This window comes from Heliconius melpomene, chromosome 18, assembly GCF_056956725.1.
Source record: "Heliconius melpomene rosina isolate 202511_hmr_F chromosome 18, ASM5695672v1, whole genome shotgun sequence".
NCBI lineage: Eukaryota > Metazoa > Arthropoda > Insecta > Lepidoptera > Nymphalidae > Heliconius > Heliconius melpomene.
Window position 1 is genome coordinate 16,074,120 of NC_140406.1, and position 262,580 is coordinate 16,336,699.

At 33.5% G+C, this 262,580-nt stretch overlaps 17 protein-coding genes, 2 long non-coding RNA genes and 1 pseudogene across 62 annotated transcripts; 11 read left to right on the plus strand and 9 right to left on the minus strand.

Moving 5' to 3' along the window:
• Positions 1-13,158: 13,158 nt before the first annotated feature.
• On the minus strand, positions 13,159-15,150 carry LOC146529712 (U3 small nucleolar ribonucleoprotein MPP10). The gene has a single exon (XM_085202072.1). The coding sequence runs from the start codon at positions 15,010-15,012 to the stop codon at positions 13,183-13,185; it is 1,830 nt and encodes a 609-aa protein (XP_085058198.1). The 5' UTR covers positions 15,013-15,150; the 3' UTR covers positions 13,159-13,182.
• Positions 15,151-15,477: 327 nt separating this feature from the next.
• On the plus strand, positions 15,478-23,069 carry Hr78 (Hormone-receptor-like in 78). Of its 2 annotated transcripts, none has more exons than XM_085201774.1 (11): positions 15,478-15,668; positions 16,204-16,332; positions 16,757-16,906; positions 17,997-18,118; positions 18,765-18,873; positions 19,222-19,332; positions 19,672-19,767; positions 20,105-20,273; positions 20,856-21,048; positions 21,409-21,556; positions 21,968-23,069. In XM_085201774.1, the coding sequence occupies exons 2-11, from the start codon at positions 16,209-16,211 to the stop codon at positions 22,189-22,191; spliced, it is 1,446 nt and encodes a 481-aa protein (XP_085057900.1). In that variant the 5' UTR covers positions 15,478-15,668; positions 16,204-16,208; the 3' UTR covers positions 22,192-23,069. The 2 variants fall into 2 exon arrangements, with proteins under 2 accessions (XP_085057900.1, XP_085057901.1); XM_085201775.1 differs by having other exon boundaries at positions 18,000-18,118.
• Positions 23,070-24,847: 1,778 nt separating this feature from the next.
• LOC146529714 (carbonyl reductase [NADPH] 1-like) lies at positions 24,848-26,639 on the plus strand. Its single transcript, XM_085201756.1, has 2 exons — positions 24,848-25,637; positions 25,828-26,639. Exons 1-2 carry the CDS (start codon positions 25,004-25,006, stop codon positions 26,028-26,030), a joined length of 837 nt encoding a protein of 278 aa, XP_085057882.1. The 5' UTR covers positions 24,848-25,003; the 3' UTR covers positions 26,031-26,639.
• A 592-nt stretch (positions 26,640-27,231) lies between these two features.
• On the minus strand, positions 27,232-28,528 carry LOC146529715 (carbonyl reductase [NADPH] 1-like). Its single transcript, XM_085201755.1, has 2 exons — positions 27,803-28,528; positions 27,232-27,506 (listed from the first exon to the last, which is right to left on the minus strand). The coding sequence occupies exons 1-2, from the start codon at positions 28,431-28,433 to the stop codon at positions 27,295-27,297; spliced, it is 843 nt and encodes a 280-aa protein (XP_085057881.1). The 5' UTR covers positions 28,434-28,528; the 3' UTR covers positions 27,232-27,294.
• Positions 28,529-29,036: 508 nt separating this feature from the next.
• On the minus strand, positions 29,037-31,985 carry LOC146529716 (carbonyl reductase [NADPH] 1-like). The gene is made up of 3 exons (XM_085202228.1): positions 31,940-31,985; positions 30,475-31,270; positions 29,037-29,504 (listed from the first exon to the last, which is right to left on the minus strand). The coding sequence occupies exons 2-3, from the start codon at positions 31,106-31,108 to the stop codon at positions 29,308-29,310; spliced, it is 831 nt and encodes a 276-aa protein (XP_085058354.1). The 5' UTR covers positions 31,109-31,270; positions 31,940-31,985; the 3' UTR covers positions 29,037-29,307.
• Positions 31,986-34,468: 2,483 nt separating this feature from the next.
• Positions 34,469-46,015, plus strand: LOC146529717 (carbonyl reductase [NADPH] 1-like). 3 transcript variants are annotated; one of them, XM_085201802.1, is made up of 4 exons: positions 34,469-34,628; positions 35,825-36,459; positions 36,865-37,079; positions 45,875-46,015. In XM_085201802.1, exons 2-3 carry the CDS (start codon positions 35,826-35,828, stop codon positions 37,062-37,064), a joined length of 834 nt encoding a protein of 277 aa, XP_085057928.1. In that variant the 5' UTR covers positions 34,469-34,628; position 35,825; the 3' UTR covers positions 37,065-37,079; positions 45,875-46,015. The 3 variants fall into 3 exon arrangements, with proteins under 3 accessions (XP_085057928.1, XP_085057927.1, XP_085057929.1); XM_085201801.1 differs by lacking the exon at positions 45,875-46,015 and having other exon boundaries at positions 36,865-37,375; XM_085201803.1 differs by lacking the exons at positions 34,469-34,628; positions 45,875-46,015 and adding an exon at positions 35,630-35,748 and having other exon boundaries at positions 36,865-37,375.
• Positions 37,937-42,206, plus strand: LOC146529718 (carbonyl reductase [NADPH] 1-like; annotated as a pseudogene). The gene is made up of 3 exons (XR_014879010.1): positions 37,937-38,351; positions 40,849-41,399; positions 41,577-42,206. The product of XR_014879010.1 is annotated as a carbonyl reductase [NADPH] 1-like (transcript).
• On the plus strand, positions 42,503-46,012 carry LOC146529719 (carbonyl reductase [NADPH] 1-like). Of its 2 annotated transcripts, XM_085201798.1 has the most exons (3): positions 42,503-43,632; positions 44,035-44,256; positions 45,875-46,012. In XM_085201798.1, exons 1-2 carry the CDS (start codon positions 42,999-43,001, stop codon positions 44,238-44,240), a joined length of 840 nt encoding a protein of 279 aa, XP_085057924.1. In that variant the 5' UTR covers positions 42,503-42,998; the 3' UTR covers positions 44,241-44,256; positions 45,875-46,012. The 2 variants fall into 2 exon arrangements, with proteins under 2 accessions (XP_085057924.1, XP_085057926.1); XM_085201800.1 differs by lacking the exon at positions 45,875-46,012 and having other exon boundaries at positions 44,035-44,327.
• Positions 46,016-46,221: 206 nt separating the features above from the next.
• Positions 46,222-49,135, minus strand: LOC146529720 (uncharacterized). 3 transcript variants are annotated; one of them, XM_085201791.1, is made up of 3 exons: positions 48,981-49,135; positions 48,163-48,516; positions 46,222-47,973 (listed from the first exon to the last, which is right to left on the minus strand). In XM_085201791.1, the coding sequence occupies exons 2-3, from the start codon at positions 48,449-48,451 to the stop codon at positions 46,697-46,699; spliced, it is 1,566 nt and encodes a 521-aa protein (XP_085057917.1). In that variant the 5' UTR covers positions 48,452-48,516; positions 48,981-49,135; the 3' UTR covers positions 46,222-46,696. The 3 variants fall into 3 exon arrangements, with proteins under 3 accessions (XP_085057917.1, XP_085057918.1, XP_085057916.1); XM_085201792.1 differs by lacking the exon at positions 48,163-48,516 and having other exon boundaries at positions 48,981-49,087; XM_085201790.1 differs by lacking the exon at positions 48,981-49,135 and having other exon boundaries at positions 48,163-48,974.
• A 2,058-nt stretch (positions 49,136-51,193) lies between these two features.
• LOC146529721 (zinc finger protein 711-like) lies at positions 51,194-63,299 on the minus strand. Of its 7 annotated transcripts, none has more exons than XR_014879009.1 (12): positions 62,514-63,299; positions 62,066-62,178; positions 59,862-59,907; positions 59,449-59,645; positions 58,779-58,984; positions 57,609-57,725; positions 57,029-57,238; positions 56,426-56,491; positions 55,860-55,961; positions 54,581-54,794; positions 53,190-54,139; positions 51,194-52,484 (listed from the first exon to the last, which is right to left on the minus strand). XR_014879009.1 is itself a non-coding variant. In XM_085201794.1 (12 exons), exons 2-12 carry the CDS (start codon positions 62,782-62,784, stop codon positions 53,783-53,785), a joined length of 1,899 nt encoding a protein of 632 aa, XP_085057920.1. In that variant the 5' UTR covers positions 62,785-62,808; positions 63,038-63,299; the 3' UTR covers positions 51,194-53,782. The 7 variants fall into 7 exon arrangements, 4 of the variants coding, with proteins under 4 accessions (XP_085057920.1, XP_085057922.1, XP_085057921.1 ...); XR_014879008.1 differs by having other exon boundaries at positions 53,186-54,139; XR_014879007.1 differs by having other exon boundaries at positions 52,744-54,139.
• An 841-nt stretch (positions 63,300-64,140) lies between these two features.
• Crk (Crk proto-oncogene, adaptor protein) lies at positions 64,141-78,305 on the minus strand. The gene is made up of 7 exons (XM_085201797.1): positions 77,826-78,305; positions 74,443-74,565; positions 73,319-73,571; positions 70,058-70,186; positions 69,601-69,708; positions 68,896-68,991; positions 64,141-68,053 (listed from the first exon to the last, which is right to left on the minus strand). The coding sequence occupies exons 1-7, from the start codon at positions 77,873-77,875 to the stop codon at positions 67,949-67,951; spliced, it is 864 nt and encodes a 287-aa protein (XP_085057923.1). The 5' UTR covers positions 77,876-78,305; the 3' UTR covers positions 64,141-67,948.
• A 397-nt stretch (positions 78,306-78,702) lies between these two features.
• Positions 78,703-94,867, plus strand: UbcE2H (ubiquitin conjugating enzyme E2H). The gene is made up of 5 exons (XM_085201823.1): positions 78,703-78,918; positions 82,254-82,330; positions 89,647-89,814; positions 90,634-90,762; positions 91,601-94,867. Exons 1-5 carry the CDS (start codon positions 78,866-78,868, stop codon positions 91,753-91,755), a joined length of 582 nt encoding a protein of 193 aa, XP_085057949.1. The 5' UTR covers positions 78,703-78,865; the 3' UTR covers positions 91,756-94,867.
• A 958-nt stretch (positions 94,868-95,825) lies between these two features.
• Tom40 (Translocase of outer membrane 40) lies at positions 95,826-102,893 on the minus strand. The gene is made up of 8 exons (XM_085201821.1): positions 102,667-102,893; positions 102,099-102,166; positions 101,200-101,391; positions 100,962-101,093; positions 100,411-100,522; positions 99,085-99,161; positions 98,747-98,843; positions 95,826-97,925 (listed from the first exon to the last, which is right to left on the minus strand). The coding sequence occupies exons 1-8, from the start codon at positions 102,794-102,796 to the stop codon at positions 97,786-97,788; spliced, it is 948 nt and encodes a 315-aa protein (XP_085057947.1). The 5' UTR covers positions 102,797-102,893; the 3' UTR covers positions 95,826-97,785.
• Positions 102,894-103,158: 265 nt separating this feature from the next.
• Positions 103,159-104,145, plus strand: LOC146529725 (STING ER exit protein). The gene has a single exon (XM_085201822.1). It carries the CDS (start codon positions 103,303-103,305, stop codon positions 103,948-103,950), a length of 648 nt encoding a protein of 215 aa, XP_085057948.1. The 5' UTR covers positions 103,159-103,302; the 3' UTR covers positions 103,951-104,145.
• A 727-nt stretch (positions 104,146-104,872) lies between these two features.
• LOC146529726 (muscle calcium channel subunit alpha-1-like) lies at positions 104,873-175,209 on the minus strand. 15 transcript variants are annotated; one of them, XM_085201806.1, is made up of 49 exons: positions 174,924-175,209; positions 157,048-157,297; positions 136,767-136,975; positions 133,947-134,052; positions 133,428-133,567; positions 132,258-132,364; positions 131,894-132,046; positions 131,383-131,579; positions 130,921-131,024; positions 130,614-130,804; positions 129,286-129,389; positions 128,738-128,853; positions 128,393-128,495; positions 128,050-128,201; positions 127,645-127,762; positions 127,307-127,399; positions 127,026-127,146; positions 126,633-126,718; positions 126,414-126,520; positions 125,823-125,986; positions 125,262-125,412; positions 123,951-124,086; positions 122,936-123,102; positions 122,257-122,344; positions 122,014-122,121; positions 120,439-120,491; positions 120,234-120,371; positions 119,652-119,766; positions 119,439-119,569; positions 118,923-119,148; positions 118,119-118,217; positions 117,306-117,338; positions 116,275-116,460; positions 115,858-115,960; positions 115,353-115,513; positions 115,146-115,243; positions 114,782-114,870; positions 114,486-114,626; positions 113,980-114,145; positions 113,383-113,391; positions 112,518-112,686; positions 112,022-112,121; positions 111,849-111,924; positions 111,674-111,757; positions 110,927-111,414; positions 109,626-109,720; positions 108,968-109,074; positions 108,790-108,856; positions 104,873-108,144 (listed from the first exon to the last, which is right to left on the minus strand). In XM_085201806.1, the coding sequence occupies exons 3-49, from the start codon at positions 136,967-136,969 to the stop codon at positions 108,040-108,042; spliced, it is 6,054 nt and encodes a 2,017-aa protein (XP_085057932.1). In that variant the 5' UTR covers positions 136,970-136,975; positions 157,048-157,297; positions 174,924-175,209; the 3' UTR covers positions 104,873-108,039. The 15 variants fall into 15 exon arrangements, 14 of the variants coding, with proteins under 14 accessions (XP_085057932.1, XP_085057936.1, XP_085057935.1 ...); XM_085201810.1 differs by lacking the exons at positions 122,014-122,121; positions 125,262-125,412; positions 174,924-175,209 and adding exons at positions 120,765-120,872; positions 124,747-124,879; positions 168,017-168,271; XM_085201809.1 differs by lacking the exons at positions 125,262-125,412; positions 174,924-175,209 and adding exons at positions 124,747-124,879; positions 168,017-168,271.
• Positions 175,210-179,133: 3,924 nt separating this feature from the next.
• Positions 179,134-180,830, plus strand: LOC146529727 (uncharacterized). 2 transcript variants are annotated; one of them, XR_014879031.1, is made up of 3 exons: positions 179,134-179,330; positions 180,180-180,332; positions 180,499-180,830. It is a non-coding gene; the product is annotated as an uncharacterized LOC146529727 (long non-coding RNA). The 2 variants fall into 2 exon arrangements; XR_014879030.1 differs by lacking the exon at positions 179,134-179,330 and having other exon boundaries at positions 180,007-180,332.
• A 2,919-nt stretch (positions 180,831-183,749) lies between these two features.
• LOC146529728 (uncharacterized) lies at positions 183,750-185,452 on the plus strand. Its single transcript, XR_014878983.1, has 3 exons — positions 183,750-183,914; positions 184,147-184,293; positions 185,122-185,452. It is a non-coding gene; the product is annotated as an uncharacterized LOC146529728 (long non-coding RNA).
• Positions 185,453-185,893: 441 nt separating this feature from the next.
• On the minus strand, positions 185,894-201,820 carry Sec24CD (COPII coat complex component secretory 24CD). Of its 4 annotated transcripts, none has more exons than XM_085201416.1 (19): positions 201,697-201,772; positions 201,574-201,623; positions 198,865-200,430; positions 198,515-198,663; positions 198,274-198,391; positions 197,605-197,690; positions 197,039-197,228; positions 196,544-196,653; positions 195,906-196,019; positions 195,593-195,679; positions 195,109-195,294; positions 194,071-194,218; positions 193,337-193,497; positions 192,794-192,962; positions 192,276-192,488; positions 191,305-191,499; positions 190,570-190,752; positions 190,025-190,218; positions 185,894-188,265 (listed from the first exon to the last, which is right to left on the minus strand). In XM_085201416.1, exons 3-19 carry the CDS (start codon positions 200,408-200,410, stop codon positions 188,128-188,130), a joined length of 3,987 nt encoding a protein of 1,328 aa, XP_085057542.1. In that variant the 5' UTR covers positions 200,411-200,430; positions 201,574-201,623; positions 201,697-201,772; the 3' UTR covers positions 185,894-188,127. The 4 variants fall into 4 exon arrangements, with proteins under 4 accessions (XP_085057542.1, XP_085057540.1, XP_085057541.1 ...); XM_085201415.1 differs by lacking the exon at positions 201,574-201,623 and adding an exon at positions 189,034-189,167 and having other exon boundaries at positions 188,126-188,265; positions 201,697-201,820; XM_085201417.1 differs by lacking the exon at positions 201,574-201,623 and adding an exon at positions 189,028-189,167 and having other exon boundaries at positions 188,133-188,265; positions 201,697-201,820.
• Positions 201,821-203,470: 1,650 nt separating this feature from the next.
• On the plus strand, positions 203,471-223,690 carry GABA-B-R2 (gamma-aminobutyric acid type B receptor subunit 2). Of its 10 annotated transcripts, none has more exons than XM_085201359.1 (33): positions 203,471-203,655; positions 204,026-204,178; positions 204,961-205,064; positions 205,444-205,581; positions 206,214-206,381; positions 206,590-206,765; positions 206,988-207,162; positions 207,584-207,662; positions 208,002-208,156; positions 208,342-208,493; positions 208,922-209,068; positions 209,447-209,556; positions 210,185-210,211; positions 210,407-210,424; positions 210,827-210,957; positions 211,406-211,528; positions 211,916-212,026; positions 212,257-212,385; positions 212,599-212,694; positions 213,251-213,436; positions 213,848-213,965; positions 214,553-214,664; positions 215,035-215,206; positions 215,543-215,662; positions 215,955-216,072; positions 216,641-216,739; positions 217,134-217,244; positions 217,447-217,522; positions 217,797-217,852; positions 218,067-218,143; positions 218,396-218,476; positions 221,060-221,417; positions 221,813-223,690. In XM_085201359.1, exons 1-33 carry the CDS (start codon positions 203,649-203,651, stop codon positions 222,067-222,069), a joined length of 4,140 nt encoding a protein of 1,379 aa, XP_085057485.1. In that variant the 5' UTR covers positions 203,471-203,648; the 3' UTR covers positions 222,070-223,690. The 10 variants fall into 10 exon arrangements, with proteins under 10 accessions (XP_085057485.1, XP_085057484.1, XP_085057487.1 ...); XM_085201358.1 differs by having other exon boundaries at positions 204,026-204,175; positions 204,955-205,064; XM_085201361.1 differs by having other exon boundaries at positions 204,026-204,175; positions 204,955-205,064; positions 214,571-214,664.
• A 324-nt stretch (positions 223,691-224,014) lies between these two features.
• Vinc (vinculin) lies at positions 224,015-261,741 on the plus strand. Of its 4 annotated transcripts, XM_085202372.1 has the most exons (27): positions 224,015-224,209; positions 243,465-243,572; positions 245,197-245,342; positions 245,734-245,839; positions 246,079-246,180; positions 246,481-246,613; positions 246,955-247,036; positions 247,144-247,261; positions 247,373-247,494; positions 247,953-248,019; positions 248,333-248,442; positions 248,731-248,833; positions 251,046-251,182; positions 251,400-251,530; positions 251,934-252,082; positions 252,678-252,743; positions 253,174-253,285; positions 253,588-253,681; positions 254,206-254,395; positions 254,521-254,748; positions 254,934-255,063; positions 255,836-255,856; positions 256,412-256,524; positions 257,020-257,110; positions 257,764-257,784; positions 258,602-258,666; positions 259,395-261,741. In XM_085202372.1, exons 1-27 carry the CDS (start codon positions 224,153-224,155, stop codon positions 259,500-259,502), a joined length of 2,910 nt encoding a protein of 969 aa, XP_085058498.1. In that variant the 5' UTR covers positions 224,015-224,152; the 3' UTR covers positions 259,503-261,741. The 4 variants fall into 4 exon arrangements, with proteins under 4 accessions (XP_085058498.1, XP_085058499.1, XP_085058500.1 ...); XM_085202373.1 differs by lacking the exon at positions 257,764-257,784; XM_085202374.1 differs by lacking the exon at positions 255,836-255,856.
• The last annotated feature ends 839 nt before the right edge of the window (positions 261,742-262,580 follow it).

Below are 262,580 nucleotides of genomic sequence, written 5' to 3' on the forward strand. Positions count from 1 at the left end.
TATTGTAAAAAGCAAATTTTATCTTCGTTTAACGTAGAAAATTAATAAAGTATTTTAAAGGATAAGGATTAATACCATTATGGAAAAAATCCCTCACAATAAAAAATATATTGAAATTATTATTTTTTGACAGAAAAATGATCACTACACGTTATTCTTAAAAGATACGAATATGCTCTCGCGGACTTTTTTGTAGATCTTATTAAGAGGAACAATACTCCAGTACATTTTTTCATGTAGTACTTACCATTAGAGCAGCGCATGCGCGAAAGTGTCTCAACGGGTAGGACTTTATACACATTTATCGTATTTATGTTAATTTACATAAGAATGTACAAATAATAAACTATATATAAACCTTCTACGAAAAACACTCGACTTAATGGTGAATACCGCATCAAAATCCGTTGGGTGGTTTAGAAGAAGAAGAGTTAGAAACAACAGACAGACACGAAAAGCGACTTTGTTTTATAAGATATAGGATAATAGCAAAAGCCAAACAATCTATCGCTTCATAAAATGATTATACAAAACCACAAAACAATATATTTATAGCAATTTCAAATAACCTATAGATAGTTCCGTTCCCGAGCTATCGCGGAACATAAAGCCGGACATGCGGAATTAAAAAGAATAATTGCATCGGCGCCGCGGGCGGCCTATTTTTTGTTACAGAAAACCGAAATAACAAATTTTTAGAGCAACGTTGAACTAATCATAGTTTGTACTGCTATCAAGTATTAATTTAAGTATTTAAGAGCGTCGTGGGGTGGTGGGACAGCATTTAAATGCAAACGTAGGTTTGATTCTTTTTTTTTTATTTCCACTCTGTATACTGCCCATAACAAAGTAGGCAGAAGAAAGGAAGTCACACACCTGTGCCCCTGCGCCACGACTGGCTTCAACATTTTATCTACTAACAAGCAAAGTTTAATTAAAATCAGTTCAACATATCACATATCGATCGCATTTGTTCACATAAGTGTTAATAGTCGGGACACGATATATTTATACATGTTTTGAATGTTAATACCATGAATGTATGGAATTTATGAAACTACCAAAGCTCAACGCTATGGGAATTATGAATTATGTATTACACAACAATGGTACATATATTATATGTAAATATATTATATGTAAATATAATATATGTACTTATTAGATTTTTTCTTTCGAAGAGAAAGTTATTTTTATGCATATGTAAATAGGCGCAATAAAAATTCAAAGTCATCGAGCAGCGGCACAGCGCCGTTAATTCGATTCCTGCCGTGGGAATGAGTTATATTCATTTTCTTTCTCAGGTAACTAGACGAAACGCGGCGTAGAGCTCCATTCAATGTATTGGAACATAGGCGGAGCGTGCAGGATGAAGTGTCTGCTATATGCGGGATATCTGTAACTGTTCCAACGGAATGTGTTAGCACTAAAAGTCTCTCTAGAATTTAATGTCAGACACTCAGATTCCACTCCTCCTTTTCCTCCATTATAGAACATTAAGTGTACGGTGGCAAAACCCCAGGCAACGTGTTTTCCACAAATTAAATTACCCTAATGGGAATCGAACTTGTTGTAAGTTCTCGTCTACAATGAATACACCGTACCACTTCGCCGACATGGCGTCAAAAACATATGCAAATGCTCATAAAAGTATTAGTCAGTGTTTGGTAGCGACACAGCACAACTTCGGTCACCGTCGCGTCCCATCATAATTGTGAGTCCTTCGTGCGTAAGGAAATACTTTTTGGGGCTTTGTTTTCCTCAAAACTATAGCTACGGCTTATATATGAGAAACTTGCAAGTTTTATTATGCTTTGTTAGTTAGAGATTATAATATTTAGAGTTCCGTAATATTTAAATATAATGGAGTGGAGTGGGTCTAGTATAGTTTTTTTCTACTTCTTTATCTCTTTACGGTAAATATAAAATAAATTAAATGTTGTAGCTCATACAAATATTATTGTATCGCAGCAGAAAAGAAGAGATAAGAATATGTGTAATAAGTAATTGCAATGGCTCGATTCTATAAGAGGGAATAAAAAAAGACATAAAGAGGTTGGCGGGAAGCGGATGGGTCCGCAAAGCTGAGGATCGAGTGTGGTGGCAAGAATAGAGGAAGACCTATGTCCAACAGTGGACAAAAGATGGCTGTTGATGATGATGATGATGATGATGAATAAAAAAAGCTTCACATTTTATCTCATCTCCGTTTCTCAATGTCTGCCCAAATTTTGAGACATTGCGTGTTGAGAAGGAGAACTCTACGCCGCCCCTTTTGTCTCGTTACCAGTCCAAAGAAATAGAAATAACTCAAACTCTCGAGTGAGAATCGAACCCCCGTCAAGTTAACGAGACACTGTGTCAGTGCGCCTCCACGGTACCAACGTGAACCTTAATATATTATATAAGTGTAACAATTAATTAATTAAGTTAGAAGGATATATGAATGCGACTGCACTTAGCGCATTCAGTTAAATACTGATAATAATTTATTCGAAGTTGATTAGTAGTAGGGATGTAAAGAGCAAGAATATTACGCCAGTAGTTTTGTTACGTAGAGTAGCTTTTGGCAGAGGCTGGAGGAATTGTGGGGAATTGCTTTTCTTGCAACTTCAAGGTTCCAAATTGGGTAAGTTTACATTTATATAATGAAACTAAACTAAAAAAAAGAGGTTTATCTCAAAAAAATGATGATTATCGCGATTTTTACACATTTTAAATTATTAATATAAATATTTTTGAAAAGCTTAGAACATTATGCAGTTCTGGCCGTGATATAGAGATAGAGTGATAGAGTCTATGGATAGAGTCAAGTTTCCTATAACATTTAATCTATGGTCGGGGGTTTCATTCACATATTATTGTTACCTACTTGCACTTCTAAAAACTAAATTAATATAATATATTTAAATTAATATAATATATTTAAAAACTAAAATAATATATTTAAAAAAAAGATACCATATTATTATATTATCACTCCGAATCTCCGAATAACTGCCAAGTGACGTTGTGGTATAATTCTTGTAGGCGGATCAAATTAAGTTTCTTAGATTTCATTATATATTTATAAATTTATAAGTCTACCTAATAAAAGTGCGACCAATGAAAATTATAAATTTTTACTTAAAATCCTATAATAATTTCCAATGATCATACATAACGTACCTACATTAACGCTGAGGCCAGTCAGGGCGCAGGGGCACAAGAGATGCGGGTTCAATCCCCACTCGAGGAAATGAAGTATTTAATATTTTCATTTCCTCCTAAGTAAAAAAATTATACTTTAGCTTTGTAGTTTCTGATATATAAATAAAATGTTTTTGCTGTTTTACACAACTGTAATTGTATGAAAGGGTAAACATTTTATCATATAAACATATCGTAAAAATGTTAGTGCCATATACTATACATGAATAGCCGTACCGACTACAGCCACTACTAGAAGCTACTGCGCCTACATTTTTATCGTTTTTCGCCTTATAATATAAAAACTCTGTGAACATTGACTTAAGGACTTTTATATGGCTTGTTGTAGTTCAATATTAAATATTTCATTTCCTCACACGCCTGTGCCCTGCGCCACGACTGGCCTAAAATATTTTTAACTATAAAAAACTGTCGGCCACTAATATAGACCATGTTTTGGTAATAAAAAAAGAAGTGATGAAAGAAATTCTGTCAAAATGATATAATTATAAAATATATTTTAATTTTTATTTATTCACTTAATGTTGCTAAGCATAATTTTTTAAACTGGTTTGAACCAATTCCAATAATAACTCTGTTTTGAAATGAATTTTGATCGGTTTTCGTTCCACTAGTAGTTCAGACATTTTGAAGCTAGTTTATCTCAAAATCAACTAATAAAAATTACAGAAAAATATTTAATTAATTCTAATTTTTTTTTGCTTCCATCATCTCTGCCAACCAATTGCTCTATGAATAATCACAGAGCAGTAAATCTAATATAACACAACTAAGAGACTCAAAATCCAGGGTCGTATATTATATTAGGCCGGGAACAGACCGGCTACATTATTCACTAGCTCGTGTGCACTCGGCTTAAATACAGATTTGATTTTCACTACACGTTCCTTTGAACGTACGGTGAGAATAATAAAAGTTTCCAAATTGGAGAAATAAGTAAAACTGAATTCTACTATTTTATCTATATACGAGTATGTATATGTACAAAAAGAATCTGCAGATACTGTCTTGTCGTATTGGGTAATGGGTGACTATCGAATCTACTATATCATATTTTTGTCTTGAGATGTTTACAGCCGCACAATGATAATGAGAATGAGGAAGAACTTGCTCAAATGGTTTGGGCACATCGAGATAATGAGTGGAAGAAGGTCACTGGAGGGGAAGGTCACGTTAAATTCATGTTTGTCGGATTGATGACAATGGACAAGGAGAAACAGTAACACTATGCAGAGACTCCGTTGTCTCTGGCTAGCCGGCTAAGAACAGAACGTAAAGTTTAAAAAAATCTATTAAAACACCATGAGAACTAATAAAACATCACAAAATTCCTTTTAAAAAAGGCGTTATTAAAAATCGTATAAAGCCTTACAGTATTACTTTCCAACTAATTACAGAAAATAAAAGGTCCGTAGCGCCCGCGGCGTCGATGCAGTTACTCTTTTTAATTTCGCCTGTCGGACTTTATGTTCCGCGATAGCTCGGCAACGCGCACTATCTATTGGTTATTTCAGAATTGCTGTGAACGACGTCAGTTTTAATTTCTTTCACTATAAATATAGGTTTGGAATGAATATGTGCTAAAAATTATTTTATGATTTCACGATACTGCCGTGAATGAGGCACAATGAGGCAGGTTAGCATGGCGGTGATTATGTGTTTGATTCCCACTCGGGAAGCTCATTAATTTTCATTTTCTCACTCTTCACGCAATGTTCGATACTCCTATTCGAAAAAGGGTGGTAGGGAGGGAGCATCTTGACATCGGTGTCTCTCAGTCTACTCTGATGCTAAACGCGAAGCTGCTTTTTTTCTTATAATATAAATTTGGTATTAATTAAAAAAGTTATTATGGGCAGAAAGTGACGTGACTCGAAAATATTTTTGTTTTACCAAATTCTTAATACCTTACAATAGAATTGAAATTAAACCTACCACCATCGCCCAATTCTAAAACAAAAGTTATAATATTATACTGCAAACATTAACATAAAAAATAGTTGATTTATTTAAATGATCCACAGATTAAATAAAAGGCGTCCCCGCCTCGAGCGCCCTGGCTGCTATACGAGCTTGTATACAGCGATAGCTCGTGCGCTATCTATTGCGGACGTATCGGTTATGACTATTTGGAAATTGTTGTGAATTACGGTCTGTTTATACGAGTATATGCTACGATTGCACAATCAGGGTGATCTGGATAGAATTGGGTGTGTATTCGATTCCCAGTCGTGGCAAACTTATTTCGTTTCCCCTGGTGTACTTATACAAAAATGACGTTGAAGGTAAGTGTATAGGAAATTATAATATATTTCTACTCCCACAATACGGTTTTTCTGTCAAAATGTAGTTATCAAGATAAAAAAAATATTCCATTCCCATTAGGACACTTCTTTTCTCCACTTTCCGCCGAATTGTGTTGCGTGTTGAGTGGCGGGACTCTATGGTGAGTTTTGCCCAGCTACCAGAGCGAGGAAACGAAAATAGTTAATATTTAAGTTCCTCGAGTGGGAATTGAATCCATAACCTGTCGCGTTTACAGTCACACGCTTCTACCACTAAACCACGAGTGGCTCCAATAATTCAAGACCGTCTAAAAATTCCACATAAAAATACGTTCAAAAGGCTTTCACTTAAGTGGTGATATTTCCACCGACTTTTATTTAACGCGGCGACACGGAGCACGCTCGTAAGATTGCAATTTGGTCCGCATTAAAATTGCTAAGAATTTGTGAATATTGGATAGGAATTTATATTACGTGTGGCCTGCGGACGGTGTCGGTTGCGGGAGCTAAGAACGTGATGCAGACAAGACCGACTGGAAAAAATAGTGATATAACTCTATGTGTTTCATGATAATTTTACACATATTATGAAGTCCCAAGTACTTTGCCATCATCTGACTGTAAATTCAAGGTTTGTAGGTTCGACTAAAAAAAAATGAATGATATTAATTTTATGTAATATTTGAGTTTTAAGACACAACACGCTTGTATATCAATATTTTTTTATTACCAATAAAAAAAAATACAAAAGCAACATTAAGAGATAGTAACACTTTGAACTTAGACTCAAAAGTTCAGTAGCTATGTTATTTTATCTAATTTTCTATATTTTCGTATTCTCTGCATGCTACAGGCAAAAACTGAAACTGTTTTTTAATTATTTTTTTCATTTTTTCGTATTCAATGCGTTTATTCGGTCTGTCTATATTTTCTGAAGCTATCTTCACACAAGATTATATTTTGATGTAGCGGCGCAGTGCAAACTTGGCTATCGCTTATACTAGTGACGTAAATACATTACCTATCACTACCCCCTTAGTTAAACTTAAAGATCGCTTTAAACTTTCTTTCTAAAATCATAGTAGATAACGTCGTGGCATAATTGAGATATTCCTGATATGAAAGATAGATAGATTGCTCTCTCAATGCTTCCTTTAATTTGCTTTTTCTATATGAATAATACGTTAACCAAACAAGGCTTCAGCAATGAAAGCAACATTCCATACAATAATTATTTTTAACATTGTTAGAATGTTATTTCACACTAAGAAAAATACTTACTAAGAAAATGCATAAAAAATTATACGTAGTGGATTTCAACCCACGACGCCTCAAATCCCGCTGCTTTAAATTTTTTATACCTTTTCTATAGAGAAAGAAATATAAGAAAATTTCAATAAAATATAATAATTATTAAAATATATATTTTTTTTAATTTTATGTTTATATGGAGGAGTTAGGATTAGCCTAATTAAAAGAGAAAATTATCTTTGCTTCTATGCGTACAAAATCTAATTTAACACATTTTCTTATGAAATCACAAAAAATATATATATTTATTATTAATGTTTTAAACTTTACATAATTTATGTTATAATTATAAAACTTTCCCCAAGATAAATTGCAATCCACAAAAATTGTGCGTGCTAAATACAACATTTTTTTTCGTTACTTTCTGCCCAATTTCGAAACTGCTTATTGAACGGCGGAACTCAACGCCGCACTTTGTGTTTTTATCAAAGTATTTCACTCCCCCGAGTGGGAAGCAAACTCACAAAAATCGCGCCTACCGTTAGATGCTGTGCCGCTACACACAACTACGAATATAGGGTCAGCTACGATTTTGCTACGAGACTCGTAGACGAGCAACCTCTTTTGGAGAAAGCTCATAGTGTCATTAGTAGCTGATGGCGGTTTCAAAATATTTTTAACTGCAAGCTTTTACAAGCAGTAAAAAAAATCTATATTGTCACAACATAGGTATTTCGATATTCTTAGCGAATCATCAAATCTCTGACTACCCTGCTATATGCGGGATACAGTGTAAAATAGCGTGAATTTCTTTGTCATCGGAAAAAAAAACATGTTTTTTACGGTACCAGGTCCTTCCTCGATACTGTTACTGTTACCCAAACCACCCATCTTCTTGCAGGCTCTTGTTTAGCCTCACGTGTATTCCGCTTATAACAAGCTAGGCAGAAAGATCCTAGTTCCAAGAAAATCCGTGTTCCGCTTTCCTGCCCAATTTGAAACATTAAGCGTTAAGTGGCGGAAATCAACGTGGCATTTACTTATCAGAGTGGGTAAGTGTAAGTAATCCACTCTTCCGAGTGAGGATCGAATCTACAACTATCGCATATACCACCAAACGCTGACCCAACTTGCCACAATAGCTACAATATAGATTTCTATCATAAATAATAATATTAAAAAGATAGTTTTTAGCTTCGCGTTGTATCCCACACATGGTAAAAGAGAGAACCTGGAAACCTAGTTAAGACACTCCCTACTCATTAAGACTTCCACTGTCCACTTTGTAGGAAATGAAACTATTAAGTAGTATTTCAATCCCCCAAGTGGGAATCTAATCAACAACTTTTGCGTTCACAGTCGCACGCACCTGCGCCACCACGGCCTATATGTATCTATTATGTATGTATACTCGTATATAAAATATAAGACATTTTACGAACAATCTTATCTCCTAAAGACCGCAGCCTACATCATAAAGCCTGTGCACAGAACGGTTTTTTCCCTACTGATTTATACCGCGCTTATCGCGCCCCTGAATTTATTTGTCTGCTCCCTGCAGCACACCATTGGTGGCTTTGGATGTTGGACTATGAAGAGAGTAGAATTGACTTTGAAATATTTTTATATTATTTTTATTGACGCCAATCGTCGCGCAAGGCACAAGAGACATGTTATGGGTTCGATGTCCATTCGAGGAAATATAGTATTTAATATTTTCATTTCTTCGCTCTAGTATCGAGGCAAACCGCGGCCTTTAATTCTGCCACTCAACACGTAATACCTCCAGAATTCGGCAGAGAGTCAAGGGCGGAATATTTTAACACTAGGCCCCCTCTGCCTATCCTGCTACGGGTGCAGCATGCGGGTTACAACGTAAAGCTGATACTTTAGAGAAACCACAGCATAGTGCACCGCCAATCAAAACGCAATGTGCCGAAAATTGGGGCAAAGTATCTTAACACTAGGTTCTCTCTGTCTACTCTGCTATGTGGCTTGAAGCTGCTTTTTTATTTGATTGTGTAAACACAATTGGAACAAATTTTTGGTTGAAATATAATAACATAATGAAAATATAATGAAAAATAATCAATTATTATATTTTCAAATTGTTCTATATATGCTCTTCCTTAATATTGGGAATAAATGCATGGGAATCGAATTCATAACCAGTCGTGTTTACAGTCGCACGCCTAGTGACAATATATATTTCTACTGCCATATCTAAACGACGACAGGTCTACGCGCCGTAGTCTCGACTCCCGAGCGCGGTAATTGTACAAATTATAAACATGTGACCGAGTGCGCGACTGACGCGGATTACAGCCGCCATTGCCGCGCGCTGCCGGGCTGCACTCTATTGTTTATTTTATTTATTACTTTGGTGTACTCGTTAATGGAATATGTTATATACAGGATGGAATTGTCAGCGCCACTTTAAATGAAACCACAGTTTTAACTACTCTATAAAAGCCTAATATAATTCGGAAAAAAAAAATTCTCAAAAATGAAAAAGTTTTTTTTTTTCAAACAAAATAAATAATAAAATTATCGTTTTAAAATAAAACGCCATTTGTAAAGTATAACATAGGCACGCACACACTTACCTGTCAAAGCGGCAACGTCGTACACGTATGTGTGCGTCACACGAAATACAGGTATGGATAAAAATCGTGAAATGAAAAAAAAATCCTACGTCCAAACCGTTGAGTTACCTTGATTATTTTTTTTAATTCTGGGTTTGAAATATTTTACCCTATATGCAGTTTCAGTAAAAGAAGCGCTGTCTCTTCCACCCTGTATATCTACGGGAATATTATTATTTTAATAATATTGCTGGGTTATAAGACATCATTTCGTTTTAAAACGAAACAGAGGTCATTTTCCGCTGCTGCAAAATATAATTTATTTTGTAGAAACTTTGGAGGACTCATGAGCGTAAGAGGGGGAGTAGAATTGACTTTGTCTATGCCAGAATAGTTTGATGTCCACTCCAGAAGTTTTAGTAACGGATAATTAAAGCTAATTATTTAAAAAAAAAATCTTAAACTCAACAACCTGTTTAAGGCAAAGTCGAGAAATTTTAAATTTGAAAAAATTGTTACACCTTTTTTACATTGACAGTACCTGCTGTAGCACTACACGGTAAAATATGAAGATTTTCATTTCATAAATTAAACTAATCTATTATTCTACTTCTATAGGACGATCATCTCTTTCAAGTGACCACGGTAGGTACCACGTGGAAAATGTAAGACACAAAAATATCAAAATTAAAAAAATAATCATAGAAAATAACAGCGTCAAATATCGATGTGCGCGCAAACACTCACAAAAAATCTAATTGGAGACAAAATCGGTGCAGCCAAATGGAAAATGGCGGAGATCGAGTCAATAAATGCAATAATTGACGGAATAGAGACGCCTAATATTAGCTCGCCAGCGTACTTTCAACATATTGCTATTTTTTTTATTTCAAAAAGGAAAACATTGTTGTTCGTTGTCCTTATACAAATAATTAAATATTTTTACTAATCTGTGTTGTGAACTTAAAATGTTCTGCTCTTGATTTTATAAGATGATTTATAAATTAAAAATAAACTTTCTACATTTTTTATAGTGTATTGTATTTTACAAACCGAGCCGTTTTCTTCGATATCCATATTACTTATTAGGTCAGTTATGTAAAAGATTGTAATCCACCGTTTTGTTATTGCGGCCATTTAATTATATGTAATTTCATTATCATCAGAACTGAAGTAATAGATAATCTATTAAACAACCACTGGGAAGTGGGTCGGATTGAACTTACACGATACTTACATGCTTAAACTAACAACTCAAAAAAAATATTGAATTGTATTATATTTATGGACGTATCTTTGATATCTTACGAAATAAATCTATTTAAACTTTAAGATGTTCTTTGAGGCCAGTCGTAGCGCAGGGGCACAAGCGTGCGATTGAAAATGCTACAGGTTGTGGGTTCTATTCCCACTCGAACAAATGAAACTGTTAATATTTTGAATTCTTTACTGTAATAACGAGGCAAAAGCGCGACGTTGAGTTCCCAGAATATACACAATTATAGAATTCATGTAAAAAAAAGGGATCCAGTGTAAGTACAGCCTTCACCTAAAACAAAACAAACGACAAAAAACCTAAATTTCACCCAAAATTCTTCTAATTTTCAATAATTTGCGTGTTTAGTACCGGATATCAACACCGGACTTTAAATATACATAAAATATGCCTATAATTTTAAAACTATCACAAACAAACTAAAAATATATAGTAACAATATTTGCATAAGTTGGTTCCCAACAAACCACAGTGCAACATAGAAGTGCATAGGCATTTAGCATTTGGACTCTGGAGCTAAAAAGTAACGGCGTCGTTATGTAACTTCCTAGGCGGGCACTAACTGCTATAGACGCGGGTTTGGAACTACGAAAGTGTTTTGATAAGATTTTGATATGATTTTTTATTTATTTTTTGTTAGCTTCACGCTTTATCCCGCTGTAGCGTCGAGTATATAGAAAATCTAATGTAAGAACACTCTTTCACGTTTCGTCTTGCGACGTGTTGACAATAATTAACGAATTAACGAACCCTTAACTGCCGCGTTTGCTGTCACACGCTGTACCATTTTCCTACGATTGTCTTCCACTATTTTTACTATAGTCTTATTGACGGGAAAATTGTATAAGATAACAGATTTCTTCTTTACTTCTTACATTCTGAATCTACAAATCATTGTATTTTTGAGTGGAAAAAGTTTTAAAACCAATGAATAATGCTAGAAATATTAAATCTTCATAAATGAAAGTCAAAACCCTAAAAGTTACGTCGAAATTATTGTAACTTCTAATAAACGTATAAGAATGCAATTTGAAGGTTCAAATCCCGCTACGTCCAAATATTTATTTAAAAAAATAATAATAATACCAAATCCAAAAATTCCACGTTCCACAGATACAAATTCGTTTCGCGCCATATCGCCGAGTTTTTCCTCTCTAATTACGCCGCAGCTCCAGCGCCGTTTGCGGGCCCGCGACCGGAGCGCGGCTAATCGCGGCTGTAAGATTACTACTACACCACTATCTCTCTTAATGACAGACCCAAAATCCATGGAGTATCGTTTATGTTAAATAAATACCACGCTCGGCTTTAACATTTTGGTAAATATGTAAGTAGTAACGTTGGTTGTTGGTTGGTTTGGTTATATATATATATATATATATATATTAGATATTTGGATCGAATATGGCGTTGAGTTCTACAACTCCGTATAAACTGTGTGAAAAGTGGATAATAATAGTGATGTAAGATCTCTGTTTATAATGTCGCTAAATAATATGAACATTTAATATAACTTAAATATTTGTAATAGGTACTTACATGTCAACTAGTCATCGCCCACAACTTTATTTATGTAAAATATAAGATTTTATTGTCTTATATCTCCTAACCGACTTACCTACATACTAAATTTCAAATTTCTAAGTCCAGTAATTTCGTCTGTACGGTTTCCGTCAACCATTCGTTAATGGAAGAGTTTTATACATATACTTACATTATGATAGATAAATAATATTAGTTCAGGATAATGATTATAATTTTAAAAACGTCGAGTGTTTTAAAATTTAATATGAGAAATAAATTCAGATTCTCTAGTAGATATATTGTACTTCACTCATCACTGCCTGTTTGTAAATGGAACGTAGGGGAGAACAGGGTAATGGGCTCTCGTCATTTGTCAATTTTTTTGTAATTTTTTGTACCTAACTCATACCTTGATTATTTAACAAAATTATAGTCACAGTTAAAATCAATTACATACATGTATTAATGTACAATTACAATTTTACAAAAAAAGTCAGTCGCTCCCATTACCCGACAAATGCGGCTAATGACAGCCTATTTAACACTCATATGCTAAATGGGAACCTGCCCGAACGCTCTCATTACCCTGTCTTCCCCTATATGAGAAAATCTATTATTTATAAACGTAAAATCGATTTTACTTTTTAGCCTAAACATTTAGTGTTCGTTTTAAGCCGATTCATAAATTGAAAAGCCATGTATTTAATAATTATAAACTATTGTAACAATATTGCTACAAAATAAGGATCTTAAATAAAAATTTCATTAGAGTACGAAAGTAAATCACATGACAAAATTTCATAATTTTATAGTATAAACAGATGAAGCCATTAGTAGGTCACTGGTAAATAATAAAACAATTTTTAATATTGTAATTATAGTTATTTCTTTACTTATATTTTGTAATATAAGGCATAAGTTTATTTAAAAAAAACAATAAATAATCAGAAAAAAATTGAGTTGTATGTTTATTTATTGTCATTTGTAATTTTTATTGTAAAAGTATACATTGAAATAAAAAAACCACTTGACACACAAAAAAAACAATTTATTATTTATTTTTAACATATTTCTTTTTTGTTTTAATTAAACTACTAGAATCATCATTGAGTTGTTGGAAGAATGCTTTTGATGTTTTTAATGATTTATCATTACTTTCATGTCCTTTCACTGTATTTCTGTGTTTCGTTACATCTGCCACATGACCTTTTTTCTGTTGCAACATCTTCTTTTTCCTTCTTTCTCTATTTTTATCTGTTTGTGTCCTTTCCTCTTTACTTATCAGATCTCCTTTACGCTTTCTCTTAACCTCCTCAGGTGCAAGTAAGGCTGCATCACTTGTTGCTACAGGAGCAACTTCTTCCATAGAAATGGCTGGAGTATTACTAACAATTTTAACATCAGCCTGTGGTGGCTTAGGTGTATAGTGGTAATGGCACAAAGCGTCTAATTGTGCAAACAATTTTGTCATAGCATTACGTATTTCAGTATGACTTTCCGGTTCTTTCTCCTCTTCTACATCACCTGACTGAGCTTGTTTTTGTTTTAAATATTCGGTTTCATAAACTTGCGCTAAGCTTAGTTTGCTTTTAGAATGGTCTAGAATTTCTGGCTTTTTGAAGAGAAGCTGGTCATCCACAGGTTTTTCCTTTCTTATAACATCGTCCCATGCTTTATCTTTTATTCTTTGTTTAATCAATCCTTCTAAAGTAATAGTAGTCTGTTCAGTTATCGTAGGGGGTGGTCTCGTTGTAAGGTCAAAATCTAAAACTTCCTCAAGCAATGAGTTTTGAGGTCTTTTACTCGCATCAATTTCTCCTTTTAGTTGCCACGGAGCTTCAGTTAGGGTTTTCTCTTCTAATTTTGATATTTGTTGCTTTAATCTATGTTGACGCATCTCAAACTCAGATTTCCTTTCATCCTTCTCATTATTTCCGTTGATTAGGTTATTGGATACATTTTCTTCTTCAGTACTTTCATCAGAATCTGAATCATCTGAGTCTGGTTGCTCAAATCTAACTTTTTTATCACTTTTTGGTTTATTTGATTGACTTTCTATAATTTCTTCAGAGTCAGGCTCAGCAAACCTTACTTTTTTTCCTTTGTCTGTGACAATATCCTCCTCAAGAATATCATCATTCTCATCTTGATCAATCTCATCATCATTATTTTCATCATCATTATCATAATACTCACCATTTTCGTCATTAAAAAAATCTGCATACATCATTTCTTTGCCTCCGTCTTCTTCCGACCCTTCACTATTTATGTCTTCAAACATATCTAAAGATTCTTCATCTTCATCTATGATTTTTTTAACATTTCTACCTTTTTCTTCCATTTTCTCTTCATTAATTAAAAACTTTTCCATATCTTGTAATTTGAAAAAATTATCATCAACGATAGAGGTTTTTATTTTCGGATTTCCCTTGCTTTCTTTCTTTTTAGCCTTTACTTTACTTTTCTTTTCATTTTTCTGTTTAGGTGAGACAGAATCATCATCCTCATTAAAATTCATCTGATGATCATTAGATGCTTCTTCTTCCTCATGTTCGATAAAATTTACAGGGAATGTTAGATTATTTTTACTAGATATGCAATTAGCTACTTCCCATACAAGATGATCCCAACATTGTGAATTTTGTAGTTCAATTTGTTGCCAAATTTGTTCCTCGTCGAAGTCCTCAATAATTATTTCAGATAGAGCTTGATTTGTTTTCGATTTTCCATTTTGTTCTTGCGACTTAGTAAAATCGTACAGTGATTTAATTAAACTTTGAATATCACCTTTTATGTCCTCTTGTACCGCCAAATATTTTACTGGTTTCTCAGTTAATGCATGGAATTTATCTATCATATAATCCATCTCAACGCTTGCCATTATACATATGTTTATGAAAATAAATTCTAAAACATTTATGTTAATTGAAAGCGATTTTTGGTTACTATTAACAATCACAAACACACGAGGTTATACATTTTTGACGTATTCGTTGACATCTGAGAAACGTGTGATTTTGACATTTATATGTTGCTATACATATGATTCGGTATATAAATGTATAAATGCAATTATTAATAATTGTAATATTTGTGGTATATGATATAAGTATTACAATACTGTATGTATAAGTAATTAATAATAAACTACGCTAGATTCAATATTAATTGAATTTATATATATATCATACCAAAAAATCCTTTTTGTTTTTATGCTTATACATTAGGTAGTTATTTTAAAATCGATAAGTTTACTCCATAAGATAAATTTATTATTAATTTTGTTTAAAATAAAGTTAATTATTCCTGTTAGCTCTTGGCAACATCATTATTGCCATTGCCACTAAACGGCCATCTTTGTTTATCGTTCTCTGAACTCAAGTTCTCAACTCAATTCCCAACTCTCAATTGTCATGTAACGTGTTTATTTATTTCGTTTTAGTTTTTTTTATTTTATTTGTTATGTTCGCATAATAATTTCCATTTTATGTTTGGTGTTGTGAACGGCAAGTATTTTATTTTTGTGACAGATATAAGGTAAGACATAACTGTTGTTCATATAATCTGCAAAGGCTAATATTTTCTACAACAGTGCACATTGATCTCATTTTTTTCCTAAATTAAATTCTTCCGCCTACATATTGATAACTTGATCTAAATGCCAAACGCTTGTGTTATAATCAAAGTGAAAGGCGAAATGAATCTTGTCTTCCGTACTCTCGATGGTCATCTAGTATATTTTGTTCACTAGCTTAGTAAATAGCTAAATAATTTTAAAACATTTTGCCTATGTGGCGGTAAAATGTTATTATAATTATGTTTATCTTTTATTGCCTTTCCGTAATTTAGTGCTGTAATAAACAGGCACCTATAATATAATAATGTTATATTCTTCATTTTATATACTCCACCGCAGTCAAAAACCTTTTTTGCTGTTATTGTTGTTCAACTTTATGGCGTTCCGAACATGCCAGTTATTAACATGAATACTTTAAAAATCATGAATATTTAGTCTTTATAGAATATATCTTAAAGGAAAATATTGTACAGACATATTTTTTTAATATTTTAGATACAATGGATGCACAAGATCAAATGGAATTAAAATATAGTGCGGGCAATGAAGTAGGAGGCTTGGAGTTATGCATTGTCTGTGGAGATAGGGCATCTGGTAGACATTATGGTGCTATAAGTTGTGAAGGTAAATTTTTATTTTATCAAAAAATCATCATCAAAATACTTAATGTGTTCTGCAAAACTTTGTAATTTTAACATTTCAACATTGTAGAATGTTTTATTATTATAAACCCTTAGAATTTTATTCTCTTATATAAAAGAGATGTATCAAATGTGTTTTTTTATATCTTTATACTTTTTTCTCCTACATTGGGATAGGCAGAGGGTGTTTTTGAGACACACTTTCTACCGAAGAATGTGAATTAAATATATATTTTTTAAATTAATTGACAAAAATTATGGAATAAACAAATAGAACTACACTAATGTCTTTTTTTTAAATCAATACAATTTATAGATTAAGTTAAATATGTTAAATAAAAGAATATACAAAAAATTCAAATTTTTACAAGATGCTTAAGTAATTTGATCTCTTATTTCTTTTCCAGGCTGTAAAGGTTTTTTCAAAAGGTCAATAAGAAAGAAACTTGGGTATCAATGCCGTGGCAGTATGAACTGTGAAGTGACAAAACACCACCGTAACAGATGTCAATATTGTAGACTACAGAAATGTTTAGCTTGTGGAATGAGGAGCGACTGTGAGTATCTATATAGTTAAAAAAATGGTTTTTGTCTAATATTAATATTTGACTAAATTCTTGAGTTTTGCCCAGCCCAGCACTGCTTCATTTACATTAGAGAAATAATAATCTTCACTATTTATAAACACTCCCTCAATTACAAACAAAACTTATATTATTTCGAACAAAGCTATAATTTAATATATTCACATTGGGGCAGGTGCACAAGTATAGAACTGAAAATGCGACAGTTGTGGGTTCGATTTCCACTTGGAGAAATGGAATATTTAATTGAATTGTGGTATATTAATATTTTCATTTCTTTGCTCTGGTAACAAGAAAGCACAACATTCTTCAGCACTCAACACAATAATTCAGCAGGGAACAGATTGTCTTAACATTAAGCTCCCTCCCTCTGCTTACCCTGTTATGTGTGGGATACAGCGTGAAAAATTTTCAAAATCATATACTAGCTTTTACTTACAGCTCTGCCTTCTTACCTTCTTGTATTACCACATGACACATTCTAAGTGGAGCAACATGGTAGCTACAGTTAGCTATAAACTTATATTGCATTGAAATAAATCTTCAGACTTCCTTAAAAAGCAACTACAACAGCTTGTTGTTGGAAGAAAAAAAAAATTTTTTATTATTATTTTTATAGTAGTTCCCGAGATTAACTTATGAAATACTATAAATATTGAATAAATTATTCTTAAGTCCGTTTATATAAATCATGATGATCATCATCATCAGATGATGGTTAGATGCTGTTTTCATTCAGAAATTAAAATTTATGTATTAAAAAAGCATCTCAAAATTGCTCACTGAGTTGCTCTAACTGGTTTATAAATACAAGATTTAAATACCATATACATAAATACAGTACAGTCAATGACTTGTGCCTGCTCTGAAGTTAATTTTTCTGAATTTTGTACATAGTTCACTTAGAAAGAAAATATAAAAAAAAAAGATAAAAAATTCCATAATCAAATCCGATCAAGCCAGATAGCTAGCTAACTTCAGGGCGCCACGACTCATCCACCATACTATATATATGTAAATAAAAAACATCCACCGAGCAGTAATTCTTGCTCTCTATGGACAGCGGTTCAACATGAGCGGAAGCCAATAGTGGACAAGGTGAAGGGCGAAGCGAGGGACGCTCACGAGCGACAAGCTGCTTATTCTAAGTTGTTGGGATTGGCTGGACAGGCGCAAAACGCTCAAGTATGTTTTGTTATTTTTTTAGAGTTGCATGGTTTATGAAGTCGGGTCAGTAAAGTAGTTAGTATTTAGTCACTCCATTCTACACTTTCTATCTAATTTCGTGCTAATTTGTATTGAAGAAAATAAATATTTTTTTACCAACTAGTTACAGAGCGGACGTATTGATTCGTACACGACGTGCGATCGTCGGTATACAAATTCAATTGATACACAGATCGCTGGATCAATTGACTTCTTAGTGTGTAGACGAGTCCCACATCTGCAATAAAATCGTTAAAAATTAAAAATTAAAACAGCCAAGTTTAGTGTAGAGGAATTCATTTTCAGGATTCCATACCCAAAGGTTAGATCGAGACCTTATTACTAAGACGCTGTCTGTTTGTCCACCTGTCAATGTGTAAAAACACAATAAAATATATATCCAAAGGATTCCCATGCAGCATGCACCATGCACCCAGGGTTTTTTTAACATTTTTATAGGTAGGCTAGAGTATGAGTCGCGCTTGGCTGGTTTATAAATTAAATGGTCTATAGTCTATGCTGCATTAAAATATTAAAATTTTTAATTTTCATATCACGTTCTTTTCAATAGAAAAATAGAAAAGTAACTATTTATATTTCAACCCCAATCTATCTATTTTCTCAGATAAATCCTAAAGAAGAACCGAATGATGCGTTCGGCGCGGTGTCTCCTGCTGCACCAGCTTTAAACTTTGCACTTGCTGCTGCTGTTGCATTTAATAAGGGAAACCCAGGTATTATATACACCAAATATTTTAAGCTAATTTTATAGGTAACATTGTTTTGCTATATTATGTAAACACTGTGTGCTAATTGAAGCCAACACCATACTTTAAATAAAAAAATTCAAGACAAAAATGATTTTATTTGAAATTTTGATTTTGAAGCCAGGTTACAGGTTACGTAACAAGACGAAATGCAGTGTTGAGTTCCGCCACTAAATACGCAATGCAATGCCTCAAGATTATTCGGGGAAAGTGGGAAGTTTCTTAACAGAATAGAGTGATTTAATATTAGGCTCCCTCTGCTTACCCTGCGTTGTGTCGGATACAGTATGAAGTTTAAAAAATATATTATTATAGTATCTCCATACTTGGGTGCGGGGACTCCCACAGATGTGGAAGGAGCGAGACGGCAGCAACTAATGCTACAAACGCAGTTGGCAAAGAATTTATTCAAAATGGGACAATTTGGTATGTTTAATTTTATATCATTCTTATTTAATTATTTTAATTAACATTTATTTAAAAATAGTTCGTAGATGAACCTTCTAAATATAAAAAACCTAGTCACTCTTTTTCTATAAAACAAACATTTCAATACTATATAAGACAATATACCTTCACTTTAATATATTTTGTCTTAATATTAATGCCTCATGTTTTCTCTATGTACCTTGCTATGTGCAAGGTATAGCGTTACTACTAAGCGAAAAAAATATTTAAAACTACTTACATGCCTGTACATATAAAAGCTAAAAACAATAAAATATATATTTAATAAAAGTCACATATCTACCATGTTGTTCACAGGTGCAATTAATGAATACCTGCAATCTGCATATGGTGCAACACCCCCAGAAGTACCATTGGGTGCGTTACATGCAGCTGAAACACCACAGAATGATGGTAAAAATATGTTTTATTTCTTTTTTAGGATAGGAAAAGGATGGTTTCTATCTAGATATAAAAATAGAAAATTTCATATCTAATAATTTAGTTGATCATATCATTATAAATAAACTTATATATTTGTTTTCTTTATGCTGTGACTCTAGTAAAGAAAGTACAAAGAATGAGTACTATGTGACTTTAAATTTACTTTACTTTGTTAAATAATGGATGCTTATTATAAAGCACTTTACTTATTTTAAGACACGATACGATAGCACAGCTAGTTGTAGAGTACATACAATCGAAAGAGTCAATGTAAATTAAAACGCGGATCTTATTTTCCCCTCCACAGCCGACGAAGCCTGCATATTGACGCCGGAGAGCCTTCAGCTGCCATTGTCGCTGCCGGCGGGATGCGCGCCCTCTCCTCTGCGCCTGCACGCCGCCTGCGAGGCCGCCGCGCGCCTGCTCGCCGCGCTTGCCCGGTGGACGCTTGCCCTGCCTGTCGTCGCACAACACACGTGAGTGCACCTGCCCACCGTCGCCGCGCATGCGTTGCAGCGGGTGAGACCTGTGTGCTCGCCGTCCTCGTGCGCTGGATGTCCAGCCAATGTGAATGGGACGGAGATAGTGGGGATGTATCGTACTTATATCGTCGTCAAGCGCATGTAAATGCGAGTGAGACGGGAATGACCCGAGAAACTGAGATATTACGTTGAATGAGATTGAGATATGTCTGCCAGAACATTTTGCGATGTATACTTGTCATTTGTTATCAAAGTGAATTGAATGAATTGCCATGTATTTTCTAACATTGTAAAATAGTATTATGAATGTAATTAAATGCTCACTCGTTCTAAGGAATAAACGATTATGGCAAATTCAGCCTGTTTTAAATTGTTGAATTTTGCTTACTCTCACTAAATTCTAAAGCGCTCTGTGTTCTGCCACTCAACACACAATTCCTCCAATTAACGCGAGTCGCGGAAAGTGGGGAACGGAAATGTCTTATACTAGGTTCCCTTCGCCTATCCTACTATGTGCTGGATACAGTTAGAAGCTGAAAAAAAATTTTTTTTTTTATTTATAAATTATTACTCTAGGTTCGAAATCCAAGTAACACTCCTCCGCAAATGCTGGCCAGAGCTCTTTGTACTGGGCCTGTCCCGATGGTCGCAAGCGCTAGGTCTCTCCACTCTCCTGCCGATGCTGTCCAATCACCTGCAATCTGAGTTGAGGGAACGCGCTGAAGCAAGACATCAACCAGAGCCCGTGACTGATGTTGGTCATCCTGAAGTAATTTTTATTTTGTTATTATCTTTTAATTGTGGTTATAAAAAAATATTAATATTTTTAAAAGTGATATGTCACTGTTTTTCAAAACAAGTAATGAAGAATAATCGAATACTAAAGTTACTATTTGTTTTTCTGGAGAAAAGAGTAAAAGTAAAACTCACTCTTGAATCTTTTTTTTGTTTTTATTATATACTACGATGGTTTTTCTTATCTACTGATAAGAAAAAAACAACAACTTTACGATATTTCGTCATATATCATATTTTTTTGTAATTTAATATTTTTATTATATTTGCTGTCGGCATATCAGTTTATTATTTATTATGGCTATTAAAAATAGTTAAACAATTTAATCTCCAGATAACAATATCAGACTACACGGACGAGCGTGTGGCTGAAGTGTCCTCCACCCTGCGCAGACTCCACCAGTTCCTAGCCCATATGGACCAGCTCCACATATCAGAGAGGGAGCACGCTCATCTGCGCGCCCTGTGCTTGTTCTCGCCTGGTATGTATGGGGAGAGGGTTACTAGGGGGATTTTGAAAGAACAAAGACATTCATTTTTGAAATGAGTTTTACATTTACATGATTCTATATATATCTAATCCTGAATATATATAATCCTATTAAACTACTATAAAGATACAAAAAATATATTTAATTTATGTGATTTTTACAAAAATGCTGGACACCGTGTTACTCCGATGTGACGTCAGATAGCCTTGTTATTAATATAATTTACTGCTTTATTTATTTTAATTGTATTTTTTGTATTCATTAAAGTTTAGTTTCTTTTAACAATTTAATATAAAAATAAATGTCTGTCCTTAACCCCATATTATTTTACAAATACAGATATTATAAAGACAAATGTTTTGTATAAGACAAATGAATCATTACTATCTTCATTATCTACAGATGGCGCACCAGAATTCCTAACCCGCAAACTCCAAGAGTACCAATCCCGAGTACTCCGTTCCCTGGGATCCCCCGCGGGGGAACGTGCGGCCGCACTGCTGCTACAGTTGGCGCCACTGAAGGGATTCCCCGCCGCCTTCATTGAAGATGTGTTCTTTGTGGGCTTTGTGGGTGATGTTAGTATTGATGATGTTATACCTTATCTGTTGAATGCTGAACGTTGATTGTGGGTGTTTTGAAAATTCCTGTTGTTATACTTAAAGTATTTTTACAGTTCGATCGACGAGTCGTAGTTGTCCTGAAGTTAGCTATAGATGGCTAGTTAAATTTCCCTGTCTGACGGTGTAGTTTCCCGCAATACAGTAATACTCTAAAATGGGTGGAAAGTTATACAATTGGCAACACCTTATTATAAATCAATTATTGTATTTTAGTTTATTGATTGATTAATTTTGATTTTAGTTTTTGCAATAAATTCGTTTTTTAAGGACTTTTAACTTAAACGTAATTACTATTAAATATCATATAAGTTAAATTAAGTACTTTAAAATATTTAATCACTAGATTATGAAATGAATATATATTATGTAAATTTTATAGTGGTATAGTAATATGTCTTCCTATGTTTAATAAATGTGTTCGAATTTAAAATGACATTGTAAATTGTATTAATGTTCGTGATTGGTCACATTGAACTTCTGACATTTGTAAAAAAAATCTAAATTAATTAAAATGTTAATAACTTGAAATATTTTATCAATATATTTACAAATATGAAACTGAGAAGGTGTTTTGCACAACAGAAGGTTTGACACATTAATGCCAATTCGTTAATAATATATGATTTAAAATATTACACTATAGTGTATGTGTTAACATTAATTTAATTACTCTAATACTTATATATAATACAGCTTAAAGAAAAGAAAACAGAGAACACTAGGTTTTTTATGTTGTCTGTCAATTCTAAGTACCGTCCACTAATTAAGTTTTATGTAAAAAAATATTCAGTTTTACGTATATTATAGTGTCAAATAACATTAAATCAAACCAGTATATAGATAGCCTAAGTGCCTTACTAATAAAAACTATTTGATTCTAATTTTTGTTTCAGTTTTTCTTTTTAAGAGAAAAAAGAGCAACAACATGCATATACTCTTGATTGTTTTTACTAAATATTTAAATATATTGATTTCAAATTTCATAAAGATATCTTCAATAGATACGAAGAAAATAAACTTTCTAGTTAAAGGTTGTTACAGACATAACTCAGAGTAAACCTGTAAGGGTTAGAGAAAATTGATGTGTCGCTATTTCGGATAAAATGTAATACAATTATATTAAAAACATTCATAGAAGCCAGTGCAGCTTTTCCATGCTTATCTGGCAAGACCTTTTCCGCTACCCAAAGACAATTGCCTAAAATTATAATTTGGCTAAAATTCATCAACTATTTTTAGATGTTATTCCACTTAGGAGAGAACAATACTTTTTTTAGAAAACGTAAAATATTTAACGTAACGGGGTTTAGACCGGCGCCTCTTAGAAACTGTCCAAGTGCTCTGATAACTATTACACAAAATAAGAAAAGTCCACTATTAAAAAAAAATCCAACACTTACTTTTTTATGCAAACGAGCGTATAGGCCACCGGATGGTAAGTGATCCTCGTCGTCCAGGACCCAATGAAACAGGAGCTGCAGGGGCGTTGCCCGCCTTTCAGGTGGAGAAGGACGAGCTTTTTGAAGGTACTCATGTCATATCAACCTGGAAACATTCCTACAGGTAGGCTACTCCTCCGTTGGGTGGCGTGTGGAAGGAAGGTCCCACGGACAGTAGTGGAATGTCACGTATCAATTATATTTGAGTTTGTGACGTAGGTACTTACTGTGTGGTTAGAAAAATTGGGCGGCAGGCACCTAGGCTAGACCAGGTCAAACAGTTTCCCAGACCACTTGCCATGATAAATACGGTGGAGAAACTAAGTACACACAGATATGACCGTATTTTCTCGTAATATATACATTTAGTGCTATAAAAGAAACATATATCTATAAATTATTTTTAGTCATACTTATATCCCAATTATGCCTCTAGCGTTGATAAAGCAACCATGACAGGGTATTTTTTCTATAATTAGTATGAAAAAAACTAAGCCTTATCATTTACCTCATTCATTATTTTAATGTCGTCATTACTTTTACTCTGCGTCATGTTAGTAATTCTATACTAATACAATAAAGCGGAAGAGTTGGTACATTTGTTTGTTTAAACGCTAAGATCCTCTGAAACTACTGTAGTACCTAGTAGTAGTTTGTTATATATGACAAACAATAATGGAAAATTGCAAGGTGATATTTCCCCGTTTTTTATTTGACAAGCATTTACTAAAACATTGAAATCAAGTAAATTTTATGTAGATGAACTTTGGCTTTTATATCATTTAATTAGGACATATGTATAATTCAAATCGCAGAGGGCGCGCTCGCTGCCATTGACCTCTCAAGTAGCCACGTATTGCATTTTCTCAGGCAAAATTAATTAAGATACTAGTGGACAACGGTCCTTAACACTATTTTCCTATATGCGGGATACAGCGTGAAACTGAAAAAAATAAAGGTTTAAAAAAAATATAGAATAGGATCTAAACCTACTCGCAAACGAAGGTTATGTACTGCTCGGCGTCGTTTGCTGTTGTTTTATTTGGTGAAAATTGGTTGCTTGTTGTCTGAGTTATGAAAACTAGATATTGACGATTAAATGTAGATATAAATTAAATAATATAATCAATCTGTTGGTAAATAAAATAGTAGAATATTAAAAATATCATAGGTGTAGGCGGGCGAAGCCACGAGCAAGCCGCTAGTTATGAATAAGGAAAGAGTCTACAAGATGATTCTTTTATTTTACAAAGTGTCTTATCACTTATATGATATCCGGGTTATCGCAAATTGAATTAATTCATTAAGCTTTAAAGCTATATAAGGCAGGTAGTTTACAAAAAGCCTAATAGACCCAGAATCATAAACTTTATACAATGAGTGCTAAAATAGCGGTAGTGACTGGTTCTAACCAAGGACTAGGTCTTGGTATAATCAGAGGCCTGTGTAAGAGATTCAACGGTGTGGTATACCTCACGTCGTTATATGAAGACCAAGGAGCAGATGCCGTCGCTGCTCTGGAGAAAGAAGGATTACATCCAAGATACCATCAACTAGACATTTCTAATCGAGAAAGTATAATGAGATTTCGTGACCACATAATAGAAAACTATGGACATATAGATATATTGATAAATAATGCAGCCATAGCCTTCAAAAGCAATGCCCCAGAACCACCAGCTGTCCAAGCTGAGAAGACTCTGCATATAAACTATTTTTCTACGCTTTTATTTTGTGAAATTCTTCTGCCTTTACTTAGTAATAGTGGTCGTGTGGTGAACATAGCAAGCGACCAAGCTCATCTCTCTAATATTCCTTGCTTGCACATAAAGAAGCAGTTACAGGATCCTAATTTGAGTATTACTAAATTATCAAATCTGATGAACCAATTTATAGAAGAAGCTAAGAAAGATACTCATGCTGATAGATGGGGAAATTCTTCGTATGCAGTTTCCAAAGTTGCTGTCGTCGCTTTGACTAAGATATTGCAGAGACAACTTCTAAGTAAAAGTGAGTAATTTATTCGGTAATACTTATAAAATGTAACATTCGTATCCGTATACACGATTATCATTTTTTTAGTCCTCCGGTAGGTAAACCGAGTACAAAAAATGATAATATTTTTTCTTTAATTATATGATTTTTATAATTATTATAGAATTAATAATGGGCAATAATAAAATAGTAACAATTTTTTTAGATGTAAAAGTAAACGCCGTACATCCAGGATATTTGAGGACGGACATGTCTTCACATCAAGGGTCTATGACTCCAGATGAGGGGGCAGATTCACCTCTGTTCCTAGCATTAGACGCACCCGATACTCTCCGCGGAGCTTACTTGTGGTGGAACAAAGAGGTTGTCAATTGGGACGGGGAATGCCCTAGTAACTGTACCAAATGAAGGGAAAGATTTTTTCCCAAGTTTTTAGTAAGTAGGTACTTTTAGTTTTAAATAAATAAAGCATGTGATAATAAGCTTAGTTAGTTTTACAATAAAACTGTAAAGGGGCCCCTGAAACCTATACCTGTGGTCGTCCCAGGCGATGCTCCGAGCTCAAAAGTATTAAAATTTGTTCTTTGTAATAATTTTTATTTATAATAATAAACTGTTACGTCATGGTCGGGTATTCGAGGTTTTTTAAGAGTAAAGGAAGTGTACAAAAGTTAAAAAAGTTTATTATTTGTCACTCAGTATAGCAAAAAAATGCATCAGTAAAACATATATCAGCTACAGGCGGTATCCAGCACACAACAAACAAGGATCCTAGTGTTAAGACACTCCGTTCTCCACATTCTGCCTAATTTTTCGAGGCACTGCGTGCTAAGTGGGGAACTGAAGGCCGGGCTTTTACCTTGGTGCCAGAGCGAAGAAATAAAAATATTAATAAATAGTAATTCATTCTTTCAAATGAGGATCAAACACACAACCGTCGCGTTACAGTCACGGCCTCGTGCCGCTGCGTCACGACGGCCGCACTTAAAAACGAATGAAATTTAAAAAATAAATAATTAATTATTTGTTATATTTTTTTCTGATGCAATTTTTATTGTGATTACTCATTTTGTATGAGTTTTTAAGTTCTATATTGTGTAATTAGAAAAGTAATATTTTTATCATTTACGGTTAAAGAGTTTAATTTAATAGGTACTTATGTATGTATGTTGCCTTATTTATTATTGAATATTACCAACATATCCGGGAGAAGACAAGCTTGACAATATCGATAACGCCTAAAATTTTCAGACCATAATGCCTAACTTTTATTGTACATTCGAAAATAGATAATTTGGCTCCCGTTCTCTTTTCCGCTAGGCATGAAATGTCAAGTCAATAGAACTATTCATAATCTTTGTTATTTTTTAAAGTAATTTTTTTAGTACAATTGTCCACATTTGATATAAGAAACCTAAGAGAAAAATAAAGATGTACAACAGACATGACTTCTAGAAGGACTTCTGTCAGCCAAATTGGAATAGATACTTAGGAAGTTCAGTCGGTAGTCTTAAAATACTCCATAAGAACACCAATAAAACAAGACAGACAAACAAGGACACACACAGACACGGACGAAAAAAGTCGATGGAGCATTAATAAATACACAAAAAACTAAGAAATTTATTTATATATGTACATAAAACTTAATAAACCTATAACTCATAACCTATTATATAATCAGTTTGGTAGGATTGTCAGGCAACTTTCCGTCAAAATCAACAATTCTTCTATCCCACCAGACAAAAGCACCTCGTACAGTATCTGGGGCATCTAAAGCTAAATACAAAGGTGTATCTGCGCCTTCATCCGGTGACATATTTCCTCTAAATCCAGCTAATGCAGTTCTCACGAACCCTGGATGAACTGCGTTTATTTTTATATCTGTAAATGAATTAATGTTATTTGAATAGGAATAGGTAAAACATTTGAGCAGGGGCCGTTTCGTTTTTTATCCTTTTTATCCTCCCCACTCCCCACGTAATATCATTTCCCCGTTCCGGTGATACAAATTGAGGAATAGAGAATGCCTTTCACGCGAATTTAAAAATTACGCGGAGAGCAGTAAATCTAGTATAACCTAAACGTATGGTTATCTCTGCCTACCCTGAGTAAGTAGTTCATCATAATTACAAAACGAAATTAAATTATTTATGCCACGTCTCTGCACGCTTACTCACCTCTGTCTCTCTGCTCTCTCTGATATACTCTAGTCATGGCAATGACCCCAGCTTTAGAAATAACATACGGGGAATACCCCCATTCCTCATTAGTACCTTCTTTGACTCTATCTACGAACTCTTTCATCAAACCAGAAAGCTTAGGTATAGTTAAATTGGGGTCAATCAATTGTCTTCGTATTCTATCACTCGGAATATAAGAGAGGTGACCGAAGTCACTAGCAATGTTGACCACACGAGCGCCATTACGTAGTAAAGGAAAAAGAATTTCACAAGTTAAAAGAGTCGAAAAGTAGTTTATACGTAAGGTTTCTTCAGCTTGTATAGCAAGTGGCGTTGGATCGACACGTTTGAAAGAAATTGCTGCATTGTTTATCAATATATCTATACACCCATGGTTCTCTTTTATGTGGTCGCGGAATTTTATTATACTATCTCGGTTAGAAATATCTAACTGATGATATCTTGGGTGTAATTCTTCTTTCTCCAGAGCAGCTACGGCATCTGCTCCTTGGTCTTCGTATAACGACGTGAGGTATACCACACCGTCGAATCTCTTACAGAGGCCTCTGATTATACCAAGCCCTAAACCCTGGCTGGAGCCAGTCACTACCGCAACCTTAGAACTCATTGTCTCTACTGTATTTACTATTTTTTCTTTTGAATAGCATATATTAATTGTTTTAACTGTTTATATACTGTTGTAATCAATGTATTATGATTTGTGATAAATTGTTGTTTAATTATGACGAAGATAAGAAATTACTACAATATCAAGTTAGTTAGTTAGTATTGTGAAATAAAAAAAAATATTTTGTTGATAAGAAATACAATGAAAATTTGAATATAATTTGATGCTAACTTCACCTTCAAAAATCCAATTCAAAATTTACCAGCAGACTGACTAGGCTTGAGTCTATAGCCGTAAATTTACCGACAGATTCTTTCTACCTTTTAGAAATTAATGAAGACTTTTGGTCCAGTAAACTTTTATATTGTATAGTTACATAGCGATATTAATCGAAATAGCAAAGTTATCACCCTTAAACTAAGAATACCGGTCGTAGCGGCGCGGTGGCATGTGACTGTAACCGCGACTGTTCTGTGGGTTCGATTGCCGCTCATGAGAATGAATTATTATATTTTATTCTCCCGAATGGGAATCTGCACTACGACAGTGTCATTTAATTTTTTTAAAAGCAATTAAATCAATACAATAAAATAAAAGAAAATAAAAAGCAAGAAAACAAATATTTATTTGTCATAATCCTGTCTTACATCTAAGCAGAAGTACACTTAAAATAATTTATAACAATAATATAAAATATATGTACACAACATTTTATACCATTATTAAATTATATATTACTACAAGATCATAGACAGCTTCGGGACTTGAGTACCGCTACTTAGTCTCGAGTGTCTCATACGCATCGCCCATTTTTCGATCTGAACGCCGCGCTACTTTTAATACTTTACTATTAAGTAAATAATCTCTTTTAATATCAATCAAATTCAGGATTTTTGCCTTCCCAGTCGACAATTGTGCTATCACACCACACATATGCACCTTTGAGCGAGCCCGGTGCGTCTAAGGCCAGGTATAAAGGAGCTCGAGCACCTTCCTCTACTGTGAACTCTCCTGTATGAGAGGACATGTCCGTCCTTACATAGCCGGGATGAACTGCGTTTACTTTTATATCTGAAATAAAATGATTCATATAATATGAGGCCAGCCGTGGCGCAGTGGCTTAATTGTGCGACTGTAAACACGACAGTTTGATTCCCACTCTAGGAAATGTTTTGTTAATATTTTTTTATTGTTAATATTTAATATTTTTATTTCATCATTCTAATAACAAGGCAAGGCGCAGCGGTGAGCTCTATCACTTAGCACGCATACCTCCAGAACTTGATAGAAAGTGTGGAACGGAAGTGTCTTAATGGTATGTAGGTCTCTTAACACTAGGTTTCCAAGTTCACTCTGCCTATCCTGTTATGTGTGTGTGTTCGTCTATCAATATTTGTGTTTACAAATGATAATACATAAAGTATGATGATATAGCAGAAAATGTTAAAATCATGTTTCAGTACGTCTTGTACAAAGTCATTAACGTCATGAAAATTTATCTATTATATAGACTAATAGAGTTATCTTTCAACTTATTATTAAAATATAATAAAATACAAAATACCACCACAGTGACTTATTTAGAATTAATATGTCGGTCGGCGGGCGACGGTCATAGGTTCAATTTTATTAAGAAAAAGAATAAAAGACTAGATTGATAAAATAAACTGACAAATCGAGTAAGTATCTCTATGACCACGGGTCATTGTAAAATGTTTGAAAACTTTCGGATTTCCCAAATATTTCCTTGTCCGTTTAGAAATGTTTTATTTAATATGTTCGGAAATATTTGATTTATCCCTTTAACCTTACCTAAATTTAAAAATTGGGGGGGGGGGGGTTGTCACTAATATAATGTGACGAGTAAATTGCTAGTTAATAAATAAAAAAAAATGGATTTTTTAAAATAAACATGGACGATTTTGGGGGGGTCCCCCCCTAGGACCGCGCCTGCCTTTAACTACGGTATGAGGCTCCGTGACACAGCAGACTGTTGATTTTAATTAATACTAAGAATATTTTATTCCAAATCGTCCCTCACCTCTGTTTTCGACGAGACGCTGCTGTACTCTCGTCAGCGCGGCGACACCAACTTTAGAAACAACATACGCCGAATTTCCCCATTCCCTCACTTGCCTCCCTTCCCTCGCTGCACTCACAAAGTCATTCATCAATGCAGACAACTGACTGATAGTCAAGTTTGGGTCTCTCAGACGATCTCTCAGCTTTTCACTTGGTATTCTACTCAAATGTCCGTAAGAACTAGACATATTAACGACACGAGCGCCATTACGGAGCAAAGGAAATAACATTTCACATAATAACACCGTTGAAAAGTAGTTTACGTGTAGAGTTGTCTCCGCTTGTACCGCTGCCGGCTCCGGAGCATCTGTTTTGAAGGCTATAGCTGCGTTATTCACTAAAAGATCTACATGCCCATAGTTTTGTTTTATATGATCACGGAATTTTGTTATGCTCTTGATGTCTGTAATGTCCAATTGGTGGTATTTTGGGTGAAAACCTTCTTTTTTGAGGGTAGCTACAGCATCAGCACCTTGGTCTTCGTATAAGGATGTTAAGTATACTACGCCGTCGAAGCGCTTGCAAAGCCCTCTTATTATAGCGAGGCCAATCCCTTGATTGGAACCCGTTACTACAGCTACTTTGGGAGACATGTCTTCCACTGATAGCACTCTGGCTGTATGTGCAGCGATCTGTGCCTTATATAGAGCTAATGAGTTAGTAGTTTATAGATAATATATTGTTATCTTAATTTAATTATTCAGCAAATCTTGTGTCTCTTCAGCAAATTTTACTTTTTTACTGGCGTATTAATTCTGTAATAATAATAAATTTATATAAAATGTTAATATGTTAATAACTGACTGACATACAGACAACGGCCTGTATTTTTTTTGTAGCGTCCATAAAATAATAAGTACTTTTATAATTATTAAAACAATTAAAAGAAACTATTTTATTTTTATTTAAATCAGCTTCATGCTGTATCCCTCACACAGCAGGGTAGGCAGAGGGAACCCAGTATTATAACATTCCGTTTCCCACTTTCCGCCGAATTCTGGATGGACTGCGTGTTAAGTGGCGGAACTCAACGCCGGCCTTTACCTCGACACCAGAGCGAAAAATGGAAATAAACATTTTAAATAAATATTAAATTACCTCGAATGGGGATCGAACCCACATACTCGAACGAGTCAGGTCAGTATTAGGTTTTATATAATTATAGTTATTTTACAGTGTACATACAGTATATTCTACATTTCAAACTTTTCCTCAACAGAATTTCGAAAATAAATAAGATGCTTTCTACGCTTAAGCGAATTGTCACATGAACATTTTTTAAGTTTTCTACAATGTCAAAAATAGCGAAGACCAAAGTATTGAGTACTCACCACAAAAAAGTTTTCATTAACTTTTATTTAAAATTATAAATAAATCTGTAATAATTATACCTAATTTGTAGTGAATTCCTTTTGGAATCTTACCTTTTTATAACTTCGGTATAGCTGTAGATAACTTTTAATTCACTAACGCCCAATGTTAATTACCAATCCTAATCCAAAAATTGCTACCATAGATTGAAATAGACAGAGATGGAGGTAGGCATGCAGGCTAGTGATTGGATAGATATGTCGGACAGTACGAGATAGACGTTAACTGGAGATAGGAGATACATTATTAATATTGGGCGTAAATGAATATAATTTATACTAAAAGAAACGAACAACACAAACTCACATAGATATTTACAAAATATTATTGGCATTTATTTATAAAGCCATGCGATGTGAGCCGCAGTCGAACAGTCAATAAGATTTTCGAAGGACGTCTGGCGTCATAGATTATGTAAAAAGAAGAGTTACCTTAAAAAAGTGGAAGAACCCAATATCATATTTTATGTAAACCTACTCTTAAACTCTGCACCTGTACACACATAGAAATAACTATAATTACAATACAAACATGTAATTTCTCATTTATCAGTAAATGTCACAGCAAAAAAATATTTAACAATTAACAATAATAAATAAATAATACAACTTTAAGTCGCCTTTGAAAAGGAAATGAATTTGCCTCAAATCGACATCAGTTGATTTTGATTTGTCTGTTCTTAGAAGAACAGATGCATCATTTCATCCAGAATTCACTGGTATGCTATAAAAAATATAATCATAAAAAAAGTCTTTTTCTCAGCTTCACGCTGTTGTATACCGCACACAGCAGGGTAGAGAGAGGGAACCTAGTGTTAAGACACTTCGTTCCTCACTTTCCGCCGAATTCTGGAAACCTTGCGCGTGGAATGGCAGAGCTCAACGCCGCGCTTTACCTCGACACCAGAGCGAAGTAATGAAAATATAAATTTAAGTAATCATTTTCTTCAATTTTCTTTTCTAAAAGCTAAATTTTCGTCATTTTAATGAACTTTATAGAGTACATATATTTTATTTCGTTATTAAATGCTTAATACATTTTTCTGCTTTCAAAATATAAAATAAAACTGAATATAATACTCATTCTCACATCACTTCGTAAAATTAGACCAGCAAGAACATTCCGTATACACCGTGACTTAGTCGAGAATTCTGCAAGTCATGAATGCTATCTTTTTATCAAAAGCTATATACAAAGCGAAAGACATAAAGTCGATTTTCGCAAACAAATGGCCTACTCACGGTGTTAATGTTTATCATTCTGTCATAGATTAAGATTATTTACTCGCATTTAAATACTTAGTACGTTGTTGTCTCTGTGAGTAAATATGTAATAGCAAAGAATAATGCGTTTGGTCACTACGTTGTCTTAGTTACGTACGTGTGATGCGGGATAAAACGTGAAGGTTTTTTTTAGGGTTCTATACTTTATAAGGATAAAACGGAAAATGTATGTGATCAATCTGTATGTTGCAATTTTTGTTAATTTCGCCGCAAAATCACAGCTCTGATGTTACGCGTGGTCGTGGACGGTGGTGGTTACTTACCATCAGATGACCCGTACGTTTATTTGCCTGGTCTTGTCCATAAAAAACCTTATAGGGTGGCTCCCTATATACGTAGGGGAGTACACTATATGCTTAGATTTTTTTCAATTATGAAATTTAGCAGGAAGTGAGAACTTCCAATACAAATAAATGAAAAAAAACCGAACAAGCGCGGTAGATTGCGGCGATTAGAGGTCTCCATTTTTGTTTAAAAGTTACGGAACTCTAAAAAGTAGGTACTAGGTATTTGATACAAGAAAATAATTACAAACTTATATTTGTGGTTCATTCCATATAAAATGACCGCATACGCAAACTTAAATTTGTCAACTTTTATAAGTTGTACTTCCCTATATAATCCTGAAGTTGATATGGAATTCATTAGTTGAGTCATTTATTGTGGTGTTTATAATTAAAATGATAAACCGGCAAATAAATATAAATATACAAATAATGTTAAATAATTAATTTGAAAAATATATTATAATAGAATTTATAGTAAAATTAGGAGAAAATAATTTGACAAATTAGAATTTAAAGATGAGTTGTATAAAAAGACAAAGAAATATAGAGCTACATGGTACATATATACATACCTAGTGTATAATATATCACAGCTGTGCCGTTACGCTCATATAAACTATCATATAACATATACACCTGCATGTGCCCACACTAGCACACTACCATACAAGATAAATATTTAAATGTATACTAACATTTATCATTATCAATATACGATGGCCTAATCAAAGGATCTGTTGATTTATCAGGGGAACAGCTTGCTTCTTACAGGTTATCTTAGCCCTTACTCTCTGTTTTTCTAAATGGAGAGTAGAATAGTGTACCGCTACTTTCTAAATGTTATCTCCACAAAAATATCTCTAGCTGGTCTACACTACACTTATTCTTGCCACCGTCCGTGCGGAAATAAAATTCACTAGTTACTTATATCAATTCCTGTAAGATTCTGAAATAAAATTACATAAACCCAGCGTCAATTGCCAAATAAAATTTAATAAAAAGACCATTTAGTATTCCCAAGAAATTAATAATAACGTGTTCTACTCATAACAGTGACGTCATCGTATCATGACTAGTAGATTTTGTTGAGCTAATTGAGGAAAATATATATGAAATAATGTTATATTGGCGCAGTGTTTCACGTGGATAGCACGCCTACATCGAGACAACAGGTAAGTAAATCGTTTTTTTCGTACCCTCATTCTTTCGTACCCACCCGACCCTCAGATATTATACCTAATTAGTATAAGTATAATATTTAATTATTTATGTATGTAGAGAAAATCAAGTGTTTAGAGTCTCCGTTGGTGGTGATAGAAAACAAGTGAAACATGATTATTATTTTATACTTTTATAAATTATGGGAAATTATTGTAAACTAGTGGGCTCGTGCGGGGCTACGCCCGCTTGAAACAGAAATATTAATAAAGAAATTGAAAAGTAAAGATTCAGTCAATTCAGTAAAACAGTTGTATAAAATAATAGTCGAATTGATAACCTCCTTTTCTTACAGAAGTCGGTTAATAACTGTTAAGGCAATTAGCAAATTTGTCGTACTAAATACTTTAAATTGACATATTTTTATTTATAAATCGATTGTACTAAAATAAACCGGTTGTTTATGTTTTCGGAAGCTTGCCAGAATCCAATATTGAAAACCTCATCTAAATCGGTTAAGCCATTTCTAATCTAAGATTAGCGATTACAAACGCACAGACAAACAGACAAACATTTTAAAAATCATTGTTTTCGGTTCTATTACGTTAATAAAGGTTCCCAATAACATTTTGTTTAAATATTTTCCAAGTACAGACACCGACTCTCTTACGATTTTATTATAAGTATAGATAAGGCATATGTAAAGAGTGTTTAAATATTTTTTTATCCATCTGGAAATGGCTCATGAAGAAAATAGAAATCAGAATTAATTCTGTACAACAAAGAGACAACTAAACATATAACAACATAAAACATATAGACTATAATTCTCCACAACATTCTAAAATATAGATAATCGATTGTTTGTCAAACGTAATGCTAATTATATCTTTAGAACAATCTCAGAACACAACTCATTTTAGTATGTACCTACGAGAATCGGATTTGAGGTATGAGATATATATATACCAATGTAGCCACGGTTATCTTATCAGCATGAAAAGCATGTTTTTCGGAGTTATTTATAGCACAGTATTCCTCAAACACCCACAGTTCCATTTAACTCATCATACCTATAATACTTACAATTTTAACAATTCATTTCTAGCTTAAGATATTTTAAGCAACTTTTAGGTTTGTACAAGCGAAAAATAAAATATTTTTGATTTTATTAACAATATATTATTATGTATAATTTTTGTATTTACAGAATGGTTACTAAAGTTGCCGTCGTGACTGGTGCTAACAAGGGCTTAGGATTCGGCCTGGTCAGAGGTCTCTGCAAACGGTTTGATGGAGTTGTGTATCTGACTTCGCGGGATGAGAAACGAGGACAGGAAGCTGTCGCTGCTCTCAATAAAGAAGGGTTGCACCCAAAATACCACCAATTAGACATCACAGACAATGCCAGCATAATAGCATTCCGAGATCATATTAAAGAAAAATATGGTTATATCGATATTCTGATAAACAACGCTGCGATCGCATATTTACACGAAGCTCCCGAACCACTTATACTTCAGGCAGAACGAACACTATTTGTGAATTATTTCTCTTTTCTCTCCACATGTGAGATATTGTTTCCGTTACTGCGTGACGGGGCAAGAGTGGTCAACATGTCGACACGGGACGCTCATCTAAGTCGCATTCCTAGTCCAGAACTCAAAAAACGTCTGCAGGACCCTAATTTGACAGTTCCCGAGCTATCAGAAATGATGAACCAGTTTGTTGAAGCAGTCAGGGCTGGCACTAATGCGCCGTATTGGGGAAATTCAACGTACACTATTGCCAAAGCTGGAGTAACTGCTTTGACTAAAATACAACAGAGAATGCTTAATGATCGTGGTAAGTGATTATTTTTTTATATTTAAAAGATCCATAATTATGATTATGACTTGGATTATTTCAAAAACGTTAATAAGCAGAGTTAAAAAATAAATTAGTACCTACTCAAAAACCTGATGTATTATTGAATTTTATTTTATAATACAAGAATTTTTTCCAAACTGAAATACATTACTCATTATTTCATTATACTTATTTGTCATATTTCTAAGAGAGAATCTAGGTATTCATTACACTAATTTCCTTTTAACTTTAGAAAACTTTCAAATATAGTTGTAGATAACAAAATATTGCAAAAATTAACAGCATAAATTTGCTTCCACTACCCTTCTTCCTAAATACATAATTAAATAAATAAGTATGTTATTTTATTGATTAATATCCAAATCCTTATTTTATTTTCAGATATAAAAGTGAATGCTGTACATCCAGGGTTTGTAGACACCGACATGACTGCAGGCAGAGGCCCCATGACTGTGGAGGATGGAGTTGAAGCGCCTCTATACTTAGCCCTAGATGCCCCAGATTCAATTCGGGGAGAGTTTGTGTGGTACAACAAAGAAGTTATCGACTGGGATGGAGAAAGACCGATTGAAGACTATTAGGGATAACCAGTCTAAGTATAGCTTGTATACCTACATGCATATATACTAGCAGCAGAGCGAAATTAGCAACTCGGCGTTAAGACACTCCGTTCTCCATTATACTTCCATTCCCCACTTTCCGCCAAAATTCGTGAGACATTGCCTGTTGAGTGACAAAACTACACCATGCGCTTAGGAAGCTTTATGATAATGGTATTTAGGTTTTTCAAGGAACGTGTATTGAAATTAGATTTAACCTGCGGATTAACTCCACGAACAATTGCTGTGAACTGAGAGTCGTGTTTATAAATATTATAGTACATTTTGATTGCCACAGGTGGTTTTGACTGCAGTTACTGTGTGCTATATAGATATCTACGATTGATACAATATATATACATTGTTAGGTACATAGGTATAACCTTCCTAGTCAACATCAATTAGAACTTAGAACAAACACTTTCCGTTGTCGCGCAGTTGCGCTAGAGCGCGACTGTAAACATGAAGGTGGGTGTGGGTTTCATTCCCATTCGGGAGAATGTAATATTTAATATTTTCATTTTCTCTCGAGCTCGACAATTCAGCGGAAACGGAGTGTTACATTAAGTTCCCCAGTATTCCTTCCTTATCTAACTACAATTATATAGATTTAGATATCATAAACTATATTTAGAAATTTTGAAAAAGGCTGAATTATTTTCAAATAGTTAGACTTTACAATATTTTATTATAAATATATTTAGGAATATAATGAATTGCATTTTATAAGGACATTAACAATAGTAATAAATATATGATAAAATATTTAACGTTTTTTTTATTTATATATATTAATTTAAAGTACCTACTTTAATTGATATTCGGACAATAATAAAAAAAAAGATCTATAATTGAATTGAACGTATATTATTCTCATTTACATATAATTTTCTCAATCATAGACAATATACGTACTTTTTAAATAGTTCAGTTCAGTTGTTACTTTATGGCGTTTCGAGAGTGCCAGTTGAGTTGAGTTGAATTTAATTAAATATAGGAACTAAGAATTTGGAAATTTCAAGGCCAATGTCCCTGTTGACAACAGTTATCTATTCCTGTTATTTGACACTTTGACAGACCACAGATAAGATATCTATTATGATAATTAGTTAAATTTGAATTTTGAATAATAGATTCAATTTCAACCAGACCGCAGATACTTGTCTTGTGAAAGTTGGAAATACAAATACAAAATGACTCCAAAATTAGCCGTCGTGACTGGCGCTAACAAAGGTATTGGTTTCGGTATAGTTAGAGAATTTTGTAAACGTTTCAATCAGGCCCGGTCGACTTCCTAAGGAGCTTGGGCGACACACCTAACTTGGGACCCATGGTATTGCTATATTAATGTAAAACTACTAATTAGTAGTTTTTATAAAAGTACTTTTTTTAAGAATTTAATTTTAATGCACGATTTAGTTACTTAATGTTTAATAAATAACTTTCTTTATAATATTTCATGTATGCAAGGTACCGTGATAAAATGTTTTTCGATATGAGAAACAGTTTATGTAACCGGTATTTAAAGTACAGTAGTAGGATTACGTTTTGATATGGCAATGGTAGCATTTACATTGCAAATGGCGAACATACTACTGCGACTTAAACAAGCAACCTGTTTTTAACATTTCTGTTGTATTTTATATTTAGATTTCTATTGTTGTTCAGTTGTTCTCTCTGTTTGAATATATGGATCTAAAATATGGGAGACAATTTGAAAAATGTCCCCTCGTGAAGATCCTGAAATTTCCAATTCACACCGGTAAGTAATCATTAAGTATTAACTACTCTAGATAAAGTCATATCTTAAATGTTGTACTTTTTCAGTTGTGAAACTTGGGCCAAGTTTTGCTTCCCCGAAGGCCCATGGTATTCTATCGATTTTCAGAAAAAAATGTATGGTGAACATAGAATGTTATGTTGCCACCATTTTGAAAGGCCTTCATTTGTCAATTTTATTGAAAAAAAAATACTGTTTAGAAAAACTGTTTTATTTATGTACATATTAGTAATCATACATTGGCAATGTATTTTCATCCAATTATATTTTATTTTCAGAATCAGGTAATCCAAGATTTAAATTTTTCCACTGAACAACCAGGGACATCACATTTTCCTGCAAATGTTATACCTGGACCATTGCAAAGAATGGTATTCACAAGTATTCAAATGGTAATTCAAGTATACTATTAATTGATACTGGTTCACTTGTAATGACAATATATTTAACTTAAAAACTTATCATAATAAATAGCCTATTTTATGGTAACAGTGAAAAAAACCTAAAACACATAGATATATATGTAAAAATAAAATATTAATTAACAGTTTTAAAACAATACGATAAATTTAACAAAATACTAATAGTTAGAACTACAATTACATTAATCTTAAACAATTTCTTTAATTTTCTTTTAATTGCTTAATCAAGAAGATTCATCTAACAATGATATGTTGGTTTTAGTTTCTGTAACCTGACCTTTATTAACTCTTGTTATTTTCAGGATTGCTACCTGGAGAGGCAACAGTCACTGCAAATTTAGGATTTATATGGATAAATTGTTTAGCTGCTGAAATAGTGATTCTGCAGATCGAAAGCCACACCAACATGACTGACAATTCTTCATTTGAAGAAAATGTATGTCTTTTTTCTCTAACTCAATCATTTGAAGAAAATGTATGCCTTTTTTGAAAATTGTACATTTGTCATAGCTCGCCCCAATGCAAGCTTTGTGATTCAGTTTTAAAATTGAAACATACCGATAATATATTATTATACACTTTTATGGACTTCAAAGAATGTGATAATGCTAAAAAGAAGTTAAACTATGTATCTCAAAACTTTTATAACATTTTATGCGTTGAGAACTGTGCCACAATCTGCAATAATTTATACGAAACATTATCATATTCTTTAAACCTCAAAAAACTTGCAATCTGCAAATTGGAAAAAGATGTAAATTTTAGTTTTCTTGCCCAATGTGAGGAACATCTTAAAGAAAATGTTGATTTTATATGTAATAGTGTCTTCCACATAACGGTAAAAAGATTTTGTTTAGTTAAAAATAAACAATTTGCAGATTATCAGAAATTGTTAAAAAGGAAAATAGATATATTAAAAGTAATTGTATATTAATGTTAGATTTAATTTGACCAACACTGTATTAAGTTCATTATACCTACTTTATTAATATTATCTTTGTCTGTATTTTTTTTAAAAAAATAAATTCAATAACACAACAATCAAGTACAACTGCCCACAATCTTATAGGTTAATAAATATATAAATTATATATTTTTTGCAGATTATGTTCTATTTAACTTATAAAAATTAAAATTGTTATTTTAACATATAAGGGCAAGTTTGTCTTGTAGCAATGTTGTAATCTTTAGCAGTATATTTTAATTGTTTTGCAGAAATACTGTTTGTGTAAATATCATTAAAACAAATGTTTATAAGCAATAAAGAAAATGTAAAATGTTTATTAGTTTTATTTCTGCATTTATTTTTTTTATTGTACTATATATAAATTATTCACTCTTTCAAAATCATTTGGAAGTATTATTACATAATTTAAATAATAATACTTCCAAATGATTTTGAAGGAGTAATAATTCTGGCTTTTGAATAAAAATCGATTTAAAGCCGAATTTTGAATTTCCCGCAAGTTGTGTTTCGTTGGGCATGCTAGAGATGGCAGCAGCATCGTTTTGTCACCCATTTTTTAGTATGAAGTGAACATTCTTTGAGTAAATGTGTTCTGTGGTTTCAATGGAGTAGTCTATCTCACATCACGCGATGAAAAACGGGGATCAAATGCGGTTGCAGCACTTAAGGAAGAAGGCTTTAGCCCAAACTATCATCAATTGGACATTACTGACTCTAAAAGTGTCGTAGCATTTCGTGATTATGTGAAGCAAAAATATGGATATATAGATGTTTTGGTTAACAACGCTGCAATAGCTTTCAAGCATGATTCTCCAGAACCAGTAGCAGTACAAGCTGAACAAACATTATTTGTGAACTATTTCTCAGTGCTATCATCATGTGAAATATTGTTTCCTTTGCTACGGAATGGGGCTCGAGTAGTCAATATGTCTAGTCGTGACGGTCACTTAAGTAAAATTCCAAGTGAACATCTGCGAAAACTCTTACAGGATCCTAATTTAACCATTCCCGAACTTTCTGCTTTAGTTAATGAGAGGCTGCCAAACAATTGACACATGCAAAGATATGGGGCCACTCTTCTTATGTTGTCTCTAAAGTAGCTCTAACTGCCTTAACAAAGATACAGCAGAGAATGCTAAATGAAAGAGGTAAGAAAACATCATAACATTTAATTTTTTAATGGTCATAACATGTAAGTTTAATTTTTTAATTTGATTTATAGTGCTGGTGTGAACCCAAAAAGAAATAAAGTTATTTCATTACAGTAAGTATGTTTCTTTATGAAATATATCATTCTTGTGATAAAAACTCCTAAATATTTCCAGATATAAAAGTAAATGCTGTACATCCAGGGTTTGTTGATACAGACATGACATCACATAAAGGTTCATTATCTATTGAACAAGGTATTCAAGCTCCAGTGTACTTAGCTTTAGAAGCGCCAGATACAGTCCGCGGAGAATTTGTTTGGTATGATAAGAAAGTAGTTAACTGGGATGGAGAGAAACCTGCAGAAGATCATTAAAATGTTTTTATTTATTTATTTTTAAGCTTCCTGCTGTGACTGTTTCATAGCAGGGTAGGCAGAGGAAATGACCCTGGGAACCTTTTCCCATTAAGATGCCTTTTTCTCACTTTCCACAGGAATTCTGATGGCATTGCATGTTATAGTAGACTAGAATAGTAGTAAATACATTTCTAAAAATTAAAAGAATGTATTATATTTTTGTATAATATATTCTTTTAAAACTGTATTTACTCTATAATATAATAATTTAAAATATTATAGATTTACCTCAAATGAATTATTATTCTGAATATTTTACACAATTTTCATATGAATAGTGAAAATATATTTTATAATAAATGTATTTTTGTCTTAGCAATACCCGTTTGACATGAAATGTCTATTTATTGTTATATATTCAATAAAATAAAAAGATTTGCAAAACAAATTATTCTCTTATTTTGATGTATCATTAATGTTAAAGAACTCATATTTTTCTTATTTGAATTGTAATGAAATAAAAACATGGAAAACGCGCGCGAAAAAAGTGAGCACCTATGCCTATCCTACTATGCGTATGGAAGGATACAGCGTGTATCTAAAAGAAAATTAATTTAATTGAGGCTTCGTAGCATAGTGGTACAGCGTCTGACTGTAATCTCAACAGTTGTGGTTTTAACCACTCGGGAATTTCAATTTCTGACTGGTAAAAAGACTGTGTTATGACAAAAATGATGTTTCGAAAATTCAGCGGTTGGCAGAGAATAAAAAAAATATCATTACTTAGCTTATCTCAAGAACTCTAGCCACCTAAATAAACAGAAAAGATACACAAGGTCATCTTTTTTTCTGTGCTAGACTTGACGTAAAATAAACCTTTAATTACCATCACTCGTTAATTCATTTTCATGTTCATTTATTTATTTTTCTTTTGATGTAATAACCTAGCAACATTCAATCAAACTATTCCCAAGAATATTCAAATATGACGTGTTTTCAATTTCAAGTTTCAACTATAAAAACCGAACAGTCAAAAAAACTTTTGACATTGACATGAACTTGCGATCCGAAAATATTTGTTCTGCTAGAAAATATGATGAAGTAAAACATTTACATAGTTAATAAATAATATTGTGTTATAAAGTAAATAATCCATGTACTAAGTATATATAGTGAGAAATAATATAATAATATACTGTGATTTTAAACTAGCTACTAGTGTAACGGCTTAAATTACAAAATGAGTATCAAAATTGCTGTTGTTACTGGAGCTAATAAAGGAATCGGTTTCGCGATAGTCCGCGGACTCTGTAAGCGTTTTGATGGGAAAGTATATTTGACATCAAGGGATGTAAAGAGAGGTAAAGACGCAGTGGCTGTTCTCAATCAAGAAGGCCTGCATCCAGACTACCATCAGCTGGACATTACTGATAAGCAAAGTGTTACAGTGTTTCGCGATTATATAAAAGAAAAATACGGATTTATAGATATTCTAGTAAATAACGCAGCTATTGCCTTTAAAAATAAAGCACCAGAACCTGTAGCAGTTCAAGCAGAGCAGACTTTATTTGTTAATTACTTCTCAGTACTATCAGTTTGTGAAATTTTATTTCCAATATTGCGTGATGGGGCCCGTGTTGTTAATCTTTCTAGTTCTTGTGGCCATTTGAGTCTTATTCCAAGTGAGAAATTACAAAAATGTTTCCAAAATCCCAATTTAACCGTAGAAGAACTCTCTTATTTAATGAATCAATATATTGAAGCAGCTAAGCAAGGGAGCCATGAAAAAGACTGGGGAAATTCTTCTTATGTTGTTTCTAAAGTTGGTTTAACAGCTCTAACTAAAGTTCAACAAAGATTGTTCAATGACCGAGGTAAGTTTTAAATTATATATAGAAGAGATATTTAACACTTATGCAAATATTATTATAAAATAAAAATTGATAATTGAGACTACAAGTAATGAAAAAAATAAAAAATAAGAGGGTATAAATTATTTTTGTTTTCTTGCTCTGGTAACAAGACAAAGCATGGTGTTAAGACCACTACTCAATATGCAAACTATCATAAATTAGGCTGTAAATCCTGATGCACACTGGAACAGTGGGATTTAGGTAAAAAGTTGGGATTTGAAGTGTCTTAATGGGGATGGAGGCTGAAATACTAGGTTCTCAGATTTCCTTTCAGATCAGGTTCCCTCTACCTACACCACTATGTAGAGGGCACAGTGTGAAGTTAGAAAAATACTTGTTTTTACAATTTACGAAATATTTCAGATATTAAAGTGAATGCAGTTCATCCTGGCTATGTGGACACTGATATGTCTTCACATAAGGGTCCCCTTAGTATTGACGAGGGTGCTCAAGCTCCTTTATTTCTAGCCCTCGATGCTGCAGACTCTGTTAGAGGACAATATGTATGGAATGACAAGAGAATTGTAAGCTGGGATGGTGAAAAACCAGAAAATAATGATTGCAAATAAAATATACCATTTACATGTATAATATTTTTTATTATTGCTTGTTATATATTATCTATTAAGTAAAAATAAATTTTATATTATATTAAATGTTATTTAAATTGTTTGCATAATAGTCTTTTATTTGTAAATTACTACAATGAAAGCTAGTGTCAGAAATACCATTAGTCCCACAATTTTTTAAAGTAAAAATAATTAAATCAGCTTCACATTTTACATCATTTAAGACACTCTGTTCCCTACTTTTCGCCGAATTGTGGACCTCGACGCCGAGCTTATTTGCCTTGGTGCCAGAACGAAGAAATACTTAGTAATTCATCCCCCCGAGGAGCGACTGGACGCGCAACCGTCGCACCTATGGCATTTGACTTTGAGATAATAGTTCCTGAATTCTGTGGAAAGTGGGGAACAAGGTGTCTTGACTCAAAGGTTCCCTGGGGAACGGAGTGTCTTAATACTAGGTTCCCTCTGTCTACCCTGTTGCGTGTGGGATACAGCGTGAAGCTGATTTTTTAATTACTGTTTTTTAGTTCTTGAAGTTGGTTGTTTTTAACATCAACAACTGGTAAGCATCTTGCGAGTCGGTTTCATCAAATCAACAGACTAATTGCCGAATAGCAACCGAGCTCTGCAATCGTCGCGGCGCGTAATAATACGTGATAATTAATGTGACCATATGTAGGTCGGTTCAAAACGGGACATTGTAGTGCTTTCGTATTTTTAGAGGTGTGCTTTAGTTTTCAATTAGGATAGCTTACGTTTTTTTTAGGATAACTTAAATTTTTCTCAACGTCTGATGGTGCTTTCGTTTTTTTTTGTTTTAAGTGTAACTGACACTAATAAATAATTTAATACTTCTGTTGTTTAAAAAAATAGGGTATTGCGATTAACACGGAGAAATTCGTTTCGACCGACCATATTTACTATTATATTACATGCCATTACGAAAAAACGAGACATACGTTCCTGTGGTATGTTTCAGGACACCGGGGCACCAGCGGTAATTGGGACAGTCCCGTTCAAAACGGGACGTCTGGTCGCGTATTGTAAAAATAAATAAGCGACGATGCAATTCATTTTTATATAACAAAGATACCGTAATAACATAGCAACAACATCCTAGCAACATACTTTTATTATTTTCAAACGATTACGATTGTCCGCGAGCGATAAAAATTCAAACGTCATTGAGACTGACTTGTTTTCAGTTCTATTTTTATAGCGTTTACTTATTTTTATTGTCTTGTTTTTTGATTAAGGCGTTCCGAACTAACTTATTTTCAGCACTTATTTACTTAATTTAAAAAAAGTCAAATAACTTTTGTCATTAACATCAACTCGTGATCTAAAAAAAATTCTGCTTAAGTTAAAAGTAAACTCATTTTAGAATATCAATAAATAAAATATTTACATAGTTAATAATAGGTAAATATAGATGATAGCCCGTCTACCATATATAGTGAGGAACAAGAAATTATTATTTTGTGATATTAAATTACTAGGTAGTTTAACAGCTTGTTAGTGTTAAAGGCTTAAATTAAATAATGAATATCAAAGTGGCAGTTGTTACTGGAGCTAATTAAGCTAAAAAAGAAATATATATTTGCAACTTTTTATCAATTTACAAAATATTCCAGATATCAAAGTGAATGCAGTTCATCCTGGCCGTGTGGAAACTGATATGTCTTCACATACGGGCCTACTTAGTATAGATGAAGGTGCTCAAGCTCCGTTATTCCTGGCCTTCGACGCTGCAGACTCTGTTAGAGGACAATTTGTATGGAATGACAAGAGAATTGTGAGCTGGGATGGTGAAAATCCAGAAAATAATGATTGTATATAAAATATATATTTTAAATGTTTCAGTTATTTATTTTTTAAATTATTGCTTGTTATCATGAAGTAGAAGCAATATATTTTATATATTATAGCATCACTAGTCATGTAAATATTGTTATAATCTAGGAGTATAAAAAGTAAAAAATTGTATTAAAACATTTTTTATTGTTTCATTATCCTGATCTATATGATTCATTATAAAAATCGTCGTTATAATTTGTCGTTAAAATTATTTTAATCAAGTTAATTTTTAATAAACAGATAATTTATGTTAACAGATAGTAATTATAATTACTTAATATCATTTTGTACTTCAAAAATTGACAAATCAACGTCACTATGCTAATTGGCTATGCTTCTAACTATATATTTTATTGATAAAAACATATTTGAGAAACTAAGTATCTTATTTGATTAATATTTCAGTCTTATGTGTATTTATAAAATTTAGTTCTTTAAATTAATTGCTTATATATTAATTTTAATATATAACTTGACGGACAATACTGTAATGTTGCATTCAAAATAGACCTAATAATTAATAAACATAAAGAACAAACTCCTACGACCACAAATAAAAAGCTTAAACAACAATTACTTTTTGATAAATTAAGCATAAATTAACAGTCCTCCCATGAGAATTCTAGATTATTATCCAAAAATCCATTTATTTCCTTGATAGCATCTCCTAGGGATGGAAATTGAGATATAGAGGTATTAGAAATATCATTTTGCTCTGAAGCTATCGGTATAAGTTGCCAGTTATTTTCATTATTACCTATTGATTTCCTTTTCATCAATGGTTTATTACTAAATCCAGAATTGTTAATAAATTTTATTTTTATTATACCCAATGCATAATGAACTCTTTGTTTACACTCCACTATTTTGAAGGCATCCTCTTTAGGTATGTTCAGTATTAAGAAAGTTCCAGAAGGTTTCTCAGTTTTAGTTTTTTCACAACTGTACAAGGACCATAAGTTAATATTATACCAAGGATTTTGATGATATAAAAGGGCTTGTAACTCTTTTAAACTTCCATCAAAGTCTGGTATAAATAATGCAGCCTGTACTCTTCCTGGGATATCTCTTTGATCTATTACATGTAATTGGTATTCATTTGATACTTTTAACTTTGCAATGGTTTCTGTTAACCAAGCTAAAGATTTATCATTGTGACACGAAAATTTTACAACTCCTTCATTATACATTGGATTTTTGTTGAAAGAAGGGATGCATGTTTCTTTAAATATAGATTTTTGGTTGCACATTACCAATAAAGCTTTTTGAAGTTCTTTCTGTATATATATTGCCTCTTCTTCTGTAAGATCTGCCTGGGGGTTAGCTACTGCTACATTTAAATATTGAGAATTGTTAGCAATTATACTAATTACTGTGTTATTGTCCATTTTCCCCCTTTTAATATTATTATCATTATCAATATGATTTTGTAAAACTCTTTTCTTTCTTTTCTTTTGTATAGTATTCACTTCAGATATACTGAGTTCAGTATCTTTGTTCTCTTTATTAATTGTACTGATTTCATTAATGGTACTCGCTTCATTAATGATACTCTCTGCATCAATGGTACTCTCTTCATTAACTGTATTCTCTTCATCAACAGTACTCTCTTTATTAATGGTACTCTCTTCATTAATGGTACTCTCTTCATCAACGGTACTTTCTTTATTAATGGTACTCTCTTCATTAATTGTACTCACCTTGTGGGCTGTACTCAGTCTACTTAACTCGGATTGATCTTTACTTGGAGATTGTTTTACTTGAGATACATCTTGGGGAAATTTTAAATCCTTAAGTCCTTGTAACAGTAATATCATGCTGTCATGGAAAGGAGCTACACTAATTTCTATTCCATAATCATGAATCAATTTTATACCTAAAATTTAAGATAGTATTTAATATTTGTAACATAGATTATATAAAAAAATTCACATTAATATTATTTTTAAACTACCCTATAAGAAAATACCATGGCATTAACTTATATCTTTGAACCACTAATAAACTTACCGAGTATATTATATTTACTATTTAACGAATTTTTAAAAATATTAATTAAATTTACCTTTAGAAATAAATTTTCTTTTATGTATATTTTTTAAAGCAACAAAACCAGCTTTCGACACAGCATATGGAGTGTTTCCCCATGCAGCTTCATGATTGTTTACCTTACTAGCTTCTAAGTACTGATTTAACCATTTTTTTAACTGATGAGAAGTCAAACTGTTATCTTGTATAGTCTTCTTAATATTATTATTGGGGATGGCACAGAAATAGTCAAATTTTAAAGCACAATATATGACAGTGCTACTTCGATTTTTTAATAAGCGAATTAATACTTCACAAACTTTCATAACAGTTAAACAATTATATTTAACCAAAATACTAGCGCGGAGTTCAACATCGAGAGTTGTATTTGCTTGAAAATTATATGTACAATTATTTATCAATACATCTATGCCACCATACTTTTGTAGTATTTCATTTTTTAGATGTTTAATTGTTTGATATGATGAGAGAACGTTAAAAAAATTTATTTTAACAAAATTTAAGTTAAGATCATCTCTCTTTAAAGCAGTTACACTGTTATCTTCTAAATTGCCATGAGATATAATATACACTGTTCCTTTACAATAGTGTGCGATTGGTGCGAATCCATCGCCCACCTGTCCAACTACGACAGTCACTAAACTCATTTTATTTTCATAAATACTTAAATGAAAAGTCAATAAACTAATGATATTTTTAAAAAATACTTTTATTTATTACTATTGTGAGACAATTATGGTATACTTATTTGTAACAACGGTAATAGCACTGTATAGAGTAAAATGTGCCTTGATTAGTATTAAATTCAGCAAACAGAAATTCCAATTTACTTACTTGCTTGCTTAAAAATAAAATTAAAGTGGAGTACAAAACTACCAATTTTTGAAGGATATTTAAATAAGACGTTTATCGTTAAGTCAATTTATTTCGTCTATGGTCGTTGAAAGTAAGAGAAGTCTGCGCGCTGAGAAATATCAATATTTTTGATGGACGAAAATTTAATTTCAAAGAAATACAAGATTCAAGAACTTAAAATTATTTTGTATGAACTAAAGAAAAGTATTTTTAGTCCCTTTTTAATGCTTACCCCTTACACGCACATCTAATATGTATTGTTTTTATTGATTACTTAATGTTAAGCTTTCAATCAAGAAGTTTTTTTATAATAATTTTAAACAATATCACGCAAAATAGGTGAAACATTTTAAATGCCTGTTAAGTTACTTATCAAAAATTTTCATCGATTTTTTATTAGCTTCATACTATATCCCGCTCTTAGCAAGGTAGGCAGAGGGAACCTGGGAACTTAGTGTTAAGACACTTCCCTTATTCCCTATCCGCCGAATTCTTAGGGCATTGCGCATTGATGTTGAGTGACGGAACTTAACGTCACGCTTTGCCTCATTACCAGAACGACGAAATAACATTACTAGGGGCGCGAACCGAACCTCAATTTTGACTCGCTCGCGTAGTGTTCACATGTCGAGCGAAGGAAGCATCAATTGTTTTCTAAACTCAATTATAATTATATTAATCACCGGATCGCCTAGTGTTACCCAGAGACAAAATTTTTTTTACATGTAACCCTATGGGGAAATTTGTCACTCGATTGTTCCTCAAATTTTTTCCGCCTAAATCATCTACGTGGTCATATCTAAAATATGATTGAACTGTTTGCAAATTTTCATATCAATCCGTCAAACCATTTGGGGCTCTCTGCTCCCTCCGCTCAATTATAAACTCCCACTGAAGTTTCGGAAATGGTTTCTAGTTGGTTAAATAGTTCAGTTTTCAATAAAAAAAATCACACTTTTCCTCTTTTAATACAACACAGATATGTACAAAAAATAATAAAATTTCGACATTGTTTCTACAATTATATATCTATTAATAAATTAAAAACGGTCTATATTAGGTGCATTGCAATATTTTAATATACAATAATTAAGTAACAGTAGACCGTTACTATTTAATGGTAAAATAAACAAAACTCCTCACTTAACTTGGAGATCATAGGAAGTTATTAAGCTAATTTTAAAATTCTTTATATTATAACATAATTATTAAAATAATTCAATTTATTTTATTAGAATTTATAATATTATTACAAAATTGACACTTATATTTTTAATAAAAATATCGTATACACAGATATTTACAGTACGGTCGACGCGTCGTGGCCACCCTGAAGTCAGGTTTTGCACTTTGTTCACTCGTGAAGAAAATAAGAAAAATCAAAAATGAAAATAATCAAAACTAAAATCAATAATGCGCAGTCATTTATATCTAAATCAGGGTGGCCACGACTAGTCGACCATACTATGTATGTATGTAGGGATCATAGTGTTTGGCGGTCTCTAATTGTTATGCGTCTAAATTTAAACAAAAACCACATGAATTTTAAGCACAACATAATATAAATTAAAGTAGATAATAAATATAATACTTATATATGTATTATACATATTTTTATTTAAAAGTAGGAAATTACCAGTTCGATTTAAGCATGACGAATTTTCCTACTAATTTATACCTATGTTGAGTAATAGGAATATTATAAATAACTTAATATATAGTACTGTCGAAGAGTAGTGGCCGCCTGACGTAATGAATCGGAGAATAAAAATCCTAAAATAAATTCTGCATCGCCATCTGCCCCTACTTCTGAGCGGTGACGTCTCATACCGTTCTCCTCTTCAAATCAAAATTACCAATAACTATATCACATTTATTAATATATTACAGAAATAACTATATACACATTTAAATTATATCAGGAATAATATAAATAAATATAAATATTTTTCATTAAAATGAAACAGCGTTGCCAGTAATATAAAAAATAGAGCTGGTAAGGTAAATTAATAAAAAAAAATCAAAGCGTAGCGGACATTTTTACTTATAAATACACTTTTTTATTTCTCTTTTCTTTTTTTAATATTTAAAATATTGAAGACCAAACAACAAAGTAAAAATTATCCGTTTATAAGTTGAGAAAACATTAAAATTAAATATGCTATAAAAGAGTAATATTTCAAAGACCGATATGAGGACTTTTATCATATTTTATTAATATTAAAATATTCAACTTTTAAAGTTATTTATTACATACCACATATAATTGAATAAAATACTGGTAAGATTACTTTTTTTTTCATTTTGTACACTTGCACTTTTGAAGTGTTGTAGTTTTAGCGTATATGAAATATTAAATCAGATATAGATAACATTTTATTGTTTTTTAAATATTAATAACGTCTTTGATAGAAATTATAGGCTTCCAGAACCTGTTACATTTATTACTATAGAAAATTAAAAAGTAAAACAATACCCTTCAATCTGTTTCAGTTCTATAATTAGAGGAAGAAATCTAGTCGTGATAATTTTAATTTGCATAAATATATTAATGAAAATATTCTTTTTATACAGAAAAAAATCAATTTAAATTAACTAGTTTTGACATTGAATGGCGGAATTTGACACCTCGTTTAGTCTAACCTATAAGATGGTCTGGACAAGACAATTTTTTATATAACTTGGCAATAAAATGTGTGTCAATGAATATTTCCGCATATTAATAAAATAATTGGGAATAAATAGTCAAATTAATTTGTTTTAATATTATGAACTTTACAAAACACTACTTCCTATTTCATTCACAAAACCTGTAGTGGTGTATCATTAACATTTTCATTAACACCCATGACTATCATTGTTCTTTCTACTATCATCACAATATCACAACTAAACATTAATTTGACTAATTCTATATTCATGAGGTATCTCTAAAACATTCTAAAGCTTATAAATCTCTTTTTTCCCAACTGGCAATACTTAGTTTCAAAGAGTTATTACTCATACTGAATAAATTATTATTGATTATTGAATCCATAACTTAATTTATATTACTGTAAGTCATTCATTCAATTTTCACATGGTATTATTAACGTTTAATAGATTAGTTCTTTGAAATCCAGTACCTATTATCTCCTGGCAACCTTCAGCAATTAGTTTTTAAAGGGTTTTTAATCATAAAAGGAAATATGATTCATCTACCTACAAATTTAGTTATCCACCAGTACCAACTAGTATTTTTATTTTCACGATTTGTAGCTCGAAACGTTTGAAAGAACGTTACTCTAAACTCCATTTTTAGGGTTCCATACCTCTTAAGGAAAAAAGGAACCCTTATAAGATCACTTATTGTCCATCCGTTCTGTTACTACTGGTTCGTTCGTTCTGGTACTTACTGCCTGTCAAGAGCTTTTATCTCAGGAACGCTCGGAAATATCGAGTTGAAATTCAACTATATACTCGGATCTATGGTACCTTGATTTCCTGAAAAAACCGTATTTTTATATTTACTTACAAAAAAGATATGGTCTATAAAGGGAATCAAAATCAATAAGGTACTACAACTTCTTCTACAGGAAGTACGACTACAAAACCTTAAAAATATACATTTGTAGTTAAATCCTAAAAATTAATGGTCCTAAAAAGCAGGCAAAATTTGGTATAAAAGCCGCTAGTTCAAATGAAGTATCAGATGAAAGGGCTCTGGCTAAACTAAACTTGAGTTTTAGAAAATGCTCGAGACCTTCAATTTTTGTACGGTACCCTCGGTGGGCGAGCCCGTCTCGCCCTTGTTCGGTTTTTTGTTTCAGAGGTAGCGCCAAATAAAGTTATATCTCTTTTTGGGGGGATTATTGAGCCATTGATCTGGTCTGGGTGCTTAACGGGTCTTGAAATAGTCTACTATGTCTTACTAGTCTAATATCTCTAGATATATGTAACATTAAAGCTTGCTAGAATAACGTAGTTTGCCCCAATTTTAAGCAACATTTAGGACGCCTCGCAGGAGTAAAGGCCCACGTTAAAGGTCTGGTAATAATAAATATATATTTTTTACATTATTGTTCAAAAACATATTCAAATATGAGCGTTTCTACTTAAACATAGGTGAACGTGTAAGTTAACTTAAGTTGTTGCTACATCTGAAAGGGCCCCACTTACAACTTAGCAAGTAAGCATAGTCTTACCTACATATTAGATTATTAATCCTCAACATTTCAGATTTGCTAAAATGACGTAGGTTTGGGGGCCCTGGGATCTCAGTCTATTAGTATTTATACTTGTGTTAAATAAATATTTTTGATTATTACATTTCACTTATACAATTATGTTCATTTATGTTTTGTGCTGTTCTTTTTATTATGGCCTACGAGCTTGCCATTTTTAATTTATTTATATTGTGCACCAATATTGTAGTTATTCTTTCTATATTCATACAGTGTACTTAAATAATAAAACATACTTCCTTTTTCACTTTTGACAAAGCTCATATTGACCGAGATAGCACTCATAAATTCATTTTGAATTATCCATTACAATTTTAAGTAATTTAATACGCCCCCTGTATATCTGTAAATATTACAAATGATGGTATTTATATTATTATTATATTATCTATCAATACTGTAAATTATTCATTTACTATTGACACAGTATACTTGGAAACGTTTTGAAGGAAGAGTACTTCAAAATCCACTTTCTTTGGAACTTCTGGCAACCCTTATCAATTAGTTTTAAGGGGTATTCATGTTAAATAAATCAATTTTTATTCCTATACGGACAATTCATTTAGTAATTCGATATTCACGCTGTATATCTAAAAAAGTTTCAAAGGATGGTACTTCGAAATCCGATTCTTTTTTCACCTCCGGCAACCCTTCATCACTTATATTTAAGGGATCTTCACTATTCATATTAGCTACGACATTTTTGATTCTCGCGTTCATAATTTCATCCAAATTGTCCACCATTATTAGTTTTCTTTTTGTCTGGGCTTTTATTTCCGCTCGAGTCATATTTAAATGTTTTAATTTGTAGTGAACTTTGACGTAAGATTGTGTTTTAAATTTTTGCCCGCATTCATTACAAGGATAGGTTTCCCCGGAGTGACTTTTAATGTGGCGATTGAGGACTTGTCGACTCTGCAATGTAAAAAAAAATTAATAAGAATAATATAGTATTCAGTACTAATAACAAAGTCTAAATTAAAAACAACATGAAATTGACTGAACTAACATTTCACTAACAACTAATATAAATATATTAATCATTAATAATATTTGGCCAATTTTTTTCATACAAGTTTATACAACTTTTATATAATAAATAGCAGTTAATATATAATTTTTCTTTGACATAAATCTTAAGGTTTTTTTTAAGAACCTTCTAACCTTCTTCTAATTCTTTCTAATTTTGTCCTTATATAAATTTTGGAGGCATTTGTCTCCACACCAGAGCGAAGAAATAAAAATATAAAGAAATATTTAATTTCCTCAAGTGCAGATCGAATCAACAACCAGTCCCTTTTACAGTCACACTATCTCTAACATCAAAACGATTCGAGCGAGTGAGTGACCACCAACCGCAAACATCTTCCCGCAGTGCGGGCAGGTTTTGTCGCGCGGCGGCTGCAGGCGCAGGTGCACGGCGCAGGCGTGGTGGCGCAGGCGCGCGGGCGTGCGGAACACGCGCCCGCACGCGCACGCGTGGCGCCGCAGCTGCAGGTGCGTCCACTCGATGTGCGAGCGCACCTCCGCTTTCGTGAAGTATAGCCTCTTGCAATAGTCGCATTGGAATCTGTTGGTATATGTACTAAAGTCATGGCAACTGAAGACAACCACACAGTGTCTAAGTTTCTAGATTCACCGATCATAGAGGAATATGAAAAAAAAGTTTTCAAGAACTTCAAATTTTTATTTCAGAAATGAGAACGTTAAAGTATTTTAGCAGAACCTTACAAATTATATGGCCGAACAAGCAATACACGTCGATGATATAGGGAAAAGAGGCTTTAGAAAAAAGCAAGACGAATGGTAAGATAATGAATTGAAAGATACCATAGAAAGATAGAAGAAAGCAGGATAGGATTAATGGCCTTGGGTTAGGGTAAAAGTATGAGAGATATAAAAGCCAAACTGTACAAGCTGCAAAAACATCTCAGATTATAAGCACTAATAAAGACGAAGAGTAAAACTTTAGACAAAGAGATTAAACATTAATGAACAACTTTCGAGAAAACACGAATCTTTTCTCGCGAAAAGTTAGTGATGTCCGGGGATCTTTTCAAATCTATAGAATTATAGAGATGATTTCAAAGGTCGGTGAAATAATAGCCACACATTTTACAAAATAGGTGGCGAAATCAATATAAAAGAAGTTGAGGGTGCCATACGAAATCTGAGGCAGCGGGAGCTGCGGAGAAATGAAACAACCTGTAGTGGAAAACAGAAAAGGTCTTAGACTATTGGCCAGGTGCATTTAACGTGCCTTTGTTTAAAGGCAAAAGCAAAACACTATGCACTGACCAATGTTGTCAGTTTTAATAGAGAATTAAATAGCTGGAGTAGTAAAATTTATGCTAAAATACTAACAACAAAAATGCGGGAGCGTCCGAGGAGGTTTTAGACCTAGAAGAAGGTGCATAGATCCGATTTATTTTGTCAAAAAAATTTTTTGGCCATAATCCTTAGTTTTCTGTTGGACAAGATTATAAGAAAGGAATTATGGGAGATACTACCCGGCGTGTGGCCTTCGTACGACATCCAGTCAGAAGTTAAACAAGGTTGCGCCATGTTAGGTTGGTCATTTTACTCCATGCAACATGGGAGGGAAAATAGGTGACCCGGTGAGGATATGACTTACTTTTTAGTATGATCCATGTGCATTCTCTGCGTGTGCCGCGTGAGCATGGCGCGTGTTGTCAACACGCGGCCACATTCCATGCATGTAGTGTTACCATTTCGACTGCAATAAATGGGTTTACAGAAAATATAATTTAAATTTAAGAAAACGTTTAGCCAGACGCTATTATATTGTGCCACGAAGGTTATTTTATATAAATATTAAATATTTTTTTATTTTCTAACACGTTTTTTGTTCCACACTTAGGTTACAAAAAATTGGACGAAGCGGGATTTGAACCTAGAAATTTTGGAAACAATTCAAGTATCATTATTATTCACTGCTTCACGCTGTTGTATCCCGCTCCGAGCTGGATAGGCAGAGGAAACCTAGTGTTAAGACACTCAGTTTGGCGAATTATGAATTAGTCACTGTGTTTCATCCTTAGTGTCTAAGTACCTCTTGAAGGGTTCCCACCAAGATGTGAAGGCTCAAAGAGAGCAGTCTATAAATATGGGAAGTAGAACACAAAAATTGTGGATCGCTAGTCAGAAATAAATGTTACATAATAAAAAATATGTATTTACACATCTTCTTTCGATCCCGCATATGACCGTCTGGTGGGATTTGCTTTCACAGAGCCATCTTCATTTCTGAAAAAAAAATAAGATAGAACTTTTTATATTTCTAAGTATTTCTGTATTGGTACAATATTTTGCGTGTTACAAGATTTAAATTTTTCAATAAGAATATAAATACATTTCGCGAGGTGTAAGCTGAACTTTGCATTTGTGTGAGTGATTACCAATAAAAAAAGTAGAGCCAGATAAAAATCTTTTATTAACAAAATTTATTTAACATTAACAAATATATTGAGATCACATAATCACAATACACTTTCTTCTACTTCTTTGTCTGTTGTTTTGGTTTTGTTAATACTGATTACTTCCGTTATATCATCAAGAACAGTGTAGTGACTGCGAATTTTTTTCCTTTTACTGCTAGGTCACATAAATGTTTCTATTCTTGTACTCAGACAGTGCTAACTATTTTTTACTTTTAATAAATCGAACAACAAAAACCATCGTCACACCTACACTATATAATTAAATACACTCACACAAATGCAAAGCTCAGCTTACGCCACATGGATTGTACGTATGTTATACAACTAGTACAACTTAACTCACAACTTCGGCCTCAAATGATGTTGCCTTATATGAACCCGCAGCACTTCAACATTCTTGAACGACCTGCTGCAGTGCGGGCAAGGTGCGTTCCGCCTGTCCTCGTGGGTTTGTAGGTGGCGGGTCAAATACGCTTTATTACGGAACTCTCGGCCGCAATGAGAACAGATCGCTTTACGTTCTACATTGCGACGTACTTCTTCGTTGTGCGTTCTGGAAATAGTAGAATTTAGTGTTAGGTTCCTTAAAATATAAATCAAAATATTTTTATCCAATGAGGCCTTTACAAGCATTTTTGAATCGTCAAGTTATATATAAATGTCAGTAGTGTCAATCCTACAGGAAACTACCCCTGGCTCGGAAGGCGGTTCTGCTGAGAAAGAGCCAGCAAGAAATTCAACAGTTGCTTTTTTAAAAATATAGTGTACAACAGATGTACATATAACTGTCATTAGCTTCCGAATCCAACATTAACAGCATTTATTTCCAGGCACTATTATTATTATAGTACTCTTGGATTGAATAGTAAACTTTGTTAGTAATATATTTTTATATATGTATTTAATAAAACAGTTTATCTCACCTAACATGACATCTGTACCAGCCCCGCTCGTGGAAGACTCTCCTGCACACAGGACACTCCAGGTGTAGGGGACGCGTGTGCATCTGTTCTATGTGCCTTTTCAGGTATTGGGGACGTCTGGAAATAAATGTGTAGAATTAGCATTTTTAAAGAAAAAATAATCATTTTGTGGAAAATCTAATGAATGTTAAAAGTGGCGGGATATGAACCGGAGCCTCTTGTTTAACGTTCGCGCGCCCTGACCACCAAGTCATATGTTTGTTCTCATTAAGCTACGTCAAAACTCTTATAAGCGTGCTTAGAATTATAAATACAGGGTGGAAGAGGCTGCGCTTCTTTTACTGAAACTGCATATAGGGTAAAATATTTCAAACCCAGAGCTAAAAAAATTAATCAAGGTACCTCAACAGTTTTGACGTAGGATTTTTTTTTCATTTCACGATTTTTATCCATACCTGTATTTCGTGTGAGGCACACATACGTATGCGACATTGCCGCTTTCACAGGTAAGTGTGTGCGTGCCTATGTTATACTTTACAAATGGCGTTTTATTTTAAAACGATAATTTTATTATTTATTTTGTTTGAAAAAATATTTTTTTCATTTTTGGGAATTATTTTTTTTCTGAATTATATTAGGCTTTTATAGAGTAGCTAAAACTTTTTCATTTAAAGTGGTGCTGACAATTCCACCCTATATATAAATTTTGCTAATATGTCAAAAGATTTTTATTAAATACCATTCTCTCTTGCCAAAGGTGCTTGGCCGTAAATAACAAGCACGGATTCAAAAAAGCACGGATAAAAAAAAAACAAAAATGATTTTGAGGTGCAGGCTTCAATACCTATTACATTTAAATTTCATACATTTCTGAAAAAAAAACTATAAAATAAAAAAAAATCACTTAAAAAAATCTTAAATCACGTCGAAGACATCGTGGTGCAAAGACAAGCATGTTTCTGTAATGTGACGGTTGTAGGTTCGAGTCCTACGGGGGAATGATTTAATATTTGTTAACGATATTATTTTCATTTTTTCGCGCTGGTACCAAGGCAAAAGCGTGTCATTGAGTTTCTCAACTTAATATACAAAGTCTCGAAAATTCAGCGGAAAATAGGGGATTTAACACTAGGTTACCTCTGCCTACCCTGCCGTATGCGGGATACTCACTTGAAGTCCCTCCCGCAGTGCTGGCACTCGAAGGCGGTGCCGAGGTGCTCGCGCATCACGTGTGCGGCCACCGTGTCCTTGTCCCGGAGGCGCAACAGGCAGATGGCGCAGCGGTAGCGGCGGTAGTGGCGCAACTTGTGCCGGTACAGCACGTCAGCCGTCTTCATGCGAGCCTGGCATATGTCGCAGAGATGGTCGCCGTTCTCCTGCAAATGTGATGAGTCACTACGTTATTGTTTGGACTACTACTGCTCTGTCCAAAAAAGAAAAAAAAGAGAAAATATTATGTTATAAAAGTATAATTAATATTCTTCAGAGTGAAATTCTCTGCCGTTCGAATAATAAAATCATTGCGTGACATTAATTTTATTTTAATTATCTACTGAACCGGAAATAAAATTTTACTGCTGAATATCAGCTTATATTCTTATCTGTTTTTAATGTTGTAAATGTACTCTGTGTTAATAACTAATAAGGCCCGTATTTATAGTTCGCTCTAAGTCTAAGATCGAATATATATCTATTAATATCTCTCTTGTGTCAAGATCGGTTTTTAAATACAGTCCTAACAGTGAACAATCTCTTCGTAAACAACCATACACCTTTGAGACACATCATTGTCGATTTTACTTACTACTTACTTCTAACAAAAACTTCTTCCAAAACTTACCTTCGAATGTATCTTCATGTGCATATGATAAGCCTCCTCCACCACAAACCCCAGGGCGCAGGGCTCGCAAGTATAATTCATATGTTTTCTACTACTGAATAACGTGTGGTGTTCTTTTTGTCGCGCCGTTTCGTCAATTGTCACTATTTCTATGTGTTTTGTTATTTCGTCTGAATATTTTTGATCTTCCGCGTCAGCTAAAAACGATAACATTCATTTTATTTATAATAATTTCATTATAATATCTATTATATTGTATTCGGCCGACCTCGATGAGAACGTGTATCTAATAAACGCAATTTTGGATAAAAAACAATAATGCTAAAACAAGTCATTAGCAGCCACCAGAATTTTTTATGATTGATTAAGAAAATGATAAGAAATTAGGAAAGAGAAAGGTTGAAAATACTTACTTTTGGCTTTTCCTTTAATTGTAGGCTTGACATTGGGCTCTTTTTTCTGAAAGAGATTAAATTATAAAATTATATTAAATCTAATTACGTTTCTATATTTTTTTTTCGTAACCGAAGTGTCTTAATGGGCTAAAAAAAATAAGCTACAAAAAATAAAATTTTAAATTTTAGATAAAATTACCTCACATCACACATGATGTCACGACACAACATGTATTACTATATTAATGCCAAATGGTATAACCAAAGTCTAAGATTTTAGGTTGCGTAAAAACTGTATAAATAAATAAATAACGTATACGTAACTTATGCAAACTATAATAATGGGAAAAGTTTCTGGGAAAAGGAAAACGGGCGGTAGAAGAAAGTCATGGCTAAGAAACATCAAGGAATGGACTGGAATTAAAACCGCCGTAGATTTGTATTAATTAATATTGTATTTATTAATTTTTGTATTAATTTTATTTTTAAGAAACAATATAAGAAATTGTTGAAATTGTACAAATGCGAAAGTAACAGACACACGTCGATGTCTGTTACGCTTTCACAACTATACCACTGAACCGATTTTAATGAAATTTGCTAAAGAACTATCTTTGTATCATATTTCAATTTATAAATTACTTATTACCGTGAAAAAAGGGTTTGCAAGAGTTGGCTAAAAGTAATGTTATAAAATTTGTTTTTAAATAAAAAAATACAATATATGTATACAGGATAGAAGAGTCAGCGCTGCTTTTATGGGAACAACGGGAGTAAAATATTTCAAACGCAGACCTAAAGAAATTAATCAAGTTACCTCACCAGTTTAGACGTACGATTTTACGTTTCATCATTTCACGTTCACGATGTTTATTCATACCTGTATAGTGTGTGACGCAGTACGCATAGATACCAATAACGTAAACATTTACTATTACAAAAATACTACTGAAGGTTAAACGACTTTGAACTCTATCGGCAATACCTACGACTCGATTTCAGAATGAGGCGTGTGCGGCGGTGTCCCTGCGAGTTGGTTTATGTGTGCGTGCGTTGTCCTTAACAAATGGATTTTTATTTTACAACGATAATTTTATTATTTATTTTATTTAAAAAAAAATACTTTTTCATTTTTGGGTTTTTTTTTTATTGTATTAGGAATAGTTAAAACTTTGGTTTCATTTAAAGTGGTGCTGACAAAAACACTGTATAACACAAAAAGTACTGAGCCAATCTTAGATAGGAATGGTCAAATAATATTATTATAAAAACCTATTAGTTTTCATAAATCAAAGTAAATTAAATCAGTTTCACGTTGTATCCCGCATACACCAAGGTAGAGGGAACTTAGACGCTCCATTCCCCTCTTTCCGTCAAGTGTTCGTGTTTATTGAGTTCCACCGACGGAACTCAACGCGGCTTTTACCTCGATGCCAGAGCGAAGAAATGGAAATATTCAGAAATAATAATCAATTCCTTTGAGTGGAGGTCAACCAACCATCGCATTACAGTCACACCCTCGTGCCCCAGCGCCACAATCACCTTATTTTGACTACACTAATTTTTCTGACTTACACCATGTTTGCATTAATCCATTTAAATTCTACTTACTGTTATTATTATTTAAAATTATGCTAATTGTCTTATCCATATTGTTAGATAAGCGATATTAGATAAAGTTTTATCAATGCAATATATCCGTGCAATAAATCAAATTTCATTAATTATACTATCTCTTCATAGACATTTAGGTGATAATTTAAATATTTGCATATTTGATATTTTATATTTGTAGGTGTCACAGAGACAGTTACATATTTTATTAAAATAACTAACTATATAATTATCAGGCCATCAAGTCTTAATAGGACAGCATCAGAATGCAAAATTTGATTGTTATAGGTTCAATCTTTATCTGAGGGAAATATTTTGTGCAAGGTACACAGTACAGTAAAGGAATTGAAGAATATTTAATATATTTATTTCCTGCTAACGAGGGCATATGTGACACTGAGTTCTGCCACTCAACACACAATGCCTCAATGTTTGTGTCTTAATGGGAACTAAGAGTCTTAACACTAGGTTCTGAGGTTCCTTCCACCTAGCCTACAATTAGCCAGAAACACTATAAAAGAAAAAAAATCATCAAAATTATTTGTTTTTTTTTTTAATATCCTTAAATCAATATTTTTTATAATAATATTAAATATTAATAATAATACCTTTTTCTTAGTCTTTGCAGGTAAATATTCTTCATCAGTAGCTTTTTTAAGCTTTTTCCCCTTAGCTCTAGGTTTTGATCTTTTACTTTTTGTTTTTGTAAGAAGACTGTTCCCTTAAATAAACATTTTTCATTATATTTAGTGATGCTTCAATTAATAAATATTGCAAAATATATTTTAATTTAATAAAACAAGACCATTGTGGCATATAGGGATCTGACTGTAAATTGTTGCAGGAATAATTATTTTAGCTTACTAATAAAAATGTGTCTTAAAAATTGGGCAGTACAGAACCGTGCAGAATTGGGGATCTGATTGCCTCTCCCTCTGCCTACCCTGCATAGATACATGCAGAGTATATTTTTAGATTTAATATTTCAAAAATTCTATCTATATTTCAATCTTTTTAAGTAAAATTATTAATTACTTCTTTAAATGGTAATATTACCTTCAGGTTGTTCATAAGCCGAGGGACCTATTTCAATACAAATATCAGGCAGTATATGTTCCTGGGGCTCATACATATCATCATAATCCTCTGGTTCTGATTTAATGTTTACACTATCTGGTATCTCTTGTTTCACATCTTCATAATAATTTGTAAATTTTGCACTTTTTGAATGGATTTCTTCAACCTCTCCCTCTTTCAAGCTATGTTCTTCATCATATTGCTGGTCAGAAGGCTCTATTTTTATTTGAATAAATTGTGGCGTACTCATGTTTACGTTTTTATTATGTTATTACTTAAAAAATATTATACACACAGTTTAATTTAAATAACTTAAAACACTGCCTTCACTTAAATGGCAATATAATTCGTTTAACAGTTTATTTATAACTGAGCGCCGCATTATAATCACGGCACAATAAAAGAGTTATGCGCTTAGAAAAATTTAAAATTATATTTTTTCCAATATAAATATTTTAAAAAATCACTTTATTATTAATATACGTAAACTGAGCAAAATGTACCGTTCGCTAACAAATTATGTGACGATGTATGTATGGCTTCCACCCCATTACTACGAAACTTTTATAATGTTAGCCGCTATAAACTACACATGTTAAAGATAAAAATAGCTACGGGCGATATTATCATATCCATTTAAATTATAAATAACTTTATTTATGGAAATTAGGACTAGACTAGATAATCATTTCGCGAAACCAAATCTGCCGATAAACGATAAATCTTAATCCTAAATTTGATAGATAACGTCAATTGTCAAATAAAAGTGTTACTATAAAATAATTTTATTAATTTTTATTACCAGTTCGAAATTATTATATTGCTTTTTTCACTGGAAAATTAGAAAAAAATAGAATATATTTATATATATATTTTTCATTTATCACGTCGTTTTGTTAACTTCTGGTGAGCACAGAGGGGGTGTTATAAGTTTGACGTGTCCATGTGTAACTGTTTCTCTGTCTATGGCATTATACCTCCCAAACGGAACAAAAGATTGTAATGTCTTTTCTTTAGTGAAAGGTGCTAAATCTAAAGTGTTCTTAGCCATGAATGATGATAATATGTTTTAAAGATTTTTAAGTCTTTTCTAGTTGTTTACTTTTTTACATGAGTGGGGGGGTGGGGGTTATTTATCGATTCTTATTTATATTTAAACTAAATTTATAGCAATCTTTGCGATCGTAATAGCGAGTGATTGTAAATAATTGTGAATTCGATTCCAACTAAAAATAGGCAAGAAGACAAAACGTAATGCGCAATATCTAGAAAATTGATCAGCGTTCCTATGCGTGAGAAGATTTAGAGTGTTGCCTATGCGTGAGCGTTTTTACCTAAAGAAAAATTATTTATTGTTTCTATATTTTGTTGAGTTGTGAGAAAAGAAATATGCTTATATTCTTTTTTTAGTTTTATACTGTATCATGGCAGGATATATCAAGGAAACATAGAAGCCTAGTGTTAAGACACTACATTCCCATCAAGACATGTATCCATTTCAACACACATAACCACCACTTCCGCCGACTTCTGCAGACATAGCGTGTCGAGTAGTGCAAGTTAATGCCGTACAGAGTTAAAAACTGGGAGTATTAAAACACAAACATGAAATATTTCTTCCTAAATTTTTATTTTATTATTACTAAAATGTTACACATAACATTATAAAAAAATTAGACAAATTTCGATTTACGCGACTTAAAAGTTCATAAAACATACATAATATTATACGATTCGTAATCTCAAAATATATTTACTTAGCATTTTATACAATGAATAACATTTGGTATTTATTTTCGGACACACAGGTAATATTAGGTACATATTTAATGAAGAACAGTTTTTACCAAACTCCCACACTGGCCAAGTAAAAAGACATTTTGTTTAACAAACGAAAAATGTTTACTATTTGGTATTAGTAACAAAGAAAACAACAGCCACTACTCAAATTAAATGTCAATTAACTTGTCCAGTTATTTAATACTAATCTAAATACTTTCTTGCACCAGCAATTATTATTATAAAAATATTGACTATCATAATTATATCGGAAGATACTTTATAGTTCCTCGAACAAGTCTTAATGGCGTCATGTCACGCAGCGATATTGTGCCGTACATGTATTTTAAATACATTTTTATTATTTAAAGAAGCTATATTAGAGTAATATTCATTTAGTGATAAACATAATATTAGTGTTTTTAAGATGAAAAACTTTGAAAGATCCAGACTAGGCTAAATAATATTAAGATTTTCGACGGTCGCAAATTATTAATTATATTAAAAATGCAAGCATATTAATATTTCCCATTTTGGCGCAAAAGAAAGTTATTATACAATATCTAATAATCAGTTTTAAGTGCTAAACCTATAAATCTTATAATATGTATATAAACAAATATAATATTGCATTTGCAATTAAACTTAAACTATGAGACCGATTGCATGATATCTGTGTCTTTAATGAAAATGGTTGTATGTCCTTTTTTGGCTTCATAGTGTATTGCTTCATATATCTTGATAGGCAGCGGGAACCTAATTAAGAAACTCCGTTCCCGATGAATCGGGTTCAAGATCAGTATTCAAGAGTAGTGGATCTCAAGGCCGTACTTGGTCTTCTTACCAAAGGAATTCATTCCTCCGAATGGGAAATGCACCCACAAACTTTGCGTTTACATTAAGACATTGTGGCGTTCACCATAAAGGCTTAGTTTTTTTTATGGAAATTTACCTTTTAAGTTATGTAACACTTGAAAGGTACATTTCTAACAATGTAATCGAACATCTTACTTCTCACGACAAATTATAAGCAATATTTGATTACTTTAGGTATTATTTTAAAACTCATTTTAGAAACCAAATTCATTAAAGGCACAAATATATAATGAAGACCTTGAATAAATTTACAAATAAGGCCATCAGTACAAGAGGTCTGACTTCAAAACTTCTATAAATACAGAAATGTATATAGCATATATAATTAATTTCTTTTTAGCTTATTGCAAGAAAAAAATAATAATTTAAAGTATTTTTTCAATGTACTAAAGATCTTTAGGTAAGATTTGAACCACCCTTTCCAATACCCCTTAATCTCAAACTATTTACCATATCCGAGTATTCAATTCTACAATTATATAACAGTAAAAATTTAACTTTTATACAGCAGTTATAACTATTTCGATGTAACTTTGTCAATTCCTTGTAATGGGAACAAATGTTAGTTGTGCCACAACTTTTTAATATTATTAAATTAAATGTACATATGTCATTTACTTTGTCATAAACTGTTATTGTTGTATTGCATTCCATGTTACATGAAAATCATCCATTGCAATAACTTTCCGCAACTGTTTTATAATAAATTTTTATTAAAAGAAGTAATTGATTTACTTGTATTTATGTAATACAGAATTTTTAAATCTGAATTTGATTTACTTGTAATAATTGTATCCTTATGAAACTTGGCAGTTATACATAGATGAGGTGATAATACAATAATTTGGTATCATCAAACTGGTCTGATGATGGAACCAGCTCCTGAATAATGGAACTCTTCAAAAGTTACTTGAAAACAACTCGAGTTTAGGCCCGTATAAATGATAGCATGTAGGAAAATTTATTTTATAGTTTTCTTTTTTTTTGAACTATAATTATGTTTCATGACATCTGTAATTCAATTATATTAGTAAAAATAACTATGTTAATAAAACCAAAACTCCCAAAACGTTCAGCATAATGGCTGCATTGTAAAAATATTATAAAAAGTTTCTTTCTTTCTAGTCTCTTTTTGGTAATTTTATGTAAATGTTATATAAGTTTAGTTCGTGTGAATATTCATATTAACATATATTTATTAAAAATATAGATATTTCTTTACAAAATTGATAAAAAAATTATATTTGAGTGAAGAAGATACAGTTAGAAATAGAAAAGGTGTGATTCTTAGCCTATATAAGTATAAAGCATAGTAGTTACATAGATATTAGGGCAAAGATGGTCTAACTTACAAAAATTAAAAAGTACATAAAAAATAAGTAGACTAAATATCTATTCTTACCGAATAAATTACTTAAAAAAACCCAGTCACGATTCATAGTTTAATATAATTTACAATTATTTCAATGGTTACAAGAGTGGAGAGGAAGTGATACATCATCACAAATGAAATAAAAAACTTGATTTTGTCCCTTCAACAGTAAGTTAGACCTCTTCTACATTAATATCTTGAAATACAGATAAAAAACTGTAGAAAATTGTTTTATTTCAGTACATTTGTATTTAGTGCAATAGTGTTTAAGAGTGGCTTTATTTGTGCGTAATTTTGTATGAGAAGCAAGCAGAAGTTTTTTTTATATAACATGACATATATAACCATAGCCCTTATCGGTGGGCATACATTATTGTATGTGTCACACTTATAAATAAAAACATAAATCAAAAATATATATAAAATATTAAAAAATGTCCTTTAGGAAAAATATGAATACTTTTTACATTGCTCGTTTAGTATGATTGCATTACTAAATGGCACAGTTAATATAGGCCTTATAGAAGGCGATAGATTGTGTTAGCTACAAATTTCATTTTAGAAAAATGTATATAGAATTGATTGACTCGATTATCTGGCGTTTAGCTGTTATTGAAAATAATATACTTTAAGACAAAAACAACGGTGTGACACATTTTTTGTAAAACCATTTAAAAAAATTGTCCATCGTATATAATATTAAAAAAAAAATTCACTTCATTTTGAATGTTCAAAATGTATAAATAGTTTACTATTATAGAATTCACAGTTTAGATTGGTAAAGAAAATATTATGATTTAATACATAAATGCGTGACGCAGGGCCACAAGCGTGCAACTGTAACCGCGACAGACTGTGGGTTCAATACCGACTCTGAGAAATTAAATATTTAGATTTCCTACGTCTGTTAACGAGGTAAAGCGCCTCGTTGAGTTCTACCACTCAACACACAATGTTTCAAAAATACATAGGAAAAGGGTGAAAAAAATGGTGTTTTAATGGCAACAGTATTTTAACAATAGGTTTGAGAACCTACCCTGATATGTCCGGGATACAGCGTAAAGCTAAAAAATAAAAAAGGATTTCTGTGATGGATGGTTCGGGCATATGATGGATATCATATGCTGCTGCTGCTATGTCTGTGTTAAAATTTTAGTGACATTTGATATACTAAAAGAAAAAAAATAATTTTAAATATTTTTAAAATTAATAATTGATAGCCTAACAAGTTCCTGTGTACATCTTGTCTCTGTTATACTTTCAATTAATTAATATAAAAAAGACAGTTGTGAAAATTAAAAACTTAAATTAAAATTTCCACCTATAAATATTATATAATCAATATCTTTATCAATCTAAACTGTATATAATGTGTAAACTGTTGTATTTAGCTGGGCAGGTCGTCGAGAAACTCCACATATGTGAATGGAAAGTGTCCAACTTTCCCGTTCAGCTCGCCCTCCCATTGACCATTTATATTCATTTTTGTTACCTGTAATATGTAAAAAAAATAATAAGAATATTGCCAAATAATTATACGCCTCCCTTGCTAAATCATAATTTAAATAAATTATCTTTGGGAAGGGGAAAAAAGTTAAGTGTCCCTACAAAGATGACTAACATAAATAAGTTTTAACAAGAATTTCGAGGTAGCTCAATGAGAACATAATATGGGCCAGTGGTCAGAGGACTTAGAGGCAAAACACAGCATTGAGTCAGTAAACATGCAATTTCTCCAAAGACGATTTGGCGGAGAGTAAGGAGTGTAATATCTTGGCTCTATCAGCCGATACAGTGTGAAACTGAAAAAAAAAATCTATATCGTTAGTGAACTCATGTAAAAGGTAGGTATAGGTGAAAAAGACTATTAAAGCAGTAGAATTGGGGGCAGTTGCTTGTAGGCAACGGCTGTTATTGGATGGAAACTCGTGTGAAGTACTGTTATTGGTTATACACATCATTTAATACAATTACGTAGAACTTCTAGAAACTTCTAGAAAGCAAGTGCGCTAGTAGACAATATGTGTTTTTAGAATCATTAACCGCTTCCTATTTCTAACAATATTGATATTACAAAACTGCGTAATTAAAGTGCATATGCATGGCGCGATAATCGACGCGGCGAAACATGATTCGTTCAAAATTTCTTAACGGGTCTTTGTTACGTCCTGCCGTCTGTGGGGACAGCGGGACACACAAGCAAACAACGGTACGGTCCCGTTTAAAACAGGACGTCAGGTCATACACAATACTAATTGACCGCGGAGGCGAACGCGCAGGTTAAATGTAGTTAGATATATTTATTATAATATTATCACTTAAAATGTACAGTACCTTGAGTAAGTCCCCCTCCTGCAGTTTGAGCGCGGTCTTGTCGTACGCGTTGGGCACTCGCGACTGTCTCACTCGCGCCAACGCTGGTAACGTCCGCTAGAAAATAATATAATTATATTACAGATTAGTAGATAGAGTACTGAGTAGTTGTGGCAGTGTCATAGCACTCGGGGGATACAGCGGTAAGCTATGAACCAGTCTATTCTCACCGGTGGTTCTCTCATATTTGGTCTCATGTTTGTCTGTTTGTATTAATTAAAGTTTGTATGAATGACTGACTGTATGGAATTGGTCGATGAGTCGTGGCCGCCCGGATAGAAAATAAACAAAAGTAAAAAAAATCTAAAATCAAATCTTCCCACCCCTCTTCGTTCATACTGCATAAAGAGTGAGTCTATAAACGAATCCAACTTACTAGGCGCTTGCCCTACTATATGTAGTATAAAGCATATTTTAATTTAAAATACATATTGTCGGCTTAAGGCGTAAGCCTACTCAGAGAATGCCAAACAAATTCTCAGGAGAAACAAAAAACTATAAGTATACCGTAATACATGTAAGTATCAAAAAATTACTACAATTTCAAAAATTTATTTATATTAATTTCTATAAAAAAAATGTAACAGTACATAATAACCAAAAAAGGATTCAGCAGGTTTATATCTAAGCCCACGATATATTTAAATTACCAAATTACATAATTACCTGCATATTGGTTCCCTTCTGTGGTTGTTTGTTGGTGGGCGGGCTCGGCGGGTCGAGCTGGGTCAGCGCCTCGGTGGGCGGGTACGGGGCGCCTGCTGCGTCTAGCAACTGGCAAATATAAAAAATATATGTTAACTTTTCTGTCGTATTTGTAAATCATGACGGAAGTCCCCCCTGCAGGGGGCGCAAGAGTGCAACTGTGAAAGTGACAAGTTGTGGAATTAGTGAGTGAGTGTCTTAAGATTAAGTTACTAGGGACCCTCTGTCATGTGCGGGATACAGTAAGTTTATTTCCTTGTTTCAGCTGACATCTTTTTATAGAAAAAAAAATATACGAATTTAATCTATTCACTATGTCCCACAAAAAACTCAAATTATTTTTTAAAACAATTTTACATAACTGTTTAAATCTACCAAATCTCAAACTTATTCCTCCAAAAAATATAATAATAGCTACCCTCTGTACGTATGGTACGGGTATGGACCCGATCCGGCCCTGGGCGTTCCTCGCCGTCCACCACTGTTCCTCATCACGATTGATGACCATTAGTTTCTCACCGCGGCTGAATGGTAAGTCGTCTGCGTCCTGGAATTGTGATGACAACAACATGAAATACATTATATCCTCTATATTATGATATATAACTATAATATAATATCAACAAATAAGGTTTATAGGTTTTTCTCCACGTTCTACGCTGTGTCTCACCACATCTGCATATAGAAAGGAAGGTTAGGAATGTGTCTCTATTTTTAACACGTTTTATCAGGTCGAGCTATAAAGCTATAACTAAGTAATAATATCTAAGAATCTGAATTACACAGACTTCTATATCATCATGAAACTTAGCAATTCTATGTAGTAATCTACACGACATGACAGTACAATATTGTGGTGCTATCGAGCTCGTCTGATAATGAATTTGGAAGGTGGCTGATGCCGCTTTGGATTGCCTACTAGTGAACATATCGACTTTGTACTCATTATATTCGTCTTATTAATGTGGTTTGTTTATAAATGCGTATTTTTCGTTTTTTTAACTATGAATTATTAGTCATTTTATGACACTCTTCCTCAGGCACAGCACATTTTTTCTTACCTTATGCCAGGGCGAAGAAATGAAAATATTATTAAATAATAATTAATTTTCTTGGCCTTCACTCCTGCGCCACGACAGTATTTGTACGATATCATCACAATAAACTGAAAAAATACCAGTCGCACTTTCTACATTCACTGAGTGAGATTTGAAGTAGCAATTATCTCAAGTGAAACTGTACAACTGCGCCATAGAGGCGTAACGTAGACTAATGATCACGCGAACGCCTATAAAAAATCCGAGACTAAACATTCACTGGCATACATCTAAAAACAAATATGTAGTATACAAAACACGTTCCTATAAATCAGAATTCGGTGAAATTACGAACACTTTCTATTACAATTTTTAGCTTCACGCAATATCGCGCAATGAAGTGAAGGTGTTAAGACACTCCGTTCTCATTAAGACACTTTCGTTTCCTACTCTCCGAAGATTCATGGAAGCATTGAAAGCATTTGCGTGGCTAAAAACTATCTCGCGCTTTACCTAGCTGCCAGAGCCTATATTTCCTATAAAATATTTAATTTTCTAGAGTGGGAATCGCACCCACAACCTGTTGCGTCTATAGTCGCACGCTCGTGCCTCAATTGGGCAATGTAGCGCCTTCACGCTTTTTCACGCATAGCACGATGGGCAAAGATAAGTGCAAGGGAGGATCCGCACCACAGTGCCGGCCAGGATCGTTCTCGGACCGATCTCAGACTGTTATGTGACTGTTATAAATATTTTTATAAGAGCATTCACACTATCGTGCACGCAATTTAAGTATATCGTGTATCTTACTAAAGTGGGGGTATGTAAATAACATAATAGATATTTAAGTTAAGTTCAGTTCTTAATCCTAATTATGGCGTTTCGAGATAGATAGATAACATTTATCGATATTAATAATGGCACGTAAAAATGGATCATTTCTCAATGTGGGCGTTGAATTATCGACTATCACGTGTTCCATAATAAAGAAAATATATTAATAAAATAAATATAGAAGAAAATGTATTAATTGGTAATATTATAAATTAGAAATTCACACATGTAAAACATAAACTTCAAAATATCATAATAAAGCCACGTTTTTCCCAATCGCAATATAAGGAAACAAATGTACTTCCTATAAGCCAATTTCCGTAAGTTACTTAATAGGAATTTAATTTAATAATTTTCATTCAAATATTAATTATATTAAGTAACAAATGTAAGAAAAATCTGAAGAAATTCTTTCATGTTACAATATTTTATATTTTCAATATTTAAAAAATATATTCTCTCCAATATTTCTTTTTATTGCTTACAACACTGTTCTTTACTAAAGCAGTCATTACCGAATTTTAACTTTATATATCACTCTTTTAAGTTCCAAATAAAGCATTATTTTTATTTAAAACGGATGTTCAAAGCAATTTCAATATAATATTATATTAGTATACAACTTTTAATATCAAGTACAAGCGCACTCGAGTACATTTTTTATCGAGTGAAGGCGGTATCGGCATAGAAACCCATTTAGTTTGGTTATTTATAAACGTTTACGTTTATTAGATATTTAGTCATCGCAATCAACCCACTGCCATAGTTTAGAGTTTAGACTTTAAGGGGATCTATTTTAGGAGGTATGAGGTCTACTTCCGCTAAAAAATATACGTTAAGAGTATTTAAAACTAGCGACCCAAACGTGGATACGCTCGCTTAAATTTATTGCTTTATTATATAAAACTTTCCATAATTTGCAGTCAATATGTTGTTCTGATATATAAGCTATATTAATGTAAAGTTTCATCAAAAATCTTTCAGTGGTTTTTGTGCGAAAGTGAAACAAACATGCAAACTTACAAGCATTCATATTTATAATATTAGGCTCTATGATATGCGCAACATATTTTACAGGAAAAGTGGCAAATCTCATTAATATTATTTAAACAAAATTACAGAAACAAAATAAATTAAAGTGAATGAAAATAGCTTTTAGGTGTAAGAGAGTATGATGGTTGCGAATTCAAATCCACAATGGGGAACATAATATGTTCCCCATTTTTAATCATCATATCAAGGATAAGGAAAGTATTATTTTCTTTTCTTGTGATATGATGATTAAAAATGGAGAATATAAATAAAATAAATTTGTCTACTGATAAAATGAATAATAGTGAAAAAGTCAAAACGCGTAATGATAAATAAATAAATAAAAATTATAGATTCAATTTGTCTATTCTATTGTCTGGTTAATGTTACGTTCTTTCCATCTTTTAATAGAATCAGTTTAAAATTAAGAATAGCATAAACAAATTACAGCATTTTGGCAATGACGTACTAAACATTGTACAATGCATTTATGATGTAAAAGTTCCACACTATAAATTAGTCTTATTAATTAGTGTGTGTGTTGTAATGAAAATTAGTTAAAATTTTTGTGGAATAAAAACTCAGAGAAAAAAATACTTATTCTATCTCCCTACCTCCCTCCCTCCCTCTACCTACCCTGCTATGCGGGTTACAGCATAAGGTACAGTATAATATTCTTCTAAACAATGGTTGCGGTTGAATAATATCTATCGTGCTAAAACAATAGTTAAGTTATATAGAAAAACAATCTATAAAAAAACTAAAATTCAACTTACACTCCCAACAAAATCGAACTTGGCTATCACGACCTCCAACACATGATACAAATGCGGGGTCGCGGAAGGTGTCGCCTGAGCACTCGCTTGAGACAGTGGCCTCACCAACGGCGTGGTGTCCAGGTAGTGGAGCCTGTAGAAGGCTAACAAGGCTGGCATGTCTGCGAACAGCTGGTTGCCGATCCTGAATCTGGTGGTGCCATCGGCTGATATCACACGGTTAACTATATAGTGGGAGACGCGATCGTCCTCCCTGAAAAATAATGTCATGTATAGGTTAAAATAGTATAGTATTAGTAGTGAGTTAGTGGAATGGTGTGGGTTCGAAACCCTTATTACGGTAGAAAACATTATTTTTTTCGTTCCACATTGTATCCTGCAGAGTAAAGTAGGAAGGAGCCTAGTTAAAGTTCCCCAGTTTTCACCCAACTTTAGAGACATTGCGTGTTCAGTGGCGGAACTCCTATCCTAGCGACGTCACTAGGAGCTTGTATGTGTATAAGTAAGCAGTAAGCACTCATTGTTAGTAGATAACGACTCAGTTAATTACTAATAAAATAATAATTGGCAACTAGTTAATTGAAACCTGCCATAGCTTCCCTCTGCTGAAGCTAGTTTAATTTTAATTTACTATAGTATATTAATATAATAAATAGACACATTAAAGTGATAACTAATTTCATCTGTAAGTCAAAGAGATGTACTTTGTGTATGTATCAGTAATAAACTAGTATTCATAAAGAGCAGTCTATCAGTAGACGTCCCGAACGACCTCACAGATGTCAAGATCCGATGATGGGATCCTGGAAAAATTGAGGGAGCTCTTTAAATTTTATAGGCGCACTTACAAGGATTTTGGCATTTTTTGTAAAGACTTGTGTGTTTTAAGTTTATTGTTTGAAGTCGGTTTGTTTTTTGATAATTAATTAATGTGCAAAAACAATAAACATTCAAGGTTTTTGTATAAAAAAAACGAAATTCCAAATATCAAGCTTTCCAAAAATGAATAATACTAAAATATACATTAACTGGAAACTGCATTAACCAGTAAAGGGATGTCAAAACTCACAGATCTTATTATTATATTTTGTCTTCATGGGTTTGAATCTCTCACAAATACTTACCTAACACACAACACATAGTCGCCATGTATAGTTTTGGAGTCTCGCACGAGGAAAACACCACTTTCAGTCTCGTTTAGCAACAGCTTCGACGCCTCCGCTCGTGACAGACCACCGAAATACCAGCTGGAATTCATGATGGCATATTAATGTATACTCTTCACAGTCTTACAGTTGATCCAAAGGATATCATGGATTACTCGGAAAAACTGACTTTTAGAATTATTGTAAACGACTGTTTAAAGTATTGTTTTTAATCATTTACTGTGCTAGTATATAATAATACAGTAAAAATATTTTGTCTGTACATTTCATATTTTTTATTGAAATGGATAGAGGGACACTTAAAAAAAAAAAAAAATAGACAGCAATTTTTTTTTATCTCTGTCTGTATGATCACACCAATCTTCGAAAGTACTGAACCGATTTACTTCAAACTTTCTCCAATTGCTTTGTTTTAACTCAATTTAACACAACATGACTGCCTGCAAATATAAAGCAATCCATATCTATATTTATACTTAAAATAAATCTGTATTTGTTTGTGATAAATCTGTATTTTTAAACGACTTTTTAAACAAGGAAGAGGTTCTCAATTTAATTTTTTCGATTTGCTATTCAATTCATTTCATTATTTTGAATTCAATTTAGATATTGGATTATTTGATTCTATTTGGGTATTTTTTGTCATATGCAATCATTATTATTGTTTTTTTTTCTTTTTCTTTTTATTTAAGAGCTTTGTCGTGATAACGACCATGCCGCCCTGTTTGGTTAACATTCTAATTAATGTTAGTTACAATCAATTATTTTTATTCTGAACTATATACAATATTTTTTTTCCTACAAAGAATATTATAAATCCTTACTCAAATCAATAACATTACATTTAAGGCTGTTTCTAAACGAATAAATTAAATTAGTCATTGACATGAATAATCAATCAATTCTATTTATTAAATGAATAATCATGTAGTTCAAGCGGGTGAAGCCACTGGCAGGCTGCTGGTATAGTATAAAACATCAAACTTGCAAAACAAAATATACATACAAATATTATGAAATTCTATACATTATAGTCCAAGAAAGCAGTTAACTTGTCTTTCAAAACCAGGACAGTCATAAAACATCACTGAAACTATAATCTGTTATTAGAATTACAATAAACAGAAGCACAATTACTCACGTGCCTACTGCCTACTGTAAACTGTATTTTAGCTCAAATGTCACAATGAGGATAATTTTATTGAAAATAATAAAAAAAAAAATTTTAATTTTTTGAAGTGTAATTTTCTTTCCACTTATCTTTTCGCCGATAATTAAATCTGGGAATCTGGGAACAGTATACTGTACTTATAACTTGCTTGTTGTCAAATAGAGATTAAAAATTAGTAAAAAATTATAGGCGCAAACAAGTTTCAATTCAGCTATCCATATCTAGTTTGAAGCACTAAACATTGTCATTAAAATTCATTTCATGTTCTGTGTGTCATTACTGCCAATTCACACTTAAAATATGAATTTGCATAGAACTACAATTTACATTTATTGGTGTCCTATTATAACTCTAAAAAGCAAACCAATTCATGTTTTTTTTGACATAGACAAGATATGCAAGACATAGACAAGGTATGCAGAGAGAACTTAGTGTTAATGTTAAGATACTCCACACACTGCCCAACTGTCAAAGACATTGTGCAGTGATTGGTGGAACTCAACACTGCAATTTGTCAGTCAGACTGAAAAACTTGTGTCTTAGTGCTTGCTTGTAGTCCCCAATGGAATTAAATTATATACTTAAGTTTTCTACACAATGCTATTTTGGCTGTGCATTGTCAATCAATCAAAAGAGATCAATCAACAGAAAGAAGTTCAAATTGACACATTATAGTTTGTAATACCTTCAAGTCCGTTGATTTGTTCCTTCAAAAGTTCTTTGATTAGAAAAGGTGTTTTAATGTTCTTTTTTTACAAATATATTTAAATTTGGAATAGGTGAGACGCAGTTGCACAGCATCTAAGTGGATATGATGGTAATAAGTTTGAACCCCACTTAGCAAAATAATTGTATTTAAATTATTTCCATTACCCAAATATGTGACAAACACATCTTGAGACCGCTTAAGTTCTCTCTGTGTGATGTTTTTTTTTGTATAAATTTACTTACAAAAATGAACAAATCAAATCATAGTTATATATCACAATGTATCAAATCAACTAATAATAAAATATATATATATGATTTTATTTTTGAAAATAGAAAAGAATGTGTTGTTAAACATGGGAGGCGAGAAGTGTGTTGATAAACACATTCTTTCAATGAATGATAATTTCAATGATGAAAGAAAAAATGTGCCCATTTTAATAATAATAATTAACTTTTTATTGTACACCCAAAAAAGAAGTAGAAGAATATGAATATGGTACAAAGGGGGACCTTATCGCTGAAATTGCGTTTTCTTCCAGGCAACCATAGGGTATTTTAAATCGCAAAAAAAAAATTAAAATAATGTGCCTATTTTATAGTCACTAATAAAAGAAAAACATTGCAGTGAAAATATATTAACTCAAACAATATTGGTATGTACAAACAGTACATATTTGCTGATCGGACACAAGTCTCAGCCCACAACCAATAGTAAACTTTTGATTTACAAAACTATAATTTAATCTATATGGAGTTACGGAATTCAACTGTGGGGGACAGCCAGCCACAGCAACATTGAAATACTCGAAAGATTTCAAAGTAAAACTATAACATCTATGCTTCAAATCCCATTATACATAAGCAACAAATATATCAACTCTGACCTCGGCATCCCAAAAGTGAAACAAGAAATAGAACACTACAGCAAAAAGTATCAGATCCAACTGGATAGACACTGGAATGAGCTGGCATCGCAGCTACATGGAACAGGCAGCTTGCAATTCTGCAGGCTAAAACGAAAAGGCAAAGGCAAGGCATTTTCAGCCAGTGTGAGAGACGCTTCACTGGAAGCTCATCTTTAAAACAAACCAGACAAAAATTAATTATCATCTTGGATTATTGTTTTAACAAACAGATCACCAAGTAGCAACTTACATAAAAAAAATAAAAAACAATATTGGTTGATGATGAGAAATATTTTGCGTGTAGTCTTTTTGGTTTATTATTTATTTTACAACCAAAAGAGCCTTGCTTAGAATTATGTTAGTTATGGATATTATTTTTTCTTATTAGTAAAATCACTATATGATATCCTCGCTCTGGTAACGAGATAAAGCGCGGCGTTGAGTTCAAGCAATGAACTGAAGGAGTGTCTTGACACTAGATTCACTCTGGCTACTCTGCAATGCGGGAAATAACATGAAGCTGAACCATAAAAGTATTCAAATATAAAATTTACCTGGTCATGTCATTCTGGTCAAACGAGGCCCCAATATTAGGGTTCGCCATCCCGCCTGTTTAATGCTAACACTAATCACGATTACCGATACACCATCACGATAACACCGGAAGTGGAATCAAGTTCATTACACTGTCGATATCACTGCTCCCAGACTGAATGCACTCAATTTATAAATCTAAACAACGTTTCCGCAAATTTCGTACAACACTTTAATAATAATATGCCATTCGTCGCAAGATATAATTACAATTTGTTGACATTTATTTTATGGGTAAATCACCAAGTTATATTCACATCGTAACACATGTTTTCGCTATCTTCATGCACTGATATGGAGACGACGCACATACGCGCACTTTTCTAACTAACTTTGGGCTGCAATAAGTAAAATAAGTCTATAATTAGACCAAATTATAAATAATGTTCCACGGGTCACACACGCGAAGTTTCGTACGATGGGGCGTAGACAATGTGTGATTTTTTTTCTATTTTGACGCATAATACTTTTCTAATGAGCTTAGTTTGTGGTCATTTACTAAAATAAATGATAAACATTTATTGAATTTAATTGTTTTATTTTAAATTATTAGTTGGTTCTTGCTGTCATTATTTTAAATTTTTAATGTTTTTAGTTTTACTATTTGAGCTCTTGCTTTCTACTTGATAATTAAATTTATTAAAATGACAAGAATTTATAAACATTTAAATACATATAACAAATATTTTACATTATTATAATTATAACTTCTTTGGTATACATTAAAGGTGTAGTCATATTTACTACTTTTGCTTACTTTTGCTCATGAACCACAGTAAGCTGTATATAGTTTGAGAGATATTTATTTATTGACGGCAACACAGACGTCATTACACATCACCTTCGAATATTAGTCTATGGTGTGTGTCCATTGTTTTTCTACAATGTTATTTTTCTGACTGCTGCTGGTGGACGAAAAAATTATCTCGCTGCGTCGAGTGTGGGGTTTGTGCTAGTGTTCGTGTTCGATACAGTGATTTATTAGCAATAGATCACTAAGATGTCGTCACCGAGCGCTGGGAAACGTCGCATGGACACGGACGTCATAAAACTGTATCCTTTGTTATAATATTCCATACAAGTAGTACTGCGCTGGGCCTCCATGTAAATAAGTAGGTAGCCCATCAGCTGATTGTCACGACCCAATACAAAATCGATACGGGTCGTTTGTGTATTAACGCTTTACTCTACCGACGATAATGAGCTCCCGTTTGAACGTATGCTACGTATTTTATTTAGAAAATAAGCTTTGAAGGGCTTATCAATGGTGCTTTGTGTAGGTCTGTCGATATACGTTTCTATATATAACACATAGATAAGCACGATACGTTAATGTTAGCGAACGGTGTTCTTCCGTGTATTTAGATTGTAATATTTCGTAATTTGTATGTAGGCCACGGTCTCAATTGCGCATTTTTCTAACTTCATTGCCATAAGCTATTAAGAAGTATACCTTAATTCATTCCCTTTGAGATAATAATAAACAGATGCATTGTAATAATCAATAGTATTTTTTTATTAGTATGCAAAGGTTGCATGTTATTGTTCCATTGTTGAAAAGGTCCTTTATGATGTCATACACAAAAACAATTTCATACTTATGTTCAATTAAATATTTGATACTTGTTTTAAATGACGTTGTTCATAGTAGTTTTGGTGTTTTGCCAAATACTAGTAACATCAGTAGACATAAATAGCAATGCATTGGATTTTAAATTACAAATAAAGAAAATATTTAAAATTTAAAATAATATAACAAAGTGGTGGACTTCAAATATTTTTTTTATTAATATGTAATAAGTGTGTAGTGAGCCATTAGCTAATTTTCTTATATTAAAATCTATTTCTTATCTACAACATTATAATTATAGATTTTATTTGGCTTAAAAAAAATTATTATGGGTTAAAATGTACCTACAAAGATTACTTTAATTAATATTTTGCACTATTGGTAAGTTCTTTAAAAAATTTAAAACAATATATCCAGAAGCAAAATATAATTATATATTTTTAAAATTTTCAAAACAATTTTGCCCATTATTTAAGTTTTTCTTCTTAAGAGAACAATCATAAGTCATGAACTTTGTTCAAATGAAAGACTGTCTTAACTTAGGTTCTATAGCCTACAAGATGCATAAAGCTATAAAAGAATGAGTGGAAATTGAACTCACAACTATTTTTTCTATTTACTTCTCTTAAATTTTTGTAGCTTTGTTTTATGTGCCACAATGGCACAGTGGTACAGCATCTGACTTCATAGAAGGATGGTTTTTCTAACTACTAGGTTCTTTTTGTCTACCCAATGTGTATACATGTACAAAAACATTAAAAAAAACGCTAATAGGTGGGGTCATTCCCCTATTTCATTATACTAAAAAAATATGTAAATCACATTTTTGCTTGTCATGGTAAAAAAAAACACCAGTCAAATGGATTCTCACACTATGTCGACTTTTTTGTTGATAAGCCTTATCAGAAATAGTTATGACAAGTGGAAAACTGTCATATTTTTAAAATATTTTGATTCAGTAATTTTTTTTTAGTTTAGTTTAGTTTTAATTTAGGTTAGTGTAGGTAATTATTATATATAATTATTTAGGTAATTATAGGTTCAATCACAAACATTTACCAGTTTTAGTCTTATCTATACTAATATAATAAAGCGGAAGAGTTTGTTTGTTTGTTTGTTTGAACGCTAAGACCTCTGGATCTACTGGTCCGATTTTCATTGTTTTTGTTTTGTATGAAAGCTGCATTCTTCAGAAGTGCTATAGGCTATATAACATTACATTACACATATATACTAATATATTTTAAAGTACATTCTAATTTGACATGCAATTTATTCTGCCATGTTAATAACAACCGTCGTTGCTACGCGACCGCTACCGCGACGTTTTGACATTCATCCTTATGGAAATAAATATAATAGTCACTCTTAACATTTTATCTAGATTGAAATTATAGTTTACTGTATAGCATTCTAATAAATAATTAAGGAGATGTCACTGATTCGAAATGACCTAGCCTTCGGGCGGCATAGTACGAGTATGACTGACGCGAAAATATTCTAATAGTTTAAGCAGGCGTAGCCGCGTCCGGGTCCACTAGTGTCCTTAATATAATGCAAAATAGAAATAATCTACATAATGTATTTTTTTGTTATCTTTCGGCTGTGCTGTGCATATGAATAAACAGAAAGAACTAAAAGATGGATTCTTTATTATTCATCCAAGCAGAAATAGTAATCCAGACCAGGGATATGAGTAAGTGGGAAATGAACCCATAGCCAGTGTATGTACTTAGCTTGGGTCACAATGGTGTAATAAACTATTTCTATACAATCTCTAACTTAAATATCCATTAGAAAAAGCCATAAAAGAGAAATTCTATATGTTACTGTTTTTGTACAAATCATCATAGTAAATAGTTGTGAATGTGTACATAGTATCATGAATAGCTTAGCTTAGATTACAAATCTAGTTGAAAATAATATTAATATGTTATACTTATTATTATTTTAAACTAGATTTATAATCAAAGCTCAAATGTTTTGGATGTGTCTAATCTTATTCAAATAAAATTTGATTTAATCTTGGTATTAATAAAAAAAAAATTTAATACTTGTGGGATACACAGATAAGTAGTGGTAGCTTTATTCTCCATTTTCCCCCAATTTCATTAAAAAAAAACCACCCACCGAGGGTTCCGTACAAAAATTGAATGTCTTTCTGAAATTCAAGGTTACCTTGGCCCTCCCATCTGATACCTCTCTACTTGAACTAGCATAACTAGCCTCTTAAGGCAATTATTTTTTAGATTTAACCACAAATGTATAGTTTTCAGATTTTTTCCTATACTAATACTAAGTACCTGTAGATGCTAGCTGCCAAATTTCAATATTCTAGGTCATCCAGAAGGACCCTATTAATTTTGCCATATAGTTTTTTAAGTAAATGTAGAAATACGATTTTTTCAGGAAATCAAGGGACCATAGATCTGAGTATATGATTTGAACATAATTATATAACTGAGACTTACTGTGATAAAGGCTCTTGACAGATAGACAGACAACAAAGTGTTCTTATAAGGGTTCTTTTTGCCTTAAAAGGTATGGAACCCTAATGAATATATTTTTATCTATAACCTGCTTTCACCAGCATACACCGATTCGGTTCTCCGTCCCTCTCTTAAATTGCGTGACTCAACGCCGCACTTTGTTTTTTTTTTTAAATAACGACGGTTTGTTGTCAGTAGAACATACATTTAAAATACATACACACTACAGATATAAAATTGTATTATTGTTCCGTGTTATTTTAATTTCTGCGTATTTTTTAATTTTAGTAATATTATTATTGTAAAATTTTCCTTAATTACATAATCAGCATTGAAAGTAAGCATGAGGTCACAATATTAGGGGGTCTCAACGAGTTCTGCGTAAAGTTCTTCGGACCTCCTGGCAGTGAGTATAAAAATATATGAATATTCTATATTTATTGTATTCTACAAAACTAAATATATAGGTACGTAATGTATAATATCTATAGGTATTATACATTATGATATATTTTACTGGAGGAAATGAAATGTTTATTTAAATTTATATTTTCATTTCTTCGTTTTGTGCCGCGTCGAGTTCCGCCATTCAACAAACAATGTCTGTAAAATTGGGCGGAAACTAGGATTCCCTGTGCCTACGGGAAAACCTTACTTCATGTGATAGTTTATAAAAATAAACTTTCCGAGTTTAATTTTAAACGTTTACCTCTTCAGCGACGTTAAAGTTATTAATATATTTGTTTAGCTGTTCTTATATAATCAGTCTTAGGGTTCCGTACCCTAACCGCGCGCCACCGATGATACGAGCTAAAAGACAAAATACTATCAGATATAAGGCGGCTCCTATAGAACAGACAAGATTTTTATGTCGGTTTTATAAGCAATGGTACGGAACGAGTCTGACGCACAATTGGTCGGTTTTTTTATTAAAACACGGCTACTCGTGGAAATAAAATATTTAAAATGTATTCATTTCCTAGCTATGGTAACGAGGCAAAGAGCGGTGTTGAGTTCTGCTACTCAACACGCAGTGCCTCCAAAAGACGTCCGAAAGTGGGGTACGGAGTGTCGTAACACTAGGTTTTCTCTGCTTACCCTGCTATATGCGGGATACATATAAAAAAAAATACACACCGTCTATATGTTTTTAACGTACTCGGACAGAGGTTCCACGTAATTACAATAAGTGACATGTATCCCTAAATAACAACACTACACACTACATACCTTCCAATCAGGGCTTCCGCCGACAAGCGACTGTTCCCGTTTTACACAATTCCACTGCTTTTATTGTCTTTTTCACCTAAAACTACCCACTTTTACACGAGTACGCTAACAATATACATATATATAATAATATATTAATGAAATAAAATTATATTAATTGTATGCATATAATTATCATTAAATTTTACTTTTATCTATATATTCCATAGTCTTATCTAATGGCACATTTTTTAATGGACCACAAGAAACTAAATATATTTTATATTATTTGGGATGTGACGATGCACAGCATCTGTGAGAGAGGGCGCTGTATACTTCCCTTTGATTCGATCGCCGGAAGTCACGTGGTCTCAGGTGGTAGGGCGCCGGAACGTATAATAGGCGACACTACGCTTCTTACCACATAGCGTCGTTATTTCCCATCAGAGTAACATCGTTTAAAAGTGAAAGTGCTGTGGTAAGTGTAGTGTTGGAGGTGGAATTTCTTCACATCGTGAACCGGATTTCTATATCGGGCCTACTCCTGGAAAGGACTCCAGCAAAGATGTTCATCCTCATCAAGAGAATTTGCTTTTGTGAAATTCAAAGGTAACAAACTGGACAACGGGTGAGTCATTTGAATCTCTTGTGTAACAAGTATCTACATGCATGTAATTGCTTGGTATTATATATACCAATACTGTAGTGGATTCTGAGCTTACCGAACACGGCTGTGTTATAACCTACAATAAGTTTAGGTATATGTCTCAGATTTTCAGCAGTTATGGCCCAATTTTATTCAACTAACGGGCATTGCAAAAAGCAAGAGGACTCATCGCTTGTTTAACGCTCTCGGCATAATGTCATGCGATGTAAACGGAGTTTACTAAATAAATCGGTTTTCACCGAGTTTACTTAGTTGTATTATCCATTAATATACTACCTTCATTTAAATACGATAAATTCGTTAGGAGCGTATCCTGAGCGAGTTATCAAATATATAAAAAATTCTGTTCTCCTAATATATATCAGGGAAGCGGATTATTTAATAGTTGCCAGTTGTCAAAACCAGATGGCGTTGCCTGTCACTCTGACGTGACACCGATCGATGACAATCAGAAATGGGATTGGAACAAGCTCCGGTCCCAACCACCTTATTCTGCGACATATATAAGTCTGTCTATTTTTAGATAAATCTTTTTTATTTATTTGTAATAGGATAATTACTAACGTTGTTGAAATGTTATAATCGCTGGGAGCGTATCCTAAGCGAGTTAACGAATAACAATGGATAAATCTGCGTGGGAGTTTCTTTTGGCTTCTTTTGACAATTGCAGGCGAATACTCGGAAGAATTAGACACAAGGATTCGAAGACAATTTCAAAGCCTCCTGGCAGGAAAAGTGTTTCAAACACGGAATATCGGAGGTTCATTTTCTCAATCCTGGAGGAGTGAGGATAAAAGAATTGTGGATTTGCTGCTTATTCATGGTTACTGCCATCGCTGTGAACGTCATAACATTTAGCAATGGGCTCCATAGTATTTAGCAATCACGGGATCTTCTGTATGGCCTCTTCGGCAAAAGTTCTAGCCAGTCGCCTTATCTTAGTTGCCTTAAGAGGGACTCGGGCTATTACTTGACATAAGGTATGTCCAACTATTTAAAGTGCATTTATCCGTACATTAGAATTTAAAAAAGCTCGGTACTATTTTAATGCTCTCAATTGTACGGGAGGGGGGCAGTTATAAGGAGGCTGCCTCTGAGCGTATCGGAGGCAGTGGCTGATGGTTTGGGCTCCGTAGGCCCTTCCCGGTTTAATCGCGGGAATGCATCTAGCCATTTACCTCCATGCCACCAATAATCCTTTTCCAAGATTATTTGAAGCAGTTAGACCTTCGTCAACCGTACATGCATCAAAAATTGAGAAGCATGCGTTGAGTATGAAACTCTAGCACGTTTAATTATACATTAGCAATTGTCAAGTATCAGTGCATACCGGATATCGGAAGTATGGAGTGAGAACCCGCCGACGGGTAACACAAGCCCAGAACTTAGTACAAGGTGTTGCATGATTGTTAATAATTTTATTTAAATGTAACCGTATCTTCCTGTATACATGGTGTTAAGAAATACGGAGGCTGCCTATGGGTATATCGGAAACGGGTGTAGATGGTTTGGGGGCTCTGAAAACTCTTTTCGACTTAATAATGAGCATTCTCCATATCGTCTCTGGCTTTATCCAATAAGAATTTTCAAGCGGTTCGAGAAAGCAAGGATAGAAAATAGTTCGACTCACGTTCTACAACTGATAAAGCAAACCAATAGGATATGGATGGTTGAGTAATGGATAAAAAGAAGCAATGTGTCAAAACTAAATTAAAAAACTAAAATAGCGGGTTCAAGTATTATAAAAAGTCGCCAAAAGTTTCTTTGGGCTAATTTGGCATTACCCTCGTGCAAGTGAGTGCACATCCCCGCGAGTGCCGCGGCAAAAGTATTTTATAGCTGACGTACTATATAATAGATACCGTACATCCCTGTGGTGCATTCGAGTAGCCATCAGAATTGAAGCTGATGTAGTGGGAGAAATCTATAATCCATCTAGAAGAAAAGAATCCAGCTAGAAAATGCGACGGCTACTGATGTTAGTATTTGGAAAAAGAAGTAAAATTTGCATCTAGCAAGAGTAAGAAGCAGGAGAAGGAGGAAAAGAAGGCAGCTAAATAATTCAGAAGGCAAATCAAGACCAAATTAAAGCCGCCAGTTGAGCGGCTTATTACTGAAGTTGTTAGATATGACAGAATATGAAATGCGAGAATTACAGACGACAACCTTTTATTACTAAGTTGTTGGATACGACAAAGTATGATACACAATAATATTGCAAAAAGACTATCAAGAAGTTGCATTCGTTTTTTGTAACTTTGGTTCCAAAGCTGAGGAAAGCTAATGAAAATAATCGTCTTCATGGGACATGAGGGCTGTGTAAAGGTAGTTACATATATACCTTGACGATATCCACGTGCGTAACGTAGATATTCCGCCGCATATTGCCATGAATTTTGCATAAACTGAACCTGGCTAGCGAGGTATACACGTAGTCACAACTCCAATATGGCGGAGAGCATGTTGGATGTCTACGACATCATTAAGTCCGGGGAAGTCGGACGTTTAAATTGAGTGCATCTGTATTTAAATCGTATATTTTGACACTGTGAAGTTGCTCCTAAAAGCGAATTTCAGAGAGTGAACTATTGTAGTTCTAAAATACAGCTAAGAAGCGATAATTGAAATATTATAAAATTGATACCTTTATATGTGAATGTATAGTAGTATCAATTACTTATAACTTTATTACACTTCGAAGAATGATATAATCATTAGTCGGCCTGAATTTTGTTGAAAAACTAATGAGCTCATAAACTCACATTTTCTAACGCATCGTATATCAAGTACAGTTTGCTTCAAAACCGTACCTAAGTAGCAGATAGGACATTCATATCATGAATTGTCGGTCTGGTTGTGGATCGGGTAAGCATTCACTGATGCTTTTGTGAAGTTGTAATACTCAAAGTATGTGATAATGAAATCAAGTCTTAAATTTTACAAATGCGTTCAAAGGTTTGACCAGTATAAGAATATATTATTGGGCTAAGTACATAATATTTTATAGAGCATTCTATTAAATACTCTAGTGTTATAAATATGTTGTACTAATGGCATCAATTACAAGGTAAAAATTAACTTGACTAACTACTTCATCATCATCATCATCAGCCTGTCCTCGTCCACTGCTGGACGTGGGCCTCTCCAATGGCGCGCCGCTGGGCTCTATCTTCGGCTCTCTGCATCCGGCCGTTGCCGCCACCTTGCGGACATCGTCACCCCATCTAGCGGGAAGACGGTCTTTAATTACGCTTGCCAAGGCGTGGTGTCCACTCTAGAACGCGTCTACTTACTATAAATTTATTATAGTTGTTAAAAAAGGAAGTATGGAGTTGGTTGCCGGTTCTATCTACGACCCGCTGTCTGAGCCGGAGATGGTTTCCAATAGATCGGACGACATTTTCATTGTCATTTCGATCCTGCTCGTACTTATAACATCATATCTCGTTTAGAAATATTTTGGTGAAACAGGTGACCTGTCGAAAATTACGCTCTAGAGACGGTGGTGTCATCCTAAGAAAAATGTTTTTCTAAGTTCTACATTAAGAAACTAGCTAGACCACCGGAAACAGGCTACAAAAGGTAACAATTTTGTTGTGTAACTTAGAGGTGAGGCTACGCAAGGGCTTCATGAATAATAATGAATACTTATATAAACAGGTTATTAAATTATTATCAAAAGAAGTGAGCACGTCTAGCTTTATTATTTAGACGGTTATGCGAGCTTCCTTTCCTACTCATGCTTATCAGCGAGTTGCGGATCATCTTTTAAAATTTGTTTGTATGCAAATTATAAGTAAATCTAATAATTGAAGTTAGATTATTTTGGCTCAGCTTCCGGCAGAGCGATTATTAATTGAATTAAAAAATTAAGCAATTAACAATTTGCTTATAAATAAAACAATGTTACTCATGTTTTTTGTGGTTTTACAGATCAATTTATCTGAATGTATCAGAATCAGTTTATACAATCATTCTGATTTAGATCACATAGCGTCGTGCGTGGTCACCAGGAGTTATAAACACGTCTCTCACAGATGCTGTGCATCGTCACATCCCAAATAATAGTACAAGTTTTACATAACAATAAAACTTGTATTATTGTGGAGAGACGATGCACAGCATCATTTTAAGGCTCCTGGTGAGAATCTGCTATGAGGTAAGAAGCGTAGTGTCGCCTATTATACGTTCCGGCGCCCTACCACCTGAGACCACGTGACTTCCGGCGATCGCTGATTGGTCGAAGACAGCAACCGGAAGTGAAAATCATTGGATAATCAAAGGGAAGTATACAGCGCCCTCTCTCACAGATGCTGTGCATCGTCTCTCCACAATAATACAAGTTTTATTGTTATGTAAAACTTGTACTATTTTTGACCACTGACTGGTCAATGTGCTGAGCGAGATTTGAACCCACGACCTCGCCAATGTGTAAATTTTAATTGTATGAAAAAATTTTGTGAATAAATTCATTTTTGCCATTAAGTACCTACGCAATATCACTATTGCGTAGCTCGGGAGTAGATATTTCGTAAATACGCTAGTATCATAAATAACTTTACCTTTGTGTAAAACGAACTTTATGATAATTTGACAGCTTTAAATCGGTTTTTTAAAATAATTTACGCAGTGGATACAGTTTTAACGTGCTAAAATATTCTGTCAACAGATAGAAGTAGATTAGTACGTTGCGATATGAATATTATTAATATAGACTTTCTCCAGCAGTTTTTTTATTTTTTATAACGTGTTTTTCTAAAGAATAATATAATTTTATTATATTTTAGCAGCTACACGATGTTTTTGACGAGAACCTAGGGTTAAGATATTGTGGTTTAGCAAAGCGACTGAGAATTCCTCTAGATGGTCGTCCAACCAATAAAGGTCGCGCTTATAAAGACCTTGTGCCGCTGGGTCATTACAGTCTTCCTCTCCAAGTTACCTATATTCCTTTCTAAAGAAGTATAAATCCTGTTAAGTTAGGTTTGGTTGGATAATTGAGCGGGTAGTGTTTAGGATTCCCGATTGACTATTTATTGTTCGAAATAAAAATATGCCCCCTCCGCTCTCCGTAACAACTGTACTTTGTGATAAATCAATTATTGTCTTAGCAATTAGTGTTATCGACGGAGCATTGTTTAATAATATCTAATTGTCACTGTCCACCTGTCCACCGCGTCGCGCGCGTCGGAGGTCGAGGATACGATTTCCGAGATCAAGGAGCTTATTTGCGAGGTCGTGGTTACAATGCAAAATCATTGTAACTACGACCATATACGCTAGATAGAAGGTTTTTCGATTGTCTTATAGTTTTGTGTATTGAAATTTGAAATATTCTTAAAAAATCCGTTATTACTTGGAATTTAAACGTACTTTCCTATTTTTCGCTTTAAATATGGAGAAAATGGACGCTCCATTGGGTAAATGATCCGAAATAAATTATTTATTTTTGATATTTAGATACTTGCTCGCTTGCTTACTTTGTGTTGACTTTTACATGCGGCTTCGCCCGCGTCAGTAATTATTAAGGGAAGACCATACTTATTCAATTAGAACAAGAAGTTCCTGAGATTGGCGTATTCAACTAAATAAACTCTTAGTAAAGATTGGCGATGTTATACGAACTATAAGGTCAGCGGTTAAGATATTTTATTCTTAGATTATTCTCTTTTTATTTTATTCTTAGATTATTCTCTTTCTCTAATCTATTATTATTAGATTATTTTCAAATGGCCATTTATTTTTAAATGTCCTAATGTTGTTGTGTTAACAGCTTGACGCGGTCCCTCTGCGCCACGACGCGACGGTCCCAAATAAAAATGAATAAACTTTCTTTCAAATTTCAGCCCCCTACGAGGGTGGTGTGTGGCGGGTCCGTGTGCACCTCCCCGACCACTACCCCTTCAAATCCCCGTCGATCGGTTTCATGAACAAAGTGTACCATCCGAACATTGATGAAGTATCCGGCACAGTGTGTTTGGACGTTATAAATCAGGCTTGGACAGCTTTGTATGGTAAGTTCCCGCATATAGTGTACTCTCCCTCTAGAATAGAAGAAGGTCCCTCTGACCTTAATGTTAAGAAAGACAACGGGAACGGACTCTCTTCATAATAGTTTTCATTTGCCTACCTTGCTATATTCGGGACACATCATGAAGTTAAGAAAATCTAGGTTTTACTAGACTAATTCACTTCTAAGGAGCATAAAGCAGTAAAAATATGCATTAAGGAGAGGATCATATGATGTTTCATTAGATTTTCTGTTTCCCACAAAATACGGCAAACCTGTGCTGTACGTATAGTTGTTGATTTTAGCTTTACGCTGTAACCCGTTAACCTAGCGTTAACACTCACGTTGCCATTAAGACACTTCCGTTCCTCAATTTCTGGAGGCATTGCGTGTTGAATGGCGGAACTCAACGCGTGATTTGCCTCGACACCAGAGTGAAGATGAAGTTAATATTTTAAATATTTCATTTCCCCAAGTGAGATTTGAACCCACAACCTTAGTTTTACTGTGCCAGGACGTAAAGAGAAACCTTTATTAGCACAAGAACATTGATATTTTTTCAAACCTCATAAATGTCTCTAACATACTACATAATATAAATACAAATCTTTGTAGTTCAGAAGCACAGCGTCCGAACACGAGGGTGTTGAGTTTTTTCGATGAATTCTCATGCAGAGAAATTGATTATTTTCATATGTGCGCTCTTATACCAAAATAAAGCTCGGCGTTAAATTCCGATACTCTACAGCCAATTTGAAGATGCCTAATAAACGCAGTGTCTTAACACTAGATAAAAAATCATGAGTGACTTACAACTTCGCAGATCTATCAAACATATTTGAATCGTTCCTGCCCCAGCTGCTGACCTACCCCAACCCCATAGACCCGCTCAACGGCGACGCGGCCGCCATGTACCTGCACAAGCCTGAGGAGTACAAGAAGAAGGTATCAGGTGAGTTTGACAGTTTGTTTTTTTTAAGTTCATTTTGACAGATGTGGTGGGTGGCGCCTCCTTGCCTCTCCTACCACTAACCTTCACTTTTCCAAACCACCTAAGCACGTTAGTTAGTTTATTGTAAACTCATTGTGCCTATCACGGTAAATAAAAAAAAATCATCAAATATTATTAAGTATAATGCGTAATATAATGTTGGATGTTAATGTTTTTTTTATTACGCGTTACTCATATCGAGCGAAGCGAGCAGAGCGCTCTACTGGAGACTTTTTACACTCTTTGTCACCAATAGGCTCCCAAACGGTTTGACCGATTGAGATGAAAATTTGCAAACATATAGATATGATCACAAGATGGTTTGTGGTTTTAGACGAAAATAATTTCTAAAAATTCAATGTACTTGAGCAATAATCAAGTAACAAACTTCCACATAGGGTTACATGTAACAAAATGTTTGTCTCCTCTGGGTAACACTAGGCGCCTGCTATAGATATGTAACTATAATTGAGTTTAGAAAACAATTGATGCTCGCTTCGCTCAACATGTGAACACTGGTTTATTATAATATACAAAAAATTCAATACTATAGGGAATCTTACATATATCTTAGATAGATATATTAGACATCGAGCTGCAAAACGCTTCTCAGATACCCACGGCTCTACTATATTTTAATTATAAATTTTATTTTATGAATCAACATTGAAATTCCATGTAAAATATTATGGGACTTTGAACCCGCGCCTATTATAAATTACTTAACCCTTTATCTTATTGTGAATTATTATTGTTAACAATAACTTTATCAAATAACATTTGGATCACACCGATCCAGACTACGTCCGTAGGTTCGCAACAGAGGAGGCTCTATTAGAAAAGGACGCCATCACGGGCGTCGGCGCCGCGTCAAAACAAAACGGCGCCAACTCCGACACAGAATCATCAATGTCGGAGTTCAGTGATGACGAAGCCCACGACATGGAGTTATAACGCACGGAATATGTTTGCTAAAAGTTTTGTCGATTTTTTTTTGGGCGCCCTCGGTCGTGTTTTTGATGGTTAATCGATTGAGAATTGTAGGGTTGTTTGATGAGTATAATTAATGTTGTTTGTCTGTCAATGTCGGATTTTTTATTTTTTTTTGTCTGTAGCGGCTGCTGTACTTTACTGATCTTGAAAAAATTAAATGCTCAATTACAAATTAATATTTTACACGAACGAGGATTCAAAAATTTACCAACTTATGTTATTCATTATTTCACTTTGCTATTGAATTTATAAAATTTATATCTTAGGCAATTTTTTGTTGCTTTTACAAGTTTTTGGTATTTAATCGAATGCCAAAAATGTGTAAAACCAGTTAAATGAATGAATAAAAAGTTTTTTTTAAATGAAATACTCATTAAAAGCATGGTCGTATTTAAAGATATTTTCTGGGGGACCTGGATTTTTAGCTTTAAACATATGTTTGTGTAAACGTTTTTTTTATGGCAAATTTATGGTTAGCAAAAATTCTGGGGTGGGCCCGGACTTTCTGCCCCGTATGTTCCTACGCCCATAATTAAAAGTATGGCAGCCATTTTAAAACATCAGGCATTTCCATTGACGTATGTCTGAAATTATTCTAAACAATTGGTGAAAATTCAAATTTGTTTATCTTTTGTAAAAAAAGGTATTCAATTACGGTTGTGCGTTCACTGTTCTAGTATATATACTTTTTAATGTTTTCTAACTAACGTTAGTTAATTATTGTTCTTGAGTACCCTTGAACTTTATATTATCTATGGACTTAATTACCTTGTATTATAGACAGTAGTAATAATAAATATAAATAACCTCAATATTAAAAAATATACACTTTCCAAAAACGCAGGGCGCCCGTTGACAAAAGGAAATTATCTTACTACCTCAACCATTTAAAAAAAGGGAAATTTAAAAAAAAAAATTCAAAAGCATAATTTAAAAAAAAATTTCAAAACTCTTACATATCTCTAGAAATGAGTTTATTAGTTTTTACCTTCTGACGTTAGATGAATAAGTTTTAAAAAAATTTTAGTTATACTTGCGTAAAAAATTGTGACGAGGTAGTAACATAATGTTGTTTAACAATAAGTGTTTTATAATCTACTGTCCGCTGTCTATTTTTTATCTGTGGACCACAATATGCCAATTTTAGGATTCTAGATCTATGCTCAGAATATAAAACGGCGAAAGTGCTTTAAATATAAAAAAACATTGTATAAGAAAATGAATCGTGAATGGTTTCCTTTAAATTGTCTATGGCTTGTATTGATTGGACACACACGTCACTGCCATAAAGTATAGTTTATATTTTCTTTTCGTCTTCGTATCTTATACTGTGTGATGTGTAAAGTCCGTTTTACGCTTAGCAATATTATAAGAATGGTGTTCACGATAAAAAAGTTGGAAAATCAATGTGACATTAATATAAGTCGTTGTAAGAACATTTATTATCTGTATTCGAAATATTCTGAGTAATGTAATTAATGGAAATGCTTAAATATGTATAATTTAATAATAATGCAAGAACATATATATTTTACACTTCAACTATTATACTGGCAACACAGCGGATGAGTGATTTTGTAAATATCTTTTTAATCTGTCCCCCATAGCGTAAATCAACTTTGAGCCCATTGTTGGACTACAGTCATCGCTATATCTCATAGGTATTTAATTTTTTATTAGTGTTAATTTTTTATATATATATATATATATATATATATATATATATATATATATATATATATATAAATACGTCGTACGTTCGTCCATCTCGTTATGACTACGTTGTAGTTTTTATATGGCAACACTGTACACGTGACTTGAAAGAAATGGTGAGTTTGGGGAGAGCGATTATTAACAGTAATTAAAAAAAATCAAAATATTATAAAAATGAATAATTATAATAACAATGTAATAACAATGACACTGTACAGCAATGGAGTCAAATAAAAAAAATCTAACTTAATATATTAATAATCGCTCCTTCATCAGTTTCTATTGTTCGTCTCTTACTGTGATTGATTCTTTAATTGTTTAACGAACGTCAATTCGCCCGCAAAATGTTGGGAGTTATATTATCTGTACTTAGTGTAATTGATAATCTGCTTTAGCACAACGGTTTTTAACTCTTTAACCTGACATTTTGAAATTAGAACTTTGAAATCTTAATTTGCCACTTTTCCATATTGACGATCTAGTTAATTTGTCCGTCACATTTTGTACTCAGCGGTCGCTTTACCAAATATTTAGCATTTTTTTAGTTTGATGACTCGGCAGACTACTGCCAATGATCGTTTTGGCTCTATTTGTAATGATTTTTCTGATGAAATGTTTGAATCATGCGTTTTTGTCATAATTTTCTTCTAGTTCTACGTAAGATGCGGTCAGAAAAGGCATTACAAACGAATATAATACAGATCTCTAGAAATGACATTTTGCGATCCTCAAAGTGTTGCAATCGTCGTATAATTAAGTTAGGCTACGATAGAATTTAACACGAAAAATATATTAATATAGAACTTATTATATCTTTGAAATGATAACAAGCCATAATATATTTTGGTATAAGGAAATAACGTTTAAAAATTTTTTAGCTGTAAATTTGTTTATTTTTTTTATATATTTTTCATACATTTATTCGAGCTTCATAAGTCCACCCAGCTTTTGTTCTCGATGTGCTATTATGAATGATTAATCGATATTGTAATTCTAAACTAGAAATTGATTTTGTAATGTCGTGTTTTCTATGTAATAGTCTAGTAACTCTGGTAGCATTCATAATCGCAAATCGCGATATATTTTCAAATGCATTATTATTTTTATCTATTGACTTGCTTTTTTAATTTGTTGTTACTTGTATTTGAAAATTTAATGAAACAATAGTTGCGGTGATGATGAGACAGTGGTCTCATCACTTTTTTGATATCATTAATCGGTTAGTACCAAATTGATTCAGATAAGATGTGTATTGTCTGTGGCTGCAAATGTGAAATCAGTTATACATGTAAAAGAATAAAAGTTCATAGTATATTTTTATTTCATTACATGTAATAAACTTACGTTATTTTTAAATTAACTTGTTGTTTGATTGTTTCCTAAATAATCCTATTATCACTAACTACGGTTTATATCCCCCTTTTCCACTATCGATTAGTCTGCTAGTGACAAAACGGAAACTACACACTACACTAATAACATTCACATATGAATTATTAATTAATGGGTAATTCAGATAAATAATGAATTATTATGTGTTGTTAACAAATTTATGAGACATTACACCAAGCTTTATTGTTTTGTTTACCTGAGAGAGGAAATGAAAATAATTCATTTACTCAAGTACAAATGGAACCTTCAGCTAGACGCTGCACTGCTGCGCCATATGGGACAAAACAGCTTTTTTAAATGTCAAAAATAAAGTTGCTTATCAGTAACAAAACGCTCATCTGGAAGCACTTGCGGATAAACTCAGCTCTGCCGCGTTCGCAATTAAGAAAGTAAGACAAATGACGGACGTTGAAACTGCCCGACTAGTCTACTTTAGCTATTTTCATAGTATTTTATCTTATGGAATGCTGCTATGGGGCAGTGCTTCAGATATCAATTCAATATTCAAATTCTAACAAGTAAAGCGTATTACACTGTTCAAGAATATTTAGAGGATAAGCATGTATGGAATTAATGTCATTCAATAATGTAATGCAGGATAGCTGCCAACTAATGTAATAGATTGTACCATTGATTTTGAAAAGAGCAACTGTTGAGTTTCTTGCCGGCTCTTCTCAGCAGAACTGCCTTCCGAACCGGTGGTAGCTTTTTGTTCATATGTTCATTCGACGATTCAAAAGTGCTTATAATAATTGCCTATTTGAATAAAGAATATTTTAAATTTGAATTTGAAACAAATTAACTTACTATAATTTATTATATTTTTCTTGAATATATTCGATAGATTATTAAATATAATTGCGTTTTAATATACAAATTCTTACATAATTTGAACGAGAGAAGGAAAAATAAAATAAAAGGCCAAATGATTTATTAACATAAGTCTATTAAAAATAAACAAGTTCAACAACATGCTATGTACAGTCACATTAACTACACTCATACTCAGTAACTCAGGATGTCAGTATTACACTGCACTTTAGGGCAACTGGTATTTTATCTATACCCTCGTATTATAATATATAAGACATCTTTATGCATTTTTTGTATATAAACTAGTGAGTCTAGTGTTAAATGACTCCATTCTTTATTTTCTCTAACTTAAAAGAAAACAAATTTTATTATAATAATAATGTCTAATGAAATACTATACACTTAGTCATGAAAATATTAATACATCTATCATTTTTTTAATAATAATATGCAATTACGTGATTTTATACAAAATAATTATTTCATTAATTGGTTGGTCATATAACAATGTACAACTAACCAGTAATAAAAGAAGATAATACAATTAAGATAATATTTCTTGGGTGTTTTATTATGGAAATAAAATTATAATTAAAATACATAATTGTTTTATTATTTATTTATATAGATTTTTAAGTGCAGATTCAAACCCCAAAGTGTCAGTTATAAATGCAATACTGGTGGAAGTAGCGCAGGATGATTATGTAAAAATATAATATAATACAAAATGTATTAAGCAATCATTTGTAGGTACCATTTTATGTTTTTTCTGATTAAATTTTCTTAGAGATTGAATTCAAGCCTACTTTACTTTGGTTAATATCTCTAAAGTTAGTTAGCTACAAGTCCCCTCATATTCAAATATTGCATTAAATAAAATAAATATGTATATATCTGCATAGCTTGTGAAGAAAATAAAATTTATACATAATTTTCTAGAAAAAACATAAAAAATGGTAGCAGCAATATTGACATAGTCCTTTGTGATAACAGGATTCAGTAATACCATTAGAATTATTTGTATTTTGGATCAAGACTAACTTACATTTATTCAATATAAATGTCAATATGTATCTAGAATACAAACAATGGAGCTCTCATACAATACATTATATATAATAGTGTAGAGATGCAATAAATTGTAGTGTGTAGCAAGAAATAAGATAAGAGATTTTTCTTGTATTAAATTTACCAAGTGCAAGCAGACACGCATACAAATAGGTAGAAAGATAATAAATAATGTTATGGAACCATTTAAAACGAAATATATATTGTAAAACAAAAAAAATCACATATGTTGTATAGAAGTTCCCTTTTAAATACTTATATTTTAGTAGTTTAATAAATAATAATTAAATATTTATTGTTATTGCAGCAACAGAAAATGTATCATCTGAAAATTTCAACTGTCTAACATGAGATATAGGCTGAGACATGTCTTTCACCCTTTGTATATGGAACCCTAAAAAAGCTTCTATAGATAGTTTCTTTGCTAGTATTTTCAATAAAAAAAACTATATAAGAATTGGCATTGGCATGTGTTGTGTTCAATGTTGATTCAGGGGAACTAAATGATTTTAATTTTTTTACTTTCGTACAACAATGAAGAAAAACAGTGGGTTTCACGACTCTATCATCTAGTGCAATTTTTTATGTAGATAATAAAATAAATAGTATTTTATAATTGTATAAATTGTAGGAATCTTGATTAATATTTTGGGTTTTAAGCTATTAACAGCATATTAATCCTTTACAATATAAAACTGACCTTTACTTTGGCAGGTAGCAGACAATTTTTGTATGTGAATTAATATAAACTAATAATTAATAGTTCATTGTCCCTTAAACAAAATATAATTCCCCATAAAAGTCCAAAATAAAGAAAATTTACAACTTCAGTGCACATTACTTGATGCTTAAAATTTAGATATTGAATACAACTAAATAAATGTTAACTAAATGACTAAATAAAACACTGGAACCCCATGAAAAAAATCTCTTACCATCTCTTGTTTAACTACAAGACTATCTCACCATGACACTATCACATAATTTTCACTGTCACTAACACATTTAACCAATAATAAGTCCGCATCCAAATTTGAACTGTTGTTTAGATTGATTGGCCATGCCCGAGAGAGCAAATGTGAAGGGCAGAGGCTGGAGTTTCTTCTCTAGAACTGCTCCAATGTTCCAGTTGGAGTCGGCCATGCCTAGAAATGATGAAAAACAAAAATGATATATGAAAACATAATATATAAAATTTGGATATCTTAGGGAATTGCACTTGAATAGATAGAAGATAGATAGATAGAAGACTTCTCTCTTCTTCCTTCTTCTGCGGCACTTGAATCTATTGTTTCGAAGCACTTGTCACAAATTAAGCTATACATTTTTAAAAATCATATTGTATATTTTTTTAAAGCGTTTTCTACAAACAGAAATACATTTTTATAAAATTTCTAAAAATTTTAAGATGGGGGAATATGTTCTTACCCTTCTTCTTTACCATTGAAGAGCTCATAGTCAATTAAGCTTTGTTGAGATTCTTTTACTGTGATAGTTATTGTGGCAAAGCGCGGCATTGAGGTCTGCCACTCATCACGCAATGCCACAAGAATTCGGGGGAAAGTGGGGAACTGAGTCTTAACACTAGGTTCCCTCTCCCTACCCTACAGTGAGCGGAATATAGTGTGTAGCTGATTTTAATTTTGTTAAATAATTAGTGATTACAGATTTAGATTTAAGAAAAGATGTAATTATTAATAACTATTTCTAATAAAGGTGGAATTGGAATATATTCAATACTAAACAACTATAAATATTTAAGTATGTATCAATAGTATAGTAGTTATAAAAATATAAAATAAAGCATAAAGCCATTGTGTTGTGGACACCACCGGGGCAAAAGTAAATAAATATTTCCCTGGGCATCTAACCCAACATCACATTTACCTTACAATCTACGCTACAATGGCGTCATTACTTAATCTTTTAAATTATTTAGTGTTAAAAGAGAGTAATTAATATATACCTCTAAATACAAGTTCTGCCTTTGGTATAGTTACTTGGTAGCCTATGGTGCCTACTGATTCCATTCCTCGGAATGACGTTTCCATTTCAGCTACCACCTGGAATAAAATAAATATAATATTTTTTTTGAGAAGATTTGAGGCCAGTCGTGGCGGAGGGGCACAAGCATGTGATAATAAACGTGGAAGGTTATGGGCTCGATTTCCTCTTGTGAAAATGAAATATTTAATATTTTCATTACCTTACTCTAGTAACAAGGCAAAGCGCGGTGTTGAGTTTCGCCACTTAACACGCAATTCCATCAGAATTCGGCGGAAGCTAAAAAAAATTAAAAATGACCTGCAATTGTTCACTAGCTTGTTTAAAGTAACACACATGGAAGCTGGCCGCACCCAGTGTGGCTGACACTTCTGAATCTGGAAAGTAAAACAAAACATTTCAATTTAATTACTTATAAGTATATACACTGTAAACAGCTATGTACATAGTTATAGTAGTATGTACAGGGGTAAACACGCAATCACAGCATACTAAATATGTTCGCTACAAATGCAATTGTGAAATTATTTTCTGCTATTGCTTTGCATATAAATAACGACATTTAATGCATAATAAATGAGTTGAATATTAAGTTTCGTCTGACTACCATCGTCTCGACGCCACAGCCCACAGTAGTAATTATAGATATTAAAAATATTCAACTAAAAAATACATAAAAACTAAAAAGATTTTACTGTTTTCCTTATAGATGTTTGATTTTTTTATTTACCTTTTATTACTCAAAATTAGACTTCAAACTAAGAAAATAGAAATATATAAAAGAAAATAAACACCTATAAGATAATATTTCTTTTTAGTCTCATAGAAATAAAACACAGTTGTGGCTTAGGGACACCAAGATACAACTATAAATGCGACAAGTGGGTTCAATTCTCAGTCAAGGAAATGAAACTATTTTCCATTCTTTGTTCTGGTAACGAGGCAGAGCGCGGCGTTGAGTGCCGCCATACAACACATAATGCCTCTAGGAATTTCGTGGAAAGTGGGGAACGGAAATATCATACTGGAATCTTAACACTAGGATACCGGACCCTGCTATATGTAGGATGCAAGGTGATGGTAAAAAAAATAAAAAAAACAACATTTGAATGTTTTTCAAAAACAATAGTTGAATGTTTTTTTTAGGATTATTGCACAAAATAATGATATTGAATGTCATAATCTTGTGTTTATTTTTAAGCACTTTATATCTATATTTTATGTACATTATATCTAATTAATTCTCACAGTTTTTAAATAGTTAATTAGTTCTACTATCCATCTTGATGCTGTCAAATACAGGACTAACAAATAACTAATTCAATACAGTGGTTGACTTGTGGCCGCTCTGCCAACAGCACAGCCAACTCCACTGCTAACATACTGACCTTGACTGACTGTCAGAATTACCATTTGTACTTTTTCTTCTTCTTGGTTCTTGGGTCAACGGTGAGTACACTATAAAGTTGTGTTTATAAAACAGTTGTTGTACAGTTGTATGAGACATGATACATTCTAAGAGTGAGGTAGAATTTGTCATGTGTCATACACAACTTAACTTATTGTCATTTAGATTTGACCATGGTGCTGAAGATAATAAAGAAAACATTGTATATGAATATTTACCATCCATTGTATATCTGGCAGCCGCTGACGCTACAGCCACTTCACCTCCCGCTATGCGCGGACTCGACTGGTACACGAGCTCCGCGCCCAGCGTTAAACGCCGCGTCACTGCCTGCAAATGTTTCGAATATGTATATGTGTTATTGTTCTTATATTGAAATGTGATAAGGTAATTATTATATTCTTAAAGCAATTATCGCATCAGCTTGAAGACCCAGCAGAATAACGAAAAAGATAGGGCACATCAAAAGAATGAATGAAAAATAATATGCCAAATATTTTTGAAGAAAGTGTGAGTGGTAACAGAGGCAAGGGGAAACCTCAATTGACCTTTGAGAATAGTTTCAATGCTTATTGTTGTAAATGTTATTCCACACTTAAAAAATAAATCTAAAAAGATTTTTTGTTTTTTTAGCTTCACACCGTATTATATGTAATATTCAGGTAGGTAAAGGGGGCCTAGAGTTAAGACACTTCAGTGCTCACTTATTCGATGAATAAATTTAGAAAACAGATTTTATACTGTGGGTATAAACCCTAAAAAACATTACCTGTAAATAATGTCCAACAAAAACAGATGATTTCTCACTGCAGTCTGGTTTACCTACAGCTAGTGCTAGTGTATAGTCAGGTCCTTTGTACTCTAATGTGCCTTGTGTTGCAGTTAACTTGCATTCTTGAACCTAAAAAGATATAATAAATAAAAAAATGATTACTACAGCATATAAAATTTAATAACATTTAAAAAAAAAATGTATTTTAAGATTTATTAGACATTTTATAGCTAACCTGTGCGGCACCCTTAACTCTAATTTCTGGTGTAAGCTGATGAATAAGATTAAAGTTCACATTCCCTGCTGGATCCACATCTCCAAGAACAACAGGGAAAGCTTCGGTGGGTGAAATTTGTTTAGTGCCAATGTATGTCGCTCCTAACTTGTAGCCATTTTGCATTGAACTCATTGTGAGGGTGTGTGACATCTGAAAAATTTTTAACAAGTGTTATGGCCCTCAAGTTAGGTTTTCTAAAGTCTTGTGTATTGTAAATTAAAAAATATTAACAAAAAAACAAATTATATTAAATCTTTGCAGCAATCTATGTTAACTCCAGGTTGGCTACAACTTGTCTTCTAGTACAGAAAGAACCTGGAGACACATCATTCCCATTAAGATGCTTTCGTTGTCCAATTTTACCGAATTCTGGAGGCACTGTGTGTAGACTAGGAGAATTCAGCCCCACGCTTCACCTCATTACCAGGGCAGGAAAATGAAAATGAAAAAAATAAATATTTTAATTACTTAAGTGGGACCCGAAACCACAACCTATCACATTTACAGTTGCACACTTGAGCCCATGCATCATCTGTAATTTTATACTTATATTTATTATAATCATAATTAATTGAGGCTATTGTCACCCATTGCTGTAAATATGATTGTCAAAATATGTTTTGTGACAGTATTCATTGGTCTTTCTCTATTCTTGACTACAGTAATTGAGTGGTAAAGATGCTGCCAATATCACAACTTAGGATTATCAATTGTGAAAGTGAAAAGCAGTATTCAACTATACAGCATAATATGATGTTGGTAAATTAAAAAATAAAATATTTTTTATAGAAGATCTCTATTATAAAATATTTATAAAATTGTTCTAGTGTTTGAATTATAAAAATCTTGAAATTTACCTGGAAGTGATTGGAAATGCCTTTATTTACCATAAGTTTGCCACCCTCAAAGTTCACTGGCATGACCTCTGTAATTTTTTTATATAAAAATAACCACTTTAACATTCATCAATTAAAAAAAATATTTAAATATAGTAGATTACTTTTGTACTCAAGCCGTCTAAAAGATTTTTTGACCATAATACAAAAGCATTATTTTCAATCAATATTACGATTAAACAACCATAGATGGTAAAATTTATCTTATCTGAATACAAACAAGGCCAATTTTAGGTTGGGGATAAATGATGGAAACTTAAAATTATATTATATACTAAGAATATTATTTAAATTTAATTTCATTGTAAACTATATTTATGACTGATTTTTTAACCAGTAATTAAACAATATTAAACGTGAAAATTCTTGGATTACATCACAGGTAACCAAACTTTTCTATTTAGCCTACATACATATTTTAAAATATTTATGAATGAATGGACAAAAATAACAATTTATAAGAAAATTATGTGGAAAATACTATTTAGTAAACACGTATTTATAGTTATTTAATATATACAAAGATTACCTTTGGTCTTTTTATGTAGTTCATCCAATGTCCCGGGATTTTCACGTTTGTTAGCATTTTCTATGTTTTGTGCATCTGCGCTACTGAGTGCTGAGTTAGAAACGCGATATCTGCTCGCTATAGCACCCATTTTACTTAATTTATTTCACTATTTTTCAAATTTATACGAAAAGCGATGAACATGTGCAGCGAAACACAAATCGGCAGAATAAAAGAGAATCGATGTGAAGTTGACAGAAAATGATATTGATCATAGACTATAGAATATAGTAGCGTAATAAAATATTCTAAAAAAGTATACAATGCGGTAGAATTTCAAAATTAATGAAAGTAAAAGTATAATTTTGTTTTACATATCAATAAAAAAAATTCAAAATATATTAAATGTACAAAGGTGAAGTTACACATCAAATAATTGATATTTAATATATATCTTCATTTATAGCTATACAATTTAATAAAGCATACCGAATGTACAATCTAATATATCATGATATGATGAAATCACTTTGACAGATGTCAAGAAGATCAAATATTCAGTTCCAATCCTCTGCAGCGTTTAGTTTATTTACAATTTTATAATTGAATTACATCTGCTTTAGAAAGCAAATCAAGTATCATAGTTTTAAATACACAATGCCCAAAGTAGTTTCAAGAAGTATCGTGTGCTCCGATACAAAAGATCAAGAAGAATACAATGAGACGAAACCTCTACACATCTACTATTGTATTTGTGGTCAAATGTCTCTCATTTTAGACTGCACGACAGATAGATTACCTTTAAGACCAACAGACGGTGCCAGGGTTATAGATGGATCAAAACATGCTCATAAGCTGACCTCGGATCCCGATGAAACAGTTTATTTAAAACGTGACAAAGGTATCGAAAGACAATACAGGTTAAAATGTAGAAAATGTGGCATACCTCTATATTATAAGCATGATCGAAACAGTAATGTTGTTTTTATCATGAACGGAGCATTAGTGCAGTCAGCGGAGGGATCCTTAGCCGATATCTCTAAGCAAGTAGCTTTATCGCAACCAAAAAAAATTATGGTCACGAAACATACGAAAAACATGGGAAAATTCAGTTCAGTTACAGTATCCACTATAGATGAGGAGGAAGACGAGATTGAAGCTAGGGAAGTTGCTGACAGCTATGCAAATAATGCAAGGATAATCGAGAAGCAGTTGGAAAGAAAAGGCATGAATAAGAGGCAAGCTGAAATGCCACCACAGAATGTAGCAGAAAAAAGGGTTAGGGGAACCCTTATAGATAAATGAATTATAGATAAATTTAATATATTGCACAAAAACCTATTTAAATAGCCTACAGGATTAATGGTCATCTGGACTTAATTTCCTGGATTAAATATACATGTAAATGAGTAATTTGTTTGTTAAGATACAATTTAATAAAGCTTTTAATAATAATAAAATATATTTATAATTTACATTAAATTATAATTTTTTTTTAAATTTTTATTTTATTTTTTTTAAAAAAGAATGCTTTTCCTTCCTTGGCTCTAACTCCTGTATTCCTTTCAGTCTCCGCTCGAAACGTGATAACGTGCTCGAGGTCCCGCTGTGTCGCACTCACTGCTACAGTTAATCTTTTACTGTAGAAGCAGTGAAATTATGGAATGCGTTACCACGAGACGTGAGACAGTCTACGTCGATAAATATCTTTAAGCGTAAAATTAAGAATTATCTTCGTATGTAGTATATTTATAACTACTTGTATCTTTATCATTTATTTTATCTTATTTTCTCTTTCCCAATTATATATATATTTAATGTATATATATATATGTATATGTATGTGTCTATATGTATTATGTACAGGTATTTTTTGCCCTCACTCTTAGATGTATCCTATCCTTGGATTGGTTGCCTGGAAGAGATCACTTTTAGTGATAAGGCCGCCTTTGTGCATTTTATGTCCTAAATTAATCATTGTAATTCTTGTAAATGTGCAATAAAGACTTTTTATCTATCTTATCTTATAAATATATTTTTTTATAAACACAGCATAAATGTTTGACTATTTTTAATTATTTGTATTTTTGTTTATCTGTATGATAGACAAAAATACAAATAATTAAAAAGTGTTTAAGTCTACTATATGCCTAACAACAACAATTAGTCTCAATCCATACATAGAAGACTTTCTTTATTAACAGTCAGAATAAAACAAACCACATAATTTTTGACATTTTTATTTATATGAAAACAATTTTACAATGTTTTTAAAACATAAATATAGATAATTAATAAGGTTTCAATTTAGAGACTGACGGAATAAATATATTTTTAGTTTAAATTTTATTTACATAATTATTTACAGTCAAAAGTCCATTACAACTAGCCATTGCTAGAATATAAAAAAATTACTTAAAAAGACAAAATTTGAATACAGATTTCGTAATTTGTACATTATTTACAATTTAATTCATATACTTAAACATTTTCACTGTTATAATATTAAGATTTTTATTTGTTTATAGAGCTATAACAATATTTAGAATTTCTTTGCTATTTTAACCTTATATGAGTGAAATAATATTTTATTATATACACAACAGACACGACAACATGTATAGGAAGAAAATGTATTATAAATATTTCTAATAAATTTATAAGTTATAACATATTAAATTTAAATAATAAACTATGTAATAAAACTTAAAAAACTACAGTTGGCACTAGACAGTCAAAAACGAAATAGTTTTTTGGAAGAATAACTCCATACATTGGTAAAATAAAATTATTAAATAAAAAGGAAATGTTTTATAATAAAAGACACAAAATGATGTTTGAAGATGTGTTGGCGAGGTTTCAATATATTTAGAATTTCAAATTACGCAATTTTCACAGACAGGTATATTACCAGGGGTAAAAAAAATATAAATTTATTTTGAAAGAGAATTGCAAATATTTTCGCTTAATCCTAGAGGAATGTGGCTCTTGATAGATCGGGGAGGACTCGTCTACTCTAAGATCGAGAGTAAAAGGGCACTTACTAGGAATACTTATGCTATGTTTCAAAACATTCGCTGGAGCACCAAAAACGAAGTTTAACGATAATTTATTACATTATTTTATATAGTAGGTACAGAAAAAATCTGATACAGTTATTTTTAAATAAATACTTTTTACTTGCATAACTTACTTAGGTAATGATATAGAGAGATAATGTAGATGATTTTAAAAAATTGTCTTAATTTTCAATAGTCAACGAAAAATCATATTTAATATTAATAATTAAAAGTAATTTACTTTTAAATACGATAAGATCACTTCTTGAGTGACACAGTTTTTATGTTCATAAGAATTGAAATTCATAATTTTCGTAAATATTCATTTTCGGTGCCTCCCTCTCATGAAATATCTTTAAATTTTTATGACAATGGACTACGCAATCGAAATTTATGAAATTTGTCTCTTGACTTCTTAAATGCCTTTGAATATTAAGTATTATGTTATAATATTTCTACTGTCTTTTCAGAAAATTATTGAGTAGGTATAATATAAATTATGGAACATTTTTTTATTAAACATTGGTTCGGTTCTATAAATATAGTTACATGTCACATCCATAATTATGTTAGAGAGCACGTGTGAAAGTAACAAATCACTTTTTGTATTCACAAATCAACTTCATATATTTTATGTAGGTATATACATTTAATTAATTCATATATATATTTTTGAATTTGGCGGTATATGCGTTCATTTTTAACTGGGAATTACTATAAAATATATGGCACCAATTACCTTGCAAATGCCAAGTTTCTTTGTAATGCTCTGAATCGTTGATGTTATTAAACTTGATAGGATGATAGGTAAAATTATTTAGTCGATCGTTCGTTCTTTTTAAAATGCTTTTTATGATGTTCAAGACGATCCTTTAAGAATTGAGTAGGGAACATTGAGAATACTATGATCATGTGTGTAATGTGGTCGATTTATTGCTATAGTAACAAATTTGATATTATCAAAATATTTAAACAAATAATATTCAAATTGAAACCTAAGAGGGCAATTTACTTGAGTGATGGAGTATCATTTTAAACTATCATTTAGTTATGCTGTAGCTTTAATGACAATATGATATGACATAACAATTCAATTCCTGAAAGGCCGTCGACATACTACAATACGGAGTTACGGACTTACTTAAATATAAAGTTTGCCAAGTCTTTAAGTGCGGTATTGTCACTCTGATGTAAGTATATCTGCTTATTAATAAAGTGAAGAGTAAATGCAAAAATTGTGTTGAATATAAGTAATAATTTGGTAGAAAATTTTTACGAACAATTATATAGAATTCATTATCACGAGCTAGCAATGTGTTTCAGTCGGGCTTACTTTCAAATAAAGAAAAGACGTTTCGTTTTGTATGGTCCATTTTTACAAAGGAATCTAATATCATCTACTTATAAACTAGTTAGTCAATAGGTACAATAATAATAATTAATACTCAAATTTTGAACAAGCCATCACACAATTTTTAACATTTATAAGACATACCTATTTCTTAAAACTCGAACAAACTTTAAATTGTTAAATAAAGATCAAACAAGTATGAAACCTAATTCATTAAAGAATTTAAACTTTACTTTTTTGTTATTAATATATTGTCAGTTTATATTTGGAATTTATTTGAAATAATAAAAAAATATTAGCAAGAAATTTTATACTCTTCCTTTAATTAAAAAAAAAAGGTAAGTATATAATAATAATAATCAGACAAATATATGAAAAAAATTCTTTCTCGAGTGCTATTTGTTTATTTAGATTTAATTTGCAAATGTAATGAAATATTTTATTTAAACATACAATCGTATAACAATTCCGTAGTACAATAAAAAACTGAAAGCTATATTTGTAAAAGGATCCCAATATCGAGGAGAGTATTTCCTAATCTATACTATAAAATATCTACTAAACTACGAATCTCACTTGACTGCGAAGCAGTCGAAGAAATTAATTGGCTGAATGTGACGTGCCTTGGTCTTACTGAGTATCATAATACTAGTATCATGAGACGAGAAAAAAGGCAGGCTTGTCAGTTATTTTATCAAATATTTTTCAACGTTAGTACTTTAACTATACCATTTCGGATTTATTTTTAAAATCAAAAATTCTTGCAATACAATAAATCTTTTATTGGTAAGAAAAATCGAAAAAATGGCATGAAACGATGGCACGTTCTATGGATATGAAGTATCTATGTTATATCAACCAGGTGAGTACGTCACACTCAACCTCAATCTAACTACATATTTAATGATCTGGTCGTGTCCGCCAAAAAGGCTTAGTTGAGCATATTATCAAAGTGTAAAATCGAGTAGTCGCAGTTGAACGTGTCTAAACCAGCACGGGGCGCCGGCGCGGCCGCCGCGGCTCGGGCTCTGCTATAACCGCTCGCGGGGCCGGCTCAGCACCTCGCCCTATACAATCCCAGATGGTACCCTATACCTTCGTATATTGTTGATCGGTGCGTATAGCACTACGGTTGTGGGGTAGTTAATTTCACCACCGATTTCGGAATTTTGTTTTGGTTTTTCGCAAAATATTTGTCTATAAATAAAAACTTTATTTCCTTTGTTAAAATCAATAAGGCTTTAAGCTCAGCGAGTTTTTTTAATTAAAAAAAAATAAGGAAGGGTATATTTTATAGATTAGCTATAAATATACCATTCTAGTAGTTTGTTATTCAAATTGTACTCCAAGTTATATTAAAATTTCTTATGAAAAAATGAAAATAAAAGTGTTAGAGGCTGGTCTGCTAGCTAGTTACGCAAGCCACGTAACCATTATGAAATATTTTTTTATTTTATAATGCGACCTTTTGTGGTTAGCATTTCTGTTAAAAGATTTTCACAAGGTGAAATAATTTAGAGAAATTGCCATCTGGCAAGGGAGGATGCTAATTGTTGAATCATCATAATATTATAATACCAAGCATACTAAAGTTGCTCATTTTACAATAAATTAAAACACTTGTGAACTGAAAGCCTCATTATTTATTGTCTTATTTAAATTTGAGCCAAATTATTCACTCAGGTACAAAAACAGGTGGTGAAATTAACCTCGCTTTACTCACGAGATGCTTACCACTTGAGGTTGTTGGTTCTGAACTTGTTTTAAGTTCTTCTCTTTAATCATAAGTTGATGCGCCGCCCTGAAATTTTATTTTATGATTCATACTGTTTGCAATTTTTTTAGTAATCTATTGTCCTATTTATGTATGTATCTATATCACACTGAGTCAGGCTCTACTAGCACATCGTACCTATCCATTTGCTCTTGAGTCATATCAAGTGCCTCCTGCATTTCCCTCGATGTGTTCCTCACGAATTCTGGATCGCAGTACTCCGCTAAGCCTTGTTCCGCTAACACCTGTTCAAAATGTTAGCAATGAAATATTGCGTTATATTATTTAATACATAAATGTGACCCTGCGACCGCGTGGTTATGTTATTTATTTGCTTCATTCAATTTTCATATTTAGGTAACCAGAAACATAAAAGTCACGTCTTATGAGGTAAAATTGAAGAAATGTGTTATATCATAAAATCTATCAAAGGAATAGTAAATACTAGAGAAGTGGGCTGAAACCCTTGTTTATTTCATAGCATCTTATTATCACTATCCACTATCCATAGCAATAATACTAAAATATCTAGGACATATGATTTCAAAAATATTCTTTTGTAAGAATTATGCTTGTGCATAATCAATTAATCTTTAATATGGTGTTACCTTTAACTATATCCCGCGTATAGACACTTTGGTCCCATTAAGACACTTTCGTTATAAAATTTTAGGCCGATTTCTGGAGGCATTGTGTATTAAGTCTCAAGTGGGAATTGAACCCAAAAACTGTCGGGTTTACAGTCACATGGTCTTGCCCACGACTAACGTCAATATTTTGAGTAAAATGTTCTTACCCTCGTGACGAGACTCTCAGCGGAGCCGACCACCGGCACCGAGCTGTTGCGGGGACTCCCGGGCAGCGACACCACACTGCGGCAACTATCGCCGCCTGTTTTATTATTATTTTAATTAGCACAGTTTTCGGTTATAAAAAATGTCCTTAAATAACGTGTATAAATGTTGTATATAAATTAGCTTTTGTTGCTAAAATTGATCTTTAATTGTACTAAATGTAGGAAAAATTCAATTACTTTGTTAGTAAAGCAGATTCTAAATTACTTTATAATACTTATCTCTAGAAATACGGTACTTTATCTCATTTTGCTTACATCGCCAATTTTCTCTAATCTCTACTGTCTCATTCATTTACTTTATATACATTTAGTACTATTTTAAGCCTATCCAAGCTATGAGTTCTGAATTTTGAAGCAGCTATTCTAATTTTTTCTAATCACCAATTTTATACGGTTCTCGTGAAGTTTTGTGAATTTTTCTATTCGTGCAAGTTTCAGATGCAAGCGTTATTTTTTATTATTCCTCACTAAAAGCTTCTATTCGTTATTCTATACTAATGCAATACAGCCGTTCCAATGAATTGTTAGTTTTATGTCCATTAACTGTTTATTGGTGTAGTGGTTTACTTATAGCTTTTCGCTTAAAATATATATCACAATGTTATAAGTATTTATTCATTGTTTAGTTATCTTCATATACATATATACTCGATTACTCCGCTTAAATTAGGGAAAGACATTTTTGTCTAAAGGGAATAAAAAAATATTTAATGCTGTGCTAATTTTGGTAGGTACTGTTTTGTGTAATTTTAGCTGTCACAATAATGTTCAGGTGGAAGCATAAGGTTCTTTAGTGTAATATAAAAAAAATTGTGCAAATAGTTGTGTAGGAGAATTTTTTGGATTGTAGGTTAATGAAATGATGTTGGCAATGTGATAGCTTGCGTAATTGTGTACTTATACCACTTTCACAGATTGCATTCCTTCATGATAATATTGTTCCTGAAAAGCTTGAAATAAGTTAGTGCATGATGCTCGTCATAAGAAAGTTTCCTTCATATGGACGTTTGAGCTGTATTACTTAAGCTCCTAGTTTATTTTATTCTGCCTAAAAAATTACTTCACCCATCATAATTAACATACTATGAGTGTATTCGTCTAAATTTTCTATATAAAAAATATTTAGATACAAGACTTTGAGTTTTTATTTAATTAATATTCAAAACGATAATATGAATGTTGGGATTCATTGCTCGACTAAAACCCAACAAAACTAAGAAGGAAACTTCCCGCGTGCAGACCTTCTACAAGCGGGCGCTGGTGCGGCGGTGCATGCGGGGCGGTGACGGAGGTGGGCGCAGGCGCGGCGCCCGACGACGCGGAGCGCACCATCCGACCTGCGGGCGGGCGCGGCGAACGCGGCGCACGCAAGCTGCGGCGCCCACCGCCGCGCGCTGTCCCCGCGCCCTCCGCGTGCGAGAACGCGAAGGGCAGGCGCGCCGCCGCGTTGTAGCCGTACAACGTCATGGCGCGCGACTCTGCCGGCGCGCACGGCCGCGCCAGCAGCGCCGATATCTTGGGCGCTATGGTCTCGGCGGGCGACGGCGTCTTGTCCTCCGGCGACGCCTTGCGTATCGCCAGCTTGTCGGCGCCCTCAGGGTGCACCTTTTGTCGCGAGACGGGGGACGTGGACTTGGCGCCCGCCGCGTCGGGCGTCGACAGGTAGTTGACGCACCCGAACGCGAGACCGATCTGTCCGAGCATTTCGGGGTAGTTCGACTTTTGGTTGCTATCCAATGCGGCGTGGAACAAGGTTAGTGTTAGTCACAAAACGCAATGCCAGAAAATGTAAGTGAGTGTTAGAGGAATGAGTACGTAACCGGAAAACCACTCGTTCACACGTTTTAGCTACCTTTGTAAATAGCGTTCTTTAGATCGTTTGTCGTAGCTCTGCAATAAGGCGAGACAGTGATTATTTTCCATTGAATACGTAATATTAAACATGAAGCTATGATCATAGGAATAGTGATAAAATAGAGAATACTCACTCGAGGACTTGGTATATTTTCTCCGATTCTCCGTTGAATATCAGGGGCCTTAGTGGTATTTGTTCTTTTGGTTGACCATTGGCCCTAAAAATAAAATATATTAATATTTTCTTTATATATGTAATATTTTAGGGGACTTAAAGCTGTAATAGTATAATAAGTTAAACGAACTTACAGATTGGGTGCTAATGGCAATGGTCCTACTCCATACTCGCGTTGCATTAATGAACTTAAGTGGTTCCCAACGGCTTCTGTAATACATTTACACATACTTATGTATTTTTCTGCTTCACACAAAAATTATAAAAAATATGGATTTTTTCTATATTCGGTTATAATTATAACTACCTGGTGGACCTTCGCCATGTTTCCGAGGCCTGTGGAAATGTCTGTTGGGGCCGTGCCTCCGTATACTTGACCAAACTCCACCGAACAATGAATGATTTCGCTGTGGAAAATGTTATAAGTGTTATAAATCAAATATTTAGGCATTTTATTTAAGATTTTATTATTAGCGTTTTCAAATTATCTAAAGAGAAAAAAAAACGTCTTTAAAAAAACTATGAGTAAAAAAACTATGAGTGAGACGTATATTTTCAGAAGCATTTTACAATTTTGAAATATGATTTATATTCTCTAATATATGAAATAAAATAAAGTTCAATTTTAATTATTTTTTTACATTTTCAATGGTATAAAAATGTACAGAAAGAAAAAATAAAATCATATTTAGCAGATTTATATTTAAAGCCGACGATATATGCATATAAGTTACGGAGCGATATGGTCTCTATCTATATATAGCCTTGGCTTCTAACTAGATTTACTTTTAGTTTCTACTTACCCTATGCATAGGTACATCATTATCTGGTATAACTTCATCGAGGGTTCCCGATATCGCTCTCTTCAGCTCCGGGCCAGCCTCGTGCAGGGTCCTCAGACCGGCCTGTAAAGTCATCTGATGACACTGCTCGTCGGTCTGTCTCATCTCTTGTTCCTTTCTTTTTTTGAACCTTTACACCAATTGTATGTTTAAGTTGACGAGTAAATATTAATATGAGAAGATAGATTTTTTGGTCTATGCAGCTATTTATACAATACATTAGTAGCTAAAACTTGATCAAACGTGAAATTTTAAAGCCACACTTTATAATCCAATGATTTGTGTGCAACTAAATTTTTAGCTATTCTATTGCGATATATTACTAATAAAATTTTTACGAATATTTTTTTTTGTATTTAATTTTTTCTAATTTTTCCAATTTGTACACGTTTACTCTATATTTTATTATACGCTACCAAAATTTAATCTAGCTTTGGCTAAATAAAAAAACATTTCAAAATTTTGTATGTTAAATGTGGCTGTTTCGATAATTATGTGTGTCTGTTGATAGAATCCGATAATACACAAAAACACAACATTAAATTTCGGATATTGGATGGGTGATGTCCCTTCTGTCAGTGCATGCGTATGTCGTGATTAGACCGTGTGATGTATGTGGGTACTTTGAAAAAGTCTTCAAACCGTTTAATGTTTATGGAATATTAAGTCTCGAAGGACCATGCGGGGTACAACCGAAAACATCTAGGATTGAACCTGCTATCTTTTGATTTCATTACTATCGTCTATATCCGAGCTCTTATAAAAACACTAAAGGGCAACATTCTCTCTCCTAAACAACATACGTTTTCTCAGATGGGTTACTTACGCGTGATTCCTATGGAACAAAAACATAGAGTCAGTGTTAAACTGAACATAATAAAAATAAATATTTAGAGTTTAAATACAAAATAAAACACAATTTACAATAATAAGTTATAAGTTCTTATATAAATCATTAACCTTTCACACAAAAGTTAAGCTTGTTCATTAATTAGTGGACTATTTCCTATGGATAGTTATTTTACTTAATTAAGAAAGATTTTTTTTAGTTTTTTTTCTATTATAATTAAATTTATTAATAGCTTCGTGTAATAAATTGACACGTGTAAAAGCTATAAGAAAGACTCAATAATGTACATTATTATATAAGATTGTAATATTTCGTGGTGCATATGTATTTTCAAATGTGTGTTATTGCAATTATAAAGATATCAAAGTTTCGAATCCTGAATCTGTCATTTTTTAGCTAGTGAAAGTTGGGCAATTTTTGTCCATCTTCATTTGTAGATAATAGAACAACTGTAACTAAAAATTCTGGCATGTTACATATTAAAAATACTTATAACTTCATCAAATAAAGTGAATAACTTTGTAGTTATTCAATGATTTGGCCTTTATATATTATGTGAAAGATAATTCGTACCTTCTAAAGTAATCCTGTATAAGGAATGTAGCGTAGAACTTGCCGACAGTGATCTCGTTGGGGTCACCTGGAGGTGGTACTACTTGATCCAGGAGTTTGGGAGAAGTTCTCTTCCAGATCTTCTTGATGACCGCTCGAAGTTCTGTGTTACAATCGTCGATGTTGCCTGTGAAGTGATAATTTGATATTATTTTGAAAATTGAATTTTTTTTGCTGTTTCCATTTTTATTCATGTTTCTATATCTTCAGAATTGCGCGAGATAGATCTATTTCTATATTTATCTTAATATTAAGACACTACACACACACACACACTTCTTTCCTTTAATTTTAAATATATAATAATTTTGTTTTATTTAATATATAGCGATGTAACGTTATCCCCCTTTTCTTTTCTCATAATTCTTTTATTTACAAAAGGTTGTATGTAGGAGATAGCTTGAAGCAATAAGTACGCCTTTACATACTTGGTATCATCATACGTTTCTATTAGTTTGTGTTATTACCATCAGTTTTGATCTTGAGCGACGTACGAACAACGGCGAAGAGCGTCGCGTTGAAGAGCACCGTCCCGTCCGAGTTGAGCGGCATGTTCATGGACACGAGGCGCTTGCACGCCACCCGGTGCGGACACAGCTTGCCGAACCCTGTCCCGGGAGGAACAGGCACTCTTTAATATATATATGTAGTTGGTTACAAGCAACACAATATATCTTTATGTTATAAATAAACAATTAGAAATTTAAATCTTCATAAAAAACAGAATAGAAATAACAAAATGTACAATAAATATATAGCTTACCTAGAGGCGGACTAATTTTTCTTAATAAAGTAACTACATCTAAATGTTTTATTCGTCCTTTTGCATCTGGATCATATTCACTCCATAACCTGAAATAGTTATGTAATTACGATACAGGTATATATATTTTATTAAGACAGTAAAATTTTACAATTATTTATAAATTATTGTACAATAGATGCAATTTAAGCTCTCCACCAACCTTATAAACAATAATAACAAATATTACGAATAATAGAACCAGAAATGTAATTAATAGAATAGAACCTTAAATAATGGCCATTTATCTTCGCATCGTTTTTTCTAATAACGCTGTTACTGTACAAATAACTATTTAATGTTTGAGTGGATAATGTTGTTTTACCTTATAAATTCATCTAAATGGTGTGGTCCCAATATTGACCAGTCTCTTGTTAAATAGTCAAAATTATCCATAATGACGGCAACGAATAAATTAATTATCTGAAAACAAATAAGATAAACTTGAAAAAAGAAGCTTGAAAATAAATATACGTATCCGTTTGGATGAAGCAACATATTATCAAATATATGATAATTCATATATACTAACAAGAAAAGAACACAAGACGTAGAAAGAAATGAAGTATGGGAAAGCGAGGACGCTGCCGCAGGAGCCGCTACTGTCTTCTTCCCCCTCTTCCTCATAGTTCCTGTCGCAATGAACATCCGGTTCCGGAGATACTCCCATCATTATGTCCTGCCATGCTTCACCTGGAAAAGAAAATGTATAATACTTGTAATTATAACAGTTTTGAACTTAAATAATTAAGAAGATGATGTGACATAGATAGAGTATAGTCTTGTGGCAAATTAAAAGTTTTGCACTTTTCGACAAGAAATTATGTAAACATCCCATTTAGAAATTCAAATACAATAGGGGAAAGAACTTTTGAATACCATCATAAATAAAAAGAAAATCCATTTAAATATTTCAAAAAAAACATGTTAGTACTTAATAGTCAATAGAATATGTGAAGAAGAATTTTTAGAGATAGGTTATTGAAATAGACCGTAGAGCTATATTAAAATATTAAAAAAATATGTTAATATCTTACCGGTGGCAGATCGAAATAACACTAATATAGCTTGTGGAAACGTTTGAAAATGGTTATTTCGTGTGATAGGAGTGTCGTCGTCTATTGCTATTTTGCCAAATACCTAATAGAAGAGAAACAAAAAAAAAGGAAATATTGTTTTGTTAGTATTGCCATTTGTAGTACAAAAGATACATACAAAATTATGTTTTTATAATGTAACAAAGTTAATATGTCCCATGCTCCATCAAACCTCGTGGACGTCATGGTTGAATCCAAGATGCAATTTAACCATTAAATAAATACCATGAATAATCAATTTTATTCAAAAACCCGAAAGGGTCCTAGAAAAAGACAATATTCTTTATATTTGCAAAAAGAGACATGTAATAGTTATATGTGTTAAGCGTGAAATGTTTAAAGATTAATAAAACTCACCTGCATTCCAACTACAGCATAAATGAAGAACAGCATCAAAATCAGCAGAGCAACGTAAGGCAAGGCTTGAAAGGACTTGATAAATGTCCAGAGTAGTGTCCTAATGCCTTCTCCTCTGGACAATAGCTTGACGAGTCTCATTACACGAAACAGTCGAAAGAAGTTAATGGAGGGGATCGAACTTTCCTGTTTCAGATATTATATGAGTCAATACATATTCTTTCTTATTATAGGATTCTATTTGTCTATCCTAGAGAGACATGTCCCTTCGATCAGTTCTCCCATTTAGGGATGTTCTAGTATTTGTTTTCTAGGGTAACATATTTTTTCTATCAAATATAACTGTATTCGTTTTTCATGACCGTAAAACAAGTATGTTGAACTACGGTACTATAATTGTCTTGTCAGTCAAAAATTTGTTCTAATTACTTTGGACATTGTTCATAAATGCTATACTATTTTTTGTGTATTTACAATTTCTATTGTACTTATTAATTTTTGTGTTTTGTGAAATGCCGTGCTTTTTTACCAATATTTTCCCATACATACATATATAAATAGATAGTTTTGTGGCAGGTTACTGTCCCAGATGCAGTACGATACATCGAAAGCTAACCTCATCATTAAATCGCCGGACAACATGTAAAGCTTTAATATTAGTGACATCAATAGTAGAGGTACCTACGGAATGTATTCCAAACTATTTTTTGATTTCACGCATCCTTTACATATGTATTTACTTTACATATATATTTACTTTATATATATATTTTCAGCTTCACGCTGCATCCCGTACATAGCGGGTACTTAGACTGAACTTGGATACCTAGTGTTAAAATTCATTACGTGTTGCGTGGCGGGACTTAACGCCGCGCTTTTCTTCGTTATCAAAGCGAGGAAATGGAAATGTTAAATATTTCATTTCCTCGAGCGGGAATCAAACTCACACCACGTTACTAGCTGCGCCACGACTAGCCTCAATGAAACTTTCGGCAAAAGTGATATCTTAATATACAAAAGCTCGCACTCACCTTAACAACGTGGGCTCTTGGTAGTCCACTTCCCTGAAATAAATATTACGCTTCAATGATCTACGTATAGATGCAGCGTGCTTGCTGTTATTACAACACCTATGTATGTCCATGCTCGGGACAGTAACTACGCCGCCTAAATTTAAATATTTCAATTTTGCACTTTGTAGCGGAAAAAAGAAATCTGTACAGATTAAAATGTATTTTTGAATATCTAGAACTTTCTGTAGTAATCTATCTATATATATAAAAGGACCTGTCCTCACTGACTGAGGCACGACAGCCTTAAGCGCTGTGCGTAGAAACGTGAAATTTGGTTAGATGTTTACTTTCATAATCTGGACATCCGCTAAGAAGGGATTTTGAAAAATTTTAACCATAAGGGGGTGAAATCGGGGTTGAAAGTTTGTATGGAAAAAAAAATAAAACGGCACCTATTTTTATAAAATTGTAAATTCAGACTCTTAAAAATATTTAATTGAATACGTGTTTCACAGTATTTTAGAATTTACCCCCTAAGGGTGCAAATAAGGGGTTGAAAGTTAGTATGGAAAAATCATTAAATCGCCACCGATTTTTATAAAATTTGAAACTTAGACTTGAAAATACAACATTGAACACATGTTTCATGGTTTATTAGAATTCCCCACTAAATAAGCAAGCGAAGCTGCGCGCGTCCGCTAGTTTTTTATAATCTTAAAAAACTTACAGTTCGATTTAGATTCACATTTAGTATATTTAAATTTAGGCTGCATATTAAGTGAATTACTATATATAATAGAATACCGCTTGAAGCGTGCGCAGTGATTTTACCTGATTCTTGAGTTCGTTTACTTGTGAGACAACGATGTCGATGATGCTGCCGAGCACAATGATGAAGTCGAAGGTGTTCCACGCGTCGCCGAAATAATTCTGGAATTTACGGTCTATTTATCTTGTTTGGTCTAAATCTGTCAATTAAGAGGCGAACAACTAGAAATTCTGGATAAGATTAGATTATTAGAAGTAAACTAATACAGTACATTATCTCATTTTATTTCTTTATTTATTTATTATTATTTAGGTGGGTTAAAAACAATATTGATATTATGAGCCAATTTGGGCCGTTGAGTTCCACCACTCAACACACAATGCCTCAAGAATTAGACGGAGTGTCATAAAACTAGGTTCCCAGGTTCCCTCTGCTTACTGCTGCTATGTGCAGAATAAAGCGTGAAGCTAAAAAATAGAACGAAAAATCTAGTCCTATTAAAATTAGACTGATGGTTAGAAAAATATAGTCATATTATTTTGCATTTATCTTCATTATGTTTCTGTTTCATTTATCTACTTTATAGTTCATTGTCTCAAAACTTGTATATGGGTTGAGTCTTTTCACCACACAAGCGACTAAATATTACTTGTTTTTTTATCAGCTTCCCGCAGTATCCCGCAGTATCCCGTATACAGCAGGGCAGGCAGAGAGAACCTAGTGTTAAGACACTCCGTTTCCCATTTTCCACCGAATTCCGGAGGCATCGCGTGTTGAGTGGCGGAACTCAACGTCACGCTTTACCTCGACACCAGAGCGAAGAAATCAAATAAATAAATAAAATATTACTTAATTTAATAAATCACCTTAAACCTAAAGGCAGCGAGTTTAAAAATGAACTCAAGCGCGAATACAGCAGTAAATATCATATTGAGCATATCCAACGCCTTGCTGTACTCCGGCGACTGGTCGTGGTACTTCATGGCGAGGGTGATCGTGTTGATCATGATGAGCACGAAGATGGCGTACTCGAACGGCTGGGACGTCACGAACCACCACACTTTGTATTGGATACGATGTTTTGGTATGTACCTTGATTGGATAAATAACATTTTACTAAATAATAACGTTTTAATTTTAGAAGTTTTTGAATTTAAAAAAATTAGTTTCATATACTTTTTGTTATTTTCAGAGAGAACAGAAAACCCTAGTAACAAATATTTTTTTTAATATTTCTATATTCAAATTCTCTGCTGATAGGTTGAACTTAACGCTGCGATGATGTTTGCGTCAGATATATAGTAACACTGTTTCGAAATATAAAATTACGAGATTAAATAATTTATTTCCTATACTAGATGATAATAATTTTAATGACTCACCTTCTAATAGGTTTAGCTTTAAGAGCAAATTCTATACAATTCCTTTGGTTCTTGTCTAGTTCACAATTCTTATATTCCTGCTCACCCTCATTCTGGAATGTCACTATGACGAAACCGACGAATATATTTACCTAAAAAAATCATATAAAACATGGTAAAATATATATTTTGATAATTATGTCCATGACAAGTGAGAGAAGTCAAGTGACTCACCATAAAGAAGGCAATTATAATTATATAAATAATATAGTAAGCTGCTACAATTGGACGGAAGTTAGTGATGGGACCACGATCTTCAGCATTCGAATCTATAGATACATACAATAACCTGAAAAGAATTATTTTTTAATTATTATATAACTATAATTTCTATTTCGTGGTTTTTATAAATATATTTTGTTGCCATTTGTGTTTTGGGATTGTCACTTTTTGCATCATCTTCATATTACGGTGAAACCAAATTTCATTCATTTCTACTAACCTACTAATCCATTTTTATTTAAAAAGACTAGATGCAGTATATTGGGTAGCGTAACACGGGCTTCCTAAATACCATCATTTTTCTTTAACATAAATAATTAAGTCAGTGAGGCTAGTTCTGGCGCAAACGCGACACATTGTAGGATAGATTCCTAATCGAGATGAAATTATAAAATATTTAATATTTTCATTTCCTCAAATGTCTTAATGGGAACGGAGTGTTTTAACACTAGGTGTCCAAGTTCCCTTTGTCTACCCTGCTAAGTGCGGAATACAGCATGAAGCTAAAAAAAATTAGGCCAATCAATGCCTTACCCTGGCCATCCTTCAAAAGTAGACACAGTGAAAAGCGTCAGCATTCCTTTCATCACATTGTCGAAATGAAAATCATTTCTCTTCCAAACTCTGTCTCTGACTACATAATTAGGATTTTCGAATACTAAATAGGTTCCCCTGGAATCAAAATTCGCTTTCAATACATGTCCAAACATAAAAAAACCCATACGACTGAAATACTTACTGACACTCATCTTTTGTCATTTTTGAAATATCATTACACCTAAAAAATTTACCCTGGAACAAAACTTAGGTGATTAGATAGTATTACCAGTTTTATTGTAATAGAAGCAGTTAGTTACGAATACATGATGCTGAAGCTGTTACGGAGGAACCCATTTCTCATGATGTCACAAGCGATTTCAAACAGCAATTATAAACATATTTACAAATTGGTTTCATTTTTTTGCAATATTCCTAAAATATTTTCTAGGATGTTAGAAAAAACGATATAGAATTTCGTTAATTCGGTTATCAAAGTTACAAATCAATATGAATATCAGGGCTCACCTTAAATAACTGTACACCGACGACAGCGAACATAAATTGTAACAAATACGTAACTAGCATTATATTGCCTATTGTCTTAATCGCTACTATCACACATTTCACTACATACTATATAATGAAGGGTGGTGCGAGTTAGTTGCGTGGGTATACATTACCAGGGGCCAGTCCGGTCCGGTAACCACGCAGCGACGGAACATACGGGGAAAAGCAAACAATATTTAATAATGGGGCTTCAACACAAGGGTATAGTATAGGGTATTCTATATACTTTGTTAAGACAATTGTTAGACGTCTTCGAATGGGTTTGACGAGAACGCCAAGGTAGGGGGGTAAGGTTATCTATGAAATTAGTCCTCTAAATGAACTGGATTGTTTAATTCTACACCTTTGGGCTCAATCTAATCTAATCATGCTTAGAAATTTTGGTTAGTCGGTTGGTATCAATATATTTTTACAAATTATAAAGTTAGTTTTAATTAAGGAGAGATGCCCGTTTCATTCCAATTGGTAATAATTATTTTTACTATAAGTTCTATATTTTTTTTAAATTTTAATTCTTCAAATATTATAACGATTTTTTTTACAATAACAATGAAAATATAGAACAAAAGAAAGAAATATTTAAAATAAGAATAATAAAAAGTGTAGAATTGTTAGATAAGAAGGCGTGACAAGCAACAAATGAAAATGCGAAGGAAATAATGCACAAAGCAAAGCATAAGTAAAATACATACATATAATTACATATAGATAGATAAAGAAAAAATATAATCATGAGAAATGAGTGACAAAAGAAAATAGATTGAGAAACAAATTATGAGTTACCCAAAGGTGTAAGTTTACAAAAGTTTGAAATTTGTGTAAAACTCCAACCGGTGTGGACACACGTGAGGTACACAATACGATACAAACGACCGCAACGGTGAGCGTCTGCTGGTGCTAGTGGTACGAATAGGCTACGACTCTATACACGGTACTGTCAGTGTATACAGCGAGTTCTCTCTATGAACGCGAGTGTCTCTATAGTGTTAATACGTTGTGTCCAAGTGTCTAGTATAGATGAAACACTTTCGAATAGGTTTGACATTTTCAGTGCACCGCACACAACAAATCACCAGTTTGCGTGTGCAGAGCTCGGACACAGTTTCTATACACTTACACATATACAAGTGTAAACAGTACATACGTCACAATTGTAGTCCTAGTCTATTCGTACCATAAGACTCTTAACGGCTTCGGCGCCCCCTACCTTGAACATTTGCACTCCCATGACCGCGAACATGAATTGAAGCAAGGACGTTACCAATAAAATGTTGCCGATCGTTTTGATTGCAACGATCACGCACTGAACAACGTGCTATAATCAGGGAAAAATTACTTTCAATATCCATTTGTATTAATTGTAATTTTTTTAAGCATTGATCTATAATTATCTCATTTTATATTATAATTCAATATATTTTATTTTTGGTGTGATGAACTGATTACTGACCTTAAGGCCTTTGGCCCTATTAATAGCTCTGAGAGGCCTCAGAACCCTGAACACTCGCAAAATTTTCACAACGGATATACTCCCGGATCTGGAAAAGAATTGAACATATACAAGAAAGTATTAGTAGTGTGGTGGTGAGGTAAGACGCCGTAACCGCTGTGCGAAGAAACGTGAAATTTTGAAAGATATTTATTTTTGTAATGTGGGTAACTAGGAAGGGAATTTGAAAAATTTTTACTCTAAAGGGATGAAATAGGCCTTGAAAGTTTGTATGGATTTTTTTTTAAATCCGCACCTATTTTTATAAAATCTGGTATTCAGAATGATAAATATATTTAATTAAACACGTGTTTTACGGTTTTTAAGAATCCACCCCCTAAATTGAAAATAATTTCATAAATATTCGTACAGTTCAAGCGGGCCGCCCAGGTCGCTAGTCTTAGTATATTCCTGTTCGGTTTGACTGTATACGATGATAAGTATTTCCCTTAAAGGGGTGTTTATTGTGGTCAGTTCAACTCTGGGCATTATTCTACCGCCTGTCACACCATGTCTTTAATTTGACGAGTTGGAGTTGAAGTGGGAGATAGGTGAGTATGAGACTTAAATTACACGATGCAAAATTATTAATTATTATTATTTATTAATTATTCTCTTACATATTAACAAAAGCACTCACCTAAAGCTCATAGATATCAAAGACACGCAGACAACGAGCATGTCCAGCACGTTGAAAGCGGAGCGTAGGAAGGCGCCCTGGTGCAGCACGAGACCGTATGTCACCAGCTTCAGGAACAGCTCCAACGTGAAGATGCCCGTGAAGAACATGTCGAATTGACTGAGCAGCTGATAAAATTAAATTTAATTTTGATGCCATTATAAGGCATATTTAGTTTTAATAAACTTAAACAATAAGTATATTTGTTCGAAGATTCGATTCGAAGTTCGAAGTGTTTATATAATGCAATAAGCAAAATATTAAACATATATTCCTTAAACTTCTTCGAATGTAAAAAAGCAGTTACTGCTTGGTTGCGAAGCCTAGATTATGACTCTATAGAAGCCCTGATGCGACGTTGAATTTGCACTACACATACACATACACACGCAAACGCACCCACGCACTCACGCACTCACGCACACACACATGCACACACACACACACAACATTCCACAGGCACACATAAACGCACACACGCACATACCCAACCACACACCACCCACGAACAGACAAACACATGCACACATTTTAGCTTAAATTGATCTATATACATAAATTTAGTTATTTATTATTATTGTTTGTTTTCTATATATTTTGTATTGTAAAGTAGCTATAATTATATCCTATTTATTTTTGTTTTTGTTTCCATAACGAATGTATGAAGTGTTATGGAAGAGCGGGGCCTCCTGTTACAAGTACTAGTATTATACTAGTTACTTACTAGGCTGGTCTCATTACTTTCTTGTAGCTATATAATATGTGGAACTGAAATAAATATTTTTTTTTTTTTTTTTATTTATTTGTTTTGTTTATGCACGGTTTTATGTAGTTTGAATTTTATTGAACATGGTCATGAATTTCTGAAGACTTAAGAATTCAAAATATTGAAATCAAAAATATCAACTAAATGATATGTACTAATTAATTTCTTTATCAATAATATTCTAAAAGTCTGCAGCAAGTTAAAACTTACCCAATTTCGAAATCCCTTTTGGGCAGCATCTAATGGATCTTCTGCAGCTAACATAGCCGACGAGAACATGATACACACCAGGATGATGTTGCCAAATGTTGATGACGCAGACATTTTGTAGCAGAATACACGAAACCTAAAATAATAGACACGTTATATTTTTTGCAAATGTTACAAAATGAAATAGAAATTGATGATATACATATAATATCTTTTGAATTTTTAATTTTAAACCGTTATGTAATTTAGAAAACACATGTATCTAATGGAAAGAAAGATCAACACAAAGCGAAAGATACGACACCTTTATTACACATACAAACATATTTATACAATTTTATTATTTAAAAAATATTAAAAAATGTGTAACATAAGCTAGTTCATGCAAAATTATAAAATATCGACAAAACTTTTATTTGAGCTCATGCTATTAACACAATATATAAGAACCAAAAACATGCACTAGTATCTCGGCATGTTCTAAAAATATAGAAATGTCTATCTATAGGTCTAAAGTACCATACGTTCACTTCTATTAACATAGTCCTCTAGTTTCATGCTTCTATACAAGAAAGCTGAACTCTACAAAAATACCTAACCTCTAACATCGGAGCTTAAAGGTACCCTGTAATCTCATTGTCGATATTTTTTTAGTTTTTGAAGTAATTTTGAATGGAGGACAGCACTCGTGCACAAAATATGAAATGATGCATATAGACACGGACAAAATGAACGGAGGTGAACCAATCAGGACGCCAATAGCACAATGAGTCACGGGTACCGAGTGACCGATCACCTGTTGGTTGGTGAGAATATGAAGAAACTACTAGCGTTCGGTATTGGCGGCGTCTGATTTGGCATATTCAGTTCAGAGATCCGCCTCGGTCTAGCGGTTACGAGCGTTCCCTCCTCTTCGAGCTCGCCGCCATCTTTGTGATAGAAACATATGACATTCCTTTCATTCAATTCTAGCTACGAATACTTAAATATAACCTTCGCACCTATAAGAAACATTACGTGTTCATGCCGATTGTGACGTCCCTATGCCTACTTTAAATCAAATGCAATTAAAGAATGTGTTTAGCTAAAAAATGTGAGAATAAATTAAATACAATAACAAAAATGAATAGCTGAAAGTATTAAAATTGATTAAGATAAAGGCATAAATACTGAAACAGAAAAGCTCTGACGATGTCAGTATCATTCTCACTCGAGATAGAACTGACACTCATCAGAGAAATTAAGAAACAAAAAGAAGAGGCAGATAAGAAAACATCTAATCGGAAGCGCCGGTCCGCGACGATCCCTAACCTGTTGTCTTTGGGAAATATGAAGAAGGAGGAAGCATCAGGGATCGGCTTGGCCGAGTCCCGGATGTCCACCTCCGAGAGGCGCCGTGGCCGCGCTGACGACGTCGTCGGCTTGCGCCTCAAGCGCGGCTCGTCCGAGAACTCTGTGCTCACTGTATTTGTTTTGTTAGCTAATTGCTTGGTTCTCGATTTCGTTATTACTCTGCGATAATCTTTACTTGATTATTGTAGAGTAATTCAAATAGATTATTTATTAACCAGGTTTGGTTGTGCTATATAAGATGGAAATACACATAAATATATTTATGAGTATAGATAGTCTATTAGATATTACAGTTTAAATAAATATCAATATTTCTATGTACCACCTATACACCTATGGATATATTTGTTCTGTCTTATGCTGTTAAAAACTAATAAAAATGCTTATATCTAATATAGACATAAATATAATAAAATAATATTCTCTTCTTTTAATACCATTTGAACAATAAATGAATAAAAATTGTATTAAGATTTTATATTTTATGTAATTTACTCATATTGTAAACATTTTTCTTACCAATATGATTTCTCTGATGATTTTCCATTTCATCTATTTCTTGTTCTTCCTCAACTCTCTCATCGTTCTCCTCATCCATACCCGGGTCTCCTATATCACCGTCTATATCATCGTGCGGTTCACCTTCAGATCCAGTTTCTTCTCCTTCGTATTCTCTTTCAGAACTAAATTAAAGGAAATACTTAATAAGGAATGTAAGTATTTACTTTTTAAATTAGTAGCTTGAAGTCGTCGTGACGCAGTGGCATAGCGTGTTACTGTGAACGCGACGATTTTGGGTTTGATTTCGACTTGGGGGAATATATTATTTAATATTTTCATTTCCTTGCATGCAACGGAATGGCTAACACTAGGTTGCGATTGAATCAGCGTCTGTCTACCCTGCTATATGCGGTATATATAAAACGTGAAGCTAATTATTATTAAATGTTTGCATTTAATATCGTTGTTAAAAAAGAACACATAAAAACATATTATTTCACCAAAATAAAGGAATAAAAGAAAATCTGCATATAATATATCTCTTATAAGAAACTATTTGCCACTTAACCCAACAAATAAGAGCTGTGTTAAACTTTCTTAAGCACATACTTATCACTTGTGTAAACATCATCGTCGTGTATATACTCGTCATCGGTGTCAGCGAGAGCACCCTCAACTTCTCCTTGCTCCTCTCCTTCTTTTTCTTCTGCAGCTTGCTGAATACACATTTGATTAGTAATCATAATTTGAAAGCAAAACATTGTAAAATGTATATTTTCAGATTTTATTAATGAATAAACTAATTATATATAGCAAAACAATACTCACTCCCTCTTCTTTTTCAATATTGGTCAAGGATTCGGCATCAGCCAAGTTATCAACGGCGATGGCCAAGAACACATTCAGCAGAATATCTGAATTGCAATTAAAGAAATATAGGACTTATGATAAAGTAAAAATTAAGATACATTATGTATAAGATATCTGATAGGGACTCAAACGCGACTTCGTCCGCTTAAAATGATTGTTACGTTATACCCAAATTATACAAAATCTTAACATAAATTGTAACTTATGTGTTATTCTACACTTATGTGTTACTTTCACATTTATAGTATTAGTTTATAGTAGTTTATCTTATCATTAAGATTATGTTATGATACATGCTTTTTAAAAGGTAATCAAGTAAAATCTAATCTATTATATATTAATAAAGGATACAATTGCCGCAAATAAACAGTATGATGAAGTAGATGCAGGCGAGGATGCCGAAGGTGCCGACGCCGCCATACGCCTTGATGCCTTCATACATCACCGCGTTCCAGTCCTCGCCCGTCAGGATCTAAATTAGGAATAATAAGTGTTTAATATCTAAGTAAATCTGATTGTGATATATTTTTTTATTGTTATTGTGTTGCCAGAACATAATGAATGTAAGGTTAGTAAAAATTATATTTATTTAATTTAAAAGTTATAATAATTTTCATCATTGTGATATTTACCTGAAAAACCGTGAGCAGCGCTTGCCAAAAACAATCGAAGTTGTGACGATCCTTTTCTTCTTCAGGATCATAGTTGAACTTTCCACCGAAGACCTATATCAAAGCAATACGTATTTTATTTATCGATATCATATCATATCATTACTTTCCGTCGAACTCTGACGGCATTTCATCTTGAGTGACCAACTCAAAGCCACCTAGCACTTAGCCTTGTTACCAGAGCGAGCAAAAGAAAATATTTAATATTTTATTTCCTCTAGTGGGAATCGAATCCACAACTTGTGCTCGTGCGCCACGACAGACCTAGATTTATTTATTTAGTTAAGATCATTATTTACCTGCATGCCCAATAACGCGAAGATCATGATGAAAAGAAAAAGCAGCAGCAACAAAGACGCGATAGATTGTATAGAATTCAGCAGCGACGCTACTAGATTTGATAGAGAACGCCAGTACCTGGTAATAATAAGAAATAGTATATAATGAATATAATATTAATAGTATTGGTACATATATTTTTTATAACGTTAATATATTATTATATTTTAGTTTGTTAACTTTTATTCCGGGATGTAAAATCTATTGATTATCTTTTGTGTAACACCTAATAATACTAATTAATTATAGCAGCTTGAAATGAACTTTCTTAATAGGATTCCTCGCGTATATTTTGGTCTAAGACTTTCCTTTAAAATGCGTAAAAATCGCGAATATGAAAGATTATATTACAGCAGTTGACATACTTAGTGACCTTGAAGACCCTCAACAACCGCACACAACGCAACACAGAAACACCCAGTGGTGGCATCAGCTCAGTCTTCGTGAGCACCATCTCACTGATGGAACCGACTACCACGAAGCAGTCGAAGCGGTTGAACAGGGAGACGAAATAACCCTAGAAAAAAGGCAAAATATAATTCATGAATTTGGTGTAAAATGTTCACTTACAAAATATAATTTTAGTTATTTTTTTACAATTATCCACTATATTTAATTTAAATTAAAACTGTTATTACTTATTTTTAATCTACCCAATATCTTTAACGTTTAATATTATTCTATGTAATAAAAATATATTTAACACACCTGTAGGCCCAAGCTGTACATCTTGACCAACATCTCCAGAGTGAAAAGGGCCACAAAGATCGCGTTCCCGTACTCTTGGAAGTAGTCGAGCCAAGTTGGCTGTCTGTGCAAACACAATTATTTTAGAATGTTATAACTTATAAATAATTGAAAATAAAATCTTTAAGAAAAAAATACATAGTCCATTTATAGCGGAAGGCTTAATTACATCACGTTTATCGTTTCATAGCTACCATCAGCACTTGTTTTTAATAATTTTGTCAAGTGTCATACACAAGTGACCTAGAAAGCAAAGTCGAAGGTATAAGCTAGTGCTAGATTAATAAATAATCATTAATAACTCACTGGTAGTGTTCACTGGCGAGCACGACTGTGTTCAGGAAGACCAGCACGATGATCAGCCAGTAGAAGGTCTGCGATTTGACTGCTCGCCGACACGCGCGCTTCATGCGGCGGTTTACCTGGAAGTGGAAGATTATACTCTGAGCAGACCATATGTTTTGGGGCGGTCATGGTGTAGCGAAACAGTTTATGGCGGTAAAGGTGGTTGTGAGTTCGTTCCAAGCTTTGGTAGGATGAATTATTTTTGCCAAAGCCAATTTCTCTTTATTGATTTTAGTAATTGAATGTGATTCTAATTTGTTCACATTAATAGTTTTACTTTTTTTCTATGCGGAATCGCTTGTTTTATAACTGTAATTAAACAGATATACATGAGTATTATAGATACAAATCTTGAGGAATCGTTAATTTATTTTTTATCATCTTTGCCCATAAAAATACATATAATAACAAGAAGTACACGTAAGTAAAAGTATATATATATATATAATTTAATTTTGTATACAATTAATTATCCTGTGTGAAAATACTATATATAATAGGTATGTTACCTTATCAAAATCTTTCTTCCACATTCTGCCTATAGGCACTTTCTGTTGCTCCGCCGGCTCTATGCCCAAGTGGTCTGTTGAATCATGATCGGTCTGATTCTGGCCTTAAAATAAATTTTATAATGTATATATTTATATTAATACAATATAAGACTTTGTGAATTCTGATTTATAGATTGCATTTCCTCGAATGAAAATATTAAATATTTCATTTCTTTAATTATTATTTTATTTTGTTTTGTTAATGTTATTGTTATTTTGTTAATTTTCAACAAAATCGAAAATGAGAATAAAAAACATGAGATTTTTTTATTATTTCAATTCATAGTAAGGGTCAGTCAGCCTAGGCCCTGCACTATTTACGTTCATGTTACTCATGTTCAGTATGGTGACCGAATCTAGTCGCTTCCGGTAACACCGTGCGGAGAGTCTTATGGTGCTCTACCAAAGACTGTTGTTCTCTCAGGCCACAATTAGGCCAAAAGTAGCTCAATCTACTTACTACTATTCCTTAAAATTCTTCGAATGTAAAAAAGCAGTTACTGCTTGGCTGCGAAGAATAGATTATGACTTTATAGAAGCCCTGATGCGACGTTGAATTTGCACTATACATACACACACAACATTCATACAGGCACACACACACGCACACACACACACCTACTCAACCACACACCACCCACGAACAGACAAACAGATGCACACGTTTTAGCTTAAATTTATCTATATACATAAATGTAATTATTTATTATTATTGTTTGTTTTCTATATATTTTGTATTGTAAAGTAGCTATAATTATATTCTATTTATTTTTGTTTTTCTTTCCATAACGAATGTATGAAGTGTTATGGAAGAGCGAGACCTCCTGTTACAAATACTAGTATTATGCTAGTTACTTACTAGATTGGTCTTATTACTTTCTATGTAATAATAATATGAGAAACTAAAATAAATATTTTTTTCTTTTTTTTTTCTTCTACTACGTAGTCGAGTCGGCCGACGCAAGGAATACTTTGTGAAATAGCAAAAAGGTAGAAAGGTCAAGCGCTTCAGTCTCAATTTTGTGACTGAAGCGCCAACCCGAAATGCATGGCGCACCGGCTCGTCTGCCCCTAACGCACGGTGACCTGCTCGTGTGACGAGTTGGTTAACGCAACAGTTAATGCAGTCAATAGCAGAAATATCCAATTATTGATAGAAGAAAATAAAGATCAACCGAAATTAAACTAAACAAAAGTAGGTAAGAATCTATAAGTATCGCAAATAGAGTACAAAATTGTTACAACACTTTAATTTAAATGATTACTACAAAATTATATTAGTTTACCTATTAAATTTCCAATTCCATAGTCTCCCTTAAGGTCGGTAGTGTCGTGTTGGTCTGCGAGCGGCTCTAAGTACTCTGCCTGCGTAATCCAGTCCAAGTAGCCCTTTAAATCTTCTTCCAACTGCTGTTTCTCCCTTAATTTCTGGAAGTCGCCTCTATTTTTCGCTTTTTCTCTTTCTTTCGAGAACTCTCTGGAAATGAGAATGAGAATCTTTTGTTTCTAGAATTGACGTGATAGCATCATATTTTCGCTTATAGCAAAACTATTACGAATTGAATAATTTAAATGTCTCTTGTAACTACTCACCCGGACAACACACCGAGAATTAAGTTCATGACGAAAAAAGCCCCCAATATTACCATTGACACGAAGTATATCCACTCCCAGCTGTTGCCCATTGCGTCTTGAATCTGGAAATATTTTATTTACATTTTACTTGTTTCCAAAGACCTAACCACCGTTTAAAAATTTGCTATATTAAATATTTAACTAGACGCTAACAATTAAATAGTGGTGATAGTGCTGATTGACCTCTTTCGAAATATGAAGCAGACGATTATATAACCAATAATCACTTAAAATATACTAAAGAAATATCGAGCAATCATCAGATTTACACATTGAACCCAATCAGCCCACCAACTTAAATGAAGATTAAATATGTAGACATGCAGCCTGTATTACTGCTTTAAATATTGTGGAATATTTCTTATAACATTAATATAGAGAACTCTGTATAAAAATATTATAGTTGTGTTTGATGCTTACATTATACATAACATCGGTCCATCCTTCAAGAGTGATGCACTGGAACACCGTCAGCATGGAAAGGCCGAAGTTATCAAAGTTAGTGATACCGAAGTTGGGGCCGATCCAGCCTTCCCTACATTCCATGTCCTCACCGATGGAAGAGCAATTGAAGCCATTGTCAACGTCGCACGGGTGTGGATTATCCATTATTTCGTCTATATTTAAAAAAATGAAATAAATTGAAATAATAAAAAAAATATAAAACAAAGACGAAATTTTAAAATCGATTCATATAGGATGGAGACTGTGTATTGTATTTATGTGAGTGTACACACATAGTACGAGTAAAGGTGTGGCGATAGTTTGAAGCGCGGCGCATTCCATTATTAACTGCACCTCTTATATTGCTAGAAAAGTCACATGCTTGCAGGAAATAAAATATGTTATATTTTCTCGCTCTGGTAAAGTGGGCAACGGAAGTGTCCTGATGCAAACCTTTCTTTAATAATCTAACAATATCAAAACGTACCTGTTAATTTATTATAACATGATTTATGCATCTTCCCGGAGAACAGCTCAAGGCCGATGATTGCATAGATGATGATGACGAAGATCACCAACAGCGCGATATGCAGCAGTGGAACCATCGCCTTTAGGATTGAATTTAAGACGATTTGTAAACCTGGAACAATTTTTTATTAGGTTGAAAATAGGATATAACGCACTTTCTTGAATAGTCGCGCCCCTGTGCCATGACTGGTCTCTACATATATTTTTTTGTTTAACTGTTTTACTATCATTCAGTCACGAATTTTGTAATATATTAATTACAGTTACCAAGCATCGGTTTACAGGTTATCTACAAAAATAATAAATCTAAGTAAAACACTCACTTGGCACTCCTGACACGAGCCTCAAGGGTCGCAATACTCTGAAAGCTCGAAGTGCTTTCACGTCGAAGGCGTCTTTAAATATACTTGATAGCACCGTGCTCACCATTCTGGAAACGTATGTGAAATGTTTATAATATGATATAATAAAGCAAAGTCCTTCCTAATACTTACAAGTTAGATTAGAAGTAGCTTCATGCTTTTACCTCCGTCAAAGAAGGAACTCAGAGTTAAAACTCTCCGTTCGTGCCTTGATAACAAATTAGAGACCAGAGCGAGGCAATGAAAATAATTCATTCCCCGACTGGAGGACCGACCTTCGGAAGAAGTGCCTAATGCTATGATCTCTTATTTTGTGGTCTATCATCGATATTGTGTTATCTGAGGTCCATCAGGGTTTTCCTTTGTCTCACTACTACTCATTATTGCTTGAAAAATAATTTAGTTTTACGAACCAAGGTGCGAGAGATTAGTAAGGATAAATAATTAAAAATAACAATTCTATTATAGTTAAATTTTACATTTATATAATGAATGACGGTATTCCATCTTGGAATCCACGTTTTCCTTCTACCCAGATGTAACACGTCAACGCGGGCTTTTACTTATTCAGGTCGTCCCAAAGCACTCGTTCAAAAGCAACCCACTTTGAACAACTTTGTTCCTTTGTTACCGGCCTTTGTATTTTTATAATGTAGGATAATAAATACTTTTGATTGGAAAATTTTTGGTTCTGGAATTGTAAAAGTAATATTTTTTGTAAATAGGTGCAAATATTATTTTGTTTTTTATTTGTTTAATATTTCACATTTGAGGAAGAGATTTCTTCACTTTGACGGCAGCTGGAATCTAGTATAAAGACATTCCATTCTCTGCTTTCCGCCTGAATTGGAACCACCGTGGCTCTGTGTGTTAGGTTAGGTTAGGCGGAACTTGACGCTTAGCGTACTGAGTAGTGTGTCTGTCTCTTCGTCAGCGGGAACTATAATTTTTAAATTTAAAATGTAATCTATAAGACATATCAATTTATGTATGTTTTAAAAAAGCAGCATCTGTATAGCTTGCGTGTATTTTTGTGATTTTCTGACGTGTCATGACATTTCTACATATTTTCTGAACCTCCACGTGGTAGGTTAGTGAGTAATTCCAATTTGTATCAGCTTAACGACTTACCCTATAACGACAATGGTAAAGTCGAGTAGATTCCACCCATTCCGGAGATACGAGCCGGGGTGCATCACGAAACCGTACGCTATGATCTTCATCACACACTCCCCGGTAAATATTACCAGAAAAATATATTCAATTTTTTCCTGTAATCAGAATATAGGAACTTAAGCTATATAAGAAAAAATAAGTTATATAAATAAAATGATATATTCATTGAAGTAAATTTGTGTCGTATTATTTATCATCTATGTTGATATCCAGAACAATATACAGAATGATTCTCGAAATCTTAATATTAATGTTAAATTAAATAAAAAAATATTGTATACGCTTCAGATGATCTCTTATCATAACGTATTTTATTCTTTTTACGCGTCATACATAACCAAAACATAATAAAACACTGTTCTCCTTTTCTTGCTAACTATCTATATCTATATATATATATATATATATATATATATATATATATATATATATATATATATATATACATTATATATATGACAAAGATATACATACCAAAACCCAGTTGGTATAATTCGAATCGCTCGCCGGGTAAGGAGTGTAGACAGCAAGGGCGATGCAATTAGCAAATATCGTTGTCAGGATCATCCACTCGAACGGTCTGTGTACTGAGTTAGGGCATATTGGGGCTCAAACGCTTGGGGCATGCTGAACAGTAATTGAATATTGGTGTTGAGGCGTTTGATATAGTGGAAGGTCATCTGACTTCGATTTTCACTTGGATGAATGATTATATTGAAATTATTTTTATTTATTCAATCTGTTGGGCAAACCACGGCGTTGAATTCCACCTCTCAATCTGTTATCTCTCGAAAATTTAAATGGACAGAACGGGGAGCGTAGCGAGAAAAAATCGGGCTGCTTTTTTATATAATGTTGGTTTTATCTGCACGTTTAAATCCTATTAATTGAAATATAATCGCATAGTAGATTAGACAAATGGAACCTATTGTTAAAGTAGTTTTAACTCTACAATTATGAAAGCATTCATTGCTCTAGTGTGGATTATTCATATAAATTCGGCAGAACATTAAGAACGTACAAATACCTACTCACTAACGTTCCTGGTTCTCCCACCCAGCAATAAACGACGCTAGTAAAAAATAAACCAATATACAACTACAAAAGTTAAATCCATAATAAATTCAAGTCAAAGAATGTTTTTTGGTATATGTATAATAAATATAAAATGGTATCGTCCATGTGTCGGAGTCACGAACACCATAGAGCGTGGAATGCCAGCCTGCCGTGACTAATCTAATAAGCAACGTTCTGTATGTTAACATTACCACCAATTTGTTACTCAATTGGGTGTAATACTGAAAAAAATCACTTTTAAAGCTTTAACAATTATGTTAACACGATAAGAGTGAGCGTTTAGTTCATTCATTCGTTTTTAATTTGATTCATTATGCTGTATAGTGGATAGTTTTTATTTGTTTCTGTTTGTTGTGCATTTTTAAATAGTTAGTAGTGAAAACTTTCTTTTGAGAATAATCCACCCAAACATTTTCCCGAATGAGAAACTGTCCTTCCCCGAATAAGGCTTTAATAATCCTTTTTTTCTATTTACTAACTATGACACCAGATTATTTTATGAAAACAGATACAAAAATTGTTTACAAATAATATTTCTTCTACATAAACAACAATTTAGTCATTTCGCTTTCAATTCGCAGTTCCATTGTGAAGCTCGAGGTATTTCCTGAAGGGCAATCACCAAATGTTTGTTCTTTCATTCACTCAGTGCCACTATTTGGCGTCGTGCCAGTTTACTTCAATACATTGTGTTTTTTATGTCTTCTTTTTAGCTTTATGTAGTGTAGGCCGATAGAGTGTATCTAGTGTTAGGACGCTGTTCTCCACCTAACACCCAGTTTTCAAGATATTGCACGTGGATAATAATTCTTCCCCCTGAGTGATAATCGAACCTACAACAGCTGCGTTTACAGTTACAAGCTGTGCCAATGCGCCACGAAGGCCTCTTTTATTTCTTCTATGTTAAAACATCTTTTATGTCCGGTGGGATAAGCGAAGAGAATCCACGGCTAAGAAACTACGTTATTTAAGAGCTTGAGTTAATTATAGTTTATAGTGTTATGGGATTTCTATAAAATTTCAATACAAAAAAACAAAGGTCGTTGTGTCACTGATTGTAAACGCGACAGTAAATTCGATTTCCACTCGGGAGAATGAATTGTTTTCATTTCCTCGCTTCCACTCAACACCCAATGTCTCGAAAATCGCCTTTGATTTCCGTGCTATAAGAGGAGTACAGCGTAAAGGTAAAAAAAAAACAAAAAAAAATAATAGGCAGTTAATCCGGTCTAAGTAAAAATGAGCACTTGTCTCTTAAGGAGTAGGTACTTGAATGTCAAAGAAAATTAAGGTAGTGAAACAGAGTGAGTAATGAGCTTTTTAACTTTCTCATTCAACGCCGATGTGTCCTAAATACATAAAATATCTAGAACAAAGTGTTTTTTTTTTAACTTTTAAGTTTAAGTACTTTTATAAACAAAAGTTTTATAGTTTAGTTTGAATATTTTTCTGCGTAGCAGCGGACGGCTGCGGGCAGAGAGAACCTACTGTCGACGTTATTTAATATACAACAAGATAAAGAAATTAAATAAAATATTTAAAGTGACTGGTCCAATTGTTTAATTTTTTCAAAAAACAAGTTGACCTTTAGAAACATCACAGATTGGATGTCAAAGATTAAAAAATTAAAAACAAAACATTCAACTTTTAAAAGCTCAGCGACATTTTAAGCTCAATATTTTCAAATTTAAAATACATATATTTTCGCAGAGACTGTTTGTTACGAAGTTGGCAATCCGGAAGTACGATTGAGGAGGTTGAATCACGCTTGGCTGGCATCGCGCCATCGGACCAGGTATTGGATTTTTCAATAACATTTAGATGAATATTGGCTCAATATACATAGAAATGTGTAGTAACTATGAAATATTAATATTTTGCATAAAATATTGAAATAGTTTTTCTTTTTATTAAGAGACAAGCAACCTTTTATTTAGTTGGTAGGTATTTTATTTCAGAAACTTTATATGGAAGTTAATATTTGTACCTTTAACAAAACCTCTTGAAATCTAATGAAAAATGTCTTGTAGATTTAAACACCATGTTTATATTCATCTATACTTCTATAGTATTATTTTAATTTTCAAGCCCCCTTGTCGCTCTAAGGCTAAGTAAGTAACTAAGGGCTAATAAAGCCCTTTAAATGTGTCAAAAAGTTAATCTTATTATTATGGTATTAATATACTAGCTTAGAAAGTTATATTTTCAAAAGGATACTTCCATTCAACAATGTCAATACACAATTTTCTAAGTGGATTCTTTAGTGTAAGGCAGAAGAGAGCTCGCTTAGGCCTTTCTTGCTGGACTTTAGGCCCTCTCCGAGGCGGCTTGCGAGGAGGCACTGGCACGGGGATAAGAGGCCCTTCTGGTGGGTTGGCTGGTGTTTGTGCGACCTCTTCACCGCCCTCGGTTGCGTTCATCTTGATCTGAAATCATATTTTTTATTATTGTGTCACTTCAATACTTTCAACAGTATTTTACATAGCTAGAGAATATATTATTGTTCATTTCAAAGACTTTATACTGGGAACCGTAAGACATTTTTGACTAAATAGATTAGGGAAGCACCCTACCAATAAGCAAGCATCTATGTTATACCTAAACTAAATGTCGATCGCAGGTTTTTTTACAAGGAATATGAGATGTAAAAAGTGCTGCGTTGTTTCGCAAAGGCAATAACTTTAACTTTCGCGGAAAGATACTCAGGAGAACGAAGTGTTTTACCACTAGAACCTAGTGTTCATTATATACCCTGCATTGATGGAAAAAGTGTGAAGGTGTTTTTTTATACGCGCCATAATTTTGACTATGGCAAGTACTCTGTATTTGTACAGAAACTTGCCTATAAAATATTTTAATATGTTTAACAATTGCAATCTCACGTTGACATGTTGTAACAATGAATGCAACATGATTTTAATTCCAGTACCTAATTGATAAAGTAATAATTTAATAATAACTTATAGTCACGCCAACAGGACGATGTCACGAAGTTGGCCTAATTTATGTTTTTCTGTAAGGAAATAAGTTATAATTGTTTGTTTTTTTTGATTAGGGTAAAATGGAAAAGCTTTGCGAATTAAAATTCGCAAAGCTTTTTTAAAGCAAAAGCAAAAGCAAATTAAAATTCGCATTCGCAGGCTCAAGCGTGCGGTTGTAAACGCTACAAGCTGTGGGTTCCATTCCCACTCGAGGAAACAAAATAATTAATATTTCCTCGCTCTACTAACGAGACAAAGCGCTGTGTTGAGTTCCGTCACTCAACACGCGTTGGAGGCACTGAGTGCCGGAGGCGGTTCAGAATTCAGCGAAAAGTGGGACGCAAAAAGGGGAACGCAAGTGTCCTAACGGGAAAGGAGTGTCTTAACATTAGGTTTCCCGTTTTCCTCTGCCTGGCCTGCTATGTGCGGGATACAGCGTGAAGCTAAAAGAAAGAAAGATACAATGTATATTTGTAATGCATAAGTAATTCACTTATAAAATCATTATTTCATAAGTAAAATCTCCTAACTATAAAGAGCTCTTCATACAATGAGTGAGCGCGAAAAGTTACTTTATGCTATATTTGTTTAAAATTTAGTAAAAGCCGGCTTTATCATACTAAGTGGGTATATAATAGAGGTGGGTTGAATAAAAAACTTAACCATAAGTTTTACTTTTATTTGTTTTAAAAGTATAATAGCTCAGGAAAATTATAATTTCTTTATAAATGGATCTAAAAGTGCTCTTCCAGGTAGGTATGTTAGACAAAATCAATATTCATTCCCACATAAGTGTATTGGTAAGACATTGCCTTAAGTGTATTGGTAAGACATTGCCTTCCCCTCGCTCCGCACAATTTCCGAGACATTGAGTGTTGAGTGGAGTAACTTAACGCTGCACTTCGTCGTGTTATCAGAGCGGAGAAAAAAATAATTCCCCGAGTGGATATCAAACCCACAATCATCTCATTTACAGTCAGAAGCTATGCCACTTCGACCAACTATTAACCGACTGATCATCGTCTACCAGATCATTTGTCAGGGAGATTGATGGTCAGTGACGTAGTGGGGGGGAGGGGGAGGCAAGGGGGGGCCCCATCATGCCCCAGGCGCCGCTTATAAAGGGGCGCCAAATAATCTGTAAAACTATTTAAACATACATATGAAATTATGTAGTGTTCGCCTGGGGGGCGCTGTGGAAGTATTTTGCCCCGGGCGCGAGTTAAGCTCGATACGCCACTGTTGATGGTGAAACAGAAAAAAACTATTGGCAGCCTCTGATGATTACAATGAATATCAGATAACTATCTAAAATTTTATAAATAAGCGGTGAACCTCCCTCTTTTCTCCATCCCTCCTTTCTCCATCATCATTAGATATTATATAAAATATTTCAAACACGTAACATACGAGCAAAATCTCAAGTGTTTAAAGTTCAATAGCTCATAATTTGATATTAATAGCTGGTTCGCCGTTCGCTCGAGACGTGCCTTGTATCTATCTTATGACGCCTTTATAGATAACTTGGCAGCACCTTGGTGTTATAAACATACCTACATTACGTTACTATTACTATACTAACTCATTATTATTTTGTTTTAAAAATAAAAATATTAAATAACAGGCCGTTGTGGCGTAGGGTGCGACTGTAAGCGCGACGGTCGAGGGTTCGATTCCTATGACGACGAGGCAGAGCGTGGCATTTAATACAGAATATACTCGTAATAACTGTGTTTCATAAATTAGATACTACAGTATCTAAGTCAGAGGTGGCTAAGTGAGAGATGTATGAAAATTAAAGTCGCTTTTGGATATATGCATTATGAAGTTTAACTTTATTATTATAACATATTTTTATATAGTTTTGTTTTATTTAAAAAAATTAAACTTTTTTATCTCACTTCACATCTCTTCAACAATTTAAAAAATCGCACAACTATAGAAAATACAAGCTGAAACAGTTACTTTTAACCTTTAACTATGGACGTGAATTTTTTATAACATACATGTGGACGTCGGGTCTGTCAGACCAGTGTATTTATTGGTCATATTCCGTCTGTTTTTTAAAGGAAGAAGACAATTTTATGTTTTAGTTTACATGAATAGCCTCAAATCAAACAAAATCAATATAAATAAAATCGCTTTTTATTAAAGTTTACGCATTACAACGATTTAAGTAACTTAAAGTCACAATTTCAGTCTTGGGCCACATGGAATGACTCTTAAGAAAGTAATACTATAAAAAAAAGACAGATAATAAAATAAATAATTTTTTATCAAAATATAAAGTCTAAGAAATAAAAAAAATAAAGAAATTACATCTTATGTTATAAAATAAAAATTTTGACAACACCTCAAGATAAGGTACAATTGAACATCGAAACACAATGGCTTTCAACATTGTTGGCTAACAGGACGATTGCAGTCAACATAAGTATGTGTTGTGTTTCTAAATATCTTTTGGGGGCAAAGTATATATGTTTTTCAAGAACCCAAAACTAATTTTTTAGCTTCAAGTTCAATAAATGATAGATCCGATCGCGAAACGCGAGTCAAAGTCATTCTCAATTCTTAGAGTAGTTTAGTACACGAAACGCGTCTTTTTATTTGATAAAGTGCTATTTTCTTTATAAAATGTCGTCGTCCAATTCTTTTGTTTGATGTTGATTATAAAGTACCGATATTTTTGTCCCTGACGTGCTAGGTCGATCATTTTTTTCCATTTTATCATAAAAACTAAAAAAAATTAATCTTTTTTAGGTAAATAATATTTATATTACTAAAATATATAACAAACAATGCAAAATAATACATGATATACAACAATAAAAACATTTGAATACAAATAATACAATTAAAATATTAAAGTATATTTTGTAATATTATAAAAATATATGGCGTTTTGAAATCATTCATGTATGGGAAACATGGACGTCGGGTCTGACAGACCCAGACGCCGTTTAGAAAGTTAAATACTCACGTGTTTCGAACCCAGAGACACAACCACTGCTATCTACATTCATTTTGTCACTGATACGAAAGGTACTGAGAGACTCAGTGGCGGAGGTCACCGAGAAGTGGCCGATTTGTAGAATTCGTAGAACTGTCTGGTCTGTCAGACCCGACGTCCATACTTAAAGGTTAATAAAGAATTGTTTTGTAATTTGTTCCCTTCAAACCGAAGGCCAAAGTAAAATAAATAAATGAGTTACCTATCAGGAAGAGAAACATAACAAATTATATTTCAAAGTGACAAGGGCAGTGTTGTTTGTATTAGAGCGCGTACCTATACCTACATTACGCGTTTTGAAAGTGTTTGGTAACGCCTGTCTTAAGCATAAAGAAGTTGCTCAAGGTGTACAATAGGAGGAACCAGTCGTGGCCGCCCTCCGCCCTGAAGCTAGCTGTAGACGAGCTCTTGGCCTAGAACCAATTTACAAGACATTGCGTGATGAGTGGCAAAACCGCGCGTTGTCCTGTTACCAGAGCACGAAAATGAATAGAATTTATTTCTCCGCGTGGAAATCAAACCCACACTCGTCACGTTAACATAGTAACTACGGTGTACCTAAAGCTGCTCGTGCTCAACGATTGTTTATTTATTTTGTTTTTATATTATAACAGTTGCTGGTACTGCTAACGACTGAGTTGTGAGTTGTGACCCCCTTGAGACTTTGGCATATGGTATATCCCACTTTATTTATCAAATTAAAAATACTTTTTTTTGTTTCCAACGGATATATGACGAATCAACAATGTTATTTTAATTTTAAGCATTCTAGAGAACTCTTACTGTATGCAAGTTTAATGGATATGGATATTTAATTGACGATGTTCATGCAGAGTGGCATAAGACAAAAATTATGACTTGTGAAAAAATAAGAATTTAAGATGCTCAGCATATATTAAAATACTAGTGGATCCGGACGCGGCTACGCCTGCTTCAACTATAAGAATATTTATTAAATATATTCATTAAATTATTTTCAATTTTCAATAGAATTAGTAAGAAAATATAAGTTTAATAATCAAAAAGAATAATAAGTAGATACACATTATTAGAAAAAAATATCTGAGTTATTGAAATTAACCAACAAAAGGATTAAAAGTAACTAAAGGATAGATATTCTTAATATTAGAAAAAGTACCTAAAGTTTTCCTTGCGTGGGTACATAGATATCGACTCTACGAAATAACTAAACATTTCTCTTTATTAAGCAGGATAATTTTAGCGGGCAATATCAAATAAAATAAGAAGAGAACCAAAGGGTAGATTAAATTAATTATAAACAGCAAATAATTACATAAACATTTACAATAGTTCAAAAATGTATGAAAATTTATAAAACCGACAACGTCATCTGCCCGTTTGCGTCGGTCATACTGTCCCGCCCGTAGGCTAGGTCATTTCGAATCAGTGACATCTCCTTAATTATTTATTAGAATGTTACACAGTAAACTATAATTTCAATCTAGATAAAATGTTAATAGTGACTATTATATTTATTTTCATAAGGATGAATATCAAAATGTCGCGGTAACGGTTGCGTAGCGACGCGACGGTTGTTATTAACATGGCAGAATAAATTGCATGTCAAATTAGAAAGTACTTTAAAATATATTAGTATATATGTGTAATGTAATGTTATATAGCCTATAGCACTTCTGAACAATGCAGCTTTCATACAAAACAAAAACAATGAAAATCGGACCAGTATATCCAGAGATCTTAGCGTTGAAACAAACAAACAAACTCTTCCGCTTTATTATATTAGTATAGATTATTAGCCCATTTAAAACAAATGCTTCCTGGGCATATATAAATAATTACTTGCTAACTTCTGATGTGTGTGTTGCTTGGTCTGATAAACCTTTGATATTTATTCTAATATGTTTATTTTATATTTCAATTTGATTTTAATTATGAATATTTTAATTATCAAGACCTAAAAACTGAACCTATAATATTCACATTCATGACTAAGAAAGTCTACGAAGAAGTAACTACGAAGAAGTAGATGTATAAAAAACATTGAAATGTAATAATGTTTAAAAATTTTTTTTAGAGTTAGGTCACTTTGGAATTGTCTGTGCAAATTTCGTATTCGATATTGTATTTTATGATATTCACCACTTGTACACTTGGAGTGTCTGACACAACGTGGATGCTCTAACGAGGTTAAAAGATACTTATATTATAATACGTATATCGAGAATATAATATAATTATAAAATCTATTTTAAGGGCCATTGTAGAACAAGAGGTCAGTCATAGCATCTAGGAAGACACGCGCCACCGCGGCACAAGAGTGTGACAGCGACTGTAAACGCGATAGGTTGTGGCTTCGATTCCCACTCGGACAAATTAAATATTTAATATTTTAACGAAACGAAAACGTTAAGTTCCAAGCAATGCCTCCAGACCTAACACTAAGAGAAGACTAACTAATATAGCTTACTAGCGGTCCACTCGCGGCTTCGACTGCATACCACTTATATTACTTTTATTATGCTGCTTTTGTAAACAGATTGATACATACATGCAATCACCAGCACTACGTGGCTGTGTGATAGGACGTCACGGGTGCCGGGGCGCGGCGGGGTGGGGGCGCCCCCCGCGGGACGCGAGCCTAGGCTTGAGGCCGTAAACAGAGCGTTGAATTATTTTAATTACTCAAATACACGTCCAAATTACATGCTATAGAAGCCACTCATAAGTTTTCAATATATGTACATGTGAAATAAAAATGGTTAATTTTCAATTATTTTTAGTCACAAAAAGCCTTATTGTCACTTATTTATATGAGATAATAGATATGTGGTGTCGCGGACTTTACAGATCTAATAAAATTTAATATATTTGTCATAAAACATACAGACATATAATGTATGTGTGCAGCGCACATGCTTCAAGCAATTTAAAGCAATTCGTTATTTAAATCTAACTGAGACTTGCACCGTAACGTTATTTACTATAGCACTTCTGGAGAATGCAGCTTACATACAAAACAAAAGAAGTAAAGAAGTAGTAGAAAGTAAATCGGACCAGTAGATCCAGAGATCATAGCGTTTAAATAAACAAACAAATATATTCTTTCGCTTTATTATAATAGTACGACAGCACGAAGCTAATAAATATAACAACAAGTCCAAGTGGGCGAAGCCGCGGTCGCGTCTCTAGTATAGATATAAATAGATTATTTATAATAACATAGGTAGGTATATTTTGCCACTAAATCCATACAGCAACAAATGTTAGCGTACCGTTAACAAATAGCTGTATTAATCAACACTAAAATGACTAAACGTTAGCGGAACACGCCATTAGTCCCACGGCTCCTATCAATCATTGGATGTGACTAATATTTGAGAATTGGGGCAATACGAGCTTTTCCATATATGTATGGAAGAAATTGCTAAAATAATTAATAGCTCAAAGGTTTTTATTAGGGCTTTTTCTTTAATTTCTTGTGAGTAATATTTAATTAAATTGTATTATTTGTTTGTTTGTGACTCAATATGACACTCTGTTCTCCGCACGCAGCTCAATGAAGGAGTCACCAATTTAGCCAAACATCCATTCAAGTAGAAGGTTGGCAGAACAGTGAATTCGAAAACTTGATTAGTAACCATTAAATGAGCTTTAATATTTAATTAATAAATAACGTTTTACCATTAATTTGTGTAAATATTTATTGCGTAATACATAAATATATAAAGTATAAGCAATGATGGTGATGTCGACGTCCTTCTATATATTACATAGAATAAGCCGATAATCCATATAACTTAATAGTAAAAGTTACTAATACCAAGTCTTGACGGATTATTCTACTTCTCATAGAAGTAACTACGATATTAACACATACATCTTTTCACTGGGTAATTATATTGCCAATTTATTTTTACCACTGGAATGGATTTTCCATTAAAAAGGAAAGAGAGCGTGAGTGAAGGCTCTTAATTTAACTACAGATATTTTAAGCCTCGCGCTATATCCAGCACATAGCAGGGTACACATACGGAAGCTGAGAATCTAGTGTTAAGACAATCCAGTCTTGTTCAGTTCTGTGACTCCGTTTCCCACTTTTCATTCTGAATGCAATGCGTGTTGAATGGCGGTATTCAACGCCGTGCTTTGCATCTCCTCGAGAGCGACAAAATGAAAATAAAAAATATTTCATTTCCTTGAGTGGGAATCGAACACATAACCTGTTGCACAATGTTACAGTAGTAAGTTAACAGCGTCAACAGGCACCCGCACCACGACTGGCCTCAAGCTACACATATATTAGAAGGACCAGAGTGATAATGAACAAGGCCTGCCGTAATTTACATTTATATTTTTCAAAGAAAATAAATGTACTTTTATATTATATAGTAACTTTAAGCGATTTTCTCGTTTCGCATAAAATAAGAGAGATAGCCTATAAGTGGCGGAACTTAACGCCAATTACATACCTACTAATATTATATAGTCCTCTCATACATAATTAAATAATAACTTCATCACTGTCTATTTCTGACATGGTTAAATTAGGCGGGTCAACGATTGCTGAAACTTTAATCATCCGTCGCGTGTTAAGGGCTCATTTGCATGCCACATTTACGCGCTATGGGAGCGTATTTAGTGTAAGTAGTGTTTGTAAGCGTGGAAAGGAACGTTGTGAACGGTGTTTCGTAATTTCTTTGTTTTTTTTTAGTTTTACGATAGTTGTTAAAATTCAATTTTGCATTATTAATTTGCGTTTCTTTTTTAATATTGATTGTCATCTAAAAATTTTGCATACTCTGTGATCATATTTGTAAATTTTGTTTAATAAAATAGACAAGAAATATAATTTTGTCAATAAAACGAAATGAAAACTTTTAACTTGTAGTGACCTTGTATTGATATTAATTTATTACTATCTAAAATCATTGTATTATCTTACTTGAAAGTATAGTAATATTATCATACTTAATAGATATGTATAAAATACAAAATACTAAAATCCATACTAATAAACATACAGTAAATTAAAATTAATGAAATTATTACTCCGCTTGACCTATTTTTTGTGTATTTGGCTGAATGCGGTTAAGTCCACGTCACGTAAAAATACATACGGATCGTGATAAATGATGCAATGTCACCTTTTGGCGGGAAACATGTGCCGCTTCTTCATAAACGTCACTTTTGATTTATGTTAATATTAAATTCAATTATTTTATGTAATAAACATTTTTAACACGCTTTTATTAGATGCACTTGTCCTTCCTTTTTTTTACAAAAGAAAACTTAATGAAATTAAAATTAAAACCTAATATATATTTTTTTTTAATTTACAGTTGTTTTTTGTTAAATTATTAACATTAATTTGGACAAGAGCGAGTATGGATTTACTTATGAACAGTGATCGCTTTCGCGTACTTCTCCAGAAATAAGACCAAACCAGACCTTTTCGTCATAAAAAAGTGAATCATTCTTGAAGTATTTCATTCATTCATTTCAATTTGTAAACATTTACATTGTAATGCCAGTTGCGATAACAGCCTAAAATATAATTACTATGTGTTTATTTCATAATATCCTTTTTAGTTTTCACAGTTTAATTTACCATTTTATTTTCTTCAATGTCTATGATCGTTAAAATTTACAATAGATGCAGGATGAACAAAGCAACGCAACTCCGTTTTCCATTTTTGAACCAATGTACAGTAAAAATCTAAAAAGTAGGTACATATATATAAAATTGTCGTATAGCAGGTTAGAGAGGGATTTCTATGCTTCTGTGTATCTCGCATATAGCAAGGTAGTCACAGAGACCCTAATGTTAAGAGTTAATACACTCCATTTCGCATTTTCTGCGCCAATCAAAAAAAATCTGGGACAAATTCCATGCAGACAAAGTCACGGATCGAAATTAGTCCATTTCAATATTATGATGACTAAATGAACGGATATATTCAAACACGCCCACAAAGTTCCGCGGGATTCCGACATTCCGTGTCCGCGTTACATTCATTGTTTACTTTGGCAATACAAATCGCGATATTAATAAAACAAACTTAATTTTTCCCATTGTGTAGTGGTTGGGTTTCTGGTTCATGTGGTGGGTTCGAATGTCGTTAGAGGGATTTTTTATTACAGACTTGTACTTTATTTACCAGAAATATTTGTGTGTGAAATTTTAAAAGCTCTATTTGAAGTTAATTAATCAATAGTGATGTTAATCTGAAACGACCGTCGCAAGGAAATTGCGGTTTAGAAATAGATAGACTCCGGGGAGGCACGAACACTCCTGCCCCCCCATTCCCAGGACGCAATATCGTATGATATAAGCGCCATAAAGCAAGACCAAAAAATGGATACGATAACAAAGAACTTGTCAAACAACACGAGTTCAAATTTCATATAATTTTAGGATCTCTTGAAAATGCTTATTTGAGCTTACTTCCCGGGCGACCTTATTTACCCTGTCCATGTTAGACCCTCGTTTCTGTCAATACAATATAATTTTGTATTTTTTCATTTGTAATGAAAACAAATAAAAAAATATTTTTAGGTGTAATATGCTTTCTTTGAATTTGAGTTATAAAATAAGTAAAAATATTTTTAATAATCAAAAATAGTCTATATTTTTAATAATCAAAAATAGTCTAATTCGAGAAATACTTTTTATACTAACGTTTTATCATCTTGAAAGGTTTCAATCTCAAAAGGAAAAATATTTTTTTCGATATGAGGTAGGTACGTTATATATAAGGTACTACTTACGTTAGGCTGTATCAATATTATAGATTTTGAAAATCATTTTGAATTAAATTATGTTCATTTTGTAAGCATTTCCACCAGAGGCTGTTGTGGTTCCTTGGTGGTTGTGGCCGTTGCGCCTAATTCGATTCCCAGTCGTGACAATCAAATATAATATTTTAATTCCTTAATTTGGTAACTAAACAAAGGGTATCGTTGGCTCGACAATTCGGCGGTGGAGAACTGAATGTCTTACTGGAAACGGAAGACATTATGTTTCCATTAAGACATTCCGTTAAGACATTAACACTAGGTGAAGCTAAAAAAAGTACCTACTACGCTATTCTAATGTATAATCTGTTAAACAAGAATATACATATACTTAAAGAAACAAATTAAAAACAAAATCTCTAATGCCTCTCACGTGGGTGAAAGTAGTAGTTGATAGATAAAAATCGCATATCAATGCCACTGACTCACTCTCCCATTGTGAAGCTGCACCCACGTACACTCAGTAACGTTAACTATCTGTGACGCATTTGTAGTGATAGTCCATTTTTTTGCATCGTAGATTTAAAAATGGATTTCTATAAAATCTAGATTAAATAGTAAGCCATCAGTTACCACTTTCCGTTTTCTATTTCAAAAATAATCATCTTCAAAAATGGCTGTCGTGCTTGACACTTCCAACTTCGAAATATTCTTGTTCATGTTTGTAAATGTTCGTGGAATGAACGTAAAGCTACCACCAGCACGGAAGGTGGTCCTGCTGAGGGAGCCGGCAACGAACTCAACAGTTGCTCTTTTCAATGTCGATGTTTCAATCTAATTATTACAAATACTGTTTTTACAGATATTTGAAATTTGGAATAGATTAGAAAGTTCTTTTTGGAACGCCATAAATAAAGAACAACAACAATAGTAGAAAGTTCTGTCAGAAAGTTTCGTCAATGTTCACGAATCCTTTGGCTCCCGTAGCCTTGGCTAGCAAGGGTGGAGGGGGAGCACCGTGAGGTTTTAGTGGGTACGAAAGAAAGGCTAAATAATCTCGAGAAATTATGAGAATCTCATTCATAGAATTCAGTACTGTAGGATCGTGGTTGTTTAACTAGTTGATGCTTGTGGTTGTCTTAAACTAACGCTGTCAGACTCGAAAGTGGGAAATATAAATATTTATGAATGCCTTGCGGTTTTGTATTTAAAATATAACGTTCTCATGAAGTAATTGACTAACCGTAGTCCTTAGTTTAACGCAATTTAGTCAACCTATAATGACTTCTATACGAACGTAAAGTAGAGGTAGCTATACGTATATCGGTATGAATGTTTTATATATATTGCCGTAGAATTTTGTCATTATCCTTGTTGTTCCCTAACTTATCTTATCAAACTTCATTCATTCAAATATTAGCGAATGTGAAAATTAATTTCAATAAAATGATGCTTCTCAATTAATTTCCTGAACGAACTTACAATTGTGTCAACAAACCGGCTCTGGTTACAAAGACTTTAATTAAAGAAAACTTTGGTAAATATCTGGAGCTTTGAAGTTTAATGCGTCACTGTAGGTGTAGTCGGGGTTGTTTACGTGACGTACGAGTATATACATAAGACAAAAGATTTCGGTTGATCAAAAGAATAGAATCCTAATTGTCGAAAATAAAAGTTACCTGGTCTAAAAATTGATTTACTTCTTTGAGTGGTGCGCCGGCACAGCTGTATAGCAGGGTAGGGAGAGGGAATCTAACGTTAAGACACTCCGCTCTCTATACAGTGTTGTGTGGAGGAAATCAACACTGCATTTTGGTTGTTACCAGAGCGAGCAAATGCAAATTATTCATTCCTCCGAATGGGAATGGAACCACAACCGTTCACAGTCAGGGAATGCACCATTAAGGTTCAGACATTGAATCTATTAATAAACTACTATATATTTAAGGAAAATTTAAAATGTAGTACAAACATTTCATATTTAATAGGTAAGAAATGAAAATATATTTGTATAGTTTCAAAGAATAACAACCAATTTGCTTGCTTTTAAACATAAAAATATCGTGATTCATTTAATCAATGTGTGTGTGCTATTAACATTCTTTTAGTCGGTTTATCGGCACCGGGGGATGTCCAAATATACACTTTGTAAAATATACGAGATATGAATCATTATATGAATATTATAAACACGTGTTTCTCATCAAATCAGGTTGATGAGGATGATCAGAGGAGGATGATCTTTAAGTGTTTTATACCATATTTTTACGACATGGTTAGTTAGACTTAAGAAAACATGATTTATGAAATTATATTTTTTTAGCTTCAGGATATATCTCGTATTTAGCAGCAACCTCGTATTAAAGCACTTAGTTCTTCACTTCCCATACACCAAGACATTGCGTGTTGAATGGCGGAACTCAATGCCTTGATTTTTTTTCTTACCAGAGCAAGAAGAAGAAAAATAACAATTCCTTCGAGTGGGAATCAAATCCAGGGTGCCAGGAGTAGGATCAAGTAAATTATTTATTCTTTTATTTCACAAAATGAAATCGCTCTGATTATTGTAAATGATGTCTAGACTTGGACATTTTGCACTCTCTATCCAATCTGCACTGTAATTGTTAAGATTTGCTAAATATTACATTGTGCATCTCATTTATTTTTAGTTTCTTTGTAATTTCATGAAACAATCTTGAATTTTTCCATTTTTCAATTTTCGACTCGGTGATGACTCTAGTGACGGACCTAGTGTCCATACATTCTGTCCTTTGTTTTGCGTCCGTATTCGAGACATTTCTTGTAGACTAGTATCAATTTTAATAAATATAAATTTTAGATACAATAGTAATTTTCCCGACATTATACACTACCATTAATTAAAAAATATAGTTAGAGTTACTCTAACATTACTTTGTTTAAACTTCTGTCACTTTGTGTGTTTTGCGCTAAGATATAATTTGTAATGTTCTTTTGCTGACAACCATTCTAAATTGGGCTTAGGACTATGAATAAAACATAATTGTTTATGCATATGATACAGAGGTTGATTGATTGTTTATTTTATGGCTTTTAGGCGTGCCAGTAGAGCACGGTTTACTTCACCAATGGCACGTAGAATGAAGAAATACAGAAAATAATAAAAAAGGATTACCGATTAAATGTCTCCTTCTTGTGTTCTCCATACAACGTGACCTTGGCGAAGTGATTGGTACTCAACTGGTACGTTCGAACCGCCATAAATTAAGAGCTGAACTTAAAAATCCGTTTTATTATTAAAGACAAAGTAAGCTGGAACCTATAGTCTTGGGAACTTTATAACAAAGTATTTTTCAACTAATTAGTGAGTACCATCGAGGGGGGTCAAGAGGGGAGATCATCAGCGTGATAGAACTTGAGCCTACATCAAACACGTTTCAAGACTCAAAATAACGCTAAATTCACATTTTTTTTGCAATTTTTTGCTTTTTGTCTTAGATAGTGATATAAAAGTTTTAGTATTTTAGGAGTTGTTTTTGTATTGTTAAGATGATAATTCCAATAGATTTTGTAAATTTTGAATGAAGTAGCGGAAGCAGCACTTAAATATGTTCACAGCTGAAATATGTTATACTTTTTTTCCGTATAGCTGGGTAGGGGTAGGGGATTTTAGTGTGAAATATCCCCCACGTACCCCCTAATTTTCGAGACGTTGAGTGATGGAACAGAACGGAGTGTTTTGTCTACCAGAGCTGGAAAATTTCTTATTAACATCTACTAAATGTGTTTCCTAAATTCTAGAAGAAGAACCCAGCACCTACGCTATTTATTATAAGTACCCATATTCCTCTTTACTAAAATGTTCTACTACACGTACACAGAGCTATTTATAATGTAATTAAATAAATGTATATCACATAAACTAATAAAGTGTGTAATTTCGCGATTCCGACTCTTCCAGTCATAATATTTATGCAATGATTCGTTTAAGACTCGGTCTGTGCTAACAAAATTAGATCACTCATATTTTTTTCTTAATTCAAAGTGGAATGTCAGATATTTGAGGTCGTTATTCATATTCAAATTCAAAATATTCTTTATTCAAATAAACTTATTATAAGCACTTTTGAATCGTCGAATGAACGAACATATGAACAAAAAGCTACCACCGGTTCGGAAGGCAGTTCTGCTGAGAAGAGCCGGCAAGAAACACAACAGTTGCTCTTATCAAAGTCAATAATATACTTATTTTAATTATTAAATTTGCTGGCAGCTATCCCGCATTACATTCAATTCTAATAGATTAATTCCAAACATGTCTATCCTCTAAATATTATTATTAATATTAGAGAGATAATCTACTTTTCGGAGATATTGCGTGTTGAGTGGCGGAATTCAATCCATTCTTTGTCGTCTTAGCAGACCATAGAAATAAAAGGATAATATTTCCTCGAGTGAAGATTGAACCCGCTTCCTCAACGGGTTGACATCTGGATACTGTGCCGCTGCGCCATGACTATCTTTTAAATATTATACTTAACATCCAATTCCAAAAACGTCACATACATACATACAGGTCAAACTGATAACTTTATTTTCTTGAAATCGGTTAAAAATATAAAAAAGAACAACCGACTATACAATGCGCTAACGTGCGTTGTAATTCGAACCGTTTTAAATCAAGTCATACGCCATTAGCCAACGCGCTGCTGCCTGCACTCTAGTGTGGCCTACTTTACCTACTATTGCTATAGTCTAGAACTGTGCTTTATAGTTCGGGAGATGAATTATGAAGTAAATGACTTAGGAAATTCCTTATGGCTCATTTGTAACACACCGGCTTATAGACAATGGTTGTGAGATCGAATTCCACTTGGTGTTTAATAAATTTTGATAACGGAGTGTTTGAACACTAGGTTCCCTCTGCTGCTGCTATATGCGGGATACCGCGTGAAGCTAACACTAATTTATTTACTTGTCGTTATTAAATAAAATACTATTGCTTATTAAAGTGGCCATTAGTTAAATAAATATTTAAGTTGTCCAATTATTGAACCTATCAACAAATCTACTCAGTATTCAGTGTATTTTAAATTAAAATCTCTTCATCGGATTATAGCCATTATAAAAAAAATATTTATGATTGTGTCCTTTGATTCATGATATAACCAACGAAGCGAAAAGTTTCATTTAAATAGATATTGTATATTTAAAACAATCACAGCTAAACTGGCCGTCGCGGCACAGTATCTGACTGTAAGCGAAATTGTTATGAGTTGGATTCCTAGGACTCGAAACTCACCGTCGCGTTTTGCCCCGTTACCAGATATCTTCTATATATATAAAATCGAAAGGTCACTCACTCATCACGAAATCTCAGAAACTACAAGTGCTAGGAATCTCAAATTTTGCATAGGAGTTACTTATAGGACGTAGGTGCTCGCTAAGACGAGAATTTGCAATATTCGACTTCTAAGGGGTTGTTTTTGAGGTTGAAAGTTTATATGAAACTTCGTTACTACAAATGCTATGAGTCTCAAATTTTGTATAGACATCACTAGGACGTAGTCATGGAGACAGAAATTAATAATAACGGGCCGCTAGTAGGAAATAAAAATATTAAATTCTAAATGACATCTGAAACTAAAAAACACACTCGTGATTTGAACTGACTACTGTAGTAATAAAACAGATACAATCGTTAAACAACAGGCAAATGGAACATTAGCTTCTGATATGAAATTCAACGACGTTTAGCACGCAATGCTTGCTGTTGTGGTTTGTCTACAATAATATACCTACATACATATTTGTTGATAGAGCCAAAGTGATGTAGAAGAAATGTTTGTCTGTACAAGTGATGTTACGTCATGTTGTAGGTTCGATTCCCACTGGAGGAATGAATTATATTAGTTTTCTCGCTCTGGTAACAACATGCCATAGCACGGCGTTGAGTTCTGCCACTCAACATTCAATTTAAAAGCTTTACGCTACAGCTCGCTGCGCTACGATGGCCTCTGTAATCTTATTAATATATTATAATGCATTATCCAATAATACATGTTGTTTACGTTTTATACTTAAATGGTTATGCAAATGTGAACGTTCATATCATCATATTGGAGTTTGTTGCGACCCAGTAGTAGGCAAGCGAAGATACAGAGGGCTTGATTCCGATTTGGGAGATCATTTATATAACATTTATGGTAAATAGAATTGTAGGTAGTGTAAAATATGTTTAAAAAATTTCTAGCTCCATAAAATGGGTCGTTGGGAAAAAAAGATTAGCAGACCAGGAATTATATTATACTAAAAAATATCGCTATGGATCATTGCGTTGAGTCAGGCATTACATCAGGCACCAACTGTACTAAATGTCAAGAGATCCCTAACATTTTATATACAACTTTTACAACAACCACCCACTCTATAATATTAATGTCGTTAATCGTTATTAATAAAATTCATTAAAATTACGACTTTTTTTATTATTACGTAACAACGTCCTGTAATATAGTCTCCCTCGATAAAGGAACTATCCAAGACAAAAAGGATGTTCTAATTCAAACCAATAGTTTCTGAGATTAGCTTATTCAAACAAGCCAAATCTTCAATTTTACAAAATTCGTGTACATACATATATCTATAAGAACATACGTACATCTATCGGTAATGATTAGAATTATTAATAACTAGCGACCCCCTTGCGGCTTCGCCCGCTTTTACTACTGGATTATTCATATAATGTATGTTTGCAAAGCACTTAAGATAATGTGAAAATTAATTAAACTCTAATGCAACCCGCATTTTAGTAGTTTCAATAAGGATTTTCCAATTGTTTTACACAGCAAGGATTTTTTAGTAGGTACCGTAATTTTAAATCTGTGCTACTAATCTTTTCAAGTACTTGTGAAAATATTTTTAAATGACTATTTTTAGATAGTTAAATGACTATTTTTAAACGGAAGAAATTATAAACAAAAGCCTACCTACTAATAACTACTACAAAAATATGAAACCAAATATATCGCGCTGAAATAATACATTCAACTCCAATTATCCAATACGTGCAAACGCATCTAAATCTTCGTTGCTATGACTCTATAGCGGGCGGGTTTTTTTTTCGAGCTTATGGTTAATGCTGAAGAGGGTATTCTGTCCCTGATGAAAAGCAAGCACTACGTGGCTGCCTGACTGCTCATGACGCGCTTGTATAAGCAAAACGTGGCGGGGCGCGTTTCGCAGCAATGATTTTTTGATATTGTAACAATTTCTAAAGTACTTATTAAAATGAAAAAACAGTAAAAGACAGTTTTGATCTACCTTAAATGGCCAACGTAACTAATATACTTATTTATATGCTGAGAGTAAGGGATAAGTAAAACTTGAGTCGGCACAGCTGATGTGTCAACGGCGCGATGTGTCAACAATTAAATGCGTTTTTCTCTAATACTATTCGCAATTTCGAAATAGTGTAAAAAGCAAATTTTATCTTCGTTTAACGTAGAAAATTAATAAAGTATTTAAAAGGATAAGGATTAATACCATTATGGAAAAATATCCCTCACAATAAAAAATATCTTGAAATTACTATTTTTAGACAGAAATATGATCACTACACGTTATCCTTAAAAGATAAAAATATGCTCTCGCGGACTTTTTTGTAGATCTTATTAAGAGGAACAATACTCCAGTACATTATTTTCATGTAGTACTTACTATTACAGCAGCGCATGCGCGAAAGTGTCTCAACGGGTAGAACTTTAGACACATTTATCGTATTTATGTTAATTTACATAAGAATGTACAAATAATAAACTATATATAAACCTTCCCTGAAAAATACTCGACCTAATGGTGAAAACCGCATAAAAATCCGTTGGGTGGTTTAGAAGAAGAAGAGTTAGAAAGTTCAGACAGACACGAAAAGCGACTTTGTTTTATAAGATATAGGATTCCAACGCAACAATTTATCAAAAGCACGCGCGAATTAACAAATATAGTATAGAAATTATAATATAATGATAATATTATATTCCTTAACTAACGTAGACAAGGGCAACTTTGATCGAAGACTATCTTAATCGTCCAGCCTTTAGAGCGTCTCTAATAAGAACCGCATGACCTTTACGCGCTCTGCTGAGCATTTATAGCTGCTGTGACCTAATGGTCAGTTGGGGCTGGAAAGGAATTATAGTTTTGATTTCTTAAGCACTTACTTCTTTTATTGTTTTTTAATCGACTTCATTAGGTTTCCGTAAATTAATATCAAATGTTCAAGTCTTGTTAGTTATGAAATTTGTGTTATTACTGTAAAGTTGCATCTAAATTCTTTAGAGGTTTTTGCGTGAAAGTGTATTTTTTTGGTTTACACTGTACTCCTCACATAGCAGAGTAGGCAGAGGGAACCTGGAAAGCACACGCTAATATACTTCCTTTTCCCACTTTCCGCCAAATTCTGGAGGCATTACGTATTGAGGGGACTGACGCCACGCTTTTGCTACGTTACCAGAGCGAGAAAATGAAAATATTAAATATTTGATTTTTTTCAAGTGGGAAGCGTACCGACAAGTAAAATAAAATAATTAAATAAAATAAGATATATTTATAATAAATACCTGTACAATTTCTTATAAGTATATTTCCCTTTGAACCTCTCTAACTGAGCTCGACAATCAGGCGGACTTTATCTAAAGAAAGACATCTAAGGACAATTAACTTCAAGCAGGGTTGACATATTATTTTGTTATCGGAATATCTCGTTCGTATAATTACTTTATACGGCTATCCTCAGTTCCACATAAAGTATGGGTCCGAATGCTTGGTTGTGGGTCAGGACACTAAAACTACCAAGACCAAACATTGTCATATTTTATAGGTAAATAAGAAAAGGTTTTGAGTTAGATTCCCATTCGAAGAAATGAAATATTTGATATTTTCACTTTGTCGCTCTTGTAACGAGTTTGATTCCGCCTCTCAACGCGAAATGCTGTATGTGACCATGTGACCATATGCACGGGAATGGCCATGGAATGTTTTAACACTAGGTTCCCAGGTTCATTAAAAAAAATAAAACAGATTGGTTGGACACACTAATATCTACTAGTTCAGATTGAAAAATTATTTGCGTTGGATCGTCCATTTATCAAAGAAGGCTATATTACATTACGTTAACCGTTTCGTTGGAACCCACTGTAAAGCGCTACACACCGTGATCGTTATTTTTGTGTGTCTCAGCTCTTACTTGCAAAACGCGGCGTCGAGTTCCGCCATTTAATTCGCAATGCCTCCTGAATTGGGCGCAAAGTGGAACGGAAGTGTCTCATTGGAAATAGAGTGTCTTAATATTAAATTCCTAGGTTCTCTCTGCCTACCCTGCTATGGGCGGGGTACAGCGTAAGGCTAAAAACTTTCTTATTTATATAAATTTCACTATAATATGACCAAAGTTCCTAGTAAAAAAGCTACTTATTTGTAACCAACACTTTCATATTTAACGAAGACTCCGCTGGATGTAAAAAGTTAAAAATCGTGCGGGTTCCCTGAGGGTTGCGCAGGTGCACTCAAAGAGGATTTACTCAAACTCCTCTGGGAAAGGAAATAAAAATTTAACGTTTTATGTCATGTAGACTCAATGACGTAAAACATAAAACCTCGAATACTCCCGTTCCCATACGATAAATATTCCCGTTCCCTTACGATACTGTTCCCGTTTCGGTTCCCATAAGACAAAGATGCAACGGGATACTCGTAACAATGTAACTTGCGGTCGATCATTGTAAATAGTGAAAGTAAATAAAAAAATGCTCACCTATGTAAATTACTTCTTCTCAGCCGGAGAAACAAACTCGTTGCCAGTATCAATTCCATACGCCCACCACACTTCACTACGTTACAATCACAAGTACGGTCTATCTATTTTTAAAAAAATATTTTAAATTATACTAAATTTTGTTTGTATTTCCTTAAGAGTCTTATTACTTATTAAAAATATGAAATTTAAATTATATTTTTACAATTAGTACGGCTATTTTGTTTGAAGGTTTCCTTGGTTTGGTCCCCTGTAACAAAAAAACATGTATTAAATATATTTTTTTAATTAATATTTAATCTGCCGTACGGTAAAAGGTGTCTTTATATATGTTCTGAGATGGCCCCATTTTCGAGACATTGCGTTTTGAGTGGAACTATGGAACCATGAATCCAACCATGGAACTTAATGCCACGCTTTAGCTTACCAGAACAGGTAAATGAAGCTCCAACCAGAAACCACAGCACTTACTGTCACATGCTGTTCTAATATACTGAAAACAAACAATCAGGTCATTCCTAGATAAATTAAAATTTCAGTTAGATAAACTAATAAGGATCAAAACATTCTCCACCTTTCTAATATCAAACAGACAATACAATAATAGACTGAACAAATGCAACACAACTAACTGCCAGCATGACCTACATGTGGGAGACGCTAAAATAGATATTACTAACATTTGCTATCATTTGCTAATTAAAATATTTATTGTTCTGTTTTATAACAGCCTGTATCATTTTTAAATTTTCATTCTTTAATTTTTTTGTAGCAAGTAGACAAATAAATTAGAAATCATTTTGTTCTTTACGTTTTTTTACAAAGAGCCACTAGCGGCGTTAGGGTAGGGCGAGGCTGGGCGACCGCCCAGGGGCGCCGGATAAAAAGGGCGCCGTAGACGCTCGTTTAGGGCGCTTTACGCAAAGATGTATTGGGTATTTGCTGCCCGGTGTGGCTTAGGGGACTTGATGTCCTTTAAAATGGTCTAAGATCTAAAAAAAAACAAAGTCATCGTCGCCTTTGATATCTAAAAAAAAAAAACAAAGTGATCTTAACAACTTTGAAAATAAAATTGCAGAAAACATAGACTTTGAATGCCTAATAAAAGAGTTCGCAGATAGAAAGGCTAGAAGAAGTGAAATTTTATTAGTTTTTGTCATTATTTATAACACCCAACAAATCAATAGATTTTGGGGGAAGACTCTTGAGCAAGAAGAAGAAAGTTCAACATGAAACCCATATACAATTTTAGAATCAATTCCTGATTGAACCCTTTTAACAGGAAAAGAATATTCTTAAAAATAATAGTTAGGGTTGATTTGTACGCAGACAAAGTAGGAGCGACTTCTCGGTCTATCTAGAACTATCATCATCAATTTATTTCTAGAATATATTTTTAAGGCGGCACTATAATATCTAGTATATTTTCGAATTGGGTGTCGCTAAAGAATGGACCTCTATAACTACCAGTGGAGGTAAGCGTTACCGCGTGTTTAAAGGACCCTTTACATGTGTGTCGTAAATCTCAAGCATTGCTTTGACTCGACACACTGCACCGCGATAGTTAATAATCGCAAGATAGCATCGCTTGAGGAGTGTAAGAATTTCGAGAAAATCTCCCCTGGGATTAAACTATATATTTAAAAATTTCATTTGCCTCGCTCTGGTGCAAAGTGCGATGTTGGGTCACTCAACGCGCAATGCCTTTAGAGTTCGGCGGAAAGTGGGAAACGAAAGTATCTTAATGAGAACGGAGTGTCTTACCACTACGGTGCCCTTGCCTCCGTTGCTATGTACGGGATACAGCGTGAAGAAACCCCGGATTTTTTATACGGAAATTTTACGTATACGCCTTAAGCTCCACCCAAACAAAGACCGGGCGAGGGCGAAAAGATCAAGCCATGTATCTTGAAACATGCTAACAAAACTACAAATGTAGTGACAATTCAGGAACTATAAGAAGCAATTGAGTGCGCAAATAGGTCGGCACTCCGCACTCGGCACTCCGGGGCTGGAGGTCGCCGTCTGCACGAGCGCGAGTCTATACTGTAAGCACATATAAAAAAATATTATATCATTGATTGTTTCTGTATCCCGCACATGGTAGGGCTGGCAGGGAGGCACTCGTTGTCGTTCATTAAACATTGTTAGGATGTGATTATTAACGGTGATTGGAGTCCCAATGACATTAGCGGTGATCGTGTGAAAGCCGAAATTCAATTCACGCGTACAATTTGTATGTCAAATTGCTTGGTGTGATGTTGTAACCTTTTTACCTTTATGCGTTGATTAGTTAATTAATTTCGAAGGTTTTGTCACTATTTATTTTTGTTTACGCATTTTTAATGTTCTCAAACTTGTAAAGTGTTTTCATAATTTTCATCACTCAATTGTCCATATGTATGTATAGATTTATTAAAACATTGTGGGTGTTGTGGACAGGGGCACAAGCGTTAATATGAGAGTTGTGAGTTTTAATTCTCACTCGGAGGAAGGAAGTATTTTCATTTCCCTGCTCTGGTAACGAGGAGAAGTGCGGTGCTGAGTTCCGCCGAAAGCCTTAGCCCAGCTTTATACAAAGTCTTAATGAGAAGGTAGTTTTTTAACACTAGATCCCCAGGTTACCTTTGTCTACCCTGCTATGTGCGGGGGTGCGGGGGGTTACAGCATGAAGCTAAATCGTTTAAAAAATAATAAGCATTGAAACTTTGTAACATTAATTTGAAAAGTAGGCTAACGAGAGATGTAACGACCTGACGATTAGTATCTTTGAGTTGAAGCTTTTAAGAGAAGTTCACAATGTTCGCAATTTCCATAGCGAAAATATAGTGAGCTTGAGAAACTTTAACCCAATTTGAGGCCGTCGACGTTGAAAAGCCTCCTTATATCATGCTAGTTACTGCCCGCGACATCGTCTGCGTGGACTATACGACTTTTATAATTATGGGAACCTACGGGGCATTTATTCCTCGATTTACCAACTTATAATAAATAACAATATATAAATATAAATAATATAATAATTAAATTTCAATGCTAAGGTGTAACTAATGTTAACATTTTTAAATGTTAAAATAACTAAATGCTAAAATAATACTTTTAACATAGTTATGTAAAACACAGCTTTCTTGTAATTTCAACTGCTTTTGCAACAATAAAAATGACGCCTTATTTCTTGCTACAAGGTATTATGAAATATTTCTAAGAAAAGCTTATTATTATAATATGATTATTCTATACAAACCATAACAGAATCCGCTGTTAGTCGTTGGTGATTTCAAAGAAAACCAAATGGATTTGACGTAAGACGTCATTGGCAAATATTATAGCTATTGAAATTGTAGGTTCGATATTTTTAAGCTTCATCTTGCCATTTTTCGGGACATCGTGAGTGGCGGGACTCTACACGCAAGAATGGAACCCATAGCCGTCGAGTATACAGTAAGACCACGCTGTGCCACTGTGCCACTGTGCCACGGAGAGATGTCATTACAAATAATATTCAATTTTCAATTCGTATACAAAAGTTGAAAAGTTTGTGCACAAATTTTATTCTGCTTAATGGTAAATCGATTTTCAGTTACATACAACATGTGGTGTCTTTCGTAGTTCAATTCAAAACTAGTTAGGTTTACATAAAACGTTATAAACGATATAAATATATATAAATAGAATTTTAAAAAATCAATAATATTATGAGGTCAATCGTGGCGCAGGGGCACTTCATTTTCCTAGAATAGCAATCGAACCCACAACCTGTTGTGCTTACAGTCACACACTTGTACCTCCTGCGCCACGATTGACCTCAAAATATATTATATATGATATAGAAACTATATTATAAATTTTTAAAAATATACAACTGATGTAAACCCTAAAACAAACACTAATTAATGTAAACATACGACGTACGTAAAACTTAATTGAAATACACCGCAAGTGTCGCGGCGGTCTTAACTTAGTTTGTATAATGCCACAAATATTTGAACTATGGTACAATTTGTTTTTGCATTTCGTGAATAATATTTTTTAGGTTCACGCTGTATCCCGCATATAGCAGGGTAGGGAGTGTGAATCTAGTGTTAGGACACTCCGTTCCCCAAGCAGCGCACAAGACGCTGTGTGTTGAGAGGCGTTTTTGTCTTGTTGCCACAGCAAAGAAATGAAGACAATTAATTTCTTCTAAAGGGTTGTGGATTCGATTAAACCAACAACAAACAAATATAATCCAAAAAATATAAAATAATTTCTTTAAATGACTTCACTGAGTCCGACGTCTATACGCAAAGAGGGTACTAATATTAGCATTAATTTATACATGGATACTTGTCTCTCTCTCCCCTTCAAGTATCAAGGCGTCGTGAATCGATAACACAGGAATCTCTTAAACAGGTCAGGCAGGACTCTAAACTTATAGAAATTAAATAAAAAAATTGGATTTGTATTGTAACTTGTTTTTTTTATTTTTTAGACAATCGAGTTGTTTTAGCAAAAGTATGTTTCTTAAGGTTTCTTTCCTAACTGCAGAATAACACTTTAAAATATGTTTTTTTTATTAAATACTCGTAGTATTCTCTCTACCTAACGATAATTCTAAGCAATTTTATGTTTGGTGTGGCGGAAATTTGTAAAAATCTCCCAACGAAGTTGTTAGCACAACATAAATAAGTTATGACAAGCCAAATATTTCGATATAGTTGATAAGAACGTATGGCTTAGTAATCAAAGCTTGGACGGTTTCCAAGACGCGTAAATTCAAATTTTGTTCATTTCGTTCCGCTCAAATTTTAATTCATTTTTTTGAAAAGTATTTTTCTTTCCTAAGTCGCTGAATTCAAGGGCGCACTTTACCTTGCCAGAGCTGACAAATGAAAATGAAAAAAATCCTTGAATGGCAGTGAACCTAAGGTCAAACGCTGTCCTACTGGACCACGATAGCTTCTTGATCAAATACATTTTATTAAATCTTAGATGACAAAGTAATAACTCCCCCAGTTCCTGCTTGTACTCTATGCATGTGCATGGGAAATAGATTCTTTGTAACAGGATACGGCGCCACATAGTACATAGTAGTTAAGTATACACATACTCTGTGTTAACATTTGATAAACACACGGCTGTCAATATTGTACAAAACGCTACAAGTAGGTACACACTGAGTAGAACGTCCATATCCTTATTTCTGTGTGGGAATCGAACCCACAATCTAAAAAGCTAAAAAGGTTTAAAGGCACGCTTGTGCCCCAGCAGCACGAAGGCCTCATGTAGAAGCATGCCAATCTATTTTTCGCCCCGTTCATTCTTGTTGGGGCATACAACTTCCTTTGAAGTTAAATACATAAATATTTTACATTTCACTTCAACCGTTAACTCCGTGGTTACTACACTACTATTTTTATAATCATAATAAATTTGTAGAAATGACATCTCTATTTACTGTAAGATTATAAACATGTCATTGAAACACTCGCATTCTTTAGAGGTTATTTGTTGAAATTTATTTGAATAATATCATGTCAGAGTCGACATGGCGCAGTTAGTAAGTGTCTAACGAAAAACAGTGGTTGTGGGCTTACAACTCACTTATAGAGAAATGAGGTCATCGTGAAGCAGCAGCTCAGGGTCTCACTGTAAACACGGCAGTTGTGGATACAATTCCCACTGGAGAGAATCAATTGTTTATTTCCCGCATGTTTGAGCCCCGCCAATCTACACGCAATGCCTCGAAAATTTTGGGGTGCGTGGGAACGAAGTATTATAATACTAGTTTCCTTCTGTCCGCCTTACAATATGCGGGATTAATAAGTAAAAAAATAAAAATATATGCTTTCTCCATCTTGTTAGATAAAATATCACGATTGATTCTTCTACTTATTTTTTATGTTCCTAAGTAATTCGAAATGAAAGTGTGACATAAAAATATGTATAATTAAAAATGTCATCATTCTCTATACTTTCCAAAACTTAGAAATTGTTTAAAAATAACGAACACTAAGTAAACACGAAAATATAAAAAGCGAAGACAAAAAAATACACATTTAATTAAAGTTTATTGCTCATAATCATACAATATTTCGTTTTTCACGTACATACTCGTATGTAGCGTAGCGTGCCATTACAGGTAGCAAAACCGATTCCAATGCAAGATAATACTATGTAATTTCCTTTTGAATATATTAGTGTTTATCAAATAAACGTAAACTGACTGTAGTTGTACATTCGATCCCCACTCGGGATAGTGATATTATATTTAACATTATTTTTAATTCCTCGCTCAGGTAGAAAAAGTGCGGCGTTGTGTTCCGCCACTCATTACGTAAAGTCTCGAAAAATGGCAAGAAAGTGGAGAGCGGTGTCTTAAGTTCTTAACACTAGTTTCTTTGTATCCATCCTGCTTCGTGAAAAAGCGCGAGGGTGAAAAGCAGAGAGAGGGTCTTCGCCAGGTCAAAACATAATGTACTGCGTGGCGAGACAAAAACATATAATTCTATAATTTGAACAGTTCTATCGTTTTCGCTCATAATATGTTCTCGTATGTTTCCGTGACCCGCTTCGAGACATGAAGCACTTTATTGCACTTTTTATGCACACTTCCCAGGATTTGAACTAGTGATAACTATTTTATTGTAGACCCGCTATAACTTAGCTGATATAACAGCCACGTAGTGCTTGCAATTTCTCAATGATAGATAGAGAATTGTGGAGCAATATATTATCTATATTTTAATCCGGAATTTTTGCGGAATCGGAATTTAAGTGGTTTTTCTTTTAAATTCGATAATTTTTGCAAGCACACCAGTATAAATAACCAAACTAAAATAATTAATCCATATTATTATATTATTTGAGCTATATAACCCAAAGGTTCTACATAAGCGTAAGGTTATACATAAATGCTCATTTCTATGAGCATTTATGTATAGTGAAACCTATAGTGTACTTCCCGTAGACCTACCCATCATCAAAACCTATAATACTATGCATTTCCCAATCACAATCCTGAAATTGGTACAGAACCCTCGGTGGGCGAATCCGACTCGCGCTTGGCCGGTTTTTTCATAAATACACTTAAATTACATTCCTATATTCCAGGCGGGCGTAGCCGCACAAGGGCCGCTAGTATATTATTATAACTCTGCCTAACTTATTTCAGGGATACAGCGTGAAGCTAAAAATATATATATATAACACTAGAATCTGTCACAAAATTATTTACACGTAATTGAAATGTCGGCGACCTCACACCTTGTGCACAGTAGAGGACTAGAGGACCACTTGTTTGTGAGACGGTAATTGAATTCTGGCACCCGGTAAATTGATAACGATACTTGCTATTGTTTATAGGAGTTTTGTAGTTTTGCGATTTTTTGTAGACGGTGTGGTCAGGTGCGAATCTTAACGCGGAGAGGTAATGAAAATAATTGATTCCCGGAAGGAGAGGGTCGATCCCACAGTCATTGCGTTTATACTTAAACACTGTTTTCTAAACTAATATGTATAGTAAATTGGTTATTTTCCTTATCATGTAGCGCCATTTATATATAAAATACATATGTCATTTGTTACATAGACTTTAATAATAACCTCTTACAAAATGCAAGAATTCAAGGCCTACTATTTAATTCAAAAAATATTCTTTATTCAAATAGGCAGTTATTATAATAAAAAAATATTATAATAAAATAATAATAAATTCAAATATATTTTTAAAAGAAATAAATAAAAATCAGAAATACCTGAAGAATCTCAAAGTTATACATACATTTATATTTAAAATACAAAACAAGCCAAGCATCAGAGAGGCTGAGAGGCAGAGAGGCAGAGAGGCCCGCTCTCATTAGACAGAGGGCCCTCATCACGGCATTATTAGTCTTTAGCTACGTCTGGCTATTGTTGCCTGTTTATTTGAGACGGAATCATTTTTACAGTTGTTTAAGACTATTGGTTATACGTATCTATTATATATTTTTGACAGGTTAATGCCTGTGACATTGCGTATGTTTTAAAATGGAAATAACTTAAGTGTATATGTGTGTATGTGTGATAACTCTGATAACACATCCTCTAATTCCAATTAGAATTAAGTAAAGTTTAGTAGTTCCCGTTACTAGAGCATTGAACCAAACGGTTGAATCAGGAACTATTAAATTTTACTTTATTTGAATTGGAATCAGAACTATCTATTCGAATTTATAGATATAATAATAATACTATTAATAATTATTTCGTCTACCGTATTGCCGATAGTGGTTTCAGTTAACGGTGTTATAGCAAAAAGCCTCGACCAACATTTTAAGAGGTTATCGCTTAGCTGTTGGATCAAGAACCGGATGCAGAAGGCAGTATTGCTTGAGACGGCGCGTATTGTGAGAAGGTTCCTCTGGAGGTCTCTCTGGAGCCCTAGCCACCGAGGACTTGGACCTTGAGTTATATTACTAAATGTATGATTTATTCCTCTTCGATTATTAAAGTACAGTCAATGTGGGTAACTTTGACAGTTACGAGCGAAATTTTACATATCTTAAAATTTATAGCACATTACAAGAGTGTTTTTGTTTCATTGGTGTTCTCATAACACTTTTCAAGATTAAAAATAAAAGCCAATGAAGAAAGAAAAAAAAAGAAATGAAACGGATTACATAGGGAGTGATGTGTAACAGAGTTCTACACTATAACCCTTTTATGAATGGCTAAAAATAATCGTCTCAATACATCTGGACTGTGACTTACATCGCGCAATGGTTACGAATACGAATGGTTACGTTTGTATTTAAAATGGGTTGGTTGGATTAAAAATGGTTACCATTCCATAATTAACTATCCGTAATTCGGCGGAAAGTGAGTTCCCTCTGCTTACCCTGCTGTGTGCGGGATACAACGTGAAGCTGTTTTAATTTTAATTCACTATTCAAAGCTAGTTAAATAGACGGAAAGTGAAGAACGAGACCATTTGCGGCAATCGTGATAAAGGGTCTATGAGCTCGATGGTAGTGAATTCCCATTCGTGAGTTCCGCGAAAAAGCTTCGTGAATTTTATTCTGTTTTTTAGTACCTACTTGTAGTTATAGCGGCAACAGTAAGACACAATTTGTGAATATTCCAACTGTTGAACTATCATGGTTTAAGATATAGCCTGGTGACAGACGGATAGACAGACAGTGAAATCTTACTAATAGGGTCCAGTCTCCTTTTGGGTACGGAACCCTAAAAACGAAATAAAGCTTTTCTTAGCTCATTGAGGCTTTCCCTTATATTAAAAACCATGATTTTTATTTAACCTCGACGAAATTTGAACCTGTAACCAGTTATCATTAACTATCAGTTGTAGACTGTAGTAGTAGTCTAACACATCACAGCTAAGTTATCTCATAACGGAATAGGATTAAATCAATAATTGAGGCAAGGCTCTGACGAGTGCCGCGAGCTGTCGGTGATAAGCGATAGTGCCTTAATATGTACATACTTAATACTTATACTGATAACGATAACTCTAGTACTCTATTATCGTATAGCAAAACTTGATTTTTATTTGATAATGTTACTTAATAAGTCGCGGCGACGTGTATACACGACAGGCTGTGGGTTCAATTCCAACTCGGTCTGGTAGCGAGGCCGCCGCCTCTCAATACGCAATACCTTCAGAACTGGGAGGAAATTTTGGAACGGAAGTGTCTTGATGGGAACAGAGTGTCTGAACATTAAGATCCCAGGTTCCCTCTGTCTACCCTGGGTGTGATAGATACAATGTGAAACTAAAAAAAAATTATTTACGAAATATAGAAGTTATATTTTATCTTGTCACTGGGTGAAAAAGATTACAAATGTTTTGACCATTATCACTACGAAGAGTAAACTTTACGTAAGTAAATGTGTTTTTTTTTAATAAAAATTATAATTAATTAATTGTAAATAAAATATAATCAAAAATCGTTCTAATATAACTAAAATATTGGCAAGGTTCTGACGTCATATATATATTTCGTGCCTTCGATTTCGTTTATTAATTTATTTAAACTTTATTTATTTAAACTTTTGTTGTAGAATTTCGCAAACAAACAAACAATATCTTTGAAGACAGCAAAATCCATAAAGTCGACATTTTAACCTGGTTTTTTAGTTTTTGTAGTTTAATACGATTTTTTTAATTTTTTTTGCGAAAAATAGGGACGCTTTGTAAAAGATGATATGTATATTTTTTAATATTAATTACCGAATACATCCCATTACCTGCAGGCTGTGCAGGCTGTAGCAAGTGTCGTGTTCAAAGACTAAATATATACTTTATTAAATATTTTTTAGATTATGTTACACGAAAAGTTTAATAAAACAAGTGGAAAATAATATAATATTATTATATATTGTACTTCAACGTTACATTAATTAAAAAATATTGATTTCGCAATATTTAAACGAACATATGCTTAAAATGTTCCTTGAACGTGCTTTCTGAGCACTGTCTGTTTGTATGAGTAGTAGTATTAGATTATTTATTTATTCGAATATAAAAACTAATAATCAAGTTAATATTGTTTACTTTTTTTATAAAATGATGTGTATGATTAAAAATATTATGAATATTGTATTTGTAAGATGGTTCTTTTTATAAATTACAAAAAAAAAATGTTGTTTATAATATTATTATTATTTGTTAATTATTGAACATTTGTTTAGGAAAGCTCTACTTTAAGCCCATTTCGCTTTTTTTTTAACAGTGTTTATAAAGTAATAATAATTAAAAAATAATGATGATAGTTCAATTAAAATGATCATTAAGCTACCTCTATCATTAGAACCTACATTAATCACTCTAGTCTAATGATAAGTCGACGTCGGGCAATTGTTCTGATGAAATAATTTGGCTACAACACTACACGCGTCACTTCACTATTTATATAATAAAAGATGCATCTAGAAAATTATAATTTATACATAAATATATAAATAAATTTTAATTTATTATAATACTTACATAAAATTTGAGTTGTTATTAATTAAAAACACACAGCACGATAAACACACAACTAAGTAAAATCCTCTGGTAACATATTGAAAGGGTGAGAAATCACAAATATTTTTTGCGTGAACGCGTGAAAATCGCCATTACATTAAAATAACTAATTCTCGCCACACAATAAGTTTCCTTTATATTTTTTATTGTTTTTTTTAATAATTTTAAGAGGCGATGGTCGTGGGCGACGGCTGGGCGGTACACAGCGCAGACTCGGTCGCGGCTAACTTCGCGTTGAGGCGTGCGCATCCCTACGCTGCAACTTCACGCGGTAAATTGACCTCATTTAATTATTTTCGAAATGGCAACGCACTGCGTTTTTCAGGCTACGCTTTTTTATTGTGTGGATTAGCGAGATATTGTTACTTATACTTGATTTGGCCAATGTATAAATAATAATAAAAATATATTAAATAAAATATTTTAAGTATACAAATTTCAAATTGTTTTATAAATTAATATAAAAAGCTCTATTCTAACAAACTAAGTCAGTATTTTTATAATATAGAAATAAATTAAATAATGTTAAAATATTAGACAAAAAAAATACTTGTGGAATTTAATTTGTTTTTCCTTGGTCTGTATAGTGTGTGTGTAGACGAAATGAATGAGACTGATAATAGATGATATTTTGTTAAATACGTGAAGTAGCAGTAGCGTAGCAGTATCTTTCTGAAGACAGCTATCCGTGTTTAATATGAATTTGGTCTCTACGTCAATATTTTAAAATGTTTTATAAAAATATTTTCCAATTCTAATGTGGACTAGTGGTAGTACTTTAAAAAGTTATAGATTTAACAATGTAACAAATTATGTCCTTTTTATTAAATATACCTACATGACCATGACCGTTGTCTATCAATTTATTTGTCAAATAGTCCGCTCATCAATAATTCATTATTTTGTTTAAGCGTCTGCCTGTAACTTTGTATTAAAATGTAAGTGTAGTAATATTTTATACTTAGATTTTTTTTTTATAGTTTTCGTGGTTTCATAACAGGGTAGGTGAGGGAAATACTCCGATTTTTATTTTTGAGACATTGTGTTGAGCGGCGGACCTTAACGCTGCGATTTATACAGAAATAAAAATTATTCAAATATAATCATACGCCATTAGCTGAGATCAAAACTAAATCATCTACAATCATCAGTTTACATTGAAATGAGTGGGAATCAAACCGCCACCGTCGTCTTAGTAAGACGTTTCCCTTCTGTGAGACGGAAGTAGTAATGAAAGCTCAACTAGTAGTTGGTGGAGATAACGTGTCTTAAGTACAGTGCTTCGACTTTTTCACTTTACACTGTCAGAGTCTATACTACTAGTAGTGGCCGGGACAACGCGACGGTTGTGAGTTCGATTCCCACTCAGGGAAATTAATTGAAAAAACACAGCGTGGCGTTAATTAAGTAGGAAGTGTCTTGAAAATTTTGCGGAAATAAGAAAACGTTGTGTTAACACTAAGCTTGCTGTATGCGGGATACAGCGTGAAATAAAAAATATATACTTTTTCAAAATTTGCAAATTTCCTTCATTTTTATCACAGTTCACACTGTCGAATGTAGACAGCTGTGACAGGCTCTATTGATAACCCCCAGTTTCTTCGAGGCCAACTTGGCCTTGCTTTCCAGATGATCGCGATACTGGCAGTCACTCGAAACATTAAGGCCCAATATGCTGATACTCGGCGCGGCTGAAAGGGGAGTGTTCTGAAAGACTGGCGATACGATAAATGGGGTTTTTTTTGTGGTTAACGCGCAAACCTGTGTCTTCAGGGGGTTAAATTGGACCAGGTTCTTTTCACCCCATGAAGAGACACTCTCGAGGGATGCCTCAACAGAAGACACAAGTTTATTTCGGCACTGTTCAGCGTTTTCCCGAGAAAGACTTGCGCGGCCGGAGTAAACAGCGTCCACCGTGCTGTCATCTGCATAGCAATGAATGCTAGAATCCTCCAGCATGTCATTGATATGCAGAAGAAACAGCGTGGGAGACAGCACGCAGCCTTGGGGAACGCCAGCGTTCACGGGCATATGTTTGGAGCAAAAACCGTCGACAGCGACCTTGATGCTGCGCCCAGTGAGAAAGCTGGCGATCCACCTGCATAAGTTCTCGGGAAGCCCATAGGATGGAAGTTTAGCAAGGAGCGCCCCATGCCACACTCGATCAAAGGCCTTCGCCATGTCCAAACTAACTGCCAGGCCCTCTCCTTTGCTTTCAATAGCCGCAGCCCAACGGTGGGTAAGGTAAACCAGAAGATCACCGGTTGAGCGACCATGGCGGAAGCCATATTGACGGTCATTAATCAATCGGTGATCCTCTAGATAAACCAAGAGCTGGCTATTGATGATGCTCTCCATGACTTTTGAGAGTAGGGAGGTGATGGCAATAGGCCTGTAGTTAGATGGATCGGAACCATCGCCCTTCTTCGGGATCGGGTGGATAAGAGCGCTCTTCCATGAATCTGGGACTACGCCGACTGAGTAAGAGTGCCGAAACAAACGCGTTAGCACCGGTGTCAGCTCAGGAGCACAAGAACGAAGCACTAAGGGGGAGATGCCATCTGGCCCGCTCGACTTATGGATGTCCAAAGAGGACAGAGCTCGCCTTACAGCTTTTTGGCTGAACTTAACCTCAGGCATTGAGCTCTGGCACCGCGGGATGGTCGGTGGCGTTGATCCTTGGTCATCCAAAGTCGAGTTCGAAGCAAAGAGAGCGCCCAGGAGATCGGCTTTCTCTTTCGCCGTATGGACCAAGATGTCATTCCCCTTGCGTAAAGGCGGAAGCGAAGGCTGGCTGAAGTTGCCGAGTGCCGCCTTTGAGAGCGCCCAAAACTGGTGAGTTCCGGACGGGTAGCTCTCAAGCTTCTCGCCGATTTTGGCGATATGCTCGGACCTTGCTTTGGCAATTTGCCGCTTAAAGGACCTAGAGGCCCGGTTATACTCTCTTTTTGAGGCTTTCACCTTCGGATCCTTAGTAACCAGTGCCTCGGCCCAGATTTGATATGCCTCGCGTTTGCTAAGGGCAGCGAGTTTGCAAGACGTATCAAACCAAGGCTGTGACTTGCCACCGATGGGCACTACAGTGCTAGGAATATAAAGTTCCATGCCCTGCAGAACCACGTCGGCAACAGCAGCGGCACAGGTACTAGGATCATCAGAAGAGAAGCAAACCGAGCCCCAGGGATAAGATGAGTAAAATGTACGCATCCCATCCCAATCTGCTGACTTGTAGTGCCAGACGCGACGAGTTGCGGGTGTTCTGCGACTGCCGCGCTTAATGGGCACGACACTCCGTACCAGGCAGTGGTCAGAAGACCCCAAAGGAGCATCGACGACAACCTGGTACTGTTCCGGGTGCGAAGTCAGCAGAAGGTCCAGTAAGGAGGCATTGTGGTTGTCCACGTCCGGGAGTCGCGTAGGCGACTCAACCAATTGGGACAATCCATTCGCCGTAGCAAGGTCAAAAACGGCCCTCCCAGCGTGGTCGGTGGTGCGTGATCCAAGCCAACTGGCATTGTGCGCGTTAAAATCTCCAAGTATCACGACCTCAGCAGAGGGGATCTGTGAGAGCATATCGTCGATGGCCGATTGCATGTGCTCCATGAGCCGATCCGTTTCCGCATTGCCACTGTGGGACCTGTAAAGGCATGCGTAGACTCGGGTTCGATCGTCCGAGTCAACACGGAGCCAGATAGTCGACAGGTCCCGACCTTCAAAATTTGCAAGACGACGGAAACTTAGGTCCTCCCTTATGAACACAGCGACCCCGGCGTGAGGCAGAAAGTTGTGTTCAATTTTGTAGCCGGGGTATTGGAGGTAGGCTGTGTCGCTCGGTCGGATAATTTGAGTCTCCGTCAGAAATAACAAGGCCGGCCGTGCCGTCTCAAGATGGTGGTGGACGGCATTCAGGTTGGAATGAAGACCCCTGATGTTACAGAAGTCCACGTTTAGTGTGGAAGGGGTTGCCGTGGAGCGTACGTCTCGTTTGCCTTGTTTGCGAATTTGACTTGTGCGCGGTACTGTGCCCTCCCCAGAATTCGAAGGGCAGCCTGAGTTTGAGGACTCAGGGAGGGATTCTCCAGCACCGGAGGTGCTGGTACCCTCCTGGGGTAGTTTCTCTTTAAGTGCCGCTTTCATATTCTAGGGAGGGGTGGGGGTTGGGCTCCGGAGCCCGGCATTACCTAGTGCGCAACGCAGTGGCATAAAGCCACTACTTAACGCCGGTTTTAAATGCCGGGGGTGGTAATGATCCGGTCGAGTCTGCCCATGCGTGTTGCCATTGCTGGCGACGTGACTCTACCACACGTACTTTAGTCGCCTCTTACGACACCATCAGTACCAGGGTGATCCTATTCTAGGCCGGGATCACACGGCGAATGAATGATTGAAAATGCATTATATTTGAATACATTTTAATATTATACGTAGAAAGAAGGCATTTGTAAAAAAATCTTTATTGATAAAATTTATTCGAACTATCTAGATTCCAGGTAATTTCGATTCAGTTTTCAATTTAGATTAATTAGACCTAAAAAGAAAGAAATAGGATCCTTATAGGATGAATTAATTATTCATCTGACTACCAGTCTGTCTGTCTCTAGGTATATTTCTCTGTCAAGATCATTTATTTTCTCAAAATCAGTTGAAATATCAATCTGAAATAAATATTGAATATCCAGGTCAACAGTCCCTCGAAGCACGGGGAAATTTAATTCTCATTCTCTATTTATTACTGGCCTTTGTTTCTGTTACGTAAGTGCTTACTTTTTTTGGAGGAATGTTGAAAAGTAAATACGTTTGATCCCATGGTGTATTTTATTTAATTTTATAAGGATTCCGCTACTTGAAAACGCAATATTTTAGAAATATTTCACCGCTAAGACTTTTCTGCCTAGCACGTAGTCTTTATTCAGCTTCACGCTGTATCCCGCACATAGAAGGTGGATCCTATCCTGTCCCATGAACTGCCCAATCTCGAAATCTTGCGTATTGAGTAGCGAAGACACCATACCTTCACCACGTAGCATTCCATAAATTTAGAAACTGCTCAGAGCCACCCAAATGTAGATTTAAGTCCGAATTTTTCGTGGCTTGGTGTGCCTTTACAGATAGACCAGAGAGCGTCGTTGGTATGAATGGTAGTTCTAGACAGACCGATATCTGCATATCTTTTATCCAGCTGCAGAAAGATTTCACTCTACCGCGTACAAATTAACTCTAAACCTGTTCCTGGTCAGTTCGTAGGTAAGTTAAGTGCTTGACCTAAATTGCCTGCCGCATGAATAACTCGCGAAAATATAGAAAAATAATACTTTTATTATCGACATACGATTTACACATAAATCACGAAATCTTAAATAAATATTCAAATGAAATGTTTTTATAATAAAATATAATGAGCGTTCATATTTTATTACCAGAAACATCTGCACGCACCTGTTTATTACATTTGTTATTTAAATAATTTATTTTATTTTTTGAACGGATTGACGGATGTTTGTTGGTTCTAACTCGGGGGAATAGTATCTAATATTTTCATTTCCGCTTGGAACGAGGCAAAGCGCGGCGTAGAGTTTTGCCACTCAACACTCAAAATAAAGATTTGGCGGAAAGTGAGGAACCAACGTGCCTTAACATTAGGTTGCCAGGGGTGGCTTCTATTATATAGTACTCGCGAGTAACTTTGTACCTCTGTGGGTACGTAAATTTAAAAAATATATTTTTTCGTTGTTGTTATATTTATTTGCTATTTAGGTATTAGTGCTACTTCAAATACAATATTGTATAATAGAATACGTAATAGATTATATGTATTATGCAATTTTTTTTAGTTTTACATTTTATTCCGCAGAGTAGGCAATGAGAAACTAATGTTGAGACACTCAGTTCTCCGCCGAAAATAAATTCTGCACAATTGTTTATTTCTATATCAAAGATATTTAACGAATAAACTGTCGGAAGTTGCGGCCGTAAAGTGTCGACATGTTTCACGATCTTGACATTTGTTAATTGGACTTTTTTTTTAAAAATAATTTTGTATGATATCGTTTAGGCCTTTGTAGTACCGTGTATAGCGAGTGACTACTATCGCGACGGTTATGGGTTCGATTTTCATTCAAGGGAATGAATTATTTTGATTTCCTCGCTTTGGTAACAAGTGAGACGAAGACGAAGTGTCTTAACACGAAGTCCCCCCCCTCTACCTACCCTGCTACATGAGGGATTCTGTTTGAAGCTAAAAAACATTATATGTGTAGGTATATCATATTGAAAGTATTAAATTTCAATACACATTGATACTAAAGTGGCACAGTCAACGCGGTGTTCAAGTAAAGGATCAAGTCTGATTTGGAACAAAATATGTATGTTTACGTTTATTTATTATCACCAACGGTTAGTTTCGTTACTTTATTCCTACTTTATTAGTTATTTATGATCTTTTGGCCCGTCCTATAAAGACATGAAACATTTTGGAAGACACAAAATGTAGACTATTTCTATCATTAAATCGATAGAATAGTAGTATAGTATAGTAAAAAGCGACACAATTTTAGAAACTTGACTATTTTTTAATTGAAATTGATTGTAAAAAATAATTTATGTTGGTGCCAAGTGTACATTAAATTAATTAATTACAGTATTTTAATTTCTTCAAAATATAATGGAGTACATCTTCAATTTCTTTTCGGTCTTACCCCCGTGGTCAATTGAAAATAAATAATAATTGTGTATGACACATGAAACGTAAGAAACGTAAGTGTCCGAAGTAAGCTGAAGAGTGACTACCGAAGCCGAAAAGTATATTTCGATTTATCCAGTAGATCCTAGAATTAACTATATGCTAGTATAGGTAGACAAAGAAACTTACCGTTTTAACTAATAATTTCCAACGAAAGAAAATACACAACACTTTTTAGTCACAAATTAAACGAACTGAGCGTATTTCAACTGAAAAATAATTTAAAAACACTTTTCATCTGAATCTTCATTTAGGAGAAAACGCCAAAAATATTCCTTCACCGTGTCACCTCCCGGCATTCCAATGCATTTTGTCACTTTTGTTTTAAGGGATTCGAACTGGCTATATTTATAGACTTATAGGGTTATTTATAATGATTTAGATATATGTGTATCGTTGGTCGGTCGATAAAAATAAAGAGACGCGTGGCGGCGCACGCGCACGCGACGCGTTTGAGCCAGATGGTCGAGGGATGCTGGAGGAGAGATGTACATGTGAGTGTAATCATGAGATAAATCTATATCGAGCAGAAAACAGAATATGCTATACTGTTTATGAAAAATAATATTTATGATACTACACAACAAAATAAGAAAAATTAACACTTAAAATATAGTTGTAGCAACACTACGTCACTTGCATAATCTTGGGCTTATACTATTATATTATCTATATATATAAAATCGAAAGGTCACTCACTCATCACGAAATCTCAGAAACTACTTGTGCTAGGAATCTCAACTTTTGCATAGGAGTTACTTATAGGACGTAGGTGCTCGCTAAGACGGGAATTTGCAATATTTGATTCCCAAGGGGTTGTTTTTGGGGTTGAAAGTTTGTATGAAACTTCGTTACTACAAATGCTAGCAGTCTCAAATTTTGCATGGACGTCCAAAAGGACATAGGTACTCATGGAGACAGAAATTAATAATAACGTAGTTCACGCAGGCGAAGCCGCGGGCGTGCCGCTAGTATTATATAAAAATAGTGTTAAGACACTTCCGTTACCTATTTTCTGCCGAATTCTGGAGGCATTGCGTATTGCTCAACGCCGTTCAACACTTACTACTTATGTATGTAACTAAATATTTATAGAAAAAATATTTTTATAGAGCAATAAATCATTCGTCGCGTTCCATACAGACGTTTCGAATGTAGATTGATTGAATAATTTATTTTGCACATTTTAATTTTATATCAGTCTATCCTACTAATATTATAAATGTGAAAGTTTGTAAGGATGGATGTTTGTTACACTTTCACGCAACACTACTTGACGGATTTACATTAAAGTCCACTTCATAGCAATATTCTTATACATTAGAATAACCTTCGTATTATTCGGTTATAATATAACAACAACTTTGAAGTGGCGAATCTTTACGAAGTATTTATGCAAAGGACGTATTGTCCAGAAGTGAGTGCATGTTAAGCAGGACAGTGCGGCAAACTTCGGTAAATTTCTAATTTCATAAAATGTTTGTTATATTGTGCGATATTCGAATGTAATATCGTGGGTATGATTCCTGCTAATGTTTCCATTTAAATTATGTTGATTTTCCTTGTTTGGCAAGACGAAACACGGCGTTATGTTCCGCCTAGAAATTGTATGTTACGCTAACATACAATGTCTGTAAAGGAATGGAATCTGATGTACATGCGCGAGACGCGTGATGCTCCACATGCGGAGATTACGTTGGAAAATATTATAAAAATCATGCAAATATTTTAAACGTCCATCTGACATAATAACTATTTATAACAAAAAATGTAATTTCCCCACAAAACTAATAGATAGAAAATATTTGAAGAGAAAAAAAGAATTCAATTTTCCAGTCATTTTCGTGATCTTTGGCATTGAGTCGACTTGTCATCGCGTCGTTACGAATATCATCGCACTTTATACGTTTTATTTCGCACCAGCAAGATATAGATACATTATTACTTATACATTTATGTTTTGTGTTTCTTTTTTACATTCTCCCTTTTTCCTTTACGCTATATCTCACATATAGCAGCCGCACAAAAGCGGATGTAAAATGGACTTTTGCGTTTTCTATTCGTATTTGAAGAAATTAAATATTTTTATTTTATCGCTTTGGTAACAAGACAAAGCGCGCGGCGTTGTGTTCCGCCACTCAACACGCAATGTTTTGAAAATTGCCTCATTTGTGAGGAATGGAGTTCCCTCTGCCTACCCACTATTCACTTGTGAAATATGTTTATCATGTTATTATGATCGTCATTTCCGCTACTGTACATTTCCGGTGTATAAATTTTAAACGTAATACGTATTTTTTTATTTTAAAACATAAAAATCATTTAAATTTGACGTTCAACAAGATTTGAGTTCACGCCTCTCGCTTTATGATTTATTGAATAAAAATTATGTTTTTATTAGGCTATATAGACCTTCTTGTGTAAATAATGTACCTACTAATTTTATTTTCAACTTTACACTTTATCCCGCACATAGCAGGTTAAACAGCAAGTCCGTAGTGTCAAGACACTCTTTTACAATTACCATCCAATTCAAGATATTTCTTGCTACGTGACGAGTTACGTGACAGTTCTTTTTAGGGTTTGGTACATCAAAAGGAAAAGTCGGAAGCCTTATGTGATCATTTTATTTATTTACTTTATTATTGTCTGTAGATATTCAGTTGAAATAAATATTAAATATTCAGGTCCTCGTTCGTTTCGTCACTCAAAGCCAAAATTATGAAATTTGGCATGAAGTGAGAACTTGCAAATAAAAGAAAGGAAAATCTTACGATATAAATGGCCAAATCTTTTTAAAAGTAAATTTAGAAATATGATTTTGCTGGAAATCGTAGGTCTGTACATCTTAGACCATGGTTTGAATTTCAACTCGATATCTCCAAGGGTTCCTGGGATAAAGGTTCTTGATGGATCGCAGACATACAGACAGAGTGATCGGTGCTGAACCCTAGAAATAGTGTTGTTTTTACTACGAACCCCTCGATGAATTGATTCTGAACCAATTTGTTATTAGACTTCCAGAACCGTTAACTAACTCTGTCGTTCATAAACACGCAATGCCGTATTGTGAAGGCATCATAAAATAACAATGTTCTAGTGATGTTACTTCTAGCCTACGGGCTAATGTGATAAAATTAAAATATTTTATTGTTCTGAAGTAATTAATTCATATTATAACAACAAATATTTGTACTATATTGAAACTGATTATTTTTTCTATGGAGAAGAAGGCTATATTATATCACGTTAGTCATTTCTATGTTAAACTCAATCCCGAACTCTCAGTTATCTACCAGGTGGACTAAGATACACTAGAACAAAGAATTAAATTTAAAAATAATAATAATCTAGAGTAGAAGAGTATAAAAAGTTAATTATAAGCTAGTAATAAAGAGGCCGTCGTGGCGGAGGCGGAGGCACAAGTGGGCGACTGTAAACGCAACGGTTAAATATTTTTATTTTTTAGCTCTGGTAACGAGGCTACGCGCGGCGGTGAGTACCTTCACTTCAGTTGCAATGCCTGGAGAACTCGACGTGAATCAGAAATGTGTTAATAAAAACGAAGTGTCTCAAAACTAGCTCCCCAGGTTCCCATTGCCTACCCGACTAAGTGTATAAAAAAAGCATTTTTAAAATTCCATTTATTATATCCTATGTAATCGCAAAAACATTTTTTCCTCAGAACACCAATCATTCAGATCTTAGGCATCTTACATCCATCTAATTCCAGCCACCTCCACTTCCGCCAGATGAGCAACAAAAATAATGAACTCCTACCAAATACAAACCTCACTATTAACTAAATCAATCGTCACAACAACGCGACGTCCGAAATAGACGCGTCCTCACTCCCATACCTCGTAAACCTTACGACTTAATGCGCTGCAATCGGGTTGTAACGAAACGTTAACTCTGTTCATTGGATAGCTTCGGAGTTCGGCCGTAAAGTGCGTGTAATAAATATATAGCTGATTGGTCCTTTGTGGTTTTTCTAGCTTAATGCTGTATCGCGCTCACAGCAGGGTGGGCTAAGGGAACCTAGTATTAAGATGGAGAACGTAGTCTCCAATAGAACACTTCCATGATGTACTTTTCGCCGAATTCTTGAGTCATTGGGTGTTGAGTGGAGGAACTCAACGCCGCGATTCGTTACTAGAACGAGGATTTATATCTTCGAGTATGAATCGAACCCATAACCTAACACGCTTACAGTCGCAATTTATTCGTACGAAATACTAAATATTTAGAAACGTATGCAATTTATACAAATTAGCAAGACTTGAACTTGCCCCTTTTGAAAATTAGTAAAGGTAAAATTATAATTTTTTTTTGGTAGTAAAATTTGCAAATTTAGCCCCTCTATTCCTACGGCCAGGCATATGGGCGAAGGATTAATAAAAGAAAACCTCATTGGTATCCTGATAAAATTCTAATATTTGACAACTACTTTCAAACTTCTAGACGTTCTTTTTGACACATCAAATTTATCACTCAAAATTTCTGTCAAACAAGGAAAACTCCAAAAAAATACAGGTAAGTAATATTTACGATAATTTACCTTTATTTCACATATCAACAATTTTTTACAATTTTTTTCCTATATAATCTTTTTATAGAGCGAAAGATACGTATAGATTTCCTAGTTCCGCAGAAATTATAGAACATTTAACTAATGATTATATAGTAAATTTTTGGAAGCCTTCGTGGTGCTATGGGACGTACCTACTCTAAATGCGCCGGTTGTGCGTTTGATCCCCACTCGGTACAGTATTATCTTCATTTTCCCGCTCTGCTAAAAAGGCAGCCCTGAGTACAGCCAATCAACAAAGACAGATCTCGAAAATTATGTGAACGGAATGTCTTAAGCAAATCCTATTGTAGATATTTCCCTAGGCCAATTAGATGTAAGGTTCCGCTACCAACCGCTCAATGTCTTAAGTGGTAACATAAACAACCTATAAATAAGAGGATCTTTTTCTTAACCTTGATTTTTATAAAACGTTGCTTTTCTACAACCTAAGGTTTGACAGCACTGTTTCTAAAGATTTTAAATAACTTGGCGTGACCCAAAACAATATTTAACGAGAACTAATATTACGTTGTACCTATACTTTATTTCATTAGTTTATGAATACACTAATACAGTTATTTTTTTTTTATATTTTAATGGCACCCAAAGATTTTCTCTGTATGTAGGTCAAGTACTGATGTTCTGTGTTTTTTTTATTTCTCGTATTTCTGTATAATTAATCTCTCTGACTTTATTTTGCGAAACCATACGTGATACTTTATCTTAAGAGGGAAAAAATATGTCTGATATATTTTAAAAACATTACTGTGAAGGTTGGAATTCTACGATACAAAAAGTAGACTTGTCCACAGATGACTGCCATGGTCGCTAAAAGACCATGGGCCTGATCAGAGCCCTCTGTTTTCTCCTCATGATTCTCTCCCTGATGTTCAGTGTTGACGGCTGCACAAGAAAAGTATATATTGCGTGTAGGTCCCCTGCGCCGTGCAAGAAGTAGACTCCAGGTAAGAGCTTTTTTGTATAATCTGTAACTAATTGAAAATACTTAATATTTATAATAATCCTGTAGTTTACTTTAAATTTATTTAAGTTAAACAGCTTTCTGCCAATCTGTTTCTGTTTGTGGTTAGACTTTGTTGTATTATACTATAACACAACATTTTATTTCAGATTCAACATGGCTAAAATTAATTGGACTTTTCTCTACGCAGTGTTGATAGTCTTATCAGCATTGTTCTCATTAGGAAATGCCTGCTGCAAAAAATCCATACCCTGTTCTGGCAGAGCACCCTGTAGGAGAGGACCTTATAGAAACTAATAAGCTCCATGAATTGAAAACATTACGGAATATTTTTTTTCAATCCATGAAGAATCATAGAAAGAAGATCTAAGGAAATCTGTCAAGAGTGTTACATGACATAACAATTTTATAGCAGTAAATGCTTGCCACTGATCCATGTATTAATATAATAATTGAACCGAAATAAACTTTAAAGAAAATATTAGTTTTCTTTTACCTAATTGTTTTGCGTCATCGAGAATTATTTTATGAAGAAATATTGTTTTGGGTCCAACTCCACCTTTTATTTAGTCTTTTTTCTTTTTAATAATTGCTTTATATTTTTAGAAATTAATCATTTCACAGATATTATTGGTGGCAAGACTCAACACATTATTTCTCTTTCACAGATACTTTCAAACTACTTCAAAATTCCACAAGTGAACGAATTCATTTTAAGGAACATAAAAATTTAGGGTAAACATGCAGTGATTATAAGTAAGTATTTTATTTTTTTTTTCATTTCGCACTGCAGATGTATATTAAAGCAGCTAGATTTTGCTAATCAATTATTTATCGAACCTAAATTTCTTTTGGGTATGCCATTTGGTTTATACAACTACTAACCGCATATAGCAGGGCAGAAAAAAAATGTGTCAAAGTATTCAATTATAAGATATCGCAACACAAAGGTCCGAAAGCTTTGAGAAGGAAACAGTCAAGTAACAAGGAAATAATTTCACTCCGCTGATGCAATTCAACATCAAATGTCAAAGCATCCGGACAAGATAAAGATAACATACTTGTGGAGTATCTTAAGAACACCGGAATACAACTTTTGTTCGAATGAAAGTTCCCAAAATTCTAGAAGGAAACAGTTGTAGTTTTGCTTTACAAAACATAGCAGGGTAGACAGAGGGAACCAGGGGAAATTATTCCGGGTGGAAATCTTACCTTAGTCTACTACTGAAATAGCTAAATAATACACTCTCTTTCCTAGATGGAGCGGAGTGACAAATTTTGTGACAATTAGTTGTGAACTTTTTGGATAATAAATTCATATAATAATTATCTATATTTAATATTACACGTCTGAATAGTTCGTTTGATTCAACGCGCTAATCTTAGTCTGCTTCAAATTGAAAGTTAATTATTGTGTTCTTACTGAGGACTCTTGTTCTGTGACATGTGTCATACGTAACTCTTACTTATTTCCATTTAACCACGCAGGCAAAGCCGCAGTTAAGTGCTAATAATTTAGATTTCTTTTGTGTATTCAAGCAGTTTCCGACCAACGTATGATGAAAAGACAATATATTGCTATTCTACTGACGGTCTTATTTATTTTCCTGGAGTTAGTCTCCGGTTGTAGAAGAGAAAGGAGAGTCACTTGCAATCCTGATAACCCGCCCTGTAAACAATAGGTAGGCATAAATATTATTATCTTAACCCTAGGCCCTCCTGCCTACCTTGCTACTCGCGGGATACAGCGAGAAGCTAACAAAACCGTGATTAGAATTTACAAATCGTCTCGGCCTCAAATTTAAGATAAGAATTAAATTTTTTATAATTTTAAATTATCATACTGAGCTTTAAAATATACCCTAGATCTTTACGTATTGAATGAATTTGCTTAAAATATATAATTTGTTTGATATTACCGTTAAAATGTTGAGAAGCCAAGGTAACATTATTTACTAAATAACTAATATAAACTACTTTTAAGATCCCCAAATCCTCCCCAATGCTATGGACAAGGCGGTCGTACAAGAGCTAATAGTGTTGATAGTGACTCTAGTGCTCTCCTACCTGGAGACCTGCTACGGCTGCACCAGCCACAAGTACGTTACCTGTGACGACAGCTCGCCCATGTGTGAAAGACCGAAAAAATAAATAGGTAAAATGAAGTCACGTTATCTAGGTACTAATATAATTAAATTGTAACATATCTCTGTGTGTACATTGAATATACGAGTATATGAGAAAAACTATTATTGGAGGTATTTGTCAATTTGGGTTACCCATGAATATGACTTTTAAAAATTTTGCCTGTTTCTCCGCCACTCAACACGCAATGTATTGAAAATTTGATCAGGGAGAGGGCAACAGAATGTCTTGACACTAGGTTCCCTCAGTCTATCTTGCTGTGTGCGGAATATAGCGTGAGGCACAAACATACATACGTATGTAATATATCACTGTCCATCTAACACGGAATGGGCATAACGCGTACTTCCGGCGTTGCCGGTCGGTGGCGGTGAGTGATTCTTGGAAGCTGCCTCATGAAATGTAGGGCATTATTACACTACACACATATAAATCTAGGTGCAGTTGTATAAGACTGTATTTATTGTTTGGTTTTAAGAAATTTAAGAAAATTAGGTAGTTCGCAAATTACTCTTTTATTACAATAATAATTTGTTTATCTGCATTCTGAATTTTTATTTTATTTAGTCTGGGGTTTTTTTAGCTTCGCGCTGTATTCCGCATTTATTTATTTATTTATTTATTTACACTTTATTGTGCACAATTACATATTAAGAAGAAAAAGAAGAGTATAAAAACGACAAAAATATAACAATTGACACACAAAAGGCGGCCTTATCGCTAATCAGCGATTTCTACCAGACAACCTTTGGGTTAGGAAATCTGTGATAAAATAGAGTGGGTGGTGTAAATAAACTTACATGTCATAGTAAATTCTAATACATAAACATAATACATATACATTTGAAAAAATACATACCATTATAATATACTAATATATATAATAATACTATTTATAACAATGAGTTGTACATATTGATGTCATTTCAAGGTGAATCATCCTACGCTACGATCAATTTTTGAGGCACTGCGTGTTTATTAGGAATCGAACCCACTTCCGTCGCGTTAATAATAATCACTACAGACGTTGCGTCAAAGAATTCGACTGTCAACCTATGTATTTATTAACCTGTATAGTTTTTAAGGCCTGTTGTGGCGACGTTGCCCCCACAAGCGTACAAGCGCGCGACTGTAAACGCGACAGGTTGTCCATTTCTTATAGGAATGAAATATTCGATATTTTTATTTTCTTCACTCTGGTAACGAGGTGAGGCGCTGCATTGAGTTCTAAAAAAAATACTTTTTTTTCAGCACAATGCATTACTTGAACGAATTTGTCCTAGTGTTCATACATATTGTGGTATCAATGTTGGATCTAGCTCGTGGGTGCAAGCGCGACAGACGCCACTGTAGAGAGGGCGGGTGCTACCCCTGTAATCAGTTTGGAGGACCTAAAGTTAGGGCGAAGATTGGAATGAAGGTAACTTATTACTTATATACGAAGAATTAAAGAAACAAGCTGCCGTGCGACACAGCGCTCTCGGGTCTCTTGGCCTTCGTTTGCAACAGCTCCTTGATAGACAAAAAATTATAGTCCTTATTGTTTTGAGATTCGGCACTTTAAAAACTATTTTTCAGTCCCATAGCCCAATGCGCGGATATTGGCAGATTCATAACAAAATCTACATTTGCTTTAAAACATTTTTTCACAGTAAACCATCACCATGCAGTACAAAAGATATATAATATTGATATTAATGCTCCTCTTCGGGGTAGCGACATGTTGCAAGCGCAAGTGCAACGTGTGCAATCCTTGCACTTATAACGGACCTATCATTGAGGTTATGTATCCTAAACAGGTAGATCTTTTTTATTAATATATTATAATTATATTATTTAAAGTTGTTTTTGAAATACGGCGTTGGGTTCCGCAGTTCCGCTAGTCAAAATTCAATACCTCTAAATTAGATGGTAAAAAATATCAGGATTAAAAAATCTCTAAAATACCGGCATTAGAAAGTTTAAAAAATAAATCAAGCACGCTGTATAAGTATATTATAAATTGAATTATAAAGTTTCATATCAAAAATAAGGTACGTTTTAGGATTGTCAGCTTATAATTTCCGGTAGTACACTTCTGGGCCAGGAACGAAATCAAAGCTGCTAATGCTTTCCATCCGAGTTAGACCTACATAGAAGTTTTGTTTTTTGAAAATCTTTTGTCGCGATGTTGAGGTTCCCCACTGAAATAAAATATTCGCCACGCAGTACCTCCTAAATTCGGCGGAATAAGTATAAGTAGCGAAATGTCTTAACACTAGGCACATTTAGCGTATCCTGCCACTCGTGGGATACAGCGTGAAGCTGTAAAAAGAAAGAAATGAAAGTATCTTTAATTACGTAAATTGTTACTACATAAATACAATTAAAATAAAACTAGTATTTATGGATTCCGGGAAAGCAAAGCGAAATTACTAGACACGGGACAATACATAATAATTCCGAGACAATCCCTGATTTATCTAAAAACTTGGCTTCATACGGCCTCTGACTTGAGATTTCTTAGATTATATATATCTTTAGGCACAAACTCGATAATATAATCGAACTATCACAAAAAAATTGTAAAAGTAAGTAAATATAATAATGGTTTTCTGTTTAATTTTGTGTCTTTTTATTTATTTCAGAAAAACTATACCAAGATTTATGGAAGGGAATAAAGCTATCGGAATAAATTACTATATTAGATAACATTTTTAATGTATATATTCTGTCTTTGTTCAAACATTAGCTATTCAACCCAATTTTAAAAAGAAAACAGAAAATCCTTCTGTTTTCGGTTTTTTTTTACTTCTGAATCATATTTTTTATTATTAAAGTATTGTTATTGTTTGTTTATTATATTTTTAACAATATATTTGAGGTGTCCTGTTCAATTCAAACGAACGAGGCTTTATAGATTGTAATTCCCGATACCTTCCTTAACTACACTAACATACAGAAATATTTATTTTTGTAATACACGTAATAAATGTATAATTAAAGTTTTGCGTTTAATTTAAGAAGAATTATTATTTAACCAAATCTATAGTCTGTGCATAGTTTCGACCGCATGCGGGGCGGGGCGGGCCTACTAACTAACTAACTAACGATTACTATATTTACTTCTGTATATCATGATATAGAGTTGTATTAATAAATGTAGACGCTATTTTATTACAAAAACAATTGAAATAAATAGAGGCCACCGTGTGCCGTCGTTGACGTGATTGAATTATTCTGGTAACAAGACAACGCGATGATAAGTTGAGGAAGCTTATCGTCACGCTGTCTTGTTTCAACACGCTTCTTCAATGTCGTAAATAATCTGGGAGAATATGGGGAAGGTATTGTCATAACCTTAACACCAGGTTCCCTCTGACTACTCTGTAATAGGGAATATAAAATAAAATGACATAGTATAATAATGCCAATATTTATTTACACTCTTACAATATACAGTAGTAAAATAACTAGATAATTAAGACTAATTAGATACAATATAGATGAGCAGACTATAAATTTCTACATAATATCTCATGTTGCAGTGGAAAATGTCAAAAATAAATCTTATATACTGTATAGGTTACGTTACAACCTTAGAAGGCAAGTGGCCTAACTCAAAATTTCGAATAAAATTAGCAACAAAAATATAAAAAATTGTTTTAGGGTTTGAACCAGTACATCCACAACCATATATATATTATTTTCTTTAACAGTAATAAGAAAAGAAAATGATGATCATATTTGATTTAATAAGAATATGACTTCATTTTTAATTAATGCAAATGAAATTAAAAAAAAATGGGTATCAGTTTCAATGTTAATATCATATCTGTGGAAGATCACTTTTCATATATTCCTTTAAAGTCGCTTATTTAAATTGATAACTGAACATCAATATAAAGAGGGTTGAATCGAATTAAGGAAATTTATAAATAATTTAATTTTTACTTTTTAAACATCAATACAATAACAATATCTATTTATTTTAGACATATACTGTTTTTTTTATATTAAAAAGATAGTGCCAAGTCCGATCAATTGTGTCACATGGGCGATAAAATATAAATAAAATAATAGTTTGTATGCAATATTAACAATTGAATTTGTTACTAAAAATACTTTCCAATATATGACTATTTGCCTATAGACCTCTCTATAAAATTATTATGCACGTGGTATTACCATATGTATTAATTCATGATATATTACTACATATTAATAATATAAGAAAAAAAAAACAAAATGATAGATTCAATATTGTTTTACATTAATAATAAGTCATAATAAACAAATGATATAATAATCTTAAATTAATAATTATGAAAATAATAAGTAAGTGGTTGTCCCAGGTATATTTAAGACACAAGAATAAACAATCTCAACAGATACAAAACATTTATAAGACCCTAAGCATACTCATCCTTTGCCATTTAAACGAAATTATTAAAAAATCAATGTCAGTGTGAAACGACTTTATAGACTAAAAGTGTTAATCTCTCATACCATAATATTATTAAGTTTGGACAATATACGGATTTATAATATTTTTTTAACTAATCTTCTTATGAAAGAGAAAATAACAGATAAATATATTAAAAGTTAGTAAACGTAGTACCATAGCGTTTTTTATTAGAAAAGGAAATGAAATTAAAAACTATTAGAATTTAACTTATTAAAAGTAAGCTATACTTTACAGCTTTAGAAAAATATTTTAGTATTGCAAATTATTAAAAAATAATATGTATATTTTAAAATAATTATTTTAATACACTAAATGTCAATAACATATTACAATATTATATTTATTATGACAAACTATATAAAAAAAAATCTTCAACACACATTTCTTTAAAAGTTGGATCATAAATACATAGACACCTCATAAATATTTAAATAAAGAGAATAGTTCTTGACGTGCTTTAATTAGCTATCCTTTACAGTATTCTTTTTTAATCTATACCTTAGTAATATATTCAATTAAAACTGTGATTGCACCACACTACTTCTAGTGCACTACAATGTGTACAAACGTAGGGATGTAGCCTGTAGGACACTAACTTACTTACGCCCTATAACTTAACCTAGTGCACTAGTAATAGTGTAGCATATTAGATGCTTAATATTTAACTCATCAATTATAACATATAAAACTAATTTTGAAATTTTGGATGAATTTTGAATTTCAAGACAATCAAATATTATAAAAGAACTTAATTTACATAAATTGTTCAAAAATAAATATAATAAAATTAGTTTATATAGTATATATAAACTAATTTTATTGTTTTATGTGATGTCGTTGGTCGTCTGAATGGTATTTAATTCAATTATTTATTAATTATTCTTTTTAACCCATTGTATCAAATAATACTTTGATGTACACATCGATTTCTATTTTTAATCTATTATCCACCATGATTTATCAAAAAAAATGACATTTAACAATCAATATGACTGACTATAGCACTGTATAATATTTATAACCTTATATTTTCTTCTAGTTCAGCTCGGCATATCTAAAGCCGAATTCAATAAGGCATTAACAAATAACTCAGTAGAAAAAAAGTACAAGGCATAGACAGTACTAAAAAACCATAGTCTATAAATCGTTTCACGTTATATTTTTAATATGAATCCTCATACAAATGCTAGAGCAACGCTCTAATCTCCTTGTGGATGTGGCACAGATAGTCTACGTATGAGGAGCTGCCGTCGACGCCGCGGTCCTCTACTAGGAAATGACGTAGTACTGTTTCTAATTTGTCGTGTTGTCGCATTACCGTTAGCTGGAACAATTTTAATGGTGTTTTATACTATAGTTTTATATAACACTATCAGAATGAAAGCGATCTCACTCAGAGATTCTATTATTTTTGGTCAAAATTGAACAAACAAATGTTCTATGGAAAGTTATACTATAAATATTTTAAGTTAAATGAATTTCGATCCGAGATGGCCATATATTTTCACAATTCAGGCATGTATTGTGTCTCAAATATAATACCAATTGAACAATTGAGCATATACGAGATTAAAAATAGAGACAGAACAGTATATCAAATATATATAAATTCAGGTTGGGAATCGAACCACGACCATTGCTTAGCGTTAGCTCTCAGCAGATTCTTCAGAACCATACCAAAATATTAAATACTAATGTTAAAAAGTGGTTATGAATAAGAAAATAGCCAAAGCATATCATTGTTCTTTCCCTGTGGTACTCAACCAATAAAAACTTGAAAAAAAAGCGAAAATGCAAAAAGGAAGTAATATCATTGTCTCTTGATTTATCCCATGAATGATGCATGCAGATGAAAAATAAATAAATATCCTGATAATATAATCAATTCAATTTAATTAATTCTTATCCAAAAATAGTGCCTAAATAAAAAAATATGACAATTATGTAAAATAAAAATAATGTACTATAAAAGCATATACGTTTGAAAATAATTTCAAGCATAAAATACACCAATGAATATCCACCCATCAAAAATGCCAATTTAACCCATGATTTCGAAAGCAAAACCCCTTGGATAAGAACCTACACCTACAGTAACTTCTGAACTGCCTTGTGAACAGTCATTAGGTTCTCCACATAGGATTCTGTCCCATCAATACCCTTGTCCTCCACTAGCACCTTCCTGAAGTCCACCTCCTGTTTGCTGAACTGGTGCACTATTGAAAGCTAAAGGAAAGATACCATGCTATACTACGCTATACCATGCTATACACTAAGCTACATAACACTATGCGTGCTATTAGAAGCGATAATTGTTACCAAAAGGTAAACCTTCAAATAAAATGAACCCAAATTATTAAAGAGTGGAGCGAAATTACTTTAATAGGGCTGTTTTGAATCTTGATCAAAGTTAAATATTTTAGATACTATGAGGTTTCGCTTGAATTTAGTATAAAATTATTTACAAACAAAGAGCAACACTATTTTTACATGTAAGTCAATAATAAAAGTAATCAGAATTTGTATAAAGGAAAAGCTTACAACATACAGAATATTTTGAACTACTTTTATGAAAAAAACAATTTTTTTAGGCAACTGAAAATATTGTTATGCTTGGTTTTGAGTGGGCACATTATTTAATTAGCACTACTCTGCTACATTAAATACCAATTGAATCTTTGTATAGCAAAATTTTAATGTTGAACTTTTATAATATTGTATGCTATTTTTTACATTAGAAAAAAAAGTTCCACAGGCTCACAAGTGACTGTTTTTATTTTTATTTTCTTTGTAATTGGTATTTATAATATGTACATATATTTATATATATTGTTTACAAAAGGTTTTTTGTAACCTAAGGTGAGTCCTTCACTGACATAGTGTTAGTAGCGTAACAATTGTTTAGATCTTTATTTTATGTAGGACTATTATTACAATATTACTCATTTTTCTGTAGTATTATTGTATTTGTAAACTACTAATTGCCATTGAAAAATTCACACAAACATTGAAGGTGTAAGTGTAGGCACAAAAGCAAGTGTAGATATGGGCACAGGTGTAAGCGTACATGTGTCCTGACTCACCCTCATGGCGTTCTTGCGCAAAACGCGCGCGGCGTGCACGACCTCGCGAACGGCGTGCGAGGCAGGCGTGTCACGCGCGGGCAGCTCGCACACGTGAGTGTCGATGTGCTGCGGGGACGTCACGCCGAACACATCCGTCAGGAACTCGGGGGACGCCTGGGACCCCACCCAGATTAACATGTGGACACCGTTTTCTGGAAAATGTTTAATATATTATTGTTTATCTATTGATGTTCATATCAATAGTCATGGTGCAGTGGCAGCGAGTGAGTGCCTTTAATACATCACAGTTGTCTTGAACAACAAGACAAAACACAGCATTGAGCTCCGCCACTTACCTTAATTACTGTACTAGTCAGAATTACCTTTGATACTTAGAATTTGTTGTGTGTCATACATAACTCTTTAATTAACTTCCTTTGACAATGGGGACGAAGCTATATGTAAAAAATAGTTCGTTATAAAGTGTAAACAAACTTAAAATTAACCATTTTTTTCAAAATACTATAAATAAAGAAAAGACTAATTGTTCCTTCGAACCATACCTAACAAATAAACACCCTGTTCAGTCATCTTATCCAACGACGCCCGTAGGCGCGTTGGTTGCGTTGCAGGCAGCGTATGTAAAGCGAGTAGTCGCGGGTATGTATACGCTAGGGAGAGACTGACATCCGCTGTGAGTGCGCGGTACATCGCGCAGGAGCGGTCATCGCAGGTTATGTCTGGACCTGTTTTATTATGTTTTTATTAAAATGGGTATAAAAGATAAATAATGAGATTTTGTCACAAAATATAAACAAAATTTGAGCAATGTTTTCAATGATTAATGTTACTTTAGTAAAATATTATTAATCTGCTACTATTAAAAAGCAGAGGATGCCGGATTGTTGGGAGTGTTTTGATTATTGGATTGTGTAAAAATAAAATAATTTTTAAAAAAAAATATTTTTTTGTTAATGACCTACAGGTTTATTATAATGTAAAACATTTCACTATTAAGTAATTCATAATTACAAAATAATCTTTAATAAATGTGTTTTGCTGAGTATATTGTATTTCTTGTTTAATTTTTTCTGGCATATTTCTAAGTAAAATATTTAACACGGATTAATGGATATATTGATCTCACAAGGTTGGATGCTTGCAAGCTGGATTAGTGATAATCTAACCCGTACCTACAAAAAAAAAACATTTAAATATAATATTAACATATTTATAAGAATCATTCTTATGTAGCTTCATGCTGTATCTCGCATCTAGCAGACAGTGTTAATACGTACCTCCCGCGACGGCGTCGGAGCGCAGCACGCAGCTGGTGTAGAGCGGCAGCAGCTTCATGGACTCGGGCAGCACCAGCTGTCCTGCGGAGGAGGGCGAGGCGCAGTGGCGGCGGTAGGCGGCCAGAGACCGCGCGCACCGGGACGTGAGACCCTCGCGCACCTGACGGGGAGTGGCGTCGCGGAGCGCCCACACCGCTGCAAATTATATTTTGTAGTTTAGATGACAATACAATTGTATGCTGTTATCGAACTGGTATGACGGTGGTATTGGACGACGGTTGATCTGCTGATCTGATGATGTATCCGTTTATAGACAAACTGCTTATAAAAAGTTTGTGCTCGTTTTTAGTTCAGCGTTAAGACTGTCCGTTCCCCACACACAAATATCCAGATATTGCGTGTTGTGCGACAAAGCTTGTGCTTTTTTTCCTTTAATCACCGAAATGAGAATCAAACCTACAATCACCATGTTTACAGTCAGACGATAAACCGCTTAGCCGCGACGACCTACTTTTTTTTAAAATTATCATAAATATTCTACAGAATAAGGACAATGGAAACGAGCCAACAACAACCACAACCGTATAACACTAGAGAAGCTACAGCTGCGTTTCCAGCCATTAAGGTGGAGATAGTACGCTTTTAAAAGATACCTATATCGTATCGACCCAAAAAACACGACGGGTATTCGGACAGGTAGTTCTTAAGCTTGTTCTTAGATGTGGTCCTATCCATACACTTTCTTTTTTTCCTCAAAAATGTATATTACTCTATTTTATTTTTTTTATCTTCACATTGTATCGCACACATAGCAGGGTAGGCAGGTGGAACGTGGGAAGACTAAATTCTGGAGGCATTGCTTGATGAGTGAAAAATTTGGTTTCTAGGTTTCCGTTGCCTACCCTGTTATATATGTAACGTATGTTATAATGTAACAGTATAGAAGTTAATAAAAAAATGTATGTGTATACCTTGTTTGGTCAAGAAATTGACAGCAGTGTCGAGTTCAGCGGATCTATAAACATCAGCCAGCTGGTGTGCGAGTGCCAGTGCCAAGTTCAACACTCGCAGACGTCGCTGACCGCTCACGTGCGTGTAGAGGAGGGCCGCTTGTATGTATACACCTTCTTCTGCTGTCAGTTTGTCGTCGTGTTTTATTTCTACACCTATTGCTTTGTCGGAGTCTGTGAAATGAGAGTGAAATGTATAAAAAGGTGTTACTTAATTTTATACATGTAATTATTTTGTAAGCTTCACGCTATTCTTATCCTACGTATGCTTTATTAATAAATATTCAATTTATTGGAAATACAATGTTTTAAAAATAAATGGAATATTTTAAAATATTTATTGATATATATATCTACTTAATATTCTTATAACTTAACAATCAATTTTAACAAATTCATAATACTACATATCATTTTATAATTTACGAATTAATATTTTTACAACAAAATCATAATTGATTAAGTTTAATAAAGCTCACCGATAGCCGCCAGCTCGACGTCGGTGGTGTTGGACATAAAGAAGTGTCCGTAGAAGTCGGTGGCGCGCACGCCCGTTGACGTGCGCACGCGCATCACGGCGTCGTGCCCGCTGCGGCGCGACACTGCGCGGCGCACGTCCCACGCGAGCCGCGCGCCGTCCGTCTCCGCCTAAGGAACAAGTTATAGTGCAGGTTAGATAGTTGGGCACATACGTTCATATAGATATAGTCTATACAGCCATTTTGTTATTTACATCGAATCAAATATACGAAACTATAGTTGAGGTTAAATAATAAAACATTTTTCTCGCCCCAATAAGAATACTCACTTAATAGGGAGTAGGTCTACCTACTTACATGCAAAATTTCTCTTTCTAAGTCTATTACTTTCAATTATACATTATCAATCAATTACCCGTTATGTTATTACTATCGTAACGATGTATATAAAACAAGAGTTCTATATAACTATAAAAGTCATGTTTTATTTACACATTAGCAATCTAAAAATATTCATAAAATAAAGAAAACACAAGTACTCACAGTAAAATAAGTATATTTATAAGTAGCCCCGCCCGTCAGTCTTGGCAGTTGGCCTAACGTTGCCGCATCCACATACGCGTTGTTACATAGGAACAATTGTACACAAACGCCTGCGGCCGAACACGACTGCCCCAGCTCATTGTAGGCTGTTGTTTGTGGCGCTGGAAAGTTTAAAGCGAAATTAGTAAAAAATATGTAATTGGGAATTTCGGCATATATTTTTTTAAGATCACGCTGTATCAAGCATATAGCCTGCCATATGCCATATGCCAGATACAGTGTTCATTTAAGCAGCGTGTATAAATAGATGGGACCTAATGTTAAGACACTGCGTTCCCCGCACACTGTCCAACTTTGGAGACTTAGTGTGTTGAGTGTCGGATTTCAACTATGCAATAAATAAATCCTAGTAAGAATATGCGATAAGTCCTAGCAAAAATATTAGGACTTAGAAACTCTTACGAATATGTGATGTTATATAAGGGTTGTAGATAAATGCCCTCAGCCGGACAGACTGTCCAAACTCACTGTAGGCTGTTGTTTGTGAGGTATTAACAGAATAAGTAAACACTTACTCTGTAGAGTTACTTATTTTTGAAGGAAATTTTAGTTAGTTCATATATTTCGCTAATACAGCTGAGTTTCCCCAATCAATATGCAATATCTCGATAATTAGGCGGGGCACGGGGAACTGCATAGTATTAGTAGTGTCATTAAAAATAAATATTACTCACTCAAAATCTGTTTCTCCTTATCAGTGCCGAGTATTTTCCTATCTTCCCTGTTTATTAATTTTCCTGGCACATTGAACGAAGGTAAACTAGTATGGAATACTAAGAGTTGTCCGGAAGTATCCGCCGCTTTTAAAGCTTCGAGGCCGGCCTGACGAAGAAATAAAAATACAATATGTAATAAATAAATAAATAAATAATATGTATGCATAATTATATACGTAATTTTTGGTCTTATGAAGAACAAATCGCTCTGCACTTGTTAAACAAGTAAAAAATTCGGAGAGACTATTCAGAAACTTTGAATGCGTATACTGGAATTTTTCAAAAAATGTATGTAAAGTAAGTAACAATAGTAATTGTTTTTTACCTATCAATTTTATGACTTTTTTTATAAATCAATTTCAACAACATATTAAATATTAACCTGGCGCAGCGGCACAGGAGTGTAACTGTAACGCGACGGTTGTTGGTTCGATCCCCACTCGAGGAAGTGAAATATTTATTTATGTTTATATTTCCATTTCTTCGCTCTGGTATCGAGGCAAAGCGCGGTGTTGAGTGTTGCCACTCAACACGCAATGCCTCCGTTTCAAACTTTCTGCCAGATTCTGAATCTGGCAGAAAGTTTGAAACGGAGTATCTTAACAGCATTCAGCGTGAAGCAGATTTTTTATTTGATTCAACAACATAATAAAGTTAGTAAGCGCATATTGCTTTAAAATACACCACAAAATTATCTGCTTTTATTTTTTAATATAAACAGTATTTTCTAAGGCCATTTGTAGCGCAATGGTGCAAGATTGCGTCTGTAACGACTGTGCGCCTATTCAATTCACATTTGAAGAAATAAAATATTTAATATTTCCACTTCCTCGCTCTGATAAAAAGCGTTACTTTTTTCGGAATTGAGTTTCGCCGCTCAACACGCAACGCCATCAGAAATGGGCGGAAAGTGAGTAAAGGAAGTGTCATAATGGGAATGTCCATCTCTAGCTACCCTACCAAATAAAAAAAACAAAAATAAACGTATAAAAATACCTGTACAGCAGGCAACAATATAGTTTCAGTTTCTTTATTATTCTCAAACATGACGGGCAACTGTTGTAACAGTGATTCCAGTACTTGTCCCGAATCTTCTGGTTTTTCTAGAAAACCTTCTAAAAGCGGTACGAACATGTCTCCTACGTCACCAACTGACAACATTTGGGGTTGAGCGAGAGTACCCTGTATACAAGAAATAGTTTATTTATATATATAATAATTGATGTTGGGTCGAACCAACAAATGACACAGAAAACAATTTCTGTAAATATTTTATTCATTCTTATTACACAAATTTTCATTCTATCCAAGACTATTAGAATATTATATGCAGTAACAATACTTAAATACAAAGCTTCTCTTGATTATATACTATCTCCTTAGGAAAATCGTATTAAATTTCATTCCAGAAAACGAAAAAATTAAAGGAAAAATAATGAAAGTGCTCAAATAGGTTTCATATAATATAAATATATCTTACCTTAATGTTATAAAAGTGTACAGTAGTACTGTAAGTAATGAAACCCACTCTCGTATAACTCTTGCCATTCTCATCTTTTGGCATTGCCTGGGACAAAAAAAATATTTTTGTATAGTCATATAAGTTAGCGTAATACCAATTATGTCTATGATGCAGACAGAAAATATATGAATATTTTTCTTATAATGTATTTAACTTTATTTATATTCAGCTTTATTAGACTGTCTTAAAAGTGGAGAATGTAGTCACATTTTTTTTTCTCCTGTTTTGTATAGAATATTTCATCAAAAGAAGAAATAAAATAATTAGTTACCTCCAAAATATCCAAAATATTGTCACAAATGGTCTGTAAAAGACCATTCTTGATAGAGTTGTATGAAACGTCAATGATGAACACAACCGCTGGTGGATTTGGTAGTGTATTGTTCTGAAACATTACAAATGACTATGTTTTAGTTAATATTATATATGTAATGAAAAAATAATTATTTTTTGTAATTTAATGTTATTTAAAAAAAACTTGTTTATCTAAATCAATCGCAAACATATCTGAAGATGTTTGTATGTCTGTATCTGTACATTAGTCTGTGGCATTGTAGCTCCCAAACAGATGAACTAATTTGAATTTAGTTTTTTGTTTTGATGACTTAATTGAGAAAATTCTTAGCCATGATTCAAGAAAATATGTTCAGCTATTATGAACATTATCAGATGTATTCTAGTTGTTTGTTTTTAGAGGGATTCTGTCGAAGGTTTTTAATTATTTATTTTCGATTGATATACACTGTATTATTGAATATGTATATAAAAAGAAAATAAAACACTCCTAACCAAACAACACCAACTCCTAACCTCCAATATTACAAAGTATGAAATGCCTTAATACTGCAAATACTGCAGTACTAAAAACTAAACCCTATTCTATATGAAATAATATTTAAAATATCTCACCCTACAATATTCTTTAGTAGCCACTATTTCATAAGCACCGAGGGCCATCTCTGCCGGCACTCGGCCGTACTGCTGCATACTATTTATGTATTGCGTGTACTCCATTGGGACTGGAAATATTTGAATATTATAAATATTAGGACCAATCGCGACGCGGGACACAAGAGAGTCTTAACACTAGGTTCCCAGGTTCTCTCTGCCTACGCTGCTATGTGGGGTATACAGCATGAAACTAAAAATGCGCAAAGTCTATCAAAAGTGACGGGTCCTACTTGGGAGAATAAAATATGTTCATTTCCTTCCTCTGGTAACAAGAATAAGCGCGGCATTAAGTGCCGTCACTCAACACGCAATATTTTGAAAGTTGGGCGACACATGAAACGGAACGTCTTGACACTAGGTTCCCTCTGCCTACCCTGCTGTACGCATATAAAGCGTGAAGCCAGAAAAAAATATTTGTGGTTTGGGTGAATTACAATAAAAAATCCAGCTTACCCTCGGTAGTAGCTTTACAGAAAGCACATTTAAAATGTCTGCCGCCATCTATAAACCTCATGTTGGGGCACATATACGCCTTGCACCGACTGCACCGCACCGGCCCCATTGTGGGTGACCCGGTCAAAGCTGCGAAGTCTAAAACTGGGGGTTCCTGTTCACTTCCTATTGTTTCCGCCATTGGGGATATCTGAAATTTTTGTTTTAAAACATTAACTTAAGGCCGTCAGACACAGGGGCACAAGCGTGCGACCATAATCACTACGGTTGTCGGTGATTGTCACTCGAGAGAATAAAATATTTAATATTTTAATTTCTTTGCTCTGATAAACAGGAAGTTCTGCCACTCAAAACACAATGTCTTAAGGATTCCCTTGAAAGTGGGGAACCAAATTGTCTGATTCCGAATTTCTTCCATGTGCTCTTCTTTTTTAAATACAGTTTTTAAAAAATAAGTTCTTCCAATATAAATGAAAAATTTGTATTCATCGATATCATCCAAATCAGTTCAAATATTTTTATATGATTATGAAATCAAAATATTTATATACATAATTTATACATACAATTAAACAGAATGGCATTGAAGTTTGCTTTAGTAGATCAGCAGTTACAGGAACACTGTACATAGAACTCCTTATATAACGGGGACCTGAAGAAAAGAATTACCAATATGTATATTCATTAGTCAAAGGACCTTGAAATAAAAAAATTAAAACCTGCAACCAGAAAAAGTTAAGTGGGAGTCAGACTCGCACAAACTTATAAAAATGTACAAACTTAAGTTTGCTCTGTATGAAATGACCTGACCATTGTGTTTGTGTGAGTGACCACCACAGTGGAGCTAAAAAAACTTTTAAAAAGGAGAATATTTATTAGTCATGAATAAAACAAAAGAGACATAAGAGATATATATATATGACATCTTCTAAATTGGATTTGCAAACACATCATTTTCGCTCTTATCTCTTATGTTGGTTGTGTTAATTGTTCCACTATATCATCAAGAACAGTGTTGTGACTAGGACATGTTTTGTTTTTTTTGTGATTGTGGCAATTTTTCACACACAATGGAGCAAAAACGATGCATACAAATGATTGCGTTGACAAAGAAGCTTAATGTTTTATATGATGTTAAGGACTGTAGACCTGAATATTTGATATTACTTTCAGCTTTATTTCTGTGTGTGGGATACAGCGTGAAGGTAAAATAAAATTGTCCAATGGATACTCACTAGCATTTCCTTTGTCGTCAACAACAAAGTCAGTAGACACTAAAGGCGGCACCAATCCCTTTTCGTTCGTCACAAACACTCCTCCCCGATTTTGTTGGTCATCGGCCATGACTTGGATCTGTTTAAAAAATATGTTTAGCTAAGTAGCATAAATTTATGTTTAATAGGCTAACTTAATAATAACCAGGTAGGTTTTTAAAAAAAAAGCTAACTATTTTAACTAGTTCAAAAAAACACTTACAGGACTTGGCATCTGATCAGGATCAAGCCGTTTTTGTTGCGGTTGTTGCTGATATTGGGAGTTGTAACTCGGTTGCTGTCCAGGGAATGGCGGGTAACCTGGCCCTTGTTGGTAACCTGCCGCCATTTGTTGAGGTTGTGGGGGCATACCTTGGATTTTTGGAAACATTATTAGAAAATGTTTAAAAAATTAGAATATGGTGGGACTTAAATCCATTCCGATTAGAAACCATCTAATTGTTCTGAGCACTAAGATTCATTTGATTTGTTTAAAAGCACACTTAATATTATTTGGGAAAAAGAAAATTCCATTCTTTAGATTGTTTTGTGTTCAATAATTATTTGACTTACCAGGATATTGTGCACTAGGTGGCTGTCCAGGTGGCGCTCCGAAAGCTGGCTGGTTTCCAGGAGGTCCTTGGAATTGCCTTTGTTGTTGGCTCAATGGCGGCGGCATATGTGGTAATCCAGGTACAGACGGGAATTGGTTGTTAAATTGCGATTGCTGATGTGGCATTCCGGGTTGCAGGGGGAGCCCAGGTTGCGGTGGAAGCCCTTGAGATTGCATTCCAGGCTGAGGAGGAAGACCTGGTTGCTGTGGTAGTCCTTGGGATTGCATGCCCGGGTGAGGTGGCATGCCCGGTTGTGGTGGCATGCCCAATTGTGGTGGCACACCTGGTTGTGGTGGCATGCCCGTATGTGATGGCATACTCGGTTGTGGAGGCATACCCGGTTGTGGTGGCATGCCCGGTTGTGATGGCAATCCATGTTGAGATGGCATGCCAGATTGAGGAGGCATTCCAGGTTGGAGATGCATGCCAGGCTGTAGGGGCATACCAGGTTGAAGTGGCATGCCAGGTTGTGGAGGCAAGCCAGGTTGTTGAGGTTGCTGAGGAAAACCTGACTGACTAAAACCTGGTTGTGCTTGTACACTTTGAGGTCGTAAACCAGATGTCACGCCGGGTTGTGGAAGTTGCCCAGGTTGATTAAGATTTGGTTGATGAGGCAGGCCCTGTTGACCAGATTGTCCAATATTGCTGGGCTGAGGTGGCATGCCAGGTTGGTTAGACTGGGGTAATTTAGGTTGTGACGGCATTCCAGGTTGCGGTAGTAAACCAGGCTGACTAGGCATAGGTGCAGATTGACTAGGAGGCCCCTGACTCGACAAAGATTGAGGAGGGAAACCTGATCCTTGACCAGGTTGTGGGGGCATACCAGACACTTGTGGTCCCCTGCCAGGGAAAGCTTGCATGCCTGGTGGATCGGGCCCCCTCATTTGAGGCGGCTGCACACTAGATTGGCTTGCAGGAGGGCCTTGGAACCCTGATGAAGGCACCATTTGTGGAGGCATACTAGGTTTAGGCTGATCAGGCCCAGATCTTGTAGGGGGAGGACCTTGTGATGGAGGCCCTTGGCCAGGTGCCTGACTTGATGGTGGTTTTTGAATTGTCTGTTGCATAGATGTAGGAGGTTGGAACTGTTGATTGGGCGCAAAACCTTGTGGTGGGGATACAAGTCCAGGAGTTGATGAAGGAGGTAAGAAGTTTTGGTTCATAGATGTAAATTGTTGAGGGGCACTGCTCACAAGGGGTCTGCCTTGCTGGGATGGAGGTTTCATGCCAGGAGGCAACTGTCCACCATAATTGGAACTTGGTGGGAAATTAGAAGCTGGAAACTGACCAGGTGGTAACTGTGACGAGGGTATATTTCCACCTTGTGGCCCATTTAAATTAAGATTCTGCATCTTATCAGACATATCCATCTGAGGTCCATTCGGTTGCATCTGGCTATAAATATTAGCATTTTGGATGCCATTATAATCTTGAGGAGGGAATCCCAGTGGATTGCTTGGTGCATTGTTATTTTGGCCAGGGGGTGGATACTGTGGGTTCATCATCTTGATTGAAGCCAATATATCTAAGAAAAAAAGGAATCATATAATTATAAAGTAACTGCCATTTAACTAAGAGTAAAAACATAATATAATATTGAATATTGGAACAATTTGCTTTTTCATTAAACTTATTTTGTAGCCACTTTTACAAAATCAAATGTGCAATTTTTTAATATGAAATTACCAAGCATTACCTTCAAGAGAATAAACTTATGTTATTAAAGTAATGTAAATAAGTTCCTATATAAATGTTTTACTTGTGCTTGTTTAAAACAGTTAATGGTTTTAAAGCCATATAAATGCACTACAAATTTGTTACAGGTACATGTCTTTTTAATAGCATATATATTAAAAATAAATACAAAGTCAATTGCACAAAACATAAATTTGTTTAAACATATATATACATTTACAGAGATCAATAAATATCATCATCATTTGGCTAAATAGCTTTAAACATTTTAGTCTTATAAAAAATAAAAGCCTCAAAACATACATACACACATCAAAACATACTTTATAGTAGTAACTTTTTAAAAATATTATTTAAGCATAAGATTTGCTGTATCAATCAATAAAAATATAATTTATTTTTACATCATGTAATAGTTAATTGTGCTTAGCTCAACAAATTAGTAGCAACTAATGATACACTAATAAGTAAAATAATTGTTATATAATAACTGTATCACACAATTCAGAATTAACTTTATAAAATAAGAGTCGCCGATTTTAAAAACATATATATATCTAAATGCATAGTTAGATAATATATTATTTTATGTTGATATTAATTTCAATTTTTTACTAGGGTTAAAGACAGATAGATATCCAATAAATTGCTGTCAGCATTTTATTAAGCAAAACAATATTTTTTAATAAGACTTTTTTTATAGATAGTAATACACACATTTTTAAATTTGATGTATAACTTTTATAAGAGTATTTTCAAATAAACTTTAATTCGTTTTAAATTTAAAATCTTATTTATAAGCTAGAGATAGTTGACAATTATTCTTAAAAATTATAAGTTATTTAGCTATGAACTCACTATTTCGAATTAGACATTTGTAATGTGAGGGTATTGTGGTACCCTAAGGTAAATAATTTGTTAAATCTCAAGTAGTATACACTTGGGAAAGCAAAATAAATTGCCGAGAAATCACCTTAACATTACTTTGACAGCTGCTGTCCCATTTTTGATGATAAAATTTTCCTAGATCAACAATAATGTCACTTATAATTTTAATGTAAGATTACACTTTAGTAATTAAATATTGAATACTCACGGCTTCTACTATATATTCTAGCAAAATTCAATGATAAACAATATAAACAATACACATCTACCACACAGAACCTACGGGCCACGTATTCTGACGGTGTTGTCAGCGTCACTCAGCTTATGTGGAACTTTTCAAATTACTTTGATAACACGTGTAAAGGAGTGCAATCGTCAAAAACTTACTGATTCTCTTATTGATTTTACACAAAATAAAAACTGTGATAAAACTAAGAAAACTCAAACCATTATTTAAATATATTTATGTCATATATTAAATACTCAAGATATTTTTTTTTCAATACTTATTTGCATTTAAAGAATGATTTGTCTGATGTAAACGAAACGTTTTTACAAAAATGGCAACGTCCAATAAGAAATGTCAATTATAATAAAAGTTTTGAGATTTTGTACCTTATTTATAAGAAAAAAATTTTTGATATTACTTTATTGAAAATATAAATATTCATGTTGTGCTTAACTAATACCGCCTTGATATATTTAAGTCGTAAATAAATTATTGAAAATATTAATTTTTAAAATTAAAAACAAATATAAAAGTAAATAAATTGCAAATTACAATATTAGGTATATATTCTTTTTTATCAATTTTCTGAAACATATATTATAATTTATAATACATATAAAGTGATATAAAAGAAACATTATTTTGTTTTGTTTCTACTCAACATTATATTTGCAGTATTTATATAAAATATATATTTTGCGAAAAAACTTGATGAATTAATATGAATTTTTGATACAATGCTGACGCACTGGGACTGTCTCCAGAGTCCAGTCATGCGTAGAACATACACACGTGAAACGCATGCGCGGGGAAACTTTTTAGTGATTGCAATGTTCGATATTAAATAATATTTGTTATATATTATTTCTATATTGTATATTAAATTGATCTCTATTTGCGTTATGTTTCTTATCAACATATGAGGAAATTTGTTCCTATTGTACTTATTTTCATTATGAAATTAAGTAGACAAAATACATGAGATCATCGTGGTATGTTAGTAGGGCCGACGGTTGTAGGTTCTATTTCTACTCGAAAGAATCATTTATTTAATTACTTCGCACTGGGAACAAGACAAAGTACAACATTGAGTTACACGATATTCACCATTTACCGGAGGGAAGAAATGGAAATATACATTTGAATAAATATATCATCTCGAGTGGGGATCGAACTAACAATCAGTCGATTTTACAGTCGCGCTTTGTACCCCTGCGCTACGACTGTCCACTTGGGCTAGGTAATCCAGAAACAAGGTATATTATAAATATTGGTTTTTTTTTTAAATATAATAATTTTCGCAAACATTATCTAATATTGAATTTTCAAGCACTAACATTTTTTAATGATCACTCTAGGTCTACTTTGTCATTGAACTATAATTGTTTTTGTAATTCAACAATATACGCAATTTATTATTTAAAATATTTGTATTAAATAAGAGCATCGATATAAATCCCGTCCAGCACCATAAAAAAGCTCACCCTCTATCGATTCGCCCCGGCAAAGCCTAATTCTGTCTATTTGCTCAACTTGGTTCACGCAACTCTACCTTATGTAATCATACATGCATTCAAAATTGAACCTTGTACCTTAATTTTAAAATATAAATCCCTTTAGAATTAATATACGTCATAAGACCTTTCGTATATTGTACCAAAGAAACGCGATAAGCCATTTTCAATCTTATCTTTTCTTAATAAGGGTTAAAATATATTGAAATGTATAGAAAAGTAGTTAAATCTTGTTCAGGCTGAAACTGTGGTTTCAGTGAGGCGTCTTACTCATGAGATGAGTTGTTACAAAAGTATATTAATATCTGAACTTGTAATGAGTTCTATAGTGAAGGTTTTGTGACGAACGGACAGTTTGATATAGTGGGGTTTTTTATATATATCTATAAAAGGTTTTATAGGCAAAGTCTTGTTACGATGGCAGGTAAGTTGTTGGTTATTGTAGTATCGAAATTTGTTATTTTGTGATCATTGCGGCTTGAAATATGGAGTCAGTTAGAATATTTAATATATGAATATTAATATGTAAGTTTATTGTATTTAGATTAAGTATGATTCTTTAAAAGAACTTCCTTGTTGATATTTTATAAAATTATTACTTATAAGTTATAACACAATTGTGATATAATGTATGCATTATCATGGGTTGTAATTTCGGTCGAATAAACACAGATATTTGCCCAAAAGATAATCGAATTCATAACCAACACGTACAGTCAGACAAGGCTGCCCTTCCACTTCCGAGGAACGGAACATTGTTTAACATTTAACAGATTCATTTGTATTCCCTATAGAAACTATGAAAATCTTGCTTATCCTATTCACCCTGAACCAAGTGAAGGGTGTGCCTCAAAAGCCCAACTTGGACGCCATCCTCAACCGCCGCACAGACGTTTATATCGCGGGATTCTTCCCGTTCGGCAAGGGGGTGGAGAACTCGAACACTGGTATCTTTAGATAATGCTTTAAGCAAGCTTAGGAAGTATTTAGAATTCGAAAAATATTAGATACTAAAAAAATATGTTACCAATCGACAACAAGCCACAAGTGTGTAGACGATCACGAAGATGTGATTCAAGAGACCATCATGAGGTCGTGAGTTCAATTCCCACTCGAGGAAATGAAAATTGTTTCAATTAATGTTTTCACTTATTGAAACAATTAATATTTTCATGTAGACAGATATTGAAATAATTAATATTTTCATACATTGAAATATTTTATATTTGAATTTCATCGTTCTGATAACGAGTTAAAAGTGGCGTTGAGTTCCGCCACTCAACACGAAATGTCTCCAGAATTCGGGGAAAAGTGGGAATCGGAAGCGTCTTAACACTGAGTTTCCAGGTTCTCTCTGTCTACCCTGATAAGTGCGGGATAGGACGTGAGGCTAAAAAAATGTTGGTAGAACAAATTAAATAGATTAATATTTATAATTTTCGTAGTATTTGGTTAGGTACTAGTGCTACGGAGATGGTATGAACAACAAATTTATAATACTTAAAATAGTACTATATAATATTTTAGAGTAACCTGACGAGAGCTTAATAAGCTTTTGAACGGATTCTGGAGACTTAATATTAATCTCAAGCAAGCAAGCTTTTATTCAGTACTTATGAATTTTATATTTTAATCTCTTTTAAGCGTGTTTGTTCTACTTGTGATGAAAACTTTTCACATACTATTTCCCAAAGAGCTAAGTACCAAAGCTATGCTAAAACCGCTGTAGGTCGAGGCGTGATGCCGAGCGTGAAGCTGGCTCTCGACCACGTCAACGAGCACGACTCCGTACTGAGGAACTACCGACTTCATATGTGGTGGAATGATACTGAGGTAGCATATCTATCATTTTTACACAATAGTGGATTTCGAGTTTTAATCACAGAGGTATACATGTATGTAGTATAATTCTGTTAGAAAATAATTCATCGTTTTAGTAGTCGCTTAGTATACAAGTAATATAAGCTAACATAGATACACAGAAAATCTATAAGAAAACTTTAAGATTTTAAAAAATTGTAAATTATGTTAATATTTTTATTAAATTTGTTATAACTATTTGCAACAACGCACTACCTTGTTAACGGGTAGAAAATAAAATAGAAAATCTCTATTTCCTCCTCGATATCCCTTCGCTCATGATAAGCTTAGAATAAATTCCATGAAGTACTGATAGAATCAATGAGTCAAATATACAATTAAATTCCACCAGTGCAATGCAGCAGTGGGCGTCAAGTCATTCTTCGACATGATGCACAGCGGGCCCCACAAGCTGATGCTCTTTGGTGCAGCTTGCACTCACGTGACCGACCCTATAGCTAAGGCTTCCAAACACTGGCATCTTACACAGGTAATGTTTTATTTTGTGACATAAACAAAGATCAGTGTTATAGTAATATAACTAGGGAACTATACGAGGGAACGTAGTCTTGAAATACTCAGTTCCTTATAGAGTATCATGAAAATAGAACAGATTTGTACATAAACAATATTTTAAGACTACAGCTTAGTAGTAGTGTAGGTTTAAAATCGAATTTAGTACCAAATCAATTCAGCTATAAATACAGCGATAGTTTCAGTTCGTATTGATCTCAAGCAATACGAACTGAAACGAAATAGCGAGCAATTTCGTAACTAAGCCGTAAATAGATGGAAAAAGATAGTTAAGATTTAAACGTAAACTACTTTTGCAAATAAAAATATTTAATAGTTAGTTAAGAATGGTGTGCCTTGGCCCTCGACATTGGAATCTCTTTGCTTACCCTGTTACATGGAGGATAAGCAGCTTAAGCTAAGAAAAATATTTATTAGGTCATTTGAATTATCAGATTTTCAGATTTCAATTTCTTTTAATACAACACAGTTGCAATTCTCTTTTGTAAATATTAATATATTTTTACTAGGTACACTATAAGAAATGATAAAATCAAAAAGAACACGCAATACTTTTACTAGTAAATTTGAAGTAACATTTTCTTGCAGCTCTCGTACGCTGACACACATCCAATGTTCACAAAGGAAGCATTCCCCAATTTCTTCCGCATCGTGCCATCAGAGAACGCCTTTAACATGCCTCGTATAAGACTGTTGGAACATTTTAATTGGACAAGAGTTGGAACTATTTACCAGAATGAACCTAGATATGCTTTGGTAAGTTATGGGTCCGTCTAGTGTTGGTTTTCGGTTCTAAACTAATATTTTTCATTTTATACTAAATGTATACAACCTGTATGGAATTAACTTTAAAATTATTTAATTAAAAAAGTAGTAGCAAAGTTAGTATAATTTTAATTATTTTTTTTCTTTAAAACCAACAATTAATTTGTATAATGAACTTAAAATATATTTTATTTTTTAGGCACATAATCGTTTACTAGCAGATCTAGATTCAGCCAATTTCCTAGTTGACGAATCTCAAAGTTTTGCCACCGAAGTGAAGACAGCTCTGTCTAAACTGAAAGAGAAGGACGTGAGAATAATTTTGGGCAACTTTAACGAGACCTGGGCACTGAATATATTCTGTGAAGCTTATAAGTAAGGGAATTTATATTAGACTGACAGATTAAGATTTCACCAATTTCTTATTTGACGAATATCAGAGTTTTGCCACTAAAGGTAAGGCAGCTGTTATCTAAACTAAAACAGAAGGAAATACCGGCAAATAATAAAAATATAGAAGGGATATAATAAAAAGTATCTGGGCAATTTTTCCATAAAAAAAAATACAAATAAAGTTTGTCATTTTTATCCTCCAAGGTTGGAAATGTACGGTCGCGCGTACACTTGGCTGCTGCTGGGGACCTACAGCAACAAGTGGTGGACGCGGCGCGCGCCGTGCTCGCGGCGGGAGCTCAGCACCGCGCTGGATACCACCATACTGACTGACTTATTGCCACTCTCTACTACTGGAGAGACTACTGTGTCTGGGATTGTGAGATAGATATTAGATTTTCTCTCTTCTCTTCTCTCTATGCTATGCCAACTTATAACCTATCGTAACATAAATAGCATATATTACTTACTATATTGAATAATTTTTTTGCGTATTTACTAATAGTAAATACACTAAAATTAAATTACCGCGGCGTTAAGTTCCACTACTCCAGATTCAATGCCTGCAGAATTCAGCGGAAAGTGGGGAACTGAAGTGTCTTAATAGCAACGTAGTGTTTTATCTCTAGGTTCCCATGTTCTCTTTTCCTACCCTGTTATGCGGCAGCTTTTACAGCGTGAAGCTAAAAAAAATTATGTATCTATTGAAAAAAATTTGCATTATATTTCATCTCTTTTTTTTCTCTTTCTTTCTCAATATTCCTAAAATTTATCATTTTAACATTGATCTATTATTTCAGACTGCTAAAGACTATCAAGTGGAGTACGACAGAAGACGTGGTATAGAATATTCCAGATTCCACGGATACACTTATGACGGTACGCACCAGCCTCGTTTTTCTTATTTTTATATTTTTTGTTCTATAAATTTATTACATTTTTTTGATTTAACGTTTTTGAACAATTATGATAAAAATAATGTATTAAATCTGCGACGGTTACCTAAGTACGTGTAGGAAATTAGCACTGAGCAAAGCTTAATCAGAATCTCTTTAAACTTTAATCAGACTTGTAAATTCAATCAAACTTTCAACGCTATCTCTTCTTACACTATCAGAGTTAAGAAAATGCGAAACTTAAAACACCTTTTGAAGAAACATGCAGGTATTTTTAAGCCGCTTAATCAGCGTCTGTTTCTAAAATATTTTACTCGCTTAGGTATTTGGGCAATGGCACTTGCTATTCAGACAGTGGCACATCGTGTCAAATTGAAGTACAAAGAGAAGACGGTGCAGGACTTCCGGTATCGAGACAAGGAGTGGGAGCAACTGTTCCTGGATGCTTTAAGCAATGTCACATTTGAGGGCGTTACGGTGAGTTGAAGTTTTCACGCTGTATCCCGCACGCAGTAGGTAGAGCGCGCACCCTTCCCTTTAAAACACTTCCGTTCCTTACGTTCAAATAGACATTTAGTCAAATAGACATGGTTTAATTTCCCTAAGTTTCCAAATCTGAAATTCATAAACATTCATTTCCTAATATATACTGCTAATTCCAGGGCCCAGTTCGTTTCTATGATAACGAACGTAAAGCCTCCATCCTCCTGAAGCAGTTCCAGGGAGAGACGGGAGAGGTGAAGGTGGGAGAATACTGCGCAGAGAGAGATCGTCTCGATTTGGGTACTGGGGAACCTTTTAGGTGGATTGGAAAGTAGGTTTCTTTTGATGAGTGTTTTTTATAAATATATATAAATTAATATCGCTATAATATAAATAATAACTAAAGTAAATTCAAGTGAATTATAGAGTATTACCGTACCTTGCATTGTCAAAAACAGTAATGATAATTATATCAAACATATTTCATTGCACGACAAGAAGTAATAAGTAAACTACCATACTTTCTTACTGAAAACAAATAGAAACATTACTTAAATTAATTATTAAACTATTAAAACATCCAGAAATACCTAAAATCTTCTGCAATGAAAACCAAATGTACCGGAACTCGTTATGAACATATAAATTTCTTAACTAACCTAATCCAAAACAATAGAAACACTATCTAAAGTAACTACATATTTTAAATTAATTAACACTCACAATAATAAAATAATTTTTTTCTCTTTAAATCTTCAGGAACCCCCCAAAAGACCGCACTCTCCGCCTAATCGAGCACACGCAAGTGAACATAACAATATACGCAGTGCTAGTGTCGTGTTCAGTACTGGGGATACTACTGGCGACTGGTTTTCTTGCTATGAATATACATTATAGGAATCAGAGGTGAGTTTTAATGATTGACTTCAGTGCCTATATTTCCGGCTACAGTAAAATATTTATAAATCTCATTATTGCCACTGCCTAATAATCTAGGAAAATTACTATTTATTTTAAGTAAATACAATTTTTATATACAATGACTCGTTTAAAAAAGTAAAATGTGATTATGAAATATTAATTTCGTTTTAAAATATATTCAACAGCAAATAAAAATAATAATAATCACACATTAAAAAAAAGGTTTTAGAAATTATTAAAAAAATATTAGAACAGCTTAAAATCAAATATAAAACACCCTAAAGCTTTCAACAACTCGTAATAATAAAATAAAGTTCTGATACAATGAAAACTGGCCATTAATTTTCCAAAATGACCAATCAGGTACATAAAAATGTCATCACCCCACTTAAACAACCTGATCATCGTGGGCTGCATGCTGACCTACCTCAGCGTCATCTTCCTCGGACTCGACTCCAGCTTGAGCAGCATTGGTAATACGATTTTTTTAAACTTTCTTTTATATTTTATCTAATTTTATTTGTATCTGTTTTTTGTCCAATTTGGACTTGACTTGTGTTAGCAGTTTAATTGATTTCACTGTCTTTTCTTTACTCCTATTTGTCGCGGTGTTTGTTTAATCTGATATAAATTTTTGTAAGCCATATTTTGGGTTACCGATTCAGCTGAAATTTAAATCTTTTTTTGTTTCAAGTATTATGCAGTCGTACTTTCAGTCTTATTATTTTAAGTACTGTATACTAACAAATAAAGAGACCTGTAGAATACATTACACCTGGGAAAAAAACGAATTCAATAAAGCCGCTATGACAGAAAAAAAGCTGGATTTAAAATTTGTAGGATTTTGTATCTCCCTGGTAGAAGACACGATCTTATTTTTATTATATTTTCTTTGCATTTTTCCTAATACCTTTGTCTACTTAAATGACTACTACAATAAATCTGTATAACTATTATTGATGTGTATGTTTGTTTATTCTATCTTTCGGAATAAAGGTAATTTCGTGGAAACAGAATTTAAAGTGAACGTTCAATAGTAGCACATTCGATTCGCATGCAGCTCAGCAGGCACGTCATCTCATCGTATTCATTGATTCTTAGGTCTTTCTCAGGGAGTTTCGCGCGGAGGTAATGATTTAACACCCCAGCTTTAGCTTCCTGAGCAGAATTGAACTTGTGACCAAACTTTGGGAACCCCCTTTTGTTAGATTCTGAGAAAGACCTAGGTGTTCTAGGTCATCGGAGTCGACAGCATGTTTCCAAGTTTTGGTTTCTTCCTACCCATTTTGCTTTTATTGATTTTTTGGTTTGTTTCTTTTCAAGCTTTACAATCGAGCGTGTGTGAGTATTTTCAGTTTCTTATCTTCCCTTCGATAAAGTGTACATTTTCAATCATTTGTATCACCACGCCGAATTGCTTATCGCTGTTTTATATAAAGCATGACATTAGCAAGTAACATTTGAATGAGAGTACCTAGAATTGTAGTAGTAGTAACAAAAACAATTGAAATTTATTTATTAATATAACTACTGCATTTAATGGATTTTTCAACAACCCTAGTGTATGTAAAATATTTCAGAATGTTCCCTATTGTAATAATCACACATATCACTACTCAATTTTATATCCCATGGTGATTTTACATTAAAAACATAATATTGTATTATGCGACTTAATAAAGCTTTCTATATGGCTATAATATTACAATAAACACACTAATCTCGTCTAATATGGTAATCCAGCTGCATTCCCGTACATCTGCACGGCGCGAGCGTGGCTGCTGATGGCGGGGTTCAGTCTCGCGTTTGGGGCGATGTTCTCTAAGACTTGGAGAGTGCATTCCATATTTACAGATGTTAAATTGAATAAGAAGGTTAATTATTTTTATTATTATGAATGGCTGCTTAATTTTTTTTTACCGATATTTTTTTGTTTGATTATTGTTGATATGTAGTGGTAAATTATAAGTGAAAATTGGTCATTAAATATTTTGAGCTGATTTTATTAAGTTCTAAATATGTTTGAAAATATCAGTCGTGGCTTAGAGTCACAAGCGTGTATAAGATATAGGTTGTGGAGCGATTCCCATTGGAGGAAATAAAATATTTAATCAGATCATGTGCAGGATATTCCGTGAAACGAAAAAAATGTCTGAAAATAAATATTGGTTACAAGCGGCCATTATTTTTAAATACTCACACGCGCACATTCACACGCGCAAGCCCATACACTAACAGAAATAATACATAAACAGAATCCTAATAATTAACTTAACCTAAGCATTTAACCATTGCTGTCAAAACATAAAAAAATATTCCCAGGTCATAAAAGACTACCAGCTGTTCATGGTGGTGGGCGTGTTGCTGTGCGTCGACTTCGCGATCATGACCACGTGGCAGGTATCGGACCCCTTCTACAGAGCTACCAAGCAGATGGAGGCTTATGTGAGGATTTGTCTTTCTCATGTTTTACTAGCGACCACGACGCGGCTTTGCCCGTTTATAAGTATCGTTATATTATAGCAAATTTATACAAAATATTTACATACTTATGTGTTATTCTGATCTATACGTACTGTAAAGTTTGAAATACCACCCAGGTTTCCAACATGATCAGAGCATAAAGGGAGATAGATTAATGGGCCTATTTTTACCTACCATTTACAAACATGATATATTTAAAAATGCTTATTTTTCTTATTAAATATTCTACATTTATATTAGCTTAGCTTTCATACATTTTCCAATAAATGCTAGAGTCAGAGACAGCATATTACTCTACAGCATCACAGCATTACAAAATTATTTAAAACCTAAATGTTTTTTTTGCAGCCGCACCCCACAAGTGAAGACATAGTGATAGTGCAAGAGAACGAGTACTGTCAGTCTGAACGTATGCCCATCTTCATAGGTGCTATATATGCATATAAAGGACTTTTGTTGGTAAGTTGGTAGTTTAAAGTTTTGTGTTGTCTTTCTAATTTTGTAGAGTAGACATAGATAATCTAATTGCAGTAGATATTTTCTTACAACTTCTTTCGTCGATGAAATTAAAATATTAAATAATTCATTTGCCTGATTAGGAAATGCATCCAGAACTATCGCGTTTACAATCTTACCCTTGCCATGCCTACATCAACAAATAAGTCATTCAATAAAACATATTTTCACAGGTTTTCGGTGCTTTCCTGGCGTGGGAGACTCGTCACGTGTCGATTCCGGCGTTGAACGACTCTAAGCATATTGGACTTTCTGTTTATAATGTCCTTATTATGTGCATTATGGGAGCTCCTATAGCTTTGGTAAGATTGTTTCCTTTACTAACACGCTTATCCAGGTCCACCTACCTTACTAGAATTACTATATAGAACTAGAATTATTAGGGAATCCTTATAGGATCACTATGTTGTCTGTCTGTCCGTCAGTCAAGACCATTTATCTCAAAATTGCATTATTTAAGCTCAAAGTTTAGTGAAGAATTGAGGAATATAAGAATTTGAATTTTAATGTTACAGGTATTGGCTGATCATAAAGATGCTCTGTTCGTGTTGATCGCAATATTCATCATTTTCTGTACAACAGCCACTTTGTGTTTGGTTTTTGTACCAAAGGTAACTAATTAATATATAATCGATACCAATAATAAGATAGATCTTTTATTTTCGCACTTTTTTAAAATTTATAACGGTCTAGTAACATATAAATGGTTATATGAATCGGAACCATGACTTTTCTTCGGGATCGAGTGGCTCTTCCACGAGTCTGTAAAAATGCGCTGACTGAGTAAGAGTGCCGAAACAAACGCGTTAGCACCGGAGCAATATAGGAAAAATGCCATCTGGCCCGCTCGACTTGTAGATGTCCAAAGAGGACAGAGCTCGCCTAACAGCTGTTTGACTGAACTTAACCTCAGGCATTGAGCTCTGACACCGCGAACGGTCGGCGGCGTTGTCCCTCGGTCATCCAAAGTCGAGTTCCAGGCAAGGAGAGCGGCTTTCTCTTTCGCCACCTGGACCTAAATATCATTTACTGTGCACAATGATGGAAGCGTAGGTTGGCTAAAGTTATCAAGTGCCGCTTTTGAGAGCGCCCAAAACTGATGAATTTTGATGTGATGAAAGTTAGCTTATTAAATTCTGATATATTTCTAAATGTGTCTCGTCCCAGCTAGTGGAGCTGCGGCGCAACGGCGCGGGCGGCGGGGGCGGCGCGCGCATTCGCGCCACGCTGCGGCCCGCCGCGCCGCACGAGTGCCGCTCGCCGGGCCCAGAGCTCGAGCGCCGCCTCAAGGAGTTGCGCCAGTACAATAACCGCTACCGGCGCACGCTGCAGGCCAAAGACAACGAGCTGCAGGTATTTATTGGTACTCGCTGCTCGTGCCATGAGATTTGATCTCCAAATGCATATATAGATGAAATATACTTAGGTGGACATTACAGAGGAAAGATATCGATTTTGATAATAATGTTTGGTGATAAATGTTTAATTTACATTAATACTTGCTGCACATTCCACGAGTCTATACGTCGCGGTCGACGAGATATAGCTGTAGATGGCTACATGCACAGACTAAATTTTTCTTACATTTGATTATTTACTTTCCGAGTAAATAAAGCGTAAATTTTTCGATATCCCAACCTCTGGGCGGCCACGACTCGTTGACTGTACTATATTGTCTCCCTTCAATTCCTGAAACCGCAAGTAGAGATTACTTTACTTAAACTTTATTTTGTTAACGTACCTACCCTATTTTCATATTTACAGATGTTATTAAGTAAACTAGGCAGTGACGCCAGCTCCGAGTCATCAACTAGAGATTCTAAGTCTCCAGCGACACAGCGCACTCGACTCCCAGTTCCAAGGGAGAATTTAAGTCATCCAGGTAAAAATATATAATTTTATATATTTTAAAATGCTGTTGCAGAGTGAAATAAAGTAATATCGGAGTAAAAGTAGGTGACTTGAATGTAAATTTACTGCTGTACGCAGATGATGCGGTGTTCATTGCATCATCAGAATGAAAGAAAGATGAAAGCCGTAGAGATGCCATCTCTTCGTAGGATATGCGAAGTCAATTTAGCTGATCGAATCCGCAATGAAGAGACACACAGAATGGCGGGTAAAACGAAGATGACTATTACAAATGATATAACGGGTTCAACACATTTGTATTTGTGGTACAAACAGTAAAGTATAGAGTTAGCAAAAAAATCCCATTCCGATGCAGCAGAGTAACACTTCTACTTTGTCGTTTTCTTCATTTCTGAACTTGTCGTCGGTCGTGCTTGTTCTAGTAGGTCCTGGTGGAAAAGCTAATGAGGTGCTTTCTCGCTTTTTTTCCTCCGTTTGCCTGAACGCGGCAATATTGGGGAGTCAAGTAATTTCGGTGACGGTGTCAGATCGAAGTGATAAATCACTATTTTCCTCCATCTCCATACAAAATAACCAACACAATAAACCTTGTTATAGATTTGTATCCCGTTGCAGAGACCAGCGACATCACGTCGGTGTGTAGCCTCAGCGCTTCTGCAGGAGCTGAGACAGAGTATATCAGTATGCAGACACAGCAAAATGCCGACAAGTCAGTATTTTTTAATTAGATAAGCATAGATATTATTATGTTGTTTACATCATACAATAAACTCCTTTTTAACTTAATAAAGACCATAAATTTACTATAATTTCTATCATTTTATTTCGCTAGTCTTTCAAAATATCTGTTTTAAGTTTATCTATATGAGTTGGATGGATATTCTAATCCCTAAAAAAATATAAAGAGTCAAAAATATAGTCCTACTTTCTAATGACACTATATATTGTCTATTATTTTATTATAAAAATTTTATTTTTAATAAGAATTTGCCAATCAGTTTCTTTTAAATGTATAGGTATGTTTCAGGTCACAAAAGTAACCCAATTATTTATTGTAACCTTATCTAAATTATTTACAGGCCAAAACCCTCTGCACCCCCGGAACCAGTCAAAGAAGTGAAAGAACCTAAAAAGGAACAAACTAAGAATGTTTCCTTCAAAAATCACTTGGACTACACGAGTCCGCCATCTTCCAAGGCGGTGCCGGAGAAAGACCAACTGGCTAAACTACCGTATGGATGGTCTACTGAGGTTTGTTTTGTAATTGTATATTTTTAGTGTCTCATACCTCAAAATAAATAAACGGAACTATTATAGGGTCTGTGGTGTTTTCTGTGTGTCTGTTCGGTCATCCGGAACTTGAAAAAAAAAGGAAAAAATCTATAAACATATTTATAGGTAAAAAATTACAAATTTGTATTTGTTGTTAATTTCACTAACAATAGTGCATACGCTCGTCATCACGCTCCGATTTGTAGTAGGCTGTAGTTTTTTCTAAAGAATAAATACCAAATTAAAAAATAGTAAATTTGTAACTAAGGTTAAATTAATAATAGCCTTACTTAAGTGCCAGTTTTGCATGATTAGGAACCATCAGAACCATCAAAACCTAAAATAGAAACAACCAAAGTAGAAGCGAAACCTACTCCTGCTATAAAGAGTGACGACTCTTTGTACATGAAAGCAGCCATCCCTAAAGTTAACAAGGTAAATTAAATTATTTTATTATCTTCACGTACCGTACATAGTACCTACGGTAGGCAGAGGAAACCTGGGAACCTAATAAAGAAAATTAAGACGTGTTGTCGACGTACGTTGATAAGAGCTTCTTCCGTTCAGTGGTCAGAGTGCTTGGACTGTTTAATACGCGTTTTTATATTCCGGTACGTCCATATTGTTATACGATTTCTCCAAAAAAGTATTTCTCTTTTATTTATCCTAACTAACGTAGTAAATAAAATAACTTTATAACAATTAAGTGTTTATGATCAATGAACAGACACCAGAGTTACAAAAGAAAACAAAGCCAGTAGACAGTAAGCCCACGAAGAGCGCGCCGCGCGCGCACCGCCGCATGTCCAGCGCGGGCGCGGGGGCCCTGCTGGCTGAGACCAACGGTGAGACACGTTCATACACATATGTTGGGATCAAATCTGGTTAGGATATTTTGGAGATTGTAGTTTCGATTTACACACGGATGAATAAAGTATTTTCGAATTCTAGCTCTGGTATAAAAATAAAGCGTGGCGTTGTGATTCACCACTCAATAGACAATATTTAAAAAATTGGGCAGAACGTGGGGAACAAAGTTGCTAACATTACGCTTCGTCTGCCTCATTATCTATATACAGAATACATAGTAAAACTAAACAATGGAATGTATGAAATTCCTAATCACTCACTCACATTCATTGCCTGATCAACATCTATATAAACGTCCCGTGGACCTACAGTTATGAAATTTGGCGACTAAGAACTTTATAAAATATAATCCGAAAAATGGAGATATTTTGTATTATACTTCACCTTGACCTATCTGTGTAAATACATATGTATATTTACCTTTTTAAAATAACTAAAAAGATATTTTCAAAAAATCTAACATATAGAAACCACTTTCACTATGTCTTGAAGTTTAAAAATATTTCAATATTTTCTTTAATTTATTTGTTCAAATATTTTTAGGCCAAGACAGAGATGCGCCGATCGCAAAACCTAAACAAGAACCGGAAGATATACTAGACATCGATCACGACTACTCCTCTACCGAAAGAAGAAAATCTTGTAAGTTAATGTTATTAGTTACTAATATATATAAAACAAATGAAATCATCAATAAAAATATTATTTGATGTTACAGTACAAGTGATGGTAGTTGATTCGATTTCTACTTTTACTCGATTTCTAATTTAATAATTTTATTTATTTTTTAAAGTATTTATTTACGTTTATATTTCCATTTTTTCGCTCTGGTGTCGAAGCAAAGCGCGGTGTTGAGTTCTGTCCCTCAACACGCAATGCCTCCAGAATTCGGCAGAAAGTGGGGAATGGAGTGTCTTAACACTAGGTTCCCTCTGCCTACCTTGCTGTGTGCGAGATACAGCATGAAGCTGCTGATTTTTAAAGTGTGCTTATTTTTTTATTCTTACTTACTACTTCTTAATTTTATATTTTTCAGGTCAGCGAAAAGATTCGGAGCGAAGGAAAAAGGAGAATTTCATAGTAGTGCAGAGTGACCTGTGGGACACTAATACGTTCCAGTACACTTGCCAGAAGTCACCGACGACTAGTAAATATTATTTATGTATATTTTTGTAACGACAAGAGGAGAAAAGGGGAAAGCTATTTATAAAACTGTTCAAACGTCGAGGCAAAGCAGGGTATTTAATTTCGTCTGTGTCTCACGCATTTAAGAGGAAAGTGGAGAACCTCTTAACACTATGTTCCCAGGCTCACACTGCGTACCCTACTAAAAAAATGTTCTTTTGAAGGTCATGCTCACTCTCCGATGCAAAGAAGTGTTTCTGAAAAGAGTCGACAACAACAGTCGTCACCTCACCATCACAGGTATTAAAAATATCTTATATCTTACTAATATTCTGTCTGTTTAAATCATACATTTAAATTATTTTTGTGTTGAATAGTCATCAGTGCTCACCACGTTAATCGTTTAAATTCATCTATGCAGCTTCTACCATATCTCCCGCTGTAACTGAATTCAGAACTACCTCGGGCGTTTAATTTATCAAACACAACTCTTAGTTATTTACATTTGACCACGCGGGCGAAGCCGAAGGTATAATCTATAAGTTTTATATAAAAATAAAATTTTACGTTTCAGGGAAAGTGATACCAAGAGTATGGACAGAAGAGCATCAAATGCCTCAATCAATCATGGTATGTAGTCCACATAAAAGTAAAAAACCTATTTATAAATACTACTTACTTATAGCAAATTTAATGATTTTAATTGTCCTTTAATTATAACATAACTTGCAGTTAGTCTTCCTTTATTGCATCCTAAAACTTTTCTGACCTGTTTGACTTGTGGCTCGTAGGCCGTTGTGGATTTTTTAATTCCAATGTTGTACTTTGATTTGGACATACATAGTTGGCACGAATCGCGTCAGCACTCCAGAAGGCTATAGAGACGCCGATACCTTGCGGATGACGGATCGATTGTCGAAGGTAAGTGATTAAATAAGTTTTTTTTTTCTTATTTATAAATAATAGGTAAGTTGAAAATTCGAATATCTATATTGAGATTTCTTTACGAAAGAAATAAACACCACAACGACTAATTGTTAATTATGATACAATAATTTTAAATTCCAAACATAGAATCACCATATAAAATGTTAAATATCAAGCTAAACTGTAATATATACTAATGAAATAATGTATAACAATACTTATTAAGTACAAATTATTATTTGATAGCGTCGCGGTTCAGAGTTCCCGCAACCAGTGAGCACTCCTCCACATCAGATGCAAATGAAGAGGAGACAGTCTGCTGCTCAGGTATTTTGTGATCGATTTTAGATTTTAACTCTTGAGTCGTATCATGCACACCTCTTGAAGTTACCTGGAACATCAATATTTTGTTGATTACTTAAATAAAAAAAGAATTGTGTTATGTTATCTTTGCTGACCATTTTACGTGGGACAAAATTGATTTGAAGACAATCATAACAGAAATATAATAAAAATATATTTTATGACGTGTAATGTTATTATATTTGATAAGATTGCTTATGAGAAAAATGAATTTTTGAGATATAAAAATAATCCAAAAGGTACATGGAACACAATTAATAAAATTACTTATTTTAAGCCGACTTCACCTTCTCCTGCGGTGTTACTAGATCTACATAGTGATCCTCGTGTCTCGGTCAACATTGTTAATAAGCATTTTGCTGAAATTGGTGCGACATATGCCAACGCCATACTTACTAAACGTCCTCATAATCAAAGTCCAGAAAATGTTATCAAAATTCCCCATCCTTATATTTCAAATAACTCCATGGTACTTTATGACACCGATAATGAAGAGATCAAGGCTATCATCTCTAATCTAAAAGAAGATTCTGCTCCTGGCATTGATGGCATTCACACAATGGTAATTAAAAGGGTTAGCGTTAGTATAATCCCTGCTCTTACCCATATATTTAATACATGCTTTTCAAGCGGTGTTTTCCCTGATATTTTTAAAAGAGCTCTGATTCATCCCATCTATAAATCAGGTGATAGAAACAGTGTCAATAACTATAGACCGATATCGATTCTTTCAGTCTTCTCAAAGATCTTAGAAAAAATATTAAATAAAAGATTAACACATTATCTACAACGCCATAATATCCTTGCTAACAATCAATTTGGTTTCATTAAAAACAAATCCACAGAAGATGCTACTTTGTTGCTTACGGAAACCATAGCTAAGCACCTGGACAATAAATCAAAAGTTATCGGACTTTTCCTTGATTTATCTAAGGCATTCGACACTGTTTCTATACCCATCTTGCTTAACAAAATGGAAACTTTTGGTATACGTGGCATGGTTCTAGATATCTTTCGATCGTATTTAACTAACCGCTCTCAGTATGTTAAAATTGATCAATTTGTAAGTGACAAAGCAGGTATTTCATTTGGAGTTCCGCAGGGAAGCGTTTTGGGTCCCACTCTATTCCTATTATACGTAAATAGCCTATGCAATATGTCACTGCCCAACTGTAAAATCATTGCTTATGCAGACGACACTGTGTTAATAATACATGGGAGAGAATGGATTGAGGCCAAAAATTACGCCGAGAATGCTATCAGGTTGGTGACACAATGGTATGATGACAACCTTTTGACTATCAACATTGATAAAACTAAATTTGTAGCTTTCTCTCACCGACTCAGCTCCCAACCGACATCTGACTTTGTTATCAAAGCGCATACTTGCTCTCATCAAAACAACTGCAGTTGTCTTAATCTTTCTCGCGCCTTCAATATTAAATATTTGGGAGTTACTATAGATTGCTGTTTAAGCTGGTCACTTCATATTCACAATTTATCCAACCGCATACGTAAAATAATTCCGGTATTTAAAAAATTAAGAAACTCGTGTGATTCTGACATCCTACTCACAGTATATTATGCTCTCATTTAAAGTCTTCTAAGCTATTGCATCGTTGTTTGGGGGGGCGCCAGCAAAAACACAATACTTTCCTTAGAACGCGCACAAAGAGCCATACTGAAAGTTATGCTACGGAAACCTAGGCGTTACAGTACCGATCTACTCTACCGTGACACCTCTGTTCTATCAGTCAGGAAGCTCTTTATAATGTTGGTAATACTCCGCAAGCATAAAAGTATTGTTTTCAGGCCTAATTGCAACCGTAATAAGTCCAGGGTCTGTGAAACTTTGTATTCCAGAACGAGGTCTGCTCGCACACACTTTTACATTATCAGCGACCACATTTATAATAAAATTAATAAACATAAATATATATATCCACTACCTTTTATTAAATGCAAAAAAATAATTAGAACTTGGATTCACAAACTGTCCTACATTGAAACTGAGAATTTTCTTCTCAACTAAATAAATACACACTTACATATCTAAAAGTAAACATACACACACACATACATAAACATACTCACACACGAATACGAATCACATACTCTCTCATACGAATAATCACACATACATATACTCACACATACACATACTCACACATCCACATACTCACACATACTCGACGTGATAATTACGCTTTGTTCATTGATTAATAATTTTATAAGTCTAGTTAGTTTTTTCTTTTTTTGTTTTGACGATTTTGAAAGATTATATAGTGTTTCTTGTTTTCCACTTTATGTTTATACACTTTATATTTATAATATTTAACTGATAATTAATGCTTCAAATGTCTAAAACGTCATTAAAAATTGTAAAGGGGCAAAGACGCTGGTGGCTGTGACACAGTTTATACTAGTACGGCCACCAACGCACTCCTCTTCACTCAAGAGGCAATTTGTAACATTTAAGTTGATATGAATAAATATATTTGATTTGATTTTGATTTGATTTTAAACACATGGTTCTCTATTTTCCAGATGAGAACATACCAAGAAGAAAGAGAGAACAAAAGCGAGCAAACACAAAGAAGACGAGATGATCAACCTAAACCTTTACCTGAAAATGCACAAGACTCGAAACCAGAAGCCAAAGACTTAAAACCAGATCCGGACATTATACGAATAACTAAAAAACCGGAATCGCCTAAAAGGATCCAAGATCCCGATACGATAAGAGTTAGTAAGGGACAAGATTCTCCGTCGAAGAGATTGAGGCAAGAAGCGGAGCCGTTGAAGAGAGCTAAAGGAGTCGGGGACTCCCCGCGGCTGAGCCAGGCTCAGAGCAGGCCCGACCATCACAAGAGCAGTCCGAATGTCGCATCGCGACATAAGTGTGGTGGGTATATTTGTGTTTTTTGGAATGTAAATTTAAGAGGAGATTTATTTCATTTTGGGATTTTTTGTTCCTTATTAGATTTGAATAAGAATCGAAAAAGATTATGAGAATATATCAATTCGAAATAGGAAAGACCTAAGAAGACTAATGTACTTTAACAAAAAAAAAGTCTGTCAGCTGAAATAACTATTATATTAAGTAAGCTAATATCTACATTTTAAATGTAGAATAAGTAATAATGTAGGTTATTTTCACTACAACATCTTTTTACAGCTGTAAAGGTGTCCTTTTTTTGTATACATTTTGCAACAATAAGTAATGCATCTTGCTAAATTTTTCAAAAACATTCATTTATACGACACATTATATACAAACTTCACACCTCCTTTTCACAGAATCTCCCAACAAAACAACCAAAAAACGTGACGACCGTAAATCCTCGACATACAGTCGAGACAAACGACAAGAATCAGCAGAAAGGAAAATGTACACAGCCAGCTCTGAATCGGAACTCTTTGAATGCGCCATTTTACCTATTTTTCATAAATTATTAACAGAAAGACATAAGAGTCAACCTCACGGACTTAATTTAAATTATGGGGTCAGTTGCCCTAATATATCTATTAAGTGTGATATTGTTGAATATTTGTAGATGACCTTTACTTGTCTTTCGTTATCTTTAGCTAGGGTAAGTTTGAGTTTAAGTGGAGTTTGAGGTGTTGGGTCGAGTAGATAGAGAAAATTTAATTTTCTGTTTCGGAAGTAAGTAGTACCATTTGTAGCTATTTTTAGAGATTACAAATATTTTGCTTTATAAACCCAATGTTGCGCTTTATTAGATGTTGTTTAAGTAAAAATACATTGTATGTTGAAACTGTTAAAGTCAATCGTCTTTAAAAAATACATAAAATATTCTTAATCATCGGATATTTGGTAAAATTTTCGTATGAATATGAAAAAGTAAGTTCTAAAATATACGCAAAAAAGTCAACACAAAAATGTCGGGACAGATAAGCATAAAAATATTTGTTAAAGGTATAAAATTCCTCCATATGAAACGGAGGTCACAAGTTCGAAGACGGGTCTTTAGATAAGTGAAATTATTGAACAAATTGTACATTTTATCGTTAGTCTTAGATTTTATTGTAGGTATAAATATTGAGGTAATAGTATTATTAGGACTCTTAGGCGATTTTCAAAAAGAATCTCCATTTTTAAATGCAATGTAATGTGCACATTTTGTTGTATTTATGTTGTTATACATATAATATTATGTTCGATAACAATAATATTAATGAAAAAAATATTAAAATACTAGCGGCCCGCTCGCGGTTACACCCGCGTGAACTATGTTATTATTAATTTCTGTCTCCATGACTACGTCCTAGTGACGTCTATGCAAAATTTGAGACTCATAGCATTTGCAGTAACGAAGTTTCATACAAACTTTCGACCCCAAGAACAACCCCTTAGAAGTCGAATATTGCAAAGTCCCGTCTTAGCGAGCACCTACGTCCTATAAGTAACTGCTATGCAAAATTTGAGATTCCTAGAACTTGTAGTTTCTGAGATTTCGTGATGAGTGAGTGACCTTTCGATTTTATATATATGGATTATATGAAAAATTGCCAAAGAATTATTGTATGGCATTTCGATGTGAATGATTCTAAATGTGTAAAAAAATTATACTTAATCAGAGCTTCTAACATTATTTATGTATACTATAATATTTATTTATTAACCGGTAACTGTATAAGAATATATATTTTTTTCCGTTTCAGTTGATTTTTTGTCACACGCTATCAAAATATTAATATATTTTATTTTTATTAAATTACTCTGTAAGGGCTTACTTATAGGTAAAAAAGATTCCACTGTCACATCTAAAGTCTATCTGTCCTAAAGTATAGAGGCATAGTTTATAAGGTAACAGAACTTAACTCTGCACTTATGTTTAAGTAAAAGAAACAAAAATATCAAATAATCTATATTTTCTAACTGTTAATTCTTTTGTATATATTTATATATTTTTTATATATTTATTTTTTACTTTTATTGTACATATTGTAATGTGAAGGTCTAGTCAATTTTACTTAGAAAATTATCTAAATATTAAATTATAACATTCAAATAGATTAAAGCTTACAATTTTCTTTATGTATTGTTTGTTATATTTAAACAACCTTTTCGCACGTATTAAAGACTTAATAGGATTTACTTGAAATAGTCTTAAATTATTACTTAAGTGTAAGATAATAAAAGTTTTAAATATATACTTGTTTTTTATTGCAAATTTAAAACCTAGACGTACCTACCTAACCTAGACCTAGCAAATTTCGATTCGAATTCGAATTCGTTCGATTCCCCACCTTTCGCCGAGGCATTGGGCAATGAGTGGAACTCAACGATTAGTATCAGAGTAAAAAAAAAAATTGAACACAACTCTTCACAATCATTAAAATGAATTAACAACACCGTACCGTACATGAAAAAACGTTTATTAAAATATTTTCTTTACTGTTCACTTGCAACAAGCGTTAAACGGAACAAACCGACAATATGACATTTGACACTGACAGTAGTCTCGTTAAAATTTTGTCGCGTTTTTTGACACAGTATTTTTCAGTTCGCCGTGTTGTTTCGTTGTGTGTTTCGTTATTTTTGTGTTATTAATAATATCGTAAATGCCGTGTTGTGTTACTTTTTAATGATATTTATGTGTTAAAACAGCAATCATGCCCGTCTTCCACACAAAGATCATTGAAAGTATTTTGGAGCCGGTGGCTCAACAGGTGAGTCATGCTATTTATAGAAGTTATACTCTCAATTTTATTCTAATTAACCTCTTATGAGATCGTTACTTGATCTTAAATAAATGTTGTTATTTTGCGTTTATTTTACTTGACGATAACACACAAAAAGTTTTTTTTTCTTATTTTGTAAAACTCGTAAACTTTGAAATATGTAGGCCATATTTATATTTAGCTATGAAGTATAAGCAAAACAATTGATAATAAATTATATTGTCTTAATATACAAATTTAATTTTCTCTACGTGGGCGTAAACTAAATTTTACTGTTTATGTTTGCTTACATTATCGCGTTCCTGCATTATGTCATCGTCGTAAACTTATCTTGAACACATCGAAATCACTATATTCGGCATTGACATACTCTACGAAAGGTGTTTTTTATGGCCAGAATAATGTTTCTTGAAATACCTCTGTAATAAATTTACACTTAAATACTAACTAGTATACTGTATAGTGTTTATTCTAGTTAGAATAATTATATACAAGTAGAAAAAAGTTTCAAATTAAAAAACAACTTTACACCATTATGTTTTAAAAAGTTGCTTGTGAATTGACTACTTTAAAATTAAGCAACAAATAATCTCTTATATTATTATATATGTAATGTATATAAAACACTGAGCTCACAATAAATACTGTATTAGCTAGGTAGCCTAACATGAACTAAACTTGTCATATATAATTCCACCTTACCCGCTTGAATTCACTTTATTATTTAACAAAGCAAATAAGTGCCTTCTAAATTTAAATCTACAAAACAATCTTTGACAATTCAATACTTTATATATGACAAATATCTTTAACTACTTCCTTACTTGAAGTGGCAGGCAGAGACAATTTTTAGATAAATTTAATTCTCTGTGACAATGATATGCTTAAACATTAAAATTGGAAAAATTATGCTACTGCTTTAAAATAACTTTCAACTGCAAAGGCAAAATTAAGTCCAACTGAATACTTTAATTTACCACTTGCATTAACAAATAAAATTTTAGTAGATTTTTATGTGGCGGTAGATATTGAAGTATATTATCACAAATTTTCATTGCATCCTATGCATAATTAATATTAATTAAAATGTCAATCGATTCATACTAATTAAATTAAGAATACTAAATGTAGATGTATACACAGGAAACTAAACAGCTGTTCAGAAATGAAGTCATATCAGAATAATGGGCAATATTTTATGGACTGTAATGTCGCGTCGATTTATAACCTTCGAGTACTGGCACTTGAGTATGAGAATTTTCGTTGTAAAATAATGACACGATGTCAATGATTTTGTAAAGTAATTGAATTTCAGACTCACTAGAAGTATTATAATTAACGACATCGTTGCTTTTTGTCAGAGATAGTTCGATTCAGAAATATGAATGTTTAAATCTTAAATGTGGCCGGAAAAAGCACTTCGTTCCAGTAGCTCGGCTTCCACCACGAAAGAAAACTGATCGGCTAATTATTATACGGGACGGACTCCTTGTAAATAAAATAGGTTTAGATTTCCACCAACAAACAATTGTGTACTTTGTAATTACTGCTTGCTCCGCTCCTTAGAACGGAGCGAGTTCATTTTGCAGCATTGCTCACTTCTGCGCGGTGGGAATCAGGCTTTAACGCTAGATATAAAAAGTGTCTAAAGATAAAAATTAATACTACATCACTAAGGTTTTTTCTTCTTAGCTTCACTCTGTATTACGCACATAGTAGGGTATGCAGTGGAAGGCTGGGACTAGTGTTAAGACATTATAGTTCCCCACTTTCCGCAGAATTTCAATGTAACCATGATGCAAAATAAATTACAAAAGTTTAAAAATGACACATAAACTACATCATTCATTAGTATCAAAGAACATCTCATACGAGTACATGATACCCACAGTTTCTAAGGTTATTAGGGCTGCGTTACAACTGTGAACTGACCACGTTATTTGTGTGCTCGACGCCCTTCACGTGTCGAAGGGAAGGCCGCTTAGGTGTTTTTAAATTAAAATATTAGAAAATGGATACCCAAGTTGATGTCTTGGAGTCAAATCTGCTTGGTTGATTTCAATTGATTTTTATTTAAGTTGGTGTCCGTTATTAGGTATTTTTAAGTGAATAATGTTTTTATGCGGACGGCTTTTCCGTCATTGAGTTTCATCACAAGGTATGATGAGAATGTAATATTTCATTAATAAAGAAAGAAAATATCTATGCACATTGATGCTAAATTTCATGAATTCAAAAAAACTATTTTAAATTTTACTAATATTTGCTATGCTTGTTTCGCTGTAGCAAAGGCATCTTGCTGTATGCGGGATACAGCTAAAAACGTATGTATTTGTTTGTAACATATATCAATTTCTCTATTATATAGTAGGCTACCTGTCATCTAAACCGCAGAAGGCCGCAAGTACGATCAGTCGTCTATCTATACATTGATTAATTCTTGAATTTAAATCATGTTGCTTATATATAAATAAGAAATATGTCAACATGTAAATTAGGTCTTATTTCTAAAAAAATGTATGACTTTGTTTTTAAATAAGACTAAGGCGGTGATTCTTTAAAGACGCAGTGGCAATGATGCCGCCGGAAACTCACATATGCAAGCTTAAGCCGAGATTTGCATTTGTGGAAGATCAGAACAGTCAAAGAATGTTAAAACTTTTAAAGATCAGATTTATTAGTGTCACCTAAAATAGGTGTAATAGAGTTATGTTTAATCTTCTTCACTTCATAAATATTATTTGTTTATGTGTCAATCAAGGATTTTTAAGTTAAAATATTAGGAGATGACAATGTCAGAATAATTTTAATATGTTTACATAAGTATTTTTGTCCCACAATATAAACAATTACTACAGTCCAAATATTGGTCAATTGAATTATTCAACACATAAATTATTGTCTCAAACAAAGAGCAGGTGGTAGTTCATAACATTGCTAATTTTACCCGATGACTCACACCAGGCCTCTCGCTTTCAGCGTTTTCCCAACGCCTACTGGCGAAATATAACATGTTAAACAAAATTGTTTCGTAATCTTAAGAGTTATTTTCCCACCGATATCATCAATGGATTTTAATGGTTTGTAATATTTGTACTTGGGAATGCCGATGGTTTTAGAGTAATGTTTCATTTTCAATTGCAAACATTCGCCATGACGCGTTGTAGGCAAATAGATCATGATATTAATAATTAGCCAGTTCTTGCTCAGTCTATTTTACAGATATTGAGTATTGGTTGACGTTCCTCCCACTCCCACAAACACTTCCTACTACTACAACAGTATAGGTACAAAACAAACGTAGTGAAAGGAAACGGATAAGAATATTTGAGGATGTCCTAATATTGGATCACAAAGCGCCGTCAGACTCGCGACAGCGACGAAGCCAATTATCTCAGTCTGCTCGCTAACCGGTTGGAGTCACCGGGAACCGAACGAGAATAGAACTGCATAACTGTGTACTAAATATATGTCTATACGTAGCTAAGACGTATTACGAACCCTCGTATATTCCAATATATATTTTTTTGTATGTTTGTTGTGAAATGAGACAAAAGTTGTCACCTTTGGTTTTTAAGATTTATGCCACACATATATGGTGTTATGAAATGGAATGGGCTAAAACCCCATTCTCACAAGGACAATCAATTTTTATAATGAAATGTTTATATTTAAAATATTTCCGGTGCTCCGATCTTGTATAACAAACCAACACGATCACCTTAAATGCAGAAATTTAGGGAAAGAGTAACAGAACATTTTTTTTTTACGTACTCCCCAGAATGGGGTAAAAGTAGAAAGTTGTTATGATATTTAGTTATGATTCAAGACTGACAAAAACATGCAACCACCTTTGATGCACACATGACGAATAATAAACAAGCCGGTTCCACTGCAGTCTCGAGAGCTTAGTGTCGTCATTGAGTCAAGTACTGGTTTAGACTTCCAAGTAAGTCTTGTAGTTGCTTTTGGTTATGGGTTAGAGGATAACGATTTTAAGGACTAACTATTTTATAAAGAAACGTAATCAATTGCTATTTGTCCATTTTAAGATTGGTCTAATAAAACTTCACTTCTCGGCAATATAATTCAAACAAAAACTTTACGCTTAATAAAAATAATCTTTACGCTTTATCCCACTCCGTTCCCCACTTTCTGTCCAATCGAAAATGGGAGGATGTGAGTTGCGTGAGCTGAGAACTTGGTAATTTGTGTTGTTCAGAAGAAAATACGTACTATATTTACATTATAATATACCTACCCATTATTTCACACACTGTCCATCAACAACAAGAGTATGTACAATTGACACACAGTCACGGAAGCGTATAAAATTAGACCGATTGCATCGTTACATGGGAATCGCCAACAATAGCCGTCGCGTTTATATTCTTGGTGCATCGCCGCGGGACTTCCTTATGCAATTTCTTGAAGTATTAAGTAATTTTGTATTATGCTACAACTCTAAATAATATTACACATCTTCTATTATTACTTGAGTCACTTTGTTTTAAATGGTAAACGTGAGTAACGTTTTTATAACCTGTAATTACATACATACGCGTAGTTTTCCAGAATTTCATTAAAACAACTCCAAATTATTTATTATTCGCTTTACCTTCATCATTCGCTCATTCTCCTTATAAAGCTTGTTAGTCACATGTGTACACACAATTATGTCCCTATTTCGGTGGATGTGTTTGTGAAATCTTCTGATATTTCAGACAAGGCTATAAAAGGCGGAAAGAATGAAAAGATTAATTTTAATAAAAATTATAGTAAATATGGTAGAACTAAGAGAAGTTTTCTCGAAATTCCAAACGGACCAGGAAAAAAAGAATTAATTGTTTTACGTATAACTTTTAAAAACCAATTTAATTGTTCATCTCACACTCGCTACCTTGACTCGCATCCACCTGCACTCGACGCCGCCATATGGCTGGAACACCCGCGCGTCATACAGCCTCGACGAAATAGCGCCTTTGTTTTGTCACGTCGCCGTTTTGTGACACTTTTAGCTTGTGTAACACTAATGTTAGCCTACATCAGGTCGGATTCTGAACTTTCATAGCATTGAGGTCATTGTGGCGCAGCGGCACACCGTTTGACTGTAAACGTTGTGGGTTCGACATTTTCATTTCCTCGTTCTGGTAACTAGATAAACCGGCGATAGCTCAACGATAGAAAATGGTAAACAGAGTTTCTCAACCCTAGAATCCTTTAAATCTGCTGTAAATGTATTTTACCAGTAATCTTATTTAAAAAACTTTGTTTCGTATAGCATATTTGTGTGTTTTAGAGTTAGTGACTACATACTCTTATTCTTGATATTGATTAGAGAAACGTCTTCTAGAGTCCAGCGATCAAAGTGCATCGTGATTATGTGTTACTTGCGATTTAAAAGTCATCCTACCAAAATACTGATGAACTTAACTAAAGATGAGCCAAGCGATGTTTGTGGGTTCAATTTATCTATTGTAACCTTTATATTTATTATAAGACGCCACTGTCGTGGCTCAGGGGCAAAGGCGTGCTACTGTAAATGCGACAGGCTCTGATATCGATAGCTATTCGTGGGAATATATTTTATATTTTTATTTTCCCGCTCTGGTAGATAGAGCGGCGTTTACTTCCGCCGTTCAATGCCTATGCTGCTACGCGGGAAAAGTGATCTATAGTATAATGTTTGGTAATGAGCCTCCTCATGTAATTAGTTAGGTACTTGATAAGAGGTGTAAGAATAGTTAAGTTCACTCTGGTTTTGAATGTAATTGGGACGGCACGTGGGTAAGTTAATCTAACGAGAACTTGACCTGACGTTGAAAATAAAAAAAACCTATATAATATTTATTTAATACAAGATTGATGGTGCTTCAATTTTTTTGTTTATTTTGTATTGACAAGTATGCAACAAAGTAAAAGTATACATGTGAAGTGGTTATTGTTACAGACCTTGAAAGCTACTCTTGTTGTATTAATTAGGTTGAGCGTGGAACTACAAAATATATAAGAATAGGTATCTGATTATACTTATTAAACTCTCCTATTATATGGATGACTGCGCGATTTGCAATGCCTCGAGATTAGGGGGCAAAGGAGAGGGGAGTGTCCTAACATTTAAAACGCGCGGAGCGCGTGCCAAGTTTCTGGGTTTCAGAACTGGCGAGCAGCACCGTGTGTTATTTTACACGAACCATTTGAAGCCACTTTTTACCTATTCGTAACTCAAAAACTATTCCACCTAAAGCTGTCATATTTGGCTCAAATATTTAGACCCCCTACCTGTATACGTGCATAAAATTTCATAAACACAGCTCAAACAGTTATTTAGATAATGACGTCCAAAAATCGTAAATTTTTAGGGGGGTGACTGACCTATAGACCTTAATGTTAACCAAGTTCCAGATGATCTAGAATGGTGAAATTTAGCATCCGGTTAAGTAATTGGGTGTATGTCAAGGGAAAAATCCGAAACTAGTATTTTTTTAAATATTTTCTTATAATTTTTCAATAAATAGATTCAATTAGGAACATTTACTTATAGCACCTGTAATGAAAGCATAGCAATCAAAGTTAATGATAACTGATTTTTAGGCATAGCGCCTGCCAACAAAATAAGAGCAATGCATTATTTATATATATTTGCTTTTATTTATGTCACACGTTAGTAAATATTTTATTTGTTATGTAGACTAACTTCACTATTACTTACTTACGTAAGCCATCCCAAACAACACGATGCTTTCAAGTATATTTTAAGATAAGATATGTCTCCATTTGTAGCTGAAAATGACTCTAATTTATGTCCTGAGAAAGCCTGTCATCATGTGGACTTCAAGGGCTTCACGTAAAAATATAAAAATATAATAAATGGATTAACATCCTTCATTATTATTTATTACTAGCGGACGCGCGCAGCTTCGCTTGCCTATTTAAGGGTGAATTCTAATAACCCATAAAACATGTGTTCAATGAAATATTTTTAAGTCTAAATTTCAAATTTTATAATAATCGGTGGCGTTTTAAAAATTTTTCTATATAAACTTTCAACCCCTTATTTGCACCCTTAGGGGGTTATTTCTAGAAAACCATACAACATATGTTTAATTATATACGTTTAAGAGTCTGAATTTCAAATTTTATGAATATTTATGAATATTTGCACCCCTAAAGGTTCTCTCTAGGGGGGGAATAATAAGAGGGGAGAATTCTAGAAAACGATGAAACACGTGTTCAATTAAATATCTTTAAACATCTAAATTTCAAATTTTATAAAAATCGGTGCCGATTTAAATTTTTTCCATAAAAACTTTGAACCGCTATTTCATCTCTTTAAGGTTAAAATTTTTCGAAATCCCTTCTTAGTGGATGTCCAGATTACGAAAGTAAACTTTTGTCCAAATTTAACGTTTCTACCATCAGCGGTTACGGCTGTGCGTGCGTCTTATCTCAGTCAGTGAGGACAAGTCCTTTTATATATATAGATAATTTAAACATTTTAGTACTTATTATACTAAGAGCATTTGCATAGTCGATTAACGTATTTGATATTAAATACCTGAAGAACTTTTATTAAATTAGTGAATCACTTTTACATTTTTAAATATAAATTATTATAAAAAAGATACATTTAAAAATATAAAAAAACCACTCTTCCGAGGGCGGGACAAGGGTCCAAGCCATCGGTGGCTAGGGCTCCAGAGAGAGGAACCTCCGCACAATACGTGCCGTCTCAAGTAATACTGCCTTCTGTATCCGGTTCTTGATCCAACAGCTAAGCGATAGCCTCTTAAGGTGTTGGTCGAGGCTTTTCGCTATTAAACCGTTAACCGAAACCACTATCGGCACAATGATAACAAATTATTATAACAAATTATTATTACAATATTTAAGTACTAAGTCCTATAAGGGTTCTGTTTTATTGCTTTCGAGGTACAGAATCCTAAAACAGAAAAAAATACACTAAAAAATAAATATAAATAAAAGCTTTTAAAAAGTAATTATATTGATAGAAATATATATAAAATTTAATAATAATATACTATCTGTAAGGTCAGTCGTGGCACAGGGGCATAAAGTGTGACTGTAAAACCTGACTGGTTTCTGGTTACTAGTTACTGAGTGTTTTAACACTAGGTTCTCTCTGTCTACTCTTCTGTGTGCGGGATACAGAGTGAAGCTGATTTGATTTTTATTTTGAAACATTGTCAGCCTACCAGCTATCTTAACAGAAGTAATTATAAAGTAATTATTTACAGTAAAAATTTAAGTAATTGTTAATAAAAAAATAAGAGAAAAAAAGAGAAAATAAAAAATTACTTAAACAAAATAATAAAAAAAACCAAAATGTGGTGTCGTGGGACACCAGTTAGGAACGAAGTTCGACGAACGACGAGTCCTTCGGCTAATATAGAATCGACACAAATTGCAAAAAAAGTCGTGCTCAATTTTATGTAGGTTTTCTTGATTTTTCTCTTAAATTTTGCTGATTTGTTTTTATTTAAGTACAAGAAAGTATTTAGAAAATTCAGTATTTTAGGAAATAATAAATTACTTAAAATAAAAAAACTTCGTAATTCAAATTATCAACTAAAAAAAGAAAGAGGGAGAAAGAGAAAGGTATTATACATTACTCGTCTGTGTATGCGACTGTCGCGCCTGCGCACGTCTCATTTAACGGTTTTATTCCACGCATTTTTCTTACGGTTTTACTATCACATTTTTTTCAGTTCGTTCACGCAGCGAAATCCCTATCCCTTCCAAGCCTGCCGTAAGGAACTTCGTTCCAATAAATAAATCCGCTTTACGGTGTATCCCACACATAGCGGGCTAGACAGAGGGAACCTAGTGTTAAGACACTCAGTTCCCCTCTTTCCATCGAACTCTGGAGGCATTGCGTGTTGAGTTATTCCAACAAAATAATAAAATTAGAAAAAAATAATAATAAATTTATCAGATTTCTAAACGCAGCATACATTAATTACTTTATAATCTGACAACTGTCATTTAATCAACAAAATAAAAACTATAGTCGAGATTCATAGATAAATATAATCTAAATTCATATATAATTAAATATCATCTTAAGAGTAATAAAACCTAATATTATTGACTATAATAAAAAAAGTAAATATCTAATTATATTAGATACATTTTATTGTACGAAGGCGCTCATATTTTAATGGTTTTTTTGGCCTGGGTTTCATGATTTTACTGATTTTAGGAACACTTGTGAAAACGGCAGAGAACGAAGTTAACCTTGGGATCATATCAATTCAGATTGGTACCGTCAGCACTTAATAAACTTATTGTTTATATTTTTTCCAAGACATGTTGAACAATGAGTCGTTCAATAGAATTGCTTGTGGGTGAAACAAGAACCTTACACCGAATTGTTCCAATGCCTCCCGATGGGAGCTGTCTCTTCCATGCTTTTGCATATTCTTTGTTTGAGCGTATTGATATACAACAAACTAATAAATTGCGCGAGACTATAGTAGAGTACGTATGTCGTAACTGGAATGATTTAAGTATCTACACTAGCGCTCGAAACGGGAATCCTTACTCTTCTAAAGAAGACATGCTTTGCTTAACTACGTACGGAGCTACTTCCGAAATAAAGGCTGCAGTAGATTTGTACAATATTAAGATAGAAGTGTATTATCACAATGGTGTCCTACTTGGTTTATTCGGCGAAGAGAAATGTCCTATGAAGCGCTTACTCTAAACTATGTTTTAAAAAGAGCAACTCTTGAGTTTCTTGCTATAGTAGCTTCCTATAGGAAAAGTACTTGTAATGGCCAAATTGAATAAAGAATATTTTGATTTTGATAACATTATGAACCTTCCTACTTATAATTTCTGTACAAAAAGTAATGATATCCCATCAAAAACATAAATGTAAAAAGAAAGCCAAGTTCTGTAATAAAACGTATGCTTTCAGCGATAAAAGAAGTGAGATGTAAATGTATGCCAAGTTCAATGGTCAGTCCTGAAATTTATTTTTAACAATATAAAATATTTTATAACAACTGAAAATGCCCATTCTTCTTACAACTTGGAGACTTCATTTATGTGTAATATCTGACTTGGCTAGTTTTCAAATTAATTTACATCGATATTAATGAATGTATTCAAATTCTATTCTATTCTATTCAGATTCTATTGTAAATTCATATGAAAACTAGCCAAGTCAGATATTACACATAAATAAAGTCTCCAAGTTGTAAGAAGAATGGGCATTTTCAGTTGTTATAAAATATTTTATATTGTTAAAAATAAATTTCAGGACTGACCATTGAACTTGGCATACATTTACATCTCACTTCTTTTATCGCTGAAAGCATACGTTTTATTACAGAACTTGGCTTTCTTTTTACATTTATGTTTTTGATGGGATTAGTTTTTCTCTGTCAATCTTGTGAAGTGAAGATGTTAGGCCTATTAATTACCTGAATTATTATAAGCCAACTCTTATCACGGTATGATAGAGTCGAGGACGAAATGATTTAATACTAGGCTCTCTTTATTTACAGCAAATTTAAAAATCCAGCCATGAATGAGTCGGACGTGCGCAGCACTAATTGTTCATTATATTTCACATTTGCTGCTGGGGAGTCTCCGTAATGATTTTATTTATTCTGGTTTTTAGTATTTGTTGTTATAGAGCCAGTGGAAATACATATGTTACATCCGTGAATATTTCAATTGTCTTAGTATGAAGATTTGTGAGATGATTCGTCTGGTAAACTATCTCACGGACGGACAGGCAGACCTTTGGATACGGTATCCTAAACACTATTAACACCGCATCTCTATGCGGTTGTCACTACAAAATATGGCGTTAAATTGCGCCTCTTAACATTGAAGAACTGAGTGACAGAGACAGTGTCAGGATGTCTTATCCTGCGATAAACAGAGAACAATGTCAAGAAACTCCGTGCGGTAAAAAGCGAGAAAGTACTTTCTCTAAAGGTATAGTTAGCTCTAAATATGTTATCCATAGAACGCCCATTTACATTTAATTTTCATAATGATAAGAATATTACCTAAAGCATATTTCACTAAAATATTACACGAAAAGGTTATCCTTTCACATTTACGACTTTTATACGCTTGTCTTTCCTATGGACCTTTGAAAGTGACCTAATATGAGTTAAAGGTGAAAAGAAAATTATTTTTTTGTTTACAGTATTTTACATTCCTAGAAGCCAGTATGAATTTGGCAAATACCCCAAAAGTTCGTGACATTTGAAAGTTTTACACCTTAGGTGATTATTAGTAGGTAATAGTTTCGTTGTTAGTGCTTGGCGTTTTTATTCGTTATTACCGCGCGTACGCGAACGCGGCACGCTGTGCCCCGTTACCAAAGCAAGAAAAAAGAATAAATTTTCATTTCCTCGAGTTGGATTCGAACTCACAACATGCCACGTTTAGTCGCACACCAGTGCCTCTACCTATCTAATATAAAACCACATATGTATCTCTTTCAATGTACATTGTACAACTGTACATGTTAATAAACATTTTACATTCACTCCTAAAGGACAAAATTTTCATAGTAAAAAGTTGCCACAAGCCAATAAAGCAAACACGGGAACAAATAAATGAGTGTCAGGATCTTAGTTAGACATTGGGGATTCGCCCTTGCATGTTCCCCTCGAGTTATTTAGACTGCAGTCCTTCTACGTATCGTGATTCATGCTAACTTTGTAAGAGCACGAGCAAAGTATAAGAAATTTCATGTACATTAACTTAAAAATGCCAAAAAGAAATGGTCGTTTATATAACAAAAAAAGCTTTTAAAAAGGTGTATTTCGACACTATAAAGGAAGTCAAAATTAATAGAGTACTTGCGGTTGACCTAGAATTATGAAATTTGGCAGCTAGCGTCTACAGGTAGTACTAGTTTAGGAAATAATCTGAAAATTATTTCTTTAAATTAATTCTAAAAAATAAATAACCTTAAATTAAAAGGTGGGCAAAATTTGGTATCGCTAGTTTAAGTGAGGTATCAAATGATGAGGGCTCTGGCTAAGCTAAACCTGAATTACAGAAAAAACTCGTGACCTCCAATTTTTTTACGGAACCCTCGATGGGTGAGCCCGGTTTTTTATTGTAAAAATTCGCTCTCAAATCAGGCCAGCTGATATTATAGAACTGAGAGAAGAGAAATCCTTCAAAGTAATATTGTACTAAAAAACATTGATATTTTTGACTCCTTTTTACAGTAAAATATGGTTTTATTTATATTTAGAATATTATATATTTCTTACTGGAGTTGACCTTTGACACATTTTGCACATTGATTTTGATTAGGTCTCTAGGTACACCCATCCAATTTGATGACTACACAGACTACACACCCAGTCGAGGCGATAAGGACCCTCATCAAAATCTATTGTTTTGAATGGAAAGCTCGCTCCATTTGATAGTTTAGTCATATACAGATATTCATTTATATAGTACTAGTCGTTGCCCGCAATTCTGTTTGTGTAGACTTTAAAAATTATTTAAGCTCTTAATTTTTTTTTGTCTCCATCTCATCTTCAAAATCATAATGAAAAACAATTTTTGCGTTTAGGGATCGTTTGAATTTAGAACCATATCTTATTCACATCAATCATACTCACATCATCAAAGTGTATAACATTATAATTTACCATGTCAAAAGTTGGAGCAATTAAACGAACGTCAGGGAAGCTCAGGGAAGGGGAGACCCGCCCTGTTTCTGCGGCGCGGCGGCCCAACCTTTGCGTCCATCTTCAAGGGCGTAAGGCACTGCAGTAATAAATATTTCTTAAAGGCATTATTTTAAAACTTTGATAGACTTTAATAACTTTAAAAAATAATGTAGTGATACCTTAAGAATGTTCTATATATTGTATTGTTTAGTTTTGTTGTTTAATGAAAAACGGAGGCCATTCGTGGCGCAGGGGTATAAGGGAGATAACAATTCCTCTAGAGTTCGGCGGAAAGTTCGAAACGAAGTGTCTTATCTCTAGGATCCCTATGTCTTATATTTTTCCCTATGATTTGATTTTTTTTATTTAATGAATAAATAGAACTATTTACGTGTAGGTACTTGCTGTAACCTTAAGTAGATATGGAAACAGTTTATTAAATCAATTTGTCGTAATTTAGTCTCGTCTTCAACTTATTCTTTCAGAAACATTTTTGTTTATTTTATGTGAATATGTATTGTGAAATAAGTATTTATGTTTTCAAAGTAAAGTTGTCGAAAAGCACGTTTTGGATATTTGCCAAATGGCTTCTAGGTATGACTATCATCTACCTTCAAAAGCAACCTGAAATTTATATCAAAAATTTGTGTTGCAATTTGTAGAATTTATAACTTTTTTATTACTTTTATAAAGAAGATATTTTGATCTACTTGCATGATATGTACGATAGTTGTAATGTATAGTGCTGTTCTGTATTATTATACAGTGATTTATAAAAAGGAAAAAGAAACCTACAGAAACCTTTTTACCCGCGTGACAGGGTAGGCAAACAATCAATACTATATACTTATTTATTCCCCCGAGTAGTGGATGAACCCACAAATCACGAGTCCAGTCAGACGCAATTTCACAGGCCACGCTAATTTAATAGCGATTTATTATACCTTTACTTCTAACTTTAGAATCACGCTGTATCCTGCACATAGCAGGGTAGGCAGAGGGAAACTAGTATTAGGAGACTCCATTCCCGTTAAGACACTTCCGTTCCCCATTTTACACCGAATACTGGAGGCATTGTGTGTTGAATTATGAGAAAGTTGTAAAAAATATATCTTCTTAATATTCTGTAAATATTAAGTGACTAGACATACTGAAAAGTCACTCACTTTTAAAAATAATGCAAGTTTTAAACTTACTTTGACTCAAATAAAGTTTTATATCTATTTAGTGATAATGTTTAAAAATCCGTGAGGTGTCTTCTAATAAATTATTTTGCATCATGGCTTTTGACCACAAATAACTATGAGTCATTTATGATAGGTGTATAATGTATTTGAGCCATGGCCGTCATCATCATCAGCTGGCAGTTTGTTGAAAAGTGGCGGACGGAAATGCCTTAATGGGGAAGGAGTGTCTTAACACTATGTTCCTCGATCCCCTCTGCCTACTAAGAACTATGTTTAGATTTAAAAAAAGATTTGGATTGAAAATAAGTTTTAGTTTTTTTATTTGAAAGAAATTGTTAAATTTTGTGTCAAAAAGTGTCAAATTTTTATTCTTACTAAGAACTAACTAAAACGTTACTATAGATCGTCAATATCTGTGAAACTACTGAAAGATAATAGTAAAAAGCTCTGTCTCCATAAGCGGATGTTTGCCGAGCGCTATATGGTTACTCTTCGAAAGTGAAAGCTCGTACAATCGCGCTTTATGTTATAAGGAAAGTATGTACTCGTAAGTTCAGTTGTTCATGCACAATATGTGGTGAGTTGTTGAATATTCCATGGTGATGACTGGGTTCGAAAATCATTTTGTCTCAAATAATTAGATTAGATAAAATAAACTTTAAGTCTTTATTTACAACTATTTCTGACTGAAACCAACGCTTATCGCGTGTTATGGGAACAGGTACAGAACTAAGAGAGTGTCAACGACATCTCTCACGTTTACCAATACGGGTTCAATTAGGAAGAGAAAGCTGTATTGCTGCAACTATTATTAGATATTTACTTTTATTTGCAAGAAGGCTGTTTATACGTACTCTAAAATTCACTTTGCAAGATGTTATAAATATTAGTACCAATACGTAAGTATATGGCATTAATTTCTGTTATTTATAGAAATTCTCGATTTCGGGCTAGCGGACAACAGGTTGTCTTAACACTAAGATTCTCTCTGTATCTTTCTCTGTACAAATCATAAAATACTCTTATAGGATCACCTGGTTGATCGTCTGTGAAGACCAGACTTTGACATGTGCCGATGTGTGACGTTTGATACGTTGCCTAGAAATACACAAAAACGTAACTTTTAAGTTAACTTCATCAAAACATATAAGCATTGTTTTGACTACACTTTGTATGAAATTTGCCCCACTTACTACGTTTCTGAAGTTAGTTCAAAATCATCCGTTACACGACACCCGGATTTTTTATTTATGGTGACATTTTTACCTATAAAACAAAAGGACTTTGCTTCTGTCATGTCATCTTAGAAGAAATAGGGCTAAGATGACAATGCAACGCCAGAATTGGCATTTAATTCTTAATTAGTTCTTAAATAGGTCGGTACAATTGGATAGGAATTAGTTCAAGAATTAGGGTAAATTCAAAAAGATCTAGGAATACTGTGACTAAAATTACTGTGACTATGTTTATATACAAGATTTTTTTGCTTCAAGCTTTATCTAAGATATAGCTACCCTACCCTGCCTAAGAACCTTGTGCTAAATCTCCGTTCTTTCATTTTCGTCTAAATTTCGCTTTTGGTCTACTATGCCGTGAGCTTGGAGGAATAAAAATATCTCATACCCCCAATTTCCAATTGAATCCAAAACCATTGCTTTTACAGTTCGTCCGCTGTCCTAGTACACCGCAATAGCTCGATTAACACGACATGTGCTGTCAATACTAGAAAACACACGTCAATTTCTTATAAGTGAAATCCATACAATAAGCATAAGTACGTGATAGAATGTCGCACAAAAACTTGTGAATGAATGAGTTAGGCTGTATACGGCGTGTTGCGTACGCGCACCTAATATGGTACCAGCGATAACCCACCGCACGTGGCGTGGGCCGGCTTTTTTACTTACAAACTATGATTTGTGATTTTGATTTTTTAAATTGGTTTTGCATATTAAATTAATTTGAATACATTACCGTTGTGGTACTATTGGTACGTTGGTTGTTAGCTGAATGCGATAGTTATAAGATCAAATACTATTATGAAAAATGTTAATCTTTGCTACCTGCACGCTTTGACTCACAAAAATTAATTATTATTTTATATTGTGCTATTTATCCTACCTTCTTTCATTCACAACCACAAATGTAGTTAAAATTTTTCATATTCATGTCTAAAGTAATCCGATATACTCGATATATTTTAATTTCAAGGGTAAAATGTCGTTTTACTCGTGCCGTTTTAATGAACTTCATACGTAGAAAAAATCTCTTAATCATGTACTAGAAGCATCGGTTCCTCATTTCTATATATTCATTACTAGAAAGATATATTTAAATTTAACGATATATTTAACAAAGTTAGTGTTTTTTGTTCACATCATAACCATTCACTCCAAAAGACAAATAAGTTGTCAGCAGAATATCTAGATTAGTTCACAGCTGGTATTCGAGTACTTTACTATCTTGAAAGTGGCCATTGTTCATTTTCCATACACATAAACACCTTTTGTAGTATTTCCCAGAGTCTGTTTAGCGTTGTGCAGAGTTGGCGCGCAGCCAGCTGCAAAGTGGGTACCCCGTTAATGTGGAATAGACCAAAAATTGGGTTACACCCTACAATTACACTCTGCACGACAGTACAGTCAGTACAGACATAGTCAAAGAAAGTGCGGTCAAAGGGGTAAAAGCTTTATTGAGCTTTTATAACGGATTATGTTTCTATACAGCAAAAATGGAATCTAAAATTTTCTCTTATTATTTCAACATTAATTTCAATATGGATCCCACGATATGAATACCGTTTCTCACTTTCCGTCTTATTTGGGGAAACTCAATGTCACGCCTTGTCTTATTATCAAAGCGGGGAAATATGGAGAAATCAACAATTCATTGCCATTTAGTGGGAAGTGAACCCACCACTTGTCGCTACAATTTCATTACTTGCATATATAACTAGAAATAAACTCAATATATGTATTTTGTAGAATTGGAAAAGTAATATTGAATGCACGGTATTAACAATTTCCCCCTGTGTTTGCGAAAGCTTGCCCTCAAATAGCTCGAGTGCGCTTAAGTAGGGTAATCTACATCCATTTATACAGCTCCGATGAAGTTGAAAAATAGAATATTATATATATGTATGTATGTACATACGTACATCCCCATCAAACTTGATGTTCAGATAAAGAAAGAAATAATGTTTCTTCTTTTCATACGAACTAAAAAAGCAATATTTAAGGATTATTTTAGTATTAAGGAAAAGCTTTGCATATGCATAGACTATATATTGAAGGGACGTTTCGAGGGAACTTTAAGTAGGTATTATAACCTAACATTTATTGTATGTATATAACTCTACTAGAGTTATCAGTTCGAGTACCAAAGAAAAATATATGTATGACATTATTTTTTTGTATTGCAGTCTATTATACTGCATTGCGTTAAGAGGTAAAACTGCATGAGGTCGTTACGTATCATACAGTTAATTTCAACGAAATTTAATAATATTTTTTATATTAATGTTTCCCTATAGGTACTAATATATCTGATAAAGTACTGATTCAAGGTTTATCGTTTACTTTTATGTTTAGCTTTACTACTACTAGGTACTTTTTAGCTAGTGTTAAAACATTTTGTTTCGCTTTCTCCCGCATATATTTGCAGGGTGGGCAGACCGACCGATCGAAGTGTTTCGATACCAGTATCGAAACACTTCGTACTCCGTTTATAATTAATATCTATTACTGTACCTACGTATGTGTTTGGAAATGCTTGCCGTAATTTTAAATTATTCTAACGCACAGAGCTGTCGCCCGTGACATAATTTGAGGTTAATTAGTGTAATGTTTGTTACATACTCCTAGAAGTGTTACTAAAATTAAAAAAATAAATTAAATCAACTTCACGCTGTATCGCGCACACAGCAGGGTAGAGGTAGAGGGAATCTACTGTTCAGAAACTCCGAACCCCACTTTTCGTCGTATTCCGGAGGTATTGCGTGTTGAATGGCGGAACTCAACGCCGCGCTTTGCCTTGACACCAGAGTGAAGAAATGGAAATATAAATTTAAGTAAATATTTCACTTTCTCGAGTGGGGATCGCATCCAGAACCTGTCGGGTTTACAGTCACGCTCTGTGCCCTTGTGCCGCGACTGTCCTCATGAACATGTTACTCTCATATTATTGACACAGCGCCACTGCGTCACGAGATCTTATATTTGGATCACAAACAGTTATCGATGATGTAATCGTTTAGATATTTACTATAATGTCAAAACAGTCGGATGACTATCATAATGTGTTTTTATTGTTTACTAACTTTACATTATCGCCTACACATTGCAGGATAGGAAATAGGTAAATTATATGTTACGTTAATCAGGCACAAACGTGCGACTATAAATGCGACAGGTTGTGGGTTCGGGCCCCAGTCGAGGAAATTAAATATTTAATGTTTTCATTTCCTCTCTCTCTGGTAATGAGGCAAAGTATCATAACAATTTCCACGCACAGCACATATATTGTCTTACAGAACCCGTCTCACCCCTATATGATAGTTAACTCTTCATATTAACCTACTTTTTAATTATGTGATATAATTATGTATATAAAAGGGAAAAACAGTTTGAGCGCGGTCTTTAAAAACACTAAAGAAAGCTTTTGTTCCACGACTAACAAGTGGTCTGTGGCCGCAAGCGTTTTGAGCTCAATTCGTAGGGATTTTATAGAGAGTGAAATGTTTTTGTTAAATATATGTAGCCAGGTATAATAGAATAGTTTTTATAGTAATACGGTGGCGGTTTTGTTGTATAGCTAGCAGGATAGGCGGAGAGAACCTAGTATTCTGACATTCCGTTCTCAAATTGGAACATTGAATGCGAGTCATAAGATGTTGGACGGCGGAACTCCACAAAATCCACAACGCTGACGCCATAATGGCCTCGATGGGTGGGATAATTAACATCCATATACAGAAAAGATGTAATATTTGAAAGAAACTTTGCATAAAAAAATAGACAATGTGCGTTGTTAATTATAGTCTGACTGAACTGACTGAACATGCAGTACATGAGTGTCTCAACATTAGTTCCCTTTGCCCTTTCTTTTATTTGCACAAAGCGAAAATAAAAATATCTAAAATATTACAGAGTCGGATAAAACATGTCTAATGCCACACAATTTTTTATAATAATAATTTCTTACGTTATTGTTCACAACTCCGCTATCGCGTGCACTTGCAAGGAATGCCCTTAGATAGTAGGGTCGACAATGTCACTGACATTCGGTACATTGATGATTTAGACTTCTATGAATTAATTTACTTTGAATAAAGTATGTGTAATTTTCTTTTTCAATTCTCATTTTTGTGATCAGGTGTCCCGCTTGGTCATACTCCACGAGGAAGCGGAAGATGGCAACGCCATGCCGGACCTGGCGCGGCCGGTGCAGGCCGTGTCGCTGGCCGTCAACAATTTGGTTAAGGTAAATATGAGTTTGAGTTTTGATTTCTGATTGATAATTAGATAATAATAATAATTAACTCAACTGATATAAAAAAATCTAAATTTAGTGTAGAAAATTATTTATTTCAACCAAACAAAAATTTTTTTTTTCGCCACCTTGCAAAACGTATAAGGAAATACTTCCCAGCTTCATAACAGTGTTAGATTATAGGCATTTTGTTTAAATATTACACTGAAATATTTCGCACTCGCGCATATGATTTGTTTATACTGCCGGTTATAGATGATAATGAAGGTTATACCGAGTGCATTCTGTTTACTGAAAAATCTTAAATACCAATATTTTTAAATATCAGAATATATCATATTTTAGCATTTTTTTCCCAGTTAAATAATAAATAAAAAGTATGGGTTCGATTTTCCAAACTACAGTGTCTTGATGTCACCTTTGAAATCTTGGTTTTTCTTTCTAAGCGGTAAAGGGGTAATGGCTCCAATAATAATCGACTTAAGGTTTTCATACATTTACAAATATAAAAAATATATGGTTTAAAACAATAATTAGAAGCAAAAATATTTCAATACTTTTTTTTGGTAACATGAAAACATGTCTTAATTTCTTTAAATTTGTGTTAGTCTCTAATTATTAATTGAGACAGAATTTATAAGCGCTATAATTAGAAAAGAAAATACTTTTAGCGTAATTATTGTCATCAGTTTTTATTTGATGTCCTTATAGGTATTCTTTTACACTGTAATTTTGTCATAAAGGCTGTAATGGCCCTTGTCATTTATTGTAGAGATGTTTTTTTCATTTCAGAGGAACCAAAGTTACTAACGTTGACATTTGTAATTTCTACAAAAATAAGCTAACTTCGAATATTTTCATAATGAAGATAATGGCGGGAATAAAATGTATGCACTATAATATGTCATCAGAAAGTACAATTATATAATTTATTTTATAAAAATATGAAGTTAAAAAAATCGATCATTGGTTGATTACTAGTGAACTGCCCTTATTTTGAAATGATACAATAATTTTTAATAACTGCACTTGTTAAGATTTTTTTTTATTATTTTTATTTATATATTACACAGTAATATAATAAATAGAAATTATCATTAATGTTTTAAATATAGTAAAATAATGGACAACAAAATTTCCATTTTTTTTATCGAGAACTTACATTCTAAGCTTAGCCAAAATTTTTATTTTTTTCCGATTTCGATACTTTCGGCAGTGGTAAAAAAATGAAAATATTATCTGTTATATGACGCTTCAATGTGCACTGTCTCTTGTTTTCATAAGAGAAAACATGACGTACCGAAGTAAATAGGATTTGTTCAGATCAAGATTCTTTACAAGTTGCCAAGACAGTGGAAAGGTTACTCGGTTTAAATAAACGTCGACCGTTTCTTTTCTAACCTGAATAATCTATATTAATTTTATAAAAAAAATAACAAACTATTCTTAAAGATAAAATTTAAATTTATTTGAAAAATGTGTAAAATCTAGTGATTCTAGATTTTTTTATAAAGATTAATACAGTGCTAATAAACATGCGAATAATTTAGCCAAAAAAACGATGATTTCTCGTAAAAAAATCATCAAGTCCAGTAAAATACCTAACGGTGCGCAGGTCGGGCACGAGACTATAGAGTCATCTGATGACTTGGTCCTTCGAGCCGACATGCCGGGCGCCTTGCGGAGAGTGGAGGGTGCGGCCACCTTGCTGCAACAAGCGTCTGATATGCTGCGAGCTGATCCGTATTCTGGACCAGCTAGGTAAGTTGAATTTGTTAAATAATAAGCAAAAATAAGTTTTTAAATTTTATTTAAGTTGTTTGTGACTGGGTTTGATTTTTGTGTATAGATTAAAATGATATTTCCATTTTAAAGCTTCTATTTGTGTAACTGTATAATCTGTGTCTGTATAACTATTAGGCATTTTATTTTTTACGTTATGTATAACAAGAACTTTTTGGTGAAAGTTAACTTAATTACATAAAATATTGTACATACAATTCAATTAAAAATAGTTATCGGTTTTTTTATGTTGTATGCTCGTATTATATTCTGTAATTATACTTTAATATTATAAGTCTAATTATCCTTATTATATATCTTCAATAATTTGATTGCCATTAAGTTTTGCATTATATAATTAATTTTACAGAAAAAAACTTATAGAAGGTTCCAGAGGCATCCTTCAAGGCACATCTGCCCTCCTTCTTTGTTTTGATGAATCTGAAGTTAGAAAAATTGTAAAGGAATGTAAAAAGGTGAATTTTAACACTGTTTTATTTTTAATTATAAAAAAAAATCGTATGAAATAAAAATATAAAATATGTATATAAGTCAAATTTATTAAATTATTTTATAATTTTTTTTTTCATTCATAACCTGTACTCTTATAAAATGTCTTAAAAAATATATTGTATGAAAAAGTATGTAGAGAGACGATTTGTTACCTTAGAGAGCTGTTTATGTTTTTTTAATTATAAATATTATTTAATTTAAGGTTTTGGACTATTTGGGTGTAGCAGAAGTAATAGACACGATGGAGGATCTTGTGCAGTTTCTTAGAGATATCTCACCTGCTTTATCGAAAGCTGCTAGAGAGGTAAACTTTCATAATTTTTTCATATATTTTATATGCATTAATGAATAAATCTTAAACATGCCTTTAGTAGAGTAAAACATATAGTATTAAATTTAAAAATACACAGAATCGAAACGTTGATCTAGAATCTACCTTCAAAATTTTGACTTTAAATTAAATATAGTAAAATGAAACGTATACATAACACAATCAATAATAAAACGTTAAGCACTAGTATACAATAATACAATAGTAGTATTACTTAATTGTTGTTGTTGTTATTTCATTTTTTAAGAAAATAAAAGATTTTGTTCATGTTAGGTGGCATCACGTGCATCTGAACTAACCCACCCCCCGCACGCGGAGACTTTGGCAAGTTGTTTGGAAAGCGTGAAAAAGCTGGCACCCGTTCTCATATGTTCCATGAAGATATATATACATATTTTATCTGAAGGTTTGTTTCTTTGTATTTAAAATAGTGGTGAACAAAAGTGTTATAATGGGAATAGGGCGTCTTAAGACTAGGTTCCCATGTTCTTTCTGTTTACTATGGTATGTGCGGGATATAAAACTTATATTATTTAGAATGAGACCGCTCGCGTAGAAGGATGGAATCAGAGTGGCTGCTGGCCTAGAAGGAATGGCGGATAGTTTTGAGAGGGGATATGATGATGTATAAAATAAGGGAATAGAAAAAATATATTTATATTGTTAAAAATCGAAAGCGGTTATAACCCAATAACAATACTTCTTTATTTATTTACTATTTTTAAATTTTCTCTCTTTTTTCAACAGGTGGCAAAGGAATAGAAGATGCGGCTGAAAACAGGAACTATTTAGCACAACGAATGGCGGACGAGATACATGAGATTATAAGGTAAGTAGGTAGAAGTTAGATGTAATGTTGATTCTATATAAGACTAGTTGTAGTTATATTAAATATAATCGGTCTAGATATTTTAAAAACAATGTTTAAACTTTCAGAGTGTTACAACTAACATCTTACGTAGAAGATGGCGGGGAGAAGGACAACGTGGCCGTTTTAAAGGCATTACAAAATGTAATACATAGCAAAGTTCCAGCAGCGCATGAGTTTCTTAATGTAAGTGCATTTTTGTGTTTTGTAAGTTGGTTACTTTTAAAAAATGGAAATGTCTTAATGTAACGACGCTCCTGTAGCACTGGTGTTGCATATATATGTGTGTATGTCCAGGACGCCGCGTCTCTCCGCAATAGCGTGGGCGAGAGGGCGCTGCGTTCCGTGCTCACGTCGGCGCAGCGCGCGGCCGAGCACGTGGCCCCTCATTCCGCGGACGCGCTCAGGAGACAGGCCAGGTTGCTTATTAATGATTATTCATGTTTTTAATGTGTTATTCCATACTTGGAATTCTCATTCTCACTCTTCACTGATTGTATGCAATTGTATGTGGGGAACGAAAATTTCTAAAAAATTCCCTACAATGATCAAATTGGGTTCGAATCCCGTAAAATACGTTGAAAATTTTATTTATGCAAATCTTAAATAAATAACTCTTCTTACCTAAATGTGGAATAATAATTTAAAAATGATAAACATATGTTATTACTTTTTAAAAGTTACTTTCTCTGTAGGAACTGTTTGTTCGATGTCCACTTAGGGTAAACTAATGTTAAGGCATTCCGTTCCTATTAAGACACTTCCGTTTCCCATTTTCAAACATACTAATCTCAAAATTTTTAGGTACTCTGTGTATATCCCGCTTTATGTGAAGTATAGCAGGTAGCTAAAACGCACTAATGCCTATGTATTTTAGATCTGGCGGATACAACGCCGACGTGCTGTGCGATGAAAGGCAGTTCGGACGAGGAACGGAGTCAAAAGTAAGTCTTATACATTATAAGTTGAGTGCTTAAATATTACTTCTATTATATCTGATATCGTTTTATAGATTTCCATATATTAAAGAAAAAATCTGTCGCCAGTTTGACTTATTTATAAATTTATTTTCGTTTTAACACGTTTACTTTTAACACATTTGTTTGATTATTTAAATGTTATATTTTTTCTTATTTTTTACTTTGGTTAAAGAGACAATCGTAGTACAGTATCTATCTTCGAAACGCTCAATATTGAAGAATATAATTTTATCTTCAGCTTTTTAATATAAGACTACTGACATTGTTTATTTTCCAGGCTCGAAGTCTTGCCTCTGAGCTGAAACACCAAGTGTCGGACGTCGAGGGCATCGTCAATGAGGGCGTGCGGGCGGCAGAGAAACAGGGCGGCAAGACTATAGCGGCTAGGTGAGGGAAGTGTTGAGACACTACTTTTTATATTTTTAATAAATTTTCATATTTATATTTTTATTTAGCTTCACGCTGTGTCCTGCATATAGTGGGATAGGCAAAAAGAACCCGGTCTCCACGCATTGAAGTAGAATGTTTTAGTAATCCACTCCAATGAGTGGGGACCGCTCCGTTTTTGAAACATCCTATATGACGCTGTGCTACGACGGCCACTGGAATATTTTGATACTTCATAATAATCACATTTCAAGAATAATATATTTGTATATACTTACATATACTTAGATTGGAAACAGCTCACAAGTGGTTGCTCCACCCGGCATCGGATCCCGTAACCCGCGCTGACGGACAGAAGGCCATCAACAGCATCGTGTCGCAGGGACAAATGGTGAGATATTTTGGAACTAAAAACAAAAGGAGCTCAATTTGTCTTCTTTTACATAGGGATATGTAGTCGTTCACTCTTTTTAAAACTCTTTTAAATCATTATTTTTTCCAACTAAATATGGTAAATCATTTATATATATTAAAAAGAAGAAAGGACCATGAATAGACTTTTGTGGGACACCCATACTGACTAATGGCCCAGGAGTTTTGTTGCCATTCACATCAACTCTCTGAACCCTGTCAGCTAAATAAGAGGTCAGAAGGTTGAGTCGCAAGTCCTCTTATGCCGTAACGATGTAGTTTCATGACATATGTTGAGTGCTGAACGCAATCAAATGTCTTAGACGGGTAACAGAGCCAAAAGCATGATGCTATCCCTCCCAAGTTAATATATACTCTTTATAAGTCTTACGCCAGCATCAGTTGTCAACTCAACTGGCCTTAATAATAACCATGTAGATTAAAAATAAGAAGCCAAAAAATATACAGGGTGTCCCAGGAGTCAACGATAAAACGAAATCAGGTGATAGACCAAGTCGTGACAGTTATGAGAAAAATATTTAAAAAAATCTTTGTCATGTATTTTTCATATTATATTGATTTTAAAAAATATCGCAAAAACCGACACCCTGTGATGGTTTTTCAAGTCCCAGGACTACAAATATTACTCTTTCTTCATTTTCTTTTCTGTAATATAATCATGAGTAACCCTTCTGTGAATTACAGTTTAAGATTTAAACATACCTGCATCAGTTTTTAATAAAATGTGGTGTTTTTGCCAAACATTAAATTCAAAATATTTACTACACCCAACTTTAACCGACTATAGTATAAAAAAAATGTACTACACTGTTTTTGCAAGTAACTTAAAAAGTTGGCGCATTTAATGTGGATTCTGAAATGGTACGACACTTGCTGGATTACTTCTTTGTTGAAGAGAGAAAAATCGAAATACACGATAATCGGGATGACGTTCAGCTTTTTGGTATCTTTTCCGATACATTCTAGCTGCAGCATTTGCGTTACATAACCATTCCCCATGAATGAAATGCATATTGGCAATGTGTCAAAGACCGAGTATATCGCCTGTGAGACCCCGGACTCGAGCACTGTCCTTATAAGTCCTGGGTCATCCCCTAAGTTGGAAAAGTTCAGGTACCTTGGATCCGTCATGCACGAGTCTGGAGGCATCGATTACGATCTCTATAAGACGGATAAGAGTTTGGACGGTATCCTGCGATCACAGACCACACCAGTGACCTCCCTAAACTAAACACTTAGCCCAGGCAACGCTTATCCGATATCCCCTAAGTTGGAAAAGTTCAGGTACCTTGGATCCGTCATGCACGAGTCTGGAGGCATCGATCACGATCTCTATAAGACGGATAAGAGTTTGGACGGTATCCTGCGATCACAGACCACACCAGTGACCTCCCTAAACTAAACACTTAGCCCAGGCAACGCTTCCCTAACGCCCCTAAGTCGGATAGATCAGAATTTAGATAGATCAGAATTTAGATTTTATAAGTCCTGACTTATAAGAACAGTGCGCGAGTCCGGGTTCTCGCAGGCCATATACTCGGTCTTTGACACGTTGCCAATATGCATTTCATTCATGGAGAATGGTTATGTAACGCAAATGCTGCAGCTAGAATGTATCGGAAAAGATACCAAAAAGCTGAACGTCATCCCGATTATCGTGTATTTCGATTTTTCTCTCTTCAACAAAGAAGTAATCCAGCAAGTGTCGTACCATTTCGGAATCCACATTAAATGCGCCAACTTTTGAAGTTACTTGCAAAAACAGTGTAGTACATTTTTTTTATAGTACAGTCGGTTAAAGTTGGGTGTAGTAAATATTTTGAATTTAATGTTTGGCAAAAACACCACATTTTATTGAAAACGGTTGCAGGTATGTTTAAATCTTAAACTGTAATTCACAGAAGGGTTACTCATGATTACATTACAGAAAAAAAAATTAAGAAACAGTAATATTTGTAGTCCTAGGACTTGAAAAATCATCACAGGGTGTCGGTTTTTCCGATATTTTTTAAAATCAATATAAATTGAAAAATACATGACAAAGATTTTTTTTAATATTTTTCTCATAACTGTCACGACTTGGTCTATCACCTGTTTTCGTTTTATCGTTGTCTCCTGGGACACCCTGTATATAATAGTATTTTTGTAGCTTGTGTTTTCTTATCGATTAGATAGCAGATAACCTCCAAGGGAGAGAGAAGGCCGAAGTACTCCAGCTATGTTCTGAAGTGCAGCGCCTGTCCGACCAGCTGTCGGAGTTGTGCACTGCGGGAAAGGGGGACAGTGAACACGCGCGTGCTATCACTAGGTATGGTTTTTTTTTTCAGTTTCACGTTATATCCTGCATATTGCAGGTTAGGTAGGAGAACTTAGTGATTATTTCATGATACTCGACGCTGTTTTGTTGCAAGAGCGAGTAAAAAAAATAATTAATTCTGCAGTTTTCGTAGAGAAAACGTTTGGTTAATATTTTTTAGTTTTCTACATATAACATGCTATTTATAACATTTCTGCACAATTTCTAGGGAACTAACCGACAAACTACATGAATTAAAACGGAGCATGGAGCGCGCGGTGGTCAACCGCGTGGTCGAGGACTTCATCGACGTGGCGGCGCCGCTGCGGCACTTCAGTGACGCTGTCAATGCGCCTATGGGTTAGTGTCTCTGTGTGTGAATATTTAGTTATGAAGATTTTTGTTTTTTTCCAGATGTACATAAACTACTTTCGACCGTGATTGAAGTCGGCTTGGAGTAAAAACCTGCCTGCTACCTGCTAATAATTTTAAATACACAACAAAATCACAACACACAAGTTTTCAGGAGACAAAAATCGCTTTTAAAAACTGTGTGTGTGCTGATGATATAAAATAGCGTAAAGCCTTCTTTGATAAATGATCTATCCAAAAAAAGAACGCTTTTTTTTATCTAAACCCCAGTATTTGCGAAATTAGCGCACTCGACCTCAACATTCAATAAACTCTTTAACTTTATAAGGTCTTAACGTAATATAGATAATAATATAGATAATATTATAGATAATGTTAACTATCTCTTCAGGCACACCCAATCGGGAATTGAACCTGCAACAGCGAGCCTCAGCGCTATCAGCGTTCAGTACCCGTGCAGCAGCCGCAGCCAGCTCTGTAGCGGCTGGTTTGAGACATAACAAGAGACTGGCTGATCAACTACTGGTTAATGCTCAGGAGGTTTGTCTGGGTTTTTTTGTTTTAGTTTCACGCTGTATCATACTGATAATACTACTACTACTGTACTTCACTTCTTGTACAATTTTCGAGGCATTGTGTGTTAAGTGGCATAACTCAACGCTGCGCTCATTGCCCTGTTACTAGAGGGATTAAATTATAATAATTCTGTCTGAATCTAACCCACAACCGTCGAGTTTATAGTCAGATGGTGTCCCATTACAACATGATGGCTTCCATTCTAATATTTATCCACAATACTTCTGTCTTGTTTTTTTTGTTGTTCGTTATTTTGTAGTAAAAGATTTATTATTTACAGGGATATTATGGAACTTCGGAAAAAAAAATATCGGATTTCCCAAAATAAAAAACTATGCGTCGCGGAATCCCAAAATAAAAATATTGTATAATTTCGGATATCTCTAAATTAAACGTGTTTTGACAGAATTTAGATTTTTTAAGAACATTTGTTATGAGAATAAACAAAAAATATTATAAAATGACAATAATAGATTCTCAATAATTCTACAACTGCAACTGATACTTTCTTACTTTATCTGCTAAGTTTGTGCGATAATTATTTTAATCTTATTCACAGGTAGAGAAATTGTCACCGCAACTAATTTGCGCTGGGAAAATACGCTTCAACTATCCTGATAGCAAAGTAAGATTTTGTTTCCTTGAATATATTTTCTTTTTTCGTTTAGGGTAGGCAAAGGGAACATCAGAACCTAATGTTACACTCCGTTCCCATTAACACACTCTTTCTCAACACTCTCGTTCTCTACTCTCCGCCGAATTCTCGAGGCATTGCGTATTCAGTGACGGAACTCGACGACGCAATATTCCTCGTTACCAAAGTAACGAAATGAAAATATCGTATATTTCATTCCCCCGAAATCAAATGTGTAAAACGTGGGAATCGAATCCTACCGGGGAAGTATTTATTATCTATCGTGCTTACAAAAACTACACTTTAAGAAAGTCTACCGGATGGATATTCCAGAAAATCACCAATAAGTGAGGGCCGGATAATCGAGTTTTCGATTTAAAGACAAATTCCCTATATATAATTAAAAAACATCATATTTTAGGTAGCAGAAGAGCATTTCAACAATCTAAAGAATCAATATTCAGACGCCATACTGCGTTGTAGAGACCTTTGTGACCAGGCCGTGGACCCTCTAGACTTTGTAAGGACGGCTGGTAAGTTTCTTTAGTCCAACTGTGATAGAATGTTATGTAGTAAAACGGGGTAAGATATCTAATATTCCCTATAAAAAGATTCTAAGAAATTTCAGTATTTTCGTAAATATAAATTCGTGTATGTATAATATTTTAATTAAATATTTAATTTAAGATATTATATTTATAGAGTAAATATATTTTATTGTATATAGAACGCAGTAATTTCTTTATTTAAACAATGCATGGAGGCATTTTCGTCAAGTTATAAATTATGCCAAATTAATATTATCAATATGTATTAATTTTATTCTTTTTTTTAGGTGAATTAATGCAAAAACATACATATTTGTGTGAAGATGCCATCAGAAATAATGATTCACAAAAGATGGTCGACAACACCTCGGCGATTGCTAGGTAAGATTTATATTGTTTTTTTTTTTAAGTTATTAGTAATGCTGTATTTAGTCCAGTTTAACGATTTACTTTTATTGTGTTCTTTAATTCAATTCAATTATTTAAAATTCGATAATTATGAGAAAGGAGTATTATGGACGGACGCAAACATAACACATACTAATGCGATAACACATGATAGGGAATCTGCTCTAGCACTATCAGCAGAACAACGTTTTTAGAAGATTATGCGAACTGCTGCGATTATTATTATTCAATGCGTGTTGTCAACATAAAATGACGAGGACATCGCAGACTATAGCAATTTCATGGGAATTTCTTTCAACGGAACTGTGGAATGGCCTACTTACGGCAGTGTTTCCATGTCGATATGACATAGGTACGTTCAAAAAGCGCGTCTATTTCCACCTTTCCCGCAGGGTTGTGAGCGGCGGTGATGACTTACCATCAGGTGATTCATACGCTTGTTTGCCTTGTCTTCTCCATTAAAAAAAATGAAACGAAGGAATGCCACACCTCCCCAGGCTAGCCAACCGCGTGCTGTTGGTGGGCGGCGCGGAGCGAGACAACACGGAGGACGGAGAGTTTGCGGCGGCGCTGGCGGCCGCGCAGCAGCGTTTGCAGGCCGCCATCGCGCCCGCCGTGCGCGCCGCCAAGCAGGTCGCGCTGGGGGACGCGCCCGCCGCGCCGCACTGGAGGCGGGCCAATGCAGAGGTTAGCACTTAACCTAACCTAACCCGTTATCACATGTTACTGCTGTCATAGACATTTTTTTGTCTAAAATATATTGTTAATGTTTCCGTTATTTTGTCTTAAATAAAAACGAACTTAAATTACAGATAATCCAAGCAGCAGCATCTGTAGAGGAGGCCCTATCCCGCCAGTATGCGCCCCCTCCCCCGCCGCCCGCCCTCCCCGCGCTTGCGTCCCTGCAACTGGGCGGACCCGCCCCGCCCCGCCCACCCCCGCCATCACTCAATGCGCCACCCCGCCCGCCGCCGCCCGACACCGACGACGAGGGAGAGGATATATTTAGGAGGCAACCGCATCCGAGTCAACCGATTTTGGTAAGATACAGCTAATTTTTTCCATTTTTAAAGTTATTGCACATTTAGTAAAGAAAAATATTTTTTAGAAAACTCTTCTCAAAAGTATTTAAATTATTGTTATTTTATAAGTACATTTTTTTTATTTTGCCTTTAATTTAACATATTTTCTTTTACTTTAAACATTAAATACTATTTTATTCCAGGTGGCAGCCCACAACCTCCACAAGGCCGTACGCGAGTGGTCCTCGAAGGACAACGAGATAATCGCGGCCGCCAAACGCATGGCGATACTCATGGCGCGGCTGTCGGACCTTGTCAGATCTGATTCTAAAGGTAATTTTTATTTATTAGCATTTAATTTTAATATTTTGTAAAGTGTATATAAAATCTGGTAAATATATTTATGTTCATAAATGCGTGTAATTTGAAAAAAAAAGTGTAATAATTGGTAATAAACAGTAACAGATTTCATTTAGTACTTATTTATCGCAATAATCATAACATAACAGCACTTTTTATAATAAATTTATAAAAAAATGCAATAGATAAGAATGTATAAATTTATTATTTAGGGTTTGTTCTTAAGCGAGTCCAGATCATAAATATTATTATAAACATAAACTTTTTAACATTTTTTTTTAAAGTAATACAGCCGTATTCGTTAAAAATTATAGTAATTTTCAGCAAAACATCATTTGAAAGAGCAGATAAAAGATGTTAGACTGTTTATATTAATTTTTATACCCAATATAAATTTATTTATTATAATAAATTTATTTATATTAGTTACATTTTTTATATATACGAAGTCTATACTTTTCACGTATTGCTTTCGGTGTCTATAAAAAAGGTGTAAACGCTTTTCGCTTTTAATCATTTTCGATTATGAATATAACGAATTATTCTTAATAAAATTGTGCACACATAAAATATATTTTTGGCAAAAATACATCATAAGTGCTTATTGAAAAATTATTGATACAATTCCTCATTTACATTCATACATTAAATTTATTTAAACAATGCTAATATAAATAATTTCTATTGTATATATACACATATAAAATACGCTATGACTGTTATCTGTCCGTTGCTTCATGGATAGAAGTGGCTATGAACCTCTCTGGTAAGTATGTATGTAAATAGTGCTTGCTATTTTTAATATAAATCATTATAATTATGTTATTATATTGTTAGAAAAGGGCTTTTTTTGTGATGCGTGATGAAATGATAGTAGTAGAAATAGTTAATAATTATTATATTAGTTAAATCATATAATTTTGTGTCCACGCTTTTGAGTACACAAAACTTGAAGTATTTTATATGAGTCATAAATTATTTTCAATGTCATAAGATTTGTGTCTCTTTAGATTAATATATTTCTCACTTTGTCCTTGCCTTCACTTATTGCTAATTTTTCTAAGAAAATATTTTTTTTTCAGTTTGACTCTTGAAACTTTGTATGAATGACGTAAAAATAAAAGCATGCACAAATGACAAAAAATGCATTTTTTTATCATTTAGCTTAGTATTTTAACACAAGATTATTTTCAAATATATTCTTTTATCGCCCTCTAGGTAGTACGTGTTTGATAGCATACAATGATTGTATAATGAATTCTCAGTTTGTGAATTATTTTGAATTTCCAATTTTTTTATTAATGTAATTTTGTCGCTAAAGGTAGCAAACGTGAGCTGATAGCGACAGCTAAAGCCATAGCCGAGGCGTCAGAGGAAGTTACACGCCTCGCCAAGAAACTCGCTCTCGAATGCACTGATAAGAGAATTCGCACGGTAAGACATTCTTCTTTTAGTGTTAAAATTATCTTTTTTACTACTATAGCTTCACACTGTATCGTATAAAAAGCGTATAGAAAGATTAAGCATGCGTATATCAAAATTAAATTGAAATTAAAACATTCCGTTTTTCCCCCGAATTCGAGAGCATTGAGTGGCTATAATTTACGCCGTATTCGAACCAAAAAAAATTTAAAAAAAAAACTATTTTATAAGATGATTTAAGGCCAGTCGTGGCGCAGGGGCACAAGCGTGTGGCTATAACACACAGGTTGTAGATTCGATTTCCATTCGTCGAATGACATCGTGAAATGTTTAATATTTTTGTTTCATCGCATTGGTGTCGAGACAAGCGCGGCGTTGAGTTAAAATAATTTATCATCAGGGTTAAAAAATATCCAGTTATATTTTTCTCTAAAACTCCAATAAAAACGGATTTCTGTTGTGTTGTCAAATATGAATCTGCTATATTTTTAACTTTTTTTTTTGTAGAACTTGCTGCAAGTATGTGAAAGAATTCCGACTATCGGTACTCAGCTTAAGATCTTATCTACCGTCAAAGCTACCATGTTGGGTGCACAAGGTAAATTATATTTATTTAAATTATTTTCTATTTATACTTAAATATATTTTTTAATTATATTTAAAAAAAGAGATTGTAAAAAAAGAAAGATTTTTTGTATTCGCCGCGCTTCATAATGATTAATATAAAATAATAAATACTTATTACAATATATTTTTTACGTACGTATTTGCTTCATGTTGATTTAACAGAGAATATAGTGAAATACTATAAATACTAACATTGTGTTATTTTAATCAACACCGCCATTTATCTTATAATTTATGTAAAAAATATATATGGTTATTACAAACCTAAAAACTCACTATTGTAGTATATGAACCCACAACTGTCGCATTAAAACGAATTCAATATTAAGTTATTAAATTAATGAACTAATAAGTTTAACCTTTAACGGGTAGAATATAAAATCAATTTATTATATTATTTATATACGATTTTAAATGTCTAATACTATTATTTATATGTATAATTAAGTAATATATTGTTATAGCTGCAAACAAATATTTTTCTGCTAATATACTATGTTTCTTTACCTAATTAAGTATTAGATTTAGTACCCTATTAAGGGTTAACAAAATAATTTAATAATATTTTGCTTCAACGCTATATTGATGCGATAATTCTGTTAACGCTTATCGCAACGCCTCCAGTGGGTATGCCGGACTATAAAGGTACATTATATATATGCTATGCTTAATAATATAACATTTATTATCTGTATTTCTATTTAATCTGTTAATTATATCTTGAATTTTCTATTATAAATTGATTTAAATTTTATTCTATTCTATAAATATAAAGAATTTAAACTTTTTTCACTGTTTCTTTCAAGCACTATTATAGTTTGTAAAATATTAGGAATGATTATATTATATTTCTTCATTGTAATTAACTATATTTTTATAATAATATGACATATATCATTTTTTAATGCTTTAATGTTTCTTGGCTGAAACATATACTTGTAAATAAATAGCTAGTAACAATTCACGCCAATGGTATAGTTGGAAGTTTATGGTTATGATCCGATGGTTTTTTTTTAAATAATTATGGTGTCATGTAAATTTGTGATTCAAAGATAGGTTAAATGTACGCAATACGGCAGAGTTAAAGTCAACACTAATATAAAACTGACTAAATATTTTAATGAGAAGATTGTTCTAATGGTGGGATTGTTTGAAGGAAATATTTATCGACTAATATAGCACTTTCAAAGATTCATTAAAAAAATCAGCTTCACGCTGTATCCTGCACACAGCAGGTAGGCAGAGGGATCCTAGTGTTAAGACACTTCGTTTCCCAATTTTCGCCGAATTCTGGAGGCATTGCGTGTTAAGTGGCGGAACTCAACGCCGACAAAGAGTTATATAACCACTTATATACAGAAAATTGGACAAACCTATTATATTGTGTATTGAAATCTCCAAATTTATCAATTTTATGATAAGTAATTTCATACATTTTACTTTACAAATATTCAAAATGCAGGTAGCGAAGAAGATCAAGAGGCTACTGAGATGCTTGTGGGCAATGCACAAAACCTGATGCAAAGTGTAAGTTGATATTATTTAAATATTAGAAAAATATTTGTAGTATTTTTTTTATTAATAGATAATATTTGAATTCATAAATGATATTAGATGATTAGCAAAATATATTAATTAAAATGTTATATTAAAAAGTAATTAAAGTATGTAAACCCTAACAAAGTGTTCGAGGTATTAAGCCAGAATATATTTTACGAAATCTAGTCTAGATTTATAATGAAATAATTATTTGTCAAAGATCATTGTGTGTATGAAATATTATCTATATATATATAAAATCGAAAGGTCACTCACTCATCACGAAATCTCAGAAACTACAAGTGCTAGGAATCTCAAATTTTGCATAGGAGTTACTTATAGGACGTAGGTGCTCGCTAAGACGGGAATTTGCAATATTCGACTTCTAAGGGGTTGTTTTTGGGGTCGAAACTTTGTATGAAACTTCGTTACTACAAATGCTAGGAGTCTCAAATTTTGTATAGACGTCACTAGGAAGTAGTCATGGAGACAGAAATTAATAATAACATAGTTCACGCGGGTGAAACCGCGAGCGGGCCGCTAGTATACATATATACGTGAATATAGGTATTTATTTGTTCATATATATATTTTTTATAATTTTACGCCCGTTTTTTCTAATGTGAAATTTTCTTATATTATTTTACCTAATTTACATTCTATACTCTCACAACAAATTATTCCCATACTAATTCGATTTTATAACAAAATTCCAGGTAAAAGAAACAGTAAAAGCGGCAGAAGGAGCTTCCATAAAAATAAGAACGGAACAAGGCGCTTACCGTCTGCGGTGGGTGCGTCGCTCCCCGTGGTACCAGATCTAAACGAAAGGCAACCATTTTACGTAATAAGATCTTTGATTTTTACACATTTTAAATAAAACTTTTTAACCGGACTAATCGTGTATATTTGGTGTTTAAAAAAAATCCGTGATTTCGAACATTTTGCAGTAGTCTGTGGTCACTTGTAGATTTGTATACTTGTATACTTGAATATCTGGTCTCCAAAAATATATATTACTAAATGTAAGCGAATAATCTGGTTGTTCTCATTTAAAACTGTCAGAGTATTGTCGACGATTCCTGGCCGCCTTGAAGTTAACTGTAGGTGTGCAGATATAATTTTAGGATTTTTTCTTACTTTTGATTATTTTCTTCCCGAGTTAACAATGTGCAAATATTCAGAAAGCCAAGCTTGTCGACTGTATTGTAGTGTAAAACATCACTAATCAAACTCAAATTATATGTATTTTTTAATATGCAATGTCGTTGAGATGGTTAATATGATATAAAAGAAATATAATTTTATATAGGTAATATGGGTTTTGATTATTAATTATGACATAAATTATTTTATAATCATATGTATTATAGCAATTATTTGATGCATGTTGATTGTATTTCACTGCTCTGATAGATGAAGCGCGACGCCCCTTACCGCGTAATATCTTGAAAATTGGGCGAAAAAAGTTTCTTAGTGCGTGAAATGAAGTAAAGCTATATAATTAACATAGGTTATTTACAAATGTAAAATCTGAAAGTAGCGGGACTCGAACCTTTGTAATAAATTTTATTATAAATTAACTAATACATAATCACAACTAGAATAATTTTTAACATTTTTAAATTGTTAATCCTCACTTAGGAAAACAAAATACTCTTTTATAAAATATATAAAAACTTGATTAAAAATGTTTTTATGTTTTCTAAAAAAAAGTTCAACTAGAATTGTTAATATTTTTTATTTATAAAACATAGGTTAAAAATACAATAAAACTAAAACCCCTTCATGTCGTCCTAAGTAATAATACAGATAACTAGTTAATAATAGATTTTTTTATACTAATTTAGTTAATTGTTTTATTTTGCAACAAAATTTTATAGTATGTAATGTGAAACCGAGTGTGATTATTAAGAAAGTGCCATTGGTTAGTGCTTTATACAATAGTATATCTTTTAGGGTAAAGATTTTAGTACAGGCAGTGCCTCCTGCAGTCCTCAATGTTAGGTAACAGAGAACCACATTTTCCGTAAATTTGTAGCAAAGAGTGTAGTTAAACTTATTTTTCTTACTTATGTACTCATTTTATATGAAATGAACTACAAATATATTGGTAATATTTGTATCTGTTATGTACCTATAAATTTACATTTTTTACTTTATTTGTGCTATAAATTATCACTTCTAGCTAAATTTCATAATTATAAGTACCCTATATGTTACGAAAATGACATGCCATGCTATTCCTGTATGTATTGTTGTAATACAGGCAGGAATAGGTCATTTATATATTATGAATATACCTAACACAAGGTCTGCCTGTAATATATTTATACACTTATATTAATATATATTTTAAATATGTATATGAATTACAATAAAAACTATTAGAAATGAAAGAATCAAGCTGTATATATATAATATTTTATATAAACAGATTGATGGTCCCTACTTATGTATAAACAAACATGTGCAAAGAGAAGGTTTACAGGAGAATGAAATGAGAAAGTTCATCTTTCTCTTAATAGAATAAACTTATTAATATAATGTGTGCAGTATATATTTATAATTTTAATTTATTTTTTTTAACAGCAAGACAAAACCTTTATTCCATACTTCTGTAAACCTTTTGATATATCTGTTTATGATAGACTAACTAGAGTCTGGAGATATACTGTGTGGACATGACGAAATCACTATCAAATAGGCAAATTAATTTATAAAAAAAGAATATATACATTGTCTGACAAGATGTGGCATTAAGTTTCACCATCCAACATAATATGTATGCAACATGTTGCAATAATACATTCTAGCTTCACTAATTCTTGTATAGATGGCCTTATAAAATTATGTATTTAGTATTAGTGAGATATTTTTGTATGAATGTATAAAATATGTATGTATGTATGTATGTATGTAACATAGGAACTTGCTTTCCATATTTACATAAGGAAAAACCTTTTTGATAACATTTTATTTACTTTTTAGTTTCTTTATCAACTTGCTGCTAATTTTTGTTTGTATATTTTATTTATTTTAATAAAGCTTTTTTTAATTAAATAATGTTTCTTTTTACTTTTTTCTTCTTTTTCTTTGTTTCTTTTATACTGGTAAACTTTTAGATGTAATATCAATTAAGCCGTAAATTCCTATGATGACTCATTAAAATTCTTATATATTTCTCACAATTTATTGTAGGAATTGTTCAAATTTCTGCTATTTATAGATTATTGTTAAAAATGATCTCGGCTAGAACTTTTGGGTTGATGGCTAAACCATAGCAGCAAGTGGGATGGAATGCAAGACAAGGATACCCCGGTATTCAAAACATCATTCATATTTAAACAATTTAGTGATTCAAGACTAAGTATTGTATTTATTACATAATAAATAAATTAAGACCATTGTTGCAGTTTTTGGCTGTACAATCTAATAGTAAATGTGATCTTTGTGGGTTTTGTCGTCACTGGGAAATTATTATATCCTATTATGTATATATTTTATCTGGCCACTTAACATGCAATGCTTCAAAAAATTTGGATCTTATTTCATATAAGGACAAACAAAACCTACATAGAACTGTCCACATTTTCAAATAATAGATAAAATTAGATTTTATAATATTCATACAACTATTTAATATAATATACTCTTTTATTTCACTATTGTAGGCTGTGAAAATATGTAGTTTTATAGTCCAACTTTCTTTAGGCCTAGTTGAAAATATTTATAAATTTACATATTTTCACTTTTAATTGAAATAACACACTAACAGTAGCTTTAAACTAAAATGTGCGAGTGATATATTAGACTTATAGACTTAAAAATATAGCTGTGTAGATCACATGCATGATGCAATAGATGCAATATTTATAATAATCAAATAAATAAATATTCTT

Bases quoted from the DNA above. Each gene is read 5' to 3' on its own strand.
- LOC146529712 (XM_085202072.1), bottom strand. From the start codon at position 15,012: ATGGCAAGCGTTGAGATGGATTATATGATAGATAAATTCCATGCATTA.
- Hr78 (XM_085201774.1), top strand. From the start codon at position 16,209: ATGGATGCACAAGATCAAATGGAATTAAAATATAGTGCGGGCAATGAA. The intron at 18,119-18,764 runs GTATGTTTTGTT...CTATTTTCTCAG, and splicing joins GACAGGCGCAAAACGCTCAA to ATAAATCCTAAAGAAGAACC. The intron at 19,333-19,671 runs GTATGTTTAATT...TGTTGTTCACAG, and splicing joins ATTCAAAATGGGACAATTTG to GTGCAATTAATGAATACCTG.
- LOC146529714 (XM_085201756.1), top strand. From the start codon at position 25,004: ATGAGTGCTAAAATAGCGGTAGTGACTGGTTCTAACCAAGGACTAGGT. The intron at 25,638-25,827 runs GTGAGTAATTTA...CAATTTTTTTAG, and splicing joins GAGACAACTTCTAAGTAAAA to ATGTAAAAGTAAACGCCGTA.
- LOC146529715 (XM_085201755.1), bottom strand. From the start codon at position 28,433: ATGAGTTCTAAGGTTGCGGTAGTGACTGGCTCCAGCCAGGGTTTAGGG. The intron at 27,507-27,802 runs GTGAGTAAGCGT...ATTCATTTACAG, and splicing joins GAGAGAGCAGAGAGACAGAG to ATATAAAAATAAACGCAGTT.
- LOC146529716 (XM_085202228.1), bottom strand. From the start codon at position 31,108: ATGTCTCCCAAAGTAGCTGTAGTAACGGGTTCCAATCAAGGGATTGGC. The intron at 29,505-30,474 runs GTGAGGGACGAT...ATTTTATTTCAG, and splicing joins GCGTCTCGTCGAAAACAGAG to ATATAAAAGTAAACGCAGTT.
- LOC146529717 (XM_085201802.1), top strand. From the start codon at position 35,826: ATGGTTACTAAAGTTGCCGTCGTGACTGGTGCTAACAAGGGCTTAGGA. The intron at 36,460-36,864 runs GTAAGTGATTAT...TTTTATTTTCAG, and splicing joins GAGAATGCTTAATGATCGTG to ATATAAAAGTGAATGCTGTA.
- LOC146529719 (XM_085201798.1), top strand. From the start codon at position 42,999: ATGAGTATCAAAATTGCTGTTGTTACTGGAGCTAATAAAGGAATCGGT. The intron at 43,633-44,034 runs GTAAGTTTTAAA...GAAATATTTCAG, and splicing joins AAGATTGTTCAATGACCGAG to ATATTAAAGTGAATGCAGTT.
- LOC146529720 (XM_085201790.1), bottom strand. From the start codon at position 48,793: ATGAGTTTAGTGACTGTCGTAGTTGGACAGGTGGGCGATGGATTCGCA. The intron at 47,974-48,162 runs GTAAATTTAATT...CTTAAATTTTAG, and splicing joins AAGAAAATTTATTTCTAAAG to GTATAAAATTGATTCATGAT.
- LOC146529721 (XM_085201794.1), bottom strand. From the start codon at position 62,784: ATGAGTACGCCACAATTTATTCAAATAAAAATAGAGCCTTCTGACCAG. The intron at 57,726-58,778 runs GTGAGTATCCCG...ATTTATTTCCAG, and splicing joins CACTGCGGGAGGGACTTCAA to ACGTCCCCAATACCTGAAAA. The intron at 55,962-56,425 runs GTAAATACATAT...CATTTATTGCAG, and splicing joins GCGGGATCGAAAGAAGATGT to TCGAAATGGTAACACTACAT.
- Crk (XM_085201797.1), bottom strand. From the start codon at position 77,875: ATGGCGAACCCTAATATTGGGGCCTCGTTTGACCAGAATGACATGACC. The intron at 69,709-70,057 runs GTAGCTATTATT...TATATTTGCCAG, and splicing joins CCGTACCATACGTACAGAGG to TTGCTAGACGCAGCAGGCGC. The intron at 68,992-69,600 runs GTAATTATGTAA...ATTATTTTCTAG, and splicing joins AGAAGGGAACCAATATGCAG to CGGACGTTACCAGCGTTGGC.
- UbcE2H (XM_085201823.1), top strand. From the start codon at position 78,866: ATGTCGTCACCGAGCGCTGGGAAACGTCGCATGGACACGGACGTCATA. The intron at 78,919-82,253 runs GTATCCTTTGTT...TTACATAATCAG, and splicing joins GACACGGACGTCATAAAACT to CATTGAAAGTAAGCATGAGG. The intron at 90,763-91,600 runs GTGAGTTTGACA...ACACCGATCCAG, and splicing joins GTACAAGAAGAAGGTATCAG to ACTACGTCCGTAGGTTCGCA.
- Tom40 (XM_085201821.1), bottom strand. From the start codon at position 102,796: ATGGGTGCTATAGCGAGCAGATATCGCGTTTCTAACTCAGCACTCAGT. The intron at 102,167-102,666 runs GTAATCTTTGTA...AAAAAATTACAG, and splicing joins ACTACATAAAAAGACCAAAG to AGGTCATGCCAGTGAACTTT. The intron at 100,523-100,961 runs GTAATGTTTTTT...AAACATTTGCAG, and splicing joins TTGTTGGACATTATTTACAG to GCAGTGACGCGGCGTTTAAC.
- LOC146529725 (XM_085201822.1), top strand. From the start codon at position 103,303: ATGCCCAAAGTAGTTTCAAGAAGTATCGTGTGCTCCGATACAAAAGAT.
- LOC146529726 (XM_085201806.1), bottom strand. From the start codon at position 136,969: ATGAACGCAACCGAGGGCGGTGAAGAGGTCGCACAAACACCAGCCAAC. The intron at 128,854-129,285 runs GTAACATACCTA...TTCCACTTCCAG, and splicing joins GGAAGAAAGATTTTGATAAG to GTAAACCGCCGCATGAAGCG. The intron at 117,339-118,118 runs GTAAAATCACTG...TATTTATTTCAG, and splicing joins TAAACGAACTCAAGAATCAG to GGAAGTGGACTACCAAGAGC.
- Sec24CD (XM_085201414.1), bottom strand. From the start codon at position 200,410: ATGATGAACCCACAGTATCCACCCCCTGGCCAAAATAACAATGCACCA. The intron at 192,963-193,336 runs GTGAGTACTTGT...CTTGTTCCTTAG, and splicing joins ATAAATATACTTATTTTACT to GCGGAGACGGACGGCGCGCG. The intron at 190,753-191,304 runs GTACGTATTAAC...ATAATAAAACAG, and splicing joins CTCCGACGCCGTCGCGGGAG to GTCCAGACATAACCTGCGAT.
- GABA-B-R2 (XM_085201358.1), top strand. The intron at 210,958-211,405 runs GTTAATTATTTT...AAATATTCCCAG, and splicing joins ATGTTAAATTGAATAAGAAG to GTCATAAAAGACTACCAGCT. The intron at 215,663-215,954 runs GTAAATTAAATT...ATCAATGAACAG, and splicing joins CCATCCCTAAAGTTAACAAG to ACACCAGAGTTACAAAAGAA.
- Vinc (XM_085202372.1), top strand. From the start codon at position 224,153: ATGCCCGTCTTCCACACAAAGATCATTGAAAGTATTTTGGAGCCGGTG. The intron at 248,020-248,332 runs GTAAGTCTTATA...TTTATTTTCCAG, and splicing joins GACGAGGAACGGAGTCAAAA to GCTCGAAGTCTTGCCTCTGA. The intron at 255,857-256,411 runs GTAAGTATGTAT...TTGTCGCTAAAG, and splicing joins AGTGGCTATGAACCTCTCTG to GTAGCAAACGTGAGCTGATA.